General features: G+C 47.5%; 2 protein-coding genes, 1 long non-coding RNA gene and 1 other non-coding gene across 16 annotated transcripts; 2 read left to right on the top strand and 2 right to left on the bottom strand.

The window, feature by feature from the left end:
* The first annotated feature begins 5,024 nt into the window (after positions 1–5,024).
* Positions 5,025–104,073, top strand: SETX (senataxin). 5 transcript variants are annotated; one of them, XM_036913477.2, is made up of 26 exons: positions 5,025–5,376; positions 5,813–5,928; positions 17,900–18,089; positions 19,098–19,308; positions 20,953–21,062; positions 29,382–29,601; positions 30,358–30,477; positions 32,668–32,839; positions 32,972–33,059; positions 33,394–37,455; positions 46,245–46,344; positions 67,670–67,843; positions 69,785–70,017; positions 71,034–71,201; positions 71,751–71,907; positions 78,841–78,942; positions 79,138–79,253; positions 80,857–80,928; positions 88,831–88,980; positions 89,876–89,983; positions 92,517–92,704; positions 93,751–93,843; positions 95,395–95,559; positions 99,167–99,265; positions 100,310–100,397; positions 102,991–104,073. In XM_036913477.2, exons 3-26 carry the CDS (start codon positions 17,913–17,915, stop codon positions 103,723–103,725), a joined length of 7,908 nt encoding a protein of 2,635 aa, XP_036769372.2. In that variant the 5' UTR covers positions 5,025–5,376; positions 5,813–5,928; positions 17,900–17,912; the 3' UTR covers positions 103,726–104,073. The 5 variants fall into 5 exon arrangements, with proteins under 5 accessions (XP_036769372.2, XP_036769370.2, XP_036769371.2 ...); XM_036913475.2 differs by having other exon boundaries at positions 92,514–92,704; XM_057499159.1 differs by having other exon boundaries at positions 5,048–5,075; positions 92,514–92,704.
* On the top strand, positions 80,106–80,212 carry LOC118926712 (U6 spliceosomal RNA). Its single transcript, XR_005030591.2, has one exon. It is a non-coding gene; the product is annotated as a U6 spliceosomal RNA (small nuclear RNA).
* Positions 104,074–114,708: 10,635 nt separating the features above from the next.
* On the bottom strand, positions 114,709–178,374 carry NTNG2 (netrin G2). Of its 9 annotated transcripts, none has more exons than XM_036913486.2 (12): positions 177,846–178,374; positions 174,025–174,117; positions 173,093–173,786; positions 148,597–149,240; positions 128,288–128,460; positions 125,133–125,159; positions 124,228–124,365; positions 122,667–122,738; positions 120,784–120,858; positions 117,565–117,732; positions 116,030–116,164; positions 114,709–115,593 (listed from the first exon to the last, which is right to left on the bottom strand). In XM_036913486.2, the coding sequence occupies exons 3-12, from the start codon at positions 173,303–173,305 to the stop codon at positions 115,361–115,363; spliced, it is 1,878 nt and encodes a 625-aa protein (XP_036769381.2). In that variant the 5' UTR covers positions 173,306–173,786; positions 174,025–174,117; positions 177,846–178,374; the 3' UTR covers positions 114,709–115,360. The 9 variants fall into 9 exon arrangements, with proteins under 9 accessions (XP_036769381.2, XP_057355138.1, XP_057355139.1 ...); XM_057499155.1 differs by having other exon boundaries at positions 173,093–173,522; XM_057499156.1 differs by having other exon boundaries at positions 173,093–173,441.
* Positions 178,375–186,949: 8,575 nt separating this feature from the next.
* Positions 186,950–198,515, bottom strand: LOC130683201 (uncharacterized). The gene is made up of 4 exons (XR_008996819.1): positions 198,334–198,515; positions 197,168–197,232; positions 189,857–189,994; positions 186,950–186,991 (listed from the first exon to the last, which is right to left on the bottom strand). It is a non-coding gene; the product is annotated as an uncharacterized LOC130683201 (long non-coding RNA).
* Between the last annotated feature and the right edge of the window lie 33,435 nt (positions 198,516–231,950).

Genomic DNA, 231,950 nt, shown 5'->3' with positions numbered 1-231,950 from the left:
TTAACATAGTACTGGAGGTCCTAGCCACGGCAATCAGACAAAACAAAGAAATACAAGGAATCCAGATTGGTAAAGAAGAAGTTAAACTGTCACTATTTGCAGATGACATGATACTGTACATAAAAAACCCTAAAGACTCCACCCCAAAACTACTAGAACTGATATCGGAATACAGCAAAGTTGCAGGATACAAAATCAACACACAGAAATCTGTGGCTTTCCTACACACTAACAATGAACCAACAGAAAGAGAAATCAGGAAAACAACTCCATTCACAATTGCATCAAAAAAAATAAAATACCTAGGAATAAACCTAACCAAAGAAGTGAAAGACTTATACTCTGAAAACTACAAGTCACTCTTAAGAGAAATTAAAGGGGACACTAACAGATGGAAACTCATCCCATGCTCATGGCTAGGAAGAATTAATATCGTCAAAATGTCCATCCTGCCCAAAGCAATATACACATTTGATGCAATCCCTATGAAACTACCAGCAACATTCTTCAATGAACTGGAACAAATAATTCAAAAATTCATATGGAAACACCAAAGACCCCGAATAGCCAAAGCAATCCTGAGAAAGAAGAATAAAGTAGGGGGGATCTCACTCCCCAACTTCAAGCTCTACTATAAAGCCATAGTAATCAAGACAATTTGGTACTGGCACAAGAGCAGAGCCACAGACCAATGGAACAGACTAGAGAATCCAGACATTAACCCAGACATATATGGTCAATTAATATTTGATAAAGGAGCCATGGACATACAATGACGAAATGACAGTCTCTTCAACAGGTGGTGCTGGCAAAACTGGACAGCTACATGTAGGAGAATGAAACTGGACCATTGTCTAACCCCATATACAAAAGTAAACTCAAAATGGATCAAAGACCTGAATGTAAGCCATGAAACCATTAAACTCTTGGAAGAAAACATAGGCAAAAACCTCTTAGACATAAACATGAGTGACCTCTTCTTGAACATATCTCTCCGGGCAAGGAAAACAACAGCAAAAATGAGTAAGTGGGACTATATTAAGCTGAAAAGCTTCTGTACAGCAAAAGACACCATCAATAGAACAAAAAGGATCCCTACAGTATGGGAGAATATATTTGAAAATGACACATCCGATAAAGGCTTGACGTCCAGAATGTATAAGGAGCTCACACGCCTCAACAAACAAAAAACAAATAACCCAATTAAAAAATGGGCAGAGGAACTGAACAGACAGTTCTCCAAAAAAGAAATACAGATGGCCAACAGACACATGAAAAGATGCTCCACATCGCTAATTATCAGAGAAATGCAAATTAAAACTACAATGAGGTATCACCTCACACCAGTAAGGATGGCTGCCATCCAAAAGACAAACAACAACAAATGTTGGCGAGGCTGTGGAGAAAGGGGAACCCTCCTACACTGCTGGTGGGAATGTAAGTTAGTTCAACCATTGTGGAAAGCAGTATGGAGGTACATCAAAATGCTCAAAACAGACTTACCATTTGACCCAGGAATTCCACTCCTAGGAATTTACCCTAAGAACTCAGCAATCAAGTTTGAGAAAGACAAATGCACCCCTATGTTTATTGCAGCACTATTTACAATAGCCAAGAATTGGAAGCAACCTAAATGTCCATCAATAGATGAATGGATAAAGAAGATGTGGTACATATACACAATGGAATACTACTCAGCCATAAGAAAAGGGCAAATCCAACCATTTGCAGCAACATGGATGGAGCTGGAGGGTATTATGCTCAGTGAAACAAGCCAAGCGGAGAAAGAGAAATACCAAATCATTTCACTTATCTGTGGAATATAAGAACAAAGGAAAAACTGAAGGAACAAAACAGCAGCAGAATCACAGAACTCAAGAATGGACTAACAGGTACCAAAGGGAAAGGGACTGGGGAGGATGGGTTGGTAGGGAGGGATAAGGGGGGGAGAAGTAGGGGGGTATTAAGATTAACATGCATGGTGGGGTAGGAGAAAAGGGAGGGCTGTACAACACAGTGAAGGCAAGTAGTGATTCTACAACATTTTGCTATGCTGATGGACAGTGACTGTAAAGGGGTTTATAGGGGAGACCTGGTATAGGGGAGAGCCTAGTAAACATAATATTCATCATGTAAGTGTAGATTAGTGATACCAAAAACAAAGCAAAAAAAAAAAAAGGGCAGTTCCTGTGTGGTAACCTCCAACGAGTTCTACACAAGGGTATAAAGGGCATATAAAAGTGTAGGCAAAGGGTCTGTTTGTGTTTATACAGAGGATCAAAGCCTAATTGGGCTACCCCGAAAATGAACTAAGATACGATATGAAAAAGAACTTCCAACATCTGCACTCTCTGGAAGACTCATGCCAGAAGATGATCATCAAAAAACCCCAACAAAGATCCACGCACTGCTACAGCTGTAGATGCACTCATCCCACCAGTTCCTGGACTTGCCATGGGAATGAGGAAGGAGATATTTAAGCTGGCCTGTGCATACAGTAAAACAACAAATTTGACTGGATCTATACTGTTGGAACTCAACCAAGAATTTGGAGAAGTGCAAATTGTAGCGCTCCAAACTCTTACAACTACAGACTATTTACTGTTAAAAGAACATATGGCATGTGAACAGTCCCCAGGAATGGGTTGTTTTAATTTGTCTGATTTCTCTCAGACTGTTCAAGTTCAGTTGGACAATATCCACCATATCATAGATAAGTTTTCACAAATGCCTAAGGTGCCTAACTGGTTTACTTGGTTTCACTGGAGATGGCTGGTAATTACAGGTATGCTTTGGTTATGTAACTATACTCCTATTATGTTAATGTGTGTGCGCAATTTAAGTAGTAGCTTAAAACCTATATATGCTGAAATACTCTACAAGAAGATATGTCAAAGAAATAATCAATCTTCCCATGTTTTCTGCCGCCTGCTACTTCTATAGCTTTTCTTCTTCCTTCCTAATTACAACCCTTAAATAGAATTCGTGCCTCATATCAAATTTACCGAGTATCATAATTCTTCCAAGTGGTAAAGATACCTCAAGACAAATGCTGGGCATAGAAGCCACAGGGCATAAATATGCAAAGAAATAAAAAGCTAACCTTTTCAAACAATAAGGCTTCCCTCTCACTTACCAACTTCACATTTCCCTGTATGGCCCCGGAAGATGACTGGTTAGCCAGAGACGGGTAAGATTCCTCAAGGGAGGAACAACCTAAGACAGGCATAGTCGCAGGGGGGCCATCAAGTGAGAAATTGGGGATCAACAGAGGTGAGGCTTAGAACCTCACCCCCCCGTTCTGAGAGAAATCTTCTGCATACGTGGATGTTTTATTGCCCTGGTCTAGCTTGGATTAACACATAGTCTACAGGCACACACCTGATCATCTACATTTGCTCTCTTACAACTCTAAACTATGTTTTCTACCTTTATCTTGTATCTACCTACCACTTCAGCATTTTATTCAAAATAATAATAATAAAGAGAGAAATGTGGTATCCACATATAAATCAAGTATAAAAACCAAATGAGTATTCATATTTGAACTGACTGTTTAGAGTTCATAATGCATGAGCAAAACCGAAAGTTTCTGTGATGACTGCCCTTGTACTGTTCACTATGTAACTTATTCATTATGTAAGAATTTGTTCTACATGTAAGAACTTGTTTGTTATGCCTCAGAAGATTGGAGACTGACGAAAATTAGGCTTGGGGTGGATTAATGATTGTGCATTGAGCATTGACTCCCCTATACAGAATTTTATTGTCGTTAACAACCATTTGATCAATAAATATGAGAGATGCCCTCACAAAAAAAAAAAAAGTTTATGTATGTAATAAATTCTGCAAGGATATACATAGACATGGTTATCTCAAGGACTTGGAAATTCAGATGACTTTGACCATCTTATCTCCCTTTAACTTGTTTTCTTCAATAGACGTCCAATTTATTTTAAAAAGTATTACATACAAACCTAAATTTGGAAAGGATACAGAAACAATATATAATGCAGTATAGTTTGAAACAGTTCTGTAACTTATTTAAACACTTCAGGGTTTGAAAATGACTAAAGTATTTCACAGGGTAGAGAAAGATCTAGAAACGATAATAGGTCCTCGTCTCGCGCTAACCCGGACACGTGTACAGACGCCAGGCATCTGGTAAGCCACGCCCCTTTGCTGGAACGTTCTTGTCCCGCGCCCTTCTGCTTTTCCGTTGAGATTCTCTCCGGTAAGACGGCCGCCGCCGGCTCTGCGGGTCGCGCCCTCTCGGCGAGGACCGGTCTTTGTGGTTATTTTGTTTTTCTGACTGTTTTAGGTTATCAGCTTGTGGTGAATCCTCCTCAGTGTCAGAATTAGGCGTCATTAGAAAAATGGGTAGGCTTTCCAGGGCTTTCTTAACAGTCTGTCGACCGTTACAGTCTGTATTTTTATTTACTTCATGTTCCCCTTTTCTGTAATGCGGAGTATTTACTTTCCTCTCAGATGACGTGATTACGTTACTGTATTTTTATGCTCCTCTCAGATGACGGGATTACATGTTACTGTACTTTAGGTCTGTAGAGGAAGCCCAAAGGGAAAAAAGGCCCTCGCAATCCGTCACAGACCCTGCGGAAGCGCTGGGGCGTCGCGAAAGAAGAAAAAGAACGGAACCGAGAACGCCGGCGGGTAGGCACCGAAGGGCCCGAAGGCGCCTCGGCTCACGCGCGTCGGGGCGAGGCCCGGCCGGCGGGAAGGCCTGGGCGGCACCGCCCCTCAGCCGCGGGGGCGCTCCTGATTGGCCGGCCGCAGCAGCCCGGAAGTGAGGCCGAGGCCTGGCGTCGCCGCCCCCGGTCTGTGCCGGTTGTAGCTCCCGTCCCACGCCCATTGGTGCTCCAGAGCGGGAGCGCGGCCGTTGGGGCGGGGCTTGCGGGCGGGGGACTGCGCGCGGTGGGCGGGGAGTCCGTTGGCGGCGGCGGGTTGGGTGGCGCTGTGCCGACCGAGGCGGATGCGTGCGGGCTCGCGCTTCCGTCCTCGCCGACTGATGAGCTGTGGTGTGGAGTGGGCTGGCGGCAGACGCTGGGTCGAGCGGGGTGAGGAGAGCGGCGGGCTCGGGGCTGCAGGCCCGAAAGGAGTGAGCATGCGCGCGGGGCCGCGGCGTAAAACCGTCGCGGTGTGTGCGGTGCAGGTGGGGGAGGGGTGGCGCGCGCCCAGCCTCTTACCTCGCGGGGTCACGGCCCCGGAGGCCCCCGCGGTCTGATGGCCTGTCCTCTGGAGCTTTCTGCACCCGGGGGTCCCGGGCGCACTGACCCCCCCCCCCCCTCTTTTTCCGTCGTCTACACTGCGCGCTGGTGGGAGCTGTTTTGCTCTGGAAAGTGCGTAGTTCCCTTGCGGGTGGGTTGCGGGAGTGGGCTCTGGTTAGAAGTGTCATTCCTTTCTTCGCATCCCCCGTTTTCCTGCCCTGGGGTCGCCCTGCTTGGGAGCGCCTGCTCCTCCCGAGCGGCCACCTGAGCCCTCCCGCCCCACCTGAAGGCGACGGAGCCCTGAGAGCCAACCAGAGAGGCCTTGTCCGCTCTCCTCACCTTTCTGGAGTGCAGATATGTCAAGACTCTAATGGTCTAGAGGGAATCCCGCACGAGGCTTGGAGGGAAGAACCACCGCACGGTTATTAGGAAGTATGAGGTTTAACGTGACAGCGCTATGAGTTGCGATCCTGGGGCTGAGCTCTGCATTTGCTAGCTGGGGCCAGTCCACTGTGGAGCTAGGATTGATGTGAAACTCACATGAGACAGGAGTGTAAAAACCACTTCACCCGTTTTTTTTTTTCCAGATATGATCTTTTGGGGCCAGAATCTGGGTATATATGAATGTAAACCCTCACCCATTCACAAATAAGCCCAGGAATGTCAACTGAGAGGATCACTTCTCTGTAAGCTATTAGCCCAGGTAATTATTTTTAAGTAAACATTTAAGACATTTTTCAGCCATTTAATTTGTTACAAGCCTCAGAGTAAAAAAAAAGTAAACAAAACAGATCCTTGCTCTAACAGACTCAGAATTGCTTAGGATGGAGCATGTGGGTGCTAGAGGTGGGAGACATCATAGCTCCGCCCAACATGGTAGTAAGTGCCCTGATAGAAGCATAAACAAAATCCTGAGAGGTTGGAAAGAAAGTTATTCAAGACTGGAAGACAAGAGATGGGTTACACAAGGGTAGTTCTCAAATGGGTTTTATCAGAATGACTGGTGGAGTTCTTGTAAAAAATTGAATCCGAGTTGTATCAGTAGTAGCTCCCTTTTTTTTTTTTTTTGGGAGTTTCTTTGGTGAGTCTGATGTGCATTCTGAGTTAAGAACCAGGCAGAGATGTGAAGGTTGGTGTGTTCAAGGCAGATGGAAGAACTTCCCTAAAGGCAGGAAATGCCAAACACAATAAAGTATTTTAGGAAAAGCAGGTGAGGAGGAATGGTAAGATGATGCTGACGCTAGACCATGGAGGGTGAGCTTGTAGGGTGAACTCAGAAATTTGAATTTTATCCCCAAACTGAAGGAGTCATTTGTGCTTCAAAGTCTGGTTTTTCTTTGGCCTTTAGCAACATTTTGGAGGAAGAATTGATGGTAGATGGTACAACACACAGATCATTTAGGCTTTTTGTGTAATTCAGACAAATAATGAACTTTATTAAACCAAGGCAGTGGCAGCCTAAATGAGATTAAAGTACAAAATAGGAAGGTAGACTATTCATGGAGATTAAGGGCTAAGGAGATAACTTCCCAGTTTACTGGTTTGAAAACTGAAGGGATGCTAATGCCACGGATACAGAGAATACAGGACAAATAACAGATTTAAGGGAAGTAATCTCGTTCTGTTCTGGTCTTGTTTACTTTGAGGTGCCTCTTAGGTGAGTAGGGATTCACAGTGTGCAGTTAGAAATTGGACATATGTTTGGAATGATAGGGCAGGTATCATCCACTGAATAGCTGAAACAGGTAAGCATTGCGCTACAAGTTTTACTTACATTCTGAGTTTTGAGGATGCTTCAATAGAGGTAGTAGTGGAAGCAGTGGTTTGAATTAGGTCACCCAGAAAGGATATTGAATGAAGAGGTTAATTAAGTACTGGATACAAGCCTTTGGAAACTGATATTTAGGGGGAAGGGGGGAAGAAGTTACCATGAAGACAGTTGGGTAGAGGAAATGAAGAGCGATGTGTTGTCTTACCTAAGGAATGCGTGGCCCGCTTTTTTGTATGCTTTAGAGGAGTCAGCCTTTTAAGCTTGGTGCTACAGAGATTATTAGGGACTTGGTGAAAACATTCAGTGAAATGTGAGGGTGGAAGCCAGTGCAGAGGAGCCGAAGTGCACATGTGTTAACTTCAAGAGATTTGGCAGTAAAGCATAGAAGAAAGTCATTGTTATTTGAAGATTCTGACCTGCTAATCCTGAGAAGTGATATCCCCAGGGTAATTCTGTGGAAAGTTACATCTGTGCCTCTGGTGAAGCATCCTATATTACTGAGGAATCACTCTCCTTTTGAACTCAGGGAGTGGCTCTTACTCCTGCCCTGCAGCTTGAGGATTCCCTGGTGTGATTCTGTAATGGTTCTAAGCAGTTAAAAATCTGATGAAATTAGCAAAGAACTTCCAAAGAACTGAGATGTACAAAAATCTACAGGATTCACAGTAATCTACCTGCAATTTTCCCTCGAAAGTAAAATTACATTATCCCCTATTCAGATACTTTGAGTTCAGCTGTCAGGCCAATGATGAATTCTGAATTTGGGGACATAACCACAGCCATCTATGTCCTTTTGAGAGGAATCATCGAAACATGTTTCTGTTGTTGATGCTCTGTATAGCACTATTCTGGATTCTAGATTCCATGGCATTTACCTGTTATATGGCAGCAACTCCCATCTACTTTGAGAAAATTTAGTGGTGTGTTTTCTGTGGAAGTAGGCAAGCTCTCTTGAGTAACTAAAATGAAAAGCAGACTATAATTTTCTTAATAGAAGGTTTGTTTTGCTGACTGTTCAGTTAATAATTATTTTAAAGTATACAATATTTTATTTGTACTTTAGTCCCTTAATTTTTTCAAAGTTTCAAATGACCACAGTCTGTTACAAATCATGCTCAAAACAATTGATGTTTGAGAAGCCTCCAAGAACTTACATTTTTCTATTCTTAGATCTGTGCTCACTCCCCACATTGAATTACATCACCAGAGAAAATAGCTTCTGCAGACTTTTAACTTCTGGTATTATGATACTGGCCTTTCAAGTGTAAGAAATTCTTTGAATAAAGAGTTTTATATTCTGTGAAAACTTAATATCCATTGTATTACTGGATATTACCTAGTTGGCAACACTCTTGTGCATGATAGGCATTAACAAAATGTAATTGAATTAGAATTAGCGTCAGGAAAGGGCAGGACTCTGCAGCTGAACTAGCATACTTCTTTTTTGTTTTTCAAATGAGGACTGTGTAATTCAGTATGTTATGTTTTCACTCTGTTTTTCAGGAAGCTACTAATGTAGGATCTAGTGAAATTGTTTCTTTTAAATAAGTTTTGATTTCGCTTTTTCAATTTCCTTCTGTATATGTACTTCAATGTTGAAAGCCACTCTAAAGAGGGTATACAATTAATAAATTTAAAAAATTCGTAAGACAGATACATGTGTTTGATTATCCTTAAGCATATTTTTCTGCCTCAGCATCATTTTTTATTTCAGTGCGAACATTTGCCTATTGTTTAGCCATGATACACTGCTTACTGACAATAAGCTTTCTGTTTGCTTTTATATATATTTAGTTAGGGATAAAATATAACATCTTAGCTTATTTTTATTACACCTTATTAGAGTTGGAGATATTTCTGGATTTTGGTCTCCATCGTGTATGCTAATCTTCTCAGTTTCATGCCATTTGCAGTTCTGGTAAACCTGCTTCATATATCTTATTCAAACCTTTGACACATTTGGTCCTTGGGATTTCCTCTTGTTTCCAGGTACCATCTTCTACTTTGCTGTCTGAGACTGCTAGGATTTGGGAAATTATTTTATTTTATTATTATTATTTTTTTTATTTTAATAATTATTTTTTATTGAAGGGTAGTTGACGCACAGTATTACATTACATTAGTTTCAAGTGTACAACACAGTGGTAGAACATTTATATACATAATTCTAGGTTCCAGCTATCACCCTACCAAGCTGTTACAATATCTTGACTATATTCCTTATGCTATACATTACATCCCGGTTACTTATTTATTTTACCATTGGAAGTCTGTCCTTTTTTGTTTTTTTTTTTTTGTTTTTTTTTTTGTGAGGGCATCTCTCATATTTATTGATCAAATGGTTGTTAACGACAATAAAATTCTGTATAGGGGAGTCAGTGCTCAATGCACAATCATTAATCCACCCCAAGCCTAATTTTCGTCAGTCTCCAATCTTCTGAGGCATAACAAACAAGTTCTTACATGTAGAACAAATTCTTACATAATGAATAAGTTACATAGTGAACAGTACAAGGGCAGTCAGTCATCACAGAAACTTTCGGTTTTGCTCATGCATTATGAACTCTAAACAGTCAGTTCAAATATGAATACTCATTTGGTTTTTATACTTGATTTATATGTGGATACCACATTTCTCTCTTTATTATTATTATTTTGAATAAAATGCTGAAGTGGTAGGTAGATACAAGATAAAGGTAGAAAACATAGTTTAGTGTTGTAAGAGAGCAAATGTAGATGATCAGGTGTGTGCCTGTAGACTATGTGTTAATCCAAGCTAGACCAGGGCAATAAAACATCCACATATGCAGAAGATTTCTCTCAGAACAGGGGGGGTGAGGTTCTAAGCCTCACCTCTGTTGATCCCCAATTTCTCACCTGATGGCCCCCCTGCGACTGTGCCTGTCTTAGGTTGTTCCTCCCTTGAGGAATCTTACCCGTCTCTGGCTAACCAGTCATCTTCCGGGGCCATACAGGGAAATGTGAAGTTGGTAAGTGAGAGGGAAGCCTTATTGTTTGAAAAGGTTAGCTTTTTACTTCTTTGCATATTTATGCCCTATGGCTTCTATGCCAAGCATTTGTCTTGAGGTATCTTTACCACTTGGAGGAGTTATGATACTCGGTAAATTTGATATGAGGCACGAATTCTATTTAAGGGTTGTAATTAGGAAGGAAGAAGAAAAGCTATAGAAGTAGCAGGCGGAAGAAAACATGGGAAGATTGATTATTTCTTTGGCATATCTTCTTGTAGAGTAACTTCAGCATATATAGGTTTTAAGCTACTACTTAAATTGCGCACACACATTAACATAATAGGAGTATAGTTACATAACCAAAGCATATCTGTAATTACCAGCCATCTCCAGTGAAACCAAGAAAACCAGTTAGGCACCTTAGGCATTTGTGAAAACTTATCTATGATATGGTGGATATTGTCCAACTGAACTTGAACAGTCTGAGAGAAATCAGACAAATTAAAACAACCCATTCCTGGGGACTGTTCACATGCCATATGTTCTTTTAACAGTAAATAGTTTGTAGTTGTAAGAGTTTGGAGCGCTACAATTTGCACTTCTCCAAATTCTTGGTTGAGTTCCAACAGTATAGATCCAGTCAAATTTGTTGTTTTACTGTATGCACAGGCCAGCTTAGATATCTCCTTCCTCATTCCCATGGCAAGTCCAGGAACTGGTGGGATGAGTGCATCTACAGCTGTAGCAGTGCGTGGATCTTTGTTGGGGTTTTTTGATGATCATCTTCTGGCATGAGTCTTCCAGAGAGTACAGATGTTGGAAGTTCTTTTTCATATCGTATCTTAGTTCATTTTCGGGGTAGCCCAATTAGGCTTTGATCCTCTGTATAAACACAAACAGACCCTTTGCCTACACTTTTATATGCCCTTTATACCCTTGTGTAGAACTCGTTGGAGGTTACCATACAGGAACTGCCCTTTTTTTTTTTTTTTTTGCTTTGTTTTTGGTATCACTAATCTACACTTACATGACGAATATTATGTTTACTAGGCTCTCCCCTATACCAGGTCTCCCCTATAAACCCCTTTACAGTCACTGTCCATCAGCATAGCAAAATGTTGTAGAATCACTACTTGCGTTCTCTGTGTTGTACAGCCCTCCCTTTTCTCCTACCCCTCCATGCATGTTAATCTTAATACCCCCCTACTTCTCCCCCCCTTATCCCTCCCTACCCACCCATCCTCCCCAGTCCCTTTCCCTTTGGTACCTGTTAGTCCATTCTTGAGTTCTGTGATTCTGCTGCTGTTTTGTTCCTTCAGTTTTTCCTTTGTTCTTATATTCCACAGATAAGTGAAATCATTTGGTATTTCTCTTTCTCTGCTTGGCTTGTTTCACTGAGCATAATACCCTCCAGCTCCATCCATGTTGCTGCAAATGATTGGATTTGCCCTTTTCTTATGGCTGAGTAGTATTCCATTGTGTATATGTACCACATCTTCTTTATCCATTCATCTATTGATGGACATTTAGGTTGCTTCCAATTCTTGGCTATTGTAAATAGTGCTGCAATAAACATAAGGGTGCATCTGTCTTTCTCAAACTTGATTGCTGAGTTCTTAGGGTAAATTCCTAGGAGTGGAATTCCTGGGTCAAATGGTAAGTCTGTTTTGAGCATTTTGATATACCTCCATACTGCTTTCCACAATGGTTGAACTAACTTACATTCCCACCAGCAGTGTAGGAGGGTTCCCCTTTCTCCACAGCCTCGCCAACATTTGTTGTTGTTTGTCTTTTGGATGGCAGCCATCCTTACTGGTGTGAGGTGATACCTCATTGTAGTTTTAATTTGCATTTCTCTGATAATTAGCGATGTGGAGCATCTTTTCATGTGTCTGTTGGCCATCTGTATTTCTTTTTTGGAGAACTGTCTGTTCAGTTCCTCTGCCCATTTTTTAATTGGGTTATTTGTTTTTTGTTTGTTGACGCGTGTGAGCTCCTTATATATTCTGGACGTCAAGCCTTTATCGGATGTGTCATTTTCAAATATATTCTCCCATACTGTAGGGATCCTTCTTGTTCTATTGATGGTGTCTTTTGCTGTACAGAAGCTTTTCAGCTTAATATAGTCCCACTTACTCATTTTTGCTGTTGTTTTCCTTGCCCGGGGAGATATGTTCAAGAAGAGGTCACTCATGTTTATGTCTAAGAGGTTTTTGCCTATGTTTTCTTCCAAGAGTTTAATGGTTTCATGGCTTACATTCAGGTCTTTGATCCATTTTGAGTTTACTTTTGTATATGGGGTTAGACAATGGTCCAGTTTCATTCTCCTACATGTAGCTGTCCAGTTTTGCCAGCACCACCTGTTGAAGAGACTGTCATTTCGCCATTGTATGTCCATGGCTCCTTTATCAAATATTAATTGACCATATATGTCTGGGTTAAAGTCTGGATTCTCTAGTCTGTTCCATTGGTCTGTGGCTCTGCTCTTGTGCCAGTACCAAATTGTCTTGATTACTATGGCTTTATAGTAGAGCTTGAAGTTGGGGAGTGAGATCCCCCCTACTTTATTCTTCTTTCTCAGGATTGCTTTGGCTATTCGGGGTCTTTGGTGTTTCCATATGAATTTTTGAATTATTTGTTCCAGTTCATTGAAGAATGTTGCTGGTAGTTTCATAGGGATTGCATCAAATCTGTATATTGCTTTGGGCAGGATGGCCATTTTAACGATATTAATTCTTCCTAGCCACGAGCATGGGATAAGTTTCCATCTGTTAGTGTCCCCTTTAATTTCTCTTAAGAGTGACTTGTAGTTTTCAGAGTATAAGTCTTTCAGTTCTTTGATTAGGTTTATTCCTAGGTATTTTATTTTTTTTGATGCAATTGTGAATGGAGTTGTTTTCCTGATTTCTCTTTCTGTTGGTTCATTGTTAGTATATAGGAAAGCCACAGATTTCTGTGTGTTGATTTTGTATCCTGCAACTTTGCTGTATTCCGATATCAGTTCTAGTAGTTTTGGGGTGGAGTCTTTAGGGTTTTTTATGTACAGTATCATGTCATCTGCAAATAGTGACAGTTTAACTTCTTCTTTACCAATCTGGATTCCTTGTATTTCTTTATTTTGTCTGATTGCCGTGGCTAGGACCTCCATCCAGTACTATGTTAAATAACAGTGGAGAGAGTGGGCATCCCTGTCTAGTTCCCGATCTCAGCGGAAATGCTTTCAGCTTCTCACTGTTCAATATAATGTTGGCTGTGGGTTTATCATAGATGGCCTTTATTATGTTGAGGTACTTGCCCTCTATTCCCATTTTGCTGAGAGTTTTTAACATGAATGGATGTTGAACTTTGTCAAATGCTTTTTCAGCATCTATGGAGATGATCATGTGGTTTTTGTCTTTCTTTTTGTTGATGTGGTGGATGATGTTGATGGACTTTCGAATGTTGTACCATCCTTGCATCCCTGGGATGAATCCCACTTGGTCATGGTGTATGATCCTTTTGATGTATTTTTGAATTCGGTTTGCTAGTATTTTGTTGAGTATTTTTGCATCTACGTTCATCAGGGATATTGGTCTGTAGTTTTCTTTTTTGGTGGGGTCTTTGCCTGGTTTTGGTATTAGGGTGATGTTAGCTTCATAGAATGAGTTTGGGAGTATCCCCTCCTCCTCTATTTTTTGGAAAACTTTAAGGAGAATGGGTATTATGTCTTCCCTGTATGTCTGATAAAATTCCGAGGTAAATCCATCTGGCCCGGGGGTTTTGTTCTTTGGTAGTTTTTTGATTACCGCTTCAATTTCGTTGCTGGTAATTGGTCTGTTTAGATTTTCTGTTTCTTCCTGGGTCAATCTTGGAAGGTTATAGTTTTCTAGGAAGTTGTCCATTTCTCCTAGGTTTCCCAGCTTGTTAGCATATAGGTTTTCATAGTAGTCTCCAATAATTCTTTGCATTTCCGTGGGGTCCGTCGTGATTTTTCCTTTCTCGTTTCTGATACTGTTGATTTGTGTTGACTCTCTTTTCTTCTTAATAAGTCTGGCTAGAGGCTTATCTATTTTGTTTATTTTCTCGAAGAACCAGCTCTTGGTTTCATTGATTTTTGCTATTGTTTTATTCTTCTCAATTTTATTTATTTCTTCTCTGATCTTTATTATGTCCCTCCTTCTGCTGACCTTAGGCCTCATCTGTTCTTCTTTTTCCAATTTCGATAATTGTGACATTAGACCATTCATTTGGGATTGTTCTTCCTTTTTTAAATATGCTTGGATTGCTATATACTTTCCTCTTAAGACTGCTTTTGCTGCGTCCCACAGAAGTTGGGGCTTAGTGTTGTTGTTGTCATTTGTTTCCATATATTGCTGGATCTCCATTTTGATTTGGTCATTGATCCATTGATTATTTAGGAGCGTGTTGTTAAGCCTCCATGTGTTTGTTAGCCTCTTTGCTTTCTTTGTACAGTTTATTTCTAGTTTTATGCCTTTGTGGTCTGAAAAGTTGGTTGGTAGGATTTCAATCTTTTGGAATTTTCTGAGGCTCTTTTTGTGGCCTAGTATGTGGTCTATTCTAGAGAATGTTCCATGTGCACTTGAGAAGAATGTATATCCCGCTGCTTTTGGATGTAGAGTTCTATAGATGTCTATTAGGTCCATCTGCTCTACTGTGTTGTTCAGTGCTTCTGTGTCCTTACTTATTTTCTGCCCAGTGGATCTATCCTTTGGGGTGAGTGGTGTGTTGAAGTCTCCTAGAATGAATGCATTGCAGTCTATATCCCCCTTTAGTTCTGTTAGTATTTGTTTCACATATGCTGGTGCTCCTGTGTTGGGTGCATATATATTTAGAATGGTTATATCCTCTTGTTTGACTGAGCCCTTTATCATTATGTAGTGTCCTTCTTTATCTCTTGTTACTTTCTTTGTTTTGAAGTCTATTTTATCTGATATTAGTACTGCAACCCCTGCTTTCTTCTCACTGTTGTTTGCTTGAAATATGTTTTTCCATCCCTTGACTTTTAGTCTGTACATGTCTTTGGGTTTGAGGTGAGTTTCTTATAAGCAGCATATAGATGGGTCTTGCTTTTTTATCCATTCTGTTACTCTGTGTCTTTTGATTGGTGCATTCAACCCATTAACATTTAGGGTGACTATTGAAAGATATGTACTTATTGCCATTGCAGGCTTTAAATTCGTGGTTACCAAAGGTTCAAGGTTAGCCTCTTTAGTATCTTACTGCCTAACTTAGCTCGCTTATTGAGCTGTTATATACACTATCTGGAGATTCTTTTCTTCTCTCCCTTCTTGTTCCTCCTCCTCGATTCTTCATATGTTGGGTGTTTTGTGCTGTGCTCTTTCTAGGAGTGCTCCCATCTAGAGCAGTCCCTGTAAGATGTTCTGTAGAGGTGGTTTGTGGAAAGCAAATTCCCTCAGCTTTTGTTTGTCTGGGAATTGTTTAATCCCACCGTCATATTTGAATGATAGTCGTGGTGGATACAGTATCCTTGGTTCAAGGCCCTTCTGTTTCATTGTATTAAATATATCATGCCATTCTCTTCTGGCCTGTAGGGTTTCTGTTGAGAAATCTGACGTTAGCCTGATGGGTTTCCCTTTATAGGTTACCTTTTTCTCTCTAGCTGCCTTTAACACTCTTTCCTTGTCCTTGATCTTTGCCATTTTAATTATTATGTGTCTTGGTGTTGCCCTTCTTGGATCCTTTCTGTTGGGGGTTCTGTGTATTTCCGTGGTCTGTTTGATTACTTCCTCCCCCAGTGTGGGGAAGTTTTCAGCAATTATTTCTTCTAAGATACTTTCCATCTCTTTTCCTCTCTCTTCTTCTGGGACCCCTATAATACGGATATTGTTCCTTTTGGATTGGTCACACAGTTCTCTTAATATTGTTTCATTCCTGGAGATCCTTTTGTCTCTCTCTATGTCAGCTTCTATGCGTTCCTGTTCTCTGATTTCAATTCCATCAATGGCCTCTTGCATCCTATCCATTCTGCTTATAAACCCTTCCAGAGTTTGTTTCATTTCTGCGATCTCCTTTCTGGCATCTGTGATCTCCTTCCGGACTTCATCCCATTTCTCTTGCGTATTTCTCTGCATCTCTGTCAGCATGTTTATGATTCTTATTTTGAATTCTTTGTCAGGAAGACTGGTTAGGTCTGTCTCCTTCTCTGGTGTTGTCTCTGTGATCTTTGTCTGCCTGTAGCTTTGCCTTTTCATGGTGATAGGAATAGTCTGCAGAACTGGGACGAGTGACGGCTGGAAGGACTTCCTTTCTTGTTGGTTTGTGGCCCTCCTCTCCTGGGAGAACAGCGGCCTCTAGTGGCTTGTGCTGGGCAGCTGCGCGCAGACAGGGCCTCTGCTTCCTGCCCGGCTGCTATGGAGTTAATCTCCGCTGTTGCTGTGGGCGTGGCCTGGCTCGGGCAGCTACTCCAAAATGGTGGAGTCGCGTTGGAGCAGGAGCTGCTGGGAGGCTATTTATCTCCGTAAGGGGCCTCCCTGCTCCCTGCAGCCCAGGGGTTAGGGTGCCCAGAGATCCCCGGATTCCCTACCTCTGGATTAAGTGACCCGCCCTGCCCCTTTAAGACTTCCAAAAAGCACCCGCCAAAACAAAACAACGCCCACCAAAAAAAAAGAAAAAAAATTTTTTTAATAAAAAAAAAAAAAAAAGTTTTTAATTAAAAAAAAAAGGTGGTCGTTCGTTTTTCTTTATTCTCCGGTGCCAGCCTCAGGCCTCTGCTCACCGGTCGGTCTTTCTGCCCTGATTCCCTAGTATTGGGGTCCCTATCCCTTTAAGACTTCCAAAAAGCGCTCGCCAAAACAAAACAGCAAAAAAGCAAAAAAAAATGGTCGCGCGCTTTTCTTATGCCCACTGTCGCCCAGCCTCCAGTGCCTGCTCACTGTTCTTGCTGCCCTGTTTTCCTAGTATTGAGCGCCCTGCACTCTGGCCCGGATGGCTGGGGCTGGGTGCTCGGCAGTCCTGGGCTCCGTCTCCCTCCCGCTCTGCCTGGTCTTCTCCCACCGGGAGCTGGGGGGGAGGGGCGCTCGGCTCCCGCGGGGCCGGGGCTTGTATCTCACCCCCTTCGCGAGGCGCTGGGTTCTTGCAGGTGTGGATGTGGTCTGGATATTGTCCTGTGTCCTCTGGTCTTTATTCTAGGAAGGGTTGTCTTTGTTATATTTTCATAGATGTATGTTGTTTTGGGAGATTTCCGCTGCTCTACTCACGCCGCCATCTTCCACCCCTCTCCGGAAATTATTTTATCTTAACCATTTCACTTGAGTTTGTATGGTGGAGGCTCACTGTGATGGTATCATAAAAACAAAGTTGGAGACAGTAAAAAACTACAAGTATCAGACTTCGTAGCTGTTAACATTTGTAGCTATTAAAATTTACAGGTGCATTTCATTGATGAGCAGTGATTTACAGAAGCAGTTCATACATATGCAAATTAATGTATGTATACTTAAAAAAATCCTCAGTATGAGTTTTATACTGGTATGCATTAATGTTTATGGATTTTTATGTTTTCAGGGATTTCTGGGAGTGCGGAAGATTTCCTGAGCTTTTAACTAGACTCCCAGTACATTACTACAACACTGTGATATCTGTGCTTGGGAAACATTGAGAATTTTATGCCTGTGTATTTTTCATGACTGCGGCAGAGTTTTGAGTCTTTTCTGTAGCATGGCTGTATATTGCCTTATGATGTTTAGTAGTGATGAAGTGCTTTCATTTTGTTAGATTTTTTTCATGCGTCAAAGATAAAATGTTTAAGATGAAATTTTTAAGATTTGAGTTTAGTCAGTGAAAAGCTGGCTAGCAGAACATTCTGAATGCTTGGAGGCAGATTTTAAGTTGAAGACAAGGCTCATTAGTAGGAAATGAAACCATTTTTCACTCAGAATAGGCCTGATGTCTTTAGATGTCTTATTTTCCAGTCTTAGGTGCAGAATGAGCACATGTTGTTGGTGTACGCCAGGTGGTGTTACCACCATTGACTTTCTAAAGCGCTATGCATCCAAGACCCGCCCCAGAGAATTTCGAACAGCTGATGAAGACCTCTGCTACTGCTTAGAGTGTGTGGCTGAATACCACAAAGCAAGGGATGAGTTGCCATCTTTGCATGAGGTAATTTACATTAGGCAGTATTTTTCAGAGCGTGCTAACAAGGAAGAAAATAAACTTGAACTTTGTTGGAAGAATTCAAGGAACTGATGATGTGGGTTAAACTTTGAAGGCTAATACACCTCTAGTACCTAACTCATTGCCTGGTGTATATACGGTGGATGCTGAGTAAATGCTTATTGACAGAGGGAATTGAATTGAAACATAAAGCAGAATTTTATGATCCCTCATTTTTTGTCATTTTGATAAAGAACAGTTTTATGAAGTGAAGTGATGTATAGTTTTTTTTTTTGGTTCACTTTTTTATGACGATGTATTTGACGTGGCTTGGGCTTTTTTTCTTTGATTGATTAGTAGTTCTTTTTCTCCTTTCTCTTTCTCTTTATTTTGTAATGGGTAAATGGTGTAAACCTCTAAGGACAGCATATTTCCTAGTCATGGTAACCAAAGTGAAACATAAATATGTGCTTTTGAGTATTTGGCTTATTACATTTTTCTGATGAGAAATAATACAGAGCCCAGAGATACATACAATACAGAAAGGAGGGAGGGGATGATGAGTTAAGCATCTGTTGAGAAAGAATGTGCATTTGCAAAGCTTCCTCGTTGTGAAGCTCACCAGTGTCTTTATGCTAAAACTGTTTTAAGGTAGGTCTCCACGGCGGGAATGTGAAGGGAAGACTTAGAAGGCCTAGCTCATGCCTTTGATGAAGAAGCTTCAACTTCTCATTTCCTGTTTAGTGGAGTATAGTTGATAGGGATGTTGAGATAATTGTAGCAAAGCACTTCAAGAGCAGTGTTTAAACATCCTTTGCTGTATGTAGTCATAGTCTTATATTGTAAAAGTGGCCGTGTTTGGCGACTGTTCATATGAATCTGTGATGTCTAGTATTTCCTTAAACTTCTGAATTTTTATATTCAGGAAAAGGCTTTCTAGAAAGAGTATCACATCTGGTATATTTTGTTAATACTAAGATATAAAGCACATTGCCCACTTTTCTTTTCCTGTAGGTTCTATGGGAATTAGAAATCTTACGTCTCATAAATCACTTTGAAAAATCCATGAAGGCAGAAATTGGAGATGATGATGAATTATATATAGTAGACAACAATGGAGAGGCACAGCTCTTTGACTCTACTGGCCAAGACTTTGAAAATAAGCTTCGAGTTCCTCTTCTTGAAATACTGAAATATCCTTATCTGCTTTTGCATGAGCGTGTTAGTGAGTATCTTGGGTGTTCCCATAAGTTATGCCTGTTCTATTATTTTAAGAATTGTAGGAATTTAGGTTTATATAAAAATCTGTTTGTTAACCATATCATTAGAGTACTTAATATTTTTTCTAACATTTTATTATAAAAGTTTCCATATAGAAAAGTGAACCACACAGAGAAAACCATATATATGCCACATATATGTTAGCTCTTCATTGCTAACATCTTGTTATATTTGACTAATATATTTATTCATTTATGCATTGAGTCAACTTTCATTTTTGTAATTTGTCTCTAGCAAGGTTTCTCAGCCTTGGTATACTGACATTTTGTATTGGACCAGTCTTTGTGGTGGGGAGCTGTGCTGTCCACTATTGGATGTTTAGCACCATTGCTGGCCTATATCCACTAGCTGCCAGTTCTGTATGTAAGCTACCGGCTCTGTATATAATCTTACTTTTCACAAGCTGAAACACTTGTGTAGCCCACACCAGATCAAGAAGCTAAACATGATCACCACTCCAGGAACTCCCCTCAGGCTTTTTAAGTCATTATCCCTCCCTAAATCAGCCACTGTCATTAAATATTCTTTGAAGCTTGACAAACTAAAGTTTATTCATCTGATAGGGTAAATACCTAAGTCTATTCAGGTCACTTCTGAAAGAGTAATGAGTAAAATCCCATGAAACAACAGAAATTAGTACAGTGCTGCCATCGAGACTAACAGAACAGTGTAGGGAGTCCAGAAGTCAACCAAGTAAAGGCACACCTCAGAGATACTGCAGGTTTGTTCCAGACCATGGCAGTACAGCAAATATCACAATAAAGCAAGTCAGATAAGTTTTGTGGCCTCCCAGTGTACATAAAAGTTAGGTTTATACTGTACTAGTCTTGTAAATGTGCAATAGCATGTCTAAAAAATGTATATATACCACAATTAAAAGATACTTTATTGCTAAAAATGCTAACCATCTGAGCTTTCAGCAAGTCATAATCACTGATCACTGTAACAAGTATTATAATAATGGAAAAGTTTGAAATACCATAAGAATTATTAAAATGTGAAACAAAGACATGAGGTGAGCAAATGCTGTTGGAAAAATGGTGTTGATAGACTTGCTCAATGCAGGGTTGCCATAAACCTTCAATTTATAAAAAATGCAGAATCTGTGAAGCACAGAAAAATGAGGTTATGCTTGTCTATTTGGGAAACTCAGTGTTTGATGGTAGCATATTAAATTGGTGGAGAAAATAGGTTTTTTGATAAATGAAGGTAGGGTATAGTAGCCTTTTGGGGAAGAAACTTAGTATCAAATAAAAGTCTACTTTGATCAACATGTAAAATGCTAATGGAATTGGACCTATAGCCATGCTTCTAAGGATATATCCTAATTATGCCAAGTGTGGAAAAAAAAGGTGTATATACTAGCAGAGTCAGAATAATTCATAAGAACACACTGTGCTCAACCTGTTAGTCTTTCAGATAGGTAAATATTGTTCTAACATTTACATCAGCATTTTTCTGCCTCAGTTTTAAAAAAAATTGTTTATTTCATTTATTTCCAGAATAATCAAAGGAGCCAGGTTTATAGACTCTTGATAGTTTGACAAGATTTATGTCTTATATTTACTGCATTGTTTTTTCTATTTAGACGAATTATGTGTTGAAGCCCTGTGTCGGATGGAACAAGCTAATTGCTCCTTTCAGGTTTTTGAAAAACATCCAGGGATCTATTTGTTTCTGGTCCATCCCAATGAAATGGTGAGTGTGAATATTAGGCAATGGAAGGACATATTTTATTTTTATGTATATAGATAGCCATAGTAGATGTTTTTGGTGTTTTGTTTAAAATATTTGCCAAAATTACTCTTTTCTTACTGTGAAGTAGAGGGTCCTATGGGGTAAAAGAAGAGGCAATCCAAGAGGCTAGGGGAGTATTTCTGACAGGTGATGATTTAGTTTAAAAGACAAGGAAATAATTTGAACTTCCTTCAGTATGTTGACCTGAACTAATGAAAAACTGTTCTCTTTTGCTTACCTGCCTTACTCCAAACACACGGAAATACCAGTTAACATAATTTGAAAAAATTATTTTGCTAAAGGGTGAGATTTTTTAAAGTATTAGGGGAGACACAAGGAAATTCAATTCCTAAGTGCTAGAAATGAAGAGGATCACAGGACTTAGAATAGTTGTAGGCAGGAACAGCAACAGAGAGCAAAACTGGAGTATTGAAAGCTGACACTGAGCTTCTTGCTGAGATTTGAGGTCTGATCACTATAGCAAGGGAGGCTGTGCTGCAGGTCCCGTGCATATGGGCATCTAGAACTGAGTTACAACTTTGAGCCAGTAGCTGGGAAGGACTACTCTGCCAATACAAGGCTAGAAAAGGGACCTTTTTTTAAAGCAGCAAAGAAAGACCATAGTGATGGGGTTTCTAGTCAAGATGGCAGGGAATTTCAGTTTCCTCTGTCAAACTCATAACAATGATAGAAAAAAATTCAAAAAGAGGAATTTAAAAATGTACAATCACCTCAAAAGGTAAATGTTTCTGTGGACCAGCAGTGAAACAAACAAGTGATAAATGTGGAAATCTGTAGGCCTGGAGGCCATAAGTAGCAGGGGGTTCAGTTTGTGTAGGGTAATAGGAATTACAAGTGTACTCCAGGCGAGGCAGAGTGCCAGAGTCAAGGCCTATGCTCAAAACAAAGGTGTGGCTCCCATGCCTGTGAAAGAAGATTGACAAGAGTATAAGCCAGGTGCTCTCAGGTACTGGCTTTTATAAAGTTGCATGCCAATAGAAGGGGCCGGCCCAGCTGAGCAACCAGGACTTGGGTCAAGCACTTGGAGCTTGGTGACTGAGTCTGCAGTATCCCTCAAGTGACCACAGGTTGGGAGACCTGAGTTGCTTACGTTAGACCTACACTGAAGGAAGTACATAAATAAGAGAGTAATCCAGGATATGTAAGAGATACATAAAGTTGACAAACTACTGTGGCAGTTTATTAAAAAAAAAAGCTAAGTTCAAAGAGAGTTAATATATCAGTAATAACTTGGAATAAGTAATACCAACATGATGGTATTAGTTGACAGGAAAGGAGGCCCAAGATGTGAGAGCATGCTTGCTAGATTTTCATCCTGTTGAGGGCAGAGATAGATATGAACTTATTTTAAAAAGTAAGAAATGCTTTAAAAGAAATAGAGAAAAATGGTTCATATGTGTAAACAAGTTTGAGGTATTAATATTTAATGTAAGTGCACTGAATTTGTCAGTTAAAAAGACAAAGATAGGTTGATTATAAAAGAAATAAAATCTTAAGTAGTTTTTGTTTTTAGGAGACATCCCTAAAACATAAGGGCACAGAAAGGTGAATGGAAGGGTTGAAAAAAGAACTAAGAGGCTGATACTAACCCAGTGAAGCTATAGTGATGTGATATCCAATAAGATGGGCCTTTGGACAAGGGTGGATAAGGTTATTAAATGGTAATGAAGTTGTCAAGACTATGTAATTATTTTAATAATATACTGATTAAAATAATCTCAAAAAGGATGATGCAGTTATGGTAGAACTGCAAGGAGAAATACATAAATTCATTATTGTCATCAGAGACTCCAGCATACTTCTCTTTGGTACTGATAAGTCAGTAGACAAAAAACCCAGCAGGGATATGAAATGACTATATAAGATAGTTTACGACCATGACCTGATGGACATACATGTGAGTGCATCTAACCACCTTTTCTGATATGCATTAAACATTACCAGAATGAGAACATACTAGTCCATGATGAAAGTTTCAGCACATTTCAAGGATTTGGTAATATAGTGATTTCTGATCATAATATAATTTAGATAGAAGTTAAGAAAAAGGTAAATGAGTTTACACATTTCAAAATTAACACATGCTAAAACAATCATAAAAGAATAGTTAGAATATTTTCAGTATAATGAAAATGTTATTTAAATTACAGGATGTAGCAAAAGGTGATTGGAGAGAAATGTCTGTCTTAAAGTGATACGGAAAAGGAGAAATCCTCTGATTATTTCTCTTAAGAAGCTAGAGAACAATGGGATAAGACTGAAGGAAGTAGAAAGGAGGTAATTAAAAAATAGTGGAACTCGTGGAAGTACACAAAAAGCGTAAAATAGAGAACAAAAAAAATACTAACAGTGGACAAATTTCTGGCAAAAAGCATTAGGGAAGTAGAAGAAACGAGTGAAAAGGAAGAGATGATCCTTTGTGGAGATTATCTGAATGATAGAATGTTATTAACAAATACCTACCAGCAGTTGTGGGCACTTAGATGAAATAGATAATTCCTAGAAAAATATAACTTAGTAGAACTAAGTGGATATTATTACTGTTAAGTAAATTGAACCATTGGTAAATCTTCCCACAATAAAAACGTCAGGCTCAGATGGCTTTATAGAGAGTTCTGCTACACTTGCTAGGGGTTCTATCACACTTGCTAGGCATAGATTACCCTAATTTTATGCATCTCCTTGCAGAAAAACAGTACTCCTCTAAGTTTACTATATGAAGCCAGTATTATGCTTACAACAAAAACAAGACACCTAACACATTAAACAAAAAAATGTTAATCATTAATAATAGATACAAAACTCAAGCAAAACGTTAAAAAATCCACAAGTATAATTTCACCATATTAACAGGTTAAAGCAGAAAACACATATTGTTTGAATAGATGGCAGAAAAAACATTTGATAAAATTCAACATCCACCCATGATTAGGAATTCTTAGCAAATTAGGAAGGGAATTCCATAATCTGGTGAATAGTATCTATGAAAATCCTAGAGTAAACATTATCCAAAATGACTTTTAGTGAAACATTTCCTTTAAATTCGGGACCAGATAAAGGGGCGCTTACTACCAGTATTTCTGTAGAGTGTTTAAGGGGTTCTCATCAATGTAGTAAAGAAATTAAAGACATAACTTTTGAAAGGAAAATTTTAAATGCCATTATTTGCAAAAAGATTTACATAGGAAACCCTGAAAAATCTACAAGTTAGGAGAAATAGTTTTAACAAATTGAGTAAATATAAAATGTACTTATAAAAATCAGTTATATTTCTGTACACAAGCAGCCAACAATTAAAAAGTTTGCATTTATAGTAGATTAAAAAAATACTAAATACCTAGGCATAAATCTAACAAAGATAGCGTGACCTCTCCAGGAAAATCATAAAATTTAATTGACATATGAAAGAGACTCTAGGTGTCCATGGATAAGAAGGGTACCAGTTTCCTCCCAACTGGCTTGTAAGATTCGGAGCTAAATAAATTCCAACAGGGTTTTAATATAACATGTTAATGTGGCTCTAAAAACTTACGTGGAAGGGGAAGGAGCTGGGACATTGCTGAAGAAGAGTAGACTAAATTGATAAACAGGGCTTACCTGCAGCTCTGGCTCTGCTAAGACAATGTGACACTGGTGGTATACAGACAGATTGGCCAGTGGAGACAAAAGAGCTCAAATAGGCTAACTCCTGTTTAGATCTTTGGCATTTGATAGAAATATTCTATAAGATCAATGGGGAAAAGGATTAGAAAAGAAAACAATAGAAAGATATATGTGTGGAAAAAGAAATTGGGTTCCTACCTCACATCATATATTTGAAAACATTAGATTAAATGTCAAAAACAAAATTGCCAAATTCTTGGCAGAAAACAGGTATATATCGTTCAGATCGTAGGGCAAGGAAAGACTTCTTAAAAATAAAGCATTGGTTATAAAAGGAAGGTTGATAAACTTCTCCATATCAAAATTAAGAACTCTGGTTTATGGAAAGACACCTTTTGGAAGGTGAAAAGATAAGTTAAAAATTGGGAGATGTGAACAGTACTAAGAAAAATGGACAAAGAGCTGAACAAGCATTTCCCAGAAGAGAAAGTATCTATGTCTGGCTAATAATCATATGAAAGGGTGTCTGATATCAATGACAAGATAAATGATAAGACCACAGGGAAGTGCTATTTATACTTGTATGATTGTTTGAGACTACAGGTATTACAGAGGATATGGATCTGCAAGATCACTCGTTATTGCTGGTAAAAGTGTGAATTGGTGCTACAACTTTGGACAACAGTTTGGTATTATCATTTGAATTTGAACATTCATGTATCCTGTGATCCAGCAATTTCATTCCTTGATATATATGTAAAAGAGAAACTGTTGACATTTATGACCGGAGGCATATAGAAGAAATTCCATAGCACACTACTGAGAATTAACAAAAACCTGGAAACAGCACAAATGCCCACCAAAGGGAGAGTCAATGAATAAACCAAAGTGTAGTCACACACTGAAATGTTATGTAATGATCTTAACAAACTACCAACTTGAAACAAAGTGGATGAATCTTAGTAATATAGTATTACATGAAATAAAGTCTCCACAGATTACATTTGAGGAGAAAACCCTTTTTATGAAGTTTAAAATAAAAGGAATACTTTTTAGGAATATAGGAGATGCAATAACTAAGAAAGCAAGGAAATGAAGAACATGGGATTCAGGATGATGGTTACCTCAGATGGGAAGGACAGGGATGGGAGGGGAAGGGAATCATATACAGAGTTAGATGTATGTTGTGGCAAAGGTTTTTTTGTATTGGATGGTGAGTTTATGGATGCTTGTTGCATTAGTAATAAAAATTGAGATTTAAAAGTGGACTATGCATGGACCAAAGATGAAACTGTGTCATTAATGAAAGATTATAGTTGGTCTAATTGAGTTCTTGCTCCCTAACTCTGATCCAAAGAGGCCAGCAAAAGACTTCAATTTCTGACACTCTAGTAGTCGTATAAACTGAAAAATACTGCTGCTACAAAACCTAGAAATGCCAGGTAAAATATGACAGGATTTATATGCGTATCCACATAGGGAGAGGAGGCTGGATACCAGAGTGGAAGATGGACAGTGAAGCCACAGCTACCCAGAGAGTGTTAGCCAGTTACACCTAAAACTGGGTGTGACAGGTGCATGGTGAAACAGGCTTTGGGGAGGGAGCTAGAATCGAGGTTCTAGTATAAATCTAATCTCTGATGGGCTACACCCTCAGTCAAAGGTGTTGTAGAAAATAATTCACGGGTGAAGGGAGAGCACAGAAATCTGTCTATCCTGGAATCTGTATGGGAAAGAAAGGCTTCCTTGAAAACTGGAATCACAGGCCTGTCCTCATAAGAATTAGATGTTCTGTTTTCCTGCTTGCTTGATAACTGTGACTGGAGCATCTTGCAGAAACCATTGCAAATCATTTCCAGAGAGACACATGCTCAGCTGAATCCTTGCCAGATTCCCACAGATATATCTCAACTGAAGTTGTCAAAATTTAAAAAAAGAGAAAAGCCACTGTGAATGAGAATGGAAAAAAGAAATATCCTGAAAGAACTCCTTTATTAAAAGTAACAGATACAGAATATAAAGTGCTTGAGTAAAAGTGGAACCTGAAAACCCACTATCAAAAGGCCAGGAATATTGTTTAAAGGTTCAAATAGAATATGGAGAAATGAAAAAAAAGCATTACAAAATTAAGAACTTAGATGGATCGAACGGCCGTTAGGTGTGGCTAAGGAGAGAATCAAACTTGGAAGACAGTTGAACAGATTACTTAGATTGCATTTCAGACAGCCAAAGACAGAATATGTTAAGAGACAGAACAGGATGTAGTGAGGTCTAAAAGGTTCACTCTGTGATCTAGAAGGAGAGAATAGGGGGAATGATAAAGAGGTGTTAGTGGTGGGTTATTTTTCAAAAATCAACAGGAGGCAAAAAGAAGCATGCGTAACATCCTGAGGTGGAGAAATAAAATACCCACATCTACACATATGGCAGTAATACTCCAGGTGGTAATGCTCCCAAGAGGTCCAGAGAAAAAGCTACTTACGAAGGGGCTGCAGTTTTAGCTTCTCAGCCACAAAAACAAAACCCAGAACAGAGTGAAATAATAACTTCCTTGGGCTAAAAAAAAAAAGGTAACTGATCTAGAATCAAGTGCCCAAGTAACTGAAAAGAAATAAAGACCTTTCAGACAGCCAAGGTGCTTTACCACCACCAGTCTTCATACAGTCAAAATGTCAGCCTTTTCACATTGTTTGGACATTTCTAAGTTACATGAGATAGTTCTGGGTTAAGACTCTTAGTGATAATGAATATTCAGTTTTACTGTATTTAAGGTACAGTTTTGAGTAGTTTCTATATGCTAACTCATTAAACCTTGTAACACCTATGAGGTAAGTAATGTCCACATTCTATAGATGAGGAAAGTGAGTCAAGAGACTTGTCCACTCCCACAAGCCCGTGTATTGTGGCTGGGGATGTGTGTACAGGCAGCCCGGTTCCACAGTCCCTGCGCCTTTTTTTTTTTAATAGTTCAAAACTTTCAGAAAATTCTTCAAGAACAAAAGTAGAAAACATTTGTATATCCTTTACCCATATTCACCAGTTGTTAATGTTTCACTCCATTTGCTTTATCATTTGCTTTCAATTAGCCGCATACTTTTATTTAACCATTTGAGAGTAGACTGCATGCATTGTGGCTCTTTGCCCCTAAATATGTTACAGTATTTCCTAAGAAGAATGATATACTTTTTCCTCACCATAATATTAAAAACATAAGTGAATTTAACGTTGATGCAGGGATGTCCATTGTCCATGATACCACATGAGCCAGGGTTCTCTGAGAGTTTAATTTTCCCCATTCTCCAGATCAAGATCAGGTCTTACATTTAGTTACAGTGCTTCAGTCTCCCTTGATCCGGAACACTTCCTCAGCTTTTCTTTGTCTTTTATGACAATTAACATTTCTGAAGAATATAATCATTTCTGCCCCTGCCCTTGGAACAAAAATAGAACATGCCTCATTTGGGGTTTGTGTGGTGTGTCCTCTTGGTTAGGTTCAAGCTATGCATTCCCAGCTGGGGCACTACATGAGTGGTAGCAGGTGCTCCTCACGGCATCATAATCAGAGGCCCAGTCTATCCTTTGGCCCCTCATGGTGATGTTAATTTTGATCATCTAGTTATGGTGTCCTGTTTCTTCATGGTATAGATTTCTATTTCTAAAATACTTCAAGATCATGTAAATGCTCTGTTCCTCACCACATTTTCTTCTAAATTTAGTGTTAGCTGATGTTGCTTGCCAGTTTTTCTAAGATTGTATAATAATTTTCCAAGTCCAGAGCTCCCCACATTTCAGCACTTGTCACTGGTTGTACTGTAAGACTGTGCTGCAATCAAGAGCCTTTCCCCTTCTCCCATTTTTCTATTTTTAGTATGGATTCATAGATTGCTGTATTTTCTTTTAATAGTTTAAAATTAATTACTTGTGTTGACATAGAGCCCATTCTTTTGTCTGTTCTATGTTTTTCACACTTTTGGGACCATAACCTGCAGTAAAAAATGTTTTCCATTGAGCATATATATGTATATGTGTATGTCACATAAACACCAAAACAATACTTATTATGAAGGATGTTTTCTAATAATTTTCTGTTCTATTTTATTTCATTTTTTAAGGCTGGTTGTGATCAGTGAATTTAGTTTACAGCCCACAAGAAATTTAACTCATTTCTCTATGCTGTATTGCCATTTAGAGGTGGTCTTTGATTTCTTTTGAGGTTCCTCTTTCATTTTTTCTATCCTCTTTTAAACTTCCTGTTACAGAAAGTCACAGGCATATACAAACGTAAAATGGTATAATGAACCTCCATATATCCATCACTGAGCTTCATCAGTTACCAACATAGAGGAATCTTAGCAGAGCATTTCATCCAGTATGTCTCTAAAAATAAAGACTTAAAAAAAAATACCATCACACCTAAAATAATAATTCCTTAGTATCATATATCTAGTCAAATTTTAAATGAAATGATTTTCACTTAAATGCTTTATTAGGGTTAGTGTGCTCAAATTAGGATCAAATAAGGTCCACTTATGTCATTGATTAGTTATCTTGTGCCTTTTAAAGTCTGTACAGAGAATCTTATTTTCTTAATGCAGGTTCTTGCTGTACGTAGACAGTTGTTTATAGAATGAAGTAAAGAATGTGTTACGCTTTTAGGTTCGGCGTTGGGCTATCCTGACCGCAAGGAACTTGGGGAAAGTGGACAGAGATGATTATTACGACTTACAGGAGGTTTTAACGTGCCTTTTTAAAGTCATTGAGTTGGGGCTTTTAGAAAGTCCAGACATTTATACTTCTTCTGTCCTCAAGAAAGGGAAACTGATTCTTCTGCCCTCACACATGTATGATACTACCAACTACAAAAACTATTGGTTAGGTGAGTATTATTCCCCACAAGTACAGTGTTGTCCTGTAGTTCTTAGGAGTATTCTATAAAGGAAGTGATTTGGTAATCTGATCAAAATGCTAAACATAGGACTTAATAGTTCCCAGTTCTTCTGTCATTAAATTGTCTTAATCATTAAACAAACATCTTGTTTTTTAAACATCATTTATCTTAGAAACTGTCTGTGTAAGAGGTATGTTTTCAAGTGTGGCAGATCTTTTATTTAAAGCAATAATAGATGTGAATACTAGTACAGCAGTTGACTTTAGTAGGGTTTGATCTATTTTTTAAAAAGTTTAATAACTCTTTTCCCATCTGTAAAATATTTCCTGGTACAAAGATATATTAGCTTTGCTTTTCAACAAGTTCTGTACTGACTCAGAAGTTCTACCCTACTTCATAGATTCTAAGTCTTACAGTCTTGTGTCATATTTGGCCGTGTTTGGTACTTGAAATATAGTGATCTCAAAATTGAAGGCATCTTAGATTTGAGGAAATACAAATTGTATGATAGTCGTCTTAGAAACTTCTAAGTTTATACCATTTTCCCTTTTTATTTTGGAGTCAGTTTGAAGTCCTGTAACTTGAGAGCAGTTGTATATGAGTATTTAGGATTTAAGTGTTTGAGAGAGTAGATACTGTTTTGCTTCATCTTCCTACCTTGTTACTCGTTTCCCAGCTAAACGAGAGAAGGATTTAGAAGGGTGTTACTTAATCAATTCACAGAAACTGTAAATGGTCTTACAGGTATTTGCATGTTGCTGACCATTCTTGAGGAGCAAGCCATGGATTCACTGTTGCTGGGGTCAGACAAACAGAATGACTTTATGCAGTCAATACTTCACACCATGGAGAGGCAGTCAGACGGTAATAAACTTTTAACTTGCTGAGTAGTTTTGAGTACTGTGATGATGATGCACTTTTTGAATATTAGTGTCATTGCAAGAATTTGGGTGCATGGTGTGGAGAAAAGAAGGGGAACCTTTTACAGTTTAGGTCACAAATTCAGAATTTTGGGTCAGAAGGTACTTTTAGAGTTTAACACCTTACTTTCACAAAAGATGAGTTTGAAGCCCAGGGAAATATTTTACTTTCTCATGTTGAAATATCCAGTTAGTGGTAGAATCAAGACTACAACTTACAGGAGAGAAATTTCTGTAATGACTTGGAACTTATATTGTGGAGAGAGCTTCGTCTGTCCTGCTGTCCCCCTTTTTCCTGGTCTTTCATTTTATTTTGGTTCTCTAGGGTTCCACTGTCCAACATGGTGACTGCTTGCCAAATGTGGCTATATAAATTAATAAGAATAAAATACAGTACTCACTTTTTCAGTCCAATCAAGCAACACTGTAGGTGCACGGTAGCCATCTGTGCCTGGCGGCTCCTGCAGTAAACAGTGCACAGACAGGGCGTTTCCATCACCACAGGGCATCCTCTTGGACAGTGTTGCTCAGGTAGCCTAGAAAATAAGGGGTAAAACTTGTATTTGTGTTTATTACTAGACCCAACTTTCTTTTGCCCATGGTTGTATCAAGCTGATCAGGGAGTATCTGTACTTAAAGAAGTGTTTCTAATCTTAACTTTTTAAATGAAGGAATGAGTCAAAAACCAAGCATGCCAGATCCTATGAAAATATAACAAATAGATTTTTTCCCCCACATTCACGTCTCTTAGGTAATTTCATTGTAGATATAAATATATGGGAGATTATAAAATAAATATGTAAATGTTACTCTCTTTGATCATATATTTTCTTGCTAGATTATTCCTGATTCAGTTTATCACCTATTTGTTAACTGGCATTTGCTACATAAATTGTTCATTCCTTTCCTTGTGCGTTGCACATATTATTCTGCCTTCTCTGTTAATGCAGCTTCCCTAACAGACTTCAAAATATGAGTCACCTCTTCAAGAAACCTTTCATAGTTGTCTTCACCTAACAGCTTTCTTCCTTATTTGAGAGCTTACTAGACATATGACAGTGTCAGCTGCAGTAGAGGTTTAAGAAGAGCATATGAGAAGGTCTAGACAAATGACTATAGTTTGAAAAAAAAGTGGTATCTAAGAGCCCTGAGGGAAATAAAGCAGAAAGTCCTAGGGTGACTAAATAACTGTATCAGTTAACTGAGTGAGTGAGAACACGTGCTTCGCAGGAGTATGGTGGAAGAGTAGATGGCCAGGAATGTCTGGTACACAAGGAGGCATTTGAGCTGGACTTAAGGATGGATAGGATTTTGATAGGTGGTGTAATAGTAAAGGCGTTCTGTCTTTGCTGTAGATAGGGTGTGATTGTGGGAGTGTGGGAAAGAGACAGAGAGTAAGATCTTGTAAGGGCTTAACTGAGGACTTTGAATTCTCTTGGAAGACATTAAGGAGCAATTGAAGGTCTTGGAGCAGGTTGGTATATTCTGGCATATCTGACAGAGAAGAGGGAAAGGACTGGAGGTAAAAGCTTGTGGGGGTAATAAGAGTTCCTGCCAGTTGAAGGAAAATTAGGAAACAACAAAGCCACATTGAAGTATGGGTGGATGAAGAGTGTGTATCTCTGCTTACCTGTTAGCTTAGGGATATTAGTCTTTTGTAGCAGCCAAATAGCCAAATAACACAACTCAGTATCGAGCTAAGCCAGAATTTCTTTTATCATGGGCTTTGTTTAGATCTGTAAATGCAGGTTTTTCTTTCTCTTTCCCTTTTTCCTTCTATTCTCCACTGTTGCTTATTGAAGGTTCTAAAAAAGTTCTGGGAGAAACCAAGGAGCTGATTAGGAAAGGTTGTTTCACATGTGGCAAACAGGATGAGAAGGTTGAGTTTACAAAGACTATCTCAGTATGTTCCCCATTAAACATTTCTTACCAAGGCATATGGTATTAACTGAAAAAATTTTTTTAAATTTGCCAGCTTTTAAAAACCCATAGCTGGCAGTGCTTTACTTTAGAGTACTTAACTGCTTTGCCTTCAGTTCTGCTGCTGCCCAGATAAAGAAAGCTTCGTTCCCGACGTGCTTGAGTGCCTTTTTCTAATGGTTTTGTCCTCTGGTGTTGTTCTATTGCATTGCAGATGATAGCATGGCTCCCTTCTGGCCAGCGTTACACTGTTTCATGGTGATTCTGGATCGCCTTGGCTCTAAGGTCTGGGGTCAGCTTATTGATCCTATTGAGGCCTTTCAAACCATTATCAACAATGTGAGCTACAATAGAGAGATCCAGAGTATACGGAACAGCTCTGTAAGGTTAGTTCAATTAATGTGTCAGGATTTTAAAATAAGCTCCATAAGGAAGTCTCTTGTGACTGACCTAATAGGGTTTTCTTCAGTTTTTTTTTTCTTCAGTTCAGTAATTTCTATTTATTCTTAATATTTAAGGACCAAGTTAGAACCGGAGTCATATTTGGATGATATGGTGACTTGCAGCCAGATTGTATACAATTACAATCCTGAAAAGACCAAAAAGGTACAAAACATTTTCAAATTCAGATGATACTTTATTACCTTAATACTGTGTAGACATTATTTGACATCATTAGTTGAATTGCTGATTTTATGATATTTAGCTATTCTAAATCAACTGCTGCATAAAGTCTTCCTGATTGAACAGGTATGCATGGGGGAGAAATGAACTCTACAGTACGTACCTCAAAATGAACTGTTTTTAATTTCTTGGGGGTATGTATGTGTAAACCAAAACAGGGAAGTTGATGAATAAATTTTCTTGTTTACAACTTGTGTGGGATATCTGCCATGGATGGTGCTTGTTCATCTGAATGTCAGTATTTCTTTCATTTTAGGATTCAGGGTGGAGATCAGCCATTTGCCCAGATTATTGTCCTAACATGTATGAAGAAATGGAAACATTAGCCAGTGTGCTTCAGTCAGATATTGGCCAAGACATGCGTGTTCATAACAGCACGTTTCTGTGGTTCATCCCTTTTGTTCAGTCCCTGATGGATCTTAAGGATTTGGGTGTGGCTTATATAGTGGAGGTTATTCATCATCTGCACTCTCAAGTCAAAGATGTCCTCAACCAACCAGATGCCGGGTGTGACAAAGTCACTGAATTTTTTCTTCTCATCTTGGTGTCAGTGATTGAGCTGCATAGAAATAAAAAATGTTTGCATTTGCTGTGGGTTAGTTCCCAGCAGTGGGTGGAAGCTGTTGTGAAATGTGCCAAGCTTCCTACCACTGCATTTGCACGGAGTTCTGCAAAATCATCTGGAAATTGCTGCAAAGGAACAACCATGATAACATCTCTGTCATTGCATTCAATGCCATCTAACTCTGTACAGCTTGCTTGTGTGCAGCTGATTAGAAGTCTCCTAAAAGAAGGTTATCAGTTTGGGCGGCAAACTGTCTGTAAGCGATTCTGGGATAAGCTCAATTTATTCCTGCGAGGAAATTTATCTCTAGGTTGGCAGTTGAGCAGTCAGGAGACCCATGAGTTACAAATGTGTTTAAAGCAAATTATTAGAAACACAAAGTTCAAAGAACCTCAGTGTAGAACTTTAGTGGACCTGATTCCTTCATGTAAAACCCCTCCTGTGTCTTACAAAGAAGAAAAAGAACAGATAGGGAAGAAGTCTAAAGAAGACATGAACTGTCTGAAAAATTCAAGCCCAACATTTTCTAATGAAGAATTGAAAGCTGATACATATCAGGTGCAAGAGAGAATATTGATCAAAGCAGGTAACAAATTAGAAGAGGATAATGGGCAAAGTTATATAAAAGATTTGAAACCAGAAAACAGTCTCTCAGCTGAGTTATGTTTAAAGCAAAGTAGTAAAAGCCTTTTTGCTGGAAGAGCTCAGGATAAAGTTAAAATAAGTACAGGGGAACAGAAGTCTGTAAGAGAGAATTGTACTTCAAAAAATGGTCCAGAAAGGGGATATGACAGAGGGATAATAATGTCATCATGTTTGCCAACTGACCGTAGCAGTGATTCTCTGGAGATGTCTGCGTCAAGTGAGGATTTCTCCTTAAAGGATGATGCTCTTGGCAAAACCTCAAAAGCAAAATCTAAGACACAGAAAGATGTAATCTGTGCTAAATTATCACACGTAATAAAGAAGCAACACAGGAAAAGTGCTTTGGTCAATAATGCCATCAATTTAGAGGAAAAATTGGCTGTATCTAATATTGAGAGCTTTTGTGCAAGGAAAGATACAGGAGGCCAGAAAGGGGATGGTTTCTTACACAGTCTTTCTTTAGAAACTAATGGGATTCTGGATGATAAAAATGGAGGAAAAAAACGGCTGGAAAAGAAACAACTGAAGAGTGAAGCATTAGATAATTTCTCTTCTCATGAAAACAGTTATCAAATACAAGACCATCAAGTTGGTAATAAAGATTTATTCTCATTTACAGAAATGACCAATACTTGCATAAAGAAAACATCTTTGAAAGAGCCTATGACTGCAATTCCATCAACAGATAAAAAAATCAGCAAGAGTACCAATCTGCTTTCTTCTGACTGGAGAGAACAGTTTTCCAGCATTATTCCTAAGTCTGACACCTTGACAGATTCTCAGGTAGACAGAGACCTCCACAAATTATCTGTAATAGCTCAAGCCAGGGCTACTAAGTTTCCATCAGGTTCATCTCATAAAGGCTTATCCGAGCTACAAAGAAAAGTAAAAGATGATGAAAGGTGTCATGGACAGGTTATTATTATTTCAGATTCTGATGATGATGAAAGAGTTCTGGATTTAGAGAAACATGTTAAACAAGATAAAGAGAAAGAATGTCCAGAGCAGCATTCTTCAATACCTAATGCGAGTATGGAAAAGAAGCTAATTAAAGAAGAAAAGACAAAGTCCTTTTTGCAGCTTGAAGAATCTGATTCTCAGCTTTTTGAGTTTGAAAGTCCACATGAAGTATTTTCAGTTTGGCAAGATCAGAAACCAGATAGCAATGGTTCAGTTCAAGAGGATGAAAAAAATTCATGTTTGACTCACATAGCTGACATCACAAGTGATTGGGGTTGTGGTACAAATTACATATCTGAAGAGGTTATTAAAGTAACAGAAGGCATTAAAGAACATGCAGAACCACAGAGTGGTAGTAATTCTGGGGAATTTTGTGAGACTGAAGCAAAAAAACATAAGAGAAAACGATTTGAGGAAACTATGACCAAAGACCCTCCCAGGCCTTTATCCTCTGACAAAAATGAGGAGCAGTCTGATATTCTTAATGAGAGAAACCTGAATGAAGATGATTTTAAGAATGTAGACATAAGGGCTACAACTCCTGATTCAAATGTTCAGAGAGCCACTATGGTTCCAGTAAGGAAGTCCTCTCCAAAAGTTCGCACTTACTCCAAATCCATTAGGAGAGTCCCAGTTTCTAAAACTCCTAAGAAAGCACGTTCAGATACCAAAAAAGGGCAGAATAAAAGTTCATATTACCTCAGTTGTAGGACAACTCCTGCTATCGTACCACCAAAGAAGTTTCGCCAGTGTCCTGAACCAGCTTCAACAGTAGAGAAACTTGGTCTAAAAAAGGCTCCTCGTAGAGCATTTGAGTTGTCTCAGCGTTCGTTAGAATATTTAGTTCAGTTACGTGACCATGGCAAAACTGTTGGAGTAATTGACACCAAAAAAAAGACTAAATTAATTTCTCAGGCTCTCCCTATCAAAAATAATAATGAACTGCTGACGAGTCAAGATCTTCAGTTGCGAAGGCAGGTGAGACCCAAATCACCACAAAGCAGACAAAGACTTTCTGATGAGAGTACAGATGCTGAAAGAGCAAGACCATGTGCAGCACTGAATTCTGGCATACTTATGCCACAATCAGATGGGTCAGAGGTGATTGCTAACGATAATGGAAAACAGTTAATTAGATGTGTGTCTTCTGAACCAGAACCCACGAAAGTAAGATATATTTGTCAGGTGACTGACGATGCTTGCCTTCTGAACCAGTGTGATTTTGTAGCGTTAGATCAAAGCATACCAACACATGACATAATTGTCTCTACTTCAGAGGACTCTCTAGGTGGGGGTTTAGCTGTGGCAGCTTTGAAAGAGGGAGAGCCTGAAAAAAAGAGTGATAAAGAGGATGATATATTTTTAACACAACGTGATCCTGAAGATATGGATTTATGTTCACAGATGGAGAGTGATAATGATAAACACATTGAAATAGTTCATGGAAAAGTTATGGTTCAGGTAGAAGAAGATGCCGAACGTTGGCCTCAGTCGAAATCTTTGAGTAGCACAAAATGTAAGTTCAAAGATTGTGTCGAAACCCCAAAAAACCAGGGTGAATACTGCTCAAAACACTCTGAAGCTAAACCAGCAGATGAAGATTTATTTCGTAAACCTAGCTTGCCACCTCCTGCATCTAAACCTTCAAGACGTTCTACTGCTAAGGTTTTTAGCTCGAGAAGTACTTCACGAATTGCTGATCTTTCCAAGTCTTTGGAAGATAGCCTAGTGCTTCCACCAGCTGTAAAAAAGAAGTCAAATGGGGTACAGTCCGTTTTGAAAGGATCACCTCCAGCCTCTCTGGTGTCCCAGAAGCTAGTGTGTCAGGTGAAGAGTTTATGCAATGTTCTTCATGCTCAGACTCCAAGTAATTCCAGCAGACTAGGTTACAAACCTCCATTTGGTGAAAGCAGATCTTTTTTGGCTTCTTCTCCAGTAAACATTGTCTTGTCACCACAGTCCATCTCTGACACCCTCGTTAAAGAGGTCTTAAAATGGAAATATGAGATGTTCCTGAAGTTTGACCCATGTGGGCCTCCAGCAGATCATAACCAGTTCGTCTCAAGACATGTGCCCATCAGATTTAAAGATTGTGGAGATTATTTTGATGTTTTTTTCCCTTTAATAGTTTTGAATGCTTTTGAAACGGTAAGTGTATGTTTTAATTGTATACCCATCCGGACTGAAGTTGCTGCTTTTCTTTGCCATGCTGAATAATAGAGTACAGTTAAAATAAGTGATCTCTTGGATTTAGATAGATAGACCTAGCTTTCATGTTGAACAGACATTTGTGCCAGACACTGTTCTAGAAGCTGGGAACACAGAGGAAACACTTTTCTTAACTTATGCCCTTCTAGAGCCTACAGACATAGTTCAGAGGTCTAGTGTGCCAAGTCCGAAGGTAGGTAGTTCAGGAAGAAATGTTTTTTGATTACCAGGAAGACTTAAGAGGAGATAGTCTCCCATCTACTTTTTCTTTTTTTTAGTGTAATTTGCTTCTTTACTAAAGTTTTCTTGAGGAGGTGGCAAAGGGTAAATTACACTGAACAACATAAAGCAGTAAATCCTAAATTTCTGTTTATACCTATCTTCCCAATTTCTTACTCATCATAGCCCCTGCTATCTTACTCAGCTGTCTCTCTTCACCCAGCACATCCCATTCTGTTTCTTCTCTCTTCCTTACTTCCCCAGCTAGGAATGCCAGATAGAATACAGGATTCCAAGTTACATTTGAACCTCAGAAAAACAGCTAATAACTATTTAATCATTCAGCTGCATTTTGAAGGATTTTTTGGTGTTCTCCAAGTAGTAGGGGTTGGAAATAGATTTTTTACCTTTTTCAAATTACTTTAAAAAACCCAAAACCTGAGTATGCAGTAAGAGTTAGAAACAAAACGAGGAACACCGAAGTAAAATATTCATGTATTCATTCACTTAACAGATATTTGGGTGCCTGATACATGCCAAGTGCTATTGCAGGCCTGGGGAGGAAAGTGGTGAACAAGACAGACAAGGCCTCTATGTCTGGTGGCCATTTCACATCAGCATAAGGGTGCTAGTGTGACTGTGGGCAAAAGGGGGATAGGGCGCTTCAGATTGAAAGCTCAGGCAGCCTCTGTGAGCCATGGTATTCACACTTAGGGATGAATGGAAGGAATGAACCGTGGAAACAGTGTTCCCGGCAGAGTGCAGAGATAGACCCTAGGGGAAGATCGGCCGTACCTCAGTGTGTTGAAGGAAAAGGAAATGTATTGCACAGAGGAGCAAGTCTGCTACCTAGGAAGATAACCAGGTGAATTGTTAATTGTCAAGAATAACAAAAAACAGCTTTTATGAAGCTTTGATCTGCATCTTTAAGATGCACCTCATGTTGAATCCTTTGCATCAGTTTATGTTCCAAATTTTAGCCTCTGTTTTAAAACTTAATTATTTTACTAATGTTTCAAAAGCATTAGAAACACCTAATTGGTTAGTGGTCTTTACTATCTCTACGCAACAGTGAAATGAAATATTAAGTTAGTATTAGAAGAATTATTTTCTTCCCTTAGAAAAATTGTTAGCTCAGTGAACAGTGTATACAGTTAAGTAAGCTGGGGAACAGAAATTTTATTCATTTTGAAGCTTTGTTTTCCTTTAACCTTTATTCTTGTTGACAGCACTAATCCATTTAGAAACTATTCACAGCCCTTAAATTTAGAACAGATGCATATTTCTGATTATATTTTTCCCTGAGGTAAGCGGTATTTATATATTCCTCTTTAAGATTTCCTCCTTTCAGGATATTTTTGTAATTGTAGCCTTTTCAACCCAAAATGGGCACAAGTTCCATTATATACATCCACAAAGTTTAAAATACCAAGTACTTTTGGAAGTCCCATTATTAAAAACAGCCGGCACTCCTCACCCCCAAGTAACCATTTTGGATTATTAATGGATCCTTTTGATACTTACTTCCATATTTCTAAATAATATGCCACTATTGTGACCTCTTAATAAAATACCTCTTAAGGTATTTTCTGTTAGTTTCCTGCCACAGGAAGTACCCTCTCTTCCAGCCCTGCCTTCACACACACACCTTTCCTGTGCCCATCCTCATCATGGAGTCGTCCTGTCATTTTTAGGTATTTGTTGTTGCAAGTGTGTGAAAAGCTGCTGTAGCTAAGTCATGTATAGCTTCTTTTCCTTTTCTACCCCTTTGTTTTCTTTGGATTTGTTTGTTGACTATTTTCTGTATACTTACTATAACTAAATTAGCTTTAGACTCTTAGGTGTTTAAATCTCTCGTGATCAGACACATCAGGTAATCTGTAAATCTCATTTTAGTTTCTCATGGTTATCCTGAAATCCTCTCCATCCTCATCCTGGGGCTTGCATTTCCATCCTTCCTGTGCTGAATCTCTGTCTCTCCTGTACCCACCTGAGTGTGTCTTGGTCATCCCTCATTTTAGGAAGGCACATGCTTCAAGCTTCCTGAGGAAAGGATGTGTGGGTAGTAAATTTTGGAGCCCTGCTTGTCTTAAAATTTCTTCAGTCTCCTCTCGTTTTCCTTTAGTTTTTCTATTTTCGGTCTCATTTCCTTTCTGACTACTTTCTGGAGGCTTTCTCAACTTCCAAGTCTACTGAAAATTTTTTTTTTAGCATAATTTCAGTTTCATGGAACTTGAGGATTTCTTTCTGTTGGATCCTGTTTTTTCTTGGACATGGTATTTTTTGTTATGTAAAGTTTGTTAATGACAATTTTACAGCTAGTTAGGTTTCCGCTCCTTGCATAGTCCTTTATCCCAGTTCCTTTTTTTCCTGTTCTTTTTAGTATCTCCAAACTTGTCATGTTAACTCCTTTGTCCAAATGTCTGGTGATTTTTTGGTGATCTACTTACGTGAGAACAGGGTATTAAAAAGCAGACTGGAGCATTAGTCATAGCAGCCAAAAGGTGAAAATAACCCAGATGCCCATCAGCTGATGAATGGATAAACAAAACATGATATATATCCATATAGTGGAATATTAATCACCTATAAAAAGGAATGAACTGTTGTATGCTACTTCTACTGTTATACGCTACTTCTCAAGGTTCATGGTTGAACCTTGAAAATACTATGCTGTTTCATTTTTTATATTAAGATTGGATGCTTAGGTGTAGTTACCTATATTGTATTACATAAAAGACTTTTTAAAAAAGCAGATTAACAGCTCTGAGTGAAAGGGTAGACTTGTTGACCAGTGGTGTTTTGTTGGGAAGCCCCATGCCCACCCATATGTCATTATCTTTAGTCTTTCTATCTCTTGATGGGGTCAGATTCCCCAAAGAAGGATCTTTAAATATTTTGCCTGGAAGGTTTCAGGCCTGACTGGGAGCTGACTGTGGGATGAGGGTGGAGGACAAAGGGCAGGGTCCCAGTATTGAGTATATAAACATTTGCCTAATCCACCCCCCCCTTTTTTTTTCAGTGCAGTATCCCTATGCTGCTTGCTATCCCCAAAGCCAGAGGCTGTTTGACCCTCTCTAGAGACTAAATTTCTGTAGTTGTTTGGGGCTGGCAGCAGGAGACAGTCTTCCTTCAGCCCTCCTAGAGGTACACATCAGATTGCTTCCACGAGGGAGTTCAGCCTCTTGGACTTGATAAATTAGTTGTCATTCATCTATTTTCTGGCCCCCAAAATTCAGATATTCTTGACTGCTCTTCTGTTTTCTTTGTCCTAATGAGTTAATCCTGTTTTTAAAAATCCCTTTGGTGTTTTAGGAGGTTTCAAGAGGAACAAAAGAAAGTGCATGTGTTCAGTCTACCATCTTTGCCTTTAAGTTTTCTTTCTTCTTTTTTTTAATACAGTTTAAACAGCATTGTTATAACATTTCTAGTTTATATAGGCCAATAATCATTGGTATTATTAAGATATTTTGATTACTTTTAATTTTTGTTTCTAATAAGCCATGGGATGTCGCATCAACTACAGCCCTGGACCAAGGTTCATCACCCCTCATTCTGATGTAATTTGATTTCATAATAATGTTTGTTAGTGGGTTGCTATAGTGGGTATAGATTTAAGAAAAATTTGGTTGGTATCCTGTTTAGGACATGAAACATTATGTTTGGTTATCCAGTTAATACGATATATTGCAGATGGAATGGAATGACATTATGTAGAATTATCTTGGTGCAAAAGACAAATGAGAGCAAATTTAATTTTTAGAAGTGTAAGTCTTTTAGAAGTATGAGTATACTGATAAAACTGGTAGAAGATATTTTTTTTAATCCTTGCATTTAACATATAGAAGTTTTAGATAAATGTGTGCTGTTTTATCAGGACCAATATTTTGGTCAGCGTGGCAAATGCTCTTTTATCTTAAAATTCAGACTTGCTTTCTCTGCAGTCCTCTTCTGTCACCTGTGTGTGTGTGGTAATTGGCAGGCTCATTGTTGGTCATGGGGATGGGTACCAACTTTGATTCTCAGTACCCAAACTCCTTAAAGGGAGATTGCTCCTTTTCTTTAGCTGATCTCAGATTATAATTAGTTCAGCAAAGGAAGCAAAATAGATTGATAGGATGGGAGACATTGGGAGGAGACCCAAAAACCAGAGGAGAGTTTTTTTGCCGGTGGGTGTGGGGAGTCAGGAATATAATACTTTGAGATGGGAACTGACTGAGCATGTATGAGCAGAGAGATTAGGCAGGTATGGCTGAGTGAAGCTGTAACTGAGTAGTGAAAGGGAATGAAATAAGATTGGAAAAACAGTCAAGAGCCAGGTGTATACCACCCTGTAAGCTGCAAGTTGGGATTTCATTCTCAGTTCAGGAAGATTTTTAGCTGGTTGGTGTTTAGGCTGTAGGGCTGGTAATAGACGGTAGTTTGCATTTTTTACTCATCATTCTTGGTTGCTCAGTGAATAATCTGTAGAAAAGCAAGTGTAGATGCAATACCTCTGTCAAAAGGCTGTTAAGAGTAGCCCTGCAGAAAGATGACGCTAGCTTGATTTGGGAGGCCGCTGTGGAAATAAAAGTGAACTCAGTTGGGGGTAAACTGGAGATAGTACTCAGATGTGCTGATGGAATGGATGTGGGAGTAGGTATGGGAGGGTGGGACTGAGGCTTTGGTTTAAGCATCTGGCTAGGTTGTGAAGCTCTTTACTGGAGGGTCCTGAGTGTGGGCTAATGGGTCTCTGTCTGGAAGTGACACTATAGAAGCCAGAGGGGTGTAGTTGAATGTGTCAACAAATATGTATTATGAGAACACCTCGGGACAGTGGAGGAGACTGAGACCCCCACTCCGTGGGAAGGAAACAGCAGATCAGAGTGGAAAGAATCGTTTTAGGTTTGCCCTTCTTCCATTCTTTCACTGCCCCGGACTAGAGCACTACCCTGATGAGCAGGGCAAACAAGTTGCAGCCAGCTCATTCCAGCCAGAAGCAGTGGGTAGCACTAAGGTGGCAGTGTGGCACAGCTCAGATGAGTTGTGTCTGACAGTGTCATTGGACCCTTGTTTTCTGAGAGTTCTCATCCCTAGTACAGCTGGGTTATTGTAACCAAGGGAGTCAGAATATGGAAAAGAAAAGTACTAGGGTAGGTTGACAGATTATAATACTCAAATGTTTATTCCCTGAGGTATATCCTCCCTATTACTCCCCACCCCGTTCATAAGCAGAGGCACAAAAGCCTGGTAGTGCTAGGATTTAGCCCCTTGCTCCTGCAGTGTGTGCTCCAGCTGATGTGCCTCGTAACCCTGGGGAGTATGAAATGAAAAGAGGGAAACCAGTCTCTCTGGGGTATAGTTACTAGAGGTGGAAAAGTACTGCTGATACTGCTCCCACTTTGTTTTGATTAATTAGTATTTAATTTGTAGTATGTCTTTATATTTAAGGAGAGTTTCTTGTAGACAGCATATTATTGGGTCTTTTATTTCAATCCACCTGACAGAATCTGTCTTTTATTTGGTGTGTTGAGACCATTTGACATTTATGGTGGTTACAGATGAAGGTAGATTACTTTCCACTACATTTGTTATTATTTTCTATATGTTACCCTTGTTTTTTGTTCCTGTTTTTGTCTTCCACACTTTTTCCACCTTTGTGGCTTTAATTGAGCATTTAGGTTTGCCCTTGAAATTTTCTCTCTTTACTTAGTATATCAATTACTCTTTTTAAGCTTTTTTGAGTGGTTGTCCTAGGGCTTTCAGTATGTATTTACAACTAATCCAAGTCCACTTTCAGATAACACTCTGGGCGTGGGAATACCTTACAATAACAAAATACTTCACTTCTTCTCTTCTGTCCCTTGTATCACTGCTGTCATTGATTTCACTTATGCAGGAGCATCTATTAGTGCACCTATATACACATAAAGGTACATGATTAAATACATTATTGCTCTTATTTTGAATAAATGATTATTAGGTCGGTTAAGAAAAGAAACGTAAGTTTTTACATTCACTTAATCTCTGATGCTCTTCCTTTGTTAATATAAATCTGAGTTTCTGACCTTTATGATTTTCCTTCTCTATGAAGATCTGTTAACATTTTTTGCAAGATAAGTTTAATGGCAGTAAATTCTATCAATTTTTGTTTGTCTGAGAAAGTATTTCTCATTTGCTTTTTATGGATAATTTGCAGGGTTCAAAATTTTATGTTGGTGGGATCCTTTCTCTCAACAGTTCAAATATTTTATTCTTGTGCAGTTTCTGAAGAGAAATCAAATGTAATTCTTATCTTCTCTGAAGTTAAGGTGTTTTTTCCCACTGGCTTCTTTGGAGATTTTTTTTTTTAAGTATAGTTGATATACAATATTGTATTGATTTCAAGTCTATAAAACAGTGGTTCAGCAGTTAACACACATTATTAAATCTTCACCACAACTAGTGCAGTTACTATCTGTGCAAATAGGAAGATGTTACAGAACCATTGACTATATTCTCCATGCTGTACTTCCCGTTCCTGTGAACAGCTTATATTATGATGGAGGTTTTTGTGCCCCTTCATACCCCTCACCTACCACACCCACCTACCCCAGCCCCTCCCCTGTGGTAACCACCATTTACTTCTTAGTGTCCATGACGTCTACTGCCATTTTGTTCATTTTGTTTTGTTTTTAGATTCTACAAATAAGTGAAATCACATGGAATTTGTCTTTCTCTGCCTGGCTCATTTCACTTAGCATAAAACCCTCTAGGTCCATCCATGTTATTGCAAATGGCAGGATTTCTTTCTTTTCTATGGCTGAATAATACTCCATTGTGTATATGTAACACATCTTTATCCATTCATCTGTTGAGGGACACTTTGGTTGCTTCCATATCTTGGCTTTTGTAAATAATGCTGTAATAAACATAGGGGTGCAGATACCTTTTAGAATCAGATGTGTTGTTTTCTTCAGGTAAATTCCTAGAAGTGCAATTATGGAGTTGTATGGTATTTCTAGTCTTAGTTTCTTGAGGAACCTTAAATACTGCTTTCCATAGTGGTGGCTGAAGATTTTTTCTTTATCTTTGATTATTTCATATTCCTGCAGTTTAAATATATGCCTAGGTATAGTTCTGCTTGCTGTTTTCTGAGCTTCCTGGATCTGTGACTTGGTGTCGACAGTAATTTGCTTCACATACTGCTGCTGTCCCTTCCTCTCTTTCTTCTGGCATTCCCATGGCAGGTATGTTGCACGTTTGCAACTGTCCCACAGTTCTTGGATATTCTGTTCTTCTTTCCCCAGTTGTTTTCTCTCTACTTTTAGCTTTGGTAGTTCCTTTGCTATACATCCTTAAGCTAAGGGACTTTTTACTCAGCCATGTCCAGTCTACTAATAAGCCCCCCAAAGGCATTCTTCGTTTCTGTTAGTGTTTCTAATCTCTAGCGTTTCTTTTTTCTTCCTTATATTTTACATCTCTCTGCTTACATTATCCATCTAGTCTGACATGGTCTACTTTTTCCATTAAACTCTTAGCATATTAATTGCAGTTTTTAAAATTCCTGGTCTGATAATTCCAACATTCCTGCCATATCTAACTCTGGTTCTAATGCTTGTTCTGTCTCTTCAAACTGTTTTTTGCCTTTGAGTACACATTGTAATTTTTTGTTTAATGATGAACGTGATCTACTAGATGAAAGGAACAGTAGTACATAGGACTTTATTAATGTGGTGGTAAATTGTAGGGGAGGAGGACTTCCCCAGTCCTGTGATAAGGTTTCAGTCTTTTAGTGAACCTTTGCCTCTGGGCTGTGAACTTCACACGTGCTTCTCAGTTGCCCCCCAACCTTCTTGGAGTTGGACAGGATGGGCTGGGGTTGGTAATATCTTTTCCCCAAGCAGGTTAGGCTCTGGTAAAATAGTTTCTCCATAGACCAAGCCTTGTTAAGAGGATCAGAATGCTCTGGTCTATTTCAGAATGGTCCCCCACCAACCCAACCCACCATCACTTGGCAGAAGTTTGAAGGGATTTTTTCTCCAGCATTCTCTGTGGGGACCTGGTAAAGCTTCTAGAGACAAAACTCACCAAAGTGTGGGGTCTCCCCTATGACCAAGTACCCTAGAGTTTTTAACGTTCAAAGTTGTCTATACTAAGCCTCCAGCATTTTGTCAGTTACAGTTTAGGTTTTCTATCCCAGTATGGAGGCTTCTACTTAAGTTTTCTGTTCTTGTAAATTGTGATTATCTCTATCCAGCTGTCTGTCTCTCCAGTTTTAGGGGCAGCACTTTGCTCTGGCTTCATTTCTCTGTTGAGTCCATGAAGAGTTGATTTTTCAGTTTTCTCAGCTTTTTACTTATTGCTTGGAGTGACGACTCTGAGTTCCTTTACATGCCAAACTGGAAGTCCCAAATTAATTTTTAATGTTTCTGGCACCTGTGATTATCTAGGTTCTGGATTTTACTCTTGCTTGCTTTGGAAAATTTTGCTGTTCAGCATTGGCTTTCCAGAATGTTTTCGCTTTATTTTGCTTTTTCTACTTTGTTTAGGTAGCACAGGAATGGAGGAAGTCACCACATAAAGAGAAATTCCATCAGTTGCATTTACGAAAACTTCCTTCTGATTATAGAAAATACTGGGAGTTTATGAGTAAGTTCTTTCATATGTAATCTGGAAGATACTCATAATAATTGGAGATTTCTATTTGAGGAAACATCATCATTGAATTTTCTGGGACATAGGTTTTGTTCCTAAGTTGCATTTGTAACCTCTTTTTAAGAATATATTCAAAATCTAATTAATGAGGATAATTACTGGGACAGTTATGAATGTAAAATCCATTGTTTTAACTATTCTGTAATTAGAACACCACAGACCAAAGTGTCCGTGGATCCTGGGTGTGGGGGAGAGGGTGTTGAAGAGGGCCTTGATTGGGGAAAGCAGGTCACAGTAACAGTTTATGGAGTCTGAGTAAATCTGCTTACTATCTACTTATTTCATGGTCGTTCTGAAATGCACTACATTTATGTGTTAATTATAAGTAAACCAAACATTCAGATTTCTTTAAAAAGTATAAATCCTCTTTTTGTTCCCCCTTCCATCTTACTTCATAGATACACTTAAAAAAACCTGTGTGTATTTTTAGGGAAAGGTGCTGTATATTCATTATAGAGCATTCTGATAATCTTAGCAGAATAATAACACCACCAATTCCCATCATTCAGAGATAAGCCTATGAACATACTAGTGTATATCTTATTACCAGACTTTCTGCTTACCTATGTGAGTTTTGTTTGTATGTGATAGTCATATTATGTATTTTGTGACCTTCTTTCATCTGTTCGGTGTATATTTATTGACTTTATACTGCCAGATGTGTGATTCTGTCTACTAGGTTTGTAGTTGTGAAGAAAACAAAATTCCTGCCTTCATGAACCTTATATTTGGCTTATTTTCATTTACTATATTATAAATGTCTTTTCAGAGTTATTAAATAATAATAGTGTATTTAGTGTTTGTAGCTATTCCATTGTAAACATATTCCATAGTTCCATTTAACCAGTCATTTCTAGTTAGATGTGTACATTGTTACAGTTTTTCACTATTACAAGCACTCTGAGTAAATCCCTTTGCAAAGTCAGTATGCGCATGTCTGCTCTCTCCCGGAGCTACACAGACCGAAACCAAAACTGTTGTGAAATATGGTCGTTTTGAATCTGTGAGGTAAAAACTGTCTGTGCCTCAAAAACTTCAGTGAAATTAAACAACAAATAATGAAATTGAAAAAGAAGACCAGTTCAGTGATTTGCACAGGAGCCAGCATATAACCATGCTCATCACGAAAGGGAAGCAGTTGGCCAAGGAAAAAGCACACGGGCTGAAGTCTGAGGGAAACCAGGAGCAAGTATCCAAAAGTCCTCTTCCAGGAGGGTCACATGGGACACACCTAAATTTCCCAGTAATGACGTGTGAGACATGTGAATTGTTATCTACAAGGGAAACTTGATAGAGACTCCGTGCCTGTAACAGTGTCTGCCCAGCCTAAATTCCTGACTTCAGAAGGAAAAGCAGTGTTTGGCATAAACTGTATTTTTTTTGTAAACAGTTTAGGCCCAGTGAGTCATTATCATCATCAGATGGCGAGACCTGTCTGGCACCCCGTTCCCAGAGGACAGGCGCACAAGCAGGCTTTCTGATGATGGCCGTCAGAGGCCTGTTACGGGGACTCCTTTACACTCGGCATTTTGTGAACAACGTTAGTATGATTACTGATGAATACTCTCAGTGTTTTTGTGAGAGCATTTTAGTTGAGTCTATGTCCAAAGTGGATTGCCGAGTCTTGGAGTCCGTTCACGTTAATAGCCAATCCTGTTGTACAAAGTCATACCCCACTCACGGTATGAGAAGCCTCACGTTCCAAGCCTTCAACAAATTGTATTGATCATCATGTTAATTTTAGCTGTTATGATATGTTTGGATTGATAGCCTTTATGGTTTTGTTTTGTACTATCCTGCTTAGTGAGGCTCAACACCTTTTTGTAGTTTAGTAGATGCTTCAATGACCTTTTCTGGGAAGTGTCTGCAAAAGATTCTTGTTCATTTGCTGTTGTCTAGGAGTTGCTTATATGATCTGGATACAAGCCAGTTCTTCCACTTGGGCTTGCATTTTGACTCTCTTGGTGATGTCCTAAAAATTCTTTATTCTTAAGAATTTATGATTCTTAACATAAACACATCTGTCTTTTTTGTGTGGTTTGTGCTCTGTACCTCATTTAAGAAACTTTTCCCTGCTGCAGGTCATAAATATATTATCTTAACACCTAGAAAAGGTGTTAGCAAACTACAGCTTGCACATCTACCCCATATCCTGCTTTTTTCTTTTTACCCAAAATAAGTTTTTTTTTATTAAGGTATCATTGATGTACAATCTTATCACTCAGATTTCACATAAGCAGCATTGTGGTTACTACATTCTGCTATTATTAAGTCCCCAACATATACCCTATTACAGTCACTGTTCATCGGCATACTAAGATGCTGTAGAGTCACTACTTGTCTTCTCTGTGTTCTACGTCCTTCCCCGTGCCCCCCTATATTATAGTGTGCTAATCCTAATGCCCCTTAGTCCTCTTATCCCTCCCTTCCCACCCACCCTCCCCAGTCTCTTTCCCTTTGGTAACTGTTAGTCCATTCTTGGGTTCTGTGAGTCTGCTGCTATTTTGTTTCTTCAGTTTTTGTTTTGTTCTTATACTCCACAGATGAGTGAAATCATTTGGTACTTGTCTTTTTCTGCCTGGCTTATTTCACTGAGCGTAATACCCTCCAGCTCCATCCATGTTGTTAGAAATGGTAGGATTTGTTTCTTTCTTATGGCTGAATGATACTCCATTGTGTATATGTACCACCTCTTCTTTATCCGTTCATCTACTGATGGACACTTAGGTTGCTTCCATTTTTTGGCTATTGTAAATAGTGCTGCAGTAAACATAGGGGTGCATATGTCTTTTTGAATCTGGGATCCTGTATTCTTAGGTTAATTCCTAGGAGTGGAATTTCTGAGTCAAATTGTATTTCTGTTTTGAGTTTTTTGAGGAACCTCCATACTGCTTTCCACAATGGTTGAACTAATTTACATTCCCACCAGAAAGTGTTCCCCTTTCTCCACATCCTTGCCAGCATTTGTCGTTTCTTGTCTTTTGGATGTTGGCCATCCTAACTGGTGTGAGGTGATATCTCATTGTGGTTTTAATTTGCATTTTTCTGATGATTAGCAATGTGGAGCATCTTTTCATGTGCCTTTTGGCCATCTGAATTTCTTCATTGGAGAAATGTCTGTTCAGATTCTCTGCCCATTTTTTAGTTGGGTATTGGCTTTTTGGTTGTTGAGGCATGTGAGCTCTTTATATATTTTGGGTGTTAACCCCTTATTGGATCTGTCATTTATGAATATATTCTCCCATACTGTATGATGCCTTTTTGTTCTATTAATGGTGTCCTTTGCTGTACAGAAGCTTTTTGGTTTGATATAGTCCCACTTGTTTATTTTTGCTTTTGTTTCCCTTGCCCGAGGAGATAATGTTCATGAACAACTTGCTCATGTTTATATTCAAGAGAGTTTTGCCTATGTTTTTTTCTAAGAGTTTTATGGTTTCACGACTTACATTCAGGTCTTTGATCCATTTCGAGTTTACTTTTATGTATGGAGTTAGACAATGATCCAGTTTCATTCTCTTACCTGTAGCTGTCCAGTTTTGCCAACACCAGCTGTTGAAGAGGCTGTCATTTCCCCATTGTATGTCCATGGCTCCTTTATTATGTATTAATTGGCCATATATGTGTGGGTTTACATCTGGGCTCGCTGTTTTGTTCCATTGATCTATAGGTCTGTTCTTGTGCCAGTACCAAATTGTCTTGATTACTGTGGCTTTGTAGTAGAGCTCAAAGTTGGGGAACATAATCTCACCCGCTTTACTCTTCCTTCTCAGTATTGCTTTAGCTATTCGGGGTCTTTTGTGGTTCCATATGGATTTTAGAATTATTTGTTCCAGTTCATTGAAGAATACTGTCAGTATTTTGATAGGGATTGCATTGAATCTGTAGACTGCTTTAGGCAGGATGGCCATTTTGACAATATTAATTCTTTGTATCCATGAGCACGGGATGTGTTTCCATTTATTGGTATCTTCTTGAATTTCTTTCAAGAATGTCTTGTACTTTTCAGAGTATAGGTCTATCATTTCCTTGGTTAGGTTTATTCCTAGGTATTTTATTGTTTTTGATGCAGTTGTGAATGGAATTGTTTTCCTGATTTTTCTTTCTGCTAGTTCATCATTAGTGTACAGGAATGCCACAGATTTCTGTGTATTAATTTTGTATCCTGCAACTTTAATGAATTCAGATAGTAGTTCTAGTGGTTTTGGAGTGGATTCTTCAGGGTTTTTTATGTACAATATCATGCATCTGCAAACAGTGACAGTTTGACTTCTTCCTTACCAATCTGGACGCCTTTTATTTCTTTGTGTTGTCTGATTATCACGGCTAAGAACTCCAGAACTATGTTGAATAGAAGTGGGGAGAGTGGGCATCCTTGTCTTGTTCCCGATCTTAGAGGAAAAGCTTTCAGCTTTTCACTGTTAAGTATGATGTTGACTGTGGGTTTGTCATATATGGCCTTTATTATGTTGAGGTACTTGCCCTCTCTAACCATTTTGTTGAGAGTTTTTATCATGAATCGGTGTTGAATTTTGTCAAATGCTTTTTCAGCACCTATGGAGATGATTATGTGATTTTTGTCCTTTTTGTTAATGTGGTGGATGATGTTGATGGATTTTCAAATATTGTACCATCCTTGCATCCCTGGGATGAATCCCTCTTGATCATGGTGTATGATCATCTTGATGTATTTTTGAATTTGGTATGCTAATACTTTGTTGAGTATTTTTGTATCTTTGTTCCTCAGGGATATTGGTCTGTAATTTTCTTTTTTTGTGGTGTCTTTACCTGGTTTTGGTATTAGAGTGATGCTGGCCTCATAGAATGAGTTTGGAAGTATTCCCTCCTCGTCTGTTTTTTGGAAAACTTTAAGGAAAATGGGTATTATATCTTCTCTAAATGTCTGATAAAATTCAGCAGTGAAGCCATCTGGTCCAGGGTTTCCCTCTTGGGTGGTTTTTTGATTACTGATTCAATTTCATTGCTGGTAATTGGTTTGGTCTCTTCATATTTTCTTTTTCTTCCTGGGTCAGTCTTGGAAGGTTGTATTTTTCTAGAAAGTTGTCCATTTCTTCTCGGCTATCCAGTTTGTTAGCATATAATTTTTCATAGTATTCTCTAATAATTCTTTGTATTTCTGCGGTGTCGGTAGTGATTTTTCCTTTCTCATTTCTGATTCTGTTTATGTGTGTAGATTCTCTTTTTTTCTTGGTAAGTCTGGCTAGGGATTTATCTATTTTGTTTATTTTCTCTAAGAAGGAGCTCTTGGTTTCATTAATTCTATTTTTTATTCTCAATTTTATTTATTTCCGCTCTGATCTTTATTACATCTCTCCTTCTACTGAATTTGGGCCTCTTTTGTTGTTCTTTTTCCAGTTTCAATAATTGTGAATTTAGACTGGGATTGTTCTTCCTTCTTTAAATATGCTTGGGTTGCTATATACTTTACTCTTAGAACTGCCTTCGCTGTGTCCCACAGAAGTTGGGGCATTGAGCTGTTGTTTTCATGTGTCTCCATATATTGCTTGATCTCTGTTTTAATTTCGTCATTGATTCATTGATTATTTAGGAGCATGTTGTTAAGCCTCCATGTGTTTGTGAGCCTTTTTGTTTTCTTTGTACAGTTTATTTCTAGTTTCATACCTTTGTTATCTGAGAAGTTGTTGGTACAATTTCAATCTTTCTGAATTTGCTGAGGCTCTTTTTGTGGCCTAGTATGTGATCTATCCTGGAAAATGTTCCCTGTGCACTTGAGAAGAATGTGTGTCCTGCTGCTTTTGAGTGGAGTGTTCTGTAGGTATCTGTTAGGTCCATCTGTACAATGTGTTGTTCAGTACCTCTGCGTCCTTACTTATTTTCTGTCTGGTTGATCTGCCCTCTGGAGTGAGTGGTGTGTTTGTTGAAGTCTCCTAAAATGGATGCGTTGCATTCTATTTCCCCCTTTAAATCTGTTAGTATTTGTTGTACATATTTGGGTACTTCTGTGTTGGGTGCATAGGTATTTATAATGGTTATATCTTCTTGCTGAACTGACTCCTTTATCATTATATAATGTCCTTCTTTGTCTCCTGTTACTTTCTTTGTTTTGAAGTCTATTTTATCTGATACAAATATTGCAACACCTGCTTTTCTCTCCCTATTGTTAGCATGAAATATCTTTTTCCATCCCTTCATTTTTAGTCTGTGTATGTCTTTGAAGTGAGTCTCTTGTAAGCAGCATATAGATTGGTCTTGCTTTTTTATCCATTCTGTAACTCTGTGTCTTTTGATTGGTGCATTCAGTCCATTTATGTTCAGGGTGATTATCGATAGATATGTACTTATTGCCATTGCAGGCTTTGGATTCATGGTTACCAAAGGCTCAAGGGCAGCTTCTTTACTATCTAGCAGTCTACCTTAACTCACTTATTATGCTATTACATACACAATCTGAAGATTCTTTTTTTCTCTCCCTTCTTTTTCTTCCTTCTCCACTCTTTATATGCTAGGTGTTACATTTTGTACTCTTTGTGTATCCCTTGACTGACTTTGTGGGTAGCTGATTTAATTTTGCATTTGGTTAGTTTTTAGTTGGTCTACTTCCTTTGCTGTGGTTTTGTTTTCTCTGGTGATAGCTATTTAGTCTTAGGCGCACTCCCATCTAGAGCAGTCCCTTTAAAATACTGTGTAGTGACGGTTTGTGGGAGTTAAATTCCCTCAACTTTTGCTTCTGGGAATTGTTTAATCCCTCCTTCAAATTTAAATGATAACCTGCTGGGTAGAGTATTCTTGGTTTGAGGCCCTTCTGTTTCATTACATTGAATTTATCATACCACTCCCTTCTGGCCTATAAGGTTTCTGCTGAGAAATCTGATGATAGCCTGATGGGTTTTCCTTTGTAGGTGATCTTTTTCCTCTCCTTTGCTGCTTTTAGTATTCTGTCCTTGTCTTTGATCTTTGCCATTTTAATTATTTTATATGTTGGTGTTGTCCTCCTTGGGTCCCTTGTGTTGGGAGATCTGTAGACTTCCATGGCCTGAGAGACTATTTCCTTCCCCAGATTGGGGAAGTTTTCAGCAATTGTTTCTTCAAATACACTTTCTATCCCTTTTTCTCTCTTCTTCTTCTTCTGGTACCCCTATAATGAGAATATTGTTCCATTTGTATTGGTCACACAGTTCTCAATATTCTTTCATTCCTAGAGATCCTTTTTTCTCTGTCTCAGCTTCTCTGTATTCCTGTTCTCTAATTTCTATTCCATTTACTGTCTCCTCTATTTCATCTAATCTGCTCTTAAATCCCTCCATTGTTTGTTTTATTTCAGTTATCTCCCTCCTGAATTTGTCCCTTAGCTCTTGAATATTTTTCTGTAGCTCCATTAGCATGCTTATGATTTTTATTTTGAATTCTTTTTCAGGAGATTGGTGATTTCAGTCTCACCAAGCCCTCTTAATGGTGTTTGAGGGATTTTGCATTGAACAAGGTGGTTCTGCCTTTTCATAGTCCTGGAGCAATGGGAGTGGTTGCAAGCAAGTGGTGCAGGGGTCAGCTGGGGACAAAAATCCCTTCCTGCTACCTGGTTATACTGCCTGTCTCTACTATCTGTGCCAGTTAATTGCACACAGGGATCAACCTCTGGGTTAATCTCTAAACTGCCATGGGCAGGGCGGTCCTCAGGATGGCCTATGACAATAGCAGGGGTCGCAGGCAAGTGGCATGGGGGAATGGGAGTGGGGGAAGTCTGCTGCGAGGACAAAGGCCTTTCGTGCTTCCTGGTTGCAGTGTCTCTCTCTGCTTTCTGAGCTGGTTAGCTGCACCCCCAGGAGCGGCCTCTGGGTTAATTCCCTAAGCTGCTGTGGGTGGGATGGCCTAGGGCCATGGAAGAAGTCACAGGCAAGCAGCACAGTTGTTTGCAGGAAGTTGTTTCATGCTTCCTGGTTGCCGTGCCTGTCTCTCGTGTCTAGGCTGGTCAGCTGTGTGCAGGGAGAAGCCTCTGCATTAAGCTCTGTAGTTGCTGTAGGCAGGGCTGCCTTCCGGCTGGTCTGCAGCAATGGCGTGGACAGGGGCTTTGCATGCAGGTACTGGTGGGGAGGAAGGAGCGGCAGGCTGCTTATTGCGGTGGGGGACCTCGGGGCTGCGTTGCCAACTGGGAGGATGGAGCGCCTAAAGTTATGGAAGTTCCCAACCTGCTGGGCTGGGTGGGCTGGGCCGATTTTGTCCACCTGTTCCTTCTCCTAAACCCTTACCCGTTTAGCAGCTTTCTGACTGTTGAGAAGTCTTTCAAAGCGCCTGCTTTTCTTTTGTCCCAGGGCAGAAGGTTGTGGGAACCTATTCACAGTCTTAGTTTATGACTTTGGTTTTCAGCCCCTCTAATCTCCAGAGCACTATGCAATGTGTGTCTGTGCTCCCAGGGCAGATTTCTAGGGCTGGGTATTTAGCAGTCCTGTGCTTCCACTCTCTCCCCGCTCTGATTCTCTTCCTCCCACCAGTGAGCTGGGGTGGGGGGAGTGCTTGGGACACGCCAGGTCGCAGCTTTTTTACTTTACCCTTTTCCCTGAGATGTTCACTTCTCCCATATGTAGACTGTTGCATTCTTACTTCTGATCACTCTTTTAGGAATAGTTGTACTTGCTGTATTTTCAAAATATATATAGTTTTGGGAGGAGTTTCTGCCACACTTCTGACACCACTGTCTTTTTTCCCCTCCCCCTGTATCCTGTTTTTTACTGCCCTAGAGTAAGGCTTTCACATTTTTAAAGGGCTTTGAAAAAATGGTGAATATGCAGCACACATCATATGTGGCCTGTAAAGAAAAAGTTTTCCAACCCCTTTTCTTTTTTTATTTTCTTTTATTTATTTTTTTATTACAGTATCATTGATATGCAATCTTGTGAAGGATTCACATGAATGACATTGTGGTCTCAGCATTCACCCGTATTACCAAGTCCTCACCACCCTCCATTGCAGTCACTATCAGCATAGTAAGATGCATGTAGAGTCATTACTTGTGTTCTTTGTGCTGTACTGCCTTCCCTGTGACCTACCTATATTGTGATTGCGAATTATAGTGCCTCCTTAATCCCCTTCATCCTCCCTACCCAACCTCCCCAACCCTCCCCCCTTTGTAACCACTATTACCTTCTTGGAGTCTGTGAGTCTGTTGCTATTTTTTTCCTTTAGTTTTGCTTTGTATACTCCACAAATGAATGAAGTCATTTGGTACTTGTCTTTCTTTCCCTGGTTTATTTTACTGAGCATAATACCCTCTAGCTCCATCCATGTTGTTGCAAATGGTAGGATTTGTTTTCTTCTTACGGCTGAATAATATTCCATTGTGTATATGTACCACATCTTCTTTATCCATTCATCTACTGATAGACACTTAGGTTGCTTCCATATCTTAGCTATTATAAATAGTGCTGTCATAAATATAGGGATGCATATGTCTTTTTGAATCTGGGATCCTGTATTCTTAGGGTAAATTCCTAAGGGTGGAATTCCTGGGTCAAATGGTATTTCTATATTGAGTTTTTTGAGGAACCTCCATACTACTTTCCACAATGGTTGAACTAATTTACATTACCACCAGCAGTGTAGGAAGGTTCCCCTTTCTCTGCATCCTCGCCAGCATTTGTTGTTCCTAGTCTTTTGGATGTTGGCCATCCTAACTAGTGTGAGGTGATACCTCATTGTGGTTTTAATTTGCATTTCCCTGATGATTAGTGATGTGGAGCATCTTTTCATGTGCCAGACCCTTTTCTAAATGGTTCATTGTCTTGTCAGCCTGCAATTGATTTTTGTGCATAAGTGAGATGTTGGGGTCATGCTTTGTTTTTTTCTCAAATGGAGATGTAATTATCTCAGTGCTGTTTACCAACAAGACTGCTCATTTCTCCATGCTCTGCAGTGCCATATTTGTCATAAATCTGTTGTCTGTTTAATTCATAGATCTTTTTCTGGACTTGTCTTCTTTATTGGATCATTTGCCTACCCTCATGCCCATATTGCAATTTTTTTCCCCCTCAGTACTTAGTCTAGCTGTATAAGAAGTTCTAACATCCAGTGAGTGAGGTGCCTTAAGAGTGTCTTGACTGTTCTTATCTCTTTGTATTCCTATATAAATTTTTTTTTTACAATGTCGAGATGTTGAGATTTGCCATTTTTCTAAGACTGGTTTTCTAACTCATGATTGAGGTATATATCTTCAGTTATTTAGGTTCACTTTTCAGTAATATTTTATAGTTTTCCATGGAGTAGTATTGCTGATAATCTTTGGTTTTTAGTTTTGTTTGTTTTGGTCATTTGTAATTATGTCAGTGAGTATCTCTATAAGGTAAGGACCTAAACATTTCATAATTTATTGTTAAAATATTAACAGTAATTCCTTAATATCAGATAGCTAGTCAGTGTTTAAATTTCCAGTTTCCTCATAAATAATTTTTTCTGCCTTTTTGGATTAGGATCCAAATTAGGTGCACTTGTTGACATTGGTTGATAGGTCTTTTTTAACTTCAACTCCCTCATTCTGGTTTTTTTTTTTTCCCTTTGTAATTTATTTGTTGAAGAAGTTGGATTGTTGATCCTGTAATTACTTACTGAATGGATTTTGCTGATTGCATTCACCTGGTGGTGTGTAGCATGTTTTTCTGTCCTATATTTCCTGTAAATTGATAGTTGGATATAGAGGCATTTATTATTTTTGGCAAAAATATTTCATAGGTAGTGGTATTTTCCTTTATCAGGGGGTGCATGATGTCTTCATTTCCCTTTCTGGAATATTTACAGCTGTTGATGCTTAGTGCCTAAATTAATTTATTACCTTCAAGTGGTGATTTTTTTTTTGTAGACAATTATTTTTTATTGAAGGGTAGTTGACACACAGTATTACATTACATTAGTTTCAGGTGTACAACGTAGTGATTCAACATTTATATACGTGACAATTCTAGGTAGCAGCTACCACCATACCAAGCTGTTACAATATCTTGACTATATTCATTACATCCCGCTTACTTATTATTTTACCATTGGAAGTGTGTACTTTTTTTTTTTTTTTTTTTGTGAGGGCATCTCTCATATTTATTGATCAAATTGTTGTTAACAACAATAAAATTCTGTATAGGGGAGTCAATGCTCAATGCACAATCATTAATCCACCCCAAGCCTAATTTTCATCAGTCTCCAATCTTCTGAGGCATAACAAACAAGTTCTTAGATGGAGAACAAATTCTTACATAGTGAATAAGTTCTTACATGGTGAAAAGAACAAGGGCAGCCATCACAGAAACCTTCGGTTTTGCTCATGCATTATGAACTATAAACAGTCAGTTCAAATATGAATACTCATTTGATTTTTATACTTGATTTATATGTGGATACCACATTTCTCTATTATTATTATTTTTAATAAAATGCTGAAGTGGTAGGTAGATACAAGATAAAGGTAGAAAACATAGTTTAGTGTTGTAAGAGAGCAAATGTAGATGATCATGTGTGTGCCTGTAGACTATGTGTTAATCCAAGCTAGACAAGGGCAATAAAACATCCACGTATGCAGAAGATTTCTCTCAGAACAGGGGGGGTGAGGTTCTAAGCCTCACCTCTGTTGATCCCCAATTTCTCACCTGATGACCCCCCTGCGACTGTGCCTGTCTTAGGTTGTTCCTCCCTTGAGGAATCTTACCCGTCTCTGGCTAACCAGTCATCTTCCGGGGCCATACAGGGAAATGTAGAGTTGGTAAGTGAGAGAGAAGCCTTATTGTTTGAAATGGTTAGCTTTTTATTTCTTTGCATATTTATGCCCTGTAGCTTCTATGCCCAGCATTTGTCTTGAGGTATCTTTACCACTTGGAAGAATTATGATACTCGGTAAATTCGATATGAGGCACGAATTCTATTTAAGGGTTGTAATTAGGAAGGAAGAAGAAAAGCTATAGAAGTAGCAGGCGGCAGAAAACATGGGAAGATTGATTATTTCTTTGACATATCTTCTTGTAGAGTAACTTCAGCATGTATAGGTTTTAAGCTACTACTTAAATTGCGCACACACATTAACATAATAGGAGTATAGTTACATAACCAAAGCATATCTGTAATTACCAGCCATCTCCAGTGAAACCAAGAAAACCAGTTAGGCACCTTAGGCATTTGTGAAAACTTCTCTATGATATGGTGGATATTGTCCAACTGAACTTGAACAGTCTGAGAGAAATCACAAATTAAAACAACCCATTCCTGGGGAATGTTCACATCCCTTATGTTCTTTTAACAGTAAATAGTCTGTAGTTGTAAGATTTTGGAGCGCTACAATTTGCACTTCTCCTAATTCTTGGTTGAGTTCCAACAGTATAGATCCAGTCAAATTTGTTGTTTTACTGTATGCACAGGCCAGCTTAGATATCTCCTTCCTCATTCCCATGGCAAGTCCAGGAACTGGTGGGATGAGTGCATCTACAGCTGTAGCAGTGTGTGGATCTTTGTTGGGGTTTTTTGATGATCATCTTCTGGCATGAATCTTCCAGAGAGTGCTGATGTTGGAAGTTCTTTTTCATATCGTATCTTAGTTCATTTTCGGGGTAGCCCAATTAGGCTTTGATCCTCTGTATAAACACAAACAGACCCTTTGCCTACACTTTTATATGCCCTTTATATCATTGTGTAGAACTCATTGGAGGTTACCACACAGGAAATGCCCTTTTTTTTTTTTTTTTTTTGTATCACTTATCTACACTTTATGATGAATATTATGTTTACTAGGCTCTCCCCTATACCAGGTCCCCTCTATAAACCCCTTTACAGTCACTGTCCATCAGCATAGCAAAATGTTGTAGAATCACTACTTGCCTTCTCTGTGTTGTACAGCCCTCCCTTTTCTCCTACCCCCCATGCATGCTAATCTTAATACCCCCCTACTTCTCCCCCCCTTTATCCCTCCCTACCCACCCATCCTCCCCAGTCCCTTTCCCTTTGGTACCTGTTAGTCCATTCTTGAGTTCTGTGATTCTGCTGCTGTTTTGTTCCTTCAGTTTTTCCTTTGTTCTTATATTCCACAGATAAGTGAAATCATTTGGTATTTCTCTTTCTCCGCTTGGCTTGTTTCACTGAGCATAATACCCTCCAGCTCCATCCATGTTGCTGCAAATGGTTGGATTTGCCCTTTTCTTATGGCTGAGTAGTATTCCATTGTGTATATGTACCACATCTTCTTTATCCATTCATCTATCGATGGGCATTTAGGTTGCTTCCAATTCTTGGCTATTGTAAATAGTGCTGCGATAAACATAGGGGTGCACTGATCTTTCTCATACTTGATTGCTGCATTCTTAGGGTAAATTCCTAGAAGTGCAATTCCTGGGTCAAATGGTAAGTCTGTTTTGAGCATTTTGATGTACCTCCATACTGCTTTCCACAATGGTTGAACTAACTTACATTCCCACCAGCAGTGTAGGAGGGTTCCCCTTTCTCCACAGCCTCGCCAACATTTGTTGTTGTTTGTCTTTTGGATGGCAGCCATCCTTACTGGTGTGAGGTGATACCTCATTGTAGTTTTAATTTGCATTTCTCTGATAATTAGCGATGTGGAGCATCTTTTCATGTATCTGTTGGCCATCTGTATTTCTTTTTTGGAGAACTGTCTGTTCAGTTCCTCTTCCCATTTTTTAATTGGGTAATTTGTTTTTTGTTTGTTGAGGCATGTGAGCTCTTATATATTCTGGACGTCAAGCCTTTATCAGATGTGTCATTTTCAAATATATTCTCCCATACTGTAGGGATCCTTTTTGTTCTATTGATGGTGTCTTTTGCTGTACAGAAGCTTTTCAGCTTAATATAGTCCCACTTACTCATTTTTGCTGTTGTTTTCCTTGCCCAGGGAGATACGTTCAAGAAGAGGTCACTCATGTTTATGTCTAAGAGGTTTTTGCCTATGTTTTCTTCCAATAGTTTAATGGTTTCATGACTTACATTCAGGTCTTTGATCCATTTTGAATTTACTTTTGTATATGGGGTTAGACAATGGTCCAGTTTCATTCTCCTACATGTAGCTGTCCAGTTTTGCCAGCACCATCTGTTGAAGAGACTGTCATTTCGCCATTGTATGTCCATGACTCCTTTATCAAATATTAATTGACCATATATGTCTGGATTAATGTCTGGATTCTCTAGTCTGTTCCATTGGTCTGTGGCTCTGCTCTTGTGCCAATACCAAATTGTCTTGATTACTATGGCTTTATAGTAGAGTTTGAAGTTGGGGAGTGAGATCCCCCCTACTTTATTCTTCTTTCTCAGGATTGCTTTGGCTATTCGGGGTCTTTGGTGTTTCCATATGAATTTTTGAATTATTTGTTCCAGTTCATTGAAGAATGTTGCTGGTAGTTTCATAGGGATTGCATCAAATCTGTATATTGCTTTGGGCAGGCTGGCCATTTTGACGATATTAATTCTTCCTAGCCACGAGCATGGGATGAGTTTCCATCTGTTAGTGTCCCCTTTAATTTCTCTTAAGAGTGACTTGTAGTTTTCAGAGTATAAGTCTTTCACTTCCTTGGTTAGGTTTATTCCTAGGTATTTTATCTTTTTTGATGCAATTGTGAATGGAGTTGTTTTCCTGATTTCTCTTTCTGTTGGTTCATTGTTAGTGTGTAGGAAAGCCACCGATTTCTGTGTGTTGATTTTGTATCCTTTAACTTTTCTGTATTCCGATATCAGTTCTAGTAGTTTTGGGGTGGAGTCTTTAGGGTTTTTTATGTACAATATCATGTCATCTGCAAATAGTGACAGTTTAACTTCTTCTTTACCAATCTGGATTCCTTGTATTTCTTTGTTTTGTCTGATTGCCGTGGCTAGGACCTCCAGTACTATGTTAAATAACAGTGGAGAGAGTGGGCAGCCCTGTCTAGTTCCCGATCTCAGAGGAAATGCTTTCAGCTTCTCGCTGTTCAATATAATGTTGGCTGTGGGTTTATCATAGATGGCCTTTATTATGTTGAGGTACTTGCCCTCTATTCCCATTTTGCTGAGAGTTTTTATCATGAATGGATGTTGAACTTTGTCAAATGCTTTTTCAGCATCTATGGAGATGATCATATGGTTTTTGTCTTTCTTTTTGTTGATGTGGTGGATGATGTTGCTGGACTTTCGAATGTTGTACCATCCTTGCATCCCTGGGATGAATCCCACTTGGTCATGGTGTATGGTCCTTTTGATGTATTTTTTTTTTTTTTTTAATAATTATTTTTTATTGAAGGGTAGTTGACACACAGTATTACATTACATGAGTTTCAAGTGTACAACACAGTGGTAGAACATTTATATACATAATTCTAGGTTCCAGCTATCACCCTACCAGGCTGTTACAATATCTTGACTATATTCCTTATGCTCTTTTGATGTATTTTTGAATTCGGTTTGCTAATATTTTGTTGAGTATTTTTGCATGTACGTTCATCAGGGATATTGGTCTGTAGTTTTCTTTTTTGGTGGGTTCTTTGCCTGGTTTTGGTATTAGGGTGATGTTAGCTTCATAGAATGAGTTTGGGAGTATCCCCTCCTCCTCTATTTTTTGGAAAACTCTAAGGAGAATGGGTATTATGTCTTCCCTGTATGTCTGATAAAATTCCGAGGTAAATCCGTCTGGCCCGGGGGTTTTGTTCTTTGGTAGTTTTTTGATTACCGCTTCAATTTCGTTGCTGGTAATTGGTCTGTTTAGATTTTCTGTTTCTTTCTGGGTCAGTCTTGGAAGGTTGTATTTTTCTAGGAAGTTTTCCATTTCTCCTAGGTTTCCCAGCTTGTTAGGTTTTCATAGTATTCTCTAATAATTCTTTGTATTTCTGTGGGGTCTGTCGTGATTTTTCCTTTCTCGTTTCTGATACTGTTGATTTGTGTTGACTCTCTTTTCTTCTTAATAAGTCTGGCTAGAGGCTTATCTATTTTGTTTATTTTCTCGAAGAACCAGCTCTTGGTTTCATTGATTTTTGCTGTTGTTTTATTCTTCTCAATTTTATTTATTTCTTCTCTGATCTTTATTATGTCCCTCCTTCTGCTGACCTTAGGCCTCATTTGTTCTTCTTTTTCCAATTTCGATAATTGTGACATTAGACCATTCATTTGGGATTGTTCTTCCTTTTTTAAATATGCTTGGATTGCTATATACTTTCCTCTTAAGACTGCTTTTGCTGCGTCCCACAGAAGTTGGGGCTTAGTGTTGTTGTCATTTGTTTCCATATATTGCTGGATCTCCATTTTGATTTGGTCATTGATCCATTGATTATTTAGGAGCATGTTGTTAAGCCTCCATGTTTGTGAGCCTCTTTGCTTTCTTTGTACAGTTTATTTCTAGTTTTATGCCTTTGTGGTCTGAAAAGTTGGTTGGTAGGATTTCAATCTTTTGGAATTTTCTGAGGCTCTTTTTGTGGCCTAGTATGTGGTCTATTCTGGAGAATGTTCCATGTGTACTTGAGAAGAATGTATATCCTGTTGCTTTTGGATGTAGAGTTCTATAGATGTCTATTAGGTCCATCTGCTCTACTGTGTTGTTCAGTGCTTCCGTGTCCTTACTTATTTTCTGCCCAGTGGATCTATCCTTTGGGGTGAGTGGTGTGTTGAAGTCTCCTAGAATGAATGCATTGCAGTCTATTTCCCCCTTTAGTTCTGTTAGTATTTGTTTCACATATGCTGGTGCTCCTGTGTTGGGTGCATATATATTTAGAATGGTTATATCCTCTTGTTGGACTGAGCCCTTTATCATTATGTAGTGTCCTTCTTTATCTCTTGTTACTTTCTTTGTTTTGAAGTCTATTTTGTCTGATATTAGTACTACAACCCTTGCTTTCTTCTCGCTGTTGTTTGCCTGAAATATGTTTTTCCATCCCTTGACTTTTAGTCTGTACATGTCTTTGGGTTTGAGGTGAGTTTCTTGTAAGCAGCATATAGATGGGTCTTGCTTTTTTATCCATTCTGTTACTCTGTGTCTTTTGATTGGTGCATTCAGGCCATTAACATTTAGGGTGATTATTGAAAGATATGTACTTATTGCCATTGTAGGCTTTAAATTTGTGGTTACCAAAGGTTCAAGGTTAGCCTCTTTAGTATCTTACTGCCTAACTCAGCTCGCTTATTGAGCTGTTATATACACTGTCTGGAGATTCTTTTCTTCTCTCCCTTCTTGTTCCTCCTCCTCGATTCTTCATATGTTGGGTGTTTTGTGCTGTGCTCTTTCTAGGAGTGCTCCCATCTAGAGCAGTTCCTGTAAGATGTTCTGTAGAGGTGGTTTGTGGGAAGAAAATTCCCTCAGCTTTTGTTTGTCTGGGAATTGTTTAATCCCACCGTCATATTTGAATGATAGTTGTGCTGGATACAGTATCCTTGGTTCAAGGCCCTTCTGTTTCATTGTATTAAATATATCATGCCATTCTCTTCTGGCCTGTAGGGTTTCTGTCGAGAAGTCTGATGTTAGCCTGATGGGTTTTCCTTTATAGGTGACCTTTTTCTCTCTAGCTGACTTTAAAACTCTTTCTTTGTCCTTGATCTTTATCATTTTAATTATTATGTGTCTTGGTGTTGTCCTCCTTGGATCCTTTCTGTTGGGGGTTCTGTGTATTTCCATGGTCTGTTCGATTATTTCCTCCCCCAGTTTGGGGACGTTTTGAGCAATTATTTCCTCTAAAATACTTTCCATCTCTTTTCCTCTCTCTTCTTCTTCTGGAACCCCTATAATACGGATATTGTTCCTTTTGGATTGGTCACACAGTTCTCTTAATATTGTTTCATTCCTGGAGATCCTTTTGTCTCTCTCTATGTCAGCTTCTATGCGTTCCTGTTCTCTGGTTTCAATTCCATCAATGGCCTCTTGCATCCTATCCATTCTGCTTATAAACCCTTCCAGAGTTTGTTTCATTTCTGCGATCTCCTTCCTGGCATCTGTGATCTCCCTCCGGACTTCATCCCATTTCTCTTGCGTATTTCTCTGCATCTCTGTCAGCATGTTTATGATTCTTATTTTGAATTCTTTTTCAGGAAGACTGGTTAGGTCTGTCTCCTTCTCTGGTGTTGTCTCTGTGATCTTTGTCTGCCTGTAGCTTTGCCTTTTCATGGTGATAGGAATAGTCTGCAGAACTGGGACGAGTGACGGCTGGAAGGACTTCCTTTCTTGTTGGTTTGTGGCCCTCCTCTCCTGGGAGAACAGAGACCTCTAGTGGCTTGTGCTGCACAGCTGCGCTCAGACAGGGTTTCTGCTTCCTGCCCGGCTGCTATGGAGTTAATCTCCGCTGTTGCTGTGGGCGTGGCCTGGCTCGGGCAGCTACTCCAAAATGGTGGAGTCGCGTTGGAGCAGGAGCTGCTGGGAGGCTATTTATCTCCGTAAGGGGCCTCCCTGCTCCCTGCAGCCCAGGGGTTAGGGTGCCCAGAGATCCCCGGATTCCCTACCTCTGGATTAAGTGTCCCGCCCTGCCCCTTTAAGACTTCCAAAAAGCACTCGCCAAAACAAAACAACGATCACAAAAAAAAAAAAAAAAATTAAAAAAAAAAAAAAAAAGGTGGCCGCTCATTTTTCTTTATTCTCCGGCGCCAGCCTCAGGCATCTGCTCACCAGTCTTGCTGCCCTGTTTTCCTAGTATTGGGGTCCCTATCCCTTTAAGATTTCCAAAAAGCGCTCTCCATAACAAAACAGCAAAAAAAAAAAAGGTTGCTCGCTTTTCTGGTGTCCTCCGGCGCCAGGCCTCCGGTGCCCGCTCACTGTTCTTGCTGCCCTGTTTTCCTAGTATCGAGCGCCCTGCGCTCTGGCCCGGATGGCGGGGGCTGGGTGTTCGGCAGTCCTGGGCTCCGTCTCCCTCCCGCTCTGCCTGCTCTTCTCCCACCGGGAGCTGGGGGGAGGGGCGCTCGGCTCCCGCGGGGCCGGGGCTTGTATCTTACCCCCTTCGCGAGGCGCTGGGTTCTCTCAGGTGCGGATGTGGTCTGGATATTGTCTTGTGTCCTCTGGTCTTTATTCTAGGAAGGGTTGTCTTTGTTATATTTTCATAGATATATGTGGTTTTGGGTGGAGATTTCCGCTGCTCTACTCACGCCGCCATCTTCCGCCCATCCCTAAGTGGTGATATTTTTATTTGATCATGTCTTCATTTATTAGCTGGGATAGTTCTATAAGGAGATATTTCTCCATGCTGTTTGGTTACTCACTGGTATACTTTATGAAGAAAGGCAGAACAAGTACTTGACTTATGAGCAGTTTTTAAAATAATGAGTTAATTCACTATAAGCACTGGTGTTGACCAGTGAGCTTTTTAAAAACCACATTATAAATGGATGGACTTAAATATACTTGATTCCAGTCCCTTGTAATTGGTTCCTTCAAGGTGGTGCCTACTAGTGTTTGAGAGTTTTCTTCCTATCTGATATGACTGATAACATATACATTTTTTTTATCTCTCAACTTGCAGTTTTTTAAGTAGCCATAGTATCTTTCAGTAGAAAATTGTTCCTTTCAGGAACAATATGGGCGCACTATACACTGTTAACATGTAATACATGTAAACATAGGATAGAGAAAGGTTGAAAGAAAGAGTAGAGAGTCTCTTGTAAACCCAACTAAAAGGAAACTTGTTTAGCTCTGTGAATATCAAACTAAATACCCTTAAGGCAAGCATTATTAGAGATAAAGGGAGTATTTCATACTGACAATGTCAGATCAACAGAAGATAGGACAATGAATGCATAATGACCTAATAAAACGTGTAAGTAAAAAACTGATAGGCCTAGAGCATACTTTCTACATACACACAAGACTTCTGAATCATTAAATTAAGGTGAATTTTAACAAAACATAAAATGAATCACAGTTGAAACCAAATGAACTTATATATTAAATATATTACCTTTTGTTTTGATTATATACTTTTTCATTTTTTTTCCACTTTTAAACTTCATTTTTTTCTTCTCTGAAAATTATACCTCAATTTATAATACTTCTTTTGCTCTTTTAGTAGTTAGGTTAATACTTAAAATGTGCACCCTTAATTTATCAGCAACTTTAGTTTTAAAGGTATTTTAAATGTCTACATAGGTAAATCTTTAAAAGACTTTAACTTTGTCCCATCCCACTTGCTGTGCAATTTTTGCCATGTATTCTAACCCAGTATTTTAAACCAGTAAAGACGTATCTGTAGCCCTTTGTGCTGTCCTTTTTTGTTGATTGATTCTACCAGTATGTGTTTCTTCTCTCCTCATGCTTTGGTTTTCTCTGTTGTGTGTTGGTCATTGTCTTTGGAAAGTCATTTATAAAAATAATTTGAGGCCTTTTGACAATACTGTCGTCTTCCAGAGAAGCTGTTCCTTTGCTTCTGTGTCGTATCTGGGGACACTGGCAGTGACGGGGTCATCCTAATCCAGTTGAAGGGATGCAGCTTTCTAAAGTTCCCAGGTGACTTGAAGGTGTGCTGTGGCCCGTGTAAAGGCCAGTTTACCGCTGCTTCATCCTTGGCTGTAATTCTTCATTGTCCCAGCCTGAAGTGTGAGGGCTATTGGGTCCCCACCTGGGCATGCCCTGGACTCCAACTTCTGTCTTTTCAGGTCAACAGGGCTCTTCCAAGTACTGCTCGACCTCTGGGCTGCTGTTCCCTGAACAGTTAAGACATTTCTAGGGGAAATACTGGGCTGATCCCTGTGGATTTCCACATTCTCCTGGATCCAACACAGTACTTTTTCACTGTTATATTTGTGCTCTAATGCTTACAAATAGATATATCTTACACACCATGTTTTAAAAATCTTGTTGATGTAGTGGTTCCGTCTGCCCTATCCCAATATCTCACGCTTCATCTGGGTGTGTGGTCACTGGACTTGGCAGTTGGTACTGAACTCTCTTATTCTAGTGCCTGCTCTGTTTTCCCAGCTCCATTTAGTTTATGACTGTCCTTTCCCCCTTGTCTGAAATGCCACCAATAGGCTCAGAATTCTTATGTGTACTTGGATCTGTTTCTGGATTTTCTCCTGGAATTTTTGAAGTGGGGAACAAAAGAGAATTTTTTTAAATTAAAAACTAAACTTCAAGGACAGAAAATTTATTAGCTCCTTTAGAATATTATGACTTTACCTATTTTAGCTTTGTATCAATTTAAGAAAAGTTTTATACTGTATAATCAATATTTGAAAATGTTGACTAGCTTACATCACCAAGTCCTCTAGTGCCATATACTTGGTTGAACTTAGAACCTAACGGTTTAACAGCCTTTAAGTTAACTTTAACTTAAAATAATTTTGTTAGAACAAATGCTGTCTTCTTCTTGTTTCATAGTTTATCTTGATGAATGTGAACTAACTCAACAGCTTTATCCAAAGGAAAATGATTTGGTGTTTTTGGTTCCTGAAAGACTAAATGGAGAGATGGAAAATACAGAGAGAAATTGCCTGCAAGATCCCCACGAATATCATTGTGGTTATGTTAATAAATTTTGCCGCACTTCAGTCAGTAAGTAAATGATACATTGAAAAGAAATCTGTCAGATATAAACTCATCTTTTAATTTCCCTCTAAAGTATGCTTTTACCACTGATGTTTTAGCTACACATTTACCAGACATATATTTGCTAGGTGGATTACTGGCCATTCAGAGTTCTAAGTTTTTCTAGACTCATTTGGAAAAGGCCCAGTATTTATTGCTCCAGACTTCTGATTTGAAAGCTTGCTTTGTGAGCTCTTCTTATGGTACATTCCTTCATCTGTCATTGTGTTCATTATTAAACAATTTTCAGACCATTTGTTGTATCTTAAATCATATTCCAACCTTTTGTGGCTAATTATTAATGAGAAGACCAAACATATAACTCACTGTAAGGCAACTTTTGAAGGGTTTGCTATTTCTGTCACTCCCATCCATTGTGTTGCAGGGATTTCTCTCCCTAAAGTAGCATAACAAAAATAATGTTGAATTTAATGCTGCGTTGAATTTAACGGGGTCCCACTGTGTGCCAGGCGGTGTGCCTTGTCTTTCTTCCTGGGTGCATTTGTCATCTTCACCAAAATCTTAAAAGCAGTAAGAATTACTTGTTCCCTGCTCATCAGGAAATCAGGGCTCTGGGATGGTAAGTAACTTACCCAAGGTTATCATAAGTATTAAAAAGTAGGTCCAGAACTGAAACCTACTTTTCTTTGACTGCAGAGTCCACAGTCTTTATTATATGCCAAGCTGCCTTTTTTCTTAACATTCTGGTTCCTCAGTTTGAGTTATATGAAGAGAACGTGATTTCATTATTCTTTCACCTTTTTGTGTCATATCTTAATAGAGCAAAGCTCCTTGGACTTCAATACCATGCTACAGTGTAACTGGTGTGCCATATTTATAAGTGTAATCAGAGCAAATTATTTGTGTAGAATGAATTTAGAAGAGAAGCAGAAGGTATATGTAGTTTGATCTATACTTTTGACTTTTGCGAGTGATTACATTACCAAATGTATGTTTTTGAGTGAGTCTCCTTTCCCGAACTCCTTATGCATCCAACTACCTGACATCTCTATTTGAAGATCTGTTTCAAACCTAGTCCAAAAAAACACTTGCTTTTCTGCCTATCTGCTACACCTGTATTTTTCCTTTCTTCCAGTTGCTGAGGGTAAAAACCTGTCATCCTTGATCCTTCTTTTCTTTCATAGCCTACATCTAATTCAATAGCAAATCCTACTGAGTCTTTGCAGTATATCCAAAACCAAGCTCCATCTCTACTATTCCATCCCATTCCACACTACCACTACTTTTACTAGGTTGCTGCAGTGGCCTCCTGTGTGGCCATTTTGCTTCTGTGCTTTTCCCATTGCAGTGGCTCCTTCAGCATGTCACTTCCTTACCCAAAGCTGTCCTGTGGCTTTCTACCTGACTTAGAAAACATTCAGAGTCACTTCATGCTCTGCAGTGGCCCTGCTGTATTCTGAATCTTCTAGCATGCTTTTCCCCACTTCTTCCATCTGCTTGCCTTCTCCCTAGTCCCTAAACTCTCCAGTCATGTCTCTGCCTCATGCTCTTTGCAGTTGCTGATTCACTGCCTGAACACTCCTTCCCCAGATAGGGCAGGGCCCACTTACTGTTTCAAGTCTCTGCTCAGATGCCATCCTATCAACAGTAGTACCTCCCTCATATTCCTCACTGCTTCCTTCCCCCCTTTCACTGCTTTTTTATAGCACTTACCACCACCCGACATGTTTATTTGGTCGTCTGCCTCCCTCTTTTAGAAAATAAGTCTCTTGAGGACATGAACATTGCCTGGTTCTTAGGAGGCATTCAGTAAATATTTATGGAGTGAATTATTTAAATAATGTATCATACAGAAAACAGAAGTTATAACTAAATCTGAATAACCTTTTTAACTGGATACCATTATTTACTGGTAACTGAATTGCTTTTTCTCCTTCTTGATAATAGTGCGTAATGGGAAATCTGAGTGTTCCCTTTTCATCCAGACTCAAGATAATTTGGCAGTCAATTTAAATGAACTGGTAAAATGCATTGTAATCAGTTCTCTGTTAACTACGCAAAGGAAGTTGAAAGCCATGTCTTTGTTGAATGGTCGGAGTCAACTGGCCAGAGTTGTTCTGAATCCAAACCCCATGGACTTCTGTACAAAAGATTTACTAACTACAACATCTGAGAGAATTGTGAGTGATGATTATATGATAACATGGAAAGTCAGAAATTTTCCTGTCATGGTATTAAAGAATCTTGTTGTTTTTCCTACCTATTCCTGTGTGTACACCAGAGCCACATGGCATTCACACCAATGTGATTTGGTGCTTAGTGTTCCTAACACAACAGTGTCCACGGGCTGCTAGCCAGCTGCCTCAGGAAAAAGGCACAGGACAAAAAGAATTGAAGTGCGCTCGAAGAGCAAGGTTAGAATGTTAGCTGAGCATCCTCCTTAAATGTTTGTTAGGTGATTAAAATTCAGGAGTAGGTTTAGTGGAGCTGCTTCCCATTTGAATGATAGAGAACTAACTTGCTGCAAGTGGGGAGATGAAGTTGTTATTTTGTTGAACATGTGTTTCTCATTAGAAGAGCTATGAATAAGTTCCAGGAAATTAACGCAGGGAAAGGCAAAAGGAAAGTGATGCTTTTGGAACCCTTGCTGTGAGCTAGGGCTTTTATGTGCATTATCTCAGTTCTCACCCTTGAAGGAACCCCAGATTTAATGGATGACAAAGGCTCAGGCTCAGGGAGCTTAGCGGTTTTGAGACCTAGCTTGTGAGTGAAACAGGTTTCGACTCAGATCTGACTACAAATCCCATGCTCTTTCCACTGTATCATTTGTATTAGGAAAGTAAGTTTTGGAATGTTTTTACTTAAGGAGAGAACTTACTATAAAATGGGAAGAGCCAAAGAGCAAATAGAAGAAAAGTATGGAACAATTTACTGTGATCATCTTTATTAGAATCACAAATAAAAATACAGTTGTAGTATTTGTAGATGGGCTGGAGTCTGCAGACACGCATGTAAGTAACTTTATTTCCAGTAGTCAGTGATTCTTAGATTAAAGGTCATTTTAGGTCTTACCTGAACATAACCAAAGTTTCTGTCTGATAAATATTTAAAGAAATTCAAAACATGTTTTCCATTGTCATCCTCTCATGTGCCACTGCAGGAAGAAAACTCTTTCTCACTAATGTCTTTTGTGTAGATTGCTTACTTAAGAGATTTCAATGAAGACCAAAAGAAAGCAATAGAAACTGCATATGCCATGGTGAGACACTCCCCATCGGTTGCCAAAATCTGTCTGATTGAAGGACCACCTGGAACAGGAAAATCAAAAACTATTGTTGGCCTCCTGTATCTCCTCCTGACAGAGGTAAAGTCTGGGCGAGGATATCAGTGCTGTTGATGGAGGGTGTTATTTTCCCTTCCCTGGAATTAGTTGATGTATGTCAATAAGTGCTAGGGTGTCTGTTCCCCTTCCCTTTGTGGTATCTTTTTGATACTGTGTCAGAGATGGGTAGCAGGGAGAGAGAAGGTTATAAGTGCAAAGGGCAGAAAATGCTGCCTTGTGTGAAACTAACCCTAAGGGTAGAAGGCTGGCCTTATGGCTTTATTATGGGTCGTGGTAGTGCCAGAAAACCATCTTGAATGTGTTCCTACTCTATCCTTTGGTTGGACTGAGTACTATAAAATAAGTGGATAGCAAGGTAAAGCTCAGAGAAGTCATGACAATATTTTTTTATTCCAGAATAACTTTAATATCAGTGTAAGGCGTAGATTCTCTTACTTATTTCTAACTATTGATAAGGGAACTCTCAAACATATATGGAAGTAGAAAAACCTATAAAACTGCATAACAAAGCTCATCAGTATTTTGTGTTTGTTTGTTTCGTGTGTGTGTGTGTGTGTGCGCAAATTATAGAGCCAGAGGAAGGGGCATTCAGATGTTAACTCCAATGCCAAAATCAAACAAAACCGAGTCCTTGTGTGTGCACCTTCCAATGCAGCTGTGGATGAACTTATGAAAAAAATCATCCTCGAATTCAAAGAAAAGTGTAAAGACAAGAAGAATCCTTTGGGTATGACACTTACATAGACTGTTAATTTTTCTGTTTTCAGTGTTGAGTGTGGGCAACTCTGAATGGCAGAGAGCAAGCCAGCTCTGGGAGTAACTTGTTCTCAGGGCTGTGGTCCTTTGGCACTCATTAATTCACTTAACAAATATTTCTGAGCATTCACTGTGTGCCAGGCGCTGGGCTAAGTACTGAGGTTTCAACAGTGAAACCTTCAAAGAGACAGTCTAGTAGAAGGGGGTGGATCAGTGCACAATTATAAATTATATGAAGCTGTAAGTTTTGTAATAGGAGTCAAATGTGAGTGTTTTTTCAGATGCTTTGGAGCAGTCCTTGAGTTAGTCTCATGAGAGTTGGGGAAGGTTTTTAGAGGATATGATGATGTCTAAGATGAAATCTGAAGAGCAGTTAGGAGTTAGCTTTGGTAAGGGTGAGGGCTGTAACAGAAGTTATTCTCAATTAACAGGTCTAGAGGCAAGAAGACCCTGGATAGTTCGGTGTATCTAGAATGTAATAGTCTCCACAAAGGCCAGGGTTTTTTGTTGTTGTTGTTCACTGTAGTGGCCCTGGTGCCTAGAACAGTGTCTGACACCCATTTGGGGCTTAGCAGGTACTGAGTGACTGAGAGGCTAGAGCAGTCATCGTTTATGGTCACTGAGTGCTTATGGTGCCAGTGTTCTCAGAATAATCCTGTGAACTAAGTGTTAAGTGACCCTACTATCTACGTTTTATAGGAGGAGAAACTGAAGAGTAGAGATGGAGAGTATACCTCAAGGGTAACTTTTTTCAGGACAATTGACATATTGGTGAAGAGCGTTACTACAAATGATAGAGGACTCCTGGCTTTACTTAACCTTAAGGACTTTACTTAACCTTAAGACATATTTTCATACCACCCATTTTTCTTTTTTTTTTTTTCACATTTTGAATCATTTACTGAATGGATAGGTAGTTTTGCAACTTATTTATCTGTAGGCATTTTCGGCCCATTGGTCAGAATTTTCGGGTTCCTCAAGGGAACCTGTCTTAAATATATATTTTTTTTGGTATCATTAATCTACGATTACAAGAGCAACATTATGTTTACTAGACTTTCCCCATCACCAAATTCCCCCCACATACCCCATTATAGTCACTGTCCATCAGCATAGTAAGATGCTGTAGAATCACTACTTGTCTTCTCTGTGTTGCACAGCCCTCCCCGTGCCACCCCTCACATTATACATGCTAATCGTAATGCCCCTTTCTCCACCCCCCCTTATCCCTCCCTTCCCACCCATCCTCCCCAGTCCCTCTCCCTTTGGTAACTGTTAGTCCATTCTTGGGTTCTGTGAGTCTTCTGCTGTTTTGCTCCTTCAGTTTTTTCTTTGTTCTTATACTCCAGAGATGAGTGAAATCATTTGATACTTGTCTTTCTCTGCCCGGCTTATTTCACTGAACATAATACCCTCTAGCTCCATCCATGTTGTTGCAAATGGTAGGATTTGTTTTCTTCTTATGGCTGAATAATACTCCATTGTGTTTATGTACCACATCTTCTTTATCCATTCATCTACTGGTGGACACTTAGGTTGCTTCCATTTCTTGGCTATTGTGAATAGTGCTGCGATAAACATAGGGGTGCATCTGTCTTTTTCAAACTGGGCTGCTACATTCTTAGTGTAAATTCCTAGGACTGGAATTCCTGGGTCAAATGGTATTTCTATTGAGTTTTTTGAGGAACTTGCATTCTGCTTTCCACAATGGTTGAACTAATTTACATTCCCACCAGCAGTGTAGGAGGGTTCCCCTTTCCACAACCTCGCCAACATTTGTTGTTGTTTGTCTTTTCGATGATGGCCATCCTAACTGGTATGAGGTGATATCTCATTGTGGTTTTAATTTGCATTTCTCTGATAACTAGCGATGTGGAGCATCTTTTCATGTGTCTGTTGGCCATCTGAATTTCTTCTTTGGAGAACTGTCTGTTCATCTCCTCTGACCATTTTTTGATTGGATTATTTGCTTTTCGTTTGTTGAGGTGCATGAGCTCTTTATATATTTTGGATGTCAAGCCTTTATCAGATCTGTCATTTATGAATATATTCTCCCATACTGTAGGATGCCTTTTTGTTCTGTTGGTGGTGTCCTTTGCTGTATAGAAGCTTTTCAGTTTGATGTAGTCCCACTTGTTCATTTTTGCTTTTGTTTCCCTTGCCTGAAGAGAGATGTTCATGAAGAAGTCGCTCATGTTTATGTCCCAGAGATTTTTTCCTATGTTTTTTTCTAAGAGTTTTATGGTTTCATGACTTACATTCAGGTCTTTGATCCATTTCGAATTTACTTTTGTGTATGGGGTTAGACAGTGATCCAGTTTCATTCTCTTACATGTAGCTGTCCAGTTTTGCCAACACCAGCTGTTGAAGAGGTTGTCATTTCCCCATTGTATGTCCATGGCTCCTTTATCATATATTAATTGACTGTATATGTTTGGGTTAATATCTGGACTCTCTATTCTGTTCCACTGGTCTGTCGTTCTGTTCTTGTCCCAGTACCAAATTGTCTTGATTACTGTGGCTTTGTAGTAGAGCTTGAAGTTGGGTAGCGAGATCCCCCCACTTTATTCTTCCTTCCAGGATTGCTTTAGCTATTCAGGGTCTTTCGTGGTTCCATATGAATTTTAAAACTATTTGTTTCAGTTCGTTGAAGAATGCTGTTGGTATTTTGATAGGGAGTGCATTGAATCTGTAGATTGCTTTAGGCAGGATAGCCATTTTGACAATATTTATTCTTCGTAGCCAAGAGCATGGGATGAGCTTCCATTTGTTAGTGCCCTCTTTAATTTCTTTTAAGAGTGTCTTGTAGTTTTCAGGGTATAGGTCTTTCACTTCCTTGGTTAGGTTTATTCCTAGGTATTTTATTCTTTTTGATGCAATTGTGAATGGAATTGTTTTCCTGATTTCTCTTCCTGCTAGTTCATTGTTAGTGTATAGGAAAGCAACAGATTTCTGTGTATTGATTTTGTATCCTGCAACTTTGCTGAATTCAGATATTAGTTCTAGTAGTTTTAGAGTGGAGTCTTTAGGGTTTTTTTTTGTACCACCCATTTTGACAGTGTGTTTATGGCTCTATTAGACTGCTTTTCTGAACTCGTCTTTTTTGAACTCACTCAGGCTTCCCTAACCAAACTTTATATTCCTTGAGGCTACTTGACAGTGCCTTTTATCAGTTAGGCTTAGATTTGCTACAAATAACAGAGACTCCAAATACAGTGGCTTACCTATGATAGAAGTTTCTTTCTTATATCAAAGCCCAGCAATGGGCAGTTCAGGACTGGTATTGGCAAATGATGGTTTCCAGGTCTTCAGAGGCCCAGGCTCCTTTTATCTTACTGCCTCACTGTATGTGGCCTACATTCCTAGTGTACGTCATGGTCAGAGATGGCTGCTCCAGCTCCAGTAATCAAATCCAGTAAGTGAGAGGAAAAGATGAGGTAGAGGCCAAGGGAACAAAGCAGCCATATTGTCAAGGAAATTCCTAGACACTGCCGGGAGCACCTCTGCGTACTTCTTTTGGTCAGAACTTAACTCACACACCGTACCCAGCTAACAAGAGGATCCTGGGGCACCTTAATTCTGAGGGATCACACACATTTTTCCTTTTACTACATATATATTACCTATGTACAGAATTCATTTGCTCCTGAAACTTGAAATACTTTGTCAGTCTGCAACTTTTCCACTCACTGTTGTTTGTGAGATTTATGATTGTACACAGCACTGTAGATGTATATGAACTGCTAATGGGTATGTAATTGTGTGAGTGCACAGTTTATTCATTATATGTTGATAGAAACTTAGGTTCTTTTCCATTTTTTGTTATTTCAAACTTTATTGCAGCGAACCTTTCTGTTTTTGCATGTGCTTTCCAGTGCAGGTAGAAAAATGTTCATTACTACAGTGTGCAAATGCATCGTGCTGGTGCACCCCTCAGCGGGAAAGGGGGCTCACCAGACACTGCGCTCTGACCCTTTTGGAGTCGTGCTCTACACTTGGAGTCGTGCTCTCCTTTAGGCAGTGTTTGTGTGGCTTGTGACCAGTGGGTGGATTGTAAAAACCAGTGTAGGGAGGCCAGAGCCAGCATACTCAAACAAGGTGAAACAGGACAGAAGAGACAAGAGATCAGAGGGTATGTAATGAGGCCAGGTATTGGTCTGTGAAACCTGGTCCATTGGTGAGGGGTGTGACTGTACCAGGTTTCTATGTGAAGTGTACTACAGGTCAAAAAAGTTTATAAAAACATTGGTCTAGCATTTGTATACCTCAAAGAGAAAGAATTAGGTTGGAGGATTTTTGCCTCTTCAGTGTTCTAGAGTGTGCCACATTGTTTTCGAAAGTGGTTGTACCAGTTCACAAGCCCAAGAGCAGCTCCCTTGCAGCCCTGCAGTTTAACTTGCCTTCCTGCTGAGGGCCAACGCTTTTTTAGGTGTTCACAGAATAGCAGGGCCAGAGCCATGGGTGAGGGAGGCATTGAAGTTGGGGGAGCAGTGGTGGGTAGAGAGAAATGTTATCTTCTATCAGAGATTTTTTCTTCTTCAGTACTTCTCATTTTCACTTTTTTCAGTACTTCCAGTGGGTCCAGGGTATCCTTAAGGAACTGCCTCAGATATCTCACCATTAATATAATGCTCTATTTTGGGTCTTGGTACCTACCCTTTATCAGGCTAAAGAAGGGCTCTTTCAGTAGTTTTATCTTGAATGAGCAGGCATTGAGTTAATTGCATGAATTCTCTTTTTGCACCTGTTTAAAGGGTTAAGTTTTTCTTCTTTAATTTGTTAAAAAGGAAATTACAATGTTTTTCTAATGTTAAAACATCTTTGATTCTTAGAATAAAACCACTTAGTCATGTTTTGCACACTGCTGGATGGCTTATGTTTTATTTAGGATTTTTAAATTAGTATTCATAAATGGGGCCAGCTCATAATTTTTCTTCATCATTTCTTTGTCTAGTTTTAGTATTGCAGTTACACAGACTTTAAAAATGGAGTTGGAGAGGATTTTTCTGTTTATTCTTTCGAATATTTTGTGTAAGGCACAGAGTCTATATCTGTTCTTGAAGGTTAATTTGTTTTTTGTCTGTTCAGTTTTTTGTTTTTTTAGGGGGGGAGTTTGGTCTATTTTTTGACAGGTTAGTTTTTGTCTTCTGTCTAAATGTCTTTAATTGTTATTGGACTATTTTCTAAATTTGAGTCAGTTTTCCTAATCATATTTTTCAAGAAAAATTTCCACTGCATCTTAGATTTTCAAATATGTTGGCATAAAGTTCTCTGTCTTGTTCTTAAAATATCAGCTGTATTTTGTCAGGTCATCTTTGTCATTCCTTGCGTCTTAAAGTGAGGCTCTCTGTGCACTGGGCACAGGCCGCTGGGCAGATGGTCCCGTGAGTGGATTGTTTTCAGCCAAGTCCAGGCGAAATGGACTGACTTCTTTGAAACCCCTCCTCCTCTTTCAGGCGCTTTTGCTTTCTGGTGGGCTTTAAAATTCAAGCCCCCATTAGTAGAAAATTTCTTTATCTTGATTGGAATAGTAGTTTACCAGTGTAGACATCTGTCAAACTCTACAGAACTAAAGATTTTTAAGCCCCTGCACTTTATTGACTGTAAATCAAAACACAAACCCTAAGCCCCTAGACAGTGACCAGCCTTCACCACTCACTCACCCTGCTCCTCAGGGAAACCACACAGGCTTGGCGCCTCTCAACTTTGATTTTCAGCCTTTGCTTTGTTTTCGGCCCCTAGGAATTTCTGTTGGCATTCTATGAGCACACCCTGCAATTTAAATGATGTCAGTTATAATTTGTGAAACATTTCTAGGTGTTTATAGTCGGTGAATTGCCAGATATTCTCATTTACCTTTCTGATGGAGGAAACAAGTAAGTTAGCAGTTTTGAAATTTATGTTTCAAGTAAATGTTGGCCAAAGAAGATGGTTTCAAATTTAGAAGAATGAGCTGAACTTGGAACAAAAATATGTTGTAGTAGACAACTGTATAATTCATTCATTCAACATATATTTACTGTACTTACTACATGCTAGCCATCATTTTCTAGGCAGTGACTAGAACAAAACTCTTTCCTCATGGAACTTAGATTCACTGGTAGGAGAGAGAGAATAAACAAATGAGTGTGTGATGGATGGGTCACGTTGGGATACGTGTACACTGTCTGATTGCTGTCATGTAGCCCAATGATATAGTGGGAGATTTTTAGATTAAATAATACCTAAATTGTGAAAACCTAAAATAAAGATGTTTTGCTTAAAACGTGGTTAATAATAAAAATGGTTAATAAGCCAGTTAAATGTTTACAACTTTTGGGATTACCATACTCTAGAATTTCCATTATCTTGTGTCCCTCCCTTATATTTTGGAGTAGCTGTGTAATGTGGAGCAGGGTTTCAAAACCTTTGTTCAGAACATTATGCAGAAAAGGATTTGATGGTCAAATAAGATTTGTTTTAAAAATACAAATATGCATTAATATAAAAAAGTCTTTATGTATTTTTTACTATCCTGTGGTTAAGAAATCTATTTTATTTTAACTCATCATTTCCCAAATTTATTTTACCATGGAATGTTTTACGGAACATAGTTCAAAAAATGTTTACCTTTATAATAGAATCTGTACTTAGAATAGAATCTCAACTCCACAGCGTTATATTCATGTGACCTCACTAACTTTATTAGGTAGAAGTGATGAGTGCTTGCCTTACAGTGTTTTTGTTATGGGGGATATCTATAACAATGTGTATGAAGCCTCTAGCGGGGCTTCAGGTATCTGGTGACTGATAGTTCATGTTAGCCCCCTTCTCTGATTGTTAATATATTTGCTTAGAAATAGGTAATTATGTACAGAGATTGGCATTGTCCTTGTTAATCTCTAGGTGTGATTTTTATCAACAGGAAACTGTGGAGATATAAATTTAGTGCGTGTGGGTCCAATAAAGTCTATTAATAATGAGGTCCTAAAATTCAGTTTGGACAACCAAGTTAGCCGCAGAATGAGTAAGTATTAAAGAAGTGCATACTCATGTTCTTTCTGTTTCCTCTTGTATGTTAGAAAATGGCTTGGGCATTAAAGGTAAATCTGGAGACTCTCAAATAGTCTAGCTTTGAGAACTAGTTTTCTTCTCACTGTGTATGCATATGTGTGTGTGTTAGAATTAGCATATAATTCTTTTTTTATTTTTATTTTTTAAGAAAAAGACTTACCTTCTCATGTTCAGGAGATGCATAGAAGAAAAGAATATCTGGATAATCAGCTGGACGAACTTTCCCGCCAGCGTGCTTTATGCCGAGGTGGAAGGGAAATACAGGTAGCTACACATTTCTTGATTAATTTTCTGAACAACTCATTAGTACACAAACTAGTAGGTGCATATTTGATGCCATTCTTTCCTTGAGGAATAGCATCATTTGTGTATAAAAATGTATCAAAAGTGGTATGCCTTAGATCAGGAGTTAAAACTTTTTTTGAAAGGGAGACATAGTAACTGTTTTAGACTTCGCAGTCCACATGGCCTCTCTCAACTACACAGCTCTGCTGTTGTAGCACAAGAGCAGCAATAGATAATACATAAACAAATTGATGTGGCCTGTTCCAATAAAACTTTATTTACTAAAACAGATACGAGTTCACAGGCTGTGTAGTTTTGCTGTTGCCTGCCTCATTAAAGCTTTACTGAACTCATTAAGGATCTTTCAGTTGCAAGTTAAAGAAACTCAGTTCAGGTTAAGTTAGACAAAAAGGGAATTCAGCTGGCTCATACACTTGGGAAATCTGGGAATAACCAGCTTCAGCATGACTACATCCAGAGGCTCATGTGGTGGTGTTTCTCCACCTCTGTGTGTCAGACATTTCTTCTCCAGAAAGTGAGTGCCAGCATCTTTGGGCTCCATCATCCAAGCTAATAGAAAACCTGTTAAATGCTCATCACTGTGGCCAGAGGAATAATTGGGGTGTGATTGATAACCTCAGTTGAACCACCTAGAAATTAGTGGAGGAATGATGAGCAAGTGGAATGCCAAGCAGACATGAACAGCATACATGCATGCACTGGACAAAACCAAGTCTTACACAGTATTAAGAATTTATCAAATTAACACTTTAAATGGAGCACGGTATATACATACTGGATGGTGAGCTCCCATTAAGAAACAGATCACAAGTGCTCGCTTCAACAGCACATATACTAAAATTGGAACAATACAGAGAAGATTAGTATGGCCCCTGCGCAAGGATGACACGCAAATTCGTGAAGCGTTCCATATTTTTAAAAAAAAGGAAAGAAAGAAACAGATCACAAGAAAAGTTGAAATAGAGAAGTTTATTACCCACAGGTCCTTGAGGAAGCACCGGGGAGGTGAAGGCAGAGTGCATATCTAGAGACAGGAACAGGCACACACCTTTATGAGGATCCCAGGGGAATAGAGAGCTTTGGGCTTCCCAGACTAAGGCTGGATTGGGAAATTCAAACCAGAAGAGCAGGATTTGGTCAGCCCCATGGGGAACGGTCTCAGTTAAGGGGTGTGTGAGGGGAAGGTGCTGGGAGGCAGGGAAGACTTGATCACAAGGCTGTTGGCACATCCTGTCAGGAGCTTACATTTGCCTATGACTCAGAAAGTGCTCTTTTGGGCTTGGTTGTGCATGAGGGGCCACCATCAGTGTAAGGCTTCAGTCAGCTATTGGCCATACAGAGAATGCTGAGGCAGCCGGCATGACTTCGCTGGGTTCTCTGCATGCAGTGATAAAGAAAGAGGGTTAGGACTTTTCTGGTGAAGAGAAAACAAACTGGATGCATAGTGAATTTTTCATTAGTAAAAAAAAATAGAGGCTCACCCTTTTGAAATGTGAAGCATTCTATTAGAAAGCATTTTAAAATGCTTAATTTTAATGATGACATTTCTAATTCTTTCCAGAGACAAGAATTAGATGAAAATATTGCAATGGTATCAAAAGAAAGGCAGGAACTTGCTTCTAAACTTAAAGAGGTAAGTGATCCACATTTCATTTTCCAGGCGTCCCTCCTTCCCTCCTTTCCTTCCTTTCATGAAATAGCTTAGTAACCCTATGGGCTTTTTCTCAATTATATTAAAAGTTTTGTTCTTTGAAAAATTTCAGACATATATGAAAGTAGAGAAAGTGGTGTAAACTACATGTACATTTACTTCTTTAGCCTAGTAATGAATTTTTTTTTAATTTTGATATCATTAATGTATAATTACTTGAACAACATTATGGTTACTAGACTCCCCCCATTATCAAGTCCCCCCCACATACCCCATTACAGTCACTGTCCATCAGCATAGTAAGATGCTATAGAATCACTACTTGTCTTCTCTGTATATATCACCTTTCCCATGTCCCCCCCACTGCATTATGTGTGCTAATCGTAATGCCCCATTTTCCCCCTTATCTCTCCCATCCCACCCACCCTCCCCAGTCCCTTTCCTTTTGGTAACTGTTAGTCCATTCTTGGGTTCTGTGTGTCTGCTGCTGTTTTGTTCCTTCAGTTTTTGCTTTGTTATACTCTGCAGATGAGTGAAATCATTTGATACTTGTCTTTCTCTGCCTGGCTTATTTCACTGAGCATAATACCCTCTAGCTCCATCCATGTTGTTGCAAATGGTAGGATTTGTTTTCTTCTTATGGCTGAATAATACTCCATTGTGTATTTGTACCACATCTTCTTTATCCATTCATCTACTGGTGGACACTTAGGTTGCTTCCATTTCTTGGCTATTGTAAACATAGGGGTGCATATGTCTTTTTCAGTCTGGGCTGCTGCATTCTTAGGGTAAATTCCTAGAAGTGGAATTCCTGGGTCAAATGGTATTTCTATTTTGAGTTTTTTTGAGGAACCTCCATACTGTTTTCCACAATGGTTGAACTAGTTCACATTCCCACCAGCAGTGTAAGGAGGGTTCCCCTTTCTCTACATCCTCGCCAACATTTGTTGGATGTTGGCCATCCCTAACTGGTGTGAGGTGATATCTCATTGTGGTTTTAATTTGCATTTCTCTGATGACTAGCGATGTGGAGCATCTTTTCATGTGCCTTTTGGCCATCTGAATTTCTTCGAATTTCTTAGGAGAAGTGTCTTTTTAGCTCCTTTGCCCATTTTTTAATTGGCTTATTTGTTTTTTGTTTGTTGAGGTGTGTGAGCTCTTTATATAATTTGTATGTCAACCCCTTATCAGATATGTCATTTATGAATATATTCTCCCATACTGTAGGATGTCTTTTTGTTCTATTGATGGTATCCTTTGTTGTACAGGAGCTTTTTAGTTTGATATAGTCTCACTTGTTCATTTTTGCTTTTGTTTTCCTTGCCTGGGGAGATAAGTTCATGAAGAAGTTGCTCATGTTTATGTCCTAGAGATTTTTGCCTATTTTTTTTTCTAAGAGTTTTATGGTTTCATGACTTACATTCAGGTCTTTGATCCACTTTGAGTTTACTTTTGTGTATGGGGTTAGACAATAGTCCAGTTTCATTCTTTTACATGTACCTGTCCAGTTTTGCCAACACTAGTTGTTGAAGAGGCTGTAATTTCCCCATTGTATGTCCATGGCCCCTTTATCGTATATTAATTGACCATATATGCTTGGGTTTATATCTGGACTCTCTATTCTGTTCCACTGGTCTATGGGTCTGTTCTTGTGCCAGTACCAAATTGTCTTGATTACTGTGGCTTTGTAGTAGAGCTTGAAGTCAGGGAGTGTAATTCCCCCCGCTTTATTCTTCTTTTTCAGGATTGCTTTGGCTATTTGGGGTCTTTTGACATTCCATATGAATTTTAGAACTATTTGCTCTAATTCATTGAAGAATGCTGTAGGTATTTTGAAAGGGATTGCATTGGATCTATAGATTGCTTTAGGCACGATGGCCATTTTGACAATATTAATTCTTCCTAGCCAAGAGCATGGGATGAGTTTCCATTTGTTAGTGTCCTCTTTAATTTCTCTTAAGAGTGTCCCATAGTTTTCAGGGTATAGGTCTTTCACTTCTTTGGTTAGGTTTATTCCTAAGTATTTTATTCTTTTTGATGCAATTGTGAATGGAATTGTTTTCCTTATTTCTCTTTATGCTAGTTCATCGTTAGTATATAGGAATGCAACAGATTTCTGTGTATTAATTTTGTATCCTGCAACTTTGCTGAATTCAGATATTAGTTCTAGTAGTTTTGGAGTGGATTCTTTAGGGTTTTTTATGTACCAATATCATGTCATCTGCAAACAGGGACAGTTTGACTTCTTCCTTGCCTATCCAGATGCCTTTTATTTCTTTGTGTTGTGTGATTGCCGTGGCTAGGACCTCCAGAACTATGTTGAATAAAAGTGGGGAGAGAGGGCATCCTTGTCTTGTTCCCGATCTTAAAGGAAAAGCTTTCAGCTTCTCGCTGTTCAGTATAATGTTGGCTGTGGGTTTATCATATATGACCTTTATTATGTTGAGGTACTTGCCCTCTATACCCATTTGGTTGAGATTTTTTATGATGAATGGATGTTGAATTTTGTAGAATGCTTTTTCAGCATCTATGGAGGTGATCATGTGGTTTTTGTCCTTTTTGTTGATATGGATGATGTTGATGGATTTTTGAATGTTGTTCCATCCTTGCATCCCTGGGATGAATCCCACTTAATCCTGATGGATGATCTTTTTGGTGTATTTTTGAATTCGGTTTTCTATTGTTTTGTTGAGTATTTTTGCATCTATGTTCATCAGGGATATTGGCCTGTAATTTTCTTTTTTTGTGGTGTCTGCCTGCTTTTGGTATTAGAGTGATGTTGGCCTCGTAGAATGAGTTTGGGAGTATTCCCTCCTCTTCTCCTTTTTGGAAAACTTTAAAGAGGATGGGTATTAGGTCTTCACTAAATATTTGATAAAATTCAGCAGTGAAACCATCTGGACCAGGGTTTTTGTTCTTAGGTAGTTTTTTTATTACCAATTCAATTTCTTTGCTGCTAATTGGTCTATTCAGATTTTCTGTTTCTTTCTGGGTCAGCCTTGGAAGGTTATATTTTTCTAGAAAGTTGTCCATTTCTTCTAGGTTATCTAGTTTGTTACCATATAATTTTTCATAGTATTCTCTCATAATTGTTTGTATTTCTGTGTTGTTTGTAGTGATTTTTCCTTTCTCATTTCTGATTCTGTTTATGTGTGTAGACTCTCTTTCTTTCTTGATAAGTCTAGCTAGGAGTTTATCTATTTTGTATATTTTCTTGAAGAACCAGCTCCTGCTTTCATTAATTTTTCTGTTGTTTTATTCTTCTCAATTTTACTTATTTCTGCTTTAATCTTTATTATGTCCCTCCTTCTACTGACTTTGGGCCTCATTTGTTCTTCCTTTTCTAGTTTCATTAATTGTGAGTTTAGACTGTTCATTTGGGATTGTTCTTCTTTCCTGAGGTAGGCCTGTACTGCAATATATTTCCCTCTTAGCACGGCCTTTGCTGCGTCCCACAGATTTTGTGTTGTTGAATCATTGTTGTCATTTGTCTCCATATATTGCTTGACCTCTGTTTTTATTTGGTCATTGATCCATTGATTATTTAGGAGTATGTTACTAAGCCTCTCTGTGTTTGTGGGCTTTTTTGTTTTGGTGTAATTTATTTCTAGTTTCATACCTTTGTGATCTGAGAAAGTGGTTGGTACAATTTCAATCTTTTTGAATTTACTGAGGTTCTTTTTGTGGCCTAGTATAACATCTATTCTTTAAAATGTTCCATGTGCACTTGAGAAGAATGTTGCTTTTGGATGGAGTGTTCTGTAGATGTCTGTTAGGCCCATCTGTTCTAATACATTGTTCAGTGCCTCTGTCTTTACTTATTTTCTGTCTGGTTGATCTGTCCTTTGGAGTGAGTGGTGTGTTGAAGTCTCCTAAAATGAATGCATTGCATTCTATTTCCCCCTTTAATTCTGTTAGTATTTGTTTCACATATGTAGGTGATCCTGTATTGGGTGCATAGATATTTATAACAGTTATATCCTCTTATTGATTGGACCCCTTTATCATTATGTAATGTCCTTCTTTGTCTCTTGTTACTTTCTTTCTTTTGAAGTCTTATTTTGTCTGATACAAGTACTGCAACTCCTGCTTTTTTGTCCCTGTTAGTTGCATGAAATATCTTTTTCCATCCCTTTACTTTCAGTCTGTGTATGTCTTTGGGTTTGAAGTAAGTCTCTTGTAGGCAGCAGTATAGACGGATCTTGTTTTTTAATCCATTCAGTGACTGTATATCTTTTGATTGGTGCATTCAGACCATTTACATTCAGGGTGATTATTGATAGATATGTACTTATTGCCATTGCAGACTTTAGATTCGTGCTTACCAAAGGTTCAAGGGTAATTCCCTATCTAACAGTCTAATTTAACTCACTTCGTGTGCTATTACAAATACAACCTAAAGGTTCTCTCTCTTTTTTTTCCTCCTTTTTCTTCCTCCTCCATTCTTTGTATGTTATGAATCGTATTCTGTACTCTCTGTCTATCCCTTGGGTGACATCTATTTAGCCTTAGGAGTACTTCCATCTATAGCAGTCCCTCCAAAATGCACCGTAGAGGTGGTTTGTGGGAGGTAAATTCCCTCAACTGTTTCTTATCTGAAAATTGTTTAATCCCTCTTTCAAATTTGAATGATAACCTTGCTGGGTAGAGTATTCTTGGTTCAAGGCCCTTCTGCTTCATTGCATTAAATATGTCATGCCACTCCCTTTGGGCCTGTAAGGTTTCTGTTGAGAAGTCTGATGATAGCCTGATGGGTTTTCCTTTGTATGTGATCTTTTTTTCTCTCTCTAGCTGCTTTTAAAGTCTGTCTTTAGCTTTGATCTTTGCCATTTTAATTATTATATGTCTTGATGTTGTCTTCCTTAAGTCTCTTGTGTTGGGAGATCTGTGCACCTCCATGACCTGAGAGACTATCTCCTTTCCCAGATTGGGGAAGTTTTCAGCAGTTACCTCCTCAGTGACACTTTCTATCCCTTTTTCTCTCTCTTCTTCTGGTACCCTTATAATATGAATATTATTCCATTTGGATTTATCACACAGTTCTCTCAATACTCTTTCATTCTTAAGAGATTCTTTTTTCTCTTTGTGCCTCAGCTTCTTTGTATTCCTCTTCTCTAGTTCCTATTCCAGTTATCGTCTCTTCTACTACCTCTAATCTGCTTTTAAATCCCTCCATAATATGTTTCATTTCAGATATGGAATTTCTTAACTGATTGAATCTCCAACTTAAATTTGTTCCTGAGTTCTTGGATATTTTTTTGTACCTCCATAAGCATGTTTATGATTTTTATTTTGAACTCTCTTTCAGGCAGATTGGTGAGTTCAGTTTCATTTGACCCTTTTTCTGGGGTTTGTGAGATTTTGGTCTAAACCATGTTCTTTTGATGTTTCCTATTTCTGTGTGGTGCCCACTAGTGCCCAGAAGCTCCAGTCTCTGGAGCTGCTCAGCCCCTAGAGTGATGTTGGGGGTCCTACGGGAGCGGAGCTGGTGCCTGGTGGGAGAAAAGATCTGTTTGCTGATTCCCGTCTGCAGTGCCTGTCTCCCATGTCAGAGCCAGTGGGCCAAGCACACAGGTGTAAGCCTCTGTGCTTGGTGTCTCTAGCTATTGTAGGTGGGGCCTCCCTCTGGCTGGCCTAATGCTAGCACGGTGACTGCACGTTTGTGAACCAGTGTTGGCAGGCTAGGAGCAAGGTGCAGCAGGCTGTGTGTCACAGTTGGGGGGCCTCGGAGCTGAGAAGTCAGCCAGGGGGATGGGGTGCCTGAAGCTCCTCAAAGTCCCAAGCAGCTGGGCAGAGCACACCCAGAGAACCTTGTACCCTCTCCCGCAGCAAGCTCCGTGCAAACCCCAGTCATTCAGCAGCGCTCTTGCTGCTAGGAAGCCTCTCAGACCACCTGCCTTTTCCATGGTCCCAGAGCAGCCGGGTGTGGATCCGTCCCTCCACAAATGGCCGGAATCTGTCTCTCAAGCACTCCACCTGTCTGAGCTCCCCAGTGTCCAGAATACCACACAGTGTAGGCTTCTGTGCCCAAAGCAGATCTCCTGGGCTGGGTGTTCAGCAGTCCCAGGCTTCCACCCCCTCCCCCGCTCCGTTTTTCTTCCTCCCACCAGTGAGCTGGGGTGGGGAAAGGGCTCGGGTCCCGCAGGATTAAGGCTTTCTTATGTTACCCTGTTTCGTGAGGTCTGCTCTGTTCATGAGGTCAGTATGCAGTCTTGTTCAGCCTTCTTTCTTGTTGTTGTTTTAGGGTTAGTTGTATCAATTAACTACATTTTCATACTATCTGTGGTTTTGGGAGGAATTCTCCATCTCACCTCTCATGCCAGAATCTCATTCTAGTAATGAATTCTTAATCACCACCTGAGATTTCTAAGAAAGAGGTGATTATAAAATATGTTTTTCCTTTACTAGGTCTAGGTAACTATTTAAAAAATTACTGTTAGGTCTCTCCTCCCCCTGCACTGCAAAATCAATTATAATTATCATCAGATAAGTAATAAAAATAGGTTTTTAGGTATTTTTCCTATTAAAATGAAAGAAAAAAGGAAAATTGTGTCTGGATTCAAGTAGAGTGACAGTGGTTGGGATTTGGCATAAGAAAGTACAAGCACCTTTTTTGCTTTCACTTCTTAGCTGAAAGCATACACTCCTTGCACTTGTTTTTGATGATAATCCTTCCATAACATGTGTAATGTTTTCCCCAGTATTCTTTAGATATAAAAATACGAACTGAGATCTAGGTTGATCAAAACTGGGACAAGCCAGATGTATGTCCTCATCACGCAGCCCTAGTAACACCAGTTAGGGGTCGGGGAGGGAGGTCAGACTGGTATTTCTGAGCTGAGATTTCTCTCTTGAAGGAATTATTATATATTCTCTATATAGATAAAATAAGTACAGTTGAATTTAATGTATGTTTCCATCAGCAGTTTATTTAAATTAAGAATAATATGGAAAGCTTTCTATTAAAATTTTAAACTGAGCCCAAAGTTAATCTTCCCAAATTTAAGGATGAAGTCCATGTTTATAGACATTGTGGTTTCTGCTGCTTGTCACAGTATTCTGTGGGCCACTGAATGAATTGTAGTGGCAGTTTTCTTAGTAGACAGCTGAGAGGAAAGGTGTGACAGTGCTTCAACATGTGAGCCCTGGAGGGCCACAGTTACCACCCACTTCCTAAATCTCAGACACATGCCTGGGAGCCCATGGTTGACCATATCACAGGGGCAGGGGTGAATCGCTGCTACTTTCAGGAGCAGAAATAGGCTAACTGAATCTGATGAGAGGACTAGGTTATTAACTAAGTGCTGGACATTCTGAGGGTGACCACACTGTTGGTCTCATTATTGTATGTTGCGTCACAGGAGTAGGTAAGGTTGTTTTTCTTACTGTGGAAGTAGAGTGTGCATCAGTTTTTCAGGCATTTTGTTGGTACCAGAGTTTACAAAAGAAAGAACAGCATTGCATACTTAAACACTAACAGAACAATGTACATTGAAGCTTAGTTCTGAACCAGGTTTTACACAAATAATTGTTTCTCAACTCAGTAGGATTTTTTAATCTCTACTTATTCTGATACCTGTCCACATACATCTATCTGACTATAAGAATTGTTACTTTGACCAAATCCCATCCTGAATATGTCTCAATGTGCTTAAATCATGTTCTAAGCTTCAACTGCACTGCAAAGCAGTGTTCTTTCTGGCAGTTTGTGGTATCTTGGATATTGTTTGTTTCTGCTGTTGTCTAGATTTGAGGTTCACCCCTAACATTTACTAAATATTATTCTGTCACATAATAAATAATGGTTATTTTATAGTAGAAGTAGGCCTACCGTAATTAAGAATTTATAGACAACTGGATATTGATTCATCTTTATTCTCTTAGGTTCAAGGACGCCCACAAAAAACACAGAGTATCATCGTTTTGGAGTCCCATGTCGTCTGCTGCACCTTGAGCACCAGTGGTGGTTTATTGCTCGAGTCTGCTTTTCGTGGGCAAGGGGGTCTCCCCTTCAGTTGTGTCATTGTTGATGAGGTCCGTAAGCAGTCAGCCATCTGCTTTGACTAGGGCTGCGGGGACTGTGTCTTAAGTGAAGCATGGCTGCTGAGCTGTGACAAAATGGTCTTTCTGCATTTTATTTTTACCTGCCACATTTTGTGTGTTCTCTTAGATACCCCCCTCAGTTAAAAGTGCTTTTCCAGTCTTGAGGTTATAGCCTTAAGGATTCCTGATTGCTCCTAAAAAAAATCTCTTCTGAGGATTATCTAGCTCCTGCTTAGAGGATCTCAGGTTACCTTGTTGAAGCAGTTTTGTATAACTGGTCAGCTCTGAGCCACAGTATTTTCAGCTAATACCCAGCTTATTCATTTTGCAAACATTTGTTGGGTACCTACTGTTTGCCAGAATGTAGAGCCAGGAGACAAAAGAGATGGAAAATGAGATACAGAGTATCAATGTAGGAGATCCAAGATTCAGTATTCTCCAAAAGGAGGGAACAGAGAAAGTGGAAGTGATGAAATAACTGAAGAAAACATCACTGAACTAAGAGGCACTCAAGTCTTGGAACTGAAGAGGCCCACTGAGGAGTGGGGGCGGGGGCACAGTCTCCAAGTGCCTTCAGGTGGTCCAGCAGCAGCCAGGAACACAGACAGGAAGTCTGCGCCTGCCAGCTTGGCAGCTAGTTTGCTAGTGGTGGTGGCACCTAAGTGGTGGCAGAAAACACCTATGGTTTTATAAAATTGGTAAGAGTGTTCTTGTTGCAATTGTTTTCTAACCAGGGAAAATCCTTATTTTTGATATTTGATGAAAAAGAAGATGATGTGGTACTTTTCTGAATGGTTAGAACTTTTATGAATTAGATAAATTGCGTGAATGAATAAATAACAAGGATAATTAAGACTCTTTCTCCATCCTGTACTTTCTCTCCAAGGCTGGGCAGTCTTCTGAAGTTGACACCCTTACTCCGCTCATCCATCATTGCAACAAGCTTATCCTAGTAGGAGATCCTAAACAGCTCCCTCCCACTGTCATTTCTGTGGTGAGCCTTTTCATATTCATAAAAAAAGGTCTGAAAACACCTGCTTGTTCATAATTGTGTTTATGTCCAGGTATGACAGGAGCAGTGTAAGTGTCAGAGACCAGAAGACAAAACAATACCATATTCCATGTGCATTGGGCTGGCCTTTGGTAAAGGCAGTGTGCAACTACTTAAAGGGCTGTAACCTGATTTATTTCAATTATATAAACACCAAAACTATAATAAAAGAAGCAAGGAAAAGTTTCCTAGCCTCCAGATTTATATTTAATAAATATGTACAAATTTGAGGAAAACATTAAAAAGGGAAATTATTTTTAAAATACATTTCTAGTTTTAGAATCCTTTACCCTATAATACAAGAAAATGTCTGTGACCCTCATCCTCTTAAAGTGTGGGTGACAGGAAAAGAAAGGAGACTGTGGACTCTTCTTGTGGGAAGATCAGCACCTTGATTGTGATCCTCTCTACTTTTTTTTTATCTCAGTAAAGGTGACTTCAGAAATACACACCAGAATCAGGATTCAGTGGATGTTTTGTGTAGTCCGAATAGGTCTAGACTGTGGTTTAGCAATTTAATAAAATTCACACAATTATTTATACAAATACAGAGTAGTGCCTGTATGAGCAATCCCAGAGCACAGATCATTTTCAAACATTCCTGTTCATTTATGAAATGAATGAATGAATGACTGCAGTTTTTGTTGTCACTGGTTTTTGGCTTTGGAATGAATTGCTTACAGTGACAGTGTAGTTCTTTGCCGTCTGAGCACATATGTGATCAGGTGGGGCATAACCCCACACCACCTGAGTGAGAGAGCCTGCAGCAGTGCTGAAGGCTGTTCGTGAATAATGAAGAGCCAGCTCTGGAGTGCATGTCTTTAAGTAACACAGTATTTCAAAAATTTACTGATTTAACTTGTTGAAGGGCCTCAGTATGTAGGTGTTGTTGATGGGCCTTACCTCACTGCCTCCTTCAGTAATTGATAAAAATGGCAAAAGTGGAAAAAAGCCATTCAGGCTTTTTATTATTATTGGGGAAATGTTACAGGCTTACTGAGGAAAATTTAGAAAATAATTACAAGGTTAATTTCCTCAACATGCCTTTCTGATCACCTATTTCTAGGCATAATTACTGTGAACAGTTTAGTAAGTATTTTAACATATTTTCCTGGGCATTTGTGTGTTTGTTTATTCATTTCTTTAAATTTATAGAATGGCACCCTAATTCAGGCACTGTTTTATGTGCTGGTGTTATGACAGTGAAGAAAGCAGACCAAAATCCCTGTCCTCGTGGAGCTTACGATCTAGTGGGTAACATACAGTAGCTAAGTTAATAAAATATGGTGTGTCAGGCAGTTGCAAGGTTTGTATACAGCGTATGTAGGTAGGTTTTGGCTTTGTTTAAAGGTTACGGAGTCATTCTGTGCCAAATTTGTTTTTTCTAATCAGTAAATAGATCGGGCATATCCTTCTATGTGATGACATATAAAGCTCTGTCATTTTGTAGGATAGACATTTTTTTCTGAAAGTAGATGTGTTACCTCATATTAAGTCCTTTTCTTTTTTTTTGCCACAGAGAACATTCAAAATGAGGTCTTAGCTAATTTGCGTACATTCTGGGGGATGTAGATGAAGTTGCTAAACATCTGCTAAACTTAATTTATTTTATTGAGTCACACAAACCTGTTTGAAGTCACATGTATAATAATCTGTTATTTAGGAAGTGATGCCTTTTTTCAGTCATAGTTTGTGGGGCAGGTTTATTCAGATCTTGCAGGTGTATCTTCAACAGCCATGTCCTAACATTGCTCATCAAGATTCCATCATCTTAGTACATTTTTCACAGCACATTTTTTGCTCCTAGATTATTTAGTACCTTTTGAATCTTTAAGATGTTGCCACTGAAGTGTATCTCCCAAGTCACAGTGTCAGTGCTCTCTAGCTGTCATCAAGGTCACTGTTGTCCACATTGCAGATTGTACCCATTATTGGCTTTATGAAATCATCTTAGTCTTTTCTGTCTCCTCCGCCAGAATATAAGTTCTGATCTTTTTCAACTTAGCAGTCTCAGCACCCCAAATTTGCGATGATCAGTATTTATTGGATAGATGGACGGACGGATGAAGGAATTGGCCTCTAAAAGGCGTTTGCAATGACACTCCATGTTTGCATTAGGGAGAGCACACTCCAGAAGTAATTGTCACCATCCGTGCTGCATTTCTTTGCACCTCATATCATTGATTCTTTCATGTGGCCTCCCTCGGCATCAAAATAGCTTCAGTTGTGGTCATTCACAAGCTCAAAGCTTTTCATACACATTATGTGGGTTTTCTAAATAAAGAGAAAATAGCTCAACTTTTACAGTCAACCTATGTGCCTTTTCAAGGGCTGGAGTCAAACACCTTTCTCTGAATCTTTGATTGTTGGTAATCTTACTCCACCTAAACTTTGCCATGCACATATTAGAGCTCAGTCATTGTTCTGGGGAAAACATAAGCAAATTCTTGGAAATGACTTTTATGTCCCCTAGCAGAAAGCCCAGGAGCATGGCTATGACCAGTCAATGATGGCTCGCTTCTACAAGCTGCTGGAGGAGGACGTGGAGCACAATATGATTGGCAGGCTGCCCATTGTACAGCTCACCGTTCAGTACAGGATGCATCCAGACATATGTCTCTTCCCTTCTAATTATGTTTATAACAAAAGCTTGAAAACAAATAGGTAAGCCCCAGTCATTGTTTCATAGCTCATTTGCAGGTTTAGCTGCTTAGGAAGAATTGCTGTTTTACTGTGGTCTTAAGTCTTATCATAAAAAGCATAAATCAAAGGTTTAATAGTTTTCTCTCATTCTAAAAGTCACATTGGTTGCAGCAAATGCAGATAAGCAAAAAAGAAGGGGAAACACTCCTCATATTTATACTACCCTGAAATAGTCACTGGTAATATTTTGGTATATGTACTTCCAGGCTTTGTACTATGCATATCTTTTTTTTACATTTTCTATTTTTAGATTTTTTTGGGAAAAAAATCACACCATATTCTACATAGTACAGATCTTCCTTGATTTATAAAGAGATTAAGTCCCAATAAACCCATTGTAAGTTGAAAAACATTTAATACTCCTAACTACCAAACATCACAGCTTACCCTTGCCTACCTTAAACATATTCAGAACACTTACATTAGCCTGCAGGTGGGCAAAATTGTCTAACAGAAAGCCTGTTTTATAATGAAGTGTTGAATATCCCACGTAATTTACCGCGTGCTGCACTGAAAGGGGGAAACAGAATGGCTGTCCGGGCGCAGAACAGGTGTCCGGGTGTTGACTGCTGACCAACATGGCGCTGCAGCTCGCTGCCTTGGCCCAGCGTCACCAGAGAGGATCATATCGCCAGCCCAGGAAAAGATCCAGATCCAAAATGCAAAGCATGGCTTCTACTGAACTCATATTGCTTTTGTACCATTGTAAAGTCAAAGAATCACAAGCCGAACCATTGGAGTTACGGACCATGTACTCTTTGGCTCTTTTCTCTTATCATAAGTAACTTCCCAGTTGCAATTGTTGTATTCTAATTAGATAGGTCACTCTCCCTAGTACTAATGTATAAATAAAGTCCATTTTGTACCTTTCACTAAAGCACATTTAAGTAGAAGAAAGTCTTTCCTTTCCCCTTACTTTCCCAGCTCCCTTCTCCCTCAGAAAAAGTAATAAGAAAATGTTTCTTGTAACTTGACTTGTATTCTGAATGGTGGCTGCTTTCTTGTAGACTGACTGAGACCACGCGGTGTTCATCAGACTGGCCGTTTCAACCTTACCTTGTGTTTGATGTCGGAGATGGTTCAGAAAGACGGGATAATGAGTATGTTCTCCGCTTTCTTCAATTCCTAGTGATGGGTGCAGATTTGTTATCTTTGTTCATGTTTACATTAAAAAAATTTTCCATACATACCACTCTGCCTATTGCCAAGGCACAGTCATTTTCACTTAAATGGCTGATATCTTCTTTTCTGTCATAAATTGCTGATGTTGTTCTCCATATATTTCAGCCTTCTAATCTTCATAGCTGTGTAATGGAGATATTACTTAACATGTGGTAAGCACTTGAGTGAAATACATGCTGAGATCCAGCTGTGTCTAAAACAGACATGGCCCAGTGCAAAGTTGCTGTGGTCTAATAGGGGAGACACATTAACCAGGGAATAACCAGGCAATTAATTATTCCAGGTGGGTTAAGTGTTGTAAAGGATACAGACTCAGTTAAATTAAGGTGTGAGACAGGGTGGACAGTACTTCTAGCATATTGGATTGTGAATACGGGCCATGTTCAGGTGGTCTGTAGCACAAAAAGGAGCAGTGGCTGCTAAACAACGTCAAAGGACAGAGTAGAGGGTAAACAGTCTGGAGGCTGCGTTTGTTGGCACAGGAGTTCTCAGTAAGTAGGAGGAAATACAGATGCCACCTCTGTGCTGTCCTGAGCAAGAATCAGGCATTAGTTCAGGTACAGAAGTGGAGGGAGGGAACATTCAGTGAAGAAGTCAGAAATACACAGAAGCAGTTGGCTAGAGGGCTTGCAGTGCCAGGAGGGTTGAAAAGGTTGTAGCAGGAGCTGTTGGAATGGAGTGGAGGATTCAGAGTCCTTACAAAGAAGGCCACACAAGTAATGTCTTAAGAGAGAGCCAAGGAAGATAAAGATTCCAGGAATTGGGGAGAGAGTTAGCTGGCTTGGTTGTCTGTTCAGTAAGTCATTAGGATAGTGGGTACTTACGGGTTTTCAGGTGAGGCATAACGTGGCCTTGGGAATAAAGGTGCAGTGTTGGTGCAAGGTAATGAGGGCATGTGTTTCATTTGGGAGATGAGTGAGGAGTACAGGGTGAGGTCGATGGGGCTGTGACCCTTTGCCAGGACCCCATGTTGTTCTCTGGGGTTGACGTCTTCTCTGCGCTGAATTTAGTCTCTGTGGTTGGCATTCCCTTGGTGGTGTGGTACGTGGTCTGCAGAGCCAGTGGTGGGGAATTAAGGAAGATAAGACATCGAAAGCACTTTTCTCAGTATGTAGAACATAGTAAATCCTTAATGTTATCTATTTATAATTCATATATTCTTATTCTAAATTCTTTGTTCTTACTGTGCATCCCTGTTTTAACAGATGAAGAAAGTAGGGTGTAAAGTACAGTTGATTCCAAACTCTTCTCTCACAACCTCACATTTCATTGGGCAGTTATTTTTATATTTATTTGTATGTATGATTTTTAATGGTCTTTATAGCAGCCTGTTTGAGTCACTGCTGACTGAGTAAAGATGAAACCTACCTCTCCTGCCCTTTACTGTAATGGAAAACAAAAGTGGAACTTAAGTCAGCCATTGGACTGCTTTGGTTTTGATGTGTTATTGTTTTTTCCATCTGATTTAGCTCATATGTAAATGTTCAAGAAATAAAACTGGTAATGGAAATAATTAAACTTATTAAAGACAAAAGAAAGGATGCTACACTCCGAAACATTGGCATAATAACCCATTACAAGGCTCAGAAGATGATGATTCAGAAGGATTTGGACAAAGAGTTTGGTAGAAAAGGGTGAGAAATCTATATTTTTACAGATATTTCCAGTTTTTCTATTGAATTGAAAAGAAGAAAGGTGACAGAAGGAAACAAGAAAAGCAGCTGTAACTCTGGGGAATGGTCTTAGACCAGGGTAGTGCAGCACAAGGAACTGGGACGCTGGCTTCCATAGACTTGTGCTGGGTAGGGAATGGTCACACTGGAAGCTTCTGTAGACCAAGTCCCTCCTGTCCATTGGAATGTTGTCACCATTATACTTGGCAGTGAAATTGACTGAGAGATTCTACAGGCCTTTGCCTCTAGTTCCATGACTTTTTAGTCTGAATTCTAATTCTAGCAAGACTCATGAAGTCACATTTTCACTTAAATTATTTAACCCTTCTAGTGCTTTTATGTATAGGATGAAGATCTTATTTTTGTTTCCTTTTTACCTCAACAGTAAAATTAAAGTTCAGATATTGGAAATCCACCAACTCAAAAATTTCTTAACCTAGAAGCATACAAACTACTGAAATTGATTCTAGAAAAAATAGAAATTTGAACAATTAAAAGTAAAGTTTAAACAGAGTTAGTAATCAGACACTTCCCAACAAAGAAAAACCCAGGACCAGGCTTCACTGGTGAATTCTATCAATCACTAAAATAAGAATTAATACCAATCCTTCTCAAACTTTTTAAAAAAATAGCTCCTTTTCTAACTAATTTTATCAGGCCAATATTAACTTATACCAGTCGAGGAAAGATATCACAAGAAAAAAACTACAGACCAATATTCCTTATGAATATAGATGCAAAAATCCTCAAGAAAATAGTGGCAGCTGAATTCAGCAGCATATAAAACATCATACATCATGACCAAGTAGGATTGTCTCAGGAATGCAAGGTTGGTTCAACATAGGAAACTATCAGTCAGTGTGATACACCCTATTAATAGAATAAAGTGAAGAAAACCCACATATCATCTAAGTAGATATGGAAAAGCATTTGACTGAAATCCAACACCCTTTTATGATAAAAACACTCAACAGACTAGGAATAGAAAGGAACCGCCTCACCCTTAATACAGGGCATCTGTGAAAGACCCATTGCTAGCATCACAATTGCAGATAAGGCTAAAGGCTTTCCCAAGATTAGGAAGGATGCCTGCTCTTGCTGCTTCTACACAGCATTGTAAGAGGTTCTAGGCAGGACAATTAGATATGAAAAAGAAATAAAAGGCATCCATATTAGTAAGAAGTAAAACTATCTCCGTCAATCGTATGGCCTTACATAGGGGAAACCCTAAAGAAGCCACACACAGACACTATTAGCCCTAATAAATTAGTTCAGGAAAATTGTAGGATACAGGATCAATATACAAAAATCAGTTGTATTTCTATACAGTAGCAAAGAGCAATCTAAAAAAGAAATTTAAAAGACAATTCTGTTTGTAATTGTATCAAAGAGAACAAAATACATAGGAATAAATATAATCAGTATAAGAGTTGTACACTGAAAAGTACAAAATGTTAAAAGAAGTTAACACCTGAGTAAATGGAAAGACACTCTGTTCATGGATTGGAAGACTTATATTGTTAACAAGGCGCTGCTCCCCAAATTGATCTACAGTTTGAGTGTTAATGCTGTCAAAATTTCAACTGCTTTCTCACAGATGGACAAGCTTAGTCTAAAATACACATGGAAGTGAATAGTTTAGAACAGTAAATAGCTTGGGAAGGCTCCCACTTCCCTGTTTAAAAACTTAGACTGCAAAGCTACTTATCAAAATTGCAATACTGCTGTAAGGATAGACCTGTAGGCCAGTAGACCTCGGAGTCCAGAAGTAAACCTACACTTGGGCCAGATGATTATCAACAAGGGTGCCAGACCCATTCAGTGGGGAAGGACAGTCTTTTCAATAAGTGGTGCTGGACAGCGGGATGTCCACATGCAAAAGAATGAATTTTAGTCCCTGTCTCACACCACATGCAATAATGAACTCAAAATGGATTACAATCCTAAATCTGAGAGAAAATTATAAGGAAACAATGGTGTAAATCTGTATGACCTCAGATTGGACTTCATAAAAATTAAAAACGTGTGTGTCAAAGGACACCATCAAAAGAATAAAAAGATTTCCACAAAATGGGGAGAGACAGATGGTTGCTGACTTACCACAGTTCAAGTTAGGATCTTTCAACATTTGGTAGAAACCACACTTCAAGTTTTGAATTTTTATCTTTTCTGGGCTGGTGATAATGTGGTACAATTCTCATGATGCTGGGTGATGGCATCCGAACCTCAGCTCCCAGTCAGCCATGTGATCACAACTGATGATCCACAGCTGACCCATGACACCCTTTCTGCGCCTGGACGGCTGTCCTGTTTTTCCCTGTCAGTGCAGCACGCGGTAAATTACGTGAGATATTCAACACCTTATTATAACATAGGCTTTGTGTTCAGTGATTTTGCCCTACTATAGGCTCACGTAAGCACCCTGAGCATGGTTAAGGTGGGCCAGGCTAAGCGCTGATGTTGGGTAGTTTAGGTGTATTAAATGTGTTTTCAACTTAATGATATTTTCAACTTACAGTGGTTTTTGGGATGTAACCCCATCTTAAGGAAGATCTGTTCTTGCAAATCATATATCTGATAAGAGTCTCATATCCAGAATATAGAAAGAATTCATATAACTCAATAATAAAAAGATAATTAATCTAATTTTTTAAATGAGCAAAGGATTTGAAGAGCATTTTTCAAAAGAAGGTAATAAACAGACGACCAACAAGCACATGAAGGATGTTCAATATCATTTGTCATTAGGAAAATGCAAAGCAAAACCACAGTGGGGTACCCTACCAAGATGATGTAGTCCAGAAAAAACAACAGACAGTAACAAGTGTTGGCAAGGATGTGGAGAAATGTGGAACCCTTATACATTGCTGGTGAGGGTGTAAAATGCCAAACCACTTGGTGAAATAGATTGGCAGTTAATTAAAAAATTAATCATAGGAATTACCATATGATGGAGTAATTCCATTCCTTTCAGGTTATACCTGAAAGAGCTGAAAAAATGTTTACCCAAAAGCTTACACGTGAATGTTCATAGCGACATTATTCATAATAGTCAAAAAGTGGGAACAACCCAAGTGTCCATCAATTGTAAATTGATAAAATAAATTGTGTATCTGGACAAATATTCAGTCATAAAAGGAATGAAGTACTGTTACATGCTACAACGTGGATGAACTTTGAAAACATTACGCTAAGAGGCCAGAAACAAAAGACCATATACCTTATGATTCCTTTAATATGGAATTTCTAGTATAGAAAAACCCATAGAGAGAAAAAGTAGATTAGTGATTGCCAGGGCCTGGGGGGAGGGGGACATTGAGATTGATGCCTAATAGGCACAGTTTCCCTTTAGGTTGGTGGAAATGTTCTGAAAATTGAGAGTGGTGATGGCTGCCCCACATAGTGAATGTACTAGAAACAAATGGTATGCTTGAAAATGGTGAATTTTATGTTCTGTGAATTATATTTCAGTAAAAACATGAAAAAGCTCCTGAAAAATACTACTTTATAAGTGTGTATGTTTAATAATTATCTTACTTTTCCCAGTAAACATGTCTTTCTTCAATAGGCCTGCAGAAGTCGGTACTGTGGATGCCTTTCAGGGTCGCCAGAAAGACTGCATCATTGTTACGTGTGTCAGAGCAAATACCATGCAAGGCTCCATTGGGTAACTGTCATTACTGAGTTCTTGCTTGTTTATAATCCAGAGCCAGATCTGTTTCCAACCACCCCTAGAGAATACCATCATTTATTTATTGTCTTATTAAAAATACTATGTTATCATGAATGTTTCTTTTTCACGTTGTGAAGTTAACCCATTGGTAAGTCTGCTTCTCCTGATACATTGGATGTTGACCCATATCCCAGTGTGAATCTGTTATTTTACTTACTAAGTGAAGTAAATCATTGGATCAAGTGCATTTTGCAGGGCCTTGTTTCTCTCCATTATATGTCATAAAGTGGTTTTTCCTCTTGTGTTTTCCTGCTTTGGATAAGTTTGTTAACCGTAACTACCACTGTCAATTTACTTACTAAAGATGCAAAGGATCCTGTAATGGATGACAGAAAACTCGAGTCTCAGGGCCTTGAGGCTCTAGGTAATTATTTTGTCCTTTTCATGAAAAGCAGATGGAATTTACAGATTGTAAATGTGTTTGTTCTTAAAGAGAATACTAATTTATTTCTGCCCCTCCATAGAAATAGTCTGAGTGTGCAAGTGGAGGGCAGTTATTTCAGCACCATTTGCAAATAGATCATTCTTTCCCAACTATTTTGAAGTTTCACCATATGCCAATTCTATTATTTCTGAGCTCTTTTCACATTGATGCATTTGTCTTGTGTTTGGGTATTTCTGCACTGGTTCCACAATATTTGAATAATATCAAATATATTTAATCTCATATCATATTTTTTAGGATGTTTTTAAGGCTTAAAAATCATACTGTTAAAATTCCCAGTGTCTCGTCCAAGTCAGAATAGGAGATTGACAAATCACTTTGAAGGAAAACACCAGGCCTTTTGTTCACTGTTTTAATGGCAGTCGCCTCCTTGCCAGGCACCCTATGTTGGGGACAAGAGTGGGAAAGTCCTGTGGTTTTAAAGTAGAAGGAGCCCAGGAAAATCTGTCAGAACTACTACTGTGTCTCACCTGTTCTGATAGGCTCAGTCATTCTGTAGAAAGAAGTTAACTTCTTTTGTTTTGTTCGCTTAGATTTCTGGCAAGTTTGCCAAGATTGAATGTCACCATCACACGAGCCAAGTACAGCCTCTTCATCCTCGGACATTTAAGGACCCTGATGGTGGGTACAGCCGTGGGCCCCAGAGAACCCAGAAGGTTGCCCGTTGTTACTGATAGTGGGCTAAGGTTCTGTGTTTTGTTTTCCATCAAGATGGAAATGATTTGAGGGTTACAAATAGCAAACATACTCTCCGTGGTGGTTCTGTCCTCCAGCCACAAGAACTTGTACACATGTAAGCTGCTCACCTCGGCCCAGATATCCACAACACCCTCACAACACCTTTCTTAGAAAATTCCATGTACATCATAAGATTATCAAGAAGACCTACAAATCCATACGTGTAAAGTGTTAGACAAGTTGTTGGCACTTGGTAACACTCAATAAACGTGGCTGTCACTGGCCCCACTTAATGGCAGAGAGGGAGGGAGCGTGTGTGTGCCCTTAGGATAATGCCGCCCGCTGTCCCCTTGGTGGGTGCTGTGCAGGCTCCTCTGCAGGACACCTGTGCCTCTGGGGGAGGTGGCAAGCGTACACTTTCAGTGAGCAAGTAGTGCTGCTTAGCTCAGGGCTATCACAGCTAGCTAAAGCGTGTATCTGCTGCTTGTCTCATTGGGGTAATAACTTCCCGTTTTCTAATTCTCCGTTTAACAAAGTCAAGCTTAGGAGAGGAGCCAACTCAGTAGATTGGCCCTGTTTTAGTTATTACCTCCAGAGGGCACCCAAGTACAGTCTTTCTCATCCAACCCCTACCTAGACCTGTGGTTTCCACCTTCTCTTGGTTGTGTACCCTGTTGGATGAAGTTTTATAAGCTGTGTACCCCCTATTTTTAAGTAGATACTGAAAACTTTTTATCATAAGTTTATTTCTAAATACTGACATTTTAAAATAAAACTGTTAAATCTATTCTGTGGTTCTTTAGTGTATCCCATGAAATAGGAGAGCAGCAGTATTCTACTTTTTGAAATTTAATTTCCATTCATACTTGTTTAGGATAAAATTCATGGGGTAATTTATTTTTACAACTAAAGCCTTTCTGTTAACCTCATTATCACACTTCTCTGCCACAAAAATGTATATATAAAATGAAAGATTAAAAAATTGTTTCTATAATGGGGGAAATTGTTTGAAGGGTGCATTTCTGTACTGCTTTTTGCAAATTCCTGCGACTGTAGTTCCCTTAGAATGAAAGGTCTTTAAACTATTTTTCCTGTGATGGTAAGAATCTGATTGTTACAAAATAATTTGTCAATTGACTATTTGTTAGTTATTACTTGTACACAGTTGAATTTTGATAATGTTTAAATGTGAAAAGTAAAATGTTACTAGCGCTGTGTCTTTCAGTGATGCCCTGATTAAAGGAGCCTTGCAGGCACCCTTATTTTTACTGCCCCCTCTATGTGGCTTGCATCCAGCAGTTTCTATTGGCCTGGCATGCACTCTGTGCCCAGATTTAGGAAGAGTGAGTCATTGTGACTGTGAAGGACGCATAGAGGGGCCGGAGAGCTGAGAAGGAAGTGGGGCCGGGAGTTGATTCCCTGGAATGTTCTTAGGGAAAGTCTGTGTGAGCCCCAGGGCATAAAACGGATTGAAGACTCTGACCTGCAGCTGTGGCACAGACAGTGCCTGCATGCTGGGAAGCCAGTGCTAACACAGGGAGCTGGAAGGAAGAGAATTTAGAAACTCCCAGTTTATCACTTGGGCCTTCAGCTTTCGTTGTCCTTGGGTCCTTTTTTTTTTGGTTGTTTAGCCAAAAGAACTAAACCTTTTCTCTTTCTCCCCTTTTCTTCTCTTTCCTTCCACCTTTGTCCTTTGTTGTCTCTCATGCTAAGTCTTCCTTCTTTCTAAGTAAGTTCAAGTTCTGGTAGTTGTAAAGAAGCAGTTTATTGCTGAGGAAACTCTAAAGGGATGAGGGGGCGAGATGCATCAGTTTTCTCTTTTCCTTCACTGTGCTCTTCATGAGGTGTTTCTCTAGAAAAGAGAGTGAGTGGGATGATACCTTTGGAATAGTATCTCAGTGGATTCAGTTCGTTTAACTCTTTGGAGTTTGGGAGGCCTTTGAGAATTTGTTGAAAGCTATAGACCTCTTTCTAGAACAGTGATATGCACTCAAACGTTAGGGCTTCCTGAAAAGAAACTAAGCCTTCCTGTTCCTGCATGTTGGCCTGACCAACAGGCAGACAAGACTCTAGGCCAGCACGGCCAAGGGGGACTTGCCTGCATGATGGCGCCAGTCTGTTCCTGCACTGTCCAGAACACTAACCACCAGTCATCTGTGGCCACCGAGCACTCATAATGTGGAGCTGAGGAACTGAATCTTTAGTTTTATTTCATTTTAATTAATTGAAATGTTAATAGCTACATGAGGCTACTGGCAGCTGGTGCAGATCCACGTGGCAGTGGACTACCATGTAGCGTGAGTAACAGTGGTTGAAGTGGTGGAAGAGCTCATGGTGGTGACCAGTGTTCTTTTCTGGTAATGTGGCTTTACTGTCCTTACATGTATATTTTGGCCTTGTCTAGCAAGTAATGGATTCTTGAGAATCCATTCATGAAGTATGTATACTTATTTGTTTGGAAATGAAAGCTGGAACCTCATGCTTCTCAGGCATATGAGCCTTTGTCTGGGCTGTAACTCTCTCTCTCCTCTTTAAGGAAAATGAGCATTGGAATCAACTGATTCAGGATGCACAGAAGCGCGGTGCCATTGTTAAGACCTGTGACAAAAACTACAGACATGATGCCACAAAGATTCTGAAACTCAAGCCGGCACTTGAAAGAAGCCTGACTCACCCCCTTGCCATCACCCCAGAGGCGCCCAGGTTCCAGGGTGGCTTGCCTGGCAACAGGCTAGGCAGTGAACTTGCCCATACATCGTTTGCTTCTTCCCCGAACTCTGCACCCTCGGACCCCAAGGGAGCCACTGTTACCATCCCTGCTCAGGGTCCTGAGAGGCCTCTCCTGCAGGACCGGCTGCGAGACCCACGCCTGCTTCGGAGGATGGGCATGGACCGCAAAGGGCAATGCCTCCAGGAGCCACAGCCCTTGAGCCCCCAGCAGCCTGGAGCAGCTCCTCCCTTGCAAGAGCCAGGCTTTCCTGTGAGTCACCAGAATCTCGGGAGTGTGCAGCCGTCCACTGCCGAAGTAGCTCCTCTGAGCAGCCACAAACTTCCCGGGCCGGGTGACCCTCCGGCTGCTAGTACTGAAGCTTCCACAAGTAAAAGAAAACGTGGCCAGGAAGAAAATCTCAGCCATCGAAGAGAGACCAGGGCTTTCAGTGAAGGGGACCAGGAAAAGCATAGCTCTGAGAGCCATCACACAGAGAGGAACTCTGGCTGGGACAAGAGGAGACTGGAGGAGGATAGTTCAAAGAAAAGAAAGCTTTTATAGTGAAGGCCAAATGACATAGACTTTCAGCCATAAGCGTTATTGCAGACTTAAGATAACCAGCTAAAAGGACCATTCAGATAAGATGATTTTTTCCTAAAAGGAGTTTGTGTGCTATTGGAAAACATGGAAAGTGCATCCACACGCCTGAGCCTGTGGGTCATCTTCTGTACTTTTTTCAGTTGCAAAAGCTTTCAGAGGGCGTTTGTGTATCAGTAATCTGTCCTTGAAGCCGGAGACTGGAAATGTTGATCTCCTGTTCTGTAGAGAAGAAGGTCAGACTGGAGTGGATGTTGTAAAAGTTAAAATGTATATTTGTATAGCAAATAACAAAATCCTTTTAAAATTTAATCTTGACCGCCTTTCTTTCCGCTGCTTAAAATGTTAATCATTTTCAACAGAACAAACTTTATATTAAAAAAAAAAAAAGACTGCAGGAGGGCAGGCCCTTTCAACCATTGTTAGGTTAGGACAGACAGATCTCTTCCACAGCCCGGGGAGTTTAGAATAAGCTGAGTTAGGGCTGGTGGGTCAGATGTCTCTCGTTCTGTTTAAAAAACAACTGGTGTCTCTTGAGAGAAACTTGAGAAGCATAGTTCTGTTCAGTAAAGTTCTACTGGTGGTGTACTTTTTTTAGGTGAGGTACCTTGGCATAAGATGTTACATTTCTGTGACGAGTTCATCTCTACTTTAGTGAGCATATAGTTCTATAACATTCTTACTGTCCTTGAAATAGAAGAGTATGAAATGAAAGACTAATTCTTGAAGTGTCATTCAGATGCCCCCAGTGTATCATGAGCTTCCCGTAACCTGGTGGGTTACCAATCCGGTGGTTGCTGGGTGTTAAGAGTGCTGGAGTGGCTCGGTGGGAACCACCTCAATTGGGTTACTTGTGAAAGCTGGCAGACGGCTGGGAGGATCCAGCAGATTAACTTTAGGTGCAGCCTGGGAAGCTGTATGTCAAACATCTTCCCAAGGGATTCTGGCAGCTTGGGAACTGTGAGGACAGGCCAGACGCATGTTAGGAAGAAGCACCCTATGAAAAGAGAAGGGTAGGAGAGGAGTATCGTTGTTTAGAGTTAAGAACCAGAAAGAAGTTGACAGATTGCCTCTGATCTTTGGAACCTGTCTGAGCGGAATACACCTCTGTTGTACAGTATCTGGTCAGAGTGGACTGTGCTTCTGTGAAAGGGGAATGGCCATGGGGAGTGCAGATTTGAGATGGCCAAGGGAGTGGCTCCCTAATTTCAAAGTCCAGTTTCCAAACCACACAAAATGAGTTGAGAGCATTAGACGTGACAGTGTGTATCAGTAACCACTGACAATCGTTAGAACCAGTGGCTTGTAGTGGGTGCTGATCTGGGTGGGGAAACAGCTCCTGGAAAATGAATTACACTATTTGAAATCTTTCCTGTCATCTGCTTTTCAAGCAAAGAGTCCTCTGTGTTAGAAATTCTACTAAAGCAGACAGTTAAGACCTTTAAAAAATGTTTGGTTGCCAGAAGTTTAAACATCTCCTGCCTCGTCACTCATGTCCCTTGCACTGGTGTCCAGATGCCCGCCTGCTGGCAAGCACACGCTGTCACTGAGGGCGCATGCACTTCTCCCCGCAGAGTGAGCCCTGCTCTGTTTGTGGGTGGGGAGCCCATCCTTGGCCACATGGCATGGGAGCATGGGCTGAGCCCCACTGTGGGTCGGGTTCCGTAAGCTTCCTGTGCGTGCTTGTGGCAAGGAATCTCATGAAGTTGACTTTCCTGCTGTCTTGGTACAGCACTCTGTTTAGCAGATACTCGCAGTGGTACAATTTAGAGCATCTAAAAATTCCGTGAGCTTATAAAGGAGGCATGACAAACAGCTGGGGGTGGGAACTTCTCCCTCTGCTCACCTGGCACTTGAATTGAGGAAAAAGTGTCCCCAGGATGCAGACATTGCTGCCACACCCAATGTGTTTCCAGGTAAGTGTGATGCTGTTCTCACACATGTTCACTTGTTGGTTCACCATCCATTGAGTCTAATGACGAAATTATGGGCGAGCCACATAATCCTTTCTAGTGAGCAGGCCTTTGTCCCAGCAGGAAAGTCAGACCTGACATCGCATTTGAAACCATTGTTCAGTTGGTAAAAGCGTTTACATAAAGCATCTCACATGTGCAGTGTAGCCTCTTGGCGTGGCCGTGCTGTCATTGGTAGCTAATGTGACTGCACGGCGAGAAATGGGGCTCTTGGCCTTGTCCTTTCCATGGCGTAGAAGGAAGCGCCCTGCCTTTCAGGATGAGTTCCTGCAACATGAATATATTCTACATAACAGGTTGTTTTACTTCTTTGTGTAGAATTTGACTTGGATTTATTGTGCATGGTTTACTTAGTGACATGTTTTGTGTATTAGGAGGAGCAAATTTGATAAGTACATATGAACCTCCTGTAAATGAATTTTATAACTAAAATGTACCAAACTATTTTTTCCGATTAATTGGGCAGGCAATAATTTTTTGCCATAGCTTTGACTTTATGTTCTGAATTCATAGCTAGGGTTTGGAACAATAGCCCTGTTGTCTTTGCTAAAACCTAAATTTTAAGAGAAGATGGCAGATTAAAAATGAAAACAAAACTGACATGGGTTAGGAGTTAACATATTACAGAATTAAGGAATGACATACTAGACAGTGTGTTTTGTCTGCCATTTGATTCATTTTATTCAGTCCCTTCCCACAGCTCGCCCTGCTTCCCAGCTCTTTGGAGCCTTACTGGAAGTTGGGGCCAGTTGGTGATGATCAGTTACATAGTGAAGTTTGGGCCAGCAGGAATGCCTGCTCACCCTTAGGCAGAGATGGGGGTGAGAGGAGGGGCAGGTGGACAGAAACCTGGGAAAGGAGCTCTTGGCAGCAAAGAGGGGCAGGTGGACGGCTGCATCAGCAATGGCTCACGGTCACAGAGGTGTCCCGTTTATAACAGCAATGACCTGAGATCAACTCTTCCATACAGTGCTTGCTGCTGTGTCCAGGGCGAGCACACAGACAGCCTCTCTGGGCTGCTTGCTCACTCTGGGTTTATGCACAGTTCACCTGGGACGTAAAGACGCATTTGGGAGTTAAGAGTATAATCAGTCCCTTAAGTGCCCCTGTGCATGGGTCAGTAGTGGGGAGAGACCTTACACAGAATTTATAGTGTGCAGCACCGTAAAGGCAGCTTCTGTACACAGGGGATCCCTCCATAACTCTCGAAGGGCCTGAGCTATTGTTACCCTGTCCTGTGCAGGAGGCGTTTGCCAGGTGAACGGGCACAGCCTATATGGCATGGGCTATGGGGTGTCCTTTGTGCCTGTGCCTTACAGCTCAGGCTCTGCTGTGCAGTTGCCTTTGTTTTTAAGCAACATTGCTGCAAGTCAAATTGTTAGATGTACTTTTCAACCTGAGGGATGGCCTTTGGGAACTTTGGACAAATTCTCATTCCTGGGCTCTACCCTGGAATTTCTGATTTAATGGGTCTGGGGCCTTTTAAAAAAACAATAAACTCTGAAGCTTAAACTTGCTCTCAGGTGACTCCATTGAGCAGCCAGCCCTGAGGCCTGTTCCCATGGGGTCAGGAGGAAAGAGGAGCAGCCCCGGGGCCCACTAGCTATGCCTGTCTGCCTTAGTGCTCTTCTCCCTTGCTGCCTGGCACAAGGTGAGGCCCACCAGAAAAGCCACCTGGGCACCTTTGCTATCATTCAGAAGGAAGTTCCCCAGGGCATCACAGCCAGGGGAAACCGCTCAGGGGCCTCTTGCTGCCAGCAGAAGGGGAGGACTCTAAGGCCGTGCGCAGTCAGGGAAGACCCACAGTGGGTCAGCGTGACCAGCGAGGTCTCCAAAAGGCAGCCGGCTGGTGTGTGCCTGGCCTCCAGGCAAGAGATGCCCGACTGGCTGTCCTTGAAGCAAGAGTCCCATCTCGGGCTCTGAGTTTAATCAAAACACATGGTAGAGTCTGCTGGGATCCTTGACCCTGTACATGACCTCAGTTCTCCCACCAAGACCACAGTGTGCCTGCTGTCGTCATCACCATTGTCTAGATTTCATAGCGAGGTCAAATGGGTGGAAGGACCCGTCCAGAGTGAGAGAGTTGAGAGATGGCAGAGCTGCAGCTCTGTGTGCAACCGCTGCAGTCAGTATGAGCGCAGCTGGATGCCAGGTTGGCCTGCAGACCCAGACCAGGCCTGGGGGGAGGTGGCCTGAGCTTGGCAGCTGTCCTTGTCCACACACTGGTCACAGCCTCCATGGGCTTCACTCTCTTACCTGGAAAGATAGTGAGGTTTGAGTTCTCTTCTGATTCGTTTCACCAGTAAGTTCCAAAGTCCCAGGCCCCGATCCTGGATGTTCCGGAGAGGAAGGGCTGGAAGAGGGGTGGCTTTCTGCCTCAGCCTGTTCAGGCACTGCCACAATACCACAGACGGGTTTATAAACAACAAACAGTTATTTCTGACACTTCCGGAGGTTGGAAGTCCAAGAGCACGGTGCTGGCAGACTCGGCGTCCGATGACAGCTGGCTTCTCACTGTACTCACACGGCAGAAGGCTCAAGGGACTCAGGTGCCTTTAATAAGGCCACTAGCCCCATTCGTGAGAGGGCCCCCCGCCCCCATGACCGAACCACCTCCCAAAGGCCCCGCATCCTAACACCATCACCTTGGGGGGTAGGATTTCAGAATATGAATTTGGGACGTGGGCACAAGCATCTAGTCCCTCGCAGTTTGTAAGCTGTCAGCCTGGGTAGGCTGAATCCCAGAATTCCCTGTATTTTTTTTTTTTTAGGATGGGCCACTTTGTATTAGATTTGGAGAATAGAAAGGAAGCTGCAGCCCTATTGTTCATAGGCTCAGAAGGTTGGGTCAGAGGCACTGGGTGCTGTGAACACTGTGTGCAATCTTCTGCTGACTTGCTGGCCCAGGTCCCCCCTTCCCCCCCTTCAGCTTCACTGAGGCCTGGGCATGGTGGGTGTCCACTCCGCAACATGGGGCTCCTGTTCTCGTGCAGCACACCCACACCTCCCTATTGCAGGCAGACTGACACGGGCTCCAGCTTGTCTGCACTGCCCACTTTACAACTGCCTGCCTGCACCCAAGGAAGGTGATGGTCTTAGGGGCCAGCTTAACCAGCCCCCACAACTGCACAAGGCCAGGTCCTTGAAATCAACACCTTCCATTCAGTTTTCACAGCGTCTTGGCTGCTGTGGTTGAACTCTCACAGATGTGGGATATTGGGCCCTCCAGGACGGTCCCTTCCTCCACTGAATGAGGCCGACCTGTGTAGCCAGCTGGGTATGGGTACTGTGGAAACAATGGCGTGTGGGCCTTCAAGCCAGTTCTGTGGGCAAGCCGGCTGCCACGCTATGTGGACACGAGAATCTCTGCGGGGAGAGGGTCTCCTGCCAACAGGCAGTGAGGGTGCCGTCCTGGAAGTGGACCCTGCAGCCCCATCAGGCCTTCGGGGTGTGCGCAGCCTGGCCGACACCCTGACCACAACCTCAAGAGACGCCCCGATCAAACTCCTGAGCTGTGTCCCATTGGAATTCCTGACCCCTACACCCCTGTGTGAGCTAAGTGACAGCCTAAGAGACACCTGTTCCCCCAACAAGTCAGTGCTTTTCAGCCAAGAATGAGCTGGGCAGACGGACAGAGCATGTGCTCTGCACAATAGGCAAGCTCGCTGGGGAGGCAGGAGAGGCTGAAAGCTTCAGGGTGGAGTAGAAATTGGCATCCAAAAACTGGGTGGGCGCCCTGAGGAAGAAAGAGCACGGAGCCTGAGGGCCCATGGGCAGGGCTGGCAGCGATGGTGGGGGGGCTGACTGAGGCCGGCGGACTCCAATAGAGGGCGGCGGGAGCCCCTGGAGGTTTCTGAGCACCCCAAAGGCGGTGACTGGAACACCCCGCACCTAGCACCCTCCTCTCAGGGATCGGGGTGCAGAGACTGAGCCCACTGCAGCTTCCCAGCATGCCTCACCCCCAGCACTGGCAGGATGGCAAGTAACGGCCCCTCTCGAGGGCACGGGAACAGAGCCCCAGGAGAGTTATCAGTCATTTTGGACCCTGCCATGGAAAATGTTCACCGCATTATGGTACTGGGGCTATATTGCTTCTGTACATGTGTGTGTGTATGGACAGACCACATACAAATTGGTTTTTTTTTTTACAGGAAAAATACCTTTGAGGACATTGACCAAAATGCTAACATGGATTAGGTAGATTTGTGTAAATACCCTTTTTTAGAAGTTTTAGGTTCACAGCAACATTGAGAGGCAAGGACAGATTTTCACAGCCCCCCTTGCCCACTGGGCAGGTGTTGGGGTTTGGGGTGGGGAGAGGAAGAGAGAATACCAACCCCCTGATGCTCGCCGGCGCTCACTTGACGCGGAGCACTGGCCAAGCACTCTGCACTGTTTGTCACGTGCACATTCCCCAGGTGAGAACACAGAGGCCCGGGGACACTGAGTGGCTTGCCCAAGGTCATCTGGGTGGTGAGGACAGCTTTGACTCCAGTGTCGGTGCTCTGCCGCCATCCCTTTGCTTTGGGAGCCACCCTCCCCTTCAGTGGGAGAAGTGTGGGCGGCAGGCCAGCTGTGAAATGCACATGGGACAGGCTCCAGTGCCTTTAGTGGCAGCTGCAGGGCACGGCTCCCAGGCGTCCCGGGGCTCTGGGCCCCATTCCAGCTGCTCCTGTCAGGTCCTCGGGGCCACCTGCCCAGGCAGCAGAGGAGACATCTTCTGGCCAGAAGTCACCTGGAGGGCTGCTGCCTCAGGTGCGTCCACCTGGCCTTCAGCCTCAGGGCTACCCTTGCAGGACAGCGTGGGTCTGGGGGCCTGGCCAGAGGGGCACAGGGGTGGCACAGTGGCCACATCTGGCAAGGATCTGGTGTCCCACTGCCAGCAGACATGGAGCTCTGGGTGGCAAAAAGGGCAGTAGGTGGGGGCAAAAAAGATGAAGGGTTGGGGTTTTGCACATCTTTTTTATTTGAAAAGACCTTTAATATATAGCATATATTGCCAAATTTTATAAAGCAGGCTAAAGAAAGGTGCATATGAGACCATTATTAGTAAAAAATAAATAAGATAGAGGGAAAAGGTGGTGCCTGTGTGGCTGAGTGTTATAAGCTTGGGTTTTTGCCCCAGAGTGATTGGACTTGCACCCTGGACTTGCCTCTGCCTGGCTGTGTGACTCTGGGTGGTTTGCTCACCCTCTCTGTGCTGGATAGTCATTTCTTTGTGCTTTGCTCTGGTTGGGAAATGGGAACTGACCTCCGCTGATGGAGTGGGATATGTATGCTGGACACGAGGGCGTGGGCACATGATGGGGGCCAGAGGAGATGCCAACAGGAGGCAGGCCTGGCCAAGGGTGGTCGGCAGTGGTGGCGCTCTGGCCAGCCCTGGCTCTGTGCATCTAGCTCCCTGACATGTGCTTGTGGGTCCCACAGCCCTTCAAATAATCTCTTTTTCTGCTGAAATCACCCAGAGTTGCTTTCGGGCGCTGTGCCTAAGGACACCTTTGGAGAGTCTGTGTTCTCAGCTGTGAAATGGCTGTTTTAACGGAGCCCACTCCTCAGCCTCATCGCCAGGGTCCTTGAACTAAGGGTGTCAAGCCTGGGCACAGTGCTCAGCACCAGCCTTAAATGCCAAGGAAAATCATCTGCGTGTGGGTTGATTTTATGGAAAAGTACTAGAAATGTATATCAGAAAATATTAACAGTTATTAGCTCTGGATGGAGGATTGTGGGTGATTTTAATTTTAAAATTATTATTATTTTGCTTTTCTGTATTTTCTAACTTCCCTACCATCATGATTTGTGTTTTTAAAATGAAAAATAAACTAGTAATTTCCTGGGCCTTTTCCCTTAACTCTTCTGGCCTGAGATGAGCTGCAGGTCCCTCTGGGACTGGGGCAGCAGGGCCCAGGGCAGGGGTGCGGGTGTGGGGTAAGCCCCCTCTCGGCCCGCCTGCTGCAGATGCTGCCGGCTGCTCCCCAGGTGCCCATAAACGCCTCATAACTGTAAGGCATGGCAGCAGAGGCAGTGAACACAGACACAGCAGTCCTGCTTATTTAGAGGTGGCAGGGGGCGGGTGGGGAGTCACTGCCCCTGACAGCAAAGCCATTTGGATGAAGCCCGGCTCCCCAGGGCTCTTGCTCGGCCTGCCCTTGAGCCCACAGCAGGGGTGGAGGTGGGAGGCAGGTAGGAGCCAGAGCACGAGCAGGTCCCTCCTGGGTGATGACCGCCCCCAGCCCAGGCTGCCAGGAGCTGCCAGGGACGCAGGGCCAGGGTTACACCCCGGGCTCTGGAGCTAGGCTGACCTAACTCCTGCCCCTGCTTCTCAGCAAGTGTGATGTCAGCCAAGTTGCTTCCCCTGTCCTAGCCTCCACTTCCCCTGCTGCAAAATGGATCTGATGATCCTTTCCAGCTAGGGCTGGGGTCTCAAGCTGAGGCATTTTACCCCCAGTTTTCAATACCTAGAGCCACTTTTGCTTGGCACAACAGGGCAAGGAGGTGCTGCTGGCATTCAGTGGCCCGAGGCCAGAGATGCTGCCATATATCCTGCTGTGCACAGGATGGTCTTCCCCTGCATCCCACCCTTCCCTGAAGAAGCTTCCAGCCCCAAACGTCAGAGGCCCCACCATTGGCCAACCCGTCCGAGGGTGAAGGTGAGGGTAGATGTAACCATGCACGCACGTCCCCCACACCGTGAAATGGGAGCCTTATCCTCTCCACCTCTTGCAACCAGATGAAAAGCAGGAGCTCTAGGGACAAAGATACACCATTTAAGAAGGTGGGGCTGTGACTGTGGGCTTCACTAACCTTATGTTCCCCTTCTTCCCACTGCCTGGAAGATGTCAGTCATCTAAATGGCCACTGGCAACCTTCCACCACCTTCCAGCAGAGGTCAGAGCCTGAGCTGCCTCCTGGGGGACTGGGGCTGCCAGTCTGATTTATGATGTGCTCCACCTCCCCGGGCCCTTGCAGAGACTGGTCCCAGGGAAGCTGACACGGCGCTGTTCCGGCTGAGAGGTCAGGGAGAACAGACGGCTGCTCTCCGAGGTGCCTCTCCTCCTGGACTTCTTGGGAGGCTTCCAGGGGCCCACCCAGATGGCACAAAGTGGGGTGTGTGTGTGTGTGTGTGTGTGTGAGTGAATTATGGTGGTTCCTTTATATTTTTAGGTGGTGATAACTAGGAGGAAGGTGACCATTGTTTGCAAACCACAGTCAGCAGTTGGTGTTTTTTACTGTGGATTTTGGCCCTGTGCACCTTTAAAGGTGGAGGCAGGCCCTGCCCCAGGAAGAGGCGGCTCCAGACGGCCAGGCCCTGAACCCCCTGGCCTAAAGCTGTGACCCACAGACTTCATGGACAGTGTTACAGTGCTGGGGGGAGCTGCAGTCCCCCCAAGGACGGAGGGTCTTAGGCTCTCTGGCCTCAGTGGACTCAGCAGGCCTGGATGCTGGGTGGAGAGAGCCAATATTGTAGGAATTGGTAAGTCTTCATGTTGCAGAAAACCCAAATTCCAGTGTTTTAATCCCACACATTAAGAAGTGCAAAGGTTGGTAGCCACGGCTGGTGAGCCTGGCCCTGCTGGGTCCTCAGCACCATCATCCTGGGGGACACTCTCACACCCAGGGGTGCCAGGCGGCTCTTCCCCCACTGCCAACCAAGCACCAGGGGGACTCAAGAGAGAAGGGCCAGGGTCCCCAACTTGGACAACTGAGGTTTGGTGGGGAGTGGAAGGAGGGGAGGCTCTACAGGAACCTTCTGGAAGCCCTGCCCATCACTCCTGCTTACATCTCATTGGCTAGAACTGTGTCACATGGCCACTCCTATCCACAAGGAGGCCCAGATAGGACTCAGTGGGGTTCCATCAATAAGGAAGAAGGTGAGGAAGCCTCTGGAGCCTGGCAGAGGCGCTTCCTGCGGGGGCTGGAGCTGCCCCCCTGGTGCTGGGGACAGGAGGGGGGGGGTGTGGCCTTGGGAAGCCGTGAGGCACACTGAGCAGTCGTGGCGTCCCCTTCCTCTGCGGCACTGGAATCTCTCACCGTTAAAGCTTTGTGAAACTCAGTCATAGCCCTGCTTTAGGGACACGAGGGTCAGGTGCAGGCCTAAACGTCCCAGCCTCGAAAGAGGGGCTGTGCTGGCAGAAGCTGGTGCCAGAGAGTAACAGCAGGTGGGACTTAAGGAGCGACTAGGAACCAGAACTGGTCCATGGGCTGGGAATCTTTGGGGCTGCTTGGAAGTAAGTAGGTAAGGAGGAAAATCCAGACCTTCTGGAGAGCTAAGGGGGAGGTGCAGCCCCCAAGGGCTGGAGATACGGGGCACCCTCCCATAGCAGAGCTGAGGTGATGAACCCCATCTTCAGAGCCCCCTCTCACACTCCCATGCTGCCCCCGGGTCCAGGCCATCCCCTCCCTGATGTTTGGGAGGGAAAGGGGAAGGAGAGGCTGCTGCCTGTGGACCCTTAGGTTGCCCCCTCCCCTGCCTGAGCCCCCTGGGGAAATCTCTGGCCAGCAGGGGACTCCGGAAGGAGGAGGCAACAGCCAACGGTGGGCCAGAGGCTGGGGGTCCAGCAGGTCTGAGAGGACACATCCATGCTGATTCTTCAGCGGGAGCATGGAAGTCAAGCTCAATGAGAACACCCACCTGTCATTTCCCTGGGACTTTCAGCAACCAGTCAATGTCCACCACGTGCTTTTAAATTTGGAAAAGTGCCAATAAACTCTGGCTCTTTTCTTTGAAGGAAAGGAGGGACACAACCTCCCAAGTTTGGGGAAGCTCCTGACACCGGGCACACCTGGAGGGGAGGAGGGTTGTCCGTCCTCATCCACAGAAGGGCTGGGGAAGTGGTGCCCCCAACAGTGAGACGGTTTAAGGCTATTCTGCAGGGGCTTGGGGGGTCGGGGGGTGGGGAGGGGTGGCTCTGTGCGAATCCCCAAACCTGCAGGTATGAATGAACACAGCAAGAAAACAGCCCCGGGGGCAGCAGTGAGCAACTCCTTTACTCGGCCGGGTTACACGCCATCAACCACCTGCGCCCGCCCACGGTCCTCCTTGGAGGGGATGGTTAATAGAAACAAAAATAGTTTTCTGCAAAACAAAGTATCCGGCCCTCTCTACCCTCCCTTCCTAACTCCCTCCGCCAGACGCTGAGTTCCTTGGTCACCAGGCCTCCGAGGACCCGGGGTCTGAAGGCTGCAAAGAAAAACTATGTAAGAGAATCAAGTCAGCCACTGGAGAGTTGTAGGCAGCTGGGGTTCGGGGTCCGCTGGCTGATGGGAAGCCAGGGACAGGCGCAACGGGTGTCCGCAGCAGTGTATGTGTGTCGGCAGGCAGGGCCTGGGGGTGTTAGGGTGAGCAGCGTTTCTGCCCACCTCATCTCACCGCCGGCAGGAAAAAAAAAGGGCGGCAGGTCACAGGAAACTAGGACCCGAAGTGCAGGCCCTGGGCCAGGGCCCCCGCAGCGCCCCCTGCGGCGGCGGGGGGCAGGGCAGGGCGGGGGCAGGGGCTGGGGGGCGGAGCAGCTGTCTGGACTCTGCTGAGTAGCACCTGGGAGCAGCTCCGGCCGCACCCTTCTCGTCGCCCCGGCGCCCCGGCACAGGGTGCGTACCCCGGCCTCCCCGGTCGCGGGTCCTCGGGGGGCTCAGCAGCCCAGGAGGGCGGCGAGCGCCGGCAGCAGCAGGCAGCCGAGCAGGGCGGCGGGGCGCGGGGCGGCCCCAGCTGCGCGGTCGCAGTCCAGGCCGCCGTGGGCGGCGGGGTCGCAGCGGGGCTCCTCGCAGCGCACGCCGGTGTAGCCCCGCGGGCAGGCGCAGCGCTGGTTCTGCACGCACGTGCCGCCGTTCTGGCAGAGCAGTTGGTCGTCGTCACACACGTTGGCTGCGGGGCGGAGGGGCAGTTAGGGCGGGTGGTGGCCGGGTCCACCCCACGCGCGAGCCTCTGCGAACCCCTGGGGGCGAAACGGCCTCTCCCCGCTCCTGGCCTTGGTGCGGTTCCTCACACGCACCCGCTCTCTCGCCTCCAGGGCTTTGCACATGCTGTTCACGTGCTTGTAGTGCCCTTCCACCCGCTTCCGGGCCAAACGCCCCTCAGCCTTCGGGTCTCCGCCAGGCCGTCGCTTCCCCTGAGGGCCTCCCTGCCCCCGCCAGCCCTTCGGTCTCGGCCACCCCTAGCCAAGCCCCAGCTCCGCCTTTGCCTTCAACTCCCTTCCCCGCGCCGCCCGGCACCCCCTTAGCAGGCCCCGCCTTGGGCCGCACCTGGCCCCGCCCGCCGACCCGGACCCCACCCGCGCCGCCCGCTCGGCGCGCGCACTCACGGTAGCAGCCCTGGCGCCAGTAGTGCGTGGGGAGGCAGTCGTCGCACTTGGGCCCCACCGCGCCCTCGCGGCACTCGCAGAAGCCGGTCTCGTTGCACCGGTCGTGCACGGAGCCGATCTGGTTGCAGTTACACTCTGGACGGACACGTGCGTGGCGTACGGTCAGGACGACTTGTGCCCGGCCCCGCATCCCTCCCAGGCGGGTCCCCCAGTCCCCGCATGATGCTCCCCATGCCGTGTCCGCCTGCGCCCGCGGCTGGGGAGTCCAGCTTTCCAGGGAAGGCTGTCTTCGTTCCCGGTATCCATTACCCGCCCCCCTCTTCCTGGCCTTGGCGCGGTGTAGCCTGGGGCAGCCCCTTCCCCTCTCTGGGCCTTGGTCTCCGCATCTGTAACCGGAGGGGGCGCTGATCCTTCCCAGTTCCAAAGAGCTTTGTGACTGACAGTGGGAGGAGCCTTATCAGAAGCCAAGGGGCATCTGGCCGGAAAGAGGGGTGGGCTGTGGTTTGTGTGTGCGGTGCAGCCCCCATCTGCATTTCCTCTCCAGGACAAGTGGAGGAGCAGCTCCCCTGCCCCTCTGCTCTGTGGGAGGGGACACATGTCCCCACTCTGGGAGTGTTGGGAGCCCAGTGCTTGGCATCGGGGTGCCGGCAGAGAGAGGCAAGCAAAGAGGGAGGGTGCTGGGGCACCGGATGCCTCTAATTGGATCCGGAGGCCCCGCTCTGTGCCTGCAGCTGGCTGGTGTGACACGGGCAGCACAATTCCATTCAGATCACCTTAGAGTTGATGGAATTATCCGAAGGCCGCTGCGGTGATTCGGACTGACAGCTCCAACTTTGCGGCAGCCCTTCCTCTGCAGGGCCAGCGCCGGCCTGGGAGGTGGGGGATGGGTAACGGAGTCCCGAGGGGGATGGGCGCCCTGGGCTGAGACCTGGCCTCCGCTGGAGACAGAGGTGGACGTGCTGGGCAGCCTTGCAGGCTGTGGGCTGTTGGCTGGGAGCCAAGGCTTGGCCTTTTGGGACAGCCTGCCCCTGCCCAGGCCCAGGGTCTCCAGGGATTGCCTTCTCCACCCCATGCTGGTTCTGGAGCAGAGTTTGAAGAAAGCAGAGCCGGTGCCCACTGTGGGTGGAGGGCAGCTTTATAAGCTAAGCTCCTGCTCACAAAGCCCTGGAAAGTTTTCATTGTAAGAAAAGCTTCAGCCCCAAATGAAGGGTTGAAAACCTTCGATCTCCTCCACTTCCTGATTTTGCAAATGGGGAAACTGAGGCCCAGAGAGAGGAAGGGAATTGCCCAAGCACACTCAGCAAGGCAAGGTCTGGAATCAGCCTTTGACTCTAACCACTGGCTCTGAAACTCAAGTGCCTGCGGGGAGAGCCACATGAGGAGGCTGTTAACAGAGCAGATCCCGGAGGCTTCTGTCCTTTGAGATGCGCCGCTGGAGGGGGCCCTGGAGCTGACATCCCTGCAGCCTCCCCTAGGAGTCCGACGCCATCACTGCCCTGCATGGCTTCCCGAGCTGTGCCCGCGGCCCCGCTCACCGATGCACACGTTCTCGTCGTCCAGCTCGGCGGAGCCGTTGCGGTAGTAGCCCAGGCGGCAGTGCTGGCAGTGCTGGCCCCGAGTGTTGTGCTTGCAGCTGACACAGGTCACCACGTTTAGGAAGTCGATGTAGCTGCAGCGGTTGGAGTGGCCATAGCACTCACAGTCTGGGCCGCCAAGCGTGAGAAACACCAGAGGTCAGTGAGTGAAGGGAGGCTGTGCCTTCCTGCTGCCCCACCCCCACGCATCTGGGGAAACGGAGGCACCAGGACGGGAAGGCAGGACCTGGCACAGGAAGGGGGCCCTGGGCCTCGAAAACTTCTGTACCAAGGGAAGAGACAAGCCTGCCGGCCTTGAGCCTGAAGGAGAACCAGTGCAGGCCCAGCCCACAAAGCCCCACCTGGCCCTGCGGGCAGGGATCCAGGGAGGGCCAGGGCGCGGCACCTGCTAAAGGCCAGGCCGGGTGCCAGAGGGAGGTGCTCGCTGAAGGATGCTGAGTGATGCCAGGGCGACTGGAAATGATTCATGCGGGAAGATGACCGTGCCACCAGACTGTGAGCTCAGGAAGCAGCGTGCCCGGGCTCATGGCATTCATCACCTTATCTCCAGGGATTCAGTGAAGGCCAGATGCACGTGGTGTGGGCAAGATGGGAGGGGCCCGGAGCTTCCTCCCCGTGCTGCTTTGGAAGATGCCCACCTACAGGACCATTTCTTATTTGTTCTGCAAATTTGATTGGCACCAGAAGACCTGCTCTTGCACCACCCTGAAAGTAAGTGCCACCTTCAAGTTTACGCCCCAGTATCTCACTTTGCCTCCCCGCGCCCCCAGTCCTGGCTGGCTTCTGACTCTTTCTGGAGGCCCCTGGCTCCGTGCTGAGGACAGCTATCTCCATGCCATCCTGCAGTCTCCCCCAGCCCCTGCCCCTGCTCCAGGGACTGCAGGCCCTGTAACCACCCTGGCAAGTCAAGGCAAAGGGGTGGGGTTTGGTGAGGAGAGTCACCTTCCCTGTCCCCAGAAGGGGACCAGCCCTTGGGGTCCCTGCTGAGGGGCTCAACACCCCCTTGAATGAGAAAGCCAGTGTGGCTGCTGCCGGAGAAGGTAGGATGCCAGCCACCCTCCTAAAATGCCATCTCTGTCTCTAAAGGACTGAGCCTCTGGTGGCAGGAACTGACCAGGCCTTGGGGGTCAAGGGCGTGGGAGACCTGGAGAAATGAGCCTCTGAGACGTGCCCTGCAGGAGATGGTGGGCATTCCCACACACGGGCCTCCTGGACCTGTCCCCTTCACTTAGAGCTTCCAGGGACAGGGGGTGAGGCACCCTCTGAGTGTCCCAGGGAGCAGTGCAGTGACCCCTGTGTCCCAGATCTTGCTTCAACCAAGACGAGCCCCTTGGCCACACCTCCCAGGGGAGCCAGGACAGGCTATTTCCGGCAGCTGCTCTGCCGGCCCGCACCTGCCCTCTGGGCTTCTGACTGACGCTTGCCCCCAGCTCCCTTGGGAGGGAGAACTGGAGGGAGAGACGCTTGGCTTCACCTTGACAGCTATTCCGGGAGGGTTTTCTGAGCCAGCACCCATGCTCTGTCCTGCATCACCGTTTTCCAGCGGACGTGGGCGGGGTGTTGGAGGGACATTCATCCAGCCCAGGCCGTCCTCTTACCTTGGAATACTTCAATAGACAACGCCTGAGAGGGCTTGGGCTGGGAAGGTTTGGAGTCCTGAGCAGGGGCCGGGGCAGCAGCAGAGGTGCCCGCAGCTTAGAAAGATGAGAAATAAGCCCTTTCTTCAGACAGGGCGGACTGTCCAGAGCCCTGGGCACGCTCTGGTCACCTGCTCAGATCTGAGGCACATGACACACCCAGGAGCCAGCTCTGCCTTTGGGCCCCCCTTGGAGACCACCTACACATTTGGCTGCTAAAGTCACCCAAATCACTTCTCTATCTCCAACTCTGCCCTGCAGCCTGCTAAGTACGTCACTGAAGACGAACCATTGTTTGACTGATTGAAACCATCCCTTTGCTCTCGCCCCTCCGAACTCCCTTGAGCGTCAAGTCTGGAGTGTGCCCCTGGTATCTCCCTTCCCTCCTGAAGCCGTCTCCCTGCTCCGGCCAAAGCAAGTCCTTTGCTATCCAGAGTCCCGCCTGACAGGTGTTGTTGGGCCCTGAGCTCGGGCAGCGCCTGCCTTCTGCTGCCCAGAGCCCCTCGGGGGGTCCCAGCCCCATCTCTGTGTGAGCATGACACTGTCGGGGCAGCGTCGTCTCGGCTTCCCTCTCAGAGTCTGTAGTGTCCCAGTCAGTCCGGGGCAGGGAAGTGAGAGCTTCAGCCAGCTCTACCTGTTCCCATCACCAGGGAGGATGTCCGGACTCAGGGGCCTCCAGGCCACCCTGAGCAGCCGACCCTCACCAGCTGCGGCCCAACTCCGGAATCGCCTGCTGGCAGAGGGCGCTCAGAGCCCTGAATGCTGCTCACAGCTGGGGCTGGAGGCTTGGGGCCGTGCTGCTGCTGACACAGGGCACTGGGGTCTGATGTCCAGGGGACAGGTGAGCTGGGGTGGGAACAGCCCCCTGCTTGGGGACGCGGGCAGGCCTGTGTGCCTCCTGCGGGTGCCCGTCTATGGCCAGCAGCGGGCCTGAGTGTGTCTCCTCTGTGTGGTGGGCGGATGAGGCTGTCGGCCTGGTGTCACTGCCTTCTGCCACCCTCCCGCCTCTGCTAACCAGCACGTCTTCCACTTGCTCAGGCTAGGTGCCCACTGCCATCCACTGCCAAGCCTCCTCCCCAGCTGGTCCTGCCACCTGGAATGTGCTACCGTCTCCCTCCGTCTGCCCACGGGCAAGCCCCCACCTGGGTCTGATTGCCACCCAGCTCCTGTGGGAAGCCCTCTCTGACTCTGAGCTCCATCACTGCCCCGCGTGTCCAGGGATTGATGGTGGCAGGAGAGGCTGGTGCCAGGACAGAGTCTCCGCTTGGCTCCAAAGCCCTTTCCGGGAGCGTAGGATTAGAAGGCGTTGGGATTGGCAGCGTCGCACTGGACCTCGCACAGTAGGTGAGAGTTTGGGGTGGGGGTGGTGAAGCCCCAAGGCCTGTCTCCTCCGCTCCTGTGGGCCCCCTCCCATCCCAGGTCCCCATCCCAGACACTTGGTACCTCCAGGAAGACGCAGGGGCCTACAGGTCTAAGGAGGAGTTTCCTGGGGCCAAGACCATCACAGGCCCTGCCCCCATACCTTCTGCACTGGAGGACACCTGGGGCTTGGGGGGGCTCTCCCCAAGAGGGGCATCTGTAGAGGGTCTGATCCACTCTTGAGGGAAAAAAGAGAAGAAACCAAGTTATGTGGGGTCGGGGCTGGGGGGTCCTGGGGCCACGCTGAGATGCCACATCCCACAGGGAGGAGAGGCAGCGTTCTATCAAGTGGCTGTGTCTACACTGGCTGGACAGAACTGGGTCCCAATCTACTGGAGAGGCAGCACCTCCACTACTGCACCTGTGGAGGGCACACACAGACGCGGAGCGGGTGAGGGGCCGCGCCCGACAGCCTGCGTGCTCTGGGCAGTCCGTTCTCAGCAGACACCTGAGTCTCGGAGCTCTTCCACCCTCCCTGCGAGGGCCCCGTTCTGATACAAGGGTGGAGTCACCTGGAGCCCTGTCTGGGCCGGACCTCTCTGTGCTGACGTCCCTGGCTAATGACTGTGAAGGGGACGTGCTCTGCCCAATACATCAGCTGCGTCCAGAAGGATCCTGGGAGGCGTCCTGTCCAATCCCAGCACAGGGCCAGGAGCCATCCAACCATCTGTCCTGCCTCCCCAGTCACCCCCTCTCCCACCTCCCTGGCCCCTGGTGTGGGTTCGTTTTCAACAGAAACCCCAGTGGGAGTCGCCCCCCAAATGCCACAGTGCCCATCCCCAAGACTAAGTGGACACACAGCCAGGGAGGCAGGCTGGGCTGGCGAAGGCAAGGAGTCGCTCCGTGCCAGATTTCAAGGGACAAACCCAGAGGGACGGGGGAGAAATTGGATTTTTTCCGCTTCTTAAAGGGATTATGCATGACACCAGTTGGTGGGAAAAGAATAAGAAAATCCACCCTAAAAAGTGCAGGAGACTTTCCAGCTGGGAGCCAGGACCCTCTGGACATCAAATTGACATTAATCTGGTGCTCAATGAGGAGAAGAGGCTGCCGGACCCAAATTGGCAAGGGCTTAATTAAAGCTGCAATAAAACCTAGCCCGAAGGCATTTTGCTTTGGAGCCGTCCCCGCCGCCCTCTCTGGCCCAGGAGGGGACAGGATTAGTGATCCTGAGCAGCCCAGCAGCTCCCACCCTCCAGACAGCTCGACACTGGCAGGAGGCAGAGACGTCTGGGCCAGGGTTCGCAGGCCCAGCTATACTCTGGCAAAGATCCTGTAGCACCTGTTGGGTGGCACCTGGAGAGACTCAGGACCTTTCTGGGGGTGGGATCTTGGGGCGGGAAAGACCCACGACCGGGCTCCCCAGGGGCACGCTCACGTGTGGCGGAAGAACGTTCCGCAGTGGCCTGTGTTGTGTGCCAAGACCAGATGGAGGCCCCGTCTGTTCCTTCAGAATCGGGAGCGTGCCAGCCAGGTCTTAAAGGTGGTCCCACCTCAGAGCCCCCAAGGCCTCAGGACGGCAGCTTGGGCCGCGCTGGCAGGGAGGTCTGGGTCAGCAAGTCCTACCTGCGTGTCTTCCATTTCCTTTTGTTACCTCGAGCAGCGGCTGCTTCTCTTTTTAAACAGCTTTATTAAGGTATGGTTTGCATACCATGAAATCCTGAGAAGCAGCCACCGCCTATTCCTAAGCCCTGACGTCCTCACCTGCGAGACTAGCAGACTAGTCCCCGCCTCTCAGGGCCATGGGCCCAGGAGAGGTCCAGTGTCTGCCATGAGGTGACTGTCACTATGGGGCTGGGGGTCCAGGTGCAGTGGACCCAGGCACAGTAGCAGTGGGCCCCGGGGAGGGCTGCTCAGCCAGCGGCTGTCGCGCTGAACCACCTTCCCCCCTTGATGCGCTGCCACTTGGTGCTGGGCTCACAATGCGAAGCTGAGCCGATCTCACCGAACGTTCACTAGGCCCACCTAGAAGGGGTGTCTCCTGACCTGTGCCGCCTCTAGGCTCACTGCTCTGGCCTCTGACTCTACTCTCCCGGCTTTGCAGTTTGCCCTGTGTTCCTGGCACCAAATGAGAAACAGCTCAGAAAATGGATTCCGGGTTCCTCAGTATGTGTGTGACAGAGCGTCTGGCCTCCCACCCAGACAGCGCGCAGGCAGACGCAGCACCCAACACGATTATTTTTGCTCCCGTCTGCCCATCACAGACAGGCTTAGCCCAAAAAAGCGCAAGCTTCAGGTGGCAGGGCCAGCCTCTGTCTGCAGCCTGGAATTCCCAGTGAACCCGTCCTCCCCAAAGAGCATTCCTGGGCCCCGAGGCTCCCCTGAAACCTTCAGATCTCTTGACCAGCTCCTGACCCCTGCCAGTGCCTCCCATGGAGAAGGGAGGAGGGCAGAAAGAAAAACAGCCGTGGTCTCCCACCGTCTGCGCCCCCCGGAGGCGCTAAGCAAGGCGGCCCATGGAAGAGGGGTCTGTATACCAGGGCGGTCACCCCAGCCCAGAGAGGGCTGGGTCCCCCACAACAGGCCAAGGCAAGACAGGCTGAGTGTGGGTGGATCCCCTCTCTTACTGAAGGAGGGGTCTCTGTCCCCTGGACATGCAGGCCCTCAACAGGTCCATGCCCATCGGTGAGAGGGGGAGTCGCAGCCCTGCCCAGGTGAGGTGCCCCCCACCCCCTCCCTGCAGAAGGATGGTGCGGGCAGGGTGGGGCACACAACTGGAGTGCCCCTCCCCAGCTGGGATCAGGAGGAATTCCCTTGGCCACATCTTCCCACCATCCTCTAGGAAAAGAGGGTCCTTTTAGACTCCTGGCACTTGCAGTGGGCAGGGACTGGCAAGACTCCCCAGGTGAGACCAGAGGACCACCACAGGCCCCCAAGCCTCGAACGCACACTGACCCCCCAACTTGGGAGGAGAGTTAGACACAGAAAGCAGGTGTTTCCAAGCTTGTCTGCAGCTGCGGACTGCTCAGGGTGGCTGCTCTGGCTGGCATGGGGCAGGAAGTTGGCCCCGGCCTGGCACTGCCCCACACACTCAGCCCCGAAGTGCCCAGCAGTCCGTATCCTCAGACGCTCCCTTCCGCTTTGCTGACCCGAGGAGGTGGCTAGCCCTGCACTGTCTGTCCCCAGGGCTCAGCTGCTGAGAGGCTGGGGCAGAGTGGGGCATGGGGCTGACCAGTGGGGCGGGGCCAGTCCTTGGAGCAGTGAAGCAGGGCCATCCTGGGCGACACCCGAACTCTGGGTGCAGCTCGCGTGGCCTCGCTTCCGCTGGGCCCTCCTGCTGGGGCGCCCTGTCCTGGCCATGCTGGTCTCGGGGCCTGCCTTAGCAGTGCCGTGGGGGGCAGAGGAAGGGTCCAGGAGCCTGAGGTGAGCCCTGGCTCCCCGGGCTGGGGCCCTGTACCAGGTGCGGGCAGGTGGCCTGGGGCCCTGCGGCCCCACACGCGTCTGGCTCTTGGGCTCCAGCGGCCTTACCCTCAGAGCAGCAGGACCAAGCAGACAGCGGTGGGGACTAGCAGGGAGGAGAAGGGTGGTGCTGTCCCCAGGTGCCCACCTGTGGCCCGTGGTGGGCTGTGGGCTGCGGGGGCCCAAACAGTGGATGTGGTGGGGCCGGGAGTGGCAGGGCCCCCCCTCCCGGCTGTGGTGGCCACGGAGGCTTTGGGGAGGGGGTCTTCCCGGGACCTGCTGATGCCTGGAGAGAGATGAGAGAAGCAAGAGCTGGCGGGGTGTAGGAGTGACACGGAGAAGCAGCTCACGACCCCACTGGGTGGGCCAGTGTCCCCTCCAGGGCCCAGCGTCCTCCGGTGCCCTCTCCACCCACTGGTGTCCCTGCAGGAGCAGCCTACGGTCAGGTGCGGCCCCAGAGACCCTGCAGACACTCGGGGCAGACGGCAATGCCTGCCTGGGGGGTGGCGGTGCAGGACTGACTGAGATACTGTGAGAATCCTGCCGGGCAGGCGCCTGGCGCTGGGTCTCCGGAGGAGGCAGCGTGAGGGTGACTGGGTGACAGCCCACGGGGGCCGCCGCCTGACCTTCCGCGCCGGCTCTCTGCACGGCCTGCCTCCCCCGGGGGGCCTGCCCTGTTCTGGGCCTGATTGACCTGGACGAGTCACGAAGGGGCTCACCTCCCCCAGCCTCACCCAGAGGGAGGCGGGACCCCACGGCCAGCCTGAGGGGGATTCTGCCTCTGGTCTGGGAAGGCGACCGGACTCTTGCCGGTCGGAAGCGGGAGGGCCCCAGGGGTCAAGGCGGCCTTTCCAAAGCAGCACTAACTGAGGAGGAGCTCAGAGGGAGAGCTTGTGGGAGGGGCCGGGGCAGGTGGCAGCCAAGGGACAGGAAGCAGGGGCGAGGCGTGAAGAGGCGCGTGGGGCACAATCGGAGGCGGCGAGAGGGCTGAGGGCGCCGGGACCGTCCTCCCTCTCCTGCTCTTCCCAGGGCGTGACCCCGGCGGGTACTTACTGCCGACCGCGGAGCCTGCAGCCGCACCTGCAGGGAGAGAGGGAGGGTCACAGGTGCCAGCCGCCTGCTCCCTGCCGAGGGGGTGGCAGGGCTGGGGGAGAAGACAGGAGGTCTCAGCGCATCTCTGAGCCTCCCTGCTCGGGGGCTGGGCCCCGTTACCCCATTTTACTCTCCCGGCCACGTTGAGAGGGAGGGGACACTGTTTGCCCATTTCACAGATGGAGAAACTGAGTCCCAGACCCCTGACTTGCCCTAGGGGTTCTGCTGACAAGTGCGGGCTTCACATGCACCCTCTTATTTGATTTTAGATGCTTGGAAACTCTCGTGCAGGACAAGGAGGTGGGGGGCTGTTCTCCAGGGGATGGGCAGTGGGGTGTCAGAGAATATGAGGGTCCCAGCCGCGGAGGCCGGCTGCTTGACTTGGAAGCTCTGATGGGATTTTCCACCCCAGGGAAACCAAGTCTGTGCTCCCATCTGGGCAATGTGGGGGTGGCCCAAAGGCTTGCTAAAAAAATCACCGTCGGGGTGCCCTGCGCTGGGTGCATTCAGTGTGCCAGGCACATGATAAGCATTGCCTCCATGAGCCATTTAGTCCACACAACAACCCCACAGTGGGGTTCATATGGCCTGATTCCACAGACAAGGAGACAGGGCTCGGGGAGAAATGACTTGTCCAGGGACACACAGCTGTGAGGGGCAGAGGCCTGCAGAGAATGAGGATGCCCCTCAGACCCCAGGATGCCACCCAGGTGGAGCTGAGATGTCAGGGTGTGTGGCACACATGAGAGTCAGGGAGGCCCAGAAGTCAGCCCAGCCAACTCCCCCACCTCCTTCACCTGCTCTGAGCTGCCCCCCGAGACTGCCTCAGGGAGCAGATGCTCTGTGGGTAGGGTGGCGAGGACAGGGCTTCGTGGAGGGGTGGCACAGGCTGGAGGCTGGAGGCAGGATGCTGGGGCGGGCATGAGAGGAAGGTGACCTCTGACCTGGGCCTCCTGGGAGGGTGAGGGGACCAGCCAGGGGAGGGTCACAGGGGCAACACGGAGCGTCCCAAGCAAAGATCCAGGCACAAGAGACACGGGCAGGCAGTTCAGGAAAGTGGACCTGGCAGGAGTCTGGGTTTGGGGCTGGGCTGGGGAGGGATGTCCCAGGGCCTTGTATGGTTGGGGGTGGGGGGCTCGACTGCTGCAATTTTATTCTGAGGGCCCTCGGGGGGCACTGAAGGTGTGTAAGCAGGAGGGTGTCCAGGGGAGGAGGGACGGGAGGGCCCCAGGGAGGAGACGGGGAGCTGAGCAGGTGGAGAGGAGGGGCTGTGTCAGGGGTGACCCACAGACCAGCAGCCCGGCCCCCTGGTGCCCATCAGGCCATCCCTGGGGCCGTGGGGGCAGGTGGGCTTAGCCCCGGCTGGGGTCAGTCTGTCAGGGAGGGTGGGATCCGGAGACAGGCTGCATCTCCAGCCTCAGCCGTGCCCCCAGGTACACCAGGAGAAACCTCTCCTTCCCTGGGCTGGGGGGCCTCGCAGACAGATCCTGGGGAGCCTGGGGAAGCAGGGAGAGGGGCCAGCCCGGGGAGCTCCCTCAAACCGGGAGGCTTGGGCTGCTTTGCCGGCAGAGGGCAGGGAGGCCCAGAGGGGAAGTCCTGTCCGCCCTTCGCTGCCGAGACAGAGCATGGGGCCTGCGTGTGACCTGCAGGTAAAAGTCTCAGTCTGTGGGTGCCCTGAGACCTCGCCCGCCGTTCTCCCACAGAAAGGGGCGCCGGGAGGACCGAGAGGAGGCGGGAGGAGGGGAGAGGTGGCAGGACAGAGGAGGAGGTGACAGCCGGGGAAGAAAGGGGTCAGCGCCTGGGGGGAGGCCACGACCGGCTGTCAGCGTGCAGGCCGTCTCTGGGCCTTTGAAGGCCCGGGAGTGCTGAAGGCCCCTTCAAAGGCCTGCCACCTCCGTCACGCCCGCTGTGAGGCTTCAGCCTTGATCAGCCTAACGTCACATAAATCTTTCACGTTGGAGGAGGCGGGCGGCGATGGAGGGGCTCCTGCCGGTGTGCCCAGGAGGGCGGGTGGGTGGGCGTCCTGGTGCGGGAGGCTGCTGCCCAGCCCTGGCTTTGGAGGTAGGTCCAGCGACTGGCTGTGAGTCCCAGCACTGCACCTAAGTTGCTGTCAGCCCTAGGTGGGTGCTGAGGGCCGCTGGGCCTCAGCTGGGGGGTAGGGAGGTGGGGTGATGACACCCCCACAGGGTGGTTGTGAGGGCTGAGAAGCTGCGCATGAAGTGCCTGGGGAGCCTCTGTGCCAAGGTGCTTGCAAATGTCAGAACTGGTGAAATCACTAGGGGTGGGCCGGGGAGAGCCCTGCCGGGGGCCAGCCCTGGCCCTTCGCTGCAGCCCAGGGCTCCCTGGGATTTGTGACTTCATGGAGACGCCCGTGGGCTGTGCTGGGGCCCCAGTGAATGGGGATCCCATCAGACGTGTTCATGATGCGGGCATGTGTGAGCACACCCTGTAGAGTGCCTCCCTGTGGGGACTGCTGGGACTGCCGAGCCAGGAGCAGAGAGGACTGTACCCAGAGCGAGGGCGGGGACTCGGGCCCGGCCTCTGGGGAACCCTCTGTGAAGTGGGATAATGAGAGACCCGCCTGCAGGAGCCGCCTCTGGGCCGCAGTGAGCGCAGTGAGCAGGCGGCCTTGGCCCCGCAGTAGCTGTAAATGCCCCGTAAAGCCTGGGTCTGAGGGGTGCGGCTGCTCCTCAGAGCCAGCCTGGAGGGAGGGGTCCTTGCCATCCCCCCTCCCCGACACCCGTGGGGCCGTCTCTCTAGCCTTCAGGGTCATGAAGGTGAAGGACAGCGGGGAAGATGCTGAGCGGCTCATCTCGGGTTTCCCAAGGGCCCCGACCGGAAGGGCGGCTTAGGTTTCAGCAGGATGCAGGGGCGCTAGAGGGCCTTGATTTCAAGGCCTGGCAGTTAGGAGCCTCTTAACAAGGAGTGTGTGCACGCCTGTGCTCGTGTTTGTCTGTGCATGTGTTTGTGTGTGTGCACTTGTATGTTTGTGTGTGTGTGTGTCATCCAGAGCTTCGGGGGTTGAAGGGTTGGGGAGTCATGGCCTCGATGGCTCGAGGCAGGCGGGGTGGGGGGCACAGTGCCGGGGATGCTGTGGCCGCTCCGCCAGTACGTACAGGCGTTGGGAGAGCCGTGGGGCAGCGGCAGGTAGGAGCCAGCCCGCCAGGACCGGGTGCGGAAGTTCTTCTTGCATCTGCCGCAGTCGGGGCCCGTGGTGTTGTGCTCACACTCGCACTGCAGGCTGCCCTCACGCACGGAGCACAGGCTGGCGTGCAGGTTGCACTTGCACCTGGGGGGGACACAGAGGGACAGGGACGTCAGCACACTCCTGGGCAGGTGGCAAGGGCCTAGGAGGCTGTGGGGGCTGCTGGCCTGGAAGGAATCCTGGAGGCCACCAGGCCAACCTGCCACGACTCACCTCCAGGACAAAAAACATCCTGATTCCCCGCCCATAGTGGGAACAACACCATCTGCATTCTTTCCCAGGATGAACGCTGGCCGTGGACTGGCTGCTGTTAGGGTGGGTGACCAGGTGTCCCTGTCCCAGATGCTGCGTTTTAGTAACACAGCTCCTTGACCCAGGTGGGCTGGCAGGTAGCAAGGGCTGCTCAGCACCTGTCCTATGTAGATGTGGGCCTGGCCCCAGGCTGCACCTCTGCTCCCAGCGTGGCCCAGGTGCACGCCCTTGAGGGCAGACAGAGAGCACCCCTGACTCCCACCACCCCCATCAATTCATCTGCACATGCATTATTCATTCATTCATTCAAATATTTATAGGCAACTCTTTATTCTGAAAACCGGTAAATAAAAGGAAAGAAGTGATTGTCCTGCCTGTCTTATACAAACTGTGCCCCCAGGTAACCAATAGTTGAGGGGATGTTGCTTTTTATAGGAGCATTCCAGCTAATAATTTAAGGAGAAATGGTAGAATCAGGAAGTTGCCATTTAGCATCCCCTGCCTTATGAATGGCTCTAAGCTCTGAGGATCAACAGCCTGGAACATGCCAGAGAGAAGCTTCTGGATAGAAGGCCACACCCCATCTGAAGTAGTCTCGTCAAAACAAATTGAGCAACTTGAACCTGATCAAGCCTCTGGGTCCAGCTGCAAATCACAGGTACACAGAGTAAGGAGAAACGTGCTAAATAACACCGGGGACGGGATCAGCAAAGTCCAGATGGAGGGAAACTCCAGAATGATGACCCAGTTTCTTTAACAGATGAATTTCAAGGGGCTGAAACTCATGAGGAGACGCCTAGATCAGGAGAAATCCCAAAGGCACATCAACCAGCTGTGGGGCGCGGACCTCGTCTGGACCTTAATTCAAACAACCTCTGAACTCAAACAGAATGTATGTTCATGAGACAACCGGAAATGTGAACAGACTTTATGTGATGATATTAAATTAATGTTTATTAAGTGCAATGATGCTGTTGTGCTTCTGTTGTCAAAAGTCCTTATGTTTTAGAGGTACCCACTGAAATATTTACAGATGAAATTATCTGATGGCTGGGATTTGCTTCATAATAACACAGGACGGGAGAACATGGGCCAAGATCCAGATGAAACGAGACTGGCCGGAAGTTGACTGTTGCGGGAGTCGGGTTACAGGTGCATGGTGGCTCATTCTACAGGAGATTCCATTCTTGTATGCATGTCGGAAATCCGCCATAATAAAAAGTTAAAGAGAGAGTGTGCTCTATATTCTGATACAGGAAGATGTCCAAGGTATATTGTCAATATTGGCAAAAACCAAATTGCAGAAAAACGTGTTTAGTAGAATCCTGGTTTTATTAAAATATGCAAAGAAAAACACGTATAGGGCACCTGTTATGTGCCAGGCTGTTAGCTGGGAACAGTGGGGATATTACAAAGCACATGGGGTCCCTGCTCTGATGGAATATATGGTCGGGCAGGGAGATGATTTGAAAAATCAGTGATGGGGGAGGGGAGGAGGGATGAGCCGGTGGAGCACAGGGGGTCACAGGGCAGTGGAGCGATTCCGAGGGACACTCTCATGGTGGATATATGACATCATGCATTTGCCAAAACCCGCAGAACTGTATGTACAACAGGGAGCATGAGCCCTAGTGTAAAGTGGTGGACTTCAGCAGGTAGTGATGTGTCAGTGGAGGTTCATCCACTGTAACAAACATACCAACTAATGCAGGATGTTAATAGCAGGGGGACTGTGTGCTGGGAAACAGGAACAGGGGTTATTAGGAACTCCCCATACTGTCTGTGCCATTTTCTGTAAGCCTAAAACTGCTTTAAAGAATAAAGACTGTTTATTTAATAATAATAATCATGCAAATCTTTGATCAGCTGTTATAGGGGCCCAAGCATTATATTATACAAAAGACAGGGTACCATGGGGGCCCTAACTTTGCCTAGGGGCAGCAGATAGGTTTCGAGGAAAAAGAGTTTTAAACTAAGACCTGAAGGAGGATCGAGAGTTGGCCAGGCAAGGAGGGGAGAACCTTCTGGAAAGAGGCAAGAGCAGGAGGGAAGACCCCGGGACTGATAAGAGCTCCACCCCGAGGTCTGAGATGAACCCAGCCAGACCATGACACAGAGGTCGGATTTTATTCTGCAAGCAACTAAAAGCCATTGGAGGGTTGGATGTGTCCTGCTTATATTTTACATCACGTCTGGGGGACAAGAGCCAGGGTAGATCAGGGAGAAAGCTGTGTCCCTCCAGCAACAGAGGACAGTGGCTTGGGCGAGGGTGGAGGCATGTACAGCCGCCAGTGATGCCTGGCGTGTGCGGCACTTCCCTCCTAGGCTCATGTCACCCCAAAGACCATTTCCTGATGCCTAAACCGCGATCCTCCTCTCACACTCTCCCCGTCTCTCTTTGCACCCCGCCTTGCACTGCGCCGCCGGGCTAGGCGTTTCACTCTCCCGCTGCACAAGCCTCACACCCTCCCGGCCAGAGAGCCTCCCTTTGGCCTCTGCTTATCCACACAGTGAATGCCTAACTCCTTGCCTCTCTCCTCCTCTCAGTCAGTCCCGCCAGACGCCCATCTCCGCCCTCGCTGCCCTCCGCCTTGTCCTGTCTCCGTCCGACTGGAGCTCTGCTGTGGGGCCGCCTTCCCAGGCTGTCTCAGCACCCACCGCCCCACAGCCCTGAGCTCACTGACTGTGGGCGCCGGAATCACCAGGGCTGCCTGCCTCCTTGTAGCTCCTCTCTGCGCTCCTGTTATCCCGCAGAACGGTTAAGGAGATTCAGGCACGTCCATGTGATGGAATATGATAATATGGAATATTAATATGTCATCAGTATAACATTATAACATATATTAAATATGTTGTCAAAGGCCGTGGGGAATGCTCCTAATACAAATGAAAAGGCCACACCTACCAAGTGCCAGTGGGTGTCCCATTCGATCCTCTAATGGGCTCAAGAGCTGGTACTGTTGTTACCTTCACTTTACAGACAAGGGAAAGGAGGCTCAGAGAGGTTATGTTTCTTGCCCAGAGTCACAGGGCTGTCCCAAAATGTGACAGGGACTGGAACTCAGACATATGCAACTCTAGAGTCCAAGAGGCGAACATGCGATAGAACATGGATTGTCAAAAAGTAGGATATGGATTATAGGTATTAGAGGGCCACGGACTGAACCGTGTCCCCCTCAATGCGCATGTTGAAGCTGTAACCCCCCAGTGAGGCTGTGATTGGAGACGGGCCCTTAGAATGGTGATTAAGGTGCATATTACAAATGCTATTTAAAAACAGGACGTCGGGCAGGGTGGGGAAGACGGCCGGTTCCTGGGCTCGTGCACGCCCTTCCTCTCAGGGGGAGAAGCAGGGCCACCAGGCCTGGGGGGTGCAGGGGGGGCTGGGCCGGAAACCATTGCTCCACGTCACCGCCGTCCACTGTTTGTGATTCACGATTCCCGAGTCCGAAGATGTCTCCTGAATCCTCTGGGACAGAATTCTGAAGCGGAGCAAAGGCGCCATCCAGCGGCATCAGCAGGTGCTGAGGCCTGTGTCATTTTGACTGCAGCTTCCCCATGACAGCCTGGGCGCTGGCCCGTCAAGGTGTCACTACGGGGCAGGGCTGAAAAATGGGAGCCAGAGGAAGCCTGCCCTTGGCTTCCGATCCGCGACCTCGCAGGTGCTGCGGCGCGGCTCCGGGGAGGCTCTCCTAACTGGGGACCCTGGGCTCCAGGGACAGCCCTCGATAAAGACAGGTGCTCTGCGGAGCCCCTCGTGGCCAGTGCCTGCGGTACTTCCCTGACGCCCGCACTCCCGCTCCCTGGCGCCCCCAACGCAGCACCACGGTGCACACGGGCGGATTATAGGCTCTGACAAGTCCTGCAGGAAAGAAACCCGTCTGACTTTGTCTAACAAAAGTTCGTTTGCAGAATGTATTTGACCTCAGAAGGTTTTATTTATGCATTTCTTCTGAATTCCTATTTAACACCCCACTGAGCTAGCTGGAGAGGAGCTCCCCAGCTGTGTGGAACCAGGAATGTGCTCCATGCTTCTGGCCTGAGGACAGGATATTTTTAGATATCAGCTAAAGAAAAGATTGCCATCTCAACTTTGGGTGGTAACATTGACCTTGGCTTGTTAAAAATGTGTAACAGACCAGCTGAATCTGAGATGCATGTGGTAATGATGAGAGCAGGGAGTGGCGGCATGTCAGAGCCGGACAGGCCCCCCCACCCTGGGTATAGGTGGGGGAGGAGCCTGCTCAAGGTCAACCCTTGCTTACTCTGGACCCAAATCCAGACATTCCTCCCCAACCCGGGCTCTGCCTCGGTCCCATGCCGGCCAGCATCCCCACCAGCCTCATCTCCCAGAGGGTGTCTCGGCTTCTCCGCCCTCCCCGGCTGAGCTCTGGAATGAGCTGGGTGCTTCCTCTACTAGGGAGAGAAGTTCCCTGCTGGGCAGGGCTGCCAGGAAGAGCCCACCTAGTACGGGGAGCCTCGCCAGGGCTGGCACAGAAACAGAAGCCAGTCAGTGGGGAGGTGCTCCTCAGATGTCCTGACTTCTGCAGGAAACTCTGGGTGATACTGCCTGTGTGTGCGTGTGTGCATGTGCGTGCGTGCATGTGCGTGCGTGCATGTGTGTGTGTGCACACAAGCGGCTTGGCCTTTCTGGCTCTCTCCTTGTGTGTGTGTGTGTCTCTCCATGTCGCTGTGTTTCTCTCTCCCCATCTCTGTCCAGAACGTGTCAGATCTTCTTCCTCTGGCCCTCTGCACATGCGGCTCCTCCGCCCCCTCCTCCTAAAGCTCACGCCTAAGGAAGCGTCAGGTATGAGGCCAAATGACATGCCTGCGGGGTGGGGGGAGCCTTTCACAGTCCTCGCCTTCGCTCGGTCCGCTATGTTCTCCCTCGTCCGGTCAGCACTGTCTCCCGAGGCGGAGCCCACAGGATGACTGGCGGAGATGTGTGGGGAGTGATAAAGCAGTGTCATGGTCATTATTTATTTTCGAAAAAAACAGTATTTTTTTAAGAGACAAATTCATCAAACCTGGCATCTTAAAGATATTATTGCCTAGGTGAGACCACATTATAAAAGCATATTCACGTACTTAAATTATTAGTTAAGCAAGTAAATAAATAATATGCAATACGCAGAAGAATGGACTGAGAACCCTACCTCACACCATAAACAGAACTTAACTCAAAATGGATCAAAGATCTGTCTGTAAGAGCTAAAACTAGAAAACCCTGGAAAGGAAACACAGGGGTAAATCTTCACAACTTTGGGTTAAGTGATGGTTTCTTACACATGATGCCAGAAGGACAGGCAACAGAAGAAAAAAACAGATAAACTGGATTTCATCAAAATTAAATACTTCTGTGTTTCCAAGGACATCAGCAACAATGGGATGAGACAGCCAGAAGGGGAGAAAAAAATTGCAAATTATACCTCTGATAAGGGACATATCTAGACTCTATAATGAACTCCTGCAACTCAATCATAAAAAGACAAATAATAACACAATTTTTAAAACAGGGAAAGGATCTAAAAGACACTTTTCCCCAGAAAATACACAAATGGCCAACAGGCACATGAAAAGATGCCTGGCATCATTACCTGTCAGGGAAATGCAACTCAAAGCCACTGTGAATTACCACTTCACACCCTCAGGCTGGTAGTTATCAAAAACGGAGCTGGTAAGTGTTGGTGAAACATAGAGGAATAGGAACCCTCACACATGGCTGCAGCGAAAGTAAAACGTGCAGCTGCTTTGAAAGCAGTTTGCAGCTCCTCCAAAGATGACACGGAGTTATCATATGACCCAGCAATTCTATTCCCCGGGACATACCCACAAAAAATGAAAACACCCCCACACAAAAATGTGTATGTGAATGTTCACACTAGCATTGTTCATAATAGCCGAGAGGTAGAAACAACCAATGCCCAACAATGGAAAAACAAAACACATACAATGGAATATTACTGAGCCATAAAAAGGAATGGGCCTACGACCCACGCTGCAGCACGGAGGGCCTTGAAAACACGTGGAGTGAAAGGAGCCAATCATGGAAGAGCACGCCTGGCAGGATTCGTTTGTACAGGATGCCCACAACAGGGCAATCCAGAGGCAGAAAGCAGACTGGTTGTTATGGGGGCTGGAGGGAGGGGTGGCTTGAGGGTGATGGCTTAGGGGAGCAGGGTTTTGTTTTAAGGTGATAAAAATGTCCTAAAGTTGAGCGTGCTGATGGCTGCATGACTCTGTGGATACCCTAAAAGCCTCCGAATCGTACACTTTAAATGGGTGTGTTGTAGGGTATGTAAATAAAATCTCAGCAAAGCTGTTTTAAGTAAATACATAACTACCTATAGGATAGGGGAAATAGTGAAAGGGTTACCCCAATGGCGGAAGCTTGGGAAAAGGGGGTTTTATTGTACTCTCTCTCCTACAAACCATCAGAGTTTGTTTGACACTTTGGACCAACCCTTCACCGAGTACCTGCAGGGTTACTGGGTGGTTTGGCGGATACAAGGCACCGTTCTGGGAGCTTCACCCAAATTAGCACGTTGCCCTTTCACAGCATATTACTATGTCCACTGTGCAGATGGGGAAATTGAGGCCTGGGTGCTGAGGTGGGCTGCTGAGGTCCCCCACCTGATAACAGCCAGAGCCAGGGCTAATCAGGGCAGCCCGGTGCCAGAGTGTGCACTGAACATCTGCACCCCGGCGGCCGGTGTTGGGGGCACCCGGGAGCCTCCATCTCAGCAGGCACGGCTTCCACCAGCCCCAGTGCTCGGGGCTGTTCCAAACCAATCTGAGCCCCAGTTCTCATCCTGCTAACCCCATGGCTGTCATGACGATCAGTAACATGGGTCATTCATGAATGAGGGAATTAATGAATGGGTGCAAGTAATGCACCTGCCATGTCACCTAGGAGTCCTGCACACAGCAGGTGCCCGTTTGGGACTCGCTCTCTGTCCTCTCGCCCTTCCTGGTGACTGCGAGATGCACTAGCCTGGATGATTCGCCACTCACTGTGTGACCTTAGGAGAGATGTGGCAATTCCCTTGGCCTCGGTTTCCTAATCTGTAAGACTGGGACGGCAGGGGCACCTGCCTCACAGAGTTGTAAGGAGCAGCCGAGGCAGGGCTATAAGCCACCTGCCTAATGTATATAAGCACCCCACAAATGTTAGTGTCCTGTTGAGTTCCTCCTTTCTTACGCTATTGGGCACCCCGAGGCGGGGATCCTGAGCGCTCTCCACAAACAACTACGGACGGCATATTACTGTTATCTCCATGTTGCAGGGAAGGGGATGAGGCACAGAGAAGTTACTGTCCGGGGCCACACAGCTGGCGAGCCCCACCTCAGGGAGGGTCCCAAGCAGGCAGCTGGGCGGTGGCCCAGAGTCCCCACTGCCGGTTCTCAGACAGCAGCCCACCCAGCCCACGTTCCCCCAAACCCAGGCCCGTCCTGCCCCTCCCTCCCTTGCTCCCTCCAGCTGCTGTCCTTCTGTGATTTCCCCTCCTTATTTCTGAAGGCCTTTGGGAGGTGAAATAAATAAAATAAGCAACCACATATAAATAATTCATGGAGTATTTATATGTGGACAGGCACTGTGCAACATGCGTTATTAGCCAAATCCTTCGGAAAATCCGGAAGGTACCTCTCTCGGCATCTCACAGGTGAGGATGCAAGATCCTGGCAGGTCGAGTGCCCGTAACTCACTGCGGGTCCCTGGGTGAGCGAGGGGGACGTTCACTGAGGGCTGTCAGGTGCCCGGCGTGGGCCCGTCAGCACCCTGCCACCTTGCGTCTCTCTGGGGAGGCCCCCTGTGCTGATTCCACTCGGACAATGAAGCCCAGGCGAGGGGCCGAGGAGGCAGATCCTCCCCAGGCCTGCCACCCACAGCCCCGCTTACCAGTTCTGGGGCTTGGCCGTGGCCACGGAAATGCAGCCCCGTCTCCCGCTCGCTTCCCGACACCAGTTTCCTCCCGGGCCCAGACCTGGGTGAGCGTTCCAGCTGCCTGGCTGCCCCGCCAGCCCGAACAGTCCTCCTGCATCCATGGGATCAATTCTCCCAAGGAATTGCTTTCTGAATCTGACCTTTGAGGACCATCAGTCTCACCAGAAAACCATCGCCTGAGCCACCTGACCCCACCACACGGCAGCTCAACCGCCAGGCCGCGTTATTTAATAACGAACAGAAGAACGGTGTGAGGCCTGCCCATGGGGTCTGCCCCGGCCAGCGGGTGGCTCCCAGCCCACCAGGACCTGCGGCTCCTTCCCCACCTCTGCCCCGTCGCAGAATCCCACGGCTTCAGCTGGACAGTAGCAGGAGTGGCTCCGGGGGGGTCGGGGGGGTGCGGCGGATGACAAAGGGGCAGGTGCTGACTCAGCAGCCAGATTCTCACCAGGCCCTGCTCCTGAGGTACTGGTGTCCTCGAGCAAGTCACTTCTCTGGGTCTCAGACCTTCCATTTGCAAATTGAAAGGGTTGAATTATGTCTTAGATTTTCAATTTTATTATTTAATTGCACTCAAGTCTGGCACATAGTGGACTCTTCAACATCTGTTGAATGAATGAAGCAGGGCACAAAGGACTGAATGAATGAGATCATGAACAGCATCCTGGCACCGAGCAGCGGCTCAGTTACAGGCCTGTCAGCGCCACAGCTGGAGCCTCATACGGTGACCAGCCTCCGGGGCTTCGTCTCCCGGCTGTGAAACTGGGGCGCTGACGGTTCCCGTGGGATGGGACTGGTGGGGGAGATGAGCCACAGTGTGGGGGTGTTCGCAGAGCCCAGCACATGGTGAGCACCCCATAAATGCCAGCTGTTATTATGTTGCTATTGTTAATGGCCAACAAGTGACAGAGGTGGCAGTGTGGGGATTCCTAGGAACAAAGATTGGCCTTACCCGGCAGACCCCAGATGCCCAGCCCCAAGGGACAGGCCCCTCACCTGCGCTGTGCTGTCAACACTGCCCCAGAGCCTCCCAGTCGCCAGCAGCAATCAAACCTGCTGACCTGTTCCGCAGGCTCCTGGGAACTCCCACAGGGGGGCATGCCACTGCCCTGAGGGCCATTTTCCTGAAGTGCCCCCCTGCTACGACGGTTGCCAGATTTAGCAAATAAAAATATAGGATGCCCGGTTAATATAGGATGATCCCTGGGACATCCTTACAGTAAAAAATTATTCATTGTTTACCTGAAATTCAAAGTGAACCAAGCGTCCTACATTTTATCTGGTAGCCCCACTTGCCCCTGCTCATCCACGTGGCTGACAGCCATGGTCCTCAGGCCCCCACACCCCAAGGCATGGCGGGGCATGCACCCACTCGCCCATGGGAGGTGGGCCCTGCTGCCGGCTCTCTGCAGAGGAGACAGGGCTGCCACTGCCTTCTCTGCAAAATCGGTCCTTTTTTCAGGTTGATGAGTCCCTGGTGAACCGACAGCCTGTCCACCTGCCAGGCTGGCCGGGGGCCCCAGGGCTTCATGAAGCTGTTGTCAGGGTGCAGGGCACCAGGCAGCCTGTGCCAGGCCAGAGCGTGCCCTGCGCTGCGGGGAGGGGCGGGCAGTGCCGGGGAGCTGCCGGCGGGAGCGCCATCTGGACACGGGCCTGGCACCAGTGCTCTGCGAAAATCGTGAGCCGGGCCCTTCCCTTCTCTGCGAGAGGAGCGGGTGTTTGGAGAGCCTCCCAGACAGGAGGCCGGGAGGAATGTAGGTCAACTCCTGGCAGCCGGAAAGAGTGATGTCATCCGCTCCTCGGGCAAAGATGAGGAAGTGGTGAGTTTGGGTGAACAAAGTCTGGGCACTGAGCTGCCCAGGGCTGGCCCCCCTCCACGGTCAAGCCTGATGGGATTTCAGGGGGTTCACAGGGCCCCCTCAGACCTGGGGTGCACAGGCGGGTGGAGGGAGAGCCCAGGACCCTGGGGTTCTTGTAGTTGCTCACCCCTGCCTGGTGTCCCCCTTTCCTTCCCCTCCGTCTGTGGATTCTTATATTCGGGCGCACAGAGGGGGGCTTGCCGAGTGCTGACACCTCGAAGGCTGGAGTGCTAGAAACAAACGACTATTTTAAGGCAGCCAGCAGTGTTTTCCCATTTCTCTTGCCAGATAGAGCATTTATCTTTGGGTAAAGGCTGTTCTTTTGTTTTGGGAAAAACATTTCCACGGGCTGTTGGGTTGATAGGGACAGAAACCCCAAACCTACGCCAGCCTTGCTCCACGTGAGGGTGGCCGTGCTCCTCAGGACAGGGGAGAAGGGTGGCACCCCGAGGGCCCTTCCCTCAGGGAGGGGCTCGTGCATCGGGCTGGGGGCCTGGACTCCGAGCAGGAAGGAGGTGGCCCCGGCATGGGCTGGGGGCTCCGGGGAGGGGCAGCTCAGGCCAGTGGCTGGATGGCAGGGCTGGTGCAGCCAACGGCCAATCTTTAAGGGGCTCTTTTTCTGTGTGGTGATCCTCATTGGCTCTCTGCAGGCCTGAGTCAAGTTGGGATGCAACACCATTGCCTGTGGGTCTCAGACCTCCTTGGGGGATTAAGGGAGAGACTGGGTCCTTGCAGGGGTTCAGCATCGTGGAGGGACTGGCTGCTGTCAGAGAAACAAGCCAGGGTCAGGACCAAAGCCTCAAGGGGCTGGCTGGGTCAAGAGGTGACAAGTGGCCAGGACATAGTGGGGGACTGTAGCAAGAGGCACCCAGGAAGGGACTGGACTTCCTGCTCATTGATGGCTGGGGGCAGGGCTGGGGTGTTAGAGGGAAGAGGGCACTGGAGGCCAGAGAACTTGGCCCATCTGGTTAAGAGGCTGAGTCAAGGCCCAAGACCCCGAGAAGGGGAGACAGCAGAGCTGCAGGGAGGGGTGGGTGTCCGTGAGGCGTCGGCTGCCTGAGCCGACCCAGCTTGCCCAAGGTAATGTGGATAAATGCTGGCTGGTGCTCCTCCTGGAACGCAGTCAGGACGGCAATTGAGTTCATTGGCCAAATCAAATTTGGGCTTCTGTGCGAAGTCCTTTTCTATTAAGTGCTTTAACGTACATCACCTCCTGCAGTCTATTGATAAATCCTATTACCCATTATAAGGCCGGAGGCAGCTTCCCAGCATACAGGAGAGGCTGATGAGGGGCTGTGGGGGGCTCAGATGTGGCTCGGGTGACACGGCGGGTATGACCGGGGCCTGAACGGGCTCCCCCAGCCAGACCAGGCTGCTTGACTAGAGGAAGATGGTGTCCTCCCCAGAGGGTGGGGGGCCCTTCAGGTGCCCGCGGGGTGAACAGGCGCTGCTAGGTGTGCTGGTGGGAGGGGCAGCAGTGCCAGGGGCCGGTATTAGCAAGCCCTGTCTGCCTCCTAGCTCCTAATTACAGTCCCTTTCTTTTCTAGAAAGAATTACTGACAGTAAGACTCAATTTGTTCATGTAAGTTCATTTGTTCATGAATAAGTGAGTGAATGAATTCAACAAATACACGGCATGCCCCCTGCACTCTGTGCTGGCCTCAACAAAGCAGACCCACCCTGCAGTTGAGAGCTCACAGCCTGGGGTGGGGCAGATGTGCACGGCCACTGTGGCTGTCAAAGCCGCGGGATTGCTGTGCTCCTTGAAGGCCGGATGGGGGACAGAGCAGGTGGCCCTCCAGGTCTCCAGCTTGGGGTGCCCCAGAGAGGAGCTGTCTAAGCTAAGCTCTGAGGGGAGAGGAGTTCGCCAGACAGGAGGGCTGGGAGAGCTGGGAAGTGATCAGCCCCGAGGCAAGTCAGAGGACCCCAGGGCGGCTGGTTTGTGAGGACGCAGAGCCCAGGCTGCTGGGGGAGGAGGGAGAAGTGGGCGTCCCCGTGAGCAGGGGCCCAGTGTGGGCTTGGCTCCAAGGTCAGGGGAAGGTCATTCAGAGAAGTGACACGATTGCATTTGTGTTTGGGGAAAAGCCCTCCACATGGAAGGGGTAAGACTGAAGGGAGTGAGGACTGTCATCTCCCCAAACTGAATCCTGATGCCAGCGGGTGCCTCTCCCTGGGGGGGCAGGGCAGGTGACAAGGGTCCATGTCAGGGAGCTGCTCAGGCTGTGAGTGGCTGGGAAGGGTGGGTGGGGATCCGGAGGGGGGGCATTTCCCCCCAAGGGGAAAGGAGCCTCCAGGGTCCCATGCACAGAACAGGCAACTCCAGAATGGAGCGCCCAGACTCTGGCAGGCCAGGGCGGCCCGGCCCTGGCCCCTCGCTGCCCCTGGGCTCATGTGGGCCCAGGGCATCCTGTGGGCTGGCAGCTGGCAGCTGAGTGCAGCATGTGTGTGACCAGTGCCTGTGGGTGTGGATTCATGTGTGTCCAGGGGCAGGTGCTCGAGCACGTGCAGGTGGGGGTGCCTTGGGGGCATCTGTGAGTCTAAACTGTGCTTGACATGGGTCAACATGCCAGCCGGCCTTCAAAATGACCCCCAGGCTCCCTCCATGGATGGGCAGAGAAGGTGGTCCAGCCCAGGGTAAGGGGACAATAGGCCTGACCACTAGTCCGGGCTTGACCTGCATCCTCCCAACCCGACCCCATCTCCAGCCCTGTCTGCCCTGCCCATGCCTCATTAGCCCCAGTGACAGCTAATAAAGGTCCTGCAAACCACCCAGCTGGGGCAGGGCAGGGTCCCGGGCCTGCTGGGGTCCAGCAGCCAGGGGCCCAGGGCAAATCCATCCTGGCTCGCCCTTGGCCCTGGGCTGTGCAGGGACACACTCCCGAACAGGCTGCTGGCAGCAGGGCTCCCTTCCCGAAGTCTCTGTCTACACCTCACATTAAAATGAGTTTCTCCTTCCAGCAACCCAATGACTAATGATGTGGGCTGGGGAGAGAACACACTGGAGCTGAGAGGAGACTGGCCGGAGAGGGTCCTCGGGGTGAGCAGAGGACGGGCTTGTGTGCAGTGCCTAAAACCCGACTCCTCACAAACACAGGGCTCCCGTTTCTCCGGCTCCTACCGCGCGCCAGGCCTTGAGCTTAACTTGCAAGACCTCAGATGATGCTCCCAACAGCAGTATCCCATTTTACAGGTAGGGACCCTGAGGCTCGGGGAAATTGAGGAGAGGGGCCCTGGGCCATCAACTAGCAAATCAAAGCGTCGGAATTCAAACGCAGGCTTTGACAGCAAGACCTCTGCTATCCACTCATCACAGGGACCTCTTGCGGCCAGGAGGATGGCTGCCTTGGTTGCCAGAACAGGCACAGAGATGTTAGACGTGTTAGGAGCGGGGCTTCTGACCTAACTATGAAATCGTAAAAGGGCCGGCCCTGTTTCCTCCTTCTGCGTCGTAGGAGAACGCCGTCTGTCTTCTCCTGCTCTCCACCCACCTGCCACCTCGTCCACCTGCTCTTCCTGTCCTGCCAGCCTTGGGTCATTCCCATCAGGATGCAGGTGCCTCCCGGCACCAGGAAGGCCCCTCTCCTCCCACGTACCTGCCACCAGCTCACGCCCCATTTCCCTGCACCATTCAAGGTCAAACTTCCTAAAAGCTTTCTCAACATCTGCTTCTTTTTTTTCACCCCTCATTCATTTTTTAAAAATGTTCTGCATCCAATTTTACCTCACTCCAAGACAGCCTTCATCCCGCAGCACCCCCAGATCCACTCCCAGGGAGGTCCTCTTGGACCTCCATGTTGATAGATCCACAGACCTGTCTTGCCCTCCTCTGTCTGGACCCCTCCAGGGGCATCAGACAAAGGTGCTGGTCCCCCTGGGCACTGCCCTCTGCTTGGCTTTGGGGCAGCCCTCCTAGATGTTTCCCCCTCCTGGCCCCTCATTTTCTGTCCCAATTTCACGATCCAACTCCCGAGCTCCCTGTCTCCACGGTGTTACGGGTCATCGCTAAGCCCGGGGTTCCCAGTGCCCAGGCCCGCCTGCACCTCACACTTGGATGTCCAAATGCTCCAGTGCCTCAAAGGCACCTCACAACAACAGGTCTAACAGAGAATCCCATCTTCCTCCAGCTTGCCAAGGGAAACATAGGAGCCCACAATCCCACACTTGGGTTTTTTCCTGAGAAATTAAGCTTATGTTCACCCAAAAACCTTTACATGAATGGTCACGGCAGCTTTATCATAATTTCCCCAAACCGGAAGCAACTGAAAAAAGCCACTTACATGGTGTATGGCTCTGTTTTTAGGACATTTTCAAAAGGACAGAACTGCAGTGACAGAGAGCAGATCAGGGGTGGCTGGGGGCCTGGGGTGGGGGAGGGTGTGGATGCAAAGGGGGCAGCCCAGGGAGATTTTTGGGGAGAGGCAATGTTCTGTGTCTTGATGGTGGGCACACGAATATATGCATGTGTTAAAATTCACAGAACTGCACCCCAAAAAGGTATGGTGTTTCTATGTGATAATATAGAAAATAAAATGTAAAAATGTAAAAAGAGAATTTTCCTCCAGAAACTTCTTCCCCTACCGCTGTCCCCACATAACCAGGTAACTTCTAAATCTACCCAGCATCTCATGCCAGAATCCTGGGAGTCCCCTGATGCCCCCTGCCCCACCGCCCAGGCTGCTGTTGGTCCTGCTGTCCTCCAGGTCCCCCTCCCAGTTCAAATTGCTCAGTATCAAATCAGAGCATGTCATTTCCCTGCCTCAAATCCTGCGAGAGCTTTCACTGACCTTTGAACAAACCCAGCTCCTCTGTGCTGCAGGGCTGGCCCGACCCAGCCCTGCCCCTCTGCTCTCTTCTTAGCAGCACTGTCACACACGGCATCTACATCACATCGGATTCCCAGAAGGCACCATGCGTGCTGAACACAGGACCTTTGCACCTGCTGTTCCCTGGCCGGGAGTGCACCTCACCCCACATTTACTCCCACTAACCCTTCAGGCTTCACCTTCAAAGCTGCCTCCTGGGCAGGCCTTCCTGGACACCTGGGTGTCTTCCCAGCCAGGCCCTCCATGTCTCCCTCGGTTTATTCCCTTCCAGCACCCTTAGTCTTTGTGGTAGCCTCTCTCCCTAGTGGGCTGTGACCCCATGAAGTTCTTGGATCTGTAGCATTGCTTGTGTCAGGCACATAGTGGGTGCCTTTTATGGGTTGAATTATGTCCCCCCAAAAGATATTTTGAAGTTCTAACTCTTGGTGCCTGTAAATGTGATTTTATATGGAAGTAGGGTCTTTGCAGATGAGATTAAGATGTAAGTTAGGATGTCAGACTTGAGTGGGGCCACCCTTTGTCCAATATGACTGCTCTTCCTCTAAGAAGACCCACAGGGAGACACCAGATAGAGACGGGCGGACAGAGAGAAGACAGCCCAGGAATGCCAAAGACCGCTGGCCACCCCCGGAGGCCAGGGGTGACGATGGAATGGAACCTCCCCTATGGCTGCGGAGCAAGCCCGGCCCTGCCGACACCTCGGCTTCAGACTTCAAGCCTCCAGGACGGTAAGGGATATATTTCCGTTGTTTTAAGCCCACTGAGTTTGTGGTGCTTAGTTACGGCAGCCCTAGGAAACTAATAAAACGCCCATTAAAAAAATGTGTTGAATGAATTAATAAGAAAGTGAGAAAACTCTCAGGAGGAAATCCTATTCACTCGGGAAGAGAAAGGGGGGCACCGGTTCTCCGTGGCGGTTCTGGGTGGCATTACTGTCAGTGGTTCCATCCTCACAGCCTGCAGGGCTGTCCACATCCGTTGTGACCCTGGCCAAGCCCAGGACCCCGACGGCTCCCTCCCGCTGAGTGGGGCCACAGCCGCACCCTCGGGACAGTGAGCCTCAGAGGGCAGGACTCAGGCAGGAGACCCATAGAAAGGGCTTAGAGGGACCTTGGCCCTGGGAATCGCTCAGTAAATGACAGTTAACGCTGTGAAGGAGGAAGGCCCACCTCCTGGCCTGGAGCCTGGGGCCACAGGGACTCAGAGCAGGCAGGACAACTCTCTGGGGGGGCAGCCGAGGGAGAGGCTGGCAGGAGGTTTGGGCTCAAACGTGGTCAGTGAAAGGCATCTTCTGAGTACCCCGCCCCCCCGACCCCCACACATATACACGCACACGCACACACGCGCATACACACAGCAGAGCTCTTCTCTCCCGGGGTTTCTGTTCCCATCCTAAGTCCCCTCCATCTCCAGTTACCAGCGATCAATAAGGACAGGATGTTTGCAGAAGACAAGCAGACAGGGAGGGGTGGAGGGGGGAAGCAGGCCGGTCCTGCAGCCCAGGGGCTCAGAGGAGAAGACGGACCCCAGCAGAGTCTGGGGAAGGCACTGGGCTGGGCCATCCAGGTGGCTGGGTCTCTGAGCCTGGACAGGTGCCCTTCCTCCCCAAGGCTGCAGCCTCCTCCCCAGTAAAAGGGCTGTGAGAACACAATGCCTGGAACCTAACATCCACCACATTTTTAAACGGAATCTGTAGCGCCTGTTCACTTAATCAACACTCAGTGTTGCTGTACAGAATAGGTGTGCAGGACCTTCATCTGATGCATAGGACCTCTCTCCATCACCTCCTGCAAACCTGCCCGCTTGAATACCCCCAGAAGCGGGGAACTCACTCCTTTCCTGTCCCTGGCTGACAAAGGCCCAATGGACAGGTCCCTGGAGCCTCCAAAAGTTTTCTGGGCAGAGGAATTTGCCCCTGGGCAGGGCCTGGGGGGTGAGAGAGGATGCCCGCCCTTTCCCCCACCCCTCCCCTATCCTAGACCCCGACAGGCAAGGCTATTTTGCCAGAGTTCGCCAAGCATGCCCATTCAGGAACATCAGGGCACCATCCGGCGGGTCCTACATACGCCCTGGCCACCCCATGCTGTCTTCCCAGACCTCTCTGGCTCCCTGGTGCGGCTGGGTTTTCCCACCTGGAATTCAAAAAGGAAAAGCAGGAGTCACAGCCTTCTGCTGAACCGCATGACCAGACCTAATCAGTCCATAAGCCCAGCTGCCGCCTTCCTGCCAACCGGCCGCCTGGAAAATACTTACTTGATCTGTGAATTGATTGCTGTACTTTCGCCACCACCATGGCTGATCCCTGCCGCCCACAGAGGCTGGGTGCCAAGCGCAGCTGGGAGCTGCTGGGCAAGGGCCACCCTGACACTTGCCAGGGAGACACAGACTCCAGGTGCCCTGGGTCCTCATGCTATGGGTGGGAAACTGTAGCCCAGAGAGGGGTGCGGAGGGGTGGGACTGGAACCCAGCTCGCCGGAGCCCCGGGCCGCCGGGCACCAGCGCGGTGCACTTGATCTCGGTGGGGCTAAAGAACGAGGCTCCCTCTGGCCCTTCCTGGGAGGCTCTGCCCCACTTCTGCATCTCAGGGTCCCGCCTATGAGAGGTGACCGTCACCCCTGACGTTAAAGGGGCACTACGGGCCTTGATTGTCACCACCAGGACCCTGCAGCCACAGACATCAGGACCCCCACATGGGCTGCCTAGTGAAGTGGGGGGCGGGCCCTTGCCGGGACTCCTGAAGAGCAGCCCAAGCAAGGCAGGTGGGAAAAGGGGCCGAAACCCCCAGAAGGCGTGGGGGCCTGGTTCCCACCCTGCGGCTGCCAAGCTGGGTGGGACTGCAGGGTGGAGGGAAGGTCTTCTACCAACCAGAGCACTGCCTCCCAAGGACAGGCAGGGGTCATCTGGACGACCAGATGCCCAGGCCTGGACACAGCTCAGAGAGGCGGGGCAGGGGTCCTGATGCCTGGCTTCCACAAAAGTGGCCACACATCAGGGGGGTTTCAGAACATCCCTGATTTAAAATATCTCACCCAAGTGAGGGAGGGTTAGAAATCACAGGTGTCAGAACCACAGGTGCCTGCCCCAGCCCCACCTGCCCCGGACCCCGGCTCAGGAACAGCTTGGCTCTTCTTTGGCCCACCCGGGATCCACGTGCACAGTCAAAGCCAAATAAAATGCAAACATAAGCTGAAAACAAGAGCCTCATGCCGCCCCTGGCCAACCCCACTGGCAGGCGTGGCCACATGAGTTCCAGCCGTTCCCCCACGCCCACGATGCTCTTCCTGTGTGTGGACGGACTTTTTTTTAATGTCTACTCAGGACGTAGAAATCATGCACACAGGCATAATATGTATTTTACAAAAATGGGGTTATACTATGCACAAGCAGCAAATTGTTTTTTCCACTCATCAGTAATTATATGCTTGGGCAGTCCTCAGATCCTGCTGTGCAGAGAAGCCCCAGGGAACGCCCTCCCAGCTGGGCTCTCTGGTGCAGCACCTGCCGGCACCGGCCTACGCCATGCTCCTGGCCCAGGTGATGCACCACTTTACCTCACTTAACTCTCGCCACGATCCAACGAGAGAGGCGAGATCAGTATCATCCCCACTCTGCAGATGGGGAAACCGAGGCACAGAGCCATCCTTGTCCAAAGTCTCACAGCCACAGGATGGCAGAGCTGGGAATCCAACCAAGGCCATTTGGCTTCAGAGTCCATGCCCCTAACCGTGACACCAGCAGTTCTCAGACCTGAGAGGGCACCAGAATCCCACGGAGGACATGCCAGCACACAGACTGCTGGGCCCAGTCCTGGAGGGCAGGATGCAGCGGGTCCGGGGTGGGGCCTGAGAGTAGGCATTCCTAGCACGATTCCAAGTGATGCTGATGCTGCCGGACCAGGAGCCACACGCAGAACCCTTGCATCGTGCGCCACTGCCCCTTAGGCCTGACCCCTGGGTGCTCAGGGGTGGGGTCTCCCCCAGCCTGTCCCCTGAGTACAGACCAGGTGGTTCACACACGGCTGGGGAGCACACTCCTGTCAAGTGGACAACTGATCTGGGGGGCGTGGAACCACTTGTCATCCACAATCATAATGAGTTCTGGGGATTAAAGGCTGTGTTTATCTCCTTCATCTTTTGTCTCCCCGAAAGTGGCCTCAAAACATTCTTCCCCGAAGCTGTAAGTGACGGACTAACCCTGCATATTCCAGAGAGAAGTCTGGTCCTCCACTGGCTCCTGGGAGCCTCTGAGCCCTTGGACTTTCCTGCCTGATAAGAGTGTCTTTGTTTCCTTGGGGGCCCCGGGCCACGCCAGGTAGTTTATGCTAATGATGTGACCAGTGGTGGAGGCCTTGGGCACTATTACCCTGACCTCTGACTCAAGGGATTAGAGAACACCGGCAGCCAAATGGGTAGTCAGCCACACCCTTGTGAATAATCCCCCTAAACCCCGAATACCAAGGCCCGGGCATGCTTCCCCCGGCTGGCACTACTGCACACGTGTTGTCATACATCACTGCTGTGAGAATCAAGTGCTGTCTGCATGTCTGCACTGGGAGGGGATCCCGGGAAGCTCGCACTGGTGTCTCCTGCAGGCTGCCCTATGCACCCTTTCCTGTTGCTGATTTTAATCCTCTGAATCCTGTCATTGTCATAAGCTGTAGCTGTGAGTATGAGAGCTTTGCGACATTCTGTGAGTCCTTTTAGCAAATCATTGGGCCTGAGGAGATCTTGGGGATCCCTAGACGCAAGCGCCCATCACTGAGTCGGTGGTCAGTTACAGGGCATCTCCTAAGCAACCCCGCTCATCCCTACCAGGCCTTTAACTCCATGGCTGGAGGCAGCCCAGACCCTAAAGAGGATGTTTATGATCCCCCATTCACTCCCTCCATGGAAAAACTCAGGCATCTTGTCTATACAGCCCTGGCCATTGTAGGCAACCTTTTGATATAATACTAGATAGCATTCCAGGTATCAGGTAACATCCCAGGTATAAAGTAACATCCTGGATACCAGGTACCATCCCAGATACCAAGAAACATCACAGGTACCAGGGACCATCCTGGGCACCAGATAACACCCAGTACCAGGTGCTATCCTGGGTACTACATAACATCCCAGGTACCAGGTACCACCCCTGGTACCAGACAATATCCCAGGTACCAGGTAACACCCTGGGCACCAGGTACCATTCCGGGTACCAGGTACCATCCTGGGCACCAGGCACCATCCTGGGTACCAGGTAGCATTCCGGGCACCAGGTACCATCCCAGTACCAGGCACCATGCTGGGCAGCAGATAACAGCCTGATATCAGGTACCATCCCAGTGCCCCAGCAGCCTTACCTGCCAACGACCTCGATGTTGGAGATGGCATAGAAGTACTTGTAGAGGTTCTCCCGCTGCACATAGGTGCCCCCGAGTGCCGGGCGCAGCAGCCTCATGCGCAGGTCGGTGAGGGTGAAGAACTCCTTGAGGCCCTTGGCGCTCTCCAGCCTGGTGTACAGGTGGTCCATGCTGCGCAGGCCGGGGCCGGCGAAGATGGCAAAGCGGTCCCGCACCTCAAAGCGCACGTGCTTCTCCTTCTTGGAGCCCGCCCAGCGCGAGTACTCCTCGGTGCACAGCACCCGGTGGGCGCCCGAGGACGCCAGGTCGCGGGCCCGGCGGGCGGCCATGCCAAAGGCCTCCATGCAGTCCTCCGCATAGAACTGGTAGGGCTGCCACGTGCGCCCGTTGTCCAGGGACTTCTCCAGGACCATGACGGTGGGCCGGCCATACTCGAAGGTCACCACCACGTCGTCTGTAAGCTCCACACTCTTGTTCCACGAAAGGGTGATGTTGGCTTCGAGCGGGCTGGGGTAGCGGCTCCACGTGACGCTCTGCCAGTACGTGGCCAGCCCCTCGTCCTCCTTGTCGAACATGAGCCGGGGTGGGTGGGCCAGGTCAGGGTTGGAGGCGTCACACTCATTGCTGCACAGGTAGGGGTTTTCCTGCAGGGGAGGAGCAGCAGGGGTGGGCGCTAGCTGCATGGAGGGCCTGGGAGGCCTCAACCCAGACCGGCCCCCACCACGTGCCTAGGCATCTGCCCAAGGGTCCCAGAGCCCATGCTCCATGTCCAGGTGCCAGGAAGCGTTTCCCAGGGGGATAATCTGTACCTGTTTCCCCAAAGCACACAAAGGCATGCAACTCTATGGCTCTTAGAAAACACACACTTGTTCCTGTTGTAAATACAATCAAAAGGGCTGGTGTTAGCATCTGCTCCAAGGTCCCCCGTAGCTTCCCACTGCCTGGAGAAGTCCTAACTCTTTAATACAATTCTTTAGTACTTTGCATGTACCATACCTGGAGCCATCGTCCCCAGTCTCCTGGGCACTCCTGTCCTCCAAGCACTGCTAGCCCGTGCCTCTGAGCCTTTGCAACTGGCATTCCCTCTTCTTGACATACCCATCCACTCTGCCTAAAAAATTTCTACTTACATTCCTGACCCTTTAAACATCCCCCACACGGAGACGCCTCCCTGACCCTTTAAACAATACCATTGTTAGCAATAGGAGTGGTGATGGTAGAAGGCAAAGTCATGGGAAATATTTGTTGAATTCCCCCTGGGGTGCCAGGCACCTCATCTCATTTCCAGACCTCATGAACTCATTTCTCTCCTGTTTACTCTTATCTCCAAACACAGAGTGGAAGCAAACCTGGGCTTGGGAAGGCGGTGGCCCTCGGCCAGGGGCCTGCAGGAAGAGGCGGGAGCCTGAAGCTGGCCTAGCTGATGCACAGCACAATGGCCACCCCTGTCTCTGGCCCCACAGCACGGGTGTCCACCTCCTGCATCGCTGGGCACACTGGAAGGATTGGGCATTTCAGGTCGCCCCCTGGGGGGTGTATGTCTTTGCATTTCCAGGTCCATGGCACATGCCTGGCAGGCCCAGTGAGGGCCAGTGGCTGAGGAGGGCAGGGCACAGCTCCCATTTGCTGACTTTCCTCCCAGCCTATCCCTGGAAGGCTGGCAGCCCATGCCCGGGCCCAGCAGGCACCAGCTGCACCCCCCTCTGCGGCAGTTCAAATCCATTCCCTGTGTCTGAGCCACTGTGTGAACTCACCCGGAGGCCTGAAAATGTCACTGACATGGTGGTTGCCTGGGGTCGGGGATGAGCCGGTGAAGCACGGGGGGTTTTTGGGGCAGTGAAGCGAGTCTGTGGGACACTCGTGGTGGATTCATGACATTATGCATTTGCCAAAACCCTGGAACTGCAGAACACAGAGCGTGAGCCCTAATGTAAACTGGGGGACGTCAGTGAATACTGACGTGTCAGTGTAGGTTCATCCGCTGTAACAAACGTGCCAACTAACGCAGGGTGTCAATAACAGGGGGGACGGGGGGACTGTGCACGGGAACAGGAACGGCGGGTATGAGGAGCTCTCCATATCGTCTATGCCATTTTCTGTAAGCCTAAAACTGCTCTGAATAACAAAGTCTATTAATTTCAAAAAAGCTGTCACTGAGAACGGCACAGGGCCTCAGACCACTCACAGCCCTTTTTGATGAATATTTCAGGTCCCTGGTTTGCTCAGACACTACGGCTTGGATGTGAGCTAGGCCCTCATTCTAGATGAGCCGTCCAGCTCCCTTGGGGAGTGGGCACATGGCCTCTTGAGGGCCTGAGCTGGCACCCACCCCCCACCATCCCTGCAGCTGCCACTTGGATGCCCTTAAGCGCAGGACAAGTTCCTGGGCTGCCCGGGGGTCCTTGGTAGCCGGCTGGTCTGGGATCGCCGAGCAGGTTCCATGCCGCCCTCCTTGACCAAACTAGCTCTGTCCTTGGTCCCCCGGGGTGCCCCTGTTCACCCCACCTGGCCCAGCCCTGCCAAGTCTCAGGCCCCACAAACCTCAGGGGTGAGACGGAAGGGGTGCACCACTAAGTCTGACCCTTCATTCAGCAAACAGGGACACTGAGGCCCAGGACTGGGCAGAACTGGCCCAGGCTTCCTTGAGAGCAGGTGGCACTTGAAGACGAGCCTGCTCCTATTCTGAGTAGCCTTGGGGATGTCCTGAAATGCTGGTGACCTCACATGCAACATGGCAGGGAGACGGGCCTGGTTCGGCTCATGGGGGTCCAAGCCTCTTTGTGCTCCAGCAGGAGGCCTGTGCTGTCACCTGAACGGAGAGGGGCAGAGAGGTCCCATGGCCCAGCTCAAGGCCTGCAGAGGCAGAGCCTGGTGACCAGAGGGCAGCGGGCTGTGGGGCTGCCTGGGAAGGATGGCGCCCTCCCCAGCTCCTCTGCCGGCAGAGCAGCAGGGTAGGAGGAATGGCTCAGAGGAATGGGGCTGAACTGTGAGGTTTTGACTTCCCCAGAAGCTCTCTGGGGCCCTCCTCCACAAGACTAATTTTTAGCATGCTGACACCTGGCAGTGTCACGCCCACCTAGAAAGCTCGTATCAACCCAGCCCTGAAGGCTATGCCTATTCCCTGGCTGCCTCATTCTCTCACCTGAGAGCTTGGGCTCCTGCAGCCAGCCACTCTTCCTTCTCCAGGTTTGCAGAGCTCCTCCCCTTTGCACCTCCTCCAGGAAGCCTTCCTTGCCTAACTCCACCTCTGAACCCGGCTCCCTCATCATCCATCTAGGGGTTGTTAGTGTGCTTATCTGGAACAGTGTAGTGGAGCCTCTGTGGAGGGCCTGGACCTCAGTAACTGCCAACTGAATTATAGTTATTATTGTAACTGCTCACTAAATTATAAATGATAGTTATTATTGTCATCATATTAATTAGTTGTTAATATAATGACAATTAGTTAATATTAATAGATCTCATATTGACCATTGATGTTATCCCTGTCAACCCACAGCTGCTGTGAACCACCCGTGCCTCACCTTTTCCCTGGTCCTTCTCCATCGTCCCGCCTTCCCTTCCCTCAGCCTCTGCAGCCCCCAGGTCGGACCCCTCCCAGCTCCTAGCTGTGCCCGGCCTGTCTGTCCCCAGGAAGACTGACATGGGCAGCTCCGTCAGGTCAGCGGGGCCCCAACCTGGCTGCCGGCACCACACTGCCCCAACCTGCAGGGTCCACTGGCCCCCAGCTCCCGGCCCGGGAAGCAGATGGTCAGAAACTAACGAATCAGCCTGTGTATTTACCAGCCCCGCGCCTGCTGCAGAACAGGCTTAATCAAGAGTACAGTAAATAAATCCCAAGCCATCGCCAACACAATTTTCTCTCTCTCTCCTATTTCTCTTCTTTCTTCCACTGCCTTCCCACTCCCAAGATCTCGGGATTCCATTTAACCATGTAGGGGACAGAGTGTGCCTCTGGCTGAGGGCGCTGCCAGGGCGGAACCGACCATCCTCCCAAACACGCCACTTGATCACGCTCTGGCTCTACCCTCTGTCCTTCACTAGGGAGGAGCCGAGGAGCCAGCCGGTTCACCCCAAGCACCCCAGCCGCGGAGCGCTGCTGCCCCGACGGCCGATGACGGCGCGTGAGGGTGGCGGCCAGGCTGCGGGGTGGCGTCTGCCAGCCTTCTTAGTCTGCACATTTCCACTCGTCTCTGAGATCAGATTAACTAATAATGACACAATCCAAATACTACCTACTAGCTGACCAAGGAGAAAGTCAGGGATGTTCAGAGGCCCTTTCGACCTTGTAGGACGACACCAAAGCCAACCTTTGAAAATGGCGAAAGCAGGAATTGTTCCATCTGACATCTCATGAATACTGCCAGAAAGGAGAAAGAACATCACACTCATGATTAAAAGCCTTAAACCTTTCTGCAGAGAAATGTAACATTTTCCATTCAAATTTAGGGGGTTCATAGCATCCTAGCTCCCCAATTAGGCACCCATGTTCTGGGGTCTAGAGCAGTTAAGGAAACTGGCTTTGGGGTCTGAGAGGCCCGGGCTCAATCTCAGCTCTATCCCTGGAAGGCTGTGTGGCCTTGAGAAAGTTGCTTTACCTGAGTCTGTATTTTCTCATCCAACATCACGTGAGATAACGCTATGAAACTCCTGGAAGATTCCCCCGCATGGGAGCAACTATGATCGAATAGCAGCTTCACATGCACTAGCTCAGGGGCTCTCCCAGCAACCTTGCGCAGGAAGAAGTAAGGCTAAGAAACCCTGCTCCTTGACAGGGAAGCTGGAACTCCATCACAGGCGCAGACCAACTTGGGGACTGCTGGCTTGGAAGATGCAGTGGTGGTGACATTCAGAGTGCCACTCATGTGCCAGGGCTGGGCTGGGCACCTCACACTCGTTCCTCACCACATCCTCCCAGCCTCCCCCCAACCCTGCCACCCCGAGGCAAGTGGAGTAGTGTCTCCACTCACAGAGGAGAGGCTGAATGCTTGCCTCCCAAGTCACGTCCTCTGGACTCCGTGGGACCCAGCCAAGGAAATCTTGGGGGAACGAACCCATCATATCTGTGGTTCTCCGATCTCTACAGATACACAAAGCCGAGTCACTCAAAAGGCCAGGCAGCAGAGCTGGAGGGGTGAAGGCAGGGGTGCAGGGTGAGGGGAAGGCAGCCAGCCTGGCCAACAGCACCAGAGAAAGCAGGGGGATGGGGGCAGGGGCGACACAATCTCCTACATGGACTAAATAGGAGTCGCCTGGCATGACCTATTCTACAGAGAAACCATTTCACACCACGCTTTTCAAACCGTGCAACAGTCTTTTAAATGCTTTTGCTTTTATGTTATTTTCTGTGCACAGGGTACAGTTGGAGTCAGAGGCTAGGTTGTAAACAGTGTAGACAAGCTTCAGGCAAAAAACTGTAATTGAGTGGGAAAGCCGACTGTTAGCAGGGACAGAGGGAATGGCACCCAGGGGACATCTGGCTGTTTGGAGCTCTGGGCCCCCACCCAGGATGCCCACGGAGGGCAGCCACCAGAATTGTACCGAGGTCACGGCAGATGAACAGGCACCTTTAAGGAGGACTGGCCTTGCCACCCAAACCCATGTTGGGACAATATCTCAGTCTCTGGATGCCAGCAAGCCTGATTCTGGCCATCTGCACAGCAGTGTGTCAGAGCACAGAGAGAAGGGCTCTGCTGGGATGGTCCCCCCTCAGCAGCCCAGAGCCATGGGGTGTGGGCAGGCCATGCTATGTCCCGGAGTCCCAACCCCTCGACTGGACGGGTGGCACAATGAGGGCAGGGCCTCATCTGCCTCCTTCCTCACTGCCACACAGACCCTGGCCCTCTGTGGGGCTTGGAAACCTTTGATGAATGAATGAATGAAGTCCAGCACGGTGGAGTCCAGGGCCTGGGAGGCAGCATGGCAGGCACTTTGCGTGGCACTGGCTCGTGGACCACGGAGGTCGTGACCATTCCCGGCCCCGCGGCTGGAGCAGGTGGCAAGGTCCATGGTCTGCTGGGGAGCGGGGCCCTGGCATGTGCGTTCTACAGACGGGGAAGGTCTGAGCGACTTCTTGGAGTCCAGGGAGTGGGGCTCCGAGATGAGCCAGGAAACTGTGCCCTTCACCCAAAAGGGAATGGACGCTGCCATCCCGGCCCTGCGCCACTCCCCCGAGACTCGGCTTCCACCAGGAGGCAGAGAGCCATCGCTTTGTCACCCCGGCGTGTGGGCAGGCCCAGGGAGCAGTTTAGCAGCTGACAGATGTTTCTGAACCTGTCTGCCAGGCTGCCGAGTTTGTCTCCTCCTCAGCCCCATCAACCCCAGCTGGGCCAGGGGGCGGGGGGCTGCCAAGGAGAGCCCCGGGAGGGGTGGGGGCGCCGAGGGGGATGGGCGTGGTCAGGCCAGGCAGTACCAGATCCCTGTGATCCACAGAACCTGGGAGGAGCACGCGTGGGGGCTGAGCACCAGCAGAGCCGCCCCGCTGGGGGGGAAGCCCTCGTGGCCTGGGCAGGTGTGCGTACATAGGAATGAAATCCATGATCCGTGCACCTGGGATTTGGGAGACTGTCCCTAGCCTCACATGTGATCTCGGGGGGGCCTTGCCCTCCTGGTGCCTCAGTCTCCCCACGCAGGCGATGACCATGCTCTGGCACCCTTCAAAGCCCAAGTTCCTCGGTCCCCACACCTTGCGAGGAAGGGCACAGAGGCACCCAACCACCTCCCCCACCGCAAGGAGAAAGGCGGGTGCCCAAGGAATTCTCCCTAACAAATGATTTCCTATTTATTGGTAAGAAAAGTTGCATCGGGGATAAATTATTAACAAAGTGGAAATGGAGATTCTGCTGGGAGCTGATGCTAATCCCAGCTGCCCGTCGTCCGTGACTCCTCTCTCCTCCCTCCCTCTCCCTCCGCGTGTGTCCCTCCCTCCCTCCCTCCCTCCCTCTCCTCTTACCCCTCCTCCTGGTTTCAGGGACCCTGCCCCTCACGCCCTCTCTGCCTCTAACTCCCCGCCCGCCCGCCGGCCTCTCTGCCCCTTCTCATCTGGGTTTCTTTGGAGCCAAAGCCCTGGACAGCAGCAAGGTCACCTTCCCTGCCTGTGAATCAGCAGAAATGGACCACACGGTGTTTCAGGGCAGGAGCTGCAGCCTGGAGTGATTCCTGTTGGGTTGGAGCCACTTACAGGGTGATGGCCTCCGGCCTGCACACCCCACCCCCAGCCCCTGACCCCGGCCCAGGCTCGGCACGCGTCTCCTGGTCAAAGTCCACCTCGGACCGTGGCCTCAGGCCCCCTCCCAGACTCTCGGAGCCGTACTCCAGCCCGTGCGGCTCCATTCCCCAAATTGTCCAGGACGAAAGGGAGGCCGTTCATTCCACCCTGCCCACAATTCACCTCCTTCCAGAACCTTTTTTGACTGAGACTGGAGGCCAGGACAGCGGGGACCGGGTCCCACCCACCCACCAAGTCTGCACACGGTGGTGTTGGGTTAACATTTCCAAGCTGAGCGAGGACCCTCAGTAACCGGGCCCGACCGTAGCGTTTCTTGAGCACTTACGCAGTGTGCAGTTTCAGGCATGCCTCGCCGCGGCCCATCGCTCAGAGGGTGAGCGCATGCCTGGCACCACAACCCCAGTTACCCAGGGCGGTGGCAGCAGCCAGGTGAGACCCTGGTTCCACAGTCTACTCGCCCCAACTCTGGCTTCCCCAACAGACCAGCCAGCAAGGCTTTCCAATGCCCCGAGGGCACTGGGACGTCCCAGAGGACTAGCCGTCCGTCAGGGGGAGGGTCAGCCAGGAGCCAGGGCCAGAGGGGCAAGGATCAAATGCCAAACACCCCAGACCCAGAGCAGCCGATTCCCCCACCTCTGAAAAGCTGGAGGAGGTGGGTGGGCTCTCGCCAGAGCTCCGCTAGACAAGGGTTAATCTCTAGGAACTTAAAATTTTTCAGTGGACCCCTTTATCCAAGGGGGACACATTCCAACATTCCCAGTGGATGCCTGAAACCATGCAGAGTATTGAACTCTCTATACATTGTTTTTTCCTACAGATACATACCTATGATAAAGTTTAATTGATAAATGAGGCATGGTAAGGGATTAACAACAACAATAGTAAAATAGAACAATCACAGGAAAATACTGTAACAAAGTCGCGCGGGTCTGGTGTCTCTCAGAATACCTTCCTGTAGTGCACCCGCCCTGCTTGTGAGATGGGAGACGATAAATGCCTGTGTGATGAGAGGAAGTGAGGGGAATGGCGCAGGTGCCGGGATGTGTGTGGGACTGTTCCTGACCTTCCGACCCTATGTCAGGAGGATCATCTGCTTCCGGGGCATTGACCGCAGAACAGCGGAACCACGGATGGGGAGCACCGGCATGCTCTCGGAAGAAAAGGACACATTCTGCTTTGCCCTGGGCTTATGCGGATTCTTCCCGCAGCCCCGTGTCTAGCAACGTTCGGGGTGGGAGACTCTATCCTGGCTGAAGAGAGCCTCTGCTGATCCCCCACAGGCGACTTGTGTACCCCAGTTCCTCACCTGATGCCGCTTAACCGCCCAGACACAAGTAGGCATCTGTCTCGGACCAGGGATGGCTCCCTTCTAGTCACACACCTCCAGTAACAGGGAGCTCATTACCGCAAGGAGCAGACAGGCCACACAGGACTGCTGGCTCCTTAGAAAGTTGGGCAATATTTTTTGGTTCGCATGGAACACATTTTTCTTTGCTTCAGTCCCCCTTTCCTTTTATGTTCTGGCGGCCCTGTTTTCTCTGCCTGTGCTGTAAACATTTTCTAATTGATCAGGAAAAGCAGAGAGAGGTTGGATTAGCCCAAACCCTCCCACACCAGCCGCCCGAGGGAAAGCTCAGCGGCCCCTCCCTGCCTGTCCCTGGGCAGACTCAGCCTGGCAGCCCAGGGAGCCCACTGCCCACCCGCCCACACGCTGGGCACCTGCCCGCCTCCCGCCTCTCTCTGCAGCCCTTCCCGCCCACCCCCTCCCCATTCTAGGCTCACCTCCCAAATAGCCCCACACTTTTATTTAACACTTTTTTTTTAAAGTAAGTAAAATCAGAGAAGGAGAGATAGAAGGACAAAAGAAAGAAAGAACTAGAGAAAGAAAGAGAAAGAGGGGGGAAAAGGGAGAGAGAGAATGGGGCCGGGTGGGGGGGAGGGTGCAGAGGAAGAAGAGCTGCGTTCAGAGGAGCCGAGTAAAGTGCATTATTGATTCAGGACTCAGAAACGCTTAGAGAGTAGAGAAAGCGTCCTGCTCTTTAAAAGCTTGTGCAAAGCATAAGCTAGACGCATGCAGCCTTCCCAAAGAGAGCCCGCTCTGCTGACATGAATATTTTATCGCCGAGGAAAAAAGTGGCTTGGAAGATTTAAATGCTGGGGTGGGAGTGGTGGGCAGGGCGCCAGTTGGCCCCGCAGAGGGGGGTCCTAGCTGGGGCCTCGGTGCCGCTGTCCCCCCGGGAGTCTCTGCAGAGCCCCTGCCCTCCTCTCTGAGAGGTGCCCTGGGCTTTCTCGCCGAAGTAGAACGTGGGGGCCTCTCAGGGGTCCTGAAACAGGTCCAGGACTGGTGGGGGGGGGGCCACCAACTGAGGGCTGGGGTTGAAGCTAGGTCTGGGCAGCCCCTTCCCCACACTGTGCCCCTGCTTAGCCCCTGCCTGTCACCACCAACCCGTCCAGTGTCCCCACCCCCACCTGCCACCTGCCACTAGATGCTGTTTATAAACACCAGTGTTTTCAGCCCCCCTGCTGAAGTCCACAGCGCCTCCCTTTTGGATAAAGCGCAACCCCAAGTCCTGGCTGTGCCCACCTCTCCCACCCATCTTGCACTTCTTCCTCTCTTGTCTCCTTTTCCTCCCATTCTATTTTTATTGGCACCAGACACCGAGATCATGATTTTCCATGTGAAATTTCATTTTCTCCAGTTATGACAATCCTATGAGGTATTGTACAACTTCTAGTCTTACATTTAACATGAGGAAACTGAATGAAGCACAGACAGGTTGGAAGACACGTCCAACAGCTTTGGTGAGTCAAGGGCAGCAAACGGGGGACGCTCCCCTGTGCCCGCCCCGCGGAAAGCCCACCGCGCCACACTGCCTCTGTTACAGTCATTCCCTGGCTTAGGGGCAACTTAATGAACTTTGGTGCCACAGATGTCTTTGCAAACTATGTTACGATCCTACTGAAGCCATTCACCACCTTGTTTCCACTCTGCAGGCTTGTCCTCCTTCCCTGCTGCCCACGCCCTCGCCCCCTGGGTTTTCTGGATGGGGCACCCTCTGACAGAACCCCTCCAGCAGCCCACTTGCAGGTGCCCGCTTAAACACCCCTTCTTCGGGGACCACACCCCTGGCCATGCCCACCCTGGAGAAGAGCACTTGATCAGTTTTCCTTGGCATCTTTTTGGTTAATTAAGCACATGGGTCCCCTCCCCAGCATGGGCTCCAAGAAGGCACAGGTGGAGCCTGGCACATGCAAGGGGCTGAATTAAGGTTTGCTGGGTGCCTCCCCATCCTCAGCAGGTTCCCTTGAAAGGAGGTCTTAGGTGCGGACGCAGCACCCAGATGGACGGGGGCCTACCTGTACCAGCAGCCAAGTGGAGGCCTTCCAAGACTTTCTTCCTGCTCTTCTCCAAGGAGTTAAGAAGTGGCAGGGCAGAAGAAAGAGTAAGAAGTCCCGGGGCCTGCCCCACACCTGGGCACACCTGGGCACACCTGGATGGGTGCATCCCTCCGTGGATGAAGCCCTTGGTGCGGGTGGGAGTGGAAAGGCTGAACTGGTAAGGTTTCTTGCATTTATTCATTCACTTATTCATCAACTATTCCTGAATGTCCTCTGTGTGCAAAGCTGTCCTGGAGAAGCAGCGATCAGACCTGGCCACCCAGCAAAATCCCTGGGAAGGGGAGGGGTATGGCTGTATCCTGGGATTTAAGGCCAGAAAGTCTCTCCATATTGAAAGCAATCAAGGCACCCACCCCTCTGCAGGGACCCCGATCCCAGGCCAGCTTGGGGAGCCTAGCACAGCTGGTCCAAAGAAGGGCGCCTATGTGGTGACATGGCCCTGCAGTCACCTTCACCCTACTTTGTAGGTGAGAGAACTGAGGCCCCCAGAGGCCAGGCACTGACTCAAGATCACACATACCTTGACCTCTTATGAGAGCACTGGCCACTCTGCTGTGACTGCCAGAGAAGTCACCCGCCACATGGTGCCAGGGAATGGCACAGATAACAAGCTTGGAGGGGAACTGGTTGGATGTTCAGGAAGGCTTCCTGGAGGAGGTGGGACTTCAGAAAGGCCCAGAAGGTTGGGTGGGCTGGATATGGACAGGTGGAGGGAGACTCAAGCAGGCTGTGCGGAGGGTGCTCTACGCACAGAGACCAAGTGAGGGGCCAGACCAGATGAACAGTTAGCATGGGGGGGTTGCAGGGAGAGGCGGATGAATGCACTTGGCAGGGCCAGGACCCTGCTGGGGACCATGGGAGGTAAGGGCAAACGGGAGGCCTGCAGCCGGCGCAGACTTGACATTCAGCAGCTGCAGGAAGGCCCTCACTGGCCAGCCAGCCGCCTTCCAGGAAAAGAGGTTAAGAACCTGGGAACAAAGGGCCAGCGCCTCTGTGGGGTGGGGGTGGAGGGTGGGAGAAGCCAGCAGCCCTCTGCCCAGGAAGCCAGAACAAGGATGGGGTGCCTGCAGCTCAGATGTAAGAAGGATTCTGGGAACCAACTCTCTCCCTCTCTGGGGTCTTTGAATTTGATAAAGCGAGATGCTTAAGGCTGGAAGGGACCCGGTGCGGTCCTGGGAGGGACTGAGACGGTGGCTCTCAAACTCGGCTGTGCTCTGGGGCTGCCTGGGGAGTCTGAATGAACCCCAGAGCCCAGGCCCAGCCCAGAGGCTGTGTGGAAGCTGGCCGGAGCTACAGCCTGCGTGGCCGGCCCCACCAAGCAGCCAGCTGCAAGCCGCTCAGACGGGATACAGGCCCCGGTGGGAGTCCGCACGGCCCGCCGGCTCCTCCCTCCCCTCCTGCCGGCAGCTGCCCATCTGGGTTCGGGGGCCCCAGTGAGGCTGCCCCAGGGGTGAGGAGGCAGGGGACTGATGGAGGAGAGCCACGAGATCTGAACCCCCTTTCCTGCTATGGAGACACCACTGAGAGCGGCCCTCACGTAGACTCGCAGGGGTGGGGGCACGCCAGGCGGATCACACCACACCCTCAGGGGCTGGTCCCAGGCATGGGCTGGTACGGGTCCCCAGGAGACTCCGAGGCTGAGGCCACTGCCTTGAGGGCCCTGCGATGGGACAGTCTTCCATCCTGGGGCGGCACCTGGCCCCCAGCCCCCTTTCCTGCCCCTCCCCTTCCCTACGCCTGCCCGCCAGGCTGAGAGGCAGCCAGAGCCTGGGGAACCCGAGGGGGAGGGGGGAAGGCTGCCCGGTGCCAGGCAAACGGCCAGTGGAAGGCGGACACCTCACTCCCCCCCCTGCTGCTCCCCTCCACCCTCTATTTTTAGGTCCATTATTGTCCATTGTTGGGTGTATTTTTTTTCCCACTTCTTCCCCAGAAAACCAGATCGGGTTCCTCCAGGCAAGGCCATCTCGCCTTCCCCAGAGCTGGTGCGTGGGAGCGTGCATGCTGCCAAATAGACGTGAAATAAGTGAATTATCAAATAAGTGGATTAGCAGACTCGTCATGTCTCAAAGGGCAGAGGGGGTGGGTAAATGCCACAGTCACTCCTCTCCAGCCCCCCTTCCTCAGGCTGACAGGAATAGCACACTCACCCAGCACAAATGGCCACGCGCATGTGCACATGCACACGCATACACGCACAGATGTCAACCGCCTCAATCTATTAGGTGCTTTCTGAGATGCTCAGAGCGCCTCACATCAGCTAAGTGGCCTGCTTAGGAGCTAGGCACTGGGCCTAGGCAGCCCGGGGTCAGTGTCAGACTCCTCTACTTAGAAGCTGTGTGATTTGGGGTAAGACGCTTACCCTCTCTGAACTTCAGGTTCCTCATATTCAAAACAGGTATAAATATGGGATCTACCGTAAGTCTTCTGTGAGGGCTCAACAAGCTAGTTGAGGTCAGGTGCTTCGTATACAGTAGGTACTCAAAAAAGGTAAGCTGTTGCTGCTTAGGGTGAAGGAGGAGGAGGATGTACAATCAAGAAAATCCTCAGACAACAGAATCTGACAGTTATGAGAAGATAAACATAGATTTTCTTGAGCTTTAGGGCCCCTAGCGGGAACCTAGGGGGCCTCGGGAAGACTCGGGGTGGTCTGGGAAGCCCTGCAAGTGTCTGCAACTCTGTGTGAGCGCGCGTGTGCGTGTGTGCATTCACTGTGGATTCCCAAAGGTGGCCGTGAATTCCCCAAGGTCGGAGCCCCGTTCTGGGGTTTTGCTGCCGGGTAGGGGCTGCTCTCCTGCTCTGTTTGCCCCCTCTGGGGGTTCCCAGGCTGCCCCCCTCTCCCTCTCTGTTTGAAAGTCCCGAAGGGCAGGAGCAGAACCTGGGAACGCAGTGAGGTGCGGAGTCTGGACACGCAGACGGGGAACCTACATCCTGAGACTCGCCTGAGGTCACCCAGCTGCTGGAAGCCAATCCAGGGGGTCCCTGGTCCCCAGGAGCCCAACCCGGCACAGTGCCAGCCCCAGGGCTGTTGGCCAAGGGTTTGGGATGGCGCCGGGGGCGGGGCCAGGGCCAGAGACAGCGTGCCCTTCCTCCAGCTGGCTTCTCCTCGACTCTCCAGAGGGAGGGGACACTCGCAGAGCCTGCAGACCCCGAAGGGGCACCCCGTCCGCTTCCTGGGGCTGGGCCTCTGGGGGTTCCCTGCGGCACCTCTCTCAGCAGCCCTGTTCACCTTCAGCCCGACGGCAGCCTCCTGCTGTAACTGGGGGAAACTCCCGGGAGCCCTGCACCCCCTTTTATTTCCCTGGCTGATGCTTAGAGTCAAGTGGACGAACGACTCGGGCGGCAGGAGAGCTGGAACGAGGGGTGAGGATCCAAATGGTCCTGGAGTGCCCAGGACAAACTGTGCCAGGGAAGAGGGATGTCAGGTCTCAAGGGCAGGCCCGGGTCCTGGTAACTGTAGGGGAGGCTCTAGAACGCCCCTGGTTTGGGGCTGGAGGGATCCAGGCGCATGAGTTAGTTGAATTCCTTTCCACTAAGGAGGAGACCCTGAGCCGTCAAGTGACCCTGTGAGTGTGGCCACAGGTGCCCTGCCGTGTGCCCTCCGTGGCCCCGCACAACAAGGAGTGCTGCGGCCGTGGGCAGCTGAGGAGAGGGCCGCGCAGCGCGTGGGAGCTCACCCCCGCGGCCAGCAGGCAGATGCGTTTACCTCGGGGCCACACCTACCCTGAGGAGCAGCTCGCGCCCCCCCCAGCTGCAGGTGCCTTTCAGGCAGACGTCCCACGTCCCCCACCGAATGCCACCACATAGAAATCCCTGGTGTGCGTGGATGGACAGAGACCTGGTATGGGACACCTCGTGTCCACATATGCGGAAGGGCCCCAGTCCGCTCTTTCTGGGAATCCATGGCCTAGGGTGGAGCCTCCTGGGTCCACTGCTCCCTCGCTGGGGGCCCAATCCTGTTGGGCCTCAGTTTCCCAATGTAGGAAATGGGGGCATTGGACTTCATTAGTGGTTCCATGTTGTGTTCACAGAAGCCCTGCTGGTATGGGGGCTCAGGGCCCGGGGTGGGGGCAGGCGGATGCCGCAGGCAGTTTGAGGTGCCCACTTTCTCCTGAGCTGCTAGCTCCTCTGTAATGTACTCACAGACATGCTGGGGTTCCTCTGGTCTTACACAGTCTCTCAGACCCTTTCCAAATTGCCCTCTCTTCTTGAGATGAAGGATAATTATACTCAGCATTTATTTAGTGCCTACTGTGTGCAAGAACCACCCTGTGGAGCAAAGGTGGAGATGCAGAATCTGGTGCCCTGCTAGCATGGAAGCCGGGGAGGAGACATTCAGAGACCAGAGAGGAGTCACAGGTCACAGTATGCCTCCCCACTTACCCACTCTGAGCATCAAAGGTCACATCTCAGCCTAAAGGGTAGCTTAGGAAAAAGGGAGGAAAAGAGGGTCAGAGTAGAAAGGTGGGAGAGACAAGGGGGGGAGGGGGGAGGGAAGAGCACCTGGGCTTCCCCCTCCTCAGGTCTCACCAGGCCATGTCATTAAATGCCCGAGACCTGAGTTCGAGCCTGGACTCTGCCACTCAGTACTGGAGTCTCAATTTCCTCATCTGTAAAATGGGGACAGTAAGATAAAAGTGGTTTCCACCATGCAGGACATTTGAGAAGGTTTGATGAAATACATGGACTTCTCAGTGCTTCTGTGGAACAGAGTTGAGAGTCCAGAAATAAACCCCTACATCTATAGTTGATTGATTTTCCACAAGGGTACCAAGAACAGTTCATGGAGAAAGAGCAGCCTCTCCCACAAAGGGTGCTGTGGAAACTGGGTGTTCACACATGGGAGGATGAACTTGGATACTTATTTAACACCACATACAAAAATTAACCCCGACTAGATCAAAGATCTAAATGTAAGAGCTGAAACTGTGAAAGTCTTAGAGCTATAGGGTTTAATGTTCATGACTTCGGATTTAGCAATGGTTTCTTAGATATGACCCCAAAAACTGAAGTAATGAAAGGAAAAAATAGATAAATTAGACTTCAGTAAAATAAAAAAATGTGTGCATTAAAGGATACAAGAGAATGATCAATCAAGAAGGAAAACCAATTTTCAATCAAGAAAATGAGAAGACTATCTGTAGAAAGAGAACATTATTTGCAAATCACATATCTGGTAAGGATCTAGGGTATCCAGAACATACAGAGGACACATACAACTCAACAACAAAAAGATAAACAACCCAATTTAAAAATGGGCAGAAACTTGAATATGTATTTCTCCAAAAAAGATAACACAAATAGCCAATAAGCACAGGATGTCGACTGTCATTGGGTATTGGCAAAATGCAAGCCAAAACTGTAATGAGATACCACTTCCCATCCACTGGGTTGGCCATAATGTTCAAAAACAAAAATAGGAAGTCACAAGTGTTGGCAAGAATATGAAGAAACTGGAGCCCTTGTACAATGTTAGTGGAAACATCAAATGGTGCAGCTACTGTGGAAAACAGTGTGGCAGTTCCTCAAAACCAAATATAGCATTACCATATGATCCAGCAATTCCAATCCCAGCAGGTATATACCCAAGAGCAAGGAAAGCATATGTCCACCCAACTTGTACACAAATGTTCACAACAATATTATTCATAATAGACCCAAAATGGAAAAAAATTGTCTATCAACTGATGAATGGATACATAAAATGTGGTAGATCATGTGTGGAATATTACTCAGCCATGAAAAAGAATGAAGTACTGATAACCTGCTACCACATGGATGAAGTGAGTCTCAAAAACATTATCCTAAGTGAAAGAAGCTAGACACAAAAGTCACGTGTTGTATGATTCCATTTATATGAAATGTCCAGACTAGGCAAACATCCAGAGAAATGTCTTGGGACTAGAGAGAGGGGGGATGGTTGCACACATTTTGAATGTACTAAAGGCCACTGAGCTCTACATTTTAAAATGGTTAAAATGGAAAATTTAATTTTACATATATTTCACTGCAATAAAAAAATTTTAATGGTCAATTTCATGTTATGTGCATTTCACCTCAACTTTAAAAATTAAAAGAAAATTGTAATGCTCTCATTAAGAAAGAGAAATTGTAGCTGTGTGGTGATGGACGTTAAGTAAACTTATTGTGGTGATTGTCTTGCCATACAGACATACATCAAATCATGCTGTATACCTAAAATTAATATGTTATATGTCAGTTACAACTCAATTTAAAAAAAAGAATTTATAAGTGGAAATCAGAGGGAAATTGTGTGATGTGCCATTATATTTTTAGTACTTGGCTTTAGATTTCTTTATTTTGATTTTAATTTATGAGAATACTATAATAAAGGAATTTGAACTTGAAAAAATTTCCTAGTGCTGTGGTAGGCACAGGATATGCAATCGGAATCCCTGTAATCTGCACTGGAGCCCCCCGTTTTGTATGTGACCAAGGTGGAACCCCAGCCTAGATTTCCGCAAACTTCCAGAATGTACTTGGCAATCTCCCAGGAGTGTTGGAAGAACTGGCTAATCTAATCAAACCCTGTCGTTGCTGAGTCGGGGAAACTGAGGCTAAGGGGCTTGGCCAGGTGTCCCAGCAGCAAGGAGACTTTGTGGGGACAGAGAGCTGCCCGGCTCTCCTCCAGCGCTGTTTGGCTCTAACGTGCCAGCCCCGCCAGCAGTTGGCGTACGTTTGGGGAATCAGAAACACATTTCATATATTTAAGCAAATCTGCTGCTGCTGAAAAACAAATCAGAACCTGCAAACCAAAGCCGAATAGAACCGGTTTCTGCATCAACTGCCATTTCCGACTTTCCTCATCTCTCCTATTTCTCAGGAAGGAGCCGAGCATGCTCGGGGGGCCATATGGACCCTGGCCAGGCCCAGGCAGGAGAGCCTGGGTCATGGGCTGTGTGATGGGCAGAGCTTGCAGCCTGGCCCCTTTCCCAGGCGGTGACGCCTGGGCAGTGAGGGTGAGGGGCCGCAGCTTGGCACCTGCTTCTCTGAACCTGCCACGCTCTGTTCCAGCCCCCTGGCTCAGGGCCTTGATGCCCTGCAGGCTCCCTTGGGCCTCTGCCTGCCCACTCTCCCCGCCTGCTCCCTCCTATCATCCCCAGGACCCTGGAGACCGGTAAGGAGCCAGAGATAAGAAGGAAGGTTGCATCCCAGTTCCACCTTTCCGGGGACCTTGGGAAGCCTCGGTCTATCAGATCTGTCCTTCATCTGTCAGATGGCATTAAGCCCTCCCACAGGCTTAGGGAAGGCTTTGCTGAGACAAGTAGGGGGAGCTGCCTGTCCCCTCTGCCCCCCACATGCTCTCCCCTCATGTCACCTGGACCCCTTTCTCTGTGACTTTGCACACGCCGTTCCTTCTGCCCTGACCATCAGTCTGAATCCTTCTGACACCCTGGACCACCCTGGGCCCATCCCCTGCCCGGAACTCCCCAACATGTGCTAACCCTACACTACGCCATGTGCTTGGCTGAGTGGGTCAGCTTCTGTCTTCATTTTCTACTTTAACTCCTTTTGTCTCTCCAGCTAAATTCCAGGATGGGGAACCAAACATGCCCTTTTTGGAACATCCATGTGGTGCCAGGCACCCAGCTGAGGGCTTTACACGCCGTGTCTCATCTCATTTGCACAGACTTCCTTTGAAGGTGTGTCTAGAATCACCCCAACATTCAGATGAGAGAACCGAGGCTCAAAGCAACAGGGATGCATCCGAGGTCCCACGGCCCAGAAGGGGCTTCCATATAGCCCACCCCAAATCCCAAGTGCTCGACCACAGCCGGTGTGGCCTGCCTGCCCGTCCAACCGTCTGCCCGTCCCCTGCCTCACTGCGCGTGGGATTTGAGGCAGGTTGCAATGAAGGAGAAGAACGAAAATATGTTAAAAACTCATGACCAGAGAATGTAGAGACCGAAGAGGAAGAGGAGCTGGGGAAAGCAGGGAGGTGTAAGCTGGGACCTTCTGGAACCCCTAAGTCTTTGACACTCCTTGGACAGACATCCCCTCTAGGCCCCCCCGATTCCCCAAAGCCCTCCAGCCACACTGCTCCTCCCCTCCCCGGGGTGTCCAGACCCAAACCCATTCCCTTAAGGAAAGTAAGGGTCAAGGACCTCACTCCTGTGGGCCCCAACTTGCAGGCAGCGCTGCCCCTAGCCTGTCACTGTCTGCTCCCAGGGAAGGAGACTTCACTGTGCAACAGGATGTCACGCCTGGAACTATTCTGGGCCCAGGCTGGGCGCTGCCTCAGGCATTTCAAGAGCTTGAGCAGTTTTAACTAAGGGTGGGGTAGAGCTCAGGTTCCAATGTCACCTCCTGCTTGAGGATAGCTGGGCAGACCTCCTGGTGTCGTCCGATCACAAATCCCACAGGACAGGGACTCTGACGGAGAGAAGCAGAGGCTTTCCTGACCGAAACCCTAGTTCTTCCTGTAAGACTCAGCCCAAATCTCTCCTCTGAGAAGTCTTGCTGGATCACCCCCACCTGCCACCCACCCACCCACCCACTTGTTCATTAAACACTTACTGACTGAGCCATGATGGCGGCACTGGGAATGCAAAGATGAGAACCTGCCTCTAAGTGGCTCACAGTCCACAAAAGCAGAAGCAAACACCAGGAGTGTAACAGCCAGCATGACTGAGCATCGATCATGTGCCAGAGCCCGTGCACCCAAGTCGGGTATGCATATTCTATTAATAGCAGCAATGTGAGGAAATAAGGCCCAGAGAGGTTAAGCCTCATGGCAAAGGTCACACAGCATGGGGATCCAACCTGTGTCTCTCCACCCCTAGGGCCTGAGCCCTTAAACACTTGGCCACATCAGAGAGCACACTGACAGGGACGTGATCCTCTGGGGACCTTCTAAACCACCTAGGAATCGGGGAAAGCCTCTTGGAGGATGTGGAGTCCAGCGTAAACCTGGAAAAATGAACCAGGGTCATCTAGGTAAATGAGGAAGCCGTGGAAATGAAGGAAAAAGGAAGGATTCACGGCAGGTACTAGGAGGCTGGCGACCTGGCGGTAAAGCCGGAGCGTGGAGAGCTCAGGGGAGATGGGTCTGCGTCCTCCTCGAGCTCCCATCACGCCAGGCCTCCGCATCACCCACTCCTCGTTAACTGAGGGTGTCTTTAGCATCTGTTGCTTCTCTTGTCTACTCTGACTTATAAGTCACCTCACCTTCCTTTAACAATTGTGCCTGGCACAAGGTCAGACCCAGGAAGCAGCTGCCGGCTGGAAGGGTGGAACGGGAGCGGGAGCGGCAGAGGGGTGTCTGGTATGCTCTCGCCTACGGGTTTGGGGGCCAGGAAGGCAGAGGGGCAGGAGGCCTGAGCCAGTGGACCAGTCAGCTCGGTGCTGTTGGAAGGCTCGGTGCTTCTGTGAACATCGGGGTCTGGCAGGAGGCAGGGCACCTGTGACCTTGAATCTGCATGTGGTGCTCAATGTCATGGTGAAGACGGACTTGAGGACTCCAGGACCTACCTGCCATCTGCATTAACCAGCCCAGCAGAGCCCCTGGGGGAGGGACGGGGCCATCTACTCTGCATTTGGGTAAACTGAGGCATAGAGAAAGTAAAGCATTCTGAGGAAGAAGTGTGATCACAGAAAGATAGACCTTCACGGCCTTCACTTGGTGTCCCTGTCTGCTGAGACCAAGGCAACTCCACGTGCTGACGTCTCCTAGGAGAGAGCTTCAAGTTCATCTCTCCAGGGTTAAGGTGACCAAGACCAGATAGAGCTTAAGTCAAACCCTTACACTGGAATAGAATGTATGCTCTTTAAGTACTTTCAGATATGTTGAAGGGCATTTTCTTCTCCCAAGGAAGTTGGTGGGGTCAGCAAGGCAACACCCCCATTACAGATGGGGAAACTGAGGCTCAGAGCACTTAAAAACTTGCCCCAGACCCACCAGCCCAGAAGTGGCAGAGCTGGGATGCCAGCTCAGGTCTCCAGATTCAGGTCTGTAGCTCTTGCTGCTTCTCTCTGGAAGCTCAGCTCCCAGCCCCACCCCCTCTCTCCTGGGACCCCCGTGTGTCTCCTGGTCTTCATCTGTCTCCCTCAGCAGCAGCGACTCACCCCACAACATGTGAAGATCCCCTGGGATCGTCAGCGTTGGGTTTCACCCACCACTGAGCAATTCTGCAGAGCAGAATTTCTCAGACCATGCCCTGCCTGCGTCCGAATCACCTGCATTTCTTGTTAGGATGGTCTGGCTCAGTAGGTCTGCAGCAGGGCCTGGGCTTCTGCATTTCAAACAAGGGGAGTCAGTCCAAGCACTACACTTTGGGAGCAAGTGGGTACCCATGGGATTGCTTTAAATACCACCGGCCTGGCTGTAGCTAGCTCCCCCACCTCATGCCTTCCCACCAGCTCAATCTTGAGGCTCCAGAGTTAGTTTTTATCTCAGAGGCACAAGGAAAGGGTTTCCCCTTCCTCTCCTGGCAGTGCAGGTGGGCAGCCTCCCCTCGCCCAACCACGCCTTCCCCATCCCCAGGGGTCCTGGGGACGGCAGCTGCCCTGCTAGGGGTCGAGAAGCCTTTGCCAGGACTGCCCTCACCCCAGCTTCACCACACTGGCCCCTCCGCCAGGCCTGGGGATGTAGCAGGGAGGGGCTGCCTGTCTCCCCCAGCAGCCCTCATTGAAATTTTGCCCTTGCCCAAGAAGCCTCGGCTGAGAGCTCATCCCTATTAATTCTCACTGTGCATTTAGAGCCATGGGTTTTTATTTATTCATTTATCTTGGTCTTCTTCCTCCCTCCCCTTCCTCACCAGGCTGGAATTTACAATTCAGTTCCCAGGAGGCCTTGTGGAAGGATGGGAAGCCTGCAAGGAGAAAGGGTCTGCCCCCTGAACCCTGAAAAGGGCAGCCGCCCCTTGGCCCCTCTGGCACCCTTGGGGTGACCCTGGGCTCAAGCACCCGTTGGCTGGATGTTGGACAGGCCCAGCACCCGCCACAGGACAGGTGCTAGGGAACAGGGACCCACCGTCAATGCAAGGCTAAGGGGTCATGGGCAGCCCAGCTGCCCTTCGGGCGCCCCCTGGCGGCCGGTTAACGCCACCTGCCGAGGCTGGAGGAGGTTCAGCTCCTCCCTGAGCTTGCAGAGACCTCCTGCTGCCGCCCAGAGATTAGAAACACAGGGCTTGTCATGCTTAAGGATGGAGAGGTGCAAAGAGGAAAAGCCAGGGACGCCTCCAAGGGGGGATTAAGAAACGAACGGCCACTACCGCCCATGGAGCACCTACTATGTGCAGCTCTGCACCCAGGACCCGCATGGTCGGGCTGCACTCTCTCGCCAGCCCTGTGACACCTGCATAGTATTTTCTCTACTTTACAGAGGAAGCAACTGAGGCTCAGAGAACAGGGTCGTGCCGCCTGGTGGGTAAGCATAGGCCCTCGCTGTGGGCAGGCTCCCCACCTGCGTTCTAAACTGAGTGACCTTGACGGGATTTAGACAACCCTTTTGAATCCCTAAAGTGGGATTGGAACAACACCTACCTCAGAGCACCCGAGAGATGACTGAGCGAGACGGACACAGGGCCCACTCGCGGGAAGTGCCATCGACGGGGGCGTGGGAGTACGCTTTCGTCCAGATGTGGCCCCCCCTCCCCACAGAGGCCGGCCCCACCGAAGGGCGTCCAGCACCCACCAGGCAGCATCCCCATCCTCCCTGGCCGCACGTTTGTAATCAGAGGCAGAGCTGGATGGCAGCCCGTATAGAATATTTAAATCCGTCAGACAGGTGTGGAGGTGCTGAGGGCCCACCTGTGAGGGAGGTGGTGGGGCTGCTGCACTTGTTCACCCCACCTCCCGGAGAGCAGAAGGGGGCAAGAGCCCTCTCCTGGCTCCAGGGATTCAGGGCACCTGCCAGGGCTCAGGTTGACTAGCACCAGGACTAGAGGCGAGGGCTGCCACCCACCCTTGTAGCTGCAGCGGGAGGTCTGTGTGAGGTGGGGGCTGGGCAGAGGCCCAGGGCCGAGGGCATCCTGAGCCAGCTTTGGCCAGGAGAGGGCCTCGGACTAGCATTCCATGGTCACTTGCACCCCTCAAGCCCGTGACCAGATGTGGTCCAGGGAATTACGGTTTCCCAGCCCCACCCCTACCCCCTTCCTCAGCACGTTAAGGCGATGATTAATATTTAAGAGAAGAAGACAAGACTGATACAAGAGGGGGAGCTGACTGCTCAGGAAACGGTGGGGAAGCCCTCACATGAGCTGGCGGGGGCAGCCAGCCGGCTGCGTGTTCAGAGCTGGGCTCCCCCCAGCCTTGCCCCTGACCTTGTAGGGACGCCTCCTTGCCTGTCCCTGAGCCAGGGAAGCCCTGGTGTCCTCAGTGCAGTGATCCCCATGGACTCTCTAGTCCCCGGTCCCTGTGCCCCCTTCTCCCTCCCTCTCTTCCCAGCCAGCTCCCACAGCCAGGCCCCCACCCACAGTGACGGCCTCATGACAGCTGACCATCCAGGCGGGGACCCACCTTCCCAGGCTGACCGCTCTGTGACAGGACAGTAGGAACCCGCTGTGTGGGATGGGGGGATACCTGCTTGGTCTGGCCATAAGCACAGAGACCTACAGGTTCCCGCAAGGATATGTGGAGGCAGCAGCCACCCCGAGGATGACATGGAGACCCTCTCATCAGGTCCTGCCAAGCATTCAAAGCACTGCCCAGCAGGCAGGGACCTCTCAGCAGGCAGTCAGCTCAGTGACTTTGGAGCCCGACCCTTGAATCACAGATTTACCACAGTGTGTGTGTGTGTGTGTGTGTGTGTGTGTGTGTGTGTGTGTGTGTGTGTGTGTGTGTGTGTGTGTGTGTGTGTGTGTGTGTGTGAGACACTGGGTCTCAGTTTCTCCACCTGTACAACACGATGGCAACAGCTAACATCTACGGGGCACCTGCCCTGCACCAGACCCTATTCTGAGCACTTTGCATATATGAATTAGCTCACTTACTCCTTACAACAACCCTATGAGTGTGTGTCCATTACAAATGATGGAACAGAAGCCCAGAGATGCCACTGGTCCAGAGCCCACCCACCAAAACCCACTTTATACCACCCAGAATCGACCTGGCTGAGCTGAGGGGAGGACTCCAAGGAAGGACGCACCTCCAGCTCTCGGCCCGCACGCCTGAGGAGCTCGCATAAGGGACCCCTGTTATTGTCACTGGTGGTGGTTTCAATCTCATTGAGTACCGAAGCATTCTGAGTCTCTAACCAGGACTCAAGTGACAGCACCTGACTGTCTGCCTTCCCCCGCGACGTGACCAGTGACCGCAGTCGCCACACATAGGGATGGGATTGGAGAGGGCACCAGACACACCGTCCATCCTGGTCTGAGCCCCTCTTTCCAGCCTTACGAATCCCCTCTGCACTTCCATCAGACCTTCCCCTGCAAAGTGCCGCTTGGTGCCCAGCATCCCCTGGCCTGGCAAAACTGTCTCCGGGATGGGATCAAGTGGGACAGGAGGTTGCAGCACAGAAGGGATGAACGAGGGGGTCAGAGGGTAACATTGCAAATAGCACCTGGCCCACTCGCCCAGAACGCTGACTTCCTACAAGGGAAGCAGGGCTTGTCTGCCAGGCCAGGGAACTGTGACTACTGTGGTCTTCCTGAGAGGAAATGGCTCTAGTGGGCAGATGGCCAGGAACTTTCCCACCCCAGAGAGCCATGTCATATGACCCCAGGGCCATCAAGGGGGCCTTCACTTTGGCACATTTCCAAGGCGGAACAGAGACCCGGTGCCAATCCAAGATGCCTGGAAAGTCAACCTTGCATCTTGGCCCTCCCACTCTGCTCACCCACCCCTAGGGTCTGTCCCAGACTCCCTCCCACTTGGCCTGAGCAAACAGAACATCAGTAGGTGACTTACGTGGGAGCAGAATCTCTCAGGGGGGTCTCCACATGTGATGCCCGAGGGCTCCACCTTCACCTTGACATAGTCCTTCAGGCGCATCACCTTGGGCTGGCAGGCGTAGAACTCCCAGGTGGGGCCCTCATCCGAGGTCACCCAGGATTTACAGATGTCGTAGTCCCCAGAGGCCAGTGGGAGGCAGTACAGGAGAAGAGCCAGCAGGCGCAGCATGGCTATGCAGGCCGCAGGGCGCGGCCCAGAGAGGCCCTGGAGAGGCAGCAGCTGGGGCAGGCGGGACTCGGGGCCTCAGCATGGAAACGCCACATCTACCAGGCAGTGGTGGCCGGATGTCCCCGGGACTTGAGCGCTGCCAGGTTGCAAACAGCAAGGAACTTGTTTTTTCCAAAAGGCCAACACAGAAAACTCAGAGCCAGCGTTTCTCAGACTGCTGATGGGCAGATCAAAAAGTCGCCTGTAACTCCACGTCCTCCTAACCTTGCATTTACACCTCTCCCAGAGGCGAATCTGATCAAATCAGGAGGACTCTCAAATTGTGACGGTGGATGGAAATGGGATAGGGAGAAAATCTGCAGGGATCTGGCAAGAGGTTGGATCAGATTGCTTTTAATTTTTGTCCTTCCAATCAATCCAGGTCTTTAAAGGGCCCTTAATGTGTGATGTGCTCAACACAACTGCAAAACAACCCTCCAGCCTGCATTGTAAAGATACAATAAAATCAGGAGGTGTAGGTGTTAGCTGGAAACATGTTCTCTCTATGGGACTGGACTTGGCATCTCAGACCAATAAAAGAGATTTCTTTTCATATGGGCTTAAAGGGACAACAATTATGTGGCTGGACTAGAACATAAAAAGCTACTGAGGCGTTAACTAGAAAGAAGCTTATTTGGCTCTGCTTTAGTGGGGACAGGCACTAATGGGGGCCAGCTGACCTTGGCCGGTGGCCATCAGCAACTTGTTACGAAGTTTCTGAGACTTCAGCTCTCAATCCATCCAGGTACCGGCAGCCTGGCTTGTCTTTCATCCTAAGAGAAGAGGAGAGAGCTCATTAGCAACCACACCTGCAACAAATTAAAACGAGGAGGGGGGAATAAAGATGGATAAGAACAAAAGCTCTCTGGCAAAATGGGCAAAAAAAAAAAAAATGAGACTGCATTAGCAAGGTCTCCTGAGAAACTGGGTTATTTTTATTAATATCAGAGCTGCACGTGTGGAGACTGGGCACATTATTAAAAAGCTTATGTGTTTTCGCCTCATCTGGGGGGTGTTTGATCAGCAGAAGTGCCCCTGCATGGGGTCAGCAACTTTTCAAAACATCCCCAGGTGCTAAGACTGAATGTTTTTGTTTTTGTTTTAAAACCATGGTTGACAAGTCAAATTGTCAAAGCTGTTACAGGCAGAAAGGAGACTGTCACTGTAGGTGCAGGAGAGCCTGCTAGTACAGGTACAGATCAACAGAGTGGGCCACACACCTGGGCAACACGTAAGAACCAGGTGTCCATAAGTAATCTTGCCAAACTCTGACATGGTGAGTTTAGTTTTTAACTGTAAGAAACTAGGATGCTGAAGACTTCCACAGAAGCGACAATGATTTATCATATTATTTTCTGATTGAGGCCAAAATGTTGCTATCATCCTTGGAGAGAATGTCAGTTATTGTTCACTATTATGATTATTGCTTTACCATTTTAAGCTACTGGTAATTACTTAAAAGCCCAACTAGATATAACTAAGATGAATGTGACATTGTGAGCAACATGACTCCAGTAACGTGGTGCCTTCCCAGACACTTGATATCTGAGTCCAGCTAGTGTGCAATCACGGCCAAAATACTACCCAGTAGGGCAAAGGTTACTGCAATGAGTCACAGCAGAAGCACCCAAGGTATTAATTACTCTGGTTATTATGCCTATGAGTATTGCAGCTAAATTCCCAAATTGCTTGGATGTTGGTGGTACGGTCAGCCCGACTCCCCTGACATCCTTGTCATGATTGACATGAAAGGTCCCTGAACAGTTAACCATGCTTCCAATGAAACCCCATTCTTCACCCAGACACAAACACACTCCTGCCCCAAATAACACTGTAGGGGCAGACATTCTCCAAAGGAGGTTGGCCGCTCACCGGAGAACCCCCTAGCCAGTGCCCCAGCGCTGCAGGCCCCAGGAATCATAAATCTGCATTAAGGCGGCCCCTGCCCCTCTCTCCAGCTGAAGGGCTCTTGATGGAGATGAACGAGGGGCCAAGGGGACCACATTTTCACCGCTCACCTCTGGCTATTTAAAGAGAAACCTGTTATAGAGCCTGCCTGGCCTTGAATGCGCTCCTTGCTAGAAAACTCTCCGAAAGAATCGCCTGGCGACTATTTTTACAACCCGAGAAAATGTAGTAAAAATAAAATAGCGCGGCCGGGAAGGGTTTGGATGGGTTTGGATGCCTGCATCCGAGCTTCAGCTTTGAGCTGCCCAGAAAACAGCACGTCCCTAATTAATTCTTCCAGCCGCGGACTCCCAACTGTTCACTAACAGGTAGGGAGCTCCTGACGGCGGGGACAACAGGGAGCGGGGCTGCGGCTCGACGGGAGGGCCCAGCCGTGGTCTTCCTTCATTCGCCCGGCCAGCGGCGGCTCCCGGCTTGGACAGCGCTGGACCCGGGCCGCGCAGGGGCCGGGGGGAGGCAGCGAGGCCCGAGGCCGGGAGGCCCCGGAGAGCCGCGCTGGGCCGAACTTGCAAATCTATTAATTGCTTTGCAGTACTGTTGGTTTTAAATGCCACGCATTCGCTGGAAAATGACGGGGTGGGGGGAAGCCAACAAGCAAATCTGCAGGCTGGGGGAAGGGGTGGTGGTGGCGGTTAATAAACGTGTTTACAGCTAGTCAATCAATTGGGCGTTGCTGGCAGCATAGGGGGAATTGTGAGCTCAGCACGCGAATATTACAGCGGGTTTTTGCCAAAAAGGAAGAAGAGGGAGGGGGCAGACAGGCAAGAGTCCCCGCAGTAACGAGGCGGGAAGCAGGGAGTGAGAAGCCAGCAGGGGAAATTTCTTAGTGAGAGGTTCTATCCCGGCGGATCGTTTTCTCCTTGGAAAATAAATCTTCACCTGATATTATTAAGAAACTGCAGCTCCCAGAAACAAATGGAATCAATGCGCTTTATTTTCTTTTAAGAGTCCTCAGGAACCGAGGGGGGCTGATAGCCAGGGTATTAAAACCCGAAAATTAGATTTTACCAGGATTTCTGAACTCAGATTTCTCTGTCTTATTGAATTAGCGCCTCTCGGAGCTAGCGGGGCTCGGAGGAGGCTCCTCCCGGAGTTGCAGGCTGCGCCCTCGCCTCGTGGGAAACTTGCGGCCGTGGCGCGGGGCCCCTGCCGGGCACTGGAGGGGGCGCTGGGGCTCCTCCCGGGACCCACTCCACCCCGAAATTCCCCTCCCTCCCCAGTGGCAGCAGCGGAGGGCGTGAAATCTGCCTTCAGGGGGCAGTGCCCGGGGCCAGGGAGTACAGGGGTTCCGCTCCGGGGTCACGTTCCCGCCCCACGCCGGGGCCTGGTACAGGAGGTGCCGCGCTCACCGCCCGCTTAGCAAGCATCCCGGCCCGGCGGCGCCGGTGCCCCCAGCGCCGTAACGGGAGCGGGAGAAAGACCCCACGCCCTCTCGGCGGCTGTGGTGCCCCGAAAAGTTGAGAGCTGGGGGTGGGGCGCGAGAAGGACGCCGTGGCCGGACGGCTGGGGCCGGGGCTGGGGGAGGGCTCGCTCCTTGCGGGCCTAGGGATCGCGGGTCCAGTCTCTGCTTCGGGTGGGCTGCAGGCGGCGTGCATCGCGCAGGGACGTGAAGGACACCCCCGCAGCTGCTCTGTGTCTTTCCGAAGTTGAGAGCAAGCTACGGGAGCAATTAATAAGCACGCCTTTAATAAAGTCTGGGCCGGCAGGGAGGGTGCCCCCCTCGTCTGGCACGCCTCCCCTAATTAAAAGACAAGGACCAAAGCGCCGGGGACTTAGTTGCGTTATTTTCCCCAAAGCCCCTGCCAGCAGCCACCCTGCGCCGCCGCCCCCCGCCCAGGCCCGCAACTTACTCCGCAGCGGACTGACCCAGCGAGCCCTGGGTCCTCTTCCCGCCTTCCCGATGCCTCTGCTCCCACCTGCGTGCCACCCAGCTCGAGGCTGGATCCGCGTCGTCCCCAAGCTGGTCCCCGAGCGCCACCTCCCCCACCAGCCCACCCCTCCGCAGCAGAACGAAGTTCCCAGCCTTGGCTGAGCAAGAGTTTGGGCAACTCACACACACCCAGTTTTCGCAGAGATGGGAAGGGGATGCGAGGAGGAGGGGTGGCCCTCGATGGTGGCTGTTAAATTGGGTTGGGGGAGTAGCGCGAGAGAACGGTTAATTTCCTTTCCAGGACACATCCACAGGCATTCTTGCAACACCCACCCCCCGCCCCCCACCACAAACACACACGCACGCACGCACGCGATGGAAAAAGACCCTAGTAGGAAAAAGGCAGCCGGAAAGACAAGCTACTCCTTTAAGACGCCGCTACAAATGCACACTCACACACCCCTCTCCAGCGACTCCAGCCCTCCGCTAGCAGCAGCCGCGACCGAACAACTTTTGCATCCGAGCCGCTGCTGGCTGCTTTAAGTAGCTCCCGGGCCCCGGGAAAGCCTGCATGGTCACCGAAGCCCTTCAAAAATGAAACCAGGCTGGCAAAACCGCCGCAGCTCCCCCGCTCGCCTCCCGGGCTCTGCCCGTGCGCCTTACCCCGCTCGGAGCGGCTTCCCGGACCGCAGACCCGGGAGGCCGAGGACCGCCGCCCCGGCTGGCGCTGGCTGGGGACGAGGGCCGGAGGGCGGCGAGCCGTGCACTTCCCGCGCCGCTCCCGCCGCCGCGGTGCCTCCGCGGCCGTCAGATCGGGGCCGGGGCGCCCTCCTGCCGCCGGGGGGGCCGCCCGCAGCCGTCCCGGAGACGCGGGCCGGGGGAGGGGGCCGCCCGCGCCGCCCGCATCGCCCGCCCCGGCCGAGCGGGAGGTCGCCTCTAACAAGTGCAAACTTTTTGGCCCCCCTGGGCGGCGCGGAGAGGACCCGCGCTCGGGCAGCGAGCGGCCCCCGGCCCGGGTGGGCTTCGCGGCTGCTCGTCGGGGCGCCGGGGCATCCCCCCGCGCAGGCGGGCCAGATGGCGGGGCGCTTCACTGCCCCCCTGCACGACGCTCCAAGTTAATGCCGAGGCTAAATCCTCTTGCCATCACTCACGATCACCATCGGGGCTTTTATCTCTCGGTCTGATCCGGGCTGCGTAACTTCCTCTGTGTGGCTTTAACACACCATCCCACCACGGAGCAACGGTCTTCTTAAAGGTGCAGGAAGGAAATACTGCGAGACTCGGGGGACGCGCCACGGCCCGGGGAGGGGCGCCGCGAGCAGGGGCGTCCCGGCGGGCCCGCGGCCAGGGTGGCCCCAGCAGGCGGCCGCGGGAGCGAGCCTGCTCTGGGGGGTCGCTGCCTACACATCTCCACCCGGCTCGGGGGCCAGCGGGTCCCTGCGCGCAGAGCGCATCCTCAGCCAGCCCGGGTCAGGCGCCGCGGGGCTGCAGCTTCCTTTTCCAAACCCCAGGGGTCTGCCGGGGTGCCAGCGCCCATGGGTGTGGGGGCTGCCCCATCGGCACCAGGGAGGGGGCCAAGTGAGTCAGTCCGCCCACCCCCAACAGCCAAGGGCTCAAGGCTGCTGCTCTGTCTCCCTCTGTTAAGTGCTGCCACCCAGAAGGCCCCGAGCAGTGGGTAAAGGGGTGGGTGGGTGGATTTGGGGAGATGGGGAGGGGGGGCGATCTGAGCGCACAACCAGAGCCTGAATACCAGCTGACACATCGCCGCCTCCACCCTGATGGGCCCTGCTTTTGAAAAGCCAAGGCAGCTCAGAGGGAGGGCAGAACAGGGGCGCAGGAGGGGCCTCAGTCCCCAGCAGGCACAGGAGGAGGGTCGGGGGGGCTCCTGCAGGCACCGGGGCAGATGCCACGGAGCTGGCCACACAGGGCAGCCCCGGCTCCCCCATTCCCCGGGGGGTTCCTGCGGGGCTGTCTCTGGGGCTGTGGGGAGAGCTTCCGCCGTCTGCCGGGGGGGCACGTGTGGGTGTCAGGTGCTCCGGGCCTCCTCAGGGGTGGGTTCTCACCGCAGCGCTCCGGCAGCCAGCGCTATCATCTGGACGCATCAAAAACAAGAAGCCTGAGGACACACACACACAGAGGGATGGGTCCAAGGTCACAGAGGGTGTCAGTAACAGGAGCAGGATGTGGCACCCCAGTGCCCCACCTCTTTGCCACCTCTTAACTCCACCTTAACTTTCCTACTCTCGACACCCCCAGAGCCTGGAGAGGGGGCTGTGTTGCTGAGTAACATTTAGGCTATTGTCACAAAGCAGTCAGAGAATGCAGAATTCAAGACTGTCATCTACTTTAATAATGACAACAACAATAGTACATTTATTGAACACCTCTTTTATGCCAGGCTCCATGCAAACCAGTTTATGTGTATTACCCACTGATTCCTCCCAACAGCCCAGTGACTTAACTCCTATTACCTAAGTCCTGAGTTATAGATGAAGCTTAGAGATGTTAAGGAACTTGCCCAAGGTCACACAGCCAAGGAAGACTCTGGCCTGAGAGGCAAGGCCCTTGGACTCCCAGATGGTATTCTGCCACTGCCTGACTTGTGGGGTAACTTGGGCTACAGCACAGAGTGCTTCTGGGCCTCAGTTTCTCCATCTGTGAGATCTGAACGGTGAGTCTTTCCTTTTCCAAGGTCTCAACACCAGGCTGTTAAGCGCCTCCTGCTGCACATGCTCTCAGATCCCTCTTCCCAGAAAGGGGCCCACCCCACAGAGCTGTCCAGGAACACATATATGCCAGTCCCTGGTGTCCTGCTCCCTGGCCTCAAAGTATCCAGCAGGAGGAACCTCCTCAGAGAACAGATCTCAGCGATTTGATTTTTAAGCACTTGGCCTGCAGGCAGCAGAGATGGGCACAGTGTGGGGCTCCTGCACAGGCAGGGTGAGTGATGACCGGGGTTGGCCCACAGCCTGCTGTCGCCCCCAGGCAGGGCCATCAATCCCGGGAACACCCTGCTCCTCCATCATCATGAGACTGGATGCTGTCAGGAACAGCCAGCAAGACTCAGAGGAGGACGCTTCTGTTTCATGGTTCATCTAAACGCAGCAAAGGGACCTGGGGTGCATCCTCCTTTACTGCCTACTTGGTTTAAGTGGCCGTAGGCAACGCTATGTGCCACCGGAAGCCACCAGAAACAATGTTTAAAACACCTCTTGGGCCCCACTTTCCTCCATGCTTCTTGGCTCCCCAACAAGCAGATGCCACCAGAATTTTTCAGGGACCTGTTCTGGGACCTGCTGTCTAGTCTCCCCGTTTCCAGACCCTGGAAATTATGGGATAGTAGAAAGAGCACTGACTTAAGAGTCGGGATAATGGGCTTTTCTCAGTTTAGCCCCTAACTAGGTATGTGGTCTGGGGCCATCACTTCCTCCTCTTGGCCTCAGTTTCTCCATCTGCATAGTGAGGAGATTTGCCCCAGAAAGGGGTCCCCGTGCGATGATCCTGAATTGACAGCAGGCCATAGTAGCATCGAGGATACCTCATTCCTTCCGAGAGAGTAATAAAGATGGGAAACAAATAGGGTCCCAATATAGGGACCAGGTGGTCAAGGGATGCTCATTTTTAAAACTTCATTGAGGTAACTTACGACAAATGACCTTTTTCTGGCAAGGAAGAGAAGCTGAGCACCGGGGCAAGCAAGTGTTAATGAATATCCCCAAAAACAAAATAAAATAAAAATCATCTCCGGCTCCCTCTCACCAGCAGCCTAAACCATTCTCTTCATTGGTGGGATTTTGGCTCTACTGCAGGTTTAATTTGAATTGTGTATGTGGAATCTACTATCAAAAAGCATCTGTGGAACAATGCATTTAATTTTATTCCATCTATTTTTTTAGATATGTATATATATAAAATAAACACGCTAAAGTATGAGCAGGGAGATAGGGAGACGGGGGAATGGCATGCTTTATATCACACATACATGTGTGTTCTTTCTGCATTGTTTGGTTCCTTTACAATGATAAATAAATATGCATGGAAGGAATCGACGAGTAATAGGAAATTATAAAGTCACATGCAAAAATGACCTACTAGCTTTGCTATGAGAGGTAACAGATGAGGTCCAGGCTCTCTGGGGATTTCTGAGACAAGGCAAATCCTGAGGCAGACAGACAAAAGGACAGACAGATTAAATGAGCTCACACCACTGATTAAAGTCATGGGTAAGCCCCTCAGGGCGGGGGCTGGGGGTTTCTCACCCTCTGCTACATCAACTCCATTCTCAGTTACGCCAGACCAAGATTTTGGTTTGTCCCCTTGACCTTGAGCAGTTGAAATGCAGCTGTAAGATCCTGGGAACTAGCCCAGGACAGCGAGGGGCTTCAGGACATCCCTGTGTTCCCACTTCACAGCCGAGGTAGGGGCTGGGGGAAAGAGACCAAGCCCCAAGCCCCAAGCGCAGGGCTTCCGCAAGGTGACACCTCCAGGCAGTGGGAGAGGCTGCAAGGTGCACCCTGACTCCTCCCTGCCAGTTCTCCGCTCTAATCTCCGGACTCTACTCCCATTAATTATTATTACTGTATTAATCATACATGTGATTAATTCAGTAATGGTGATTCATAATTGATTGCATTTTATATGGTGCCTTTCATCCACACATCTCCCAAGATGTGCACTGCCTACAACAACAGACACACAGAGCAAGATGTGTTCTTGCGCTGCATTTGGTGGGTTCCCTTCTCTTTACAGAAGCAGGGGGCTAACGGTTTGGGGGCAGCCTGGGCTTGCCAGCCCCAGCTCTGTGCCCGTCTCCCTGGGTAGTACAGCTAGACAGTGCATTCCCGACTGGGGGCTCCTGCTGCACCTGCTGTGCCTGGCGATGGCCATGCCCCGGGAACCTGAAGGCTCCGCTCCCTTGGCAGTGAAGTCTGCCTGAGCCCCAGGCCAATGGGCAGGCCGACTTGGGCTCTGTGCTCTGGGTGGGGTCTCTAGAGCCTGGTTCTCTGGGTCTGAGCCCCACCTCTCCCAGGAATTCGCTGTGTGACCTTGGGTAAGCTACTGCCCCTCTCTGCTTCAGTTTACCCAAATGAAACACAAGATTAATAAAATCTCTAAATCTCTCTCTTCCCAAGGTTACTGTAAAGTTTATGTGACATGATGGACATAAAGCACTCAGTCCGTCATTGGGTGAATGCTCAGGAAATGTGAGCAGGAGGCTTGGCTCTGGCAGCCGCCGCCCTCTGACGATGCCAATCTCTTCCCTTCTTGGAGCCTCAGGCTTCTCAGCTGTAAAATGGGATGACCAGTCAGTTTTGAGGGTTCTTTCCAGATCTTAAATGCACACTTACTATAGGCATGGTTGGGATTCAGGGCTTCACAGTCAAGCAGCCCTGGGCTCACGTCCTGCTCACCATTTCCCAGTTGTGTGACTTGAGCAAAAGACTCACCTGGCCAAGCGTCAGTTGCCTGCTCTAGAAAATGGAGTTGATAATTGTTTCCAATGCATAGGCTTGATATAAGGATTTACTGAGCTAATGCTTGAAACCTGTTGGACGTCTAGAAAGTGCTACACACAGGGTGGCCCTGGTATCTCACACCAGGCACAGTGCACTGCAGCTTACCGAGTTCCTGACCTTTCTGCTCTACCACCCGTGAGAGACGGTCTCCTCCCCACAAGGGTGCGGGGTCTGTCCTGGGGGGTCACTCAGGACAGGGTCAGTGTTTGATCCCAGGCTTTATGGATGGCCTCACTGACGCATGGTCTCTCTCTTAAACTCATTATTCCAGGACTGTTTTCTTCCCAGTGATCTTGGGAGGGAACTGGCATCGCTGTCCCCACATGTCAGCAGAAGACCCGGAGACCCTGAGCCATTTGGTGCTTTCTCCAAAGTGAGCATCTGAGCGGTCAGCACTGGCCCTATTGAAGGGGTGGGAGTGCCACCCAGCCGCCCGCCTCTGCCTGCTGAGTCTCTGCCCCTGGCCCCTGAAGCCTCGGTGGCCGTCCCGCTGGTAGGAAGACCACACTGAGATGAACCTCAGCCCAGGAGGGAGGGCTCAGCTCCTCCAGGAAAAGCTGCGTGGCCCCTTCTGGAGGGGTGGCTGCTACAGGGAGGACCCAGCCCAGTCCCCCAGGACCAGCAGGCACCTGGGGATTGAAGCTCTGGCACCCACAGGCCCCATGGGCAGAACCACCTGCTGCTCATTCCTGTGACTTTGGGAGTCTGGGGATTCCTCACGTCTCAGAAAAGGGGAAGCAAAGGAGAACTGGCCTCCCTCTCAGTGGAGGCCAGGTAGCTGCCCTGGCCCTGCCAGCTTAGATCTTGGGGTACATCTCCCTCCCAAAGGGAGACTCTGGGTTACCCACCGAGCACCCACTATGTGCCAGCACTCCACCAGGCCCTGGGGATGCAAATGGTGACGAACCCACTGGGTCCTGCCTCTGGATTATCCGTATCGTACACCCAGCTCCCTGTGCACCTCACGAAGGTTTCCTAAGCACCTGCTACTTGCCAGACACTGTCAGGCCAAGCTAGGGAGGCAGCTGAGTCTGGGGAAGTGTGAACACGCACGTGTGTGTACACGTGCAAGTGTGTGTTGGCCTGGCAGCACTACCAGAGAATACTGGACAGCCCAAAGTGAACTGCAGAGGCGAGTCCAAACCCAGGACAGGAGAGAGGAAAGGCCCAACCAAGTGCTGTGAACGCCGTACCCAGGCTCAGTGGGGACCCAGACCTCGCCTCCCGCCTCTCTGAGCCTCAGGCTCCTCAGCCTCCCAGCAGGCAGAGCAATAGCACTGCCCCTTGGGGTTGCAGGGTGCTCACGGAGAAACGCGTGGGAATCATTCAACATTGTCCCATAGTAATTGCTCAGCTCATGCTGGCTCTGGTTAATTATCATTGCCTGCGTTCTCCTCTGGGCGAGGCCTCTGTTCCTCAGGGAGGGGGTGTCCAGAGCCCCGTGGGAGCCTGTGGCCCAGCAGAAGGGACGGCTCTGGGTCAGAGGAGTAATGACGTTCATCGAGTCTGGGAGACAGAGGGACCACCAGCCCATCCGTCCACCAAGCCCAGGCATCAACTCCACATCACAAACCGCCTCTCAGAATCTGCTCTTGGGAGGCTGAACCTTCCTCTCCTGTTTGGGTGAGGTGACAGGCGAGCTGGGGAGCAGAGGAGGGAGCCACACCCACCCCTCTGTCCTCTTACCGGGTGTGCAGGCTGCTAGTGGGGCTGCCGGGAAGGTGCCACAGTGCTTGGATAAGCAGGGGCTGGTGCACACAAGCCGTGAGGAAGGAGTTGAAACCGGTGGCAACCCCAAGGGAAATCATACTCCAAGGAGGGAAGCTGCCTCCCCTTCCTGCAGCCCCCTCCCACCCCAGACTCCTCACCCAGAGGGAGACATTTTTCTTTCCTACCCAGAAAGTGGTCTGGGCCTCCAGACGGGTGAGGCAGATGCGTCTTCTCAGACACGTGCTGATCACAAAATACTTCATCCAGTTACAGAAATACCTGCTCCACAGCCTCGGCCCTCCCCCTCCCGCTGCCTGGGTGAGCCGGTGGATCCTGGAGTGGCCTTTGGAGCATGCAGCCCCATGTAGGTCCCCACCATGTGCACGCGTGCCAGGGATGTTCCCGGGCAAACGGACGTCCTCACACGTGGGCAAGGTGACTGCCACAGCCTGTAAGCAAAGGCGCTGGAGATTCTGAAGGACAGCCCAGAGTGAGAGAAATAAGGAAACAGAAAGGCATTCCCTCCAACTCTCTTTCCTGGCCGCACACGCTCACACACACAATATTACATGCAACAATTGCCTCTTTACACTGTCGTCCGTGAGGCCGCCATGGCGTGCCCTCCTCCCCGCCGTCAGAACACCGACTTCTAAGAGCCTTTTTGCCTGGGCCCTCGGCCCTGTTCTGGGTCCTCCAAACCGTCCACGTTTCGGGCACCCTCACCTGTGGAGGGACACAACGTCCCTCTCTCTCCCTCACTCTTAGTCAGCCTTTGCTGACCAAAGGAGGGCCTCGGGCATGGAGCTCCCCGAACACTGAGCTACCGTCGCTCATGAGTTCAACTCTTGATCTTGGGAACCAGTTTCAATTTCTCCCTTAATGGCCCTTGGCCTGGTGGATGGAGACGGCTCGCAGCTGACACTGCCGCGTCGCTCCATCGGCTTGGCTCCCACCTGTGACCTCTAGGATGTCCCCGCCGGACCCACGCTGCCCGCTGCCCAGGACGGCTCCTCCAGCCCTGCAGGGTCCTCACGAGCACTTGTCCCCACTGGGGGGTCCTCCTTGGCTCTTCTGCCTTCTGGAGCCGCCCTCACTCCTTTCCCACCGTCAGTGAAATAAGTGCAGGCGTGTGCGGGGCTGGGAACAATCAGCTCACTGGTCACCCCACCACGCCCGTTGCTCTTAGGTCACTTTTGAGTCGGGAGGACACAGCTGCTGGCAGCCCACTCAAAGGAGGACTCGCAGAAGTTTGTTTGCTTGTTTTAATCTGGAAAAACAAAATCTCTGGATCCAATTTCCTCTCATCGTGACCCTGCTAATTCCTGAATCCAAATTTGCCTGCAAGGCCCGGTCATTCGGTGTGCCTAGACTCACGCCCTCCCGCGCCCCTGCTAGCTTCCCATCGGGGGCCCTCTGCAGCACGCTGCCCGCCCGCCAGCTTTCACTGCTTTGGAAGTCGCTGTGGGGCCTGCGCCGAGCGTCTGTGCGGTGGCTGCTGAGCAAGTGGCGATGGTCCCCCCACTGAGCGCGGTCTTCAGACCCTGCGGGAGGGTCTTTGGCCATGTTTGCAGCTATCCTGGCATTTACTAAGCGGGGTCTGCAAACCTGACAGCCTGGGCTTAGAGTCCCCGAGCTGCCACTTGCTTCCTTGGGTACCTCTCTGACCCTCGATTTCCCATCTGTATAATAGTGACAATAACAGTAACCACCTCTCAGGGTCACTGTGAGGATTTAATAATGAAATCACGGTTTGGGGGAGCCCTCATGTGATTAGGCTGCCCGGAGCAGGTTGACCCCTGACCCCAGAAGGCCTCCTTTCCCCTAGAGGACCCCTTTGGGCCTCCAACAACTGGATGCACCCAGTCTACGTCAAGGGAAAATGCCACCTCTGGCTTTGATCTCATAAGACAGACAAATGAGGGTGATGCCAGAAGCCAAAGGCAGTAAAATTCCAGGTCAAACAGGGCGATGTCCCCCTGCCCTCTTAGCCACATCAGCGCATCCTCAAATCCAGCTAAATCACCATGCGCTGTGAAACTGCAAGCACGACCCCCGTCTCTTCCAAACCGGCCCCTGCCCACCTCGATTACCTGTGCTCACTGTCGGCCATTACGACGCAGCCACGGCCCTGCACGGCAGAGTCCAGGAGAGGCTGCTGGGCTCTCTGAAGGAGTCACTACTGGCTGATAACAGACCACGTGCCAGGCCCTGGGACACGCGCTCGTATTTGCCGCCACCTTACGGATGCGGAAACAACCCTCAGAGATGGGAAGCAACTTGCCCCAAGTCCACACCAGGAATCAAACCCGGATCCGCCCGACCCCGTAGCCGGTGCCCTTGACCCCACACCACACAGGCTCAGAGTTTCTTGCCCCAGTTCCGTGCCCTGAGAGCTTTGGGGCCCTGGCTGAGCCCCGAGTCCCTCTCTCCAGGCCTCGATCTGCATCCAATGAGGGGATGGGCTGGCGCTGCTCCGAGGGTCCTTCCGGCGCTAATGTTTTCAGATGAACTGCCAGCCTCCCGGGTCCTCTCTGAGGCCGGAGTACAAGTGCTCCCCAGAACGATGAGCAGAACGACAAGCCCCTAAGGAGAGGAGAGACGCAGGCTTGTTAGAAGCCTGACATTCACACGCCACGTGCGCGGCACAGGTGAGACCCGAGCAGGAGCGCTGTGGCCGCGGGGAACTGCAGAGGCGCCGAGGGGTAGACAGGCCCCAGAGCTCCAGACACGCCTCCGCAGCACACAGGGAGCACTGCTTTTGTAACTAAATGGCCCAGCACACACCAAGCAGCTACTATGTGCCTGCGGGGTCTGGGGGCCCCAAGGGTGACCGGAACTCCTTAGCCAGATGTGACAGAACCATTTCCAGAATGAACCGTTTGGCATAAGGCTGCTGTCTAACTGGTTTGCTCGAGGATCTCTGCTCCTGTTTGCTGAAATATTGAAAGGCTTCTGCATTTAAAAGTTGGTAGAAAGTCCCCGCCATGGGGATCCCCCCGTCACCCTGCTTCCTGGGCCACTGGGACCTTTCCTCAGACCCCTCTAGGCCCCCAACAACCCCACAGGTCCCCAGGCCAGTGCCTGGCACAGCAGCAGGGCACTGCCCACCACAGACTGCACTTCCCTGGCGCCCGCTCTGATGGTCAGCGCTTGTTGCTAGCCGGGCGGTTAGTCTTCTAATCATGCCTGTTGATCCCACACCTCCACATACATCCAGCCCAGAGGCGGGGAGATGCTGTTCCCCAGCACCCCACAGGGGCCCCTGGGGGTGGTTCCAGGAAGACCTGCTCCCAGGCGCCCTTCAGGGCCCAGCGCATGGGACTGGCCACTGTGGGGTCTCCCCATGGCAGGGCGGGACAGGGTCTGCCGGTCCCACGGGCGCCTTGGAGTGCAGCCCCGCTCACATAATCCAGGCAGCTCCTCAGCGCCCACACTTTCCTGTCACCACAAACGCCTCCCCCGGCCCCCATGGCCATGCTCACCCCCACCCTGCACTTCCTAATGGGAGAGAATGGGGCTTCTGCTCATATCAACTACCCAGGGGCCTGTGTTGAGAGGGATCCCAGCTGATCAGGGCACCGGGCTGCGACGGACTAGTCATGGCTGTCTGGTGATAGACTTGTGCTGACTGGAAGGGGGGAGAGGCAGGGTGGACCTCACTTGTTCTCTGTCCTAGAGGGGTGTGAGTCTGTCCCTCCGTAGAGAGCCCCAGACTGTGCCAGATGGGTGCTTGGGAAATGCTTCAAATTGAGGGTGATGTTAAATGTGAACCAAGCAACCTGCATTTATTGAGCACCTATATGTGCAATTACCTAGATCATAAAATAAGTAACTAGTAGTGATGTTTTTGGGAATGTGAGGGTCAGTTTATTTACTCATCCATCCATTCTTTCATTCTACAGGTATTTACTGAATGCCTACTGTATGCCGAGCTCTGTGTTGGGGGCTGGACATACAGACCAGCGTCTGCTCTAGGAAGCTTCCGGCCAGGTGTGGGGAGAGACAAGGTGAGTACAGGTGTGAGCTGCCACGGGCAGGCTGGTCCCTTGCAGAGCTGTCCTCCCAGGACCAGCCAGGTTATTAATGTCCTGCTGAGTCAGGGGGCTCTTGAGTTTCAGCATCACAAGATGTCAGATATTCTTGACTTCTGACTGCCCTCTCTCTCCCTCCACCTCCCCACCTGCCCTCCCTTGTGAAGCGTCTACCTCCTTGGGCTGTCCAGAAGGCTGCAGGTACTGATGAAAAGAGGTCTGGCTTTGGAAGAAAGAGGGGTAGTGGGGATAAGACCTTGGGAGTGAGCCGGTTCAAATCCCCATTCTGCCATTCATTAGTTCCCCCCCATGAGAGACGCATGTCTGGGTCCCCTCATCTACAAAAAGGAGGTAAGGATGGCGACTATGCAGCATTATACAGGTTGTTAATGCCAAGGGCTGAGCCCAGTAGGTGTTGAAAAGTGATGGCTGTTGGTCCAAGTACCCACTGAGGCTGTTCCATGTGCCTTGTCTGGGGCAATGACAGAGAATAAGATGGTACAGTTTCACCCTTGTAAACCTCAGAGGGGTCAGGAGACAGATATGGGGCCTCTGATGGGGGACCCCAGGGCCCTGCAGCTTGCACCTCGTCCTGTGCCCATGCCCATTCAGAGCCCTCCCACACTGTACTGTGATTCCAGGGCTACTGGCGCCTCGTCCCCGCACCCCCACGGGACTATAAACTCCACGTGGGAAGGCTTGTCTTGTCCGGGTCAGCACAGACTTCCCAGAGCCTTGCCCATAGTAGGCACTCAAGAAACGTTTGCCTGAGTGAATGGACAACCAACGGGTAAGGAGGGGGCGGGTGATGCTGTCCATCATCAATGTTCCCTATGTACACAGGCAGTGCTGAGGCATTAGTGGGTTAATAGGATGAGTATAGTTGCTAATTGGAATGTTAAATTGAGTTTCCTTCTAGTTTCTGCTCCTGCGGGCACTCGTTTCCCCCGCCCTCCCTCCCTGTCTCCTAACGAGAATTGTCTCAACTGTCAGCCAGGCCCATGTATGCATGAGACTCTGACGCTCACAACTCTGAAAACTCTTCTCGGCGTTCTGGTAAGAAGTGCCAAGGTCTCTGTGGGCCCTACTCAGCATCACTATCCATCAAGACAGCCCCTTGAGCTCCCCACCCTGTCTGGGGTTCCCACCTCTGGTCCAGGGGCCGCAAGGACCCCCGTCATGAAGAAGACAAGACATTCCGGCATACCTGCTGATTTCACATGCCCAGGAGGAGGCGCGGGGAGGAAGGAAAGCAGCACCAGGGGACCAGGGGCCTGGGTGTCCATCGGCAGCAGGTACTGGTGTCACTGGGCAGCGCAGAGTCACTGGACACAGTGGCCCGAATGGCCATGGGAGCACGGAGAAAAATAAGCTCAGTGAGCTAATGGTTTAGTTGGGGAGGTGAGAAAGAACTTACCAGGTCAAGGAGGCCTCCCATAGGAGAATGGGCGGTACGTGCAAAGACCTTCGGAAGACAGCTTCATCCGCAGATGTCCCAGGTTCAGTCATCCCCAGGCTTTTATTCCGTACCTGGCCACTCCCAGCTTCTCACCGCCTGGAAAATAAAGTCAAAAGGGACACTTCAGTGCCAGCTCAGCTCACCCCCATCACCCCTTCGTGGTGCCCGCCCCACTGCCCGCCGTGCTCCAGTCAAGGGGACCAGGCTGCTTCCCAAATAGGCCTGGGATGTCCCCGCCCAGATCAATCTCCACTTGGGAACAAAACTGTAGGCATTTATATAGATTTGAGTGGATTCAAGCCTCGAGCCCAAGCCCTCTGTCTCCGTAGTTCTCCAGGAAATCCTACCCGGCTTCGGAGGCTGGCACCAGTGCCCTCTCCTCTGAGAAGCTGTCCCTGGCCTTCCTGGAAGGACTCACTCTGGCCCCTGACCCTGAGGCCTCTGGGCCACTCTCGTGGTGAGATGGCGCAGTGTGGTGATGGAGCTCATGACCCTGCAGATGACCAGCTTGGGACCCCAGCCTCACCCTGGGCGGATGAATGGCTTTGGGACCCCAGCTCCACCGTGGGCGGATGTATGGCTTTGGGACCCCAGCCCCACCCTGGACATGTTTACTAACCCCCACCTCCTCTTCTGCAAAATGTGAGTATGAGAGGCCCCCACGGGACTGTTCTGAAGCTTAGAAGAGCTGTGCACAAGCACACTTTGAAACTGTGTAACACACTATGAGTGCTCAGCAGATACCGGCTCCGAGGACTGTGGCCACTCACATACGGCTCGCGTCCTATAGTAGGCTGTGGAGCACTTGAAGGCAGGGACCACTCAGGAATCATTTTAGTCTTTAATTCCCTCCCCTACCTCCCCTACCTCCCCTTCACACTCCGACCCCCTTTGGGAAGGAAGGAAAGAGAAAGTGATACTAAAAGGGAAGTGATACCATTTCCAACTCCCATTTCTGAGCAACTGGTTTGTGCCAGGCTCTGTACTTTCTAACCACCACCTTTATACCCACTGCTCTGGGCTGCAACCATTTGTTCCCCCTTGTTTACAAATGAGAAAACCGAGGCTCAGAGTAGCTAAGTCACTGGTCCGAGGCCTCCCGGCCAGGGGCACATGGACCCAGGACTGCTGCCTCCGAAGCCAGGGCTCGAGGCCACGGCGCCCAGCGTGCTTGGAGAGGAGCACTCCGGTGTGTGCACACAGAGCCAAGCGCCGCTGGGGACCCCATTCCATCCTTCTCGGCAGGGACCTTCTAAGCCATGTTTTCACAGGCGCTAAGGGCGGCAGAGCAGCAATTTGGGGATGGCTGTCCCTTTGAAAAAGAGGCATTGACGTTTGGCGGTAGGGCCAGGCCTGCTCCACTCTGCTCAGACGTTATTTTCACACATGGTGGGGAAAATAACTCTTTCATCCCCCTCTGTCCCAGAAAGGGTGGCTTGTAAACATATGGAGAGCGGGGAAGATAAGTGCTCAGCGCCTTGACTCCAACTGTCATCCGCGTGCCAGTTTTCCATGCAGAATGACATGAAAGTCGGGGTGGTGCAGCGCACAGAGGGAAATGGGATTTGGATAAAGGGAAAAACAACCCAGAGCGGCGTCAGCTCGCGCGGAGATCCCTGCTCCCTGGGTGGAAGGCTGCATCCTATGGCAACAGCATTCACACTTCGCTGAAATAAGAGCTCCTACCAGCTGGACCCGTTTATTAAAGTGGGGCCCCAGGATTAGCATATTCCATGTGAGTGACAAAGTAGCGCCGGCTGCCCGAGCTGGCTGAACCGGCTTCCGGAGGCACAGGCGCCCCTGAGGCGGAGAAGTGAGCAGCCCAGTTGGCCAGGCCCCAGAGTCTCTCTGGCCACCCCACGCAGTGTTCTCGGCCACCACTGGGCTGGGACGCATAAGGACAGTGGGGGCCCTTCAGTCCTGGAAGCAGTTTAGCTTGGTAGTTAAGGACAGGGGGACAAGAAGAACTGAGTTTGAATTCAGTTTGGCTGGCTAATACCTGGCTCTTTGACCTGGAACAACTCAAGTCTCCTTTTTGTGACTCAATTTTCACATCTCTGGAATGGGTATAACCACACATTCCCCCCGAGAGCTGTGTACTGACCCATGAAGAAATCTATGCAAAGCACTTAGCGCCTAGCGGGTCATCAATCCATGCCCACCTTCTAGTGATTCTTCTAGAGAACCACAGTTAACTTTTCAGGTATGTACCTGAAAGTGAGGAATTCTTGTGGTTGGGGAAAGTGAGGGATTCTTGCAACATTTGACACTTTGTGAAAAACTTTTTATACTAGGCAACTGCTAAATATGGCCATAAAACTGTATGTGTGTGTGTGTGTGTGTGTGTGTGTTTGTGACAGAATGTGTATGTAGGCTTCACAATGCAGATGAGGGAGACCAAGCTTTGAAGCCAGGCTGAGGGGGTTTGAGTCCTGCTTCTTTATTTACCGAGTGGTCTTGGGCAAGTCCCAAGCTGCAAGTAATTAATGGTGAAAGGGCACGATGTCTATAATTTATGCTCAAAAGATTCGGCAGAACAATGACAACAGTAATATGTACAATATACGTACTATATACGTACATACAGGGAGAGAAAGAGAATGCACACATGGAGAAAAGTTACAATTGGTGAGTCTAGGTGAAGGGTACATAGCAATTAATTTTACTGTTCTTGCTAAGGTTTGAACTTTTTTCAAATAAAAGCAAAAACAGTTACATTTAATTTGAAAGGAACTGGTGCTTGCTACATATAGGAAGCTCATTCAATAGCAGAGCTATTACTATATATGCACACAATATTAGAATTTTACCTTAATAGCTATTATTTGCTTTCACAGTAAATAAGAATTAGAATTTTACCTTAATAGCTATTATTTACTTTCACAGATACATTGCGAACCCTCCTCCCAGTGGGGATTGGAGCTCAGCTCCAGCACAGGCAGGTGTGAGTCAGGCAGCACCTGCCCTCAGCTGCTCAGGGTGGAGGCCATGCCTGGGGACAGTGGTCAGGGGACAGCGGGCCTCATCTCCCATGGCCAGCTCCTGGCAGAGCGCCAGCACACAGGAGACGCCATTCAGAGAGCTCCAGGATGAATACCCCAAACGAATCAGCAGATATACAAGCTGAATAGAGAGGTCCAAGTGGCCCAGCCCGAGGAATGGGGGCTTCAGGGGGCTGTGGTACCACACCCGTCCTTTGCAGCCATTGACTACTACTAGAGAAGTGGCTGCTCAGGACAGTTTAATGGTAGTCGAGGCTCCAGGTGGAGCAGCCACAGGGCTCTGGACTGGCTACTATTTAGGACAATGTCTGATCAGCCATGTGTGGACCCTGGGGCAGCAGGGCGGGGTGGGTAGGGAAGGGAAGTGGGTGTTGGGGGTCACATCCTCACCGCTGCTCATTGATGCCGGTTCCTGTTGAGCCCCATCAACACCTGACGCGCCAGGTCCCAGCAATCAGGTTAGGAGCGCATAATTAGGTAATTCAATTGCTTTCCAGGGAGAACTGCTGTTAATTAAAGAGGACTGAAGACAGAACTAGCAAGCTGGGGAAGACCGGCCTGCCATCCAGGGAGACTGCAGCCATCTGACAGGGCGAGTGTGCAGAGCTGTGCCTGCAGGTGTGGCCACGGGCAGCGTGCTGGCTGTGTGGGAAAGGGGGTGCCCAGATCACCAGCTTACTCCCTTGGAAGAGCTGGGAGTGGGTCACCTGAGAGCCAGTCAGAAGGCGATCCCGTTAGCCTTGGTTTCAAGTAAATTTGGATTTAAACAAACAACATATCCTATAGTCTGCCAGCTTCTTGCTGTGTGATGTCACGAAGTTACTTACCCTCTCTGAGCCTCCGTTTCCTGCCTCAAACACATGTATTATGAAATGTAAGCTCAGAAACCCACTCCCAAGACAAATACAGATGTCTAAGTGATCTCTGCCCCTTCTCCCCGTCATTTTCAAAGACAACGGAGAGGTGCTTATAATGAATTAAGGAATAATTAAGCTAATGAAAGGGTGTCATAGTCATTCAGGTGATGTTTATGGAGAGTCTGCTGTGTGCAGGCTCTGTGCTGGGCACCAGGGACACAGGGACAGGGTCACCGCCTCCGGAGTTCTCAGTGGGGAGACCTCCGAGAGGTGGCAGATGGAGGGTCAAAGTGCCACAAGGGCAAGAAGCAGGCACACAGTCTGAGGGAGGGATGTCAGCTCCACCAGGATGGACAAAGCAATGACTGAGACCGAGTTCTCTTGATTCTTGCAGTTCCTGGTCTTTTGCACGATGTCCCCCCAACTCTGCCTCAAACAACATAGCTGCTGGACCAGGCCCTGGGGCTGGAGCCCTGGCGTCAGGCTTAGCCACTTTAATTGGAGCCAGAGCGTCCCCACTGGGGCTGCGGGGGGTGGCCGGGCTCCCGGGGAGGCTGCCCCACGGCCTCCCACTGCACTCCCAGGAATTATTTCCTTTTGCTTCCCCTGATGAAGAGGCCCTTTCATTCTCTCTGTGTCATCTCTCTCTGCTGCCACCTTATTAGGGAAAGCTTAGCCCTCCCCCACAGGGTCAGATATTGTCCTCCTCTTCCCAGGAACCACCATGGTGCTTAAGCACAAAATAAAACATCAAAAAGGCACATATGCCCTGCTTCCTGGTTGTAGTGGGGTGGGGGGTAGGCCCTTCCAAGCTGCGCAGCACGTGTGGCTGGGGGCTGGGAAAACAATGGAGACAGTCCCTGAACAGGTGAGTGGCAGAAAGAACAAGAGGGGACATTTTGGGGGGAGAATCCAAGCTTGGGAGAGCGTGAGTTAGGGTTGAGACTGCACTGTAGGAAGTGCAGAGATGAAGAGTAAGTGCCTGTATGTGAGGTATTTGTAAGGGTCATAAATATTAATAGCACCTTTCCCAATAGAATAATGAGCAGGACTCTAATTAATCATTTTTAATGGCAGCTTTGCTCCCATTTTCATACTGCATTTTTAATCAACAAGTCTCCTAAGAGTCCTTTTGCCCCTGGGAATACTAACTGGAGACAGATGCTCCCTCCCCCCAAAGGAACCCCACTCCAGGTTGCAATCTGGGGATTGCTTCCAGCTCAGAAAACCCACAAGACTGCCACGAAGACCCAGCAATTGCAGAGATGATGGTCACGCATTCAATCAACAAACATTTTAGAAGTACCTATTGTGCAGTCAGTCCTTTGCTAGGCTCTGAGGACACAATGGTCATCAGAGCAATCGTGGCTGTATCCCCATCGGGGAAGACAGATGCATGAGCAATGACCCCCATACGTAGAGGGCTTGCCTGGAGATGGCCAGGTGCACAATGGGAGCCCACCAGGAAGGGACCACCAGTCTGTCCAAGTGTAGCAGGGAGGCTTCCTGGAGGAAGTGGCATGAAGCTGAACACTGAAGTATGCATAGGAGTCAACAGAGGCGGGATGGGACACCATGGACAGACGGGCATGTGCAAAGGCCCAGAGAGGTGATAAGTTTGAGTTGATGGGTTTGATCCAACTGCAGCACAGATCAAGGGTATATGAACTGCACAGCAACGTTATTCACAACTGCCAAAAGTGGGAGCGGACCAAGGGTCCGTCAACAGACAATGGATAGATGTGTTAGATCTGTCCAGTGGAGTATTATCTTATCATGAGAAGGAAATGCTACGTGCAGGAAACCAGACACGAAAGGCCACGCACTGTGAGATCCCATTTATATGAAATGTCCAAAATAGGTGAATCCAAAGAGACAAAGCAGATGGTGGGTGTCAGGGTTGGGGTGGGGGCTGGGGAGTGATTGCTAATGGTCCAGGGTTCTTACCTTGGGGCAGTGAAAAAGTTCTGGAAGGACAGAGGTGTGGTTGCACAACATTGTGAATGTGCTAAATGCCACTGAATTGTTCACTTTAAAATGACTAATTTGTGTTATGTGGATTTTGCCTAAAAAGCAAAAAAAAAAGAGAGAGAAAAAAGACCATGTGAGGAATCAGGCAAGCTGTGGGACTCTGTCCCCTTCAGGCAGCCCCAGCGAGGAGCCCATGGTCACCTGCCCCAGAATATCTAATCCTAAACCCCTAACCACCACCACCACCACCCTCCCCCTTAAGAGAAATGCCTCTAAACCCAGCACAGACACCAGGCAAGGTCTCAGGTGTGCAAGGACTTGTCTAGAAACCGTTGTCATGACTAACCACTCCATTATTGAGGATCCAGTGGGTTCATGTGCAGAAAAGTGCTTAAAAGTGCCTGGCACAGAGCAAGGGTCAGACAGTTCTCATAGTAACAATAACACCAGCTAATAAGGATGGAGTGCTTTCTGTGGCCCAGACTCTGCCTGGATGACCCCACTGAACCTCCCACCAGCCCCATCCATCAGGCACTGTTAGAATTTCCAATTCAAGGGCTCAGAAATGGTAAGTCATTTGCCTCAAATCACACAGCTAAGAAGTAGATGGCCCAGGCCTGGAATTCAGGCCTGTAGAGCTCCAAAGTCTTAACCATCGTGTTCTGTTGCTTCCTAAATTATACACTATTAAAAACAAAACAAAACCGACCTCTCCCCTCATCCCACTCTGCCCCTTGGCCATGTCCTTCTGACGCTGTCTCTCTGCTGCAAAGCCTGGAGAGGCCCCTGTTTTATCCCTATGGCAACATTGTCCAGAGGACACTGAGTGGCAGGCCCCCGTCTCCTGGCTGCATGTTTCCGGCCCTTGTCACACTGTCCCTTGTGCAGATGCCCAAGCTGCAATCCCTTCTGGGTCTCAGGGGATGCCCCACCGCCCGGGACACAGACCTGGGGCCAGCACCAAGTGGGACATGGTCGCCTTTGCTAACCAGAACGCTGTGCCTTGTGTACCGATTGGCCCTCAGGAGTGTTACGCATCCCCAGTGAAAGCTGGTTCTCATCCCAGACAGGCCAGGAACCAGCAATGTCAGCTTCCACTGCGTACCAGGAGAGGGGTAGCAGCCCAGAAGCCACCTCTTCTGCAAAGAGGCCTCCCAGGGTGGTTAACAGTGGTGCTACAAACACAGTTGCTGCTAGTTGCCCTGCAAAGACAGGTGGCTGCCACGGAGGCTGGTGACGGGCCCGTTCACAGTGGCAGGACTCGCGCACCAGGGTGTGGAAACGCAGTCCCCCCACGGCAGGGGGAAGATAACAGGACTAAATCAGAGCAGACACTGCCATCATATAGATGAAAAATGTCGCTGCACGGGAAGGACTCAGTGAATTCCCCAGCGACTTCCCTGGACCCCTCTCAGAACCAGCGCTGTTTAGTGCTGTACCTTTTGCAGCTCATCCGAGGGCAGTTGGTGGGCTTCGGGCCTCACATTGATCCGAAACATAAAAGCTGAAAGAGGAGGGCAAGGTGACATGTTTACTGACTCAACTGTAAAGGAAGTCAGAGAACCCAAGGCAGGCTCCCAGCAGCACAGCACCAACTAGCCACAGGCTTGAATTGCCTGGCTGCAGCCTGGCCCGAAAACCACCATTACCCGGACACAAGGAGTCCAGGAATGAGGTGGCAGAACTCTCACAAATGACATTTTTGAGGGGCTCTTTGGCAACAACAAGAGAGGAAGGCTCCAGGGCTGCCTGAGGCAAGGCCACCAGCACAGGAGGGCCCAGGAGGGGAGCGGGGAGGATGGCGTGAGGCTCGGCTGGGCCGGGACGGGGCCCCAGGGACTTGATGCCAGCATGGCAGCCGCCCAGGAGCCAGCAGCCCAGGGCAGGGCGCTCGGCAACCAGCTGTCCTTCGTGACAGGCAGAGGCTCAGCGAAAGCCCTGTGGCCTGTTTGTCTCCTGTTTGTCCCTCTCCCCTTTGAGGGCTGTCACTCCCCCAGGGCTGAGAAGACAGGCCAGCAGCCGCGGTGGCCCAGAGTGATGGGGGCTGGAAGAGGGCAGGCGGCAGCGAGCTCCGAGGAACCGCATTAAGGAGCCGGGCTGATCAATACTTACAGCAGCCAGGGAGGTTTAAAAGCCTCTCCACAAAGCCCGCTCCCCCATCAGTGGGGGCCGGACACACGGCAGGAGAGCTGCCTGGACCCTTCTCTGGAAGGAGCGCCGTCTCCACAGGAGGGGAGCCTGGGGGATGGGAACGGGGTGAGTCACGGCCTGCATGGTGGGCTGAGGGGCTCAGCTGCCCTGGGGGGCCCTGGGGGCACCAGCCAGTCCATGGGAGCCCTCCTCAGACCTATGCATCCCAGCACTGGAAGGGACCTGAAAGATGTCCTTCGGGTCCTTCGCACCCATTTTATAGATGGGACGCTAAAACCCTTGAGAGAAAGGGATTGCCTGAGCTCACGTGGCTAGAAGGCGCCAGGCCTCTGTCTCCTGGCACAAGCGACTTTCTGCTTCCAGGCCAGTTAGCGTGACCACCCCTCTCGCTCGTCTTTGTTATCATTAATGATGCCAGCAGCCTTAAAACCCACTACTGATGGATTAAACTTACCATTAACTGGGTGCCTGCGCTTGGCTGGGCAGCGTGCTCCTTGTTATGCAGCTGATGTGAATGCAATGAGCCCTGGCCCTTCCCAGCACCGAGAAGCTGGTCCCGTTATCATCCCATTTTGGAGAGGAGGAAATGGGGACGCTGAGGTCTCATGACCGGCCCATGGCCATGCTGCCTTGGAGCTGATCCCCATCCACCCGGTGCCCTTCATGCTTGGCATGGTGCTGTCCTTGGGAATCTGTGTCTGGTTGAGACGGGACCCAGCAGGAGGGCCAGGCGATGGGAGGCCCTCTCTGATCCTCTTACGGCCTCAGGGTTTGTGCGGTCTGCTAACTCAGCCACCTGCCCATTTAGCAGCCTCTCCTGGGGCTGCCGTCTGGGCTGGGCGGGACCAGTTGGCTGAGGGTATGGGTGGCTCACCCCGAATGGACTCCTGGAGTCCCAGAGAGGGAGGCACTGTTCCCAGCACCTGCCGCTCTTCCTGCCCAGGACCCCGTCAGGGTCAGCACGCTAGGAAAGGGAAACACGTAAGACCTGCGCGGCAGCTGACACACAGGACGACCTTCTCCAGGCCTTGCTGTCCTCGGATGAGGCCGCCTCCAGAGCTCTTCCCAGGTGTCAGTCTAGGGCTCAGCCGCAGTCACTGGCGTTACCGTCTGGGCACTGACGGTTATGGAGGGCTCATCGTGGGCCAAGCCCTGGATGAAAAACACTCCTTAGCTCCCTGAGACATTAAGTTCCATTATTATTATTCCCATTTTACAGGGGATCAGACTGGGCTCAGTGGAGTTGAAAAAAGAGCTCAGGGTTTCGCACCAGCAAGTGGCAGGACCCAGATCTGGGTAACTCTGAGGATGTGGTGACTGAAACGGTCACTCAAGGAAGTTGCTGCTGTCAGTGGCACCAGGAAGGCATGGGGGTGGGGGGGGCTGGTGGTTCCTCAAACATGTTCAGCATTTTTTCCTCAAAAAAGTTCAGGAATTACCATACTACCCAGCAGTTCCACTGGTAGGTATGGACCCAGAGGAATGGCAAACAGAAACAAGTCCATGTACCCATGTTCACAGCAGCACGATTCATGATAGTCAAAAACATGGACACATCAACAGACAAATGGACAAATGTGGTATATCTATTCAGTGGAACATTATCCAGCCATAAAAAGAAATGAAGTACTTGAAAACACATGCTAAGTGAGAAAACCAGTCACAAAATGACAAATATTGTGTGGTTCCACTTATATGAGATATCTGGAGGAGACAGATTCATAGACGCAGAACACAGGTTGGTGGCTGCCAGGGCCTGGGGGTCGGCGAGGGAGAGTGACTGTGGACTGGGCAGCAAGCTCTCCCTGGGAGTGACAGAAATGTCTTGGGACCAGAGAGGGTGGTGGCTGCACGACGCTGCAGGAACAGGGTGGGTTTGTTACTGCTGAGCTCCTCCTGTAAGGGTGAGGGGGTGGGAAAGTGAAGAGTTAGAAGTGTAAATGAGAGCGTCGAGGTCACAAGTCCTTGCGGGGGGCATGTCACCTCTGTTCTGCCCTGACACCTCCTGGCCGTGATTCAGAGAGAGCCACAGGATGTTTGGATTTGCACCAGGGTGAGCAGAGGGCCTGCACCCATGGCCTAGAGATTGTTCACACGGTCTCGGAGGATTTCAATGAGCTGTCAACAAAATGGGGAGCAGGGAATGAGTGGCCACTGCAGGCCTTGGTGACACCAGCCCGCCTGCCATCATGGTGCACCACACGCTGCCCAACGGAACTCTACGAGAGCTCTGGCTGAACCCCAGTCCAGTCCCTCTCAACCCTGTCTCTGATAATTTCCCCAAAATCAAAGTGGCGTGCTGGTCAAAGTTTTACAACCTGCTCTCTGGGAGGAAAAATGAATCTCTGATTTGCAGTGTTGGCCGATGTCCACGGTGTGCCCACTTTGGCTGATTTCACACGGCCAGCGCGTGCTGCTGCTGAGGGCGGGGCTAGAACAGGTGCTGGGCGGCCATCCTTACCCAGCGTTTCCCACACATGGATTCAATAGACAGGTAATAGCAAAATGGGATAAAGTAACTAGGAAGGGATGAGTTTTGAATATTTCTTACCTCTGTTTTTAATATCATGTATTTAATTATCATAAGGTTATATCATCTAATTTTTAATAATGGCTGTGTTTAATGATTGCTAGGAACTGATTCCATGAAGAGACTTCCCCCAGAGCAGACTTGATCGATGAGGGCAACAGAAGCCGGACTGTGGACACCGTGGAGTCCCGAGGGGCGGGGAGGAGAGAGGGGCAGAGTGGAGACAGGGGGCCCCCATGTTCCCGGGTGAAATTCTCCTCGGCACAAGCCCACCTCCAGTTAGTAGCGGCAGCAGAGTGCCTGGAACCGAAATGCCTGCCGTCTCACCTCTGGTTTTCCCCCAGATTTCCACCTGAGCTGCCGCCTGCATGTACGAGCCACCCTCTGTAATGCTGCGTAACAAGCCGTTCCTCGGCCGGGTGGCTTACGCAGCATTAACCGTGATCGTCGGCTCACGGATGGGGCTGGAATGGGCTTAGGATCCCCCTCATGGTTGCAGTTAGAGAGTGGCTGGGGCTGGAATCTTCCAGAGGCTTCCTCAGTCCTACATGTGTCTCAGATAGCTGGGCCTGGAGCGATGGGTGCTTACCTCCCTGTGTGCAGGGATCGGTGTTCACGGCCAGCGGGGCCTGAGCAGCCCCAGGCACAGCCCTTCCCAAGACCACCTGAGAGCTGACGACGGGACGAACCCCAACACCGTCCCCACCAGGGACGTCCTGATGCCAAACCCAAGAGCTTTGCTGGTGGTGTAGCGGCTGGCCGCCCCTCCTGGAAAGCTCACCCCTGCCAACTTGGGGCCACCCCTCACCCCTTCTCACTGCTTCCTGGCTCTGTTTCCCACCCTGCTTCCACCCCCAGCCCCACCCCCTCGGGGCTCCCCACCTGCTGGCTGGCCCCACGCAGCCAACAGCTGCCCCCAGCTCCATCCCATCCCCGGCCTCTTCTCCCCACTTCTGTTCCCAGTCCCGTGACTCTCCACCACGGGCATCCCCCTGCTGAGGCTCTGAGACAGTCGCCTCTGGCCCTGCACCCTCACACTGAGCAGGGGGCCCTGCTCCTGGGTGTTCCTCATCTTTCTGACCCATTTCTTTTGCACCGACTTCATTTCCCTCCCGTTTCCTTTACCTCCCACCAGTGCTCCCGGCATGCCTCCTGAGGGCCCATCCACTCCGGAGCAAGTCCTCCGGCCTCCACCGCATCCCGTGATGGTCCCGGTCATGGACAGAGAGGGGGCTTTGGGGTCAGGCGGACTGAGTTCAAGTCCCACGCCAGCCTTTCACTAATTGAACCTCAAAGTGCTGTCAGCCCTTCTGAAACCCAAGTCCCCATCTGGGCGGTGGGAATTATACTAGCTACCTGGTGCTCTTGGGTGGGAACTGGGTGAGGCAGCTTGTAAATTCCTGCCTGTGGCTGACCGAATGTCAGATAAGACGTCCATGGCTTGATTCCCAGAACCTGTGAATATGTTACTTTACATGACGAAAGGGACTTTGCAGGTGTGATTAAATTAAGGGTTTTGAGATGGGAAGATTACATGGGTGGATCCAGTGTGATCACAAAGGTCCATGTAAGAGGGAGGCGGGAGGGGCAGAGTCAGAAGGGATATGACAGGAAGCCTGCAGACGTCAGAAAAGGCTGGGAATGGGCTCTCCCTGGAGCCTCTGGAAAGAACCAGCCCTGCCGACAGACACCCTGATTTTAGTTTTTGGAGACCGATATTGGACTTCTCGCCTCCAGAACTGTAAAATAACAAACTAACGTGGCTTTAAGCCACCAGGTGTGGGGTAGTTTGTTGCAGCCGCCACGGGAAGCTAATACCCTGGCCCAGAGTAGATGCTTAGTAGGAGCCAGTTTCTGTCTCTCTTTCCAGAATGATCTACCTGGTTCTGTTTCTGCTCACTGCCCACACCTCCCACCCCTACACTGGCTTCAGAATAAAAAGAAAATTCCACAGGCTGAGGCCCTCACCCAGCTGTGTCACGGGACAAGGCTTTATCAAGCACATGACCCTGCAGTCCCCAGCACCGCCCCCATCTCCCCACCTCTACGTGCTCTGATTCTCCCCAGGGTCAAAGCCATGTCCTGAGGAGGCGCTCTCTGTGACCACCAGCACCCCAAAGCTGGACCCCAAGAGGGGCTCTGTCTGTACCTTTCTTATAACTCACCACAGTTAGAGCTCTTGTTTCCGGCCCTGCCCCGCCTACCAGAATGCTAGTGCTTCCAAGGGGGGGCACTGGTGGTTCAGGTTCGGGGCCCTCAGGGCCCCTGACTCAGAGCGAGTGCTTGGTAAATGCCTGAAAGGGCAAAGGTAGCAAGAGGTCCATGGGGCAGCATCCGCACTCATGGCCACCATCCTGCCCAGTTATGCATCTTCCTGGGAAGAAACAGCCAGGAAGTCGGAGAAAGGCCACTGCCATCCTCCAGCAGTATGAATACTTTATAATGTAGAACTGACACATGTCAGCGGACTCCCGACCTGAAGGGAAGAGATGGAATCCATTTGTCAAGGGACAGGAGATCTGCCAAGTGCAGGATGGAAAGTTCTAGAAGGCCTAGGGAGCTCCAGACATATTTCTGTGCTGAAATTAGCCAAATGCCTGGGCGAACAGGAAAAAGGGGGAGTTAGCTGTCCAGGGGGCTGCCTCTGGTTGCTCCCAGTGGCCCAGCCCCGATCAGAAACCTGTTGCAGAAAGTGACTGGCAGCCTGGGACAGCGCGGTAGGTGTGGCTCTGCTGAACTGACATGTGGCTGCTGGGAAGGGAGAGCTGTCTGGTGTTTTAAATCTCCCTGGGAACTTCACCTGGAGCTCAGCTGCAGGGGTGTCGAGAAGCACAGACACTTCAAGATGCTACGGATGATTGCCAAGGGGCATATCAAGGCAGGCAATGCTGGCAGGATACAAAAGCTGAGGGTCAGTTTGGGAACTGGGGTTGGGGATGTACAATAAAGAGATTTCAAAGCTGAAACTAGCTTGGGGGCTGGGTGTGTAGAGGGCACACGGTATCAAGGACTGGGGTGAGAACACACTTCAGCCGAGGATGACAGAAGAGAGCAGGAGCCTGAGGCCCCTGCCAGGAGTTCAGGACACCAGACCAAATCTCCCAACTCACTGGGTCTGTTTTTGATGAGCACAAGGGGCCGGGGCCAGTGAGACTGGAGGGGGTCCATGCTTTAGGTCAGAGCAGCACAGCCTGCTTTTCAATTGCTTTTTATTCCTGGAGCCAAAACAGCCTTGCCCCCCACGACGGCCAGTTCTCAGAGCATTCCTGGTGGGGGCAACGTATCCCCCCACTGTGCCAGGTCCGAGGGCCAGGGGACTGATTGCATCTGTTGTCTGTCTCCAAATGAATATCCCTGAGGGGGTTTTGTCTGCATTAATTACTGCCACGTTCCAGTGCGTGGAATAGTGCTTAGCACATAGTGAGTGTGCAGTGAACAGTGTGGCTGCAGGAGAATGAATGAATGAACGAACGAACGAATGAATGACTTTTTATGGAAGCAACTGCAGATATTGTGCTGTGTCCTAACCCATCACAGCAGCCTTCCTTTCCCCACTTCCCAGTTGAGGAAATTGAGGCTCAGAGGCTAAGAAACGCTTCTGAGGTCACGTGCTCATGAGTGGTTTGGTCAGGATTAAAAGCCAGTCCACCTGTGTCCGAACCCCCTGCTCTCTCCAGTAAAGCCGGGCTGATGCTACTTGAGCCCATTTTGATCTCCAAAGGCGAACCAGGTAGGGGAAGGTGGGAGTAGGTTGGCGCACCCTGGAAAGGGGGTGAGGTGCAGCCACAGAGCAGGGGCAGATTCTCCACCTGCGCTGTTGGGGCCTGGACAGAATGGGGCGCTATTGCCAGGCAGGCACGGGAGGGAAGCGCCCTACGTCTGGGAGCTGAGTCTTCTGCTCAGGGTCTCTCTATGGTGCATCTGCAGCTTGACCTTCCCCCCAGCCTCCAGCCAGGCTGGCACACCCTGCCTGAGGGTGCCTGGCTGCTATCACAAAATGCTACAGACTGGGTGTCTTAAACAACAGAAATTTGGTTTCTCATAATTCTGGAAACTGGAATTTCAAGGTGAACATCTGGGCAGGGCTAGATTCCCTGGAGGCCTCTCTCCTTAGTGTGTAGATGCTTATCTTCCCCTTCCTGGGTGTGTCTCTGTCCTAATCTCTTCTCTTTATAAAGACACCAATCATATTGGGTAGGGCCCACCCTAATGACCTCGTGTTAATTCGATCAACTCTTTAAAGGCCCTATATCTTCAAATACAGTCACACTCCTGAGGTCCTGGGGGTTAGGAGTTCAAAATATGAATTTGTGGAGCCCATATTGGGCTCAAAGGGCTCCTTCTGTTCCTTGAAACCACTCGCAGGCTCCGAAGGCCAGAAGTGAGGATGGTGTCAGGAGGGCTGTCCCTCCCCGGGCCTAGGGAAACACTGCACTTTGCACTATCCTGGTGCCCAGAACGTGCCTTCTCAAGCAGCACCTGGTTCTTTCTGGAAGGACTTGCCGCCAGATGCTAGAAGTCTACAGTGGGCATCCTCAGTGAGCCGGTAGCCCACTCGGCCTCCACCCCCACCCACCTCTCTCTCTCTCTCTGTCCCTCATCCTGCTCCAGCCACAACAGTGGGGTCACTTCCTGCAAAAGGGTCAGCATAGCTGAGTCACACCAAGGTCACAGGTGGGGTGAACACAAGCTCTTGTTAGTGCCCCCCTATCACACATAGGGTATGGTCCAGCCAGCCCCACTGAAACATGGGCATTTGTGGGTAAAACTGAGAATGATTCCCTGCAAGCCCATCATCCCTACTCTAAACAGAGACATAATCAGCTCAGGTGCACTGGTGGGCTTGGAACTCAGAACCAGGCAAGTGGGCTGGTCCCCAGATCTCTGCAGGAGCAGCAGGCTGATGAGACTGGGGGTGAGACCTTGGGCTGCCCTCCTCTCGATGTCGTGTGGAGGATGGTTTAGTGCCTTGGTAGGCTGTCAAAAAGGGCTTCAGGCTCCAGGCTGAGGGAGGGGGCTGTGAGTGACCATGTGCCTTTAGCTGCGTCTCTGCTGCATGCAGGACTTTGACAGGGCCAGAGCACCACGGGGGTCATCTCGCCCAGCATTCCCCAGATGGCTTGGGTCCTGACCCCCACTGTCTATATCCACCAAACCCCAGAGCACACTGCACACACCTTTCTGCTATTCTCTCCTGCCACCCTTGTCCCCTCCAACCTCCCCTGCTACTGTCAGAAACTGCACATCTTGTGCCACACAGGTGACTCTTTCTCCTGGACAGGAGGGCACCATCAAGTCCAGGAGTTTCCCAGCCTGGCCGGGCACTTCCACACCCCTTCATCTACCCATTCCTTTATGCAGCTTTCATGAGCCCGACACTATGTTAAGTGCTGGGGATTCAGCCATGACCCGGGCAGATATGGCCCAGCCGTGGGGAGCTTGCATCCCAGTGGGGAGAGGCAGAGAATTCAGAGGAGAACAAATGAAGTCGTCTTTGCTTGTGTTAATGCCTGTGTAGAAAATATTGATTCCCAGGCCCCAGTTCTGGAGATTCTGCCTCAGGAGGCCTGGGATGGGGCCGTGAAATCAGTCCCACAGGGAACTCGGATGCCCTGGCGGATGTGGGAGGCATGGTCTAAGCCAGTGCATTGCCTTCAGACATGGTCAGTAGGTTCCCTTTAACCCATCAGCCCACATCTAGCTATGTATCCACAAGTCTCTCTGTGGAAGGAAGTGCTGGCAGGTGAAACATCGTGCACTGTACAGTTTGTCAGGGCAAAAGATTATACCCGACTCTCCTGTCTGGCGGTGAGCATCTGGTTGAATAACCTGAGCTGCACCCACGCCATGGAATACTATGTAGCTGCAAAAAAGAGGTGCCCATCTACACGACCTGCTCTGGGGATTCCCAGGACACAATACCCAGCCAAACAACAACAGTGAAGGTACAGACCAATGCTGACATCTGCTACCTTCTGTTGTAAGAAAAGGAGAGGGGTAATAAGGATAAATATGCTTTATATATATGTCTCCCGACTCGTTGTGTCCGCATATAGAACCTAGAAGCCTAAATAGAAAGGTAATGAAATGCTTGCCTGCAGTGGTGGGCAGGTCAGGGGAGGATGGTGGCCGGAAGCCAGGTTTTTCAGTGTACGCCCTTCTATGTGGTTTTGGTTTTGGAACCATATAATTGCCTGTTAAAAAGATCAGGAAGGAAGGTGGAGCAGAAGGGCAGGTCTGGTGTCAGAGCTGGGCTCCCCTACAGGACCGAGCCCTGGAGAGTGACCTCCGTTCTCTAAGCCTCCACCTCCACGAGAATGGGGATGGCCCCTCACTTCCAGGGCAGCTGGGAAGGTAAGTGAGCATCCAGAGGTGGACCCCAGAGCCTGGCACAGACGTGAGCCCGCTCAGCCTCTGCCCCGGGAGCCCAGTCATTCAGGAAGGAGCTGGGTCCTGGGAGTTCACAGCCAGTTGGTAAAAGGAAATACAGATTATGACATCATCAACCAAACCCATGTCTTACCTTTTTACAGCACTTCCCCCATTTGCAAGAACTTTCCCCGACTTTCCTCATTTGCTCTTGAAATAACCTAAGCCTGGGGAGGTTGAGGAGCGCCCTGCTCCCAGCAGTGGCTGTCCTGGCAGAGCTCTGCTCTGTGCCGAGGAAACAGACATGGAGACAAGCTGGAGGGATAAGCCATGGAGACCTGGGGGCCTCCGGGGAAGGCTGGGCCCCAGGGAGTGTGCCCAGGGGGTGCAGGGGCCGTTTGACGTGTGGCTGACTCTTGGCAGTGGGCATTCCCAGCGTCCCCCACAGCCCAGCCCAGCTCATGCTGGCCAGGCAAGGAGGCAGGACTGGAGTTACCCTCCCACGTGTTGCTATGTCCATATACCACCCAGACTATTGCTTATTTCATGTTTTTATTTTGAATCACTTGATGCTTAACTGAAATATATGGGCTTGAAAAGGAAGCCCTATATCACGATGGTAAATGGAAAATCAGTATCACTTGCTGCAAACGTTAAGGTAACTATAAAAATAAATAGAACAAAAATCAAACCATGCTGTCAATTTCGAGACATACGGTTCCCATCTCAGGCCAGGGAGCCTGAGGACAGTCATCCTTGTTGAGAAAGGAACCCGCGGGTGTGAGGGAGGCGTGCAAGACACGGGGGCACCCGAGGCACAAATTTCCCTTTGAACAAAGTGAAGGTGATAAAAAAAAAATTGGAAAGGCAGTGACTCTCATTGTGATTTAACATTAGTCCACGTCATGACAGATTCCTCCGAAGTCTTTCCACTTACCGCAAGGGCCACGCGTCCCACAGGTGGGCAGGCAATGAGATGGTCCATAAGGTGGTTCCACGGGGGTTCCCTGTGCCGGATTTCAAAAGGCTAAATCGCCACATTCGCAACACCATCCATCCGCCCTCTGCTGCCCTGAAGAGCGTCCTTAGGAGGTGCCACTGACTCTGAGGTCTGAGCCAAAGTAGCCAAAGTCTTCCCTTAAGGGTCCCAGGAAGGCCAGGGGCACAGGCCAAGCCAGCCTGTGTTTCCACTCAGAGATCCCCTCTGCCAAGGTCTTCCTTGTAGTTACAGGGCCCCCTCCCCTGCAACTAGCTACCAGCAAGCTCTGACGCTCCATTAGCCAGGCCTGATAAATTACTAGCATTAGTATTTTGATAACTTGAGGCCCCAAAGCCACTCACCGGCAGACACAACCCACCCCGGGGCTAAATTATTAATAAAATGACCATGTGATTGGAGAAGCTAGAATGAGTCCTCGGTGGGCCTCGCTTTGGGAGGAGGAGCGTGGTGCGCGTCTGCACCGCATCAGCAGGGCCACGCGCCTGGCTGGCTGTCGCTGTTTTTATTAATTGCAAAGACATCAGCTCAGTGGTGCTGCTTTCTATTTTATATTTTCAGTAACAGGGGGTATCTGGCAGGGGGCGGAGGAAATCCCCATGTTAAAAAAGAAACTCAAGTCAGCAGGGAGAAGAAGATGCGGGGGAGGGGAGAATCTTAATGACTGGCTGGGTCTATTTTGGGGGCCTGCAGAGAGAAGGGTGGAATATGAGACTTGCTTATTGAAAAGAAGTTATTGATTGCCGGAAATCGATAGCAGTAAAGAGTTCTGTCTGAATCGCTGGCTTTGAAGGACTCAGAAATGGCTTCCTCTCTGCTTTCTCTCTCTGCCAGGTCTTGGGGGGGCTCCAGGTGGCGGCAGGTGAGTTTGGGGTTGGGCTGGTGCAAAAGCAAATTTGCTCTCCTGAGTCCAGGCAGGAAGGCCTTCATCCCCAACATCATTCTCTGGATGCAATGGGCTTTTTTCCCTCTGGAAACCAAACACCAAGTTTCCTGATAAGGGATCTTAGTGGTCAGAGGAGAGGGCCTGGGGAGGAAGCAGAGATGGCTGCCCTAAATAACGGGTTTCTAATGGACTAAGAAAAAGCTTCGTTGTGTCTCTGGTGATCTCCTGAAACCGAACCATCTGCTGGGGGCTGGCGGTGGAGAAGGGAAGGACGGAGGGGCGGGGAGCCTGCTGAAAGAGGAGGAGGCGGGGGAGCAGACACGGCCCTGGTGCCCAAACAGCTGCCCGCTGACCTGGTTTCAACGGAACGCTGAAGTTTACCAGGACCGAACGCTGCTGGGAGTTCGGAAAGGCTTGATAAAAATCAGGAATTAAGCATATGAAGCCCGGTCGATGTTGCGATGATGCCAATCCAATACCAGCTTGTATTCTTGTGCTGTTCTCGTGAGAGGGAACAAATCCTCCGTGCGGGCTTCCGGTTCTTCCCCCCAAATCCCTCCGTGGAGGGGCAGGACGGGGGGACAGCTGGCTCAGGTCCTTCTCGCGCGTCTCTGCATAAACAACCGCACCATCCGCGCAGCCGGGCTAGGAGCTTCGGTGGGCCCTGGAGGAATTTCCTAACCTACTTAGTATTTTGGGAAAATTATACAGGCTAACGCTGAGACCGGCAATGCGAGATTATCTGCGGATGGTACAAATACCTCAGAAAAGACAGGAGTTGTTCTCAAGTCCCTCACGCAAACTTGGCATGCCACCCGGGAGGCCACCTCCCCTCAGGGCTCACCCACGAACTGCCCCATTTTCTGCCTAGTCAAATGTTTTGTTTCCCTCCAGCTCCTATCAACCTGTAACTAGAGCCAATCAATTTGATGGATTCTTCCCAGGCAACAGCATGCTGTCCGCAGAATGAACAAGTTGTCTGTCTGGTGGGAGACACACTGAGCCGAGACCAACAACTCTCTGCACAGAGCCCCGGCCGTGTGCCAGACACGGGGTGCCCAGCGTCCGTCCATAGCCTTTGGCTTCACGCATGCACACAATGAGGGGTGCACTGTGTCAACCCAGGTCACCGAGGAGGAGACTCCCACTCAGAAAGTTGGAGCCTTTGCCCCAAATAGAGGCAAGACTCCCACCCACTTAGTCTGGTTGTCGGGCTCTCCCATCTTGGCTGGATGTCACACACCTGGCCTTGCTTCTTGGTACCCCCGGGGTCCATCAAGGCTTAGATGCAGGAGAACTCAGAGGCAGTGAGGCCAAGCTCTAGGTGACAGACTTCAGCCGCCTTTGCACTGACCACCACCCACCCTCACCTTCTAAACATCTCTGACTGTGGCTACAGTTTCCTTGTGTCTCTGGCCCTTGTTTTCTTTTGTATTGGCCTTTCCTTCCCTTTTCTTTCTTTTCCCTTTGGGCCCTGGCCAGGCATGGCATATTTGGGTCAATAGATATTTGATGTAGATTTGCATAAATATATTTTGTGATTGTGTATATATATTTATCTGCAGAGAAATTATTTGCCATATAGGAGAATCCCAGAGTAAGTTCTTCTGCAGAGTGTAGAGGGTGGGCATTGGTCAGGGTCATTGCTACAAGGCATCAGCATTGAAGGTGCTCCTAGGGGTGGGGTTGGGGCTTCATTAGTGTGACAACCTCCGGGCTTCCTTCCGACTCTCAGGGTCCATGTTTCAGTTTATCTTAGATTATCTCCTAGTCTGTCCTTCTCTGTGTTTATATTTTACGTGAAAAATGTCCTTTAAGATGGACTACACCTGGAATTCTGCAAGATAAATGACAGTTTCTTCAACAAATAAATGGCATTTCTAAGTGGATATGCTACAGATGAAGAGATTTAAGAGGCAAAACTACAATATGCGGTCTTAATTTGGGTCTTGATTCGGATGAGCCAACTGTAAACAGACTTTTCAGACAGTCAGGGGAGAAACTGAACAAGGACCAGAGAGAAGATGCATCATAAAAATTATCTTTAATTGTGGTAGATGTGATCATGGTGTTGTGGTCACATTATTTTTTTTTAAGTCTGTATCTGTTAGAAGTGCATTCTGAAGTTATTGCTGGTGCAATGATATGATGTCTGGGATCTGCTTGAAAATGTACCAGAAAATAAAAAAAGGAAAAAGAGGGCAAGGAGCTGGAGTAAGAATGGCAAAATGTTATCGTAGCTGACATGGGAGTGCATGGGGTAGATATTCATTCTGCTTTCGGTATATATTTGAAATTTTCCATAATGAAAAGTTAGTTTTCAAAGATGTGCCACACTTGGATATTTTGAAGCACAGCCTATGCCTGATTGCACCTTGTTCTCATCAGAACCCCACACTGTTCACATCTCTGTGTGGTGAGTGCATGTGTGCATATATTCTCTCTGCTCAGTTGGACTGTAAGATTCTTGAGGACAAGGGCCCTCTTCTTGTTCTCTGTACCCAGGATACTAGCAGCTGGAATCCAGCATGTATTTGATATGTGTTCTTGGCTAGCCAACCAACAGATACAGATTTATTTAACAAAACTCAGCTAACATGCCAAAGACAGCGACTGCGGACTCCCCAGCAATGTTTCTATTGAAAGCAAGCAGATCCCTATGCTTACTCATTCTTCTGCAGGGACCACATATGCAGGGGTACTGTGGATGGCTATAAGATTAGATTTAAAATGTTTGCCATAATTTATTAGGGAACTCTCCCTGTGAAATAAATTCAAACCAGGGTGGAGAAGAACCTTACTTTGGAAATGGAATAGTGCATATACACAAAACAGAGAAATGGCAGAGCACGGCCTTGCTGAAGGTGTGTGAAACTTGTATGTGCTCTGTTCATATTTACATATTTAATAATGATCTGGAGGACAGAGTAAACAGCACACTAATGAAATTTGCATAAGATCCTTAATTGGGAAGGGCCGAGATCACCACGAAGGGTAGAGAAGTGATGCACGTAGCTCAGATGGGGTTAAAGGTATCAATGGAAAATAACAAAATAAGATTTGGCTCAGAGGGAGAAAGACAAATTCAATTGGGAGGAAAGTCTAAAACAGGATATTCCCTGGAGAGAAGAACAATGCAGAAATAATGCAGAAAGAGGTTCAGGCAGAGAGCAAGCTTAGCTGCAAGAGCTATGTGGGGAAAAATGGTCGAGATTATGGAGGGCATTCAGAAAGGAGATACGCATGCCACTGGCGGGATCCCTGTGCCCCCATCCCTCCAGAGACTCCATCCTGGGCCACACAGCTCACTTGCGTCCCAGACCCTCTACTTGGGAAAGTGTCCTTCTGGGGCAATAGGGAATTTCCTTCATGAGGTCATTCTGGCTGGATGTACATTTCCCAGAAGCCTCCTCCTGTGTGGTCCAGGAAACCTTGGCCCCTGGGAGGCCAGTATTGTCAGACCAGTCAGGCTGCCCCAACAGCCAGTCTTGTATGGTTTTCTGGACCAAAGAGAGAGAAATTGTGATTTCTGGAAACACTTCCCAGAGATCAAGAAATTAAGGAGACTGGGCTGCTATGCTTCAGAGAAGGCATCTTACCCCACTGGGAGATACCAAGTATCATTTCTGCTCAGTGGAGATATAAAATTTATTCACTCAACAAATGTTATGTAAGCCCCAACTACAATGCCAGGCATCCAAACAGACATGGTCCCCACTCCTATGGAGCATATACTCCAGTGAACATTATACTAGTGCTTCCGTGGTCACCCCGCCCCCCAAAGGAATCAAGGAGGTGGTGATATGATTGTAGTCTTTTCTTGGAAGATATCACCCTCCAGATCACTGCACAAACCCCTTCTCCCCACCACCAAAAAAAAAAAAGGCGGGGGATATATATAACCCTCCGGGAGATCAGCAGGTGACAAGCAGTGATTAAAGAAGTGGGGAGGGGAATCCGGAAAGATGAAGATAAATAACAAGAACAAGAAAGTAAGATGTGGATCATTGTCAAGTGCTGATACACTGATGCCAGGATCATATTTTTCAGATGGTGGCTCCCAGGCTGATGGCAGTTTGGGTCTCCAGTCTGCAATTCAATGAGGACAACTAGCCAGTAACTTCAAGTTAACTGATTAGCTCTGAGTTACAGAACTTTGGACTTAACAGACTAATTTCAAGTTCAAGCTTCAGCTCTTACTAGCTGTGTGACCTTGGACCTCGGGCAGATCACTCAACCTCTTGGAGACTCAGTTTTCTCCTTTGTAAAGTGAGAATATTAACAGCACCTACCTCTTGAAAGTTAGTGTGAGGCTTAACTGAAATAATGCATTTTAAGTGCTCAGTGTTGTGTCTGACCTTTGTTAGCATTCAGTACAAGTAACTCTTAATGACCTTATTACTATGCACAAGACAGTTGGTAACACCAGCATTTTCTGAGCATCTTGAGGTAGAATCTTGGCTAGGTCTTTATACTTTCTGTCTGTCTGGGGTGAGGTCAGCACACTATTATTCTCCCAGTTGTGTAGTACCAGAGGGGCAGGGATTACAGTAGGTTTTCTGTGTGGCACACTCCCCCCCAACTCTTCCCTTTGGTAAGGTCATTTTCCAAACTCTTCATTTATTATTCACCAGACATTTATTGAGCACCTTGTCTGTGCCAGGCTCTGTGGATACAAAGATAAATAAGCCCCATCCCTGTGCCCAGGATGCCCCCAATGCAGAAGAAACAGCCCAATGAACTCCAGTGCCCTTTATTTCCTTGGGGCCTGGGCCAGGCAGCTTGGTCCCCAAACTCAGCACTGTGCTTTTTCTTCTCCCATCTTTGGAATTTGAGCCTCTTCTTCTTTTATTGCCACTTTCCTGACTTCCATTCTCAAATGTCATCAAGGTTGAAGTGACAGGTTTTGAGTTAGGAAGCCCTGGATCTGAAGCCCGGCTTTGAACGAGTTAAGTCAGCGGCCTTGGGAAGCCCCTCTCCTGACTGGCAGGAATTGTTCAGTAAACAGTATTAAACTGTGACTAAGCTAATAGCTCTAGTCAAATGACCTTAACCATGACAGTAATATGTGTCCTTTTATCCAATAAAATCCAGTGACTTATTTCACTTGGCTTAATTTTGTATTTATTTATATCTGAAAGGCCAAACTATCTTGAAAATATTGATCTTGCAACTGTGTGGAGGGCATCTCCTCTCGGGGTCCCAGTTTCTCCACCTGTAGAATAAGAGGGTTGGACCCTCAATGCTCTGTAAGCTCCCTCCTGTCACCAAAATCTAGGTGCCCGTGACGGCGGCAGGGCAGGGGATGAGGTCCGCATTTCCTGGTCGTTTTTGAAGCTTCCAAACAGATGTCAGCCAGACCAGCGCTGCAAAGCAGAGAGTCATGGGGAGGAGGCAGGAGGGACTTAGCCTGGTCTGAGGAGGAATGACTGATGGGATTTAGGAAGAGGCCATGTATTCCAAATGTCAAGGCAAAGCTCTCTGACGGTGAGAGACCAGCCTTCTCAGAAATTCCCCACATTCACAGCCAGGGTGGCCTGGCCATCCTTGAGCAGACCTTTGCTGGATGGAGCTGTGGCCTCCATGGGACCCCAGTTGTTCAAGCCTGTGATGTCTAGAGGTGTGGGGACTTTGGGGAGGAGCCCCTGGAGCCCCTGTTTCTTCCAGGAGGCAGCTAGGCACAGGCGGGTGGAAAGCAGGGACTGATGATGACCTGGCAGCCACGTGAGCGCCTCCAGTATGTGTTATACTCTCACACGTGTCCCACTGGACGGGGCACCCGTTTCCCTGGGAATCTTCCCATAAGTCCTCTCCTGTCCCCATAACCGCCCTGCAAAGCAGGAATAACTGTCTCCATAGTACAGATAAGGAGACTGAGGGTCGGCGGGCTTAAATGATTTGCGTGGGTCACACAGGAAGCAGGAAGTGGGAGCGGGATTCCACCCCAAAGCCCGGAATGGCCCACTGCCCTAGAAGAGGCCCCAGTGCTACACGTCACCGAGTGGGTGCCTTAATCCTGTCTCAAAAAGTATTTATTACATGAGTGGACTGAGGAATAGCACTGGATGCTTTATCTCAACACACTTTCATATTAGTCCTGTGCAGCAATGGGAAATGTATCATTTAACTTCCATTTTACAGGTGAGAAAACTGAATTCTACAGAAGCTAAGTAGCAAGGTCCAAATAAGCTAGTGGCAGAGTCAGGCCTCAAATTCTGCATTCCTAACTCCTGACCCAATGCATTTCTTCTTTAATTATGCTCTACTGTCATTTATATTTTTATTGAGGGCTTGAGGTCTGGTGAGAACCACTCCCTAATAGGGAGACTGAGATCTGGAGCTGGCTTTGAATGAAAGATGGCCAGGGAGTGGTCACCAATGGAGATAAGATGGGAAATGACTAAAGAGAAAAAGGCAGGTAGTTTGGGGCAAATCTTTTCACTTCTTAAGGTTCAGCTTTCTCTGCAAAAGGCAGGATAATAACCACCAACCCCTTCCAACTTCTGAGCTCCACCCACCCCAGGTTGCTCCTTGTATGAAGGGTACAAGGGAAACTTCCGGCGTGGTACCTGGCGCACAGTAGGTGCACTGTAAGTGGTACCACTGTTACTGTGTTGTGCTGTGGCTCTGTTGCCTTTAAAACTGGGGAGCTGTTGACATTTGGGGGGAAGAGAGACACATCAAAGAAACCTGAAATTCCACTTCTGTACATTTTTAATATGCCTCAGGACACAAATGATTCTGGGCCTTTCTGTCTGTCACGCCTCAGGGGCTGTGCACAATGATTAAACGTCAGGCCATTCACCAGGCATTTACTGGTCAACCTGTTCTGGGCCCCCTGGTCCAGGACCGTCTTGTGCATCCAGATTCTGGTACAGCAGAAAAATAGGGGTAGGGTCCGTACTGAGCCCCCTCTCTTTTGCCCACTGCCTCCCTTTGCCCTCCCCATCCCCCTTGCAGTGCCCCCTCGATGATGGAGCCAGGTATTTGCAGACAGCTTAGGCACACACGCACACAATCAATATCACAAAAGATAAATCTGCAGCAATTGACTCCAGGCTGTACTGTCACTAAGTGACGATGAAAAATGATCGGCACTTGAATACATTGCATTTTTATCTTTAAATCTTTCTACGGAAGCCGTGTCAATATCAGAGCACTAAATAATCTCTAGATAGCAGGAAGATGCAGGAACATTTTTTTTCTTCATGGAAGATGGATGCAGCTTTTTCAAAGGCCTTAAATACTGAAGTAAGGAATTAGCTCTGTAAATGCCCTACAATGACTGGCCGCCTTGTCAGTCCTCCAAGGACGATTTGAATACCTAACTCCACTCTTCCATCAGCGTTCTTTAAATAACAGTGCTTGGCTCGGAGGACTAGAGGCCCTTTCCAAGCCCTAATGAATCCATCAATCAAAGATTGCTGCATCTTATTCTCAGACCAAGCTCAGTGAGCCAACAGGGGAAACTGAGGCAGGAGGAAGTTTAGAGTCTTGTCTAACCGAAGTCACATAGGAACTCAGTTTCCCCCAGAGTCAGAGCCCTATGTTCCTTGAGAAGACAGGGCCATTTGCACTTGGGGTTATAGGATGGAAGTTACATGAGCAATCGGATTTGGAAAGCGGTTTGCTTAGCAATAATAACCACCATACACTGAATAGTAGCAACACCGGTCACTGTGCTAAGAGCTCTATGTGCACCCTATGAGCTGAATGGGCCTCATAGGAGTCCCACGAGGTGGGCGTCATCAGCTCCACCTTACAAACAAGGCAACATCGCCAGTGACAGAGCCAGGGCAGAGCAGCAGAACTGGGCTTGACTCTCAGCTCTGTGGGAACTTGGGCAAACCGTGACCCTCTTCCTCATAAGTAAAGTGAGGGGAGTCAGACTGAGTGACCTGTGAAATCTCCAGCCTTTATAATGACTGGTTTTGTGAATCTTCAAATAGGTGTGCAGACCCCACATTTGCTAAGCTCCTGTCGCATGCCAGGTCACTGGTTTGCACAGCCGTCCTTGAGCAATATATCTTCTGCTCTCCAAGTGGACAGGGAGGCTATAGACACCCATCCTCTCCCATAAAGTTATTGCAAAATATAACTAAATATTAATCACTTCTGGTGAGTCTGACACTGTGTGTTTTTTCGGGGGGGAGGCATGATACAGAGTGTGCAAAGAAGAAGACAAAGTTTCTGAGTTGAAAGATTTTGCAATTATGCTGGAGAAAGGAGCCTGGTGTCCAATAAAATATCTCCACAATCAAGTGTGGGAACAGGGGCTGGGGAGGCTCTGGGGCAATAGAAAGAGCACTGGAGGTGGAGTCCGAAGTCCTGTGGTCTGCAGTAAGTCATTAGGGAGCTGCAGTAAGGTTTGGAACTGCATATCCTCTTTCATTGCATATCTAGAAAGAATCAGCAGAGAACATATAAACTTAGACAATCGCTCACTCTGAGAAATAGCCTGTGGATGCCTGGCTGACTTGGGAAACACTCAAATCTAATCAAAGTGACCAGGACTGACTAAGAAAGTGGTAACCTAATGCATTGCACTCTAACCTGTCTGGAGAGGAACTATTAACAGAAAGGTAGTGGTCAGCATCAAGCATAAGAAAAGGATAGTAGGAACTGGTCAGTCCTTATCCAGCTCTGCCCAAGGGAAAGAGACGCTGTCCAGGGCAGCATTTTCAATGTCTCCTTGGTAGCTTGAAATGCTCAGGGACAGAGTTCCAAAAACCAGTCCCGGTGGGTGCACATCACATCCCCTCTGTGAGAGTCAGCATGGGCATTACAGTCCACTGAGGTCCCAAGAAGTTCTGTAGTAAAAAAACAAAAACAAAACAAAACAAAAGCTTACTGACCCTTGTTTGACCTGGCAATCCCTAAATTTATTTGAAGGTGGGTTTGGGAGAGGAATGTCTGTGAATATGAAACACAATTTAGAAAAGATGATCTAGAGATTTAGATGAAAGGCATTACTTGGCCTCATGAAAAAGGTAGATAATAAGAAATAGAGGGAAAATATTTTGGAAAGATGAGATGCCTTAAATGCTAAGCTAAGATATACAACTGGTGAGGAAGATCTCCCAGATATACTGTATCAGATGAAAAAAACCTAGATGCAGAAGTGTATAAAGTACTCATTATTTTTTAAACAAAAGTGATGGAAAAATATATATGAACATAGATAATTATATATAAACAGAAATATAAAGATTATATATAAATATATAGAGAATATTATATTTTGTATATAATAGTTATATATTATAATATATAATGCAATAATAATATATATAATACATAATACATATTATAATATATAGCTCATATATAATAATTATGTAGAATATATTTATTATATATAATAATTAGAACATATAATAATATAATATATAATATTATTATAACTATAGTTATATATGAACATATATATATATAGATTATACATGTACTTTACATATATACACACACACACACTTTTATAGGCTCAAGGCACCCCTGGAAATATAAAATATGAATAAGAAGTTAATTAGTAACAATGGTTGACTCCAGGGGAAAAAAGAGGGGACAGACTTTTCAATGAATTCTTCCAAATTTTGAACTATGTAAAACTACTAAGTAAAATTAAAATCCTGAAGTATACATGCCATTCAATGTGGATAAAACTAAAATGCAACTATTACTAAGAGCCACCGCTCCCCTTAAGATGCTCCAGGGGCGTTCCATGCCCTTTGGGATAAAGCCTAGATCCCGCAAGGCCCCGCAGGATCTGGCGTATCCCTGATGTTCCCACTCGTCTTCCACAGCAGCCTCCCTGGGGTTCTTGCATCTCTTCAAACAAGCCACCATCTCACTCTCTTCTCAGGGTTTTTACACAAGCCAGTCGTACCACCTGGAATACTCTTTCCCAATCACCCCGTTGGTCGCTTCCCATTGTGTATTGACAGCCTACGCGGGCTGCTGTCCGCGGTGCTGAGAACACAGGGGCCCCCGGCGCAGTCCGCCTTCATGGAGCTCTGAAGTCACAGCTATAGAAATGGAATGTCCACAAGGAAGTAAATAAATACAGACCACATATTAATAGTGCCCCCTCTCACCCTCATACTGTCATGTGGATTGTAAGTTATATAGAGTCACCCGAGCAATGAAGAAAACAAAGCATGCCTCCCCAAAAGAGTCACTGCCTTGTGGGCTGAGGTTTTTCATGACCCTTGAGTTGAATATGTGTGAAAACAAACAGCCAGAAAAACAAAGTAAAGAGAAAGAGTTGCTTAAAACCCACTAGAAACAAAGAGGCCTCTAAAAGCAGGGTCTTGTCTCTCTTGAGAATTACTTCTGCTCTTAGTAGCTTTTCAGAGATGATCTCTTATCTTTAATCTTTTGGCAGTCAAAGAAATACTGAACTGCAGTGAAATCAAATCTTGATCCAAGCAAAGTGGAAGTGAGGCTTCCCATCCTGGAGGCCAAGGTGCTTCACAAACACATTTTATATGCATGCCTTTCTAATCAACCTATTGGAGAATATTGCATTTGGAATCAGGAAACAAAGAGGAAGTTAGGGCGCTAAAGGAGTGTACCCCTTTGGTGCCTGTCCCCTACCCCCACAAAGTGTTCTAGAGGGGACCAGGGTATTTACAAAGATGCCATCACATTTTAAATTGACATTGCTGACCTGGACAAGTATCTTTTCACAACCAGTCATTATTCCATTTATTCTTGTTGATTGCTACTTTACTGATCTGGTCTCTTTTTTTGAATTTTGGGGTTTTTGCCTCCAGGATGGGAAACATGCATTTGGTGGTGGTGGACGGTGGGTAACTGGAAGATCAATCTTGATCAATGGAGAGATTTTATTTGTGTAGCTGAAAGTCTTAATCAGGATTACGATCCAATCCTCCAGGCATATCATTACCATCCATGGTTCTTAAGGATTGTGTGCTTTCTTTGTAAACACATGTGGTTTTTGATATGATGCCAGAAGGACATTTTAGGACAGGCTTTTCTCTTCTTCTCTGTACCCAGAACCTGAAATTGCCAGGCTATATTTGAGAAGTGAGCTCAGATGCAGATTTCTACACTGTGTTTTGTTGTAGACAGTGTTCTGTTCTAACCCCACCACCACCACCCCCACATGAAGGAGTATAGTTAGAATGTTTGTATCAACCTGAGTTCTGCTAACGAATATCTCTAAAGATCTTATTTGTATTAACATTGTGGTTGTGTGTGGAGTTTTTGTTTTGGGTTTTGGATCATGTATTTGTTTGTTGCTTCTCAGTATTACTTAGTGAACATAGTATACAGCACAGAGGTTTTTGAAATTTTGAGAGACAGAAAACTCTGTTCTAAAAAGACTATTCTGGCCTCAATGTAAATGGTATAAAAGTAGGACTTTTTTGGTTGAAGAGGGCCTGAGGATCTGATCTCTGACCATGCCTTCCTTTCCTCTACCCTTCAGGAAGAACCTTGGTGATACTTCTGAGGAATGTTGGTGCCTTGAGGAATTCAGTTTGAAAACCACTCTACAGAGACACAGCACCACCTCAATGTTGGGAGACCCGGTTCTATCCTAGCTCTGCCCTCAGCTCTCAGACCTTGAGCAAATCATTCAGTCCCAGTTGGCCCAGATTCTCCATCTCTACAGTGAATCTCTTTGACTGACTGTTTTCTGAAATTCTGGAGTTTCAGTTTTGACATGCTAAAGATTCCATGACTATAAATTTTAGACTTCAAAATTTTATGACTATCCGATTCTGGGTAACAATAATTTCATAGTAACTTCCATATTTTTTTTTTAAATAAAAGAAAACAGGCTTGGAGAATTTGCTTTTTTTTTTTTAAAGAGTGGTTAGAGAATGTCTTCCAGGGGGAAATGGAGAAAAGGCTTGAGTGACACAGAGGTCTGTGGAGAAAGCATTCCTGGGAGCCAGATCAGTATATGCAAAGGCCCTGTGATGGAGAATGAGTTTGGTGGATTCAAGGCACAGCAAGCAGGCCAGCAGGGCTGGAATGGAGAGGCAGGCAGGGAGAGTGATAGGGGGTAAGGTGGAGAGGAGGGCTTGGGCTCTTTTGGGCAGAGCACTGGGCTTGGATCGTATCCTAAGTGCCCTGAGAAGTCACAGGAGAGTTTTAAGTGAGGGATGACATTCCTTGGTTTGTGGTTCTAAGAGATCCTTTTCACTTCTTTGAGAAGAATGAACCATAGAGAGGCCAAGAGGGAAGCAGAGACCAGAGAGAAAGCTAAAGTGAAAGCAGCATTCCAGATGACAGAGGACAGTGGCACAGACCAGGGATGCACTGGAGGAGGTGCGGAGAGGTGGTTGGATTCGAAATACATTTTGATGGTGGAACAGTCAGGACTTGATGACTGATTGGATGACCTGCCACACATACTAAGATCCTGGGGACACAGACAACAAAGAGCAAACTGTAATATGAGCCTTAAAGGTCGTGAGTGTGATGTTCAGAATTGTAGATGTTGGTCTGTGATTGGGCTGCTTCTCACGTGGGCAACTTCAGGGAGCCCGCTGTAGGATAAAGAGTAGCAGGCATGTTTTTATCTAACAATTGTTAAAGTGTCTTCTAAACCACACAAGATAGGCCAGCTACTGTGGGTGTAAACATATATTAATAGGGCATATACAAATAGTATACGCAGCCGAAAATGGAACTGTGAGCAATTTTCTTTATCATGCATTTCTGTATTTTCTAAGTTGTTTCCAGAAGGTAAGTATAGCTCTTACAGTTGGGGGAAAAAAATTCCCTTAAAACAAAAAAAATACACCTAACCCAGTCCTATTGGAGAGAGGTGCAGTTTGATGGATTCAGGGAAATGGCATATTTTTTTCTCTCACCACTCTTGCTGTCTTTTGAATTCCCAATTCTGAGTTCTAAAGCTTCTGGTAATTGACCTACTGGTCACCTGTCCTATACGCCCCATCTTGGCTGCCCACCTGCCTTTCCCCCCAGCTCTTACTTGTGTTGGGGCTTCATTTGCCCCTGGGCTCACCTGCTTTGGCACCCCAAACTACGTCTGCTCAGAGCTAGGCACACCCTGGGCAGGCGGTCCCCATGGTCTGGCTGCCTGACTGAGTCATTAATCGAATGGCAACACTACTAGGATGCTAAGCTTACTATTTCCCCAAAATGTTTTGAGGTTTTCCTCCTGACAACTGTGCTCATTGCAGTCATCATGAAAACAACGCAATGAGAAGGAACCTCATGGGCCACACAATTCTCAACGATGTAGGGAAACATTTGGTTTCTCGTAGCTGTCAACACAATTATACCCACAGAGAAAGAAAATGAAAGGCAAGGCTGAGACAGCTCCATTTGGCTTGGAGAGTGGGACAAAGGCTTGGAACCTTCACGCCTGGGTAGGAGGGATGCCAAGACCTCTCCGGCTGGGCGGGGCAGAGCTGCCATGAGATACTCAGGTGAGAGCCATTGGCAGCATTGGCAATGTACCTGTCTTTAGCTGAAGACATGTCGAGACTACAAAGATTGCTGCGCTAAGCCCCAGAGGGGAGAGAAAGGCACTGCGAGGCCTCCACAGCCAGGGACCCCGGGGTGGGGAAGTGGGGGCGGTGACCCTTCTTCCCAGCACAGCTGACAAGGGCTCCCAAGCCTTCCTTGAAGCTCTTTCTCTCTGGGGGCTCACATGAAAAGCAGTGCTGAACAGTGTACTATTTTAGAGAAGGCAAGATTAAGTTTTCTGGAGGTTTCTTTGGACTATTGATTCCAAAATGGGAGGAAGGGACACCCCCTTGGGGGAGGTATCAGTCTTAGAGCTTCTCTCATCTACTTTCTACCCACCTCCTACATACTCTAATTTTGCTGTGTGTAGGGAGAAGTGGGCCCCACTGTCAGCGACAGCTACTATTATGACGGAAGCACGTTAGTCACTCATTCAGCGGCTATTTGCTCAGCACCTACCAAGTTCCAGGCACCGTCACGGCCCTGAGGAGGATTGGGACTAGACAAAAAGGTCCTGAGCCCCTGTAGTGAAGACTGTGACAAAGACCGGGTAAATGTCACAACTGAGGTTTTGCTTAACTAAATTTTCTCCCTTTCTGCGCTACTCCCTTTTTAAAAGGCAGAGGACAAATAAGAATGCCCCCGTTGATTGAGTGTCACCAGTGTGCCAGATATCACACTGCTGTGCGTGCATGATCTCACGTAACCCTAACAGCGGGTTAAGAAGTAGGTCGTCATCCGTCTGTTACAGAGGAAAAATCTAAGACCCCAGAAAACAAATAAATGCACTGAGGTCACACAGTAAATGGCAGAAGCAGGATTCCAACTCAGGTTAGAACTCTGATACCAAAGCACATGTCCTGTGGCCTTGCACCTGATGTGGACTGGCTGCATCGACATTACTTGGGCACTCATTAGAAAGGCACCTGCTGAATCATGAGTCGCATTTTAATAAGCAGTGAGGTGATTCATTTACACATTAAAATTTGAGAAGCACCCAAAACTCACATCCAAAAACAGTCTGACTCTCAAACTTTGGAAATCAGAAAGATTCAGTACATTTCCCCATTCTGTCTTCCAGTTTCTCAAATGCTACAGTATGGCTTTTAAAGAACAGTCCCCCACCACCACCCAAAGTGAGAAAACATTGAAGTTGAGTGGTAAAAATTGCCAGATGGCCTTCCTGTACCACTATGTGCCCTCAGTACCCTCACGCGCTATTCAGGATGGATCAGCGACTGGGGGGAGGGGGCAAGGGGAAGGGCACGATGGTCCTTGTAGAGCTGGGCAGCTCTGCCCGAGTGCCCCAGTTCACCAAAGGAAGGCTAGAGGACATGGGCCTTGTTTTTAGGAACTAATTGGCACCACTTCTAATATAACTAATGAAACTTTACTTTTCCCTTTCTCATTGCTCATGTAGGCTGTTGCAGGCCTGCTGCTCTTCCTGCGGGTCTAACAACTACTCAGCGCAACCTGGGGGTTTAAAGATCTTAATAATAAACCTAGAAATCATTGACTTGCAGCTCCTTACAGGTCTCTAAACCCTATAACCTTATAGGAAGTCAGAGTTGCTGCTAACTCACACAGCAGCACCTTTTTGCAGGTTAGGAGAATGCACCCCTCAGGTAGAAGCAGCCCCAAATGGTGCTGACCTGGTGAATGGACTGAGGGGATAGATCTCAGTTCCTACCCTTGGCCTGGAGCCCTGTGCAGTGAACACCCTGCACAACCACGCATGGCAGCTTGCATGGGCAGGAAGTAGTCATTTAAGATTATGATGAGTTGGACTGTCGCTCCACCAGGGTAGAGCCATTTGTCTTGTTCACTGTATGTAAGTGTCTAGCACAATGCCAGGCTCAGTTGTGGCTTAATTGAATATATGTTGGACAGATGGATGAATAAATGAAGGGAGGTGGGGTTACTGACTCGCCAGGCTCAGATCTGTCAAGTCAATGGCCTTGGAGAGCATGGACCAGAGGACACTCAGGAGACTGCCTTTGTCACCTGCCACTTTCAGTGCATTTGAAGGCATGAGTACTGCATGAGATGGCCCTGTTGCAAGTGGACCTGTGATCCTTCCCTTGAAAACAGTACAGGGTCCCTTCCTGAAACTGCTGCGCGAGGGCTCTTCTTAACAACTATACAACCCTTGGCTCTTTGGAACTAAGGCATGACACTAAACAATTCTGTTTCTCAGGGTGCTGTGGCCGAAAAATTCTCATGGTAATTTTTTGGGGAGTTGAAAAGAGACTCCAGAAATCAAGAAAGAAACAGAAGAATCAGGTCCACAAAGGGGCTATTTCCCATGGCTTTTCTCCATGTATGAGAAATCAATTAAAAGCAACGACACCCTGTGTGAAAACCAGAAACCACATGACTGGTGGACAACGAAAAGATGAACTCCCTCCCTTAAACATTTGGAGGTAACCTCGTGGGTAGGAGATTGGGGGGAACACAGATGTGTGTTCTGGCCACTACAGACAGGTGCTCAGGATTCCCAAGACTTCAGGTGTTCGAGGAGCTCAGCTAGTTTTCTAAAGCGTGTTCCATGGAACACTAATTCCATAGGATGTTTCTTGAAAAGAGGTGAAACTGTCAAAAGTTGTAACCTTCTTTAGGATATTTATAGTGAATATTAAAGTTTTGAACATTCCTTCCCATTGTCTTTATTTAACCCAGCCTTTTCCAAACTCATTTGACCCTAGACACCTCCGCCTCTCCCCACACACATCTTTTTCACGTCCGTTACTAACCAGTTAGGCTGGTTACTCCCATAGAATCTGGGTTTCAGATCTGTGGAAACTTTAGGAAATAAGCTTATTCCTTTTTGGGTTCAAGGAAGAAGTTCATGTTCAAGGGCCTCCAGACTGGTTTTCCATCTCCCTTTGAGAATGTCAGGCCGTTGAAATCGGGGCTCCAGTGTTTTGACAGCGTATCTCAAAAGCATTTTCCCTGTGAAAGTCCAGGTAATTTGATGGTGCTCATCATCATATTTTAAAAGAGGGCCAGAGGAAACCAGCAAGGGTCAGCTGCCATTCTCCTATCCCAGACCACGTCTTCCATCTCTTCCCCACTCTTCTGGGTGACAGTGCTGAGCTCCAGTGCTGCCTGAGTCTTGCTTGAACCCCACGAGTAGCCCTCTTAGGAGCCAGGCACGTCACTGTTGATGGAGGGCAACATTTCCTATTGCTCCCCACGTCTCCCCCTGAGAGCTGTCTTCCTCCCTTGAGATTTTTCTGATTTAGACACTGGAGCAGAGAGGTGAGGACAGCAGGGGACACAAAGTGTCCCTGGCTGCTAGAGTCCCACCTGCATTCACATCCCCAGGGAATGTCCAGGGTGTGGGGGGCAAGGCAGAGCCCCCTCTCCCTGCCGCCAGCCCCCCAGGCCTCCTGCTTGCCCTCTCTGCCTCCCCTGCCCAGGTCTGTCCCAGAAAGCATTGTCACTGCCAAGCTGACCCCTGCGCCTGGGCCACCGGGCCTGCTGGGAGGACTCTGGGCAGTGACAGGGGCCCACAGTTCCCAGGGCCTTGTCTGCCACCCCTCTGGCTCTTGTGACAGCAGGCAGTGTGATCACGGGAGGGCAGAGGGCTTCTTGGCCTCGTCTGACCTCCTACAGGCTTGATGTCCTTTGCTGAGATCATCTCCCTCCTGTGATTTAATGAGGCTGAAGTCAGAGAGAGCCTGGAACTGCCAGAGGGGCTATGTTTCCAGAACCTGCTACCTGCCTCCTTTTCCAGAGAGCATTAACACCCATCCCTTCTCTTCCTTTTAAAAATTCAAAAAAATTATGAAAGTAATACACGTACATAGTTTAAAAAGCCAACTATACCAATAAGGCTTACATTTAAAAATAGCCACATTCGTTGACCTTGATCTTTTGTCCCAGAGGCAGCCACCTTCAACTCTTTTAGCTTTATCTCAACTTTTCAGTTTTAGGTGTCTTCTAATTGACTTCCGGATAGAGAAAGTGAAGGTTTAGCTCTTACACACACACACACACACACACACACACACACACACACACACACACACACACACACACACACACACTCTTTTACTCATCCTCCCAATATCACAGTCTAGTTAAATCAATATCGTGTTTATTGCTCATGAGTGATGTAAATAGCTTGCCACAGCCAGTGCACTCTGAATACAATGTTTGTACAATATTTTGTTTCTCAGACTTTGTAATTTCTTTGGTTGCTTAGTTTTCTAGGTAACTAACTGTGATTTATCTCCAAACTTTCCATTGTAAGTATAACGTTCTTATATTTTGTTAATGTAACAAAAACCTCAGGAACCCGTCAGTTGCATGTTTTGCTTTGAGCCCTCCATCCTGGGCCCCAGATCACGTCTGACTGCTGTGCTGGGCCTGGTGCACCCCTGTGGTCTGTGTCTTCTTGGAAAACCTTTGCCTCTCTCCTGTGCTGCTTCTGTTGTTTCCTGGATTCTCTGTTTTCTACTTTCTCAGTTTACTCTGTCATTTTGATGGAGCACATCGTCCAGTAGCTTCTTGAGAAAAGATACGTGGGAGGAAAATTTGAGACCTGACATGTCTGAAATGTATTTAGTCCATGCTCACACTTACTGAAAAAGCTATCAACATGTTCTAGGTTGGGAATTATTTTCCTTGGGATTATGAAGGCCCTGTTCCATATCTTCTAATTTCCAGTGATAATGTTAAAAAGTCCAGTGCTGATCCGTGATCCTTTGTGTAGAACATTCTCGCTTTGGAAGCTTTTGATATGCTTCTGTGTCAGACACTCTGAAGGCTCTTTAGGTCTGGAGACAGGTGCCCTCAGGTCTGGGAAATGGCCGTGTATTATGCCTTTGATAACTTCCTCCCCTCTAGTCTCTCTTTTCATTTGGTCTGGAACTTCTGGTCTGGATATTGAACTGCCTGGACTGTGGTAGTCAGAATAACATCCCCTAAGGACGGCCATGCTCTAATTGCTGCAACCTGTGGTTATGTTACCACATATGGCAAAAGGCACCTAGCAGAGAAGTCGAGGATCTTGAGACAGTCTCCTTGAGTATTTAGGTGGGTCTTATGAAATCACAGGGATCCTTATCAGAGGGAGGCAAGAAGGTCAAAGTCAGGAAAAGGAGACATGACAATGGAAGCAGAGACTGAGTGATGCACGTTGAAGGCAGAAGAAGGGGCCACCAGCCAGGGAATGCCGGTGGCCTCTAGAAGCCGGATGAGGCAACATAATGCATTCTTGCCTCAAGTCTCCAAAAGGAAGATAGGCCTGTGGACACCACGATTTTAGCCCATTTCAGATTTACACCTCCTGAAATGTAAGAGAATAAATACATGTTGTTTTAAGTCACCAGGTTTGCAGTCATTTGCAGTGGCAGCCAGAGGAAACTCATACAAGGACTAACCAGTACCTACTAAGTGTCCGAGCATCCGATAGTTTACCTCCATCAGCTTGTTTGCTGAAGCTCTTCTGAGCCTCCAGAGCAGGCCAGTCCCATGCTGCATACTCCCCTTTCCTGTGCTCATCATAATTCTGACTAAGTAGTGATGTGATGGTTGTGATTATTCCCTAAGTGTCTCCATGGACCATAGCAACACAAGGGCTAGGACGGGGGGTGTGCTCATTGTATTCAGCACTGTGTCCAACAGATGTTAATACATATATGCTGGGCAAACGACTGTGTGAATCAAACGAGTCACCTGTGACAGTCCTCACAATGGCCCCGTGAAGAAGTGAGAACCATTATCCATTCCACAGGTGAGGAAACTGAGACACGAATGAGGCCCCATCACTTTTCCAAAGACGCATGGATTAGAAAGGGTGGAGTCACCGTTTGAAGTCAGCATTGTCTGTCTGAGCCAAAGCCTGCAGCTTAGCCACTAAAGACATCCCTCCAGATTGGCTGCCTCTGCCCCTCTGACTGTCCTTGCCCCTAACTGACTTCTGCCCAGCGACCTGACCCTCAGGAGGAAGAGAAGGAGCATCTTAATCAGGCTGCCCTGCAACTGTGAAGGGAGATGCCTGATCCCGCGTGGAGGTGGTGGTGCCAGTGAGGTTTCCTGTGCTCAGCGGGGCTGGGGGCGAGGAGCTCTAGGATCGGCCAGGTTGCTCTGGGATCCTCGGGAATGGGCAGTGTTCCAGAACCATAGTGTCATCATCGTTATTATTGTGTTTATCTAATCTGTTCTTGAGAAGAACCATTTTGAAATTGGGCAAAAATACAGCCTAATATATTTAAACATATATATTTTTATTTTTATATAATTTAAAAATAAACGCATTGATGTACATTTTCCAAGTGCCTGCCTGCTGAATTCCTAATGTAATACAACATGACTCAGAGCTAAATTTAAAGAGAGAAGCACATATGTTTAAAGCAGGCACCAACTTTCAATCTGAGGAGAAACAGAGTCAGAAGTATTTTTTTTTAGCGTGTGAACGGACTGAGTGCAAAGTGAATTATCTCCAAGCCATCTGGGGAGTCTGGTGTTTTTCAATGCCTTCACAACTCTAATTTTAAGCCGTTATTTGGCCTTTAAATAACAATATCTTTTCTTTCCATTGGAATTTGCACCAGATTCCGCATTTATTGCGCTATTGGCTCCGAAAAGAGACCTATCTTTGAGTGCAAAAAGAGCAAAAGTTATTGAACGTATTACTCTGCAGATTGGCTCTGGGGGAAAAAAAAACAGCAGTCTGATATTTTGCAAATGAAGTTTGACATATTCTGGGATGGCATATTGCACTCACCACAAACAGGCTGGTTGTGCCCGGAGGAGAAAGCTTAATTAAAGCCCCTTTGACAGCAGGCAACTCGAGGAAAAAGACTCAGGGTGTGCTGTGAATGACCTTCAGATTGGTGCATGGGCTTCTCCTTTATGAATGGCCCTGATTTTTACCTAGAAGAAAGACAGTGCAATATGATGATAGAACCTTAGCTCCAAGACGGCTCTGGTCCACCCTGCCACCCAATGTCAGAATCCCCTGTGCAGAATACCAGACAAATGCCCACTGACCTCCTACCTGAACGCTTTCCATCGCAGGCCTCACCGCCTGTCCCATTGCAGGAAGTCCTCTACAGTATCAGGTTGGAATCGTCCTTCCTACAGCTTCCCTCCAAACAGTTCTTCCTGCGGCCACTGGGCAGCACGGAAGGAGTCCCTCCTGAGCCGCCACGCGGGTGGGATGGAGGTCACCACGAGGCCCGTCCTCTTGCGTCCCCTCTGCTCCAGGCTGAGCACGTCCAGCTCTTCCACAGAAAGAATGGCCCCGGGCAGGTTCTTGCCTTTGTTGCCTTGTAACAAAGATACTAACTTTTGGGGACCCTGTCCATAGTGGGAGCACAAAGAGGGAAAGGAACCACTGTGAAGCCAGATTTGGCCAATACTTGTTTACTTTGTGTGAGCCGCAAACCTAGTCCTTCCACAAGCGCTAAGTGTGTTCTGTTTCAGAGGAGAGGACTTCGCTGAAAACCGGATTCTGATGAGCACAGAGGTTCTCAAAGGGAAAGGCCTGGGGACCACACCGCTCAGCCCAAGTCCCCGCAGACCTCCCACTTCTACCTGTTCCCTCTCTTGTACCTAAGAAAAAACATGCCTACAAACTTGCCAGAGCTGATAGTGCCAACGAAAACTCAGTGGAATGTGTCAATATGTTGTCAATGTTTGGCTCAGGGGTTCTTTTGTCCCATGGTAGATATTCGCAAGAAGGGTCCTATGGGATCTCACCTCCGACGACTCCTGTCTTCCCTTCTCTTCCTTGGGGATGCTCCCAGCTCAACCCCTGACTTCGCACGAGCTGCCACTCAAAGATCTCCTTATCTGACCAACCCTTTCGAATGGCTGCCTTCCGGCGCTCTGCCCATTCATCCTGCCATATTTTCCTTCTTCACAGTTCTCACTGCATGACATTACAGATCAATAGCTATTCTTTTTTCATCATTGCTTCCCATCACTAGAACGAAGGCTGTGCAAGGCAGGGCCTTCTGTGCCCTGCTGAATCGCCTGGGCATACAGTATTCAGCTAATCAATAGTTATTGGATGAATGTTTGAGGATCGATCTATGGATATCAGTCTCCCAATACCCTGCTGACAGACTTGCTAGAGGACTGGATTAGCTTCATGCTACGTCCTTCATGAGCCCTTTCTGACTCCCAAATAAAGTGACTCTCCCTACTATAAGTTCTCTTCAAACTCAGTCGTCACCATTCAAATGGCCTTGACTTTTAGCAGTTTGAGTTTTAGTCAACTTGCGTTCATCTCTCTCCTGTTAGGAGCAGTTCCCGGACAGCAATCACTCAGCCAGATGCCAGCAAATTAGAAAACAAGGAATGGGTCCTCCTCCTGCCTTGTTTCTCTTTAATGGAAAGGTTTGGGGGATATTTCAGTTATGGTAGCTCTCCATGGTGGGAACCTGTCATACCCAGTACAATTTGAGCTGCTGGCTAGCAGTTTGGGTGGGGTATAATATGATGAATATCTCAAAGAACTTTTACTATCTGCTTAAATATGTTCACTATAATGTCAGGTATCCTTTAGAATTAATTTTAGAAGTCTTCTTGGAAGTCAGTGATAAAAAGATAACCCAACTTAAAAATCGACAAAGGATTTAAATGAACATTTCTCCAAAGAAGATACACAAATGGCCAATGAGGCAAAAGAAAAGATCATTAGTTATTAGGCAAATGCAAATCAAAACCAAAACGAGGTTCCAGTTCCCATCCACTAGGATGACTATGATCAAAAAGACAAGCCATAAAAAGTGTTGGTGAAGATGTGCAGGCATTATAGCCTTTATACTTAGCTGGTAGGAACATAAAATGGTGTAGCCACTGTGGAAAACTTTGGAAGTTTCTCAGAAATTCAAATAGTTACCACATGAAGCAGTAATCCCACTCTTAGATAAACATCCAAGAGAATTGAAAACATATGTCCACACAATAATTTGTACACATATGTTGATAGCAGCATTATTATAACATCCAAAAAAAATGGAAAGAACCCAAATGTCCATCGATTGCTAAATGGATAAACAAAAGGTAGTCTATCCATTCCTTTCGGCCAGTAAATGAAGTACTGATTTATGCTACAACATGGGTGAGCCTTGAAAACATTATGCTAAGTGAAAGAAGCCAGACACAAAAGACCACTTATCATATGATGCCCTTTATATGAAATTTGCAGAATAGGCAAATCCATAGAGACAGAAATTAATTAGTGGTTTCCAGGGACTGAGAGGAGTGGAGAGTGTTCTGGAATTAGATAGTGGTGATGGTTGCACAACTTTGCAAATATGCTGAAAACACTTTTAAAAGGTGAATTTTAAGGTATGTGGATTCTATCTCAGTGAAGCTGTTATATTTAAATAACTGAACACTTAATAAAAGTGACTATGTGGTTAGCTCCTTCATATTCAAATCCATTATGGAAAAAGAAAACCAAAACCCACCTGCAAATAAAACAGTTGAATAGAATCAATTGCCATTTTGACAACTATCCACCGTGCAGTGCAGACAACACAGGAAGTCACCTTTTGGGTGGAGATAAACCAGAAGTCTCTTTCTTGGGGAAATTATATGGAAGGAATAAAGTGATTGTTGGCGATAGGCCGCTATCGGTTTCCTTTCCAGCAGTGACTATCAGAGTGGACAGCATGCTGGCTACTTCTGGTATCCAAGAAGTCACTTGGACCATTTATTCTTACCAGAAACAAGAACTTCTTAAAAAAAAAAAAGACCTAGAATCTGAAAACCTCAAGGCATGTTCAATACCCACAAAATATCCTTAAAAACAAAACAAACATTTCATTACGGAAATATCAAACAATAGGCTGA

Source organism: Manis pentadactyla, chromosome 3, assembly GCF_030020395.1.
Source record: "Manis pentadactyla isolate mManPen7 chromosome 3, mManPen7.hap1, whole genome shotgun sequence".
Lineage (NCBI taxonomy): Eukaryota > Metazoa > Chordata > Mammalia > Pholidota > Manidae > Manis > Manis pentadactyla.
This window is presented reverse-complemented; position numbering and strand designations above follow the sequence as displayed.

Coding starts and splice junctions, on each gene's coding strand:
- SETX (XM_036913476.2), top strand. CDS start 17,913: ATGAGCACATGTTGTTGGTGTACGCCAGGTGGTGTTACCACCATTGAC. Junction 71,202..71,750: donor TGTATCTCCTCCTGACAGAG/GTAAAGTCTGGG, acceptor CGCAAATTATAG/AGCCAGAGGAAGGGGCATTC. Junction 71,908..78,840: donor AGACAAGAAGAATCCTTTGG/GTATGACACTTA, acceptor TTTTATCAACAG/GAAACTGTGGAGATATAAAT.
- NTNG2 (XM_036913486.2), bottom strand. CDS start 173,305: ATGCTGCGCCTGCTGGCTCTTCTCCTGTACTGCCTCCCACTGGCCTCT. Junction 117,733..120,783: donor GGTGTCCTCCAGTGCAGAAG/GTATGGGGGCAG, acceptor TTGGCGGCCCAG/ACTGTGAGTGCTATGGCCAC. Junction 115,594..116,029: donor CTGGCGCCAGGGCTGCTACC/GTGAGTGCGCGC, acceptor TCCGCCCCGCAG/CCAACGTGTGTGACGACGAC.